Raw genomic sequence first — 288,358 nt, forward strand, 5'->3', positions numbered from 1 at the left:
CGATGAGCGTCTAGAGGGAAAGCGTACCTCTGGAATCCGGACTCTGCCTTGGGCTCTACTTCACAGCAGGCAGCAGGATTGTCGTTTCTGTCTGACAGGAAACAGTCTGTGAGGGCTCCGATTTGGTGCCTCCTGGAGCTAATCCAACGGAATCCTCCAATATACATTGTCCCGGGCCTTTAGAAAGTTCAAGTAATCAATGGAATGCAAATAGTTAAAAAATCAAGAGATGCCATTTTTTGCCTATCAAATTGGCAAAGTTAAAAAAGCTGAGGGTTTCTCTAGAATAGCTTGAAAACACATTATTAACAATAGGCTTATAAATAAGTCCCCAGCTCTTTAAAGTTGACTCAACCAGGGGCGCCTGGGTGGCTCAGTCGGCTAAGCATCCAACTTCGGCTCAGGTCACGATCCCATAGTTCGTGGATTCGAGCCCTGCATCAGGTTCTGTGCTGACATCTCAGAGCCTGGAGCCTGCTTCAGATTCTCTGTCTCCTTCTCTCTCTCTGTCTCTCTCTGTCTCTCTCTCTCTCTCTGCCCCTCCCCGCACTGGTACTCTGTCTCTAAAATAAAGAAACATCAAAAAATAAAAAATAAAGGGGCGCCTGGGTGGCTCAGTCGGTTGAGCTTCCGACTTCAGCTCAGGTCATGATCTCACAGTTTGTGAGTTCAAGCCCCGCGTCGGGCTCTGTGCTGACAGCTCAGAGCCCGGAGCCTGCTTCAGAGTCTGTGTCTCCCTCTCTCTCTGACCCTCCCCTGTTCATGCTCTGTCTCTCTCTGTCCCAAAGATAAATAAACATTAAAAAGAATTTTTTAAAATAAATAAATAATTAATTGATTAATTTGAAAAATAAAAAATAAAAAAAATAAAGTTGACTCAACCATTCCGCTTCTAGGAATGTATTCTAAGCAAATAATTAAGATTTAACTACCCGGATATTCATAACAATTTATCCTGATAGAGCAAAACTGAAAATTATCTAAATGACCAGGAATAAGAAACTAGTTAAATACATTACAATAGATCCCAACAATTACATACTACTCAATGATTAAATTTCTATTTTAGGTAAATACACACTAACAGCAAAATTGTTCACGGTGTATTAAAGTGCAGATTACAGGGGTGCCTGGGTGGCTCAGTCGGTTAAGCGTCCGACTTCGGCTCAGGTCATGATCTCACGGTCTGTGGACACTATGACCACCTTTGCCTTCCTGTGAATCCCCTTTCACTTCAGTGAAGCAGCCTTGTTTCTGTCCTCACAGTCTAGGACCCTGACCAATCGACTCCATAGTGACATTTTGAAGATGTTATATAAAGATACATAGTCTTGGGTTTTCTCTTCTTTTTTGCGTACTCGTATTTTCCGATTTCTTTTTAATAGCCATGCACCGCTTTAGAAATACTCGGACAACTTTCAGAGCATTTTACGTTTTACTTTGTTTACCCTTTCCTCTGGAGATTCTCAAAATTAGAATTAGCTCTGACCATGCACAATATGGATGGACACTAGCATGGTCACGGGGTCCACATGTCAGGAGTCACGTGTCAGGAAGGAAGGCAGGTGTCCTAAGGGTAGCACGGGGGTGCCTTGGCCCCCATACACACTCTCACCCTTTACTAAGCACGTGGGTGCCCAGTCAAGTGGGGGATTCACAGATGTTATCTGGTTTTAACAAAACTAGCCTCCTTAAACTGATAAGAGGCTTAAAAAGTTTCCCACAAAGTGACCGGGAATTGAATACAGCACCGGCACTGCAAGCGGAAGCGAGCGTCAAGAAAATGGCGGAGCTCTTGGTCAGCTGACTTACAAGGTCTCCTCCGATTTCGTGAAGAGTAACTAAAAAATACTGGAAATTACCAAGAAGACTAGTTGGCAAATCGAGTCGTCTTTACTCTCCCTAACAATGAACTCTGCCCCTGTGAACATCATGCCTTGAACTGGTAACTGGGTTCCGAATGGAGTCACCACAGCTGGCAAGATATTTAAAACCTAAGCATTCAGAACACACACACACACACACACACACACACACACACAAAATCCTGACTTTTTTTTTAGCCATACTGAAGTCAGGTAATACTCGATCCATACTTCCATAAATTTCATAAACATAGTCATAAATGGCTCGAAGTGGCTTTCAAGATTTCTTACTGAGTAGCTAAAGACTAACAAGGAAGTACCCGGATCTATCTGCCACTCTGCACAGCCGCTCGTATAAAACTGTGTCTGGATTTTCACAGCGGGCTATTTTATCTTACCTCCTTCTCCAAAGAACTAGAATTAGCCTCAAATGTTCCACCGCATCAATTTTTTAAATAACAATAAAACATTGTTTCCTCAAGTGAATTAGAGAGCTTTCTCCAGTAAGTGAGGTGAATAATTTATGCCACTTTAAAAGCACTGTGACTGAGAGCAATTTTGCAAAAAAGGAGAAAGATCCAGCAATCCCACTTCTGGGTATTTACCCGGATTCATTCATGGCAGCATGATTTACAGTAGCCAAGACGTGAAAGCGACCCAAACACCCACCGATGGACGAATGGATACACAAAATGTGGTCAGTATCTACGATGGAGTATTATTCGGCCTTTAAAAGAAAGGAAATCCTCACCCCTGCGACAACGTGGATGAACCTTGAGGACACTATGCCAAGTGAAACATCCCAGTCACAAAAAGACAAATACAGTACAATTCGACTTACACGCAGTATTTAACTCACAGTAGTCAACCTCACAGAAACAAAGTAGAATGGTATTCACGGCGGGGGGGGGGGGGGGGGGGGGGGGGGAGGGGAGTTGTTTCATGGGTACAGCATTTCAGATGTGCAAGATGAAAAAGTTCTGAAGATCTAATTCACAAGAACATAAATATACTCACTATTGAACTGTACATTTGACAACGGTTAAGATGGCAAATTTTATACTGTTTTTTTATTTTACTGCAGTTTTTTTAAAAAAAAAAAGATAAAGCACTGCCTAAAACCTCCAATTCGGGGCGCCTGGGGGGCTCAGGCGGTTAAGCATCCAGCTCCTGATTTCAGCTCAGGTCATGGTCTCATGGCTCGTGGGTTTGAGCCCCGAGTTATAGGCTCCGAGCTGTCATCACGGAGCCTGCTTGGGATTCTCTGTCTCCCTCTCTCTCCGCCCCTCCCTCACTCCCGTGCATGCGCGCTCTCTCTCAAAAATAAATACATAAAACGTTTTTAAAAACCCTCCTGATTTCTCGATCTACACTTAAGAGCTTGTAATCAATAGCACCAAGATAGCAAACCTCCTGATCTCCTTCTACCAGTAGTACCTGAGATGGATCACTGCCTTTAGCCCCCAGATTAAACACATTATCGCCTACGACTTTCCCACCCTCTCTGATTGTCCCTACCCAGGCAGCTGGCCTCTCTTCCCCCCTCTCCCCTCTCTGATCCCTCCCTTCCCCCTTCCTCTCCCCCTTCTCCCCTTCTCCCTCCCCACCTCTCCCGTCCTCCTTCTCCCTTCTCCTCTTTTCCTCCTTCCCTTCCTCCCTCCCTGGCTGGTTTCCTATAAATAAGATTTGTGTCACACCTCACACCCCTTAAAGAATTTTCTTTCGTTATCTCATTTGATTTTCCCACCAGCCCCATAAGGTAGGGGTTCTTTCCACTTACCAATTAAGACGCAGAGACTCAGCAGTATTGAACGTCTGCACCCGCTGCCTAATCAGTCAGAGGCAGAGCCCCCTCCAAGCCCCACCCCTGCGCCACAGCACGCCCAGATTCCGTTCTCGGGCTCTGGAGTGGGGCTCGGGAGCCCGAATGTCTACCGGGCACCCCTCCCAGGTGTCCCGATGCAGGAGATCGCGGACCACACTTGTGGAAACACGAAGCTCCCGCGCCCGGCACGAGGTGGGGCTCGCGTGACCAGGAGGCCGTCTGCTTGTTAACGTGCCCAGAGGACACAAGGCAGTGACGCTCATCTTCCACGAGGAAGTGGCTGTATGGGCGAGGCGTGCGCTTCCCCGGAAGCCGGAAGGGAGAAAGATCTACACGGACCACCCCCCCCCCCCCCCCATTCCATGAAAAAGAATCCTCCAGGCACTTGGATGCCTGGGAAGCCAGGGGAAGCAGAATCGGGCTCTTTCTTTGTGGTTCACACCGGAGGCCGAGGGCCACGGGGGTGAGAGAGGTGCCTGCGGACGAAGACAACCCTCCCCTTTGTAAACAGGCCACACTGATGCCACAACTAGAAGACGAAACCGGATTTCTGGGTTGCGCTCTACGGGGGCCTCCGAAAAACAACGTCTGTGCTAAAGATAAATGGACCGCATTCCCCAGGGCCAACTCTTGTGACTCCCCAAGGGACCGAATCTCCTCGAGACGGGGTGGGAAGTCGGCCGCCAGTCAGAACTTCCGAAGGAATTCCAGAAGGGGGTCTCCGGCCCCGAGGGAGCTTCCGGGAGGGAGCGCGCCTCCCCAAGAGGACAACGTGGCACCGTCTGCTCATGAACAGCATCGGGGCGAACTCACCAAACTGTGCTTCTGTGGCACCGGGGTCGCCCGGGGCCACAGGCTCCTGGAAGAGAAGGCTGAGCTGCCCGCGCGCTCCGGACAAGTCCCTGCCTGGGCCCCCACGCTGGGCACCAGGACACGCTTCAACGCGACACGCTGGCGCGGGCCGCTGCCGCCGAATGATGTGGCCCTGGGTGCGCTTCCTCCTTACAGGGCATTTCACGCCCCTGCCACGCCGCGGCGCGGCCACATCGTGTCGCCATCGCGGGCAGCCTGGGGGTTGACGCTCTCAGGGCCACCGCCCCCCCCTCCCTCACGCGGCCCCGCCCTGGCCCACGGGCACGAGGCTCGTCCTCCTCTCCGGGTGGTGATTCTCACACGCACCGCAAAGCGAGCGCCACATCCGTTCCCCACTCGGGTGTTGCCCCGGCCGTTAGCACGCCTCGGTGGTTATCGTTCCCAAAACCTTCCAGCAGGAAGGATTCCTCACCATCATTTTTATGTGCTATTGTTTTTGGGTTTATTTTGAGAGAGCGCGCGAGAGAGAGTGCACGTGTGAGCAGGTGAGGAGCAGAGAGACAGGGAGAGAGAGAATCCCAAGCAGGCTCGACACTGGCGGGGCAGAGCCCGACGTGGGGCTCGATCTTGCGAACCGTGAGATCGTGACCTGAGCCGGGATCAAGAGTCAGATGCTTAACGGAGGGAGCCACCAGGCGCCCCTGATGCGCTATTTGTGAACAGGATGACCACATTTCGATGGTCTCAACTGGCATGCTGCTAAGAGGGGGCTGTAGTAACAGTTATGTCTGTACAACAGGGACCGGTGGGAACCCCCGGGGTGAACCAGGACAGACAGCCACCCTCCCGTCGAAGACACGGTTGGAACGAAGAGGTCACGTGACAAAAAAACACGAACAAGTAACAGCTCATCGTAGAAAGCCCCGAGGTTTTCGGGTTATTTGTTACCACAACACAACGTGGCGAACACTGACGAATACAACCCTCAGAGCTGTGTAGCCTTGTTACCACCGCTGTGAAATGGGGGTAACGCAACAGTACCCCTTATCCGCGGGGGATGCGCGGGTCAGGGGAGCTGATAGGTGGAGGGCACGGTGAATAGTGCACAGATGTTAGCTGGAATAACATGGAGAGCAGACGAACGCCCTAAGAACGCACTGGAGTCCAATGGCAAGCAGACTGGATTACGACTGGGAAGCAAGCCAGTCCCCCCTCCCTCCGGCCACACTCGTGCTGCCCTGTAGAGGTTCGGGGGCCCTGCCCCTCTGCCGCAGTCTGTTAGCCGCTCCCGTATCTGTGCCGAACACGTGAACTCCACAGACCATCCCCATGCCTGCTTTCCTGCGGAGTCCCCACTGCCTTGCCCTTTGGTTCCTTCCATCTCGGATGACAGGACCTTAACCCTGAGTCAGCCGAGCAACCCACCATTTCTGCTCCTGAGCCCGGGTCACTGAACACAATCCTCCAGGATTTCCTGAAAATCCTCACCTGGGCTCTCTGTCAACGCAAGCTCCTAACCTACTACCTTCCTCTCCATTCAAGAATGAAACAGGCCTTCCTGGGTGGCTCCCGCGGTTAAGCATCCAACTTCCGCTCAGGTCATGATCTCGCGGTTGGTGAGTTCGAGCCCCACGTAGGGCTCCGTGCTGACAGCTCGGACAGGAGCCTGGAGCCTGCTGCGGATTCTCTCTACCCCTCATGAGCCCCTTGGAGCTCATGCTCTCTCTCTCAAAAATAAAATAAATATTAAAAAAAAAAAAAAGTAAGAATGAAACAGAGGCCATTGGGTAGGAACTGTCTATGCCGGTTCCTTGTTCCAACCCACCCCAAAACAATCTTTTTTTTTTTTTTTTCCTTGCTCTGGAACCTGGATCCGCCTACTTCCTTAGGGTCTTTGACTTCTCTCCTATCCTCAGCCCTTTGAGTACACACACGCCTGCATGTGTCCCCTCTTCCGAAAATAACTCCCTCAACCTGCTCTCCTTCTCCTGCCCCGTCCTCACACTCCACCTTCTCACAGCCCTCTGGTCCCCAACCCACCCGACGCTGCCCCTGTCACTTCGCCAAATCTGCTCCCGCAGAGGCCACCCGCGAACGCTGTTGCTACCACTGGTACACATTTTTCCATCTTTATTTTTTTTTTTTTTCAGTTTATTTTTTATTTTGAGAGAGAGAGAACCAGCAGGGAGGGGCAGGGGGCGGGGGACAGAGGATCTGAAGCAGGCTCTGCGCTGACAGCAGAGAGCCCAATGCGGGGCTCAAACTCACGAACTGTGAGGTCCTGACCCGGCCGAAGTCAGAGCTTAACCGACTGAGCCGCGCAGGCGCCCCTGCATTCTCCATCTTTAACTTCCCTGCCCTCGCTACAGCCTTGAGATCCTTGCGATCCTCTCCCACTTGGCTTCCTGACGCTTCTGTCCTGCTTTCCCCCCTCAGGCTTCTCCTGCCCAGTCTCTCGTGGGCCCCTCCTCCCCTGCCCTCCCTTAAGTGCTGACCTTCCCCTTGGGCTTTGACCCTCTTCCCTTCCGAAATCCAAGTCTCTTGCCAGATTTTCCTCTTACTGATCCAACTGGTTGTTGGATGTACTCGCTCCTCAAGCCCTAGACGTCCACCGCCAAACTCGCCATTTTTCCCACCAACCCTGACTTGCTTCCTGGATTTCCTAGCTGAATTCGTGGCTCTACGATCTGCCCGCTGTCCAAGTCAGAAACCTGGGACTCCGGCCAGACTTTTCCCAACCTATGTCCTTCCACTAGCCACGTCGTTTACCAGCTGGGGTCTCTGCTTCTTTCTAGTCTCGACTCCCCGGATCTATTTTCCATGCTATTTACAAATGCTCTTTCTCGATGATCATCAGAAAAAGTCGAAATTCTAACACTAAAACTCTAACTGCACGTCTAACCCGATATCCTTAAGGATACAGCCCCCGTCTACCGCCCCAACTTCATCTCTTATCATGTTCCCCCAAATCCACGCCAAACACACTATACCACCTTAAGTTCCCAGATTGCTTCATGTTTCATGACACCCCCAGGGTTTTTGCACTCACTGGTCCCCTCTGGAAATACCCCGTGTCCTGCCACCAGCTCAGTAAACCACTTGTCTTTACCGTAGGTGTTACCTACTCTGGGACGCCTTCTCTGCTCACCAGACCCTCTCCTCTCCCGGAAACTCACCCACCAGGCTGAGTGAGCTACCCCTCTTTTACACTTCCATAGCCCCCTGAATGTGCCCCAGCCTGAAATGTGGTTGTTGACTGACTTGCAGATCTCCTTCACTAAACAGGGACCTCGATCAGTTGGGAACCTCGATTAGTTGGGGACCTCGATCGGTTGGGGACCTCGATTAGTTAGGGACAGCGCCACCTTGCCCCTCTAGTTCCTAACACACTAAGAATACTCAGTAAATGTTTCATGAATGAATGGACAAATAGTGACAGTTTCTTGGGTAGCAGCCCCTCTCTTGCATGCCTAAGAGGAAGAATCATAAGCAACATCAAATGTTTATGTGTGTGTGTGTGTGTGTATACACACACGTAGGGGTGAAGCATCTTTAAACAGAGATCACTGTGGGGGGCGCCTGAGTGGCTCAGTCTGTTGAGCATCCGACTTTGGCTCAGGTCATGATCTCATGGTTCGTGGGTTCGAACTCTGTCAGTGCAGAGCCCGCTTTGGATCCTCTGGCTCCCTCTCTCTCCGCCCTCCCCCGCTCGCACTCTCTCTCAAAAATAGATAAGAAACATTAATTAAAAAATAAAAAATAGGGGCGCCTGGGCGGCTTGGTCAGTTAAGCATCTGACTTCAGCTCAGGTCATGATCTCGGTTTGAGCCCCGCATCAGGCTCTATGTGGACAGCTCAGAGCCTGGAACCTGCTTCGGATTCCGTGTCTCCCTTTCTCTCTGCCTCTCTCTCTCTCTCTCTCTCTCTCTCTCTCAAAAATAAACATTAAAAAAAACAAAAATTTGCATGGATGGAACTAGAGGGTATTATGCTAAGCGAAATTAGAGAAAAACAAATACCATATGACTTCACTCATTTGAGGACTTTAAGAGACAAAACAGATGAACATAAGGGAAGGGAAGCAAAAATAATATAAAAACAGGGAGGGGGACAAAACATAAGAGACTCTTAAATATGGAGAACAAACTGAGGGTTACTGGAGGGGTTATGGGAGGGGGGCTGGGCTAAATGGGTCAGGGACACTAAGGAATCTACTCCTGAAATCACTGTTGCACTACATGCTAACTAATTTGGATGTAAATTTAAAAAATTATAAACATTTTTAAAATCATAATAAACATGTTTTAAATAATAATAAAAATTTTTAAAATAAAAAAAATACAGAGAGATCCCTGTGTGTGTAATGCATGCACATGAAAGGCTAGACAGGTTATGGGAGACTATTCATTTTCCTTTACCTTATTTCCCCCTTTGCTTGTAAGTTCCTGGGCCTTTCTCCATCATGATTCCTTGTGTTCAGATAACTTTATGCTGCTCTTTCAACAGCTATACCTCCTGCACACCACAGAATTTCTCAATATTCTCACTCAGTAGTCAGGACAATACTCTCACGGCAGCTATTGTGAACAGGTAAGAACTCTAAAGACAGAAGAGAATTGCCACTTCGTTGCATTATCAATTTCCATTCAGTCTTCTTTTTTTTAATTTTTTTTTAACATTTATTCATTTTTGAGAGACAGAGAAAGCATGAGCAGGGGAGGGGGAGAGAGAGAGACAGAGTGAGAGTGGGGAGGGGCAGAAAGCGAGGGAGACACAGAATCCGAAGCAGGCTCCAGGCTTCGAGCTGTCCGCACAGAGCCCGACACGGGGCTTGAACCTGCGAGCCTCAAAATCATGACCTGAGCCGAAGTGGGACGTTTAACCGACTGAGCCACCCAGGCGCCCCTCCATTCAGTTTTCTCCTCTCTACATTCAATTACCTCAACTCCTTTAGCTGGGTTAATATCATCTCAAATGAGACTTATAATCGACACTCATAAGCAATTAATTATCAATATTTATTTCAATCACGCCCCTTCCACGTTCAGATGCCGAAGCATTAGTCGTTTGTGGCTTTCCCCATGCTACTACTCATTTTCAGTTTGTGCTCATTCTGCCCCATTCCAAGATCCTTCTATGCCAAACCTGGGGTCATTCTGGTCATTCTTCATTTTTTCAGCTTAATTAATTTGAAGGTCACCTGAGTTTTATTGCGGGAAATTAACAACAATCCACGGATAATGTTAAAACGTTTTAAGAACAAGCTTTAAAATAATTAGCAATTTGCCATTCCATAAGGCCAGACCACACCAAATAAATCTGTGTTTTACAGCGTAATGATCATCTTTAAAGAACAAAGTGTCTTGAAATAGTTGTTACTGGGCATTAATTAGCGTATACAGGAATTATAAGATAAAACACGAAATTCACAAGGACAAGCCATTTTTAAAATCAGCCTCTCAGTTAGAAATTAAGTCTTCAAGGCACTTAACTTTCATCTATCACCATCATTGCTATATAGTCCTTGTAATGAACTGAATTCGATTCTGGATCAATTGCAGCAGACAACATTTCTTCCATTTCCTCCTGAGAGAAAGGCTCACCTGGGAAGGACAAGAAGGGAAATTCATCATTTAAGATCCTCTGATCTTTTGCTTTCTCTTTCCGCCGACGAGCTTAATTGCCACGGAGCCCCCCAGGTCCCCGCCGTGTCGCTGGTTCCTCTCCCTGGGGCCCCGGAGCCAGCACATCACGACCGTCCAGACACTCAAAGAGCAGGCAGTTGTACCCCTGGCCGACTTGGGACTTAGTCTGCCTTGCAGACATCATAGCTCAAGCGACCTATAACATCGATCACTCCAGCCAGAACAGCAGGAGAACATTAAGACCCCCCTGAATAAGGTTGCTTATTTATTTAAATTAAAACTATTGGAATTGCCTTCACCCAAAGGCTCACTTTTCTAGGGAGTCTAATCATTATATTGAGCAAGGCTGTGACGAAGGGATTAAACGGTCGCGATGCAAAGTTGCTGAAGAGCCGCTGACAGAGACGTGAAGTCTCTGAATACTCCCTGACCAGCTCGGCCAGCTTCGTGATGCCAGCTGAACCCACGGACAGATGCCACTCACCCTCCGGGTCAAAATGGTCCTCTCTGTTATAGTCTGGCCCAGCGTTGCTGTCATACGAAACCAAAAGTTGCACAGAGAATCTGTGGATTTTGCTGGATCCAGGTAACAGCTGAGGGTCATCTTGGACCCGGATGCCACCAAGATGAGAAGCAAACTCAGGAGGAACGCCGGAAAGGTTGCCAACTACTTAAGAAAGAACTTTGTCCTGATATTAAGCAAAAATACAGAAACATCCAAATCGCCACTTTCCCCCCAAAAGACGCTTCTCTGAGCCGGTGAGTTACTAAGGCCTGTGGATCACTTATCTTCTGAGTTTTTCACCTGCCATGACACACGATGTTTTCCAGGTTGGAATTCAGCTAAAACCACAGAAATCACTCAAGTGGGGATCGTGAGGACAATGATAACAGACTATCGAACAAGGGCAATGTGTCGAGTTCTCGAAACCGTACTTACATCCTGAGAAAAGACAGAACGCTTATACAGCCTAACATCTTTCTTACACCTGATTAAATGGAAACTCCACTGCCAACGAACTCCGATGGGCACCGTGGAGGTCCTGCACAGAGCACTGGTGACAACCACGTGTTGACACGCACGAAGTTAACCTCCCAAGCGCCTCACAAGACGAAAGGATGGCTGCCCCACTTACAGAAGAGGAACCGGCACACAGAGACGCGAGGCCACCGCCCCGGCCAATGAGTGGCAGAGCTGGGATCTGGATGCCGTAGTCCAGCTCAAGGTCCATGACCCCGAGGGCTACACTCGACCGCTCAGAACACGACGCTGTTCACAGTACAATCCAGAAGGCAGTCACTTCCGTGGGCAAGGAAGGAGGTACACAGTGTTTGATTAAGGATAGGAACGGAATAGCTTAATGATTAAAAGCACAATCTTGTGGGGGCGCCTGGGTGGCTCAGTCGGTTAAGCGTCTGACTCTTGATTTCAGTTCAGGTCATGATCTCATGTGAGATCATGCCCTGCATCAGGCTCTATGCTGACAGCGTGCAGCCTGCTTGGGATTCTCTCTCTCTCTCTCTCTCTCTGTCTCTCAATGAATAAATAAACATTTTTTTTTAAGCACAATCTTGGGAGGCAGACTACCTGGGTTCAAATGCTTAGCTGTCTCATTAACTTTAAGATCCTGGGCGAATCACTTAAGCTCTCTGTGTCTCAGTTTTCCTCCCTGCGAAATGGAGAAGATAATCACGGCAGCCATCTAATGCGGTTGTTATGAGGACTCAACATGTTATTATCTAACTAACACTTAGAACATTCTGGCACACAGGTGGCAACATGTATTTGTTGAAACAAAGTTTTGGAGACCTTCCCTGCTGCTAAATACTGTCTGACACCATCACATGCCTGGACGTCTTTCAGGAATTTGGTTCGCTGTGGCTTATCATGTGTTTCATATGACATCCCGGGCAGCCAGAATGTAGCTTCCCAACCTAACAGTCTGTGGATGTTGTGAAACATCCCCTTATCTCTGTGTCCGAGGCAGTCTGCTTCTGATATCTCGGTGTCAGTCAACAGCATTCCCGTGACACCCATCATCCGAGTCAAGGCCCTGTTACTCCTGCCTCAGCTCCCACCTTTGTTCCCTACGTGCTGTTACTCATCGAGACCCACGGATCCTGCTGTAAACAGGCCTACTGTACCTCTCTCTCTTTTTTTTTTCAGTTTATTTATTTTTGAGAGAGAGAGAGAGAGAGAGAGTGCCCGTGAGTGGGGGAGGGGCAGAGAGACGACACAGAAGATCCGAAGCAGGCTCTGTGATGACAGCACAGAACCCAACGCGGGGCTCGAACTCAAGAACCGTGAGATCATGACCTGAGCGGAAGTCGGACTCTTAACCGACTGAGCCACCTGGGGGGCCCCCTGTACCCATCTCTCCTTTCCATTCCGCCTGCTGGCTCCAGACTAACCTCGCTAGGGCACCTTCCCAAAGCCGCAGTAGCCTCCTGACCGGTCTCTTACTCGTCCAACAAACCGCCAGCACCAGACTGGCCTTCCAACAATCCCTCCTGCCCCGTAAGGACCATCTGCTCAACACCCCGCGATGCTCCTGTGGTGCCCACAGGGTGAGTCCCGAGCCCTGAGCCCAGGCCTCAACAGGCTAGCCCACAGATCTACCCAGGCTTGTCTCCTGCTGTTGGCCAGCAAGGCCCCCAGGCGCTCTCCCCTCACAGTCTCCATGATACGGAGATATTACCCTCACTTCCGCCTCCCCACCTCTGTTCACACTATGATGTCAGTACCTATCTCTCTCCATCGGGCCCCTTCACGAATCCTTCTTTCATCTGCTCATTCATTTATTTTTTATTTTTTTTTAATGTTTATTTATTATGGAGAGACAGAGAGACACAGAGCATGAGCAGGGGAGGGGTAGAGAGAGGGGGAGACACAGAATCCGAAGCGGGCTCCAGGCTCCGAGCCGTCGGCACAGAGCCCGACTCAGGGCTCGAACTCACCAACCGTGAGATCATGACCCGAGCCCAAGTCAGTTGCTTAACCCACTGAGCCACCCAGGCGCCCCTGCTCATTCCTTTAATAATTCAACCCACATTTGTTGAGACTTACTGTGGCGGGGCAGGGGGGGGGGGGGGGTGGGGGGTGGCTGTAACGCATAAGACTTTACTCTTGCTCTCAGGGCACCTGGGTGGCTCAGTCTGTTGAGCATCTGACCTTGGCTCAGATCTCCCAGTTTGTGAGTTTGAGCCCCGAGTCGGGCTCTGTGCTGACAGCTCAGGGCCTGGAACCTGCTTCAGATTCCGTGTCTGCCTCTCTCCCTGCCTCTCCCCCGCTCGTGCTCTGTCTCTCTCTCTCTCTCTCAAAGATAGATAAACATTTAAAAAAATTCTTTTTGAAGATATTTGTTACAGTGTCACAAGAGTGCTTGGTGGCAGCCGTGACAGCCAAGTCATTCTTGTCCTCGTTGCCCGTAGCCTCACCTCGTGGTGGGTCAGGTCAGCGTGGCCCAACCAGCTGTGCCGGTGGACAATCTTGGTCTCCAGTCCTCACAGTCACTTGCACTTTTGGTTCTGTCTCTAGTGATGGCAACTGTGCATCATGCGGGACCCAACCCGCAAACCAGCGAACGGAACAAAGGAGACAGAACCCTAACCTCATATGGGGGGAAGGAACGTGACCCAGATGGGCACGGTTTCAGGAGAGTGACCATCAGGCCACAGAAGTCCAAGGAAGACGAACTTACACATCCGCCTGAGCAGAGAGAGTGCCTCAAGAAAACAGTGTTATGGATAACCGGGCATGTGTAGGTCAAGGTCAAAGCAAATACAGAACGCCGCCAGCATAAAGAACTGGAAGTTTCCGTGTGAATTCTGTTCAGCTGAGTCTGTATTATCTATAAGTTCATCAACTAAAAAGCTCTTTGAAAAGGAATTTTACCATAACCTAATTCAAATCTTCAATCTAGTCACAGGCACTGATTTATAGTGGTTGATAGTTCATGTTTTCCAAGGGCATAGCTTTTATTCTGAAAATACTTTAAGTGAATAGAGTGCCTTCAATTTGTAGAAGTTTCATTATACGTTACAAAATCCTATACAGCAACTATCACTCTCCCCTTAACCCACCCTTCGTCCTCTTACCCCCACAAAACAGAACCCATTCCAAAACCAAAATAACAGGAGTAGTCAATAACTCTTTGAACCAGAATGATTGATTTAAAAGCATCTCCTAGGGGCGCCTGGATGACTCAGTCAGTTGAGCATCCAACTTTGGCTCAGGTCGTGATCTCGCAGTTCGTGGGTTCAAGCCCCGCGTCGGGCTCTGTGCTGACAGCTCAGAGCTTGGAGCCTGCTTCGGATTCTGGGTCTCCCTCTCTCTCTGCCCCTCCCCTGCTCACACATTCTCTCTCTCTCTCTCTCTCTCTCTCTCTCAAAAATAAACATTAAAAAATTTTTAATAATAAAAGCATCCCCTAGAATTTTTCCATAATTGTTGTTAAATTATTAATCACTTAAATAAGTCACAGTTTAAAAAGAAGTAATAAATCACTCTTACCTTCTTCAGTCATATATTTGATCAGTTCTTCCTTCAAAAGAAACCCACGTTTAGATGGATCTAATACCTAAAAGAAAAGGTGGATATTGTATGTTTGGTTTGGTGAATAAATTCTATATGATGAATTTTTCACATAAATACATATAAAACCTGGAGCTTACACACCTCAAACGCTCGAAGAAGGATATCCTCTGGAATTGGTCTGTATCTAATTATGCAGTAAAGGGAGCAAATGTCACAGTATTTAGCTCAGTCTCTACACAATAAACGATCACATAGAACAAAATAAAAGCTGCTCATATACAAGGATAATAGTACTTCCCTCACTGGAACAGTTTTGGATTTCGAGATATGAAAGTCGAAAGCGCTTCACACCCAAAGAAAATATTTAGTTCAAAATCACGTGATGTTATCTATTCATCTTTTTCATCATGATAAAAATCCACTTCTCGGGAAATAAACTTTCTACAGTAAACCAACTGTGGTCAGCTAACGCTACACGGTCTTTAGAAGAGTAATTAGGGTTAAGTCTCAGTGATGATTCAAAACAGAAGATAATAAATCTGTTGTTGGTTTATGCTTTTGGTAGCCTTTTGCCTCTGTAATTACACTTTGCTTATCAGATTAGCACAAACATCGTTGATATTTCTAAGCATATGCCAAATGGCCGTTCAGAATGCAGTGACTGGGGTGCCTGGATGGATCAAGCGTCCACTCAAGTGGAGTCAAGTGTCCAGCTCTTGGTTTCGGCTCAGGTCATGATCTCACGGTTTGTGAGTTCGAGGCCTGCATCGGGCTCCATGCTGTCAGTGCCGAGCCTGCTTGGGATTCAATCTCCCTCCCTCTCTCTCTGGTCCTCCCCTACTTGTCTCTCTCTCTCTCTCTCTCTCTCTCTCCCCTCCCCCCCACCTTTTTCTTTCTCTCTCTCTCAAAATAAATAAATTAACTTAAAAAAAATAATTTAATTAAAAAAAAATTATAGTGAAAAGTCAGAAGGAAGCTATCCCAGGATAAACACTGGTTGGTTGAATAAAATATACAAAATGAGGGGCGCCTGGGTGGCTCAGTCGGTTGAGCGTCCGACTTCGGCTCAGGTCATGATCGTACAGTTCGTGGGTTCGAGCCCCGCCTCGGGCTCTGTGTTGACCTCTTGCTCAGAGCCTGGAGCCTGCTTCAGATTCTGTGTCTCCTTCCCTCTCTGCCCCTCCCCCGCTCACGCTTTGTCTCTGTTTCTCAAAAATAAATATAAAAAAAAATTTTTTAAAAGAATATACAAAGTGAAAAAGCCAAGTGTTTTTAAATTAAGATAATTCTAATCACTACCTCCACAACTGCATGTACCTTCTTACCTTCTTTCCAGGAGTACTTCAGTCATCACTGGAAGAAATTTTTCAAATCGAATGTATCCAGTGGGTTCTTCTTCCTCTACCTAAACATTCCATAATGAATAGCCACGTAAAAAAAAAAAGAAAAGAAAAGAAAAAATAATAGCCATGTATTACTTCAGCAAGTGTACTGAGCAACTCCTTTTCCAAGCACTGTGCCAAGTGCTAGGGATTTGATAATGAGCATACTTGGGTATGGTCCCTGCTCGTAGAGCTTACATTCATTAGTGGAGACCCATATTAATCAAAAAACAGCAGAGCTGAGTGTCTAATTATAAACATAATGAAGTGAAGGAGAATGGGTCTATTAGAGCATAGAGCAAAGGGCAGTTGTAGGTCAGATCAGGAAAGGCACTCACGAGGAAATCACACTGGAGTGGACTTATAAAGGGTGAGTAGAAGGTACTTAGACAAAGCCAGCAGAGACGAGACTCCACGTAGAGGAAACAGGATGCACTAAGACCCCGTGGAAGCCAGGAGGCTGAAGGGGGGGTGCTCGGGAGCAAGATGGAGGAGCAAGAGGGAGAGACAGGAACCGGAGCTTGCTGGGTCTTACCGTCCATGAAAGTGACTCTGGTTGTCATCCTAAGACCAACGGGAGATCCCCGAAGGCCTCGTAGATGTGTGTGTGTGTGAATGATCACACTGGTGGGGGGCAAGGCGGCTTCTGCCGTGGGCTCAGCAGCTGTGACAGAGCTTGGAATAGGGTGGTGGCCATGACAAAGAAGTGGATGGTTTCAAGAAAGATTTAAGAAGTAAAAGCAATAGGGCAGAGCTGCGTCTATTATGGGCAGAGATGAGAACCAAGAGAGGAGTCAAGGACTCTGACTTGTAGAGACGGGATGCAGTGATGCTCTCCCCTGTGATGAGGAACACCGGAGAAGGGCCCCGATTAGGGGACCAATCATGTCTCAAGGACCAGAGTACATATCAAATCACCATAATATTTACTAAATGCCCACATGGTTAATGGCACTTTGTTATACCACTGCTAAATAAAACACTACACCCGAGGAAGAGAAATTTGGGTACCTGGCACTGTTAAATGAGAATGAGAGACTCCCACTCATAGGTTCAACGTCAACGGTGTGGCCGAACAAAACACTATTGATCTTAACTTTCATGTCAGGTTATTTACGAGGAGCCGTAAATTTTCCACTCCTTTTCAAAAGTCCTATTAAAAGGCTCATAGATCCCAATTCAACACAGGACCTTTTAACAGATTCATTCTTTGAACAAAAAATAAGAAATCTATAGGTTGCTGCTAAGTGGAACACACTGTGGTCCCGATGACAACTATTTTTTAATGTTTATACTAGAAGCTCAGAGGCTCACCTGGTATGAGCGGAGCCCTCGGACTCCACTATCAACAGAAAATGTCACCCATCTCATGACACAATGATACTCCGGACTCTCTGAGCCCGTCAATACGCGAACAATTGTCTCAGCAGCTGCCTCTCGGTACAAGGTGAGATTTTGCAAATTAATGTTCATCTGGCTCCGATGTGCTTGAGTAGCACTGTGACTCCCCACCCCGGGAGCCTCTTAAAAATCAAATGTCGATCTCATGAGACTACCTTTGGAGGGATAATTTTTAAATTAAAATGGCGAGTTTCTATGCTGATCACTTTACCAATTTGCTCCAGAAGCTGGGGCAATCAATGGCTTGCCTCCCTCTCTCCGCATCCCCCACAAATAAATCACCGTAGAGCAAACAGTCTCGACCTTGAAAGATCAAAACTCCTCTATATTTTATGAGCATCCTCATCAATCTACAAATGGTCTGTAGGTTCTCCAAAGCTCAGCTCTATAGCTCACTCTGTCCACCATGTGAGAATTCACAACACATAGCATGTGCCCCGTAAGGCTCTCCTGGCTCCCACACGATTTCCATGATCCCCCTGGGGGCTCGCAACGCTGGGGCGAAAACTGCAATCATTCTGGTCCGATCTATCTGTGAGAGCCAAAACTGCACAAAAACAGCAAGTTAAAGCAGATCTCCAGCGAACCAGGATGGCAGGAGATGCATACATTTTTTCTTTTAAGACGGATAATGAATAAACAGAGGACTTATGGTTACAAAGTAAGAAGAAAAATAAAGAAGTCCACCTTCAACTTGGGCAGAATGTGAAAATCTTTCTATGACCCAACACTGTCCTCTAGAGGCCACATCTCATCCATTCTTTTGTACACAAAGATACAGAAGCAATGGCATAAAAACGATGCAATTAAATAATAATTCTTTTTTTAATGTTTTATTTATTTTTGAGAGAGAGAGACAGAGCACAAGCAAGGGAGGGGTGAAGAGAGGGGGAGACACAGAATCCGAAGCGGGCTCCAGGCTCCGAGCTGCCAGCACAGAGCCCGACGCGGGGCTCGAACCCACGAACAGGGGGATCATGACCTGAGCCAAAGTCAGACGCTCAACTGACTGGGCCACTTGGGTGCCCCAATTATATGATAATTCTAAATGAATAGTATTAATAAACTGTTTTGGACTAAAAACTATTTTGTATTAGAGAAGGTTTTTTCGCATTTAAAACAACTTTTTTATTTTACAATAGTTTTAGATTTAGAGCAAAGCTGTGAAGATAGTACACGGTTCCCATATACCCCCCCCCCATTTCCCCCTATTGTTAATCCTTCCATTTCCATGGCACAGTGCTAGTTGGCTCATTGTCACAATTAATGAAGTGATATTAATACATCAGTATTCAGTAAACTCTATGCTTTATTTGGATTCCATTCATTTTTCTATAAGTCATTTTTATTTGTTTTTAATTTTTTAAATGTGTACTTATTTTTGAGAGAGAGAGAGAGAGAGAGAGAGAGCATGAATGGGGGAGGGGCGAAGAGAGAAGGGGATGGGGCTCGAACTCACGAACCGTGAGATCATGACCTGAGCCAAAGTTGGATGCTCAACCAACGGAGCCACCCCAGGTGCCCCTAAAAGTCATTTTGAAAATATGGTATATTTTTCTATCATAAAGAAGAAACCAGAAGAGAAGGGAGGAATCTGGAAATACGAATGGGGAGAGGGAAGGCTAAGATGTGGTTCTGTTATTTCTGGTGTAGGACAAGCTAGTTAATGTTATGAGGCCACAAGTAAGATAGGACAAAAATACTATGTTCTAGAAATGTTATGCGATAATGGCTCAATGGTTATTTAGACCCACATACTAAAATGTCATTAAGATTTAATAGAAATAGGGGTGCTTGGGTGGCTCAGTTGGTTAAGCATCCAACTTCGGCTCAGGTCATGATCTCACAGTTTGTGTTTCAAGCCCTGCGTCAGGCTCTGTGCTGACAGCTCAGAGCCCGGAGCCTGCTTTAGATTCTGTGTCTCCCTCTCTCTCTGCCCCTCCCCTGCTCATGCTCTGTCTGTCTCTCTCTCTGAAAAATAAATAAAAACATTAAAAAAAGATTTAATAGAAATATATCAAATATCGAATTATATACGTGTGGGGGGAGGTGTAGAAGGAGGATATATCCACAGATATAGAGAGAGATGGAGAGAATGACTTGTGGGTTGAGTTGTGTCCTCCCCAAATTCCTATGTTGGAGTCCTAATGCCCATACCTCAGAATGTGATTTATGTGGAGAGAGGTATTTACAGAGGTGATCAAGTTAAAATGACCGGTGTCCTTATAAAAAGGGGAACTTTAAACAGAAAAACATGCACACAGGGAGAATGCCATGTGAACCTGAAGACCGCTATCTCCAAGCCACAGAGAAAGGCCTGGAATAGATCCTTCCCTCACAGACCAGAAGGAAACAACCCAGCCCATGCCTTGACTTTGTACGTCTAGCCCGCAGGACTGTCAGATAATAAATTCCTGTTGTCTAAGTTACTGTTTGTGGTACTCTATCACAGTAACCCTACCAAACACACACACACACACACACACACACACATTCTAAGTATGCATGATACATTGTAACCCAAAGACTTTGAATCCCTATCAAGCTTAAGTTCCTATACTTACCAACTGGAAATTAACAAAGCAGATATTCGAAATTCAGAACTGATTTTACAGAGCTGATATGGAGAAAATAACACAGCCCAGACCTACTTTCTCCAAGAGAAAACTCAATTAACTGACTTATGGGGCCCCCAGGTGGCTCAGGCAGTGAAGCATCTGACTTTGGCTCAGGTCATGATCTCACAGTCCTTGAGTTCCAGCCCTGCTTGGGGCTCTGTGCTGACAGCTCAGAGCCTGGAGCCTGCTTCGGATTCTGTGTCTCCCTCTCTCTCTGCCCCTTCCCTGCTCATGCTCTGTCTCTCTCTGTCTCAGAAATAAATAAACATAAAAAAATTTAAATCAATTACCTGACTTATAATGGAGTGAACTCAAGAAGGACTCCCATGTTAGAGCTGACATGTTGGGAAAAACTAGGAATTCATTGCCATTTCTTCATTCAACCAAAGTCATACTGGGAAAACACTTCTCTTTGTATTGGGAAGTTTCTTTAAAAAAATAGATGTTGCCTTTCTCACGGAAAAATATCAACATATTCACCATGTTAGACCAAGGATAGTTTAAAATATTCTGACCAAAACACCCCTTCACGTCCTCACCTGTAACAGGGCAAGTGGCCGGTTTATCTCACACAGTTGCTGTGAAGTTTACATGAGATATGAGGTGTTCTGTGAACTGTGAACCTCTCTTTTTTTAAAATTTAATTAAATTAATTTATTTATTGAGTCGGGGGGTCAGAGAGAGAGGGAGAGAGAGAGAATCCCAAGCAGGCTCTGCAAGGTCAGTGCAGAGCCCAATGCGGGGCTCGAACCCACGAACCAGGAGATCGTGACCTGAGCCGAAACCAAGACTCGGACGCCCAACCGACTGAGCCACCCAGGCGCCCCAACCGTGAGTCTCTTGTTATGAGTATGATGATTTCTATCAAGAGGGCACGCACATCTGGTTCTGTATCGTGCAATGACATCTTCTAAAAGAATCCATGTCTGGTGCTGAAATCTCAAGCACAAGCACCCCTCCCGGCCCCACCAAACAGACCTAACTTGTTCATACGGGAGTCTGGTCCTGCCTTCCACCTGTAGATGCCACAGGGTGTGTGGTGAGAACGTACTCCATTGCTAGGCATACCTAGTGCCTTGTGCCCGGCCCCGGCCCCCGCCTAGAGGACAGGGCGTGCGTTCCCCCTCTGCTGTCTCCCTCTGTGCCTCTGTGGGCTGATTGGCAGGACAGGGGGAGAGTAAACAGCCAGCCACCAAACACGTCCCTCCTCTTCAAAAGACAAAAAGAAAGCAAACAAACACATCATGTTACCACCGACAGGGATGAGGCAAAGTCCGGTACAATCTGGTTTGTTTCAGCTACGAGGAGGGCTAATGTACGGAAAAGGAGGTCACAACCAGAAAGTGGCCTGGGCAGCATTTGTGAATGAAGACGTAATAAACCCCTTTGTAGGAAGATCCCCCCCACTACCACCACACCTGCAGACACCCCAGTCTCTCTGCACCCTCTCCCCGGCATGAAGAAGTCTCAGTAAATATGGATGGTGTGGGATTTTTATAAACATCGCCATGTATCTCAGTCTCGAAGCATGAGGCAAATACGGTTTCTCACTCCACTTTGGCCAAAGTCAATTGTCTTCATGTATTTCGCTCCTGCAGAAAGCCGGACACAGGGAGGTGAAGTGCCCACCTTGTCCATAATTCGGTCAGGTGCTTTGATGGGACCACAGCCCAGAGTTCTCTGCCCCCGGAGTGAAATCATCTTTATTCCCACAGTGAAATCATCAGGCCATCCCTTTTCTCATTAAAGCATTATTTATTTTAATGCTGAACTCACTGAGTAGGTGCAATAAAACACACAGTGAAAATTCATTTCTCCCCAGTGACACAACACTCAGTCAATAAATTGAACGATTTCATGCTTCACAAAAGCAAGATAATATCAGTAGTTAATATGGTTTATAAAGCACCTACATTTCACCTAGTTCCAGGTCACCAAAGAAGATATATGTACCATTTTTTAACTCTTTGTGGTTAAAAAATAAAAACAAAAACCATGAGATATTTCAAGTTAGGCTCCAAATATCACATATCCAAATTCTGATACAAATCATGACTCAAAGCAAAAAAAGAAAAAAGTACAATTTAGAAAGTATTTCTCTACCTTGGACGGAATATTTTATTAACAAAAATTCATTGGCATTTGCCAAAAAAAATCTTTATGAATGAAAAATCTTAAAGCCACCTACTTTAGGGGCTCCTGGGTGGCTCAGTCGGTTGAGCGTTCGACTTCGGCTCAGGTCATGATCTCGCGGCTCACGAGTTTGAGTCTCATGTCTCACTCTGTGCTGACAGCTCAGAGCCTGGAGCCTGCTTCAGATTCTTTGTCTCCCTCTCTCTTTGCCCTTCCCCTGCTCATTCTCTGTCTCTGTCTCTCTCTCAAAAATAAACATTTAAAAAAATATAATAAAAAGCCACCTACTTAAGAAAATTTATTTACTCCAAAACAGTCCAGAGACTATTGTACAAAAATCAGGATATGTGTTTGGGTTATAAATTATTTATTAAGGTAAGTATCCAAAAAAAGTTGGAATGAACCAACCATCAGAGATGCTAAGAATCGTCAGGTAGCTAAGCCAGATCATTACGTTCCCTTCCAACTGAGTGTTTCTAGAACTTGAGGTTATGCAGGCATCAGTGGCTATCAATTTCCCCATTTTATCCTCTTGTAGGGGGGGAGGTGTGAAGGGGTTCCAGCTAAACTAACAGTACTACAAGAATACAGTCATGTTAAAAACAGGCATACGAAAATAATATGGAAGGAAGTGCACTACGATATTGCAATGATTATATTACGGTGATGGATTATTGGAAAGGATTTTTCTCTATTTCTTTAAAAATTTTCTACAATGTATTACTTATTTTATCACAATAAACATTGAAATAAAAACTTTTATTAGTCTCTTGTTATGGTTGGTTTATATAAAATTATGAAATTATTTATTTATATTACATATTTGTGTAAGAGACGGAAAACGACACTTACTGACCGATTTCTCTGGGTTTTGTTTCCTGCTGTTGACCGCTGCTTTCATACCATTCACTGTTGTTCTTCTAGCTACAGATAAGTGATAATCTCAGTGTATTCTTTGTGCAACACAATCCTCTCAACACCCCACTCCCCTCCCCCACCGCCATTTACCTATTTTCATTCAGAAATCATGGCTGGTAGCCATTTCTAGATAATCTCCGAAGTACCTCTCGGTCTACAAATCTTTACCTCCGGCATCTAACATTAGCACGAATTAGAGCAGATCTACTTCCTTCTCCCACCTCCTCCAATGCCAAGGTGTTGAGGAAAAACAACAGATAACAATATTTCACGTCACCAGCTACTTCAAAATCAGAACATAATTATTCCCACCCGTTCCCAATCTCTGACACAGTTGGATTCCGAACGATGTGACATCTCAGGGCTCATCTGGAAACGAGAATGATGTAGTTAAGGTCCAGGCTGATGGAAATCCCCACTGGAATTTTTGTGGATTATGCAGATTTTACTCTACTAACGAGACAGCCATTTCTGAAGTTTCAAAGAAAATATTTCTGAGGATACTTAACCAATTAAAAATAATGAGAAACCGTGATTTGGGACCTCTGGGGCTTGTGGTACGTCTGGTACGGTAAGGTATTTTTCGGCCAAGATGAAAAATGCAGGAAATGACTCAGTAGAATCATTACATTGTTGTAACTGGTTACTAGGGAATATTTGACACATTGACATCATAAAGGCTTCTCACCACTATTAATTTAACATTAAATCACTGACCACAGAAAATGCACTGAACATTCATTTATGGGTGAGTTTCTTCATTTAGCAAAATGAAGAGGACTGAGTACAATCTCGAATATTTTAATGCCTATGTATTTACATTTTCGATGTTCACAAATTTAAATGGTTTGAAACTATCCCAAGCCCAATTAGGATGGGGTTTCTTCAGTTGTCTTGTGTCTCTGTATGCCTGACACCCGGCACGTAGTAAATGCTTGATAATTATTTGTCGAATGAACGATGATCCGTTCACAGGAGTTTTTAATTACTTTTACTTCCCGTAAACTTGGAATTTTTGAGCACATGAATCAGACCTATAGTAAGTATCTCTGCGGTGCTTTGTAAGCCTAATTTCCACATTTGCTACTATTCTGATAATAGGTCTTACAAGTAGAGTCTAGAAAGTATTAGAGGCAGAAGAGAAGGTGTCAGAAACACAATTATAACCAGACTATTGCTCAGGCCCACAGCAAACAGGAGAGCAGTTTCTTGAACCAGTACATGTCGGGCTTTGTTCTACATGCTAAGGATGCAATGGTGTACGAGGCATAAGCTTTGCGCCTTCAAGGAGTTTCTATCACAAAAGCGAGAGACAGACACATAAATAGAGAACTTCAGATCGTGTCGAATACTACTGACAAAACACAAAGGCTTGTATCATCAAGTCAGATTCACCAGAATCCGAGATCTTACCTAGTATCAAACTTCCAAGGACAGAGATTCACAAGGCACAGGTAAAACATGGGGCAGTTCAGGATGGCAGCATCATCTGCGAGATGCTTTCTTTCTTGCCACATTAGGACTCACTCTGGTCCAGATCTAAAACATAAGATCTCTAAGTGCTGTGGGTATTTGGAAGAAGAGCACCCCAGAGCAGGGGTGAGAGCAAGAACAAAGACCTTGAATAGAAGCATGTAGGACATAGTCGAAAACAGCAAGGAAGCCAGCATGTGACCAAGGGCAATGGCAGGAAGTGACAGACCTGATCCCTTAGGGCCTTGTAAGCTGTGCTAAGAAAAGTACTTTGGACTTTTTTCCTAAGTGACTTGGGGACCTCAGAAGAGGGGTTTTGAGCAGAGGAGTGGAGCACTCTGACTGACCTAACCTTGTTAACATCATCCTTCTTGACTGTAGTGTGAAGAGTAGACAGCAGGGGACCAAGCGCGGGAGCAGAGAGTTCAAAGGCCGCCATGGTTGTTCAGGGAGATTGGGACAGTGGCTTGGACCAAGGTGATGGGTATAGAAGTGGTAAGAAGGGGTCAGTGTATCATCTGAAGGCAGAATTTGTTGGTACAGTGTAAGGTGGATCTTTGTAAAGTCTAATTTCACAATCTCTGTTTTCTACCTTGTGAGTTTCGTCCAGCTGCATTTATTATAATTGCTAATATCCTTATCTTGTGCTTTCTATGCACCCTGATTTTTCTATGCTTCTTTTTTAGTTATTTTCCACATTCTTTGGACTGACTGAAACGCCCTTGAATTCGTTTATCCTCTTTATCAATTTGGAAGTGATACGTTCAACTTCTATTCTTTTTGTAGTTACCTTTAATATTTAAACACGCTTCCTTAATACAATCTAAAGTGTGTATTATATCATACATGCTATAATTGCTCAGTGTTCTAATTCTCACATTTAGCAAACCTCTTTTTCAAAGATTATTTAAGGATATCTCATTTAGATTTATTTTCATTTTCTCTGGATTATTACTGCTGCTTTCTGCTGAATGACTAATCACATATCAGTGGAAGTTCAGTCCCTCTCGAACCTCGTTAAAATTGCAGTAAAGGAATATATTTTTTAAACAATCACAAACCTTAGACAGGTAGACTAGGAGAGCATACAACAGCAATAAAATTTTGGAAGCTGGAAAGCAGATGGACGAGTAACAATGACCTAACAGACCCAGAAAACTGAACTCCAGCAGTAGGCCAAGAATTCTCAAAGAGCGGAGTTAAGGCAGAAGATTTTGGTATGAGAATCCTGGGCTCACCTCTCATCCCATGGATACAAATTGGTAACACCCACTTCAGTTGTATATAATCCAGAAAATGACTCAAACACTGGCAGCACAGATTCTCCACAGCTAAATGTAGAAAAAAGGCTACATCAAAGAAGGGAGGAAGGGGCAGAGATACAGCTGGGAGCCTAACAGACATGCAGGACTGTCCGAGACTGTCCAGGGGAGGGAGGGATGCTGGAGACACAGAGAGGGAAGAGGAGAAGACCCCATGCCACCTGCCCAGGCACAAGGGACTCACACAGGGAAGACAACCCCTCCCCCACCCCCACCCGACCCCCCAACAATATCTGGCTTTGAAAGCCAGAGAGGCCTAACTTCGAAAGTTCTTACAATCAGTGGGGCTTAATACCTGGAACTTTAAAAATCAGCAGGCTTGGCTCTAGGAGAGCCAGAGGGCAAGAGGAAGCTGGGTCTTCCCCCTTAAGGAGACACCACAACAAACAGCTCCTCTGACATACACCATAGAAGCAGCAGTTTGAAAAACACAGGGGTACACGGGAGGGAGATTTTTTTTTTTTAATTCCAGTACAGTCGACATACAATGTTATATTAGTTTCAGGTGTACAATATAGCGATTCAACAGTTCTATATGTCACTCAGTGCTCATCATGATAAATGTACTCTTAATCTCCATTATCTATTTCACCCATTCCCCCCCCCCCATGATAAATACCATCATGTGGTATTTATTTGTATTTCTCCGATTGACCTATTTCACTTAGCATTATATTCTCTAGATACATCCATGTTGTTGCAAATGGCAAGATTACATTCTTTTTATGGCTGAGTAGTATTCCATTATATACATACCACAGCTTCTTTATCCATTTATCTATCAATGGACACTTGGGTTGTTGCCATAATTTGGCTATTGTTAAGTAATGCTGCAATAAACATAGAGGTGCATATGCCTTTTTGAATAAATGTTTTCATATTCTTTGGCTAAATACCCAGTAGTGGAATTAATGGATCATATGGTAGTTTTATTTTTAATTTTTTGAGGAACCTCCGTACTGTTCTCCCCTGTGATTGCACCAGCTTGCATTCCCACCAACAGTGAACCAGGGTTTCTTCTCCACATCCTCACCAAACTTGCTGTTTCTTTTGTTTTTGATTTTAGCTATTCTGACATGTGTGAGGTGATATCTCATTGTTTGGATTTGCATTTCCTTGATAGTAATACAATAATCCAGTTTAAAAATGGGCAGCAGACATGAACAGACATTTTTCCAAAGAAGACATCCAGAAGGTCAACAGACACATCAAAGAAATGAAAATGGGATGTTCTCAAAATATCTGTTAAATCCATCTGCCCCGATGTGTCATTCAAAGTCACTGTCTCCTTATTGATTTCTGTTTGGATGATCTGTCCATTGATGTAAACAGTGCATTAAAGTCCCCTACTATTGTTGTATTACCATTGATTAGTTCCTTTCTGTTAGTAGCTGCTTTATGTATTTGGGTGCTTCCATGTTGGTGCCTAAATATTTACAATTGTTAGACCTTCTTGTTGGATTGTCTCCTTTATGATTATATGGTGTCCTTCTTTGTCCCTTGTTACAGTCTTTGTTTTAAAGTCAATTTTGTCCTTTATATAACTATTGCTACCTTGGCTTTCTTTTCACTTCCATTTGCGTGATAAATGTTTTTCCCTTTCCTTTAAATCTGCAGGTGTCTTTAGGTCTGAAATGGGTCACTTGTAGACAGCATATAGATGAGTCATGTTTTTTTACCCATTCCTTCACCCTATGTCTTTTGATTGGGGCATTTAGTCCATTTACGTTCAAAGTAATTATTGATAGGTATGTATTTATTGCCATTTTGTTACTTGTTTTCCGGTTGTTTTTGTAGTTCATCTCTGTTCCTTTCTTCTCTCATGGTTTGCTGGCTTTCTTTAGTGATATACTTAGATTTCTTTCTCTTTATTTTTTGCATATCTATTACAGGTTTTTGATTTGTGGTTGCCATTAGTATTATATATAGCAGTCTATATTAAGTTGATGGTCACTTAAGTTTGAACCCATTCTTCACTTTTCTCCCCCCACTCCACATTTTATGCATATGGTGTCATACCTTACATCTTTTATTTTGTGAATCGCTTGACTGACTTTTACAGATACATTTAATGTTACTGCTTTTGTGCTTCCTACCTTTCTTATTCCTACTTATGGTCTTCCCTTTCCACTCAAAAAGTCCCTTTTAAATTTCTTATCAGGCTGACTTAATGGACATGAATTTCTTTAACTTTTGTTTGTCTGGGAAACTCTTAATCTCTTCTTCTATTCTGAATGAGAGCATTGCTGAATAGAGTATTCTTGGCTGCAGAATTTTTTTTTCTTTCAGCACTTTGGATATATCATGACATTCCCTTCCGGCCTGCAAAGTTTCTGCTGAAAAATCAGCTAATAACCTTATGAGGTTTCCCCTGTATGTTACTGCATTCTTTTCTCTTGCTGCTTTTAAATTTTTATCTTGATCACTACTTTTTGCCATCTTTTTTTTTTTTTTTTTTAATTTTTTTTTCAACGTTTTTTATTTATTTTTGGGACAGAGAGAGACAGAGCATGAACGGGGGAGGGGCAGAGAGAGAGGGAGACACAGAATCGGAAACAGGCTCCAGGCTCCGAGCCATCAGCCCAGAGCCTGACGCGGGGCTCGAACCCACGGACCGTGAGATCGTGACCTGGCTGAAGTCGGACGCTTAACCGACTGCGCCACCCAGGCGCCCCTACTTTTTGCCATCTTAATTACTATGTATTTTGGTATGGACATCTTTGGGTTGACTTTGTTGGGGGTTCTCTGTGGTTCCTGGATCTGGATTTCTCTTTCCTTCTCTAGATTCAGGAAGTTTTCAGCTATTATTTCTTCAAATAAATTTTCTATTCCTTTTTCTCTCTCTCCTCCTTCTGGGATCCCTATAATGTCAATGTTACTACACTTGATGGTGTCACTGAGTTCACTTAGTCTATTTTCATTTTGCATTTGTCCTTCTCTCTCCTGTTCAGCTTGATTGCTGTCCATTACTCTGTCCTACAGGTCACAGATCCATTCTTCTGTTTTCTCTAGTCTACTATCTATTCTCTCTTGTGGGTGTATTTTTCATTTCATTCTTTGAGTTATTCGTCCCTGATTGGTTCTTTTTCATGTTTTCTATCTCTTCCTTGAGGGTCTCACTGAGGTCCTCCACTCTTTCTTCAAGTTCAGTGAGAATCGTTATGATTTTTATTTTTTTATTTTATTTTATTCAATTTGATTCGATTCGATTTTATTTTATTTATTTAGAGAGAGAGAGAGCATGTGCAAGCAGGGGAGGGGCAGAGAGAAGGAGAAAGAGAGAATCCCAAGCAGTGGGATTCACACACTAACAGTGTGGAGCCTGATGCAGGGCGCAAACTCATGACCTGAGCCAAAACCAAGAGTCAGATGCGTAAGTGACTGAGCCACCCAGGCACCCTCTGATTGGGCAAATCCTTTTAATATTAAGATAATCATGGTTTATTGTGTTTGTTTGTTTTTTTGTGTGGTTCATGCTTTTTATGTCTTATCTAAGAAATGTTTGGCTAACCCAATATCACAGGGTTTTCTCTCTTCTTCTAGCAATGTATAGTTTTAGCTCATCTATTCAGGTCTATGATCCACTTCAAGTTAACCTTTGTATGGAGTAAAAAGAGTGACAAACTTTGTGTTCTTTCTATTCAGATACCCATTTGCTCCTGCACTATTTATTGAAGTGATCATCCTTTCTTCATGGAATTACTTTGGCACCTTTGTCAGAGATGTATAGTTCTATTTCTGGATCCTCTGGTTTGTCCCATTGGTCTATATGTCTTTCAGTCCACAAATATCACACTGTCATGATTACTGTAGTTTTGCAGTGAATCTTGCAATCAGGTAGTAAAAGTCCACCCACCCTTGCCCTACACTTTCAAAATTATTTTGTTTATTCTAGGTCCTTTGCTTTTCCATTCAAATTTCAGAATCAACTTATAAATGTCTTTAAAAACAAAAGCCTGCTATGATTTTGAACACATACTGAATTCATCAAAGAACTGCCATCTTAACGATGTTGTTTTGCAATCCATGAACATGTATATGTATCCTTTTAAATCTTAATTTCTCTTTATAGTGTTTGCTGTTTTTAGTGTATAAGTCTTGCCTATATTTTGTTAGATGTATTGACTCTTCTATTCTAATGCTTTTTTAAATGGAGTTGTTTACTTGATTTCATTTTTCTTACCATTGATTTCTAATTATACAATTATGGGAATGCAAGCTGGTGTAGCCTCTCTGGAAAACAGTATGGAGCTTCCTAAAAAAATTAAAAATAGAACTACCCTACGACCCAGCAATTGCACTACTACGCATTTATCCACAGGATACAGGTGTGCTGTTTCGAAGGGACACATGCACCCCCATGTTTATAGCAGCACTATCGACAACAGCCAAAGTATGGAAAGAGCCCAAATGTCCATCGATGGATGAATGGATAAGGAAGAGGTGGTATATATATATAATGGAGTATTACTCGGCAATCAAAAAGAATGAAATCTTGCCATTTGCAACTACGTGGATGGAACTGGAGGGTATTAAGCTAAGTGAAATTAGTCAGAGAAAGGCAAATATCATATGACTTCACTCATATGAGGACTTTAAGAGACAAAATAGATGAACATAAGGGAAGGGAAACAAAAATAATATAAAAACAGGGAGGGGGATAAAACATAAGAGACTCTTAAATATGGAAAACAGAGAGAGGGTTACTGGAGGGGTTGTGGGAGGGGGGAATGGGCTAAATGGGTAAGGGGCATTAAGGAATCTACTCCTGAAATCATTGTTGCACTATATGCTAACTAATTTGGATGTAAATTTTAAAAAAATAAAATAAAATAAAGAAAGAAGACATCTGGAAAAAAAAAGAAATACAATTAATTTTTCATGTTGACCATGTAGCTTATGATCTGGCTAAAGTCACACATTCTAGTGGCTTTTTGGTAACTCTCTTAGGATTTTCTCCATGAAAAATCATGTTGTCTGACATAGAAATAGTTTCACTTCTATTATTTTTATAATAATATTAAATATACTATATTAAATATTATAAAAATATATAAATATAGAAAATAATATAAATATAAAATAGTCTTTTATTATTTCTTCTTACCTTGTTGCACTAGCTAGGACTTCAAGTACAATGATGAATAGGAGTGATAAACACAGGCATCCATGCCTTGTTCACGATTTTAGGTAGAAAACACTGAGTGTCATCTTAGCCTTGAGTTTTCACAGCTGCCCTTGGCCAGATTGACAAGTTTCCTTTTATTCTTAGTTTGCTGAGTATTGTTATCTTCAGTGGGTATTGAATTTTTTCAAATGCTTTTTATATATTTATTGAAATGATCATATGATTTATCGACTTTGTTCTCTTAACGTAGTAGATTACATTGATTCATGTTAAGCCAACCTTAAATTCCTGAGATAAACTCCACCTGCTCATGATGTATTATCCTTTATACGATATTGTTGAAATTGACTTGGTAAAATCATAGTAAGGACTTTTTACATCTATGTTAACAAGATCTGTAGTTTTCCTTTTTTTTTGTAATACAATTGTCTGGTTTGAATATCACAGTAATACTAGCCTGGAAAGTGTTACCTCCTGTAATGTTTTCAGAAAGAATTTTGAGTAGAATTGGTACTATTTCTTCCATAAATGTTTGAAAAAAAATTCACTAGAGAAGCCATCTGAACTTCTAGTTTTCTTTATGGGAAAATTTTTAATTATAAATTTAATTTTCATAACTGATAGGGGGCTACTCAAATTCTCCACTTTTTCTTGGGTCAGTGTTGGTCATTTGTGTCTCTTGGTGAGCATGTCAATTTCATCTAAGTTGCTGCATTTAGTGGCATAAGGCTGTCTCTTATTAACGTTTTCAAATGCCTGAAGGATAATGAAAAACCCTCCTTTAATCTAGATGTTGGTAATTTGTCTTGATTGTCTGAGCTACAAGTTTATCAGTTTTATTTGAAAAGACTAGTATTTTGCGTTCAGGGATTTTCTCTGTCCATTTTCTAGTACACGGATTTCTGCTCTTCACAATTTTTCTCCTTCTCTATATATTGGGTTTATGTTGCTCTTCTTTTCCTAGCTTCCTAAGATGAGAATTTAGATCATTAATTTTAGGTCTTTTTACTTTTCCAATGTGAACATTTAGAGTTGTAAACTGGCCTCCAAGCACTACTTTCCCTGAATCCCACAACGTTTGACGTGTTGCATTTTCATCAACGTTCAGGGCAAAATGCTTTCTCACTCCCCTTGTGATTTCTTCTTTGATTCATGAATCGTTTTAGAAGTATGTTGCTTCATTTCAAATATTTGAGGACTTCCTAGTTATCTTATTCTCAATTGATCTCTGGCTTCATTCCATTTTTTAAATCAGAGAACATATCCTGTATGATTTCGATTTTTTAAAATGTACTGAGGTTTGTTTTATGGTCCAGCACTTAATACATCCTATTGAACATTCCATGGCCACTTGGAAAGAACATGTATTGTAGGTGTAGTGTCCTATAAATATCAGTTAGGCCAGAGTGGTTAATGGTGGTGTTGAGATTATCTCCATCTTTGCTGATATTTTATGTAGTTGCTCTATCAATTACTTGAGAAGCTTGTTAAAATCTCCATCTATGGAACACAGACATTTATGATTTTTAATACCTTCCTGACGAATTGACCTTTTAGAAAAAATCACTGTACAGTGTAATAATCTTATCAACATAGGTGTTATTTTCCAAACATCTCGTAGTTCTCCCTTCTAATTACTTTAAATTCTCCACAATTCCACTTGAGTTTGAACTTTGAAGGCTGTAGACCTCTCCACGCCCTTCCCGCTGGTATTGAGAGGCCACCATGTCCCCCCCAACCCCCACCCCCGGCCCCAGCTCTCACACAGAAGAGCCTGGAAGCCTCTAACTCCATAGTAAAGGAAGAATGGTTTAATAACCTGTATGTCAATAAAATTTATATTAACCCTTCTTACAGCTGTTGGGTTTTGTGATATTCCAAGCAGGTACAGATTATTTGGGGCAAGTTGCTAATTGTAGAATATGAAGTAGAGGGATCAATGCTGAGTGATTTTTAAATGATCTATTTCAAGAGAGACATTAGCTCTCCTATCGCTCCTCAGGAAGTGAGGGGCTGAGAGTATGTATCTACACTGAAATTTAAGTAAATGGCAGCTAGAGAACTGAACATAGATTTTGATGCGGGTTTTTGTTTTTGAGAGAGAGAGGAAGGGAGGGAGGGAGGGACAAGCGGGGGGAGGGGAAGAGTGAGAGGGAGAACCCCACGCAGGCTCCACGCCTAGCATGCAGCCTAATGCAGGGCTCGATCTGAAGACCATGAGATCATGACCTGAGCCAAAGTCAAGAGGCAGATGCTTAACCAACTGAGCCACCCAGGTGCCCTTCGATGTGTAGAATTTTAGAGCATTGTCACATGATTGTATTTTTTTACATTATTGCATTTTAAAGCAAATGAAGCAGATATAGTTTAGTTTCTGAAACCATTACAGAGCATTTATCAATACAACATTCATCCATCCTTATTCACCTACTATTTGGAGCTTTGTTTTTTTTTTTTAATGTATTTGATACCTACAAATATCTATGTGCTTTTTTTTCCCCCTCAGTTATTTGGGAAACTTCAAAAAGGGTAGTCACACCCAAAGCTTCTTAAGCATCTTGCTATAATTTAATCTGAACAAACTGTTGCGCACAAATACAGAAAAACATATGTAGGGCTTAGATAGCATATTGCTATAATTCTTAAGCTTCTTAAGCATCTTGCTATAATTTAATCTGAACAAACTGTTGCGCACAAATACAGAAAAACATATGTAGGGCTTAGATCGCACAGTGATCCCTCTTGGTCCAACTGTTCGAAACGTGTAATTTTCAAAGGCTGTGTCAATGTACCTAAGCAAAGGACAAATACAAAAGAAAATGCTGGGGCCTGAGCATCTACTGTGATTAACTGTGAAACCCACGGGGTCATTTCAGTAGAGAGCCACCTACAGAGCAAGCCAACCCAAATATACACTGAGTGCCCACCAGGGAACAGCTGATTCCTTGCAGCGATCAGAATGAATCCTCATAAAGACACTTGGCTATTGTTGCGTTCTTTTCGCAGATGTGGGACCAGGCTTGGAAAGAGGACGCTGCTCAGCCAAGGCCACACAGCTGTAAGTGGTAGCTCTGGGGTTTGCAAGTAGACTTCCTGACACTATTCGTGGTGTCTGTTCCACTTTGCCAGAAAAACTTACAGATCAAGAGTTGGCAAACTTTCCCTGGAAAGGGCCCGACAGTAAATATTTTAAGCTCTGCAAACCATATGGTCTCTGTCGCAAGGACTGAACCTCCACTCTTGCAGTGAGAAAACAGCCACAGACAATATGTAAATAAACGAGTTTAGCTGTGTCCCGATAAAACTTCATTTACAATAAGAGGAGGTGGGCTGGATTTGGCCCAGGGGTTGGGATTGGCGGACCCCCGCTACAGATTGAAACGTACAAACCAACCATCAAGGAATCAGGCTCTAAAGGTTCCGCTTTTCTATCTTTCCAGGGCCATTTTTCATTACCGCTGTGCTTACTCTACTGAATTGTACGCAATCATTACAATTTCACTGTAAATTCATCCTCCAGTCCCTCTCTGCTCCACAATGCCAACTTTCCTTTCCCTAGCACAGATTCTCGCTTTGTCGATAAACACTGTCAAGCAGCGATCAACACCTTATTTTTAAAAATGAGGACCCACTTGGGAAAAATAAGTTGTTTTTTTTTTTCCTCTGAGTAAAAATAGTTTCACCGGGTCCCCAAATGGAAAACCAGCGTAAAGATTTTGTGCTGTACTGAATATTTTTAAATGCTAATGAAAAACTGGTACTGCCCTTTAGTTACCAAGATGCCAAGAGGTGGGTATCAGAGTTACCTTCCTGATCTTCCGTTCCTTAACTTTATATAGTGCGTTAGGATTCAAATGCGTTATTTCATTTGTCTTTGAAGTACCGATTATCATGGACAAACTGAAAGGGATGCGCCCGGGGCCGGTGCTGTGCTGGGCACATGAAATAAGGAAATCAACAAAATCACGCTTCCTTGCCTGTCTCCTGTTTCCTCCTACCTGGAGACCCACACACCCACAAAAGCAGTTCTGGAAAGGTTCTTCTCGTGGTGGGGGCCCAGGGAGCTCGGTTCCCCGCAGGCCCCTGCTTTGTTGGACTGAAAGCTGCATGTGGAAGTTAGAGCAGATCCTTTGCTGGAAAACCAAACAGGGCAGGAAGCTCTCTGGTCTTGGGCCACTCACCACTGCTTTACGGGATAACTCTCTCCAGGGACTCATCTACACGGTTGCAAATAACCATTTTTCAAATTCTTAGACTCTTTGGTCAATGTCAAGTTAGTTCTTATTATTGTGTTTACTACTTGCTCGGAAAGTTGGTTTTATTTCCCCCAAATAAATATAAATTTCTTCCAGTCTCTGTTTCCACTTCTATCCCCTCTGAAGTGACATTATTCAGTATATTTACCTTTCCAGTGCCAATATCCTCTCTGCATATAGTCAGTCCCCTGTGTCTGTCTGCTGGCCTTTCTTCAACTAAGTTTAAAGAGTATAAATAAGGGGCGCCTGGGGGGCTCAGTTGGTTAAGCATCTGACTTCGGCTCAGGTCATGATCTCCCAGTTTGTGGGTTTGAGCCTCGAGTCAGGCTCTGCGCTGACGGCTCGGAGCCTGGAGCCTGCTTCAGATTCTGTGTGTGTCTCTCTCTCTGCCCCTGCCCGCTTGTGCATGTGCACTCTCTCTCTCTCTGTCTCAAAAATAAATAAATAAACATTAAAAAAAAAAGTGTATAAACAATATAAAGTGGGCTCCTCACTTGAGCCATCATGTTACTCAGTCAAAGCCATTTGTTCCAGATCTGCTATTAATTTGTTCAGACCCTGTTGGCTGGCTGATCTGTAAAGCTGCCCGAATGTTTCCACCAAGCACCCTCATTAGTTTAGAACACGCTTAGCTGCAGGGAAGGGTTTTTAGGCACCAGGAATGGACGAAGCAGGGAGCCCGCGGCACGCAGCCTTGCCCCAGGTCTGCTTACCTCCGCGATCAGGTCATGGAGCTCTCCTTCGCTCGGGCAGCACCCTAGCGACCTGATAATTGTTCCGATCTCTCTGCGGAAAAAGTGGTCAACAGTTTTAGAACATAAACTTTGGAAAGCAAGCGCTGTGCTTCTCTAAACAAGGTCAGGGCAGATGTAGCACCGAGGTCACTCAATTAAGTTCTACCTCGTGAGGACAGCAGATACTTTTCCGGGGGAAGGAAAAGGCAGACAAATGAACCAAAGGGAGAAGAAAGAAGTGTTTGCGTGGATTAGCCCGAGCCCAAATCAGAACATTCTAGAAAATGAAAACAGGGGAGGGGGCAAGAAAAAGAAGTGTCAGGCACTCACTAGCTGATTTTAAGTTAATTAGCTGTTTCAAACCTCAGTTTCTGCATCTGTAAAATGGGGACAATAATATCTCGCTCAGAGGTTTGTGTTAAAGTCCACATTAGTGGCAAAATACTGAAAAGCGTGGCCCCTAGTGTCAGATTGTCAGGGTTCAGATCTGAGCTCTATCACGTGCTAGGCTGCACAGGTTAATCTCTGGGTTTAGAAGCCTACCTGGTGGTTAAAACCTAGTGACTTCGTGCAAATACTTAGAAAGGGGCGGGGAACACCCTAAGAGTAAAATAATACGAACTATCATAATATAAAGCATAGTTCTTGCTTTATACTATGCAAGATTTATTGAATGGCATACACTCAATAAATATTAGTTATGTCCCTGCCCTCCCCATAATGATGTAATTCAATTCAGCAAATAACCTAAGAAAAGTATAAATTCTATTCGGTACTCCCTAGATGTGAAGAGAGGGGATTTAGAATAGATTATTAAAGATTTCCACTTAAAATTATTAAAATTAAAGATGCAATATTTGAATGTTAACTTAATTTCACAAATATGCACTTGAATAGAATTTTTAAATATTTATTTATTTATTTTGAGAAAGAGAGTGAGAGAGGGAGAGCGTGAGCAAGGAGAGGGACAGAGGCAGGGAGAGACAATCCCAAGCAGGCTCCGAGCTGTCAGCACAGAGCCTGATGTGGGGCTCAATCCCAGGACACTGGGATCATGACCTGAGCCCAAATCAAGAGTCAGATGCTTAACCAACTGAGCCCCCTAGGCACCCCACTTGACTAGAATATTTAATTTTTTTTACCACTCTGGGTAATAATGGTGTTATACTTACTCCCTATTTTACTGAGAAAACTTTTTTTTTTTAAGTTTATTTATTTATTTAGAGAGAGAGGGAGGGAGGGAGAGAGGGAGGGGCAGAGAATCCCAAGCAGGCTCCACTGTCAGTGGAGAGCCCCATGCGGTCATTAGATCATGACCTGAGCCAAAACCACGAGTTGGATGTTTAACCGACTGAGTCCCCCAGGAGCCCTGTGAAAACATTTAAAAATGTTTTTTAAATGTTTTTATTTATTTTTGAGATGGAGAGAGACAGAGCATGAGCAGGGGAGGGGCAGAGAGAGAAGGAAACCCAGAATCTGAAACAGGTTCCAGGCTCTGAGCTGTCAGCACAGAGCCTGATGTGGGGCTCGAACTCACAGACCGTGAGATCATGTCCTGAGCTGAAGTCGGACGCTCAACTGACTGAGCCACCCTGGCACCCCTGAGAAAACAGTTTAAATTAGAATGTTAGGCTTCTTCACTTACAGAGGCTGCAGGATGAGCAGCGAGGGAAAATCAAAAGTCTTTAACTGTGGAAGACGGGATTCTTAATTTTCATTTACTGATTTTCCTTTGTAACAAACACGGCCCACTATACACGCCACGTCTTCCTGTGGACTACGTTTCACACCCACCGGAGTACCTCAGTCTGTACACTTCTGCATTGCTTCTCCTGCCCAGGTCCCTCGTGAAGGCAGGATCTGAACACGATGGTGTGCATAGAAACTGAAGCATTTTACAAGACTATACTTTCGAGAAGTCCCTAAAGATGTGCCGTGAATCTGGCTAACACCGAACTAGTAAACATATCGTTGTAACATCAGACTGGCTGCTGTATACATTAGACCAAAGAGAGGCAGGGACAAAAACATGATTTGGTAAGTATTCACAGATTTAGCCCTTCCATAACCTTCCGGGCCTTTTGCTATGTGCATCAGGAAACCGAAACTCCAGGGGCGCCTGGGTGGCTCAGTTGGTTGAGCATCTGACTTCAGCTCAGGTCATGATCTCGTGGTTTGTGAGTTCGAGCCCCGTGTCGGGCTCTGTGCTGACAGCTCAGAGCCTGAAGCCTACTTCAGATTCTGTCTCCCTCTCTCTCTGCCCTTCCCCCACTTATGCTCTGTCTCTGAAATAAACATTAAAAAAAAAATTAAAAATACATAAATAAATAAAACATTAAAAAGAAAGAAAAGAAAAGAAAACTGAAGAAACTCCAGAATCAGAGGGACCTGAAGAAAAGCTGGTTACCCTACACCAGAGGCAGAGGTGGGGGTAGGGGGTGGAGAGGGGACCTGGAACCGCCTGCGGGCAGGCGTGTAGGACAGCGGCCCTTTCGTCCGTCTGGCTACTGAGCACTGCGCAGGTGGCTAGCCCAAACAAAAACAGGCTGTAAGTGTAAAATACAGATTTCAAAAACTGAGCACACACACAGAAAAATGTAAAATATCTCATCGATCACTTTTAAATTGACACATGTTGAAATGACAATATTTTAGACATATTGGGTTGACTAACAATTACTAAAATTAATTTCACCTGTTTCTCTTTTGCCTTTTGTTTCCTTGTGGCTACTAGAACATTTTAAATTATCAGTCCAATACTCCCTATTTCTGGAAACGGCTAGGAAGAGCCGTCATCACGAGTCAGATGTTGAGAGGTACACAGAAAGAGAGAGAGAATCACCTTGCGCCGTGTCAGCAAGGTAATTGTTCTCCCTCGTGCCTCTCTGAGAAACGTTAACCAGGTGTTTGTTTGTTTGTTTTTTAATTTTTTAATTTATTTTTTGAGTCTGTCTGCAGAGAGCCCGAGCGGGGCTCGAACTCACGAACCGTGAGACCATGACCTGAGCCAAAATCAAGAGTCAGACGCTTAACCGAGTGAGCCCCCCCAGGTGCCCCTGAACCAGGTTGCAACGAGCCCTTGGTCGCTGCCAGCCCCCAAGACACAGGAAGGGCTATTAGGTGGCGGGCCGGGCGGCGTCCAGCCCCAGACACGACGCACAGGAGGGCCTGAGCGGGAGGAAGGTGTGGGCCGGAGACACAGCTCTGGCAGCGAAGCCGTGGGCTCTGACGGGAGTGTGCTGGCAGGAAGACACCAGCCAGGGGTCCAGGAGGGACTCTCTAGAGGGCCCGCGCTGACCCAGCGGTACGAGGAAGAGGCCCGCGTTAGCCACGGAGGAGAGGAGCCAGAGGGGAGGCGCGAACTCCACACAGGGCCGCGTCCAGGGAGCTGAGGAAAGACGTGGGGAAAGCGAGCCTCATCTCAGTGTCCCATGCTGCGGAGAGCATGGGTTGAGGGAAGGAAGATCAGTTGTGATATTTGAGGAGGGAAGGCGCCGTCGAAATCAGACTGCACGGGGTCCAGGAGGATGGGTCCGGGGAGCGAAGGGGAGGAAGTGGTGTCTGGGGAGGGGGGCAGAGGCGTGGGGCCAAGGAAGATTCTGTAAGAAACGTAAGACCAGAGGGAGGTGGGCACTCACGAACGCGGATGGGCAGGGGCCAGCGCGGAGAGGGCTGGAGAGACCAGGGCTCGCGAGGGGGTGCTCCTGGGGAGGTGGGAGCACTCAGGGGGCACACGGCTGGCCCGGGGCCTGCCACCCGCAGGCTCCGTGTCAGAAGGGCAGGTCCTTCCTTCCCGCCTGGAAAGGTCTTCTCTACCCCTCTGGCTCCCCTTTGAAGAACCGATCACCATGTCTCCTCCTCTGAGTGAATCCAGCCAGGACGACCCACTTTGCCCACGGAAAACAGCTCGTCTGATGCCCTCCAGCCATGCAGGCGCTACTTTTCTCCGGCCCTGAAGCACGGAGCCTGACTCCGCTAAGGGGAAAGGAAGGGCAAAGCTTCTCGGGCCGATGAGTCCACAGCGGCCTGAAGAACAATACAACTCAAGAACTCACCCCGAAGCCCTACAAACTGGCCCGCGAGCTGTGGGCAGCGGCGAATTCACCGAGCATTCGTGCTCCTTTGCTGCCGTCAACCAGTCAGACCTGCCGTTTCCTGTCCTGGATTCTGGGCCCCTGAACCTTCCATCCTGCCTGCTCTATTAATCCCTAACCCTGAGCAACTCCCCGGTTTCCTTCCTCTACTCCTGCAAAGCACTGCGGGAAGAAAAGACCTAACACAAAGATCACGGGCTGCTGCAGATTCACGCCGTCCAACATCCAGCGTCCCGCATGCTGCCTAACCCCCTTGCTTTCGCTTCCTGCTGCTTCCCTAGCAAACTGCCCCCCGAACAGCTATTCTGAATCATCTCCAGCCTCACGCTCAAAACCACAGGTACGCCCAATCTCAGCGGAAGACCCCACAGGCCTGTCACCTGCGTCCCCCCCCATGCGAACCGGGCACTGCTGACCCGCCGACTGCCCGCTCGGCCAGCCCAGGCCGCACAGCTACGCGCCGCAGCCTGGGTAGAGGCAGCTCACGGCTCTGAAGGTGGCAGAGTCCAAGGCTCTGTCAGACTCCGGGCCTGGTGAGAACCCTGCTTCCGGCTTGTGGATGACCGCCTTTCTCCGTATCCTCCCATGGCCGACAGCGAGCGAGCTCTGGGTCTCCCTCTTCTTTCAAGGGCCCCAATCCATCGCGGGGACTCCACCCCCGTGACCTCATCTAGACTTAATCACTTCCCAAAGGCCCACCACCTCCAAACACCATCACGTGGAGAGGGGGGGGGGGGCAAGGCTCCATCATATGAATTCGGGAGGGACACACATCCGATGGTGGGCACCCCCACTACAGGCCTGGCCCCTATACCACCTTCCAAGTGTGTACAAGCCTCCCCTCCTCTCCCTCTCAGCCTCCGAGGAACTCAAAGTGCCCTTCCTTAATAAAGCTCACCCCTCTCCATTTTCCTGAGTTCCAGGCTGGGCTCCTTTTTTTCCCCCCAGCAAGTATACACATTATTCAGTGCTCATCTCGGTGTGCGTAGTCTTAACCCCGTCGGTCTCGGCTCTTTTTCTGGACACACTTGCCTCCCGCTCAACATCTTCATTCAGCCCTTTACTAGTGGCTTCCTCTTTTGCCCTGAGATATTCACGTAACTTCCCTCTCTTAAGACACTTCTAACAGGTGCCTTACCGCCTCCAACTACTCTCCCTCCGCTTCCTTTGCTAGCACAGCCCTTGTTCTAAGTCGCTCATCTTGGGGGCGCCTGGGTGGCTCAGTGGGTTAAGCATCTGACTCTGTTTTCGGCTCAGGTCGCGATCTCACGGTTTGTGAGCTAGAGCCCCGCGTCGGGTTCTGCACTGACAGCGTGGAGACTGCTTGGGATTCTCTCTCCCTCCCTCCCTCCCTCTGCTTCTCCCTTGCTCTCCCGCACACTCTCTCTCTCTGTCTCTTTTAAAATATATAAATAAACCTTACAATGAATGAATCACTCATCTTGTAGCTGTCAGGACACCACCCACCATTCACTGTGGACCTGCCGGCCTAGCTCTTGGCCACATGCTCAGTCTGTCCTGTCTTAGCCTCTCCACCCCTCTCTTCCTCCCACGGTCCCTCAACTGCCCCCTGCCTGGACCCCTGGTTGCAGGATGACCTCACTGTTCAAAGTGTTACAGGGACCTAAGAGAAGAAACCCACCACTCGGATCTGGGCAGAGAGAAGCCTGCCACTTGGATCTGGACAGAGAAAGGCCCACGGCTCAATCGGGGACAGGAGAGAGGCCCGCCGCTCGGATCTGGACAGGAGAGAGGCCCGCCGCTCAGATCTGGCCGGAGAGAGGCCCACCGGTCATCACAGCACCGGCACCTGCAGGGAGAGAGGGACAGAAAGCCCGTGCAGGGCGGCAGCAGTGGGGGACCGGAGTGGCAGGCAAGGGGAACACAGGGTTAAGGCGGCCGCTCTGGAGAGGCACGCGCAGCTTCTGGCCAGAAGCTGAATTCAGTGCAGCCGCCGGTCCCGCGGTCCCCACGGACGCCTTGACCCCCCCGCGACAGTCCCATGGGGTGTGCGCCTTGTCCTCTCCATTTCACAGACCAGGAGATGATCCCGAGATGTTCAATAACTTACCAGGGCCACAAATAGCTGCGCATTCTAGCCGCCCCCCCACCCCCCCAGAGCAGGGGGCCGGGGCTGCGGGCCCAACCAGGGGGCAGGACAGCGACACAGGAGACTGACCGGCCTTCCGGCTGGGAGCCGTCACCTCCTCTGGGACTCGGAGAAGGAGACCCCGCAGCCCACTCCCTCCCCTCCACCACCTGCAGGCTGCAAGGGGAGTGGTAACCGCGCACAGGGTTTCACCAGCGGGGCCGGGCTCTGTTGTCAACTGCTCTAAATCCTCTTACCCGCTTCCTCCCCACGGCAGCCCTGCGAGGACGACCCACCAAAACCAGGCCACAGAAAGATTGGGTAACTTCCCCAGCACCCTGGGAAGTAGTGGCTGGGATCCCGACACACACAGGCTGGAATCCACACGCCTCAGCCCTGCACACGGCCACCTCTCATAAACCTGATCCAGTATGTCACGAGACGGAGGGAACCTGGGGACTGTGACAAGGCGCCTCCAAAGAAGAGTGGAGGTTCCATCCCACGGGAACCTTGAAGACAGATCCAGGGCGCCAAACAGACGACCCAAGGGACAGAGTTGGCCCTCAGATAAGGTTTTGCTCAGCGCACTGTTGGTTCATAACATCCGTGTCTTCAGGAGTGCCCCAGACTGTGTCCCTCGCACATGCACATCACAGGCCTGGTCCCTTGGGAACCAGGGTCTATCACTCCTGGAAAATAGCAATTTTGTACGGTAGGAATTTACCTGCAAGAAGCGGGGGAATGAGCCAGTGACCTCTGAAAGTTTTCTCCCCAGGGGCTCTGATTCTAAGATTATACTTACACACACACACACACACACACACACACACACACGCACACACACACCGGTGGCTTATGTAAGTGAATATTCTTGCTCTTAGAAGATACACACTGGAGGATTTCAGGGGAAAGGTCACAGCGTCTACAGCTCACTCTCAAATAGTCCAGCAAAATAAAATAATAAAACGTATAAATACGTAGATCGTGTAAATGTAGTGTGTGTGTACATCATGAAAGAGAGGGAACACAGGCAAAAGCAAATGCGCCAGAATGTTAATAATTGGTGCATCTAGGGGACCGTACACAAGAATTCCTTCCATGCGCCACTCTTACTATTTGTCTAGACGTGTTAAGTTTTTTAAATAAAAAGTGTTCGTGAAAGAAAATAATAACAAGAAGTGGGTGCCTGGCTGGCTCAGTCGGAGCATTCCACTCTTGATCTTGGGTCGTGAGTTCGAGCCCCACGTCGGGCATGGAGATTAGTAAAAAGTAAACTTAAAAAGGAAACACAAGATAAGGACCTTTCATTCTCAGGCAGGAAAACCAAAGTAGTAAGAAATAACAACAGAAATCCTGCCTCATATAAACTATCTGCAAAACAATTTACTTTTTTGTGTTATACTATATTTATCGTTTGGCTTAAGAAGTTGATTATTGGGACGCCTGGGCGGCTCAGTCGGTTAAGCGTCTAACTCTTGATCTTGGCTCAGGTCACGATCTCACGTTCATGAGATCAAGCCCCATGTCAGGTTCTGTGCTGACAGCGCAGAGCCTGCTTGGGATTGTCTCTCTTTCTGCTCTTCCCCTGCTTGCGTTCTTTCCTCTCTCTCTCTCTCAAAATAAATAAATAATTTTTTAAAAAGTTGATCACTAACGATGTCTTAGTTTACAAGAAAACACATTAGTGACAACATTCTTCAATTTCACAACAAAATCAGTTACAATATTCTTAACTCAGTACTTAAGCATTTAAAAAAAAACCTGGGGGCACCTGCCTGGCTCACTTCATAGAGCATGTGACTCGTGATCTCAGGGTTGAGTTCAAGCCCCATGCTGGGTGTACAGATTACTTTAAAATGGAAAACCCGGGGCGCCTGGGTGGCGCAGTCGGTTAAGCGTCCGACTTCAGCCAGGTCATGATCTCGCGGTCCGTGAGTTCGAGCCCCGCGTCAGGCTCTGTGCTGACGGCTCGGAGCCTGGAGCCTGTTTCCGATTCTGTGTCTCCCTCTCTCTCTGCCCCTCCCCCGTTCATGCTCTGTCTCTCTCTGTCCCAAAAATAAATAAAAAAACGTTGAAAAAAAAAATTTTTTTTTAAAAATAAAAAAATAAAAAAAAAAATAAAAATAAAAAAAAAATAAAAAAAATAAAATGGAAAACCCGATAGACTCCACCAAAAGTCTACTAGAACTGATACATGAATTTAGCGAAGTCTCAGGATACAAAATCAATGTACAGAAATCAGTTGCATTCTTATACACTCATAATGAAGCAACAGAAAGACAAATAAAGAAACTGATCCCATTCACAATTGCACCAGGAAGCATAAAATACCTAGGAATAAATCTAACCAAAGATGTAACAGATCTGTATGCTGAAAACCATAGAAAGCTTATGAAGGAAATTGAAGAAGATACAAAGAAATGGCAAAACATTCCATGCTCATTGATTGGAAGAATAGATCTTGTTAAAATGTCAATACTACCCAAAGCTATCTACACATTCAACGCAATCCCAATCAATTGCACCAGCATTCTTCTCGAAGCTAGAACAAGCAATCCTAAAATTCCTATGGAACCACAAAAGACCCCAAAGTAATAATATTGAAGAAGAAAACCAAAGCGGGAGGTATCACAATCCCAGACTTTAGCCTCTACTACAAAGCTGTCATCATCAAGACAGCATGGTATTGGCACAAAAACAGACACATAGACCAATGGAATAGAATAGAGACTCCAGAATTGGACCCACAAAAGTATGGCCATCTAATCTCTGACAAAGCAGGAAAGAATATCCAATAGAAAAAAGACAGTCTCGTTAACAAATGGTGCTGGGAGAACTGGACAGCAACATGCAGAAGGATGAAACTAGACCACTTTCTTATGCCGTTCACAAAAATAAACTCAAAATGGATAAAGGACCTCAATGTGAGACAGGAAACCATCAAAACCCTAGAGGAGAAAGCAGGGAAAAACCTCTCTGACCTCAGCTGCAGCAATTTCTTACATGACACATCTCCAAAGGCAAGGGAATTAAAAGCAAAAATGAACTATTGGGACCTCATGAAGATAAAAAGCTTCTGCACTGCAAAGGAAACAAGCAACAAAACTAAAAGGCAACCAATGGAATGGGAAAAGATATTTGCAAATGACATATCAGACAAAGGGCTAGTATCCAAAATCTATAAAGAACTCATCAAACTCCACACCCGAAAAACAATCCAGTGAAGAAATGGGCAGAAAACATGAACAGACACTTCTCTAAAGAAGACATCCAGATGGCCAACAGGCACATGAAAAGATGCTCAACGTCGCTCCTCATCAGGGAAATACAAATCAAAACCACACTCAGATACCACCTCACACCAGTCAGGGTGGCTAAAATGAACAAATCAGGAGACTACAGATGCTGGCGAGGATGTGGAGAAACGGGAACCCTCTTGCACTGCTGGTGGGAATGCAAGCTGGTGCAACCACTCTGGAAAACAGTGTGGAGGTTCCTCAAAAAATTAAAAATAGATCTACCCTATGACCCAGCAATAGCACTGCTAGGAATTTACCCAAGGGATATAGGAGTACCGATGCATAGGGGGCACTTGTACCCCAATGTTTATAGCAGCACTTTCAACAACAGCCAAAGTATGGAAAGAGCCTAAATGTCCATCAGCTGATGAATGGGTAAAGAAATTGTGGTTTATATACACAATGGAATACTATGTGGCGATGAGAAAGAATGAAATATGGCCTTTTGTAGCAACGTGGATGGAACTGGAGAGTGTTATGCTAAGTGAAATAAGTCCTACAGAGAAAGACAGATACCGTATGTTTTCACTCTTATGTGGATCCTGAGAAACTTAACAGAAACCCATGGGGGAGGGGAAGGGAAAAAAAAAAGAGGTTAGAGAGGGAGGGAACCAAACCATAAGACACTCTTAAAAACTGAGAACAAATTGAGGGTTGATGGGGGGTGGGAGGGAGGGGAGGGTGGGTGATGGGTAGTGAGGAGGACACCTTTTGGGATGAGCACTGGGTGTTGTATGGAAACCAATTTGACAATAAACTTCATATATTGAAAAAAAAAACAACTGAGAACAAGCTGAGGGTTGATGGGGGTGGGAGGGAGGGGAGGGTGGGTGATGGGTATTGAGGAGGGCACCTGTTGGGATGAGCACTGGGTGTTGTATGGAAACCAATTTGACAATAAATTTCATATTAAAAAAATCAAATCAAATCAAAATCAAAATCAAATCAAAAACTTGGCAGCACTGGATAGATCTAAGACATTGTGTTTCACGAAGTACAAGTTGCCAAGAGGCTGGCTATCGGTCTACTGTTCCTTGCAGGTAAAAGTACCTGAAGAAGACGGAGCCCCCCAGTGAGGAAGGCAGCACCGTGAACTGCTCCTTGTGGGCACAGGACCAGAGCAGTTTCTCTGCCGGACTCTTCACCGAGCACAGGGCTCAGGCTCGCTACAGATGGGACAGCACCTGCCAGCCACAGTCAGATCCACTCTGGCCCAAGAAGGCAGCTCCCTGCACGGGCGCCCCTCAAGCCTGGATCAGCAGGGGGAAGGCAGAGGGTGTTTAAGTACTACTAACCCTTTCTCCTCCGATGTGTTCTTTCTTCAAATGACAATGCATTAGGTGAATTTATTCCAAGAGGCCTCCCGCGTTCCCTGAGAGGAGAGGGGAGGGGAGAGGTGGGGAGGAGAGGAGCAGGAAATAGAGAGGCAAAGATGCCTCTTGTTCTAACTCGTCCCGGAATACAAGGCCAGAGGCACAGAAGACAGGACGATCCCGAGAGCTCCTCTTACTTAACGATTCTGCTGCCAATAACACGGGATTGCAGCCAAAGCAGTCAGGTGGGCTTCCAGAACCCCAGATGCCCGGGAGGAGGCTGGGGTCCTGGCCATCAAGGAGGAAACCATGTAACTCACAGTTCAGCCTCAGGAGCAGAGAGACTCCTAAAGGTGAGTGAAGAAAAACGGGGGAAAAAAAGAGAGAAGGGCAAAAAAGAGCAGAGGCCAGAGAAACATCAGGCCATGAATTTCTGAGAAAGAGACAGAGGTCTAGAAAGGAGGAGAACCGAAAAAGAAAGAGCAAGAAAACACTGAAGGAGATGAGATTATAGCTTTTGGAGACAAGGAACAGAAATTCCCAAGCTTAATGGCGAAAATGAAAGACAGAAGTTCAGAAAGAAGAAATGACAAAGATACCAGACAACTGGAAAGTTGAGCAAAACTGTGAAATAAAGTGGTACAGTTACATACAACATTAAGGCTGATCAACCCACTTTACTTGCACGAACCGGGACTGTGAATCAAGCGAAATGATTGAGAATTATTTTAAAGTATCTTTTAAGACTACTCGTAACATTAGTCGATCATTAAAGTCTTTTACAGTTATTAAAGTACCTTTTAAAGCAACTATTTAGGAACTTACTGAAGTCAATGTAGTAAAATAAAACTAAAATCGTTTTTTTTTTTGTTTTTTCTTTAATTTTTTTTAACCTTTATTTATTTTTGAGACAGATAGAGACAGAGCATGAATGGGGAGGGGCAGAGAGAGAGGGAGACAGAGAATCGGAAGCAGGCTCCAGGCTCTGAGCCATCAGCCCAGAGCCCGACGCGGGGCTCAAACTCACTGACCGCGAGATCGTGACCTGAGCTGGAGTCGGACGCTTAACCGACTGAGCCACCCAGGCGCCCCTAAAATCATTTTTGAATTTTAATAATCTCTTCCAAAGTCTTTTTGTCAGGCTTTTAGAAGAGAGTCCAGAGAAACGGCGCAAACGCATCTGCGTACAATGGGGAGTGTGCTGTTTTCAACTGGTTCCTCAAGAGGGAAAAGCCCTGACTGGAAGCATCTGCATTTCCACGGTGTCAACACAGCCATCTGGGCCAATTTTGAGCTGCCAGAGTGAAGTCACCGGGGGCAGGAGGTGGGAAGAGATGTTCCCGGTGTCCCCAGCACATCACCGCACGGCACCCCAGCACACGTACACGAGACAGATTTGCAACAACGTGGATGGAACTAGAGTGCATTATGCTGGGCGAAATAAGTCAATCAGAGAAAGAAAGATATCATAGGATTTCACTCACATGTGGAATTTAAGAAACACAACAGATGAACATAGGGCAAGGGCAGGAAAAAATAAGATAAAAACAGACAGGGAGGCAAACCATCTGAGACTCCTAAACACAGAGAACAAACTGGGAGATGCTGGAGGGGAGGTGGGTGGGGGGATGGGCCTTAAGGAGGGCACTTGTTGGGATGAGCACTGGGTGTTGTATGTGAGCGATCAATCACTGGGTTCTACTCCTGAAACCAATACTACACCGTATGCTAACTAACTTGAAATCGGAAAAAAAAAAAAAAAGCGTAAGTAAGAGTCAAATGTGATGGTACTGCAATTAGGAAGTGGCCACTTTTGAGTCTTTATTACCTTTTCGTTGTTAATAAGCACCTTCATTTTCGCATTTTATAAGAACAGCCTGGAAAAGTACACAGGGCTTGACGAGTCTGGGTGACGCCCTCACGCAGGGGCCGTGCTAATCTCTGCGCCTTTCCAAACTGGGTGTCAGTGCCGCCCCAGGGAGCACCTTTGTTTTTTTCAATATAATTTCCTTGTAAGTTTGTGTAATTGACTTGTTCCAAAATGAGTGTGTAGCAGCCCTTGCAGGGTTCCTGGAAACCTAACCATCATCTCTGTGAGTCAGCACTGGACCCGATGTTTCTAGACAGGTTCATCCTCTGAACGAACGAGGGCCCCCTCACTGAGTGTTCGACCGTGTTTCTGAAACAGAAATTCGGTATGTTTATTGTAAAAAAAAAAAAAAAAAAAAATCTGTTTTTCCTTTGGAAAATGTTTTTCTTTCTTTTAAATCAATTTCGTGGGGTTTTCCTTTTCTTAATCGAGGACCCCTGACTTTTGGCAGCATTTTCCAAGAAAATGAAAATCAACATTCACATAAAGTCTTTAAAAATCTGCAGGGCCATTTCATCCGCTTTGGCAGAGGAGACATTGCTGTGTGTCGATAAGAAGTAGGAACCAACTCCAGAAGCCTTTATGGTTAAATACTACGAATTTGTTTCTGTACTTGCACTATATATAATGCGTAGACGTGGGGACAAAATCGTTTCAGAACATACGAGTCACAGGAACGTTGCCCAAAAGTGGCACCGTTTAGGTTATACACAGCCTGTGTGACCATGGCCTGGCTGGTCCTGGCAGGCGTCCAGTGGGTGCAGTACCACGTTCCTGACACAAGGTGGAGCCAGTGCCACGGAGCTAGGCCCTTGGCGAGTCTTCCGCGTAAGGGCAGGCTAAGGTCAAAATCGTTCAAAGTGAAGACCCCGTTCGGGACAATTGACACAATGCTAAGGGACAAAAGATAAGGAAAATATTTTACCTCCTGTACGGAATAGCGGATACTCGGCCACGTATAAGAGAATGCGGAAAGCGATTCAAAAATTTCTAAGAAGGAACAGAGCGGGATTCGAAAATGATTTCCATTTACTTCGTAAATATTTGCCAAACACGACTGTGTGCCAGGGACTGTTCTCGGTAGAACAGCCGGTAGAAGGAAGACCCTGCCCTCGCACTGGGCGTCTTTCACAGATTGATCTTCTTTTGCAAAGCCGTGAAATGAAACCGAAATAATGGCTAAACCTCCTTATTCAGCACAACTGCTCTATTAAAAAAAAAAAAAAAAAAAAAAAGGCTTACTTTTCCAGAGGCCCCTCTAGTCAAGTGAGGATCGTTTTCCCACTGCTAAAATGTGCTTTCCAAAAACCTCTGGGCTCTAACCGGTTAAAGTATTATTTCTCGTATAGTCCTATGTGCTAGAGGTTCCAGCCCCCAAGTGAAGGACTCGGGGTCCCCTGTGTATCACAGAAAAAAACCTCTAGCAAATATTGGACGCTCTAGATAATAAATGACTCAACGGCACCTCTGTTTTTACCGTGGGTGCTGTGGTTACTGTCATGAACCAGATAGACAAGGATCACCACCTCTGTCATTATTATCCTCAGTGCATTAGCCGGCTGGGGTGGCCATAACAGAACACCACGCCTGGGGGGCTTAAGCACCCCCCAGGTGTTTTATTTGCTCACAGCTCTAGAGGCAGGAAGCCCAGGATCAAGACGGCAGCACGGCGGGTTTCTTCTGAGGCCTCTCTCCCCGGCTTGTGGACGGCCACCTTCTCCCCGTGTCCTCACACTGTCTTCTTGCGTGCTTGCATCCCTCGTGTCTCGGTGGGCCCAAATTTCTTCTTCTGACTCGGTCAGATTTGGGCCTGCCCTCATGCACTCATTTTATCTCCGTCACCTCTTTAGAGAGGTGATTATCTCCAAATAAGGTTACATTCTGAGATGCTGGGCATCGAGGATGTGACTTCTGGCTGGGGGGACTCATCTGGGCCCCTGACAATAACGATAACGACTATTACGCTCCAACCACCCTTTTCTGGCCGCCATCTCTTGCCGGGACCACGGCCGTCGCCCTCATCTAGCCACCGCCTCTGCTCTCACCAGCCACCTCCATCCACTCTCTCAGCAACCAGAACAATCTTTTAAAAATGAAAACTGGGGGCACCTGGGTGGCTGAGTCGGTTAAGCGTCCGACTCTGGCTCAGGTCACGATCTCACCGTTCATGAGTTCGAGCCCCGCATCGGGCTCTGTGCCGACATTTCAGAGCCCAGAGCCTGCTTCGGATTCTGTGTCTCCTCTCTCTCTGCCCCTCCTCCACTCATGCTCTGCCTCTCTCTCTCTCTCTCTCTCTCTCTCAAAAATAAACATTAAAAATTTTTAATAAATAAATAAAGATGAAAATTATACCACGCAGTTCTCCTGCTTAAATTCCCCAGGAGCTTCCCACTGCACTGATAATGCCTGTGAGGGCTCAGCATAATTGGGGCCTGGCCACCCCCTGACAGGTCTCACACCCTGGTCTCCAGCTGCCTGCCTCACAGCCACACCGTCCTCTGTTTTTCTCTAACACACTAGACCCCTGCCCCTTCGGAGGACCTTTTAATTTGCCCTCCCCCAGTTTTTCACATGGCTGGCTCCTTCGAATCTTAAATATCCTTTTTTTAATGTTTATTTTTATTTTTGAGAGAGACAGAGGAAGACAGTAGGGGAGGAGCAGAGAGAGAGGGGGACAGAGGATCAGAAGCAGGCTCTGCACTGACAGCAGCAAGCCGGATGTGGGGCTCAAACTCATGAACAGTGAGATCACGACATGAGACAAAGTCGGATGCTCAACCGAGAGCCACCCAGAAGCCCCTCGAATCTTAAAGATCTTAACTCGAAAATGACCTCCAGAGAAATTTTCCCTGACAGAGATCTACACTGTTTCCGTTTCACCCCACCTCACTAACCCCTCATTTGCTAACACATCACCCTCTTTTACCTTCCCTAGAGCATTTCGTAACATCACCCTGTTTTATGTACTATATTTATAGCACTTTTTACTGAAATCTTGTTACTTATATATTCTGTCTCTTCCTCTAAAATGTAAGCTCCGTGTGGGCAGAGGCCCCTCCCTGCTACATCCCAATACCTCGAAGGATCTCACGCATAACAAGGACTCAGTATATATCTGTTAAATAGTACATGAATTTGTAGAACACTTTACAGTTTGAAAAATACCTTTCAATCAAAGAGAACTTTCATATTTATTCATTCATCTAATTCTCCCACCAATCTATATTATGGGATTTTTTTTTTAAGTTTACTTATTTGAGAGAGCATGCTCATGTCGGTGGGGGAAGAACAGAGAGAGATGGGAGAATCCCAAGCAGGCTCCACGCTATCAGTGCAGAGCCCAACACGGGGCTCAAATCCATGAACCATGAGATCGGGACCTGAGCAGATCAAGAGCTGGACGCCCAACCGACTGAGCCATCCGGGCACCCCTCAATCCATATTATAATCCCCATTTTAAAAATAAGTACTCACCTTCCAGGAACGTAACTAGTATGGAGCAAAATTGGAAGCTGGTTCCATTCTCTGATTCCTGAGATTCTGTCTCTCAGGAGTCTGCACAATAACATTTTCTTAGAACCAATCACGGTGGCTAATGCGATTTGAGGTGAAAAATAGTGGTAGAGAAAAAGACCCGGAAGTGGAACAGAACCACAGCGCCTTTTGCATATCTCTCATAGATGTTTTGGTTGTAACAAGGGCTTAATAAACCTTTACTAGATTAATTAACTAAAACATCTGCCACTGCTGTGAAAGATCTAAATGATCCCAAGATGAACACTGACCAAATGGTTGCTCGCCGTCCAAACAAAACAGACAAAAAGCTCACTGTCCTGGAGTTTCCTTTTTAAAAAATAACACTGAGACACCATTCGGCAAATGTGATGGTAATCATTTGTTACACGTCAGATCAATCAATGAATGTGAAAATTAGTGGTCAAAGTTTGAAGAGAAGGGATATTTTGAAGTCTCTCCCCCAAGATATTTATGAGTTCCAAAGGGAAAAATAATAACTTCACGGTGGTAAACCTAGCAGACACTTCCTCAAGCAAGCGAACAAGGTGAGCATCACCAGCAATGACACGGCCACATCAAGTACCCGCTGCCGTGATGCTCTGAGAAGAATACAAAATCACTCCCTGGTATTCCTGCCGAAAAATGCATTACCTCGATCTGTGCGGGGGGGAGAAAGCGTCTGACAAGCCCAAACTGAGGAGCATTCTACAAAATCACTGAGCAGGACTTTTCAAAAGTAACAAGAAAGGCGGGGAAACTGTCACAGGTTGGAGGACTGAAGACACTAGACAACTAAGTGCAAGGATTGTGTGTCGGATCCTGGAAAAGTTATTTTAAAATAATAACATGCCTTTTTCTCTGTGGTTAAAAACTGGAGATTTCTTTTAAAAATCAGATGTTGTTAAAGAGGTACCACTTTTATACCTCGGAGATATTAGCCATTTGCAACGTAACATTTTCTCGGTCGTTTATCTCTTGATTTTTAAAATTTTTTTTTCTTGAAATTTTTTTCTGCTGTGGCTGAGCATGTCAATCTTTTCACTTTAGAATTCCAAGTTCATAAAGGAATTCACCTATACATTTTTTTAACACTTAAAAAGATCTTCCATTTTATGCTTGGATTTTTGTTGCATATAGACTTTATCTTGGTATACAACTTGAAGTACAGATCTAATTTCATACTGTTTCGAATGGTTATTATATAGTTGTTGAGTCTACCTTTTCCCCACCTATTGGAGAAGTCACCCGTATCATAAATGAACTCTCTGTATGAATATTTCCGGATTTCCTGTTCTATTTCATTGTCTGTTATGCCACACTCCACTCGTTGTAAAAGACTTGTAATGTTTTACTATCAAATAAAGCTAAACTCACCTCCATTCTCTTCTTTATCAGCAATTTCTTGGCTACTCTTGCTTATTTGTTTTCCATGTGAACATGAAATTCACTTGCATAGCTCCAGAAAAGTTCTATTGGTATTTCAACTGTGGCTGTGTTGAATTTGTAAGTTGAACTCACCTTTAGGAGTGCAAGTCTTCCTATCCAAAACACATGGTACGTCTTTCCATTTGTTCAAGTCTATTTTTAGATCTTTCAGGTTTTCCAAAGGTAGCATTTCTAATTTTTTTTGTTATGTCTCTAAACTTTAGCTTTTTTGTTGCTCTTGTAGATGGGTCTTATCTTCCATGGTATTACCTAACTGGTCGTTGTATAGTTGAAGGCTCTGGAGTTTTGTGTATTGGTTTGATTTCCTACTGCTTTATTGGAGGTTTTTTTTTTCCCATAGTAGTTTTTCCACTGGTTCTCTTGGGTTTTCTAGATAGTTCATAATTTCTAGATATTTCATAATAAAGTTTAGCTTTATTTGATAGTAAAACATTACAGGTCCTTTACAATGAATGGAGTGTGGCATAACAGACAATGAAATAGAACAGAAAATCCAGAAATATTCACAGAGAGTTCATTTATGATACGGGTGACTTCCCCAATAGGTGAGGGAAAGATAGACTCAAATAGAGACAGTTCTTCTCTCTTCTATCTTTCCCACCTTCTACCATTTCGCGCCCAATATTTATGTTTCCATTACAACTTGCCTAATTGCGCTGGCTAAAGCCTCTAATGTTAAATAATAATGGCAGATATGGATATTCTTGTTTTTGTTCCTGACTTAACAGAAATGTTGATTGTGCTCCCTCGTTAAGAAAGAAACTGGATTTTAGGCTGAGATACACAGATTTCGTGTTATGATACACGGATTTCCGGATCGACTTTACTGAGTGTGATTTTAGGTGTCAACCTGATTGGGCTTAAGGGATGCCCATATAGCTGGCAAAATATTATTTCTGGGTTGTGTCTGTAAGGTTGTCTCCAAGAGATTAGCATTTGAATGGTAGACTGAGTACAGAAGATTGCCCTCACCAATGTAGGCGGACATCATCTAATCTGTCGGGGGCCTGAGTAGGAAGAGAAGGCAGAAAGGCAGAAAAAGGGCCTATTTGCTGTATTTCCTTGAACTGAGATATCCCTCTCTCCTGCCCTTGGACACTGGTGCTCTTGCTGCTTGGCCTTTGGACTCAGACTGAATCACATCACTGACCTTCCTGACTCTCCAACTTACATACAATAGTCACAGGACTTCCTGGTCTCCGTAATTACATGAGCCAATACCTGTAATGAATCTCCTCCCTGCCCCCACCCCGCTCTACATACAAATATAGATATACAGATATAGACGTTAGGTATAGATGATACAGACATGTCCTGTTCTGTTTCTCTGCGGAACTCCTACATATTGAATCTTTAAAATTATGAGCATGCAGAATTCTGCCCAATGCCTCTTATGTGTCTATAGAGATGATCCTGTGATATTTCCTCTCAGACGTATTAATATCATTAAATGTAGGGGTGCCTGGGTGGCTCAGTCGGTTAAGCGTCTGTCTCTTGGTTTCAGCTCGGGTCACGATCTCATGGTTCATGAGTTCAAGCCCCGCATCAGGCTCTGCGCTGACGGTGCAGAACCTATTTGGGATTCTCTCTCTCTCCCTTTCTCTCTGCCCCTCCCGTGCCTGCCTCTCTCTCTCTCTCTCTCTCTCAAAATAAATAAACTTTAAAAAATAATGAAATGTATGAATACACTTCCGAACATAACACTATTCTTTCACTCCTGGAATAAATCCCATTTTGCCTTAATGTGCATTTCATTGCTTAGCATTTCCCTTATACTCTTTGTATAGATATTCATAAGTAAGATTGTTCTCTAGGAATTCTTCATTAAGTTTTTGCTATCAGTATTATACTTACTTTAGAAAAAGAATTTGGAAGTTTTCCTTCTTTTCTTATTTTCTGGAAGAAATTAAGTACCATTGGTACAAAAGTGTTTTTCAGGTTGGATGGAATTCTCCCGTGAAAGCATGTGGATTGAAGCCTTTTGGTGAGAGAGCGCTTTGAAAACTTGCCTATTGATTCTACAGAAATTGGTATGTTTAGATTTTTTACCTTTACTGGGTGCCATTTTTTGTTAATTTGTTTTGCTTCACTTTTTTTTGTCCATTAACTTTTTGGAAAGTGGCTTTTAGTAAATTCACAATGGTAAGCAGCCATTACCACTATCTAATCCTAGACCATTTCCCAGAGAGGATCCCATACCTGCCAGCGGTCCCTTCTCATTCCCTCTCCCCTCACCTCCTCGTGATCACTATCTACTACCCAAGTTGTCTTTCACTTGGCGTAATGTCTCCCGGGGAAACCCACATTGTCACATGTATCGGTACTTCATTCCTTGTTGTGGGTGAAGAATATTCCATTGTGTGGACCCACCACGTTTTGTTTATCCATTCATCGCTTGATGGACAGCTGAGTTCCTCCTTTTTGGCTATTAGGAGTAATGCTGCTGTTAACATTCATGTGCAAGCTTTTCTGTGAACGTGTTTTTTCATTTCTCTTGGGCATATGCCTAGGGATGAAATGCCTGGGTCCTACGGTAACTGTGTTTACCTTCTTGGGGAACGACAAAAGTTCCCTGACGTGGCTGCACCATTTCACATTCCCACCAGCAGAGTATGGGGGTTCTAATTTCTCCACATCCTCACTGACATTCGTTATTTTACATGAAGGGGAATTATAGCCATCCTAGTGGATCTGAAGTAGTATTTCTTTACGGTTTTGATTTGTATTCCCCCTTAACAACGAATGATGTGTGGCATATTTTCACGTGCGTATTGGCCATTAAATATGTTCTTTGGAGAAATGTGTATTCGAATCCTTTACCCACTTTTTCATTGGGTTATTTGTATTTTTATTATTGAGTTGTAAGAGTTCTGTGCACATTCTGGATGCTGATACATGATTTGCACATATTTTCTCCCCTTCCGTGGCAGACTTTTTGTTTTCATTATGGTGTCCATTGAAGCGCTAAAGTTTCTAATTTTGATTTAGTCCAATGTACTTATCTTCCTCCTTCTGTTGCTTTGCTTTGTGTGTCATATCTAAGAAGCCACCGCCCCATCCTGGGTCACAAAGACTTAACACCTATGTTTTCTTCTAGAGTTTTACAGTTTCAGGTCCTCAGTGTAGGTCTCTTATCTACTTTGAGTTATTTCTTATATATGGTACGTGGCAAGGGTCCAAACTTCACTTATTTGCATGGAAATATCCAGTTGTCCCAGCACCATTTGTTGCAAAGACTATTCTTTCTCCATTGGATTGACTTGCCAACTTTGCAGAAGATCAATTGACTATAAATGTAAAGATTCATTCCCCAATCCTCAACTCCATTCCACTGATGTACATGTGTAGCCTCACGCCATTATGTCAGTATCACAGGTCTTGATTACTGTAGCTTTGTGTAAATTTTGAAATTGGGAAGGGTGAGTTCAATTTTGTTCTTCTTTTTTGAGATTATCTGTGGCTATTCTAAGTCCCTTGCAATTCCATATAAACTTAAAAAAATTTTTTTAATGTTTATTTATTTTTGAGAGAGACAGAGACAGAATGTGAGTGGGTTAGGGAGAGAGAGAGAAAGAGAGAGAGAGAGAGAGAGAGAGAGAGAGACAGAATCTGAAGCAGACTCCAGGCTGTGAGCTGTCAGCACAGAGCCTGACGCGGGGCTTGAACTCACGAACCGCAAGATCATGACTTGAGCTGAAGTCGTACGCTCAACCGATTGAGCCACCCAGGTGCCCCTATTTTTTTTATTTTATTTTTTAATGTTTATTTATTTTTGGGAGGCAATTCCATATAAACTTTAGGACCAGCTTGTTGATTACTGAAAAAAAACGTGAAAGGCAGCTGGGATTCTGATAGGGATTATATTGAATCAGTTGATCGATTTGGGGAGTACTGCCAGCTTAACAATAGTTAAGTGTGTCCAAACCAGGTATACAAGTTCCAACAAATGATATTCTACTAGAAAGTTGCCCTTTACAGCTAGATTTTCAGATTTGCTTGCATAGAGTTGTACAAATGACTCTCATGATATCTTTAAATTTCCCATTTCGATTGTTATTTCAGCCCAGACATTTGTGCCTTTTTGTGCTTTCTCAAAACAAACAAACAAACAAAAAACTGCCAGGGACTTTTCTTATGTTAACCTTTTACAAAGAACCAGCCCTTCATTTTATTCATTAGTTCCTACCATTTCCCTTTTCCAGCCCCATCATGCTTTATCTTCACCAAGCCCTCCCTTCTGCTTTCTCTCATTTTGCACTTTTCCTCCAGCTTTTTGAGTCATATATTCTATCCATTTTCTTATGCTTTTGTTTTCCTTGATCTAGGCATTCATGGGCTCTTATTTGGTTGTACCTCATGGATTCTAATGTCATTTCCATTTTCCTATCTCATTTCCATTATGGTTACTTTCCAGAAGTTTTTGATGTCATTGTCCTAAAATTTCCCCTTTGACCTAAGAGTTGTTACAGGCTCTTAACAATTTTTCCAGGTTGAGCCCCAGACTTGGATAGGGATGAGATTTTCCAGAAAAGGACCTACAGGGAAAAGAGGGATGGGGATGGACCTAAAGGGAGCTCAGAAGGAAGAATCGGAGGTGTTGGATAAAAACAATAGGTGAACTTGGGGAAAACAAGGGAAGAGACAACCAGTGACCTCAGGAGACACCGTTTGAATGGGAATGGGTTTGGGGATAGAAGTCAAATTACAAAGGGTACATGAAGAATGAACAGGATGAAGGTTATCAATGAAAGCAAACCCTTTTTCTCATTAAGATTCTTAGCTGTGAAGAGAAAGACAAGGATAGGGCATTAGCTGGGGGTTTATTGGGTAGAAATGTTTTTTGTTGTTCGCTATTTGTGTTTTGGTTTATAGGAAAGGCATCTTTAGAGTGGGATATTTTGGAATGACACTGAAGCCTTTCCATCCAACTCAAGGCACCCTTCCCCCAACCAAGGCGGCTAGCACATTCCACGTTCACTGCCTCAGGGAAAAGATTACTCAGCACAACATAGAGATCAGGGTGAATCCAAGGAAAGGTTACTTATCCAAAGCGCTCATTACTTGAGACTGTGTGGCTAGGCCCTCATTCTCTCCATGTCTGCTCCTGTGCTGGCCTCCATGTTTCTGCCTGGCATCAGGCTATGGGTTCCGGAGAGCCAAGGGTCTTGTGAGGTAGGAGAGCCCTCGAGCTCAGCTCTATGCTGCTCTTCTGTATGCAGTCCTGGGCTATCTGGGTTATGGGGCGGCTCTGTAAAGGCCACCACCACCACACACACACACACACACACACACACACACACACACTGTTAGCCATTTTTTCCCCCAAGCTCTAGTTAAGATTCCTGGGAGCCGGGTTTGGGAATTCCTTTTGCCCCATATCCTTGTTTGTACCTATTACTGAAAGAATGTATGCCACGTTCTTCAAGTTCCTGTTCAAGTCTTTGCTCATTTCACTGTGTGGGCTTTTTTTTTTTTTTTTTTTAAGCAGCTCCCAGGTAATTCTAGGTCTAGCGCACCCAGAGCTAGAAACCACTGATCTAGTCCACATGTCAACCTATCTACCATCCTCAAGTTCTTTTTCTAAAAGCCCAAATCTGTTACCTCTCTGCATTTATGGATCTCTGCTGCCTACATAACAAAATCCAGACTCCGTAGGGCACAATTAAGACCATTCACTGAATGGCCTCAATCCACCTTTATAATATTTATTTCCTAACAACTCCACAAACCAGTACCTCTGGTCATAGGACTGCTAATAGGACTGACACTGTAGGGGCACCTGGGTGGCTCAGTTGGTTGACTGTCCAACTTCAGCTCAGGTATGAGCTCACAATTTGTGAGTTCAAGCCCCACATAGGGCTCGCTGCTGTCAGAGCAGAGCCCACTTTGGATCCTCTGTCTCCCTCTCTCTCTGCCCCTCCTCCGCTTGCGCTCTCTCAAAAAGAAAATAAAACATTTAAAAAAAAGAAAAATATTAGTGACACTGTATATGGACCAAAGACAATGCTGTACACATTGCAGAACCCAAATGTTAGATACATTTTGTCTTCAGTAAATTTTTATTTTATTTATTTAAAAAAATTTTTTTAAGGTTTTATTTATTTTTGAGACAGGGAGAGACACAGCATGAGCAGGGGAGGGGCAGAGAGAGAGGGAAACACAGAATCAGAAGCAGGCTCCAGGCTCCGAGCTGTCAGCACAGAGCCCGACGCAGGGCTCGAACTCACGGACAGTGAGATCATGACCCGAGCCGAAGTTGGACGCTCAACCGACTGAGCCACCCAGGCGCCCCTTCAGTAAGTTCTTAAACATAGGAGAGACGAGAAATAGAAGCTCTTAGTTAGAAAGAAAAATACTTTTTAGAGTTGGGAGAGCAAAGGAAAGATGGCCAAAATGAGCTCTCAGGGAAAGGCTGGAAACTATCACAAAACGCACTGGTACTTTTCAGGGGGAAAAAAAATAGACATTTGGGTATCACTTCTCAGTAATTCAGAAAATGAAACCGAAGAAGGCTACAGGTCAGGAGCTGGGGTAGCCACCGTGCCTTTAAATTAACCAGAAGCTGACTTGAATTACAGCACTTGCAGCCTGGCTCCTGGCCTGGTTTCATCACTGCATTATGCAGTGACACTTCCAAACGCTCGTTTCTGAGTCCTTCAAAGACACAAACAATGAATTCCCATGCTCCTTGGGACCCTGCTAATGTAACCCAATCTCCTTTCACAGCCACTTGAATAGCACCCGGCACAGTCCTGTCTCTCTCACCTCCCCCAGGGAAAGGACAGATTTAGACACCTCTTACTATCTCTACAGATGAAACGGATGAAGTTTCCACCACTCCCTCCATCCAGAATTTGTCGAACACGGAATCCCACCACCACAACTGACCATGGTGGACACCGAGTCACTGGCCCTGTGTACAATACGGAACCACTGGCTACTGATCGCCTCCTGCCCTTCTCGCTCCTCTCCCCTCCCCACTCAATCTGGGGCCATTTCAAACAACTCCCAGACTTTCTTACGCAACCACAGATGTATCTGATCGCCACAGCCTGTGATTTGCAGGGTAAGTCGCGAAGGAGGACATTTTTCACGTCACGCCTGACGGCGGTAGCAAAACAATGGGGGCTCTTCCTCTATTTCCCATCAGCCTCTTCAACCAACTTCAGCCTCGGACACAGCTCCCTAAGATACCTAGGCGCCCCAAATCCTTCCTTGGGTTCCTGTGGAGAAAGTTCCATAAGGCAACTCTGTGAGGATAACAGTCACCCCTACAACCAACTCCACCATCCAGGGGCTTAACACAACGCTTATGGAGGTGGCTTATACCAAAGCCAAAATGAGTTTTCTTGATCGAAGAACGGCTTTACCCCAAAGAATCGTTCAGGGACGCTGCTGCTTCCACCTTGTGGCTCCATCACCTTCAACGCATGGCTTCCAATGTCACTCTATTGCACGCATCAAGCCAAAAGGAGAGAAAACACGAAGGGCCACGCACGGGAGGTTTTTAAAGATCAGGCAGAACTTCCGGTACATTCCACTGGCCGCAACCCAGCCAGGCGGTCTACCTAGACTGCACTTCCGAGCCTCCCGCCACCTTCCCAGTAGGGTGGGAAGTCTAGCTTAGCTGTGTGCTCAGGAAGGCAGGAATACAATTAGCCTGCCCAGTCTCTACCAGTCAAGCACCATGGCAGGAAATCGCTAGCATTACCAGGGAGGACTCCTGGCCTGGAATTGGGTTGAAATGGCCCAATTTTAGGTTTCTACCACCTCATCAGGGTTGGGGGGGAGCTCTACCGGATAGGGAGTAATCCACAGTCCCGGTGAGAGGTCCCTCATGTGTAGGGAGTGGCGCTTTGTGCCCCTAGACCCGCCTTGCGAGGCACGGCTGCCTTCACCAGAGACGGCTACACAACCAAATACGGCATCTCTCCACAGGCCCCAACAGAAACGCTAGGACACTGTCTGTCATCAGAGCCCCACTCCATCACTATTTTATTTTATTTTTCTCTTATCGTATTTTAGTTCCTATGTGAAGGAGAACAGGTTGAGGCTGCAGGACTATGAAGCTGGAAGCCACAGAAGGTACACACCCAGAGGCCCCAGGAAGTACACTCCCCGAGACCACCAATCCTCAGCCCCCAGCTCCTGATTTTTAAGGTGAACAAAATTCACACCTGATCTGGGGCTCCTGGGTGGCTCAGTCGGTTGAGCCTCCGACTTCGGCTCGGGTCATGATTTCCCGGTTCGTGAGTTTGAGTCCCGCGTTGGGCTCTGTGCTGTGAGCGCGGAGCCTGAAGCCTGCTTTGGGTCCTCTGTCCCCCACTCTCACTGCCCCTTCCCTGCTCACTCGTTCTCAAAAATAAACATTTAAAAAAAAAAATTGGAAGAAAAAAATCGCATCTGATCTAGACAATACAATAAATACGACAGACAGATATCTATAATCCAGAGTCAACCAAAGTCAGCCTCCAAAGTTACCAAAGACAGGAAAGGGTGTTCTTTATCACAACAGCAAATTAAGTGCCCTGGACAGGATAGTCCCAATCTAAGAGCTATACGTCTGTCACGTGGTATTCTATTAATCAACTCCCATCTATGAAGCCTGGGGTATGGTTTACTAGGACATCTAGGACCCCCCCCCCACCTTTCTGATGCCATCCAATAGACTAAAACTTAGCACATGTGTGTACTTAGACTAAGAGTAAACTGGAAAGCTACGTCCATTCTGGACTCCTGAATGCTACTGACAGGCCACAAAAATCAACTTCATCATGGGTTTGGTCCCATCCCAAGGGAACTGTACTGTCCTATGAAAGTGCACAACCATTTGAGTGAAAAGGGGGGGTAATAAAACAACATACATGCATAGCCTTGTATACGTACCATAGGATATTTCCGGAGTGATCCCGAGAAATTAGCACTAATTGTCACTAATACTTTGGAGGGGTCCTGGACGGCTGGTGGAAGGGAGTTAGCCAGACTTTTCTCTGGACTGTTGTTCTCTTTGAATTTTGAGCCATGGAAATATATTATTTTAAAAATGTATCTTTCATCTCAATCCCCCTTCCTGATTACTGCCTTCACACCCTGTCACCAAGATCCACTATTCTCTCTCAAATCTTTCTTCCCCCTTAACATCTTTGAATCTTTGGCAAACTCCTCTTCAGTCACAGTGAGGGTGGCCTTCTTAGTCTGTTCTGGCTGCCAAAACAAAATGCCATCAACTGAGTGCTTATAAACAACAAACATTTACTTCTCATAGTTCTGGAGGCTGGCAAGTCCAAGGTCCTGGGGCAGGCAGACTTGGTGTGGTGAGAACCTGCTCCCTAGATAGCGTCTTTTTGCTGTAAACTTACTTGGTAGAAGGGATGGGCTAGCTCCCTGGTCTCTTTCGTGAGCGTGTTAATCTCACCCACAAGGGCTCCACCCTGATGACCTAATATCTCTCAAAGGCCAACTCCCAATACTATCACACTGGGGGTTAGGATTTCAACATATGATATAGGGGGATTCAGACCATAGCCGTTTCTTTTTTTTTTTCTATTTTTTTTTTTTAACATTTATTTATTTTTGAAAGACAGAGAAAGAGAGAGAGCACCAGTTGTGGAGGGGCAGAGAGAGAGGGAGACACAGAATCTGAAGCAGGCTCCAGGCTCCAGGCTCCGAGCTGTCAGCGCAGAGCCCGACACGGGGCTCAAACCCACAAATCATGAGATCATGACCTGAGCTGAAGTCAGATGCTTAACCGACGGAGCCACCCAGGCGCCCCAGACCATAGCAACTTTTTATTCATCCCCCCCACCACTGCCATTCTAATATCAGAATTTAATTATGCAGATTGAGACACCTTATCTCCCAACAAGAAAAAAAACAAAGTCTTCCTCTTCAGAAAAGGTAAGAAAAAAGATCTCGGGCTTCCAGGATTTACTTTTTGGCATTCCAGGAAAGGGCTACAGTCTTTGAACAATTCCACGTCAATAATTTTAGCCCTGACACAACAATAGCATCATATTATGAGCAACCCAAGTTTCCAAAGTTAGGAGATACATTAAATTATGATACAGCTATACATCTCAAGGTGTTTGTCTTAAAGCCATTTTTAACAATGACGGTATAAACTTTTAAGATGTCACTCAAGTACAAAGTATTTGACTATAAGGCAAACATTTGAAACATGAAAGAACTGGGGCTCCTGGGTCGCTCAGTTGGTTAAGCGTCCAACTTCAGCTCAGGTCATGATCTTGTGACTCAAGAGTTCGAGCCCTGCATGGAGCTCTCTGCTGTCACCGCAGAGTCTGCTTCAGATCTTCTGTCTCCCCCCTGCCCCCCTCCCCATGTCTGTCCCTCCCCACCTCATGCTCTCTCTCTCTCTAAACATTTTAAAAAATAAACATTAAAGAACTTGCAAAAATACCCAAGAGCCCTTTTCGCAAAAGAAACTGACAAGAGAACCCAGACCACAGAAATAAATCAAAGAATATGAGAAGGGAAGGGAAATGGGGGTCAGCAGTAATTCCATTCAAATAGAGAAAAAATATACTAAAAAAATTAACACAAAACCAAGTATGAATATTGTACCTTGTCAGCGTAAGCATAATAATATGCCGCAGATAAATCGGGGAACTGAGGGTGAAAAAATGGAAGAAATTTTAAAAGTGCTAACGTCCACATTCTCCACAGGAGGGAGTCAACTGACACTCTGTATGTGAAATAAGTAGTTTTTTAAAAACACATATACCCTCTTAAGGTTTTCCTCATTATCTTCTCTGAAGTAAAAATAAATAATGTCTCTCCTGGCCAGCAAACATTTGAGAGTCCACAACTTCTTCAATTTAAGTTTATTTTTTTCCTTTCTTAATTCAAGTAAAATTAAATTAATACTTTTTGTTTTTTAAAAGCATGGTTATCGTGATCTTATTTTTATAGGCTAGTCTCTTCCCTCATGTATTTAATAAATGTATGTATATTGGGCAACTGCTATGTGCCAAGCACAGGCCGAGGTGCTGAAATACAGCAGTGAACAGAACAGACAGAAGGTCCTGCCCTCATGGAGATTATATTCTAGATCATTTTCTTCCATACGTTTTCTTTTTCCTTTCTTCCCATTCCTCCTACTTCCTTTCTTATTAACTCCCCATTTATCCTATTATATGAATAAAAAGAGGTCTAGAGCTACATTTGTCTAACATTAACAACTGTTATTTGAGAGGTAAGGTTTGGGATGATTTTTAAATTTGTTTTAATTAAAAAAATTATTTTTCATGTTTACTTAATTTTTTTGAGAGAGAGAGAGAGGGAGAGAGAGAGAGAGAGAGAGCATGAGAGGGAGGAGGGGCAGAGAGAGAGACAGACACAGAATCCGAAGCAGGATCCAGGCTCTGAGCTGTCAGCTACAGAGCCCGAGGCAGGGCTCAGACCCACAAACCGTGAGATCATGACCTGAGCCGAAGTCAGGCACTTAACCGATTGAGCCACCCAGATGCCCCAATTTTTTATTTTTGGAATTTTTTTTATGTTTACTTTTGACAGAGAGAGAGAGAGAGAGAGAGCACGAGCGCGAGAGGGCAGACAGAGAGGAAGACACAAAATCCAAAGCAGGCTCCAGGCTCCGAGCTGTCAGCACAGAGCCTGATGTGGGGCTCAAAGCCACAAACTGAGAGATCGTGATCTGAGACAAAGCCGGACGTTTAAACGACTGAGCCACTCAGGCACCCCTGGGATGAGATTTTAAAACTTCGAGTGATTATTTAATCGCAGTTCATCAAAAGGACTATTAGAAGCAAACCGAAATTTCACAAAGCAACCGGAAAGTGAGATGGTGAAAAGCCAAGGTATACACCACTCTTGAAACAAATATGCGTTTTTATTGTGAAATACATTGTGAAATATTAAAGAAAAAAGGACACACAAAAATATAACAGCCATGCATCCAATACCAAGATTTAACCTTTTGCCACATTTGCTTCCGATTTTTTCGCTAACAATAAAACACGGCAGGAACAGCTGAAGTCCCGCTCTCCATCCCTTCCGCCTCTGTCTTCAGATGCAACCACCATTCTGAGGGTAATATTTCTCGTTCCCATGCACAGCATTGTATTCACACACCACAGATGCTGCTGTTCTTTTGTATATTTAACATTTACGTATGTTATCAGGTTTGCTTCTTTTTGTAATTTTTGTGACGCAACATTCGTTGTTGAAATTGATCCAAGCTGTCCACGTGGTCTAGGTCATCACTCATTTCATTCACGTGTGTGGACTATGCAAGAACAGACCCATTTTTTACAATTATGGATCCAACAATCCCATTCCTCTTTAATACTGTGTTTTCCCATCGCACAAACACAGGCCCACTGACCTGCGCAGTTTCTCCAAAGCTCTTTGAGTCGTTTCAAGCTTTCTCAGATAATAATTGTTTAGGGAAACTGTCCCTGCAATCTCTCTGTATTGCTCACCCTTTTTACTACCCTTTTGACTACCTGATGAAATGTATTGTGAAATCTTGTATCAACTTATCTTCAAAAATAGCATTAAATACAAAGAAGTAGAAATAATATTCACGGTACCTCCAATCTTCTTAGGAAAAGTTATCTCTAATCCATCACAAAAAGATTCTTATTACCTACTTCTTATTGAATTTTAGACAAGCTCTAATACACTCAAAGTTCCTGCCAACTGCTTAAGAAACTCAAGTCTCCTTATCAGTGAAACAGATGAACACTGGGTGTTGTGTGCCTCAGAGACTCATGCTGAGCTGGGATGGAAACACCAAAAAGGAGACTTGGTGCATTAGCAAGAGGACACCCGGGGGGCCGCTGGACTACAAAAAGTTTGCCCAAAGACTACGAAAACAAGAAAATATTAGGAAAAATCCCCTACAGAAGAAGCAGGAATAAAATAAACACAGAATAGTCTCAAATACCAATAATGTCACTCTGCAAAGGCACAGAAACATAGGAATGACACAGATGGGTGTGGCTGGGAAGCGGGACGACCAGCACTTTTATTCCAGGATTGGACCCTTGTCATCTTGGCGCACCGAATTCTCCAGGATCAGACCACTCTGGAGTTGGTTAGAATGGAGTGTTAAAAACATATATAACTTGATCTGATCTTAAACACCTTTCAAAATTCATTCATGATTTTTCATTTGTTACTCTTAACACTCTCGGGGCTTAAGTGAAACAGGCATGAGGAAAATAAATAAAAAGAGGGTGGCACATAAAAAAACAATGATAGTAATCAAAACCATGATACTGGCACAAAAACAAACACAGAGATCAATAGGACAGGATAGAGAGACAGGAATATACAATGGAGAAAAGACAGTCTTTTCAATAAATTCCATTCAGAAAACTAGACAGCTACATGCAAAAAAGATGAAACTGGGCCACTTTCTTACACTCTACACTAAAACAAACAAACAAACAAAAAAACAAAACAAAAAAAAAAAACACCTCAAAATGGATCTAAATGTAAGATCTGAAACTATAAAACTCCCAGAGGAAAACATGCAGTAATCTCTTGGACATTGCCCTTAACATTCTTCTAGATATGTCTCCTCTGGCAAGGAAAACAAAAGTTTATTCTTATTAACTACTGGGACTACACCAAAATAAGAAGCTTTTGCATGGTGAAGGAAACCATCAACAAAACAGAAAGGCAACATACCAAATGGGAGAAGATATTTGCAAATGATATATCCTATGAGGGATTAGTATCCAAAATACATAAAGAACTTATATAGCTCAACACCAAAAAAAAAAAAAAAAAAAAAAGATAATCCACTTAAAACAGGCAGAGGACCTGAATAGACACTTTTCCCAAAGACATCCAGATGGCCAACAGACACATGAAAAGGTGTCCAACATCACTTATCATCAGGGACATGCAAATCAAAACCACGATGAGATATCACCTCACACCTGTCATAATAGTTAGTCTCAAAATGACAAAACAATGACAAGTGTTGGCAAAGAAGTGGATAAAAGAGAACCCTCATGCACTGTTGGTAGGAATGTAAATTGGTGCAACCTCTGTGGAAAACAGTAATGGAGGTTCCTCAAAAAATTAAAAACAGAAATGCCATATGATCCAGCAATTTCACTACTGGGTATTTATCCAAAGAAAACAAAGATACTAATTCCAAAAGATATATGCATCTCCATATTTATTGCAGCATTACTTATAATAGCCAAGATACAGAAGCAGCCCAAGTGTCCATCAATGGATGAATGGATAGAGAAGATGTCACACACACACACACACACACACACACACACACACACACACAGGAACATTTCTTAGCCACAAAAAAGAATGAAATCTTGCCATTTGCAACAACATGGATGGACCTGGAGGGTATTATGCCAAGTGAGGTGAGTCAGACAGAGAAAGATAAACACCATACGATTTCACTTATATGTGGAATCTAAAAAGCAAAACAAATGAACAACCAACAAAACACAAACAGATTCTTAAATGCAGAGAACAAACTGCTGGTTGCCAGAGGGAGGTGGGGAGGGAGGGTGGATAAAATAGGAAGGAGATTAAGACGTACAAAGAGATGAAAGGTATAGCACTGGGAATATAGTCAGTAATATTACAATAACGTAAAAAAAAAAAATTCAATGATACAGCCAGCAACTGACTCTACTGACTTGTAGTATACCTTTATTCTGTTAGACTCAAAAATGAAAGAAAACTGATTACAAAAGAACTAGATTTGTTTGTGATTCAGATTTGAATGACATTCAAATTAAATTCATCAGCTACCTGGAAAAATTAATTAGCTTCTTTACTTTAAAGGCATTCCTTGTGGAATGTTATTTTTTACTATACTAGCTTCATTCCGGCCAACTTAAATTTATTCTATGAAGACTACTCTGATGACTTTTGTTTGTTTCCAAAAACCAAATCCATACTGGTGTGTAATTTACCTTTTTTTTTTTTTAATTTCTGAACACCAGAAAGTAAAAATAGTCAAAAGACAGATGGCATACAGTTCACACTCTATGGCTAGGATCTTTAATATATATAAAAAAAAAAATTCAATAAAAAAATGGGAAAGGACATGAACTGCCAGTTCAAGCAAAAGGAAATACAAACCACTTTTAGACATACAGAGAGAGGTCCATAATTAGAGAAATGAAAATTAACACTGAGTTTCTATCCTTTACGTATCACATTAGCAAAAATCCTAAAGTCTGATGATTAAACTTTGTCTAAGAGAGAGTAAGGAAACAGGCATACTCATAAAATAAAGTGAAAAAGGGGCACCTGAGTGGCTCAGTCAGTTAAGTGTCCGACCGGCTCAGGTCATGATCTCGCAGTTCATGAGTTTGAGCCCTGCGTCAGGCCCTGTGCTGACAGCTAGGAACCTGGAGCCTGCTTCGGATTCTGTCTCTCTCTCTCTGCCCCTCCCCTGCTATTACTCTGTCTCTCTCTCTCAAGAATAAATAAACATTAAAAAAAGTTTTAAATAAAGTGAAAGAATACATTGTCAATATAGCAACAGCTAGCAAAAATATTCATGCACTTTAATATATTTTCAAGAATTTAAAGAAAAATTCTCACTTTTGCAAAATAACATGCAAAGTAAGCTATTCTCCATAACAAGAGTCTGAGGATGCCTGGCTGGCTCAGTCAGTGAAGTGTCCAACTCTTGATTTTGGCTCAGATCATGATTTCACAATTCATGAGTTTGAGCCCTGCATCAGACTCCATGCTGACAGTGAGAAGCCTGCTTGGGATTCTCTCTCTCTCTCTGCTCCTCCCCTGATCATGTGCATGCACATATGCTGTCTCTCTCTCTCTCTCTCTGCGTCTCTCTCTCTCTCTCTCATTAAAAATAAATAAACACACTTAAAAAAAAAATAACAAGAGCCTGGAAACAACCCAAATAACCATTGATAGGAAATTAATTCAGTATATTATGGTTCATCCATACAACGAAATGAGGAAGCTCCTACGTACTAATAAGAATAATCACAAAGATATGATAAGTGAAAAAAGCAAAGTACAGAACAGTTTTAGTCTCTCACCACTTACATTAAAAATACACATCCTGCGACGCCGGGGGCTCAGTCGGTTAAGCTTCCGACTCTTGTTTGGCTCAAGTCATGATCTCATGGTTCATGGGTTCAAGCCCCACATTGAGCTCTGGGCTCTGTGCTGACAGCATGGAGCCTGTTTGGGATTCTCTCTCTCCCTCTCTCTTTGCCCCTCCCCCATTGGCTTGCTCTCTCTCTCTCAAAATAAGCAAACTTTTAAAAAAAAATACACAGGGGCGCCTGGGTGGCTCAGTCGGTTGAGCGGCCGACTTCGGCTCAGGTCACGATCTCACGGTCCGTGAGTTCGAGCCCCGCGTGGGGCTCTGTGCTGACAGCTCAGAGCCTGGAGCCTGTTTCGGATTCTGTGTCTCCCTCTCTCTGACCCTCCCCCATTCATGCTCTGTCTCTCTCTGTCTCAAAAATAAATAAATGTTAAAAAAAATTAAAAAAAAAAGTACACATCCTATAACTCAACATCAAAAAAAACACAAACAAAAACAGTACGATTTAAAAATGGGCAAAGGGCTTAAATGGATATTTCTCCAGAGAAGAGGTACAAATAACCAATGAGCACAAGAAGATATGCTCAACATCATTAATCATTAGGAAAATGCAAATCCAAATCACAAGATACCACTTTAGACCCATTGTGATAAAAAGGAAAAACAGAATAACAAATGTTGGCAAGGACATAGAGAACTTGGAACCCTCGTGCTTTGCTGGTAGAAATGTAAAATGATGCAGCTGTTGTGGAAATCGGTGTGGTAGTTTCCTAAAATATTAAACATAGAATTACTACATCATCTAGCAACTCTCCTGCTGGGTGTTCATCCAAAAGAACTGAAAGCAGGGACTTGAACAAATATTTGTTCAGCGATGTTCATAGCAACATTGAGCAAAAAAGCCAAAAGGTGGAAACAACCCAAATGTCTATGAACAGAGGAATGGATAACTAAAACGTGGTGTATACGCACAGGAGAGTATTATTCAGCCTTAAAAAGGTTATGAAATTTGGGGCGCCTGGGTGGCTCAGTCGGTTGAGCATCCGACTTCAGCTCAGGTCATGATCTCGCAGTCTGTGGGTTCAAGCCCCACGTCGGGCTCTGTGCGGACAACTCAGAGCCTGGAGCCTGCTTCTGATTCTGTGTCTCCCTCTCTCTCTGCTCCTCCCCCTCTCATGCTCTGTCTCTCTCACTCTCAAAAAATGAATAAATGTTAAAAAAATGTTTAAATAAAAAAAAAACGTGATGAAATTCTGACACATGTCACAAGGATAAACCTCAAAGATGGTATGCTAGAAGAAATAAACCAGACACAAAAGGGCAAATGTTGTATGACTTTGCTCATATGGCATCCCAAGAACAGTCAAGCTCATAGAGACAGAAAGTAGATGAGTGGCCGCCGGGAGCTAGCGAGAGGGGGAGTGCGGAGTTATTGTTTCAAGGGGTACAGAGTTCCAGTTTGAGAAGATAAGGTTCTGGAGATGCATGGCAGGCATGTGAATGTACTTAAAGCCAATAAATTGTACTTAAAAATGGTTAAAATGTTAAATTTCATGTTATGTACACTTACCACATTAAAACACACACACACACACACACACACACACACGTATTTGCATGGACTGACTCTGGAAAAAAACTTGTAACAATCTTGCTTTAATAAGAGGAACTGGGGCACCTGGGTGGCTCAGCGGGTTGAGCGTCTGGCTCTGGATTTCAGCTCAGGTCATGATCTCACGGTTGACTTCCAGCCCTTCCTCAGGCTCCACACTGATGGTGCAGAGCCTGCTTGGAATTCTCTCTCTCTCTTCCTGTCTCTCTGTTGCTCACTCTCTCTCAAAATAGTTAAATAAACTTTAAAAATAAAATAAAACATGGGGCACTTGGGTGGCTCAGTCGGCTGAGCATCTGACTTCGGCTCAGGTCACAATCTCACCGTTTGTGGTTTGGGCCCCGCGTTGGGCTCTGTGCTGATGGCTCAGAGCCTGGAGCCTGCTTCCGATTCTGTGTCTCCCTCTCTCTCTGCCCCTCCCCTGCTCACACTCTGTCTCACTCTCTCTCTCTCTCTCTCAAAAATAAATAAACATTAAAAAAATTTTTTTAATAAAATAAAACAAAATAAATAAAAAGAGGAACTGGTTAGCCGGAGTTTGAGGTAGAAAGACGTGCCTGTACTATTCTTTGTACCTTTTGAATTTTATCCCTTGTCTGTATCTCATCTATACAAAAATTTGGTTCTCAATCAGTCTTACTGATTGAAATCTGAACACAGAACAGGAAATGTACTTAAGTCACAATGTATCACGCTCTATGTTTTATATGAGGCAAAATTAAAATGGTCCCAATTAATGATATTAAAAATCTGCCTCAATGGTTTTCAAGGTGCCAACTTTCAAAAACTAATTAATCAGGAAAATGAACTTCAGAACTTAAAAACTCAACACACAATGCACAGAAATAAGTAAAACAATTCTTATGAGAGGTTTGTTATGTATAATCGCTAATCCAGAGCAAACAGAGGAAAAACTGCTTTAAATTATTTACTTCAATAATACAAAGTATAATACTACTAATTATATTGTCCTAAAGTATAATACTACTACTAAAGTTACTACTAATAATATAATACTATTAATAATAGCTAGTTTATTCTGAGCTAATATCGTTCTAAGAGCTTTAAAAAATGACCACTGACAACATTGGTTCTCAAATTTTTTGGTTTCAAAATGTGTTTTGCATTCTTAAAAATTATAGAGATCCCCAGAGAGCTTTTCCTTATGTGAGTTATATTTATCTCTATTACCATATTAGAAATTAAACCTCAAAAAATTTAGGGGTGCCTGGGGAGCTCAGTCAGTTAGGCATCAGCTCTTGATTTCAGCTCAGGTCGTGATCTCACGGTTCGTGAGATCAAGCCCCGCAACGGGCTCTGCACTGGCAGCATGGAGCCTGCTTAGGATTCTCTCTCTCCCTCTCTCTCTGCCCCTCCCCTGCACATGCTCTCTCTCAAAATAAATAACTTAAAAAATATTTTAAATATTCACTTAAAAATCTTGTTTACTTTTTTGTTTTATTTTAATAATTAAAAAAAAATTTAATGTTTGTTTATTTTTGAAAGAGAGAGGGAGACAGAGCGTGAGCAGGGGAGAGGCACAGAGAGAGGGAGACACAGCATCCAAAGCAGGCTCCAGCCTCCGAGCCGTCAGCACAGAGCCCGACGCGGGGCTCGAACTCACGAACCGTGAGATCATGAGCTGAGCTGAAGTCAGATGCTTAACCGACTGAGCCACCCAGGCGCCCTTAGAAATCTTTTTTAAATATTTTAAAATATTCATTTAGAAATAATGATAAATAAATCCATTGCAAGTGTATGTAATTTTATGAAAAATAAGTGCATTTTCCAAACAAGAACAAACTGAGTTAGGAGAACGGCACCGTTTTCCATGTTTGCAAATCTCCCTGCTGTCGGGCTTCACAGAAGACAGCTGGATTCTCATATCTGGTTCTGCATTCAATCTGTTGCAATATCACACATCATGTAGCTTTTCAAAACCTCCAACATATACTTGTGAAAAATTGAGAATGAAAATAGCAAATACTGTCTTAAAGTTACTACAAAGATAGTTAAGACCTCCCAGACCCCTGAAAGGATCCTTCCTCTGAGGCCAAAGTGAATAGAGAGAATAAGTAAGTTCCTCAGTCACAGGACTGGCAGTGGAGCCCCGGCAGTCTGATTCCGGACCTGGGGTTGCCCCTCGGACCGGGAGGAAAGCAGCAGAGGCCCATTTCATGATGTTTTACACGGCGGTACAATTTCAAATTCAATCTCTCAATTCGTGCAAAGCAGAGGTGAGGACAAAGGAGAGTAATTGCCCCAAAACTCATCCTAAGGGGGCCCAGGGCTGCCCTACAAAGGAAATGGCACCATACTTACACTGTAGGAGAGACACAGCTAAGTGTCCTGGGAGCCTCTCCAGCAACAGCTCTCTCCCGCCCAAACCGAGCCCTTAGCTACATCTCTGGACTCTCTGTCAGATGCTTCCCTACGCTATTCTTTACATAGCCTTCTGCCTTCAATTCTTTTCTCCCCCAGTTTTATTGAGGAACAATGGACAGATGTCACTGTGTAAGCGTAAGGCCTGCAGCATGACGGTCCGAGTTACGTACGTTGGGACACGGTGACCACAACAGGTCCAACCTACATCCGTCCTCTTATGCAGACGCAATAGAAAGAAAAGAACAGAAAAGGAAAGAAAAGGCCTCCTTGTGATGGGAACTCAGGATTGACGTTCCTCACCTCTTCCCTACAGACCACCCAGCAGCGTTAGCTGTACTCATCCTGTGATGCATCACACCCCGGTGCTTACCACGTAACTAGAGGTTTGCACCTCGCGACCAGCTTCCTCCGGCTCCCCTCCCCCATCCCCGTGTCCAGTAACCACTGGTCCAGTAACCAGTGTCCTGGTCTCCTTTCCTGAGTTTGTTTTTTTATTTGTTCGCATTTTAGATCCCACCTATACGTGAAATCACACGGTCTTTGTCTTTCCCTGACTTACCTCATGAGCATAATTCCCTCAGGATTCAATGATGCTGTCACCAACAGCAGGATTTCCTCATTTTTATGGCCGAATAATATTCTATTGTATATCTATACCGCAACTTCTTTATCCCTCCATCCATCGATGAACACTTAGGTTGTTTCCATGTCTTGTTGTGTTGTTTTTTTTTTAAATTCTTTTTTTGTAATTGTTTAATGTTGGTTTTTTTTTAAATTTTTTTTACATTTGTTTACTTTTGAGAGACAGAGAAACAGAGCACACGTGGGGAGGGGCAGAGAGGGAAGGAGACAGAATCCAAAGCAGACCCGAGGCTCTGAGCTGCCAGCACAGAGCCCGACGCGGGGCTCGATCTCACAGACCGCGAGATCATGACCTGAGCCGAAGTCAGACGCTTAACCAACTCAGCCACCCAGGTGCCCCAATGTTGGTTTTTTTTTTTTATTTATTTATTTTGAGAGAGAGAGAGAGCACAGGGGAGGGGCAGAGAAAGAGGGGCAGAGACAGACAATCCCAAGCAGACTCCGTGCATCAGCACTGAGCCCAACGCAGGGCTCAAACTCACAAACCATGAGATCATGACCTGAGCCGAAATCAAGAGTCTGACACTTAACCGACTGAGCCACCCAGGCACCTCTTTTTTCAATTCTTAATTAAAATTTTGCAAACGAAGAGCAGCAAAGAGACTAGTTCGATCAGATATTAAAACATATATTAAATTTCCAGCAATTAGGACCGGATTGACCTAGTGGAAGACAGAAAGATAAAGCAGGAGATCAGAATACACAGCCCAAATCAGACCCAATTATAGAAAAGGCAGTATGTTGTAAAGTAGGTGTAACAATACAGGTTTAGCAATTTGGAAAAGAAACAAAAGTCTGTGTTTAGACTTCATTTTTAATCACATGCCAACCTAAATTCTAGCTAGATTAACCTTTTAAACAGAGAGCCCTCTGAGGTGAAAGGGAGGACAGCTCACATTCATCACTGCGTTCCCAGAGCCTGGGCTGGGGCCGCTGCTCGGCTGCCCAAACAGAAGGAGCTAATTTGAGTTCCTGCTCGGCTGCTGGCCACTTGTGCCCTCCTGGGCAAGTCACTTAGCTTCTCTGTCTTATAAAGCGTGGATGGGAGTGACAGGAACTGCAGAAGAACAGAAGGGGACGCCTGGGGGCTCAGTCAGTTGAGCATCTGACTCCGGCTCAGGTCATGATCTCGCGGTTTGTGGGTTCGAGCCCCGCGTCGGGCTCTGTGCTGACAGCTCGGAGCCTGGAGCCTGTTTCAGATTCTGTGTCTCCCTCTCTCTGCCTCTTCCCCACTCATGCTCGCTCTCTCTCTCTCTCTCTCTCTCTCAAAAATAAATAAAAACATTAAAAAGAATGTAAAAAAAAGCAAATGAACAGAAGGAATAAAGATTAGAAAGCCACATTCATCCCTGTTGCTACTATTCGAATATGCTTAGCATTAATGCTTCACTGTGTGAAACAATGTCCGTTTGCTCAGGAGCCTTCTTCATGTAATAAAGTAGACAATTTAGGTTGTAAAAATAGACACTCTCCCTCGGGGCCTCGGGAAAAATCTTAAATTTTGAATGACAAAAAGATAAACATCCCAGAAGCATGTTTGTTTCTCTTCAACGAGCCCTTGTACCAGAAAAAGGGCCCGCATCATTGCTCTACGAGATTTGGCAGATTTTCTTGAACAAACTGTTTACCTTCTCTTTGTCTCCAGAAACTAGAGATGCCGACTTTTTTTTTTTTAACGTTTATTCATTTTTTGAAAGACAGAGACAGAGGGCGAGCAGGGGAGGGGAGCAGAGTGTGAGCAGAGAGAGGGAGACACAGAATCCAAAGCAGGCTCCAGGCTCCGAGCTGTCAGCACAGAGCCCAACGCGGGGCTCGAACTCACAAACCGCGAGATCATGACCTGAGCCGAAGTCGGACGCTCAACCGACTGAGCCACCCAGGCGCCCCTACAGATGCCAACTCTTGCCACACAAATAAAAAGACTGAGATGAGGGAAGGTCCCCGAAGCCCCCCACACCCAACAACAGGTCACCTGTCAGACACAAGCCTCAAGCAAATGCTGGTTTCTCTTCTCTGCTCCCCTGGTCTTCCTCTGGCTCTCCCTGACCTCTCTAACACTACCTCTGTCCCCTGCCCCCTGGGGAACCTTCCAGCCTCAGCAAGAGGTCTGAGGCGAAGGCAAGAGCCATCCTTGGATTGAGTCGTTCATGCCACATGCTCCCCACCTCATCCCAAACCCTGTCACCGGCACGACTGCCCCACCGGATGTCTTCCTCCTATGATATACCCACCCTGAGGATAAAGTGCCCCCCACAAGTGGCACCCGTGTGGCCCGCGCTGTGGCCAGAGCATCTGAAGCCCAGCACGTGAGCCACACACATCCTCGGCAACAGCTGGGCCAAGGCTCACACAAGGCCGACTGCGCTGGTGGTTCTGGAACGGAATTCCCAACCTTATCTATCGCCTGCTTCAAGGCCCAGAAACACGGTGGAGGGAGAAACTCAACTTTATAAAGTAATGAACGGCACCGCCCCTTCTCAGTCTCCTCTCCTACAGTCACACCTGTGCCTTCAGGGATGAAGACACTATACAATACACACAGTTACAATGTGTGGCCAACAAAATAAAATCGCATGCATTGGTTCCGCCGGTGTGGCTCCTTTAAAGCACTGAGTCCCCTGACTAGCCCCTCTGTCACTTGCCACTGCTTCGCTGGCCTCTGTGTCCTCGCTTCTGAGTTTCGAGACTGTGATCCCCCCACATGTTCCTCGTTCGGCTCGGTCTCCTGGAAGGAAGGTCCGTGGCCTCTCTGGGATGTCCGTGGCCTGGATCCCACAGCCTCTGCTGTTCTCGTGGACAGTCTCTTCTGCCTTTTTGTTTTGCTTTGTTTCCTTTCTGGTCTCAAACTATTGTCTCCTGTCCTCCATTCCCGATCTAGCAGTATTCGTGTCTCTCTCTCCTCTTTGTATGTTCTTCTGTTCGGGTTCTTTTTGTTACTTGACTTGGGGAGCATATCACTGTTCAAGCATTATTAATCTTTCTTTGTAATTTCTGGCTCAATCACATAAAACCTATTTATTTTTTTATTTAAAATTTTTTAATGTTTATTCATTTTTGAGAGACAGAGAGAGACAGAGCACGAGCGGAAAAGGGGCAGAGAGAGAGGGAGACACAGAATCCGAAGCAGGTGCCAGGCTCCGAGCTGTCAGCACAGAGCCTGACGTGGGGCTCAAACCCACGAACTGTGAGCTCATGACCTGAGCCAAAGTCGGACACTCAACCGAGTGAGCCACCCAGGCGCCCCACAAAACCTACTTATTTTAAAAGCAAATTCCAGGGGTGCCTGGGTGGCTCAGTCGGTTAAGCGTCCGACTTCGGCTCAGGTCATGATCTCACGGTCTGTGGGTTCGAGCCCCGCTTTGGGCTCTGTGCTGACAGCTCAGAGCCTGGAGCCTGTTTCAGATTCTGTGTCTCCTTCTCTCTGTGACCCTCCCCCGTTCATGCTCTGTCTCTGTCTCAAAAATAAATAAATGTTAAAAAAAAAATTAAAAAAAAATAATAAAAGCAAATTCCGTTCACTCGACTCAACCAATAGTTACCGAGCGCCAACTATGTGCCCAGCAATCATGCTACAGCAGGGGTCACCTCACTCACAGAATTTACAGTCCGGAGGTTGCAGCAGGCAATGTGGATATTCTTTTCACCAGGTTATAAAGAACAGGAAACAGTATTGATCCAAAGCACTAGCTAGTAGAGGGCTTCCACAGAGCACAGGGAAATAAACACTTTTAAACAGCAGAAGAAATCCAAGACCTGGAAAAAGACAAGACCCCTCTTCTATTTTAGGAGTTGTGTCCGTCATTTAGAATCAGAACAAAGAAGACACGTCCAAACCTCACATCCACCGTATTATTCGCCTCGTGGTCAAACACTTCAAAGGCGTCTTTGATTTTTTTGTGGAACTCTGCTACGGTTATGTCTGCAAAAGACAAAGTAAATAAAAATTGTTTTAATTACGCTCCCTTTGGATTCCGAACAGAAATTTCAGCCGCTCAGCTAGAACTTCTCAATAAGGAAGAGCACGCGCAACTCTCCTCATCTTAACGCACCAGTTAGCGTGCTTACCTCCCTCTAGAGGAGTCAGGGAACGGACGGACTCTCGTTTCCCGAGGCACGAGACACACACGGTGTATTATCGGAGTACCTATGCCTCTCGAGTACACAGCCTCACGGGGTTTACACGTGTACAGGGTCATGGGGCCACTGCGATCGACACACAGGAAGCTTCCAACACGGCGTATCTTCTGTCCCGAGTCGTCTGGGCAGAGAGTCCCAGCCGAAGAGGCAGAAGGAACCCAGCACTAGATACTGATTGTAGGTCACCGGCATGCCCACCTGCCCTGCTTTATCCTGTGCCTGAGGAGGGCGGAAGCCGGGGGCTGGGAAGGCCTGCAAAGGCCACATGTGATACTCTCTCAAAGAGCTTCCAAACGAGTTTTGAGACTAAGAATTACTTCTCTGGAACAATTAGGAAGTCATTTATTCGGTAAGTATTTATTGAGGCTCTACTATGTGCTGGACACGACTGTCAGTGCTAAGGTTACAGCTAGGAGCAGAATGGACAGAAGCCCCTACCTCATGGAGCTATGCGTACTGGAAGAGATACAGAAGCTCACACATACACTGTAGGTCAAATGGGCCTGGAAAACATAAAGCAGGGAAGGCCTATGAAGAGTGCTGGCTGTGTGGGTGGGGGAGGATGGGGGGTGTGGGGGGAAGGCCTCCTTAGTGATGAGGGGGAAGAGGCAGCCTTGTGAATATCCACAGGAGGAGTTTTTAGGCAAAGAGAACAGCAGAGGCAGAAGGGTAGGAAATAAGGTCAGAAGGTGTGCATTCGGGGATTTGGGGGCAGAAGACGGGTTCTATACCTGCATGCTGCTTTAAGGATTTTGTTTTTTACTTTAAATGAGATGATGAATCACTGGAGGCTTCTAAGCAGTGCTGTGACATAGCCTGGCTTATATTCACTTCAGCTACGATGTTAAGAATATACTGGAAAGGGGTGCCTGGGTGGCCCAGTCGGTTAAGCATCTGACTTCAGCTCAGGTCATGATCTCACAGTTCGTAGGTTCAAGCCCCACATCAGGCTCTGTGCTGACAGCTCAGAGCCTGGAGCCTGCTTCGGATTCTGTGTCTCCTTCTCTCTGTGCCCCTCCCCTGCTCACACTCTGTCTCTCAAAAATAAATAAATGTTAAAAAAAAAAATAATAATAATAATAAAAGAATATACTGGAAAAGGACACCTGGGTGGCTCAGTCGGTCAAGCGTCTGATTCTTGGTTTCAGCTCAGGTCATGATCTCACCGTTTGTAGGTTTGAGTCCTGCATTGGGCTATGTGCTGACAGTGCAGAACCTGCCTGGGATTCTCTCTGTCCCTCTCTCTCTGCCCTTCCCCGATCACTCTCTCTCTCAAAATAAATAAATTAATTAAAAAAATTTTTTTTAATGTTTATTCATTTTTGAGAGACAGAGACAGAGCATGAACGGGGGAGGGGCAGAGAGAGAAGGAGACACAGAATCCCAAGCAGGCTCCAGGCTCCGAGCTGTCAGCACAGAGCCCGATGCGGGGTTCGAAGTCACGAACCATGAGATCTTGATCGGACGCTTAACCAACTGAGCCACCCAGACTCCCCTTAAAGGATGTCCTGGAAAGGGACAAGGGTGGAAAGAGAGACTACTTAGGAGGTTATTGCAATATTCTAGAGGGAGACTGATGGTGGCAGGGATAAAAATGGAAGCAGTTGGAGACGGTGAGAAATGACAGGATTCTGGATATATTCTAAAGGGCACAGCAAACAAGACTCGCTGATAGGTTTGGTGTTAGGTGCAGAGAAAAAGATAAGAATTAAGGTTGACTCCAACGTGTCTGGCTGAGTGGAAGCCTAAAGGGGGAAAATGCAGTGAAGTCTCAAATTTTATTTTTTAGATACTAAGTAAAACTAGGACACCTAGAAAGGGAGAGATTGATTTTATATAATTATTTTAATTATAAATAGAATACCATCAAATTATAGAAAATGGGGGGAAGGGGGGATTTACTCATATTCCCTTTACCCTAACATAACCACGAATCACTTTGCTAGATTTTCATCCAATCTTTCTTCGCACACAACCTTTAGTATATTGTATTTCATACACTATCCTTTCGCTCAACGAAAACTTACTGAATACAACACTACGTACCAGGTTTGCGTCAGATGCCGTATCCACATTTATAAACAGCAAGGTATCCACCAAAGTTCAGAGGGGTTGCTCTCTCCCACACTCTAATTGCTAGTACTCCTTAGTTAAGAACCGTAACTCTTAATTCCTTCACTTAAATGCTATACCTTTCCAGGCTACAACATAACCTACCTAACCTTCCATTTTTAACAGTACCAAAGGAATATGCCACAACTTACTGATATTAATTTTTCTTTATTACAAAAAAACATGGCAGTGAGCCACATTTGCTAACTTCACAAGCAAAAAACAAAAAAATGTCATCTGATTATTTAAATTTACTCTCCTTTGATCACAAGCGGACCTGCTGTGAACGATCGGTTCTTGTTGTCTGCTCACTCCTCTAGGATCTCCCGTTTTTTCTTGGCAATTTTTGTAGGTGCTCTTTAAATAATGAAGACTTAACCTTGTGTCATAATTACTGCAAAAAAAATTCCAGGTCAGTTGTTTGCATTTGTTTTTCTAAAATAGAACGAGCTTCACATCCTTGCTGACCATCCATAGCATACCAGATTATTGGAAGAAAAAAAGGATACGGAAGAAAGTTTAGATTAGGTAAAAATCACTTTGAATCCTACCATGTGGGGTTAGCTACTCTCTTGTTGTCCTCTAATCTAACTTTCACTCAACAATAAATTGTGAGCATCCTGCATTTCAAAAATATGTTTATTACATTATCATTTCTAGTGACTGCTTGGTATACCATTATAGAGATTTATCATAATTTATTTAACCAACCCTCTAAGTGTAGGCATTTCGGCCGTTTCCAATTTTCCATTGTTACAGTTATTCTTTGGTGAACAGTTTTGTCCATTTCATCTTTGTGAGTTTGTCTTATTATCTCACTGAAATACAGTGGGTTGCAACAGCTGAATTTGTGTGGGACATTGGGAAGGGTCTAATTAGTCATAATAATGTCTTGGGAAAGTCTCACTGGTTGTAACACTGCCAGTGCAGAAAACTGATGTCTGCTTTCTAAGTTTAAGGTCATGTTATTAATTTTTTTAAGTTCTTATTCAAATTCCAGTTAGTTAACGTACAGTGTAATATAGTTTCAGGCGTACAATTTAGTGATTCGGCACTTGCATACATCACCCCATGGTCATCACAACAGGTGATGACTTAATCCCCATCACTTATTTCACCCATCCCCCGCCCACTTCCTTCTGGGGACCATCAATTTGTTCTCTATAGCTAAGAGTCTGTTTCTTGGTTTGCCTCTCTTTTTTCTCCCTTTGCTCCTTTGTTTTGTTTCTTGAATTCCACATATGAATGAAATCATAGGGTATTTGTCTTTCTCTGACTTATTTCACTTAGCATAGAACTCTCTAGCTCCATCCATGTCATTGCAAATGGCAAGATTTCATTCTTTTTATGTCTGAGTAAATTCCATTGTATAGATATACCACATCTTCCTTATCCATTCCCCAGTCAATGGACACTGGGGCTGTTTCCATAATTTGGCTGTTATAGGTAATACTGCTATTAATCAGAGTACATGTATCCCTTTGAATTAGTATTTTTGTATTCTTCGGGTAAATATCTATCAGTGCGATTGCTGGATCGTAGCGCAGTTCTGGTTTTAACTTTCTGAGAAACCTCCATTTTTCCCACAGTGGTTGCACCAGTTTGCATTCCCATCAACAGTCCAGAGGGTTCCCCTTTCTCCACATCCTCTCCAACACCTGCTGTTTCTTGGGTTGTTGATTTTAGCCATTCTGACAGGTGTAAGGTGATACCTCATTGAACTTCTGGCTTGTATTTCCCTGGTGATGAGTGATGTGCAGCATCATTTCAAGTGCCTGTTGGCCATCTGCGTGTCTTCTTCGGAGAAATGTCTGTTCATGTTTTTTGTCCATTTTTAATTGGATTATTCATTTTTTGAGTGTTGAATTTTATAAGTTCTTTATATTTTTGAGGTACTAACCCTTTATCAGCTATGTCATTTGCAAATATCTTCTCCCATTCCACAGGTTGCTTTTAGTTTTGTTGATTGTTTCTTTTGCTGTGCAGAAGCTTCTTCTCTTGACAATAGTTCATTTTTGCTTTTGTTTCCCTTGCCTTAAGAGGTGTATTTAGAAGAAGTTGCTATGGCCAATGTCAAAGAGGCTACTAAGTGTGTTCTCCTCTAAAATGTTTATGATTTCAGTTCTCCCATTTAGGTCTTTCATGCATTTTGAATTTATTTGTGTGTATGGTGTAAGAAGGTGGTCCAGTTTCATTCTTTTGCATGCTCCTTTCCAGTTTTCCCAACATTTGTTGAAGGAGACTGTCGTTTTCCCATTGGATATTCTCTTACTTTATTGAAGATTAATTGACCATAAAGTTGCGGGGTTGTTTCTGGGTTTTCTACTCTGTTTCATGTGTCTGTTTCTGTCCCAGTACCATACTGTTTGGATGACTACAGCTTTGTAACACAGCTTGAAGTTTGGATTTGTGACGCCTCCAGCTTTGTTTTGCTTTTTCAAGGTTGGTCTGGCTATTTGGGGGCTTTTGTGGTTCCATAAAAAACCACATTGTAGCCATATTTGTTCTTCCATGAGCATGGAATGTCTCTCCATTCCTTTGCGTCCTCTTCAATTTCTTTCATCAATGTTTTGTAGTTTTTGGAGTCCGGGTCTCACCTCTTTGGTTAGGATTTATTCCTAGGTATCTTATTGGTTTTGGTGCAATTGTAAATGGGCCTCCTTTCTTCATTTCTCTTTCTGCTATTTCATTATTGGTTTATAGAAATGCCACTGATTTCCGTACATTGATTTTGTAGCCTGCAAATCTGCTGAATTCAGCTACCAGTTCCAGGAGTTTTTTCATGCAGTCTGTAGGGTTTTCTATATCGAGTATCATGTCATCTGCAAATAGTGAAAGTTTGACTTCTTTCTTGCTGATTTAGATGCCTTCTATTTCTTTTGTTGTCTGATCACAGTGGCTAGGTCTTCCAGCACTATGTTAAATAACAGCAGTGAAAGTGGACACCCCTGTCTTGTCCCTGACTCTAGAGGAAAAGTGCTCAGTTTTTCCCCATTGGGGATGATATTAGCTTTGAGTTTTTCATAGACAGCCTTTATGATGTTGAGTCATGTTCCTTCTAAACCTACTATTGAGTGTTTTTATCATGACATTAACTTTAAGGTCACTGAAAAATTATATTATCTTTTATTCTTAGGTAGTCACAGCAGATGAGTTTTCTTTTTCTACTTTAAAGTTTTGAAACTTATCCTCTGAGGAGCTTCCTGGTTGGTGCATATATGGAGGTCCTGGGAGAGAGGCCAATCCGGGGAGGGCACGGAAGCACCACACACTTGCCCTCATACCTCACCCTATGCCCCTCCTATCTGGCTGGTCCTGGGTTGGAAACTCGGGAGGAATATTGGAGGTTCAGTCCAACTCTTGACTGGAGTTGTGAATACTTCCCACAACGCAGACGATGTGCCCTTCTCCAGACTTTGCCTGATGAGCTCTGCAAGACAGAGAACCCCCCACAGGCAGCCTATCTCAACGCCAGACAGACACTTCTATTGTGATATCTGGTCTTATAGTGTACTGCTGTCACATCCCTAAGCCAAGTATAAATGATTTTCGTACTATCCAAACATTCTTTGTTGGGGAATTATTCTAACTTTTAATCGATGTCTAAATAAAGGATATATGCACCCCAGTGTGTATGCAAGACAATACAATGGGTGTGAAGAAAACTTATAATAATTACAATGGGAAGGGGAGGGGAGGGGAGGGGAGAGGAGGGGAGGGGAGGGGAGGGCAGGGGAGGGGAGGGGAGGGGAGGAACTTATCCTTTGAAAGGACCAAGAAGGAGGGAGAAAATCACCTTGTTCTGGAGATTTGATGAATACTCAATTCAATTTTTTTCTACAATTTAAAAATACACTTTACGCTTTCATACATATGACATTTATTTTGACTTGATTCAAAGTGACAGACTAGCTTCTAATCTTAGTTTAGTAATTTCTAATTTTCTAAGCATTTGATTTATTTCCTCCTACTTCACAATGTGATCTAGTGTCCTATGTGATGGAGACTACCTCTATTGACTGTGTATTCTACTGACTCTATTCTGATTTGTATGTCTAGTCTTATGCAATTAGCATACTAATTTATTTATTGCCACTGTATCGGTCTTCTTTTTAGGAATGTTCATTGATATGTTCACCAGTTTATTCTTCCAAAAGAAATTTAGAAATTCAAATAAAGTTTAGAAAGGCCAAATAAATACCACTGGGAGTTGTACTGCTATTGCAATGAAGCTACACAGTGAGAAAGAATGAAGATTTTTAAGTATGTAGTTTTCACATCTAAGCGATATATATTAGTTATACATCCCTTTTCTATCTCTAAATTAAATATTGCACATTATAGTTTTCCTCCTATAAGTCATATACAATTCTCCAAGAAGACTATGCCTGAGTATTTTTATGGGTTTTGAAGATTTCAAGTGAGAATTTTTTTTTTATTAATTTATTTATTTGGAGAGGGAGAGTGTGAGCAGGGGAGGGGAAGAGAGAGAGGGAGAGAGAGAATCCTAAGCAGACTCTGCACTGTCAGGCAGAGTCCCATGCAGGGGTTGATCCCAGGAACTGGAAGAAAATGACCTGAGCCGAAATCAAGAGTTGGATGCTTAACAGACTGAGCCACCCAGGCGCCCCACGCGGGAATCATTTTTTAAAACCCTGTAATTTTGGGGAGTTGAGGTAAATGTTGAGTGTCTTATTGCTGCTACTTATGTTATATGCATCTATTTCCTGAAACTTTTATTAATTATAATCGCTTTCCAGTTGGTTATATTTTCTGATCTTACATTTTGTCTCTTCTTTCTAAAATTTATACTTTTTAGTTCCTCTTCATGACTTATCGCACTAAGCAGCTACCAAAACAACTTCAGTGCATCAAGTGGTAGTGATGATTTTTGGTTTTTAAAAAATTATGTTTTTAAGTTTACTTATTTTTGAGAGAGAGAGAGACAGAGAGAGAGGGCACACGCGGGCACGTGCAAGTGGGGGAGGGGCAGAGAGGGAGGGAGACAGAGAATCCCAAGCAGGCTCTGTGCTGACAACAGACAGCCCCATGTGGGGCTTGAACCCACAAACCGTGAGATCATGACCTGAGCCGAAGTCAGATGTTTAACCGACTGAGCCACCCAGCCGCCCCGAAGCAATATTATTATTTAATAGATTCGAGCACTAGTCTTTGACCAGCAAAGTTCATGCTGACTTGTGTCCTGAAACAGGAGTTACCTACAGCTGAAGGCAGCATTCCTCGATTTCTCTAAGTTTACATATAAACAACAGGCACTGGGGCACCTGGGGGCTCAGTCAGTTAAGCGCCTGACCCTTGATTTCCACCCAGGTCACGATCTCATGGTTCGGAAGATCGAGCCCCGCGTTGGGGTCGGCACTGAGAGCGTGGAGCCTGCATAGGATTCTGTCTCTCTCCCTCTCTCTCTGCCCCGGCCTCACTCACTCTCTCTCTCAAAATAAATAAACTGAAAAAAAAAGAAAAGGGGGTACTAACTTTAACACCTTCTTTTCAATATTTTCTAAATTTTCTGCAGCGCACTTTTTCACACCCATTCCTCAAGATGCTTCTCAATAAATGACTTCAGTGATCAATATTTCCGGGAACCTTTGAGTACTACAGTCTCCTCTTGGAAATACGTGATGCGTGTTACTATATTAAAGTCTTTAGGATGTTCTACAGCAAAGAAACCTGTTCACCTTAACGCAGCGTTTTCCAAAAGTACCTGATCACGTAATCTCCTTTCTCCAATCATCACCTGTCGGGAATAATTAATGCCTGAATTGAACTCTGGGACTTCCCTAACTCAGGAATCCTCACCTACGGGCCACTGGCAACATGTGAACGGATAACGGTCACCAAAAATACTGATCCTCTCGTCCTTCGCTGTGGCCAGATGAGGCCGGCAGCTGAGCACATCTTTCTATTCCAGGGCTTCCCAAAGGAGGTTCAGGGGAGCACAGGAGCTGATGGCATGTCCCTTCCCACGGGTGGCAAGCACAACAAATGCCAGCAGACACCCACTGCCCCACATCACTAAGGAGGTGATCTACCACATGGGCTCTCATTTCAGAAACCATATACCGGGGGTGCCTGGGTGGCTCAGTCGGTTAAGCGTCTGACTTCGGCTCAGGTCGTGATCTCACCGTTTGTGGGTTCCAGCCCGGCGTCGGGCTCTGTGCTGACAGCTCGGAGCCCGGAGCCTGCTTCGGATTCTGGGTCTCCCTCTCTCTCTCTCTGCCCCTCCCCCGCTTGCACTCTCTCTCTCTCTCTCTCTCTCTCTCAAAAAAAAACAAACATTTAAAAAAATTTAAAAAAAAAACTATATACCAAATACATCCCTGCCTACCATGGACGAAGCACAAGGAGTTGCTGGAGAAGTCCATGTTCCCGATGTCCAAGGACATCGTGTGCAACCCAATCTGTGATCCACTGGGACTGAGGGGATTCATGGGTCTAGGTAACAGCCCCAGATCCCTACCTTCCCATAAATCATCTACTTCTGCCCCTCTGCAGCCGATGTGTCCTTCTAGCAGTCTGCTACATGGTTCTAACAACACATGCATGTTACAAAAATTATGTCTTCACCACTATTTTGAAATAATTGATACAAGCATGCTCAAATGGATTAAAAGCAATTTGCATTATTAAAAAATTGTCTAAATTATATCTGCCAATTAAAGGATACATTTTTAGATTATATAAATATAATTTCAACTGTTAGAATATTTTTTAATTTTTTTAACATTAATTTATTATTGAGAAATAGAGAAAGACAGAGCCTGAGCAGGGGAGGGGCAGAGAGAGGGGGAGACACAGAATCGGAAGCAGGCTCCAGGCTCTGAGCTGTCAGTACAGAGCCCGACGCGGGGCTCGAACCCACAATCCACAAGATCACGACCTGAGCCGAAGTTGGATGCTTAACCGACTGAGCCACCCAGGTGTCCCCAACTGTTAGAATTTTTTAATGGTTGAGAAAGATGCTTTTACATTTTTCTCATTGGTGGTAAACTATCAAAAATTGAAGCATAAAGTCTGATATTCAAAAGTATTCTGGAGGGCAGGTGTCTGGCTGGCTCAGTTGGCATGGAGCTCTCAATCTCAGGGTCCTGAATTCAAGCCCCACTTTGGGTGTAGAGCTTACTTTAAAAAAAAAAATAAAAATAAATAAAAAGTATTCTGGGAAGCAAGCTGAAGTTCTTCATTACAATTTTTAAATATATAGGGCGTCTGGGTGGCTCAGTTGGTTGAGCATCCGACTTCGGCTCAGGTCATGATCTCCCGGTCTGTGAGTTCGAGCCCTGCGTCGGGCTCTGTACTAACAGCTCAGAGCCTGGAGCCTGCTTCCGATTCTGTGTCTCCCCCTCTCTCTGCCCCTCCACCACTCGTGCTCTGTCTCTCTCAAAAAGTAAATAAACATTTAAAAAAAATTTTTAATAGAATTTTTAAATATATTTGGAACATTTATATATATAAATTCATCATTTACAAATTTCCTAATACTCTGTGTTTCATTTTCTTATAAAAATAATACAGGAAAGGCAATGATTTTTTTTTCACTAGGCCCCATGCTCATCAGGCCTCAAATTTCCCCTAGCTGTTTACCCCAGTAGCCTATACAAATATTATATTCCATGCTCATGTTTGTAAGTGTTAAAGGCTGGGAATCACTCCCCTAAGGTAAATCACCTAAGTCCTTTGAGAGTGTGTCGCTCATTCTCCTGGTCAACTATCTCAGGGATTTAAGGAATATTAGCAATATTTTCTCCCCTTGCTGCTTACAGCCCCTTGCTCCTAGCCCGTCATGTTTTGTCCAACTCCTTTGATTAAGAAAAATGTCAAACATACAGAGAAGGTGCAAGCTTAGGGTGGGGGTGGGGGATGGGTGAAACAGGTGATGGGGATTCAGGAGGGCACTTATGATGAGCATCAGGTGATAGATCACTATGCTGTACACCTGAAACTAACATTACACTGTATTTTAACTAACTGGAATTAAAATAAAAACTTTAAAGGAAAGAAAAGCTGAGAGCTCAGCACCGTAAGCAACTCTATACCCGCCACGTGCGTTGAACGATGGCTAATATTTTTCCATGTGTGGCTTCCTCCTTCTGTCCCTGTCCCTAAATACATTGAGACATGACAGTACCTCATCCCCAAATGCTTCAGCATGCATTTCCTAAAAATAAGGACAACTCTCCCACATAACCCCCATGTAATTGTGACATTCTTAAAAAGGAGCAAGAATTCACTAAAATCATCTAACAGCTATTTCAATTTTCAGATCTCTCCAGCTGTATCATCATTGCCACTTAGTTTTTCCAACCCAAACTCTAGTCAAAGTTTGTGTGCTCCATTTGTTCTTATTTATTTATTTATTTATTTTGGCCTCTTCTAAACTGAAACAGTCCCCCATCCTTCCTCAGTCTCCTCTCCCTCCCGCCATGAAACCAGCTTGGTGAAGAGACCAAGCATCGCAGTGTCTTACAAAGCGCCCTACATCCCGGCGTGGCCTGGGAGCGTCCTTGCTTCATCCTGTTAAAAACTCCTACTCCATTAAGATTTTTGTTCCTTCAGGACATGTCACCTACTCCTCCTCCTTCTCGTTGCTGCCTTCTGTTGATTCTCTGATCACTGTCCTTCACTTTTTTGTTAGTTTTATTTATTTAAGTAATCTCTACACCTCATGTGGGCTTGAACCCACGACCCCAAGATCAAGAGTGGCATGCTCCCTCCGACTGAGCCAGCCAGGTGCCCCTGATCACTGTCTTTCCAATTTCACCCCCCAGCCAGTTCAGAGGGCCCCATATTCACAGTCCTATCTGATCGTCAGCACCCTTTGATTGTACGTAGGAAACACTTCTGAAATCTGTCTCTCCTCTTCCATTCCCACTGCCACTGCTTAAGTGCAGACCCTCATCATTTCTGGCCTCGATTAATACAGGATTAATATTTGCTGTCTTTTTGCCTGCAGTCTCCTTTCCCCCTCTTCCCATTCCAACCTTCAAGCCACAGTCCTTGCTAGGATGATCTTTCTAAAATAAAAATTTGCTCACATGACTCTAAAATCTTTCAATGATTCCTGGGGTCTTAAAAAAAAACAAACCATTCAGACTCCCTTAATCAAGCCCACGAAATCCTTTATGAACTGGGCCCCACCTATCTCAAAAATGTCATTTTGTAACACTTTCCTGTACAGATCTCCCATCTCGGAAATCTTTGTGGTTTCCCAATCATTATGCTTTTCCATAGCACCATTGTGCTTGATAGTCCTTCTGTGTGGAACAGTCCTCTCCTTTTTCCTGGCTGACTCTACTCATCATTCAAGGCAGTTTAAGAATAACACACTTTTTGAAGGCTAACCTCATCCTCTTTTTCAGTTAGATGTAATTAGGTAGCATCGACGGGCATATCTATCATATTATTACATCGAGCTCTATGGTAGTTATTTATTTATTTATTTATTTAGCTTATTTATTTGTTTCTTTTCCATACTTGTAAACACCTTCAGAATAACTTTGACAGTCAAACAACTTAAACATACTAGAAGCTCAATAAATGCTTCCTAAACAGTTAATAATTAGATAGGAGATAATTCATATCTCATATGGATATGGACATTCCAGAGTTTCCTTTTTTGGTGTTTTGTTGGGTATTATTAACAGAGTTATATTTATTTCCTTCCTATAATGAAACTGGGTGATGCTTAGTGGTTTTCTACATTATAGAACAATTTGTGTCATAAGAGAATTGTCTGTTTGCTAAGAAATTGGCAAGGAAAGGATTAAGGTACTTAGGAAAATGAGAGGCAGTAAAATGTAGTGGTTAACAAGTTCATTAACATATTAAAAGGATTACACATCATGACCAAATGGGATTTATTCCAGGAGTGCCAGACTGGTTCAACATATAAAAATCAATCAAAGTTATACACCACATCATTGCAGTAATTCCACTATTGGGTATTACCCAAAGAAAACAAAGACACTAATTCAACACAAGTTCCGTCAATAGATGATGGATAAAGATTATACACACACACACATACACACACATATATATGTATATATTTAATATATATACACGTGATACATATATATATGTAGACACACACATAGTGGAATATTACTCAGCCATAAAAAAGGATAAGATCTTGCCATATGCAACAACATGGACGGACCTAGAAGGTATCATGCTAAGTGAAGTAAGTCAGACAGAGAAAGACAAATACCATGCGATTTCACTTATATGTGGACTCTAAAAAACAAAACAAAACAAACAAACAAAAAGTAGAATTAGACCTATAAATACAGAGAGCAAACCGATGGTTGCCGGGGGAGGAGAGGGATGGGTAAAATGGGTGAAGGGAAGTGGGAGACACAGGCTTCCAGGTGTGGAATAAATAAGTCACAGGAACAAAACGTACAGGACAGGAAATATACTCAATGGGAGTGTAATAGCATGGTGACAGATGGTAGCTACACTTGGAATGAGCATAGTATGATATGTGGACTTGCTGAATCACTATGTTGTACACCTGAAGCTAATGTAATATTTTGTGTCAACATACTCAAAAAAACTCCGAAAAACAAAAAACAAAGTTATACATCACATTAATAGAATAAGGGATAAAGGACTACGTAATTATTACAACTGAAACAGAAAACGCATTGGGTAAAATTCAACATCCTGTAACAATACCAATAATCAGAAAACTAAGAATAGAAGAAAAAGTCCTCAACGTGATGAAGGTCATGTATGAAAACCCAGAGCTAATATCATATTCAATGGTGAAAGACAAAGATTTTCCCCTAAGATCAGGAACAAAACAAGGATGCCCTCTTTTACCACCTGTATTCAACATAGGATTGGCTGTTCCAGCCAGAGGATCTAGGCAAGAAAAATAAAAGAGATGCAAATTAGAAAGGAAGAAGTAAAATTATCTGTTTGCTATGACATGATGACATGTAGAAAACCCTAAAATACCACAAATAAAACTGTCAGAAGCTAATAAAGGAAATCAACAATGGTCCAGGATACGAAATCAACACACAAAAATCAGTCGCATTTCTATCAATAACAATGAACAATCTGAAAAGAAAATTTTAAGAATAATTCCATTTACAGTAACATCAAAAAGAATAAAATACTTAGGAATATATTTAAGCAAAAACCTGTGTGCTAAAAACTACAAAACACCGATGAAAGAAATTAAAGACATAAATAAGTGGAAAGACGTCCCATGTTCATGGACTGGAAGACTTACTATTGTTGAGGTGATAATTCTACCTATTATAGCTTGGATTGTACCCTCCCCCCACCATTCGTATATTGAAGTCCTAACCCCCTAAACTCAGAATGTGATCTTGTTTGAAATACGGTTGTTACAACTGTAATGACTAACCTGATAAAGTCATATGGGAGTAGGGTGAGCCACTAATCCAGTATGACTAATGTCCTTATAAAAAGTGGAAATGTGGACAGAGAGACAGATACACACAGAGCATAAACACCATTTGGAGATAAATACAGATATCAGAGTATTGCAGCAGGAGCCAAGGAATACCAAAACTGGCCAACAACCCACCATAAGATAAGAGAGAAGCATGATTCTCTTTCACAACCCTCAGAAGGAGTCAATCCTGCCAACATCTTGATGTCACACTTCTAGCCTCCAGAAACCGTTAGACAATACATTTCTGTTGTTGAAGTCATCCAGTTTATGGTATTTTGCTACAACAGCCCCAGCAAATTAGTATCAAAGCGATGTACACCTTTAATCTAATCCTTACCAAGATTCCACTGGTGTTTTTTTTGCAGAAACAGAAAACTCATCCTAAAATTCATGTGGAATCTCAAAGGGCCCAGAATAGCCAAAACAATCTTGAAAAAGAACAAACTTACAGGACTCATACTTCCCGAATTCAAAACTTATGACAAAGTTATCATAATCAAAACACTGTGGTACTGACATAGGGACAGACAGACCGATGGAATAAAATGGAAAGCACAGAAATAAACCCTCACACATGGTCAGCTGATTTTTGACAAGGGTGCCAAGGGCACTGAATGCAGAAAGGACAATCTTTTCAACAAATAGTACTGGGAAACCTAGCTATCCATGTACAAGAGTGAAGTTGGATCCTTATCTTGTACCATACACAAAAATTAAATCAAAAGGAATCAAAGACCTAAATATAAGAGCTCAGACTATAAAAACCTTTAGATGAAAACAGGGGAAAATCTTCATCTGTATTGGATTTGGCAATGATTACACGGATATGACCCCAAAGGCAGAGGAAACGACCAAAAAAATTCATAAACTGGACATCATTGAAGTTAAAACTTTTGTGAATCAAAGATGCTATCAAGAAAGTAAAAGACAACCCACAGAATGGGAGAAAATGTTCGCCAACCATATATCTGATAAGAGATTAACATCCATGGGGCACCTGGGTGGCTCAGTCGGTTAAGCATCCGACTTCGGCTCAGGTCACGATCTCGCGGTCCGTGAGTTCGAGCCCCACGTCGGGCTCTGGGCTGATGGCTCAGAGCCTGGAGTCTGCTTCCGGTTCTGTGTCTCCCTCTCTCTCTGCCCCCGCCCCCCGTTCATGCTCTGTCTCTCTCTGTCTCAAAAATAAATAAACGTTAAAAAAATTTAAAAAACAAGAGATTAACATCCAGACTGTATAAAGTACAACTAAACAACTAAAACAACCCAAGTTAAAAACATGCAAAAACGTTGAATAGACATTTCTCAAAAGAAGTTATACAAATGGCTCATAAGTGCATGAAAAGATGCTCACTAGATGAGCAAATCAAAACCACAATGAGATACCACTTCACACCCATTAGGATGACTATTATCATAAAAATGAAAAACAACAAGTATTGGTGAGGATGCGGAGCCCTTGTGTATAATTGGTGGAAATGTATACTCGTACAGCCAGTGTGGAAAATAGTACAGAAATTCCACACAAAATTAAAAATCAAATCACCACATGACCCAGCAATTATACTTCTGGGTACACATCCAAAATAACTGAAAGCAGAACTCAAGCAGATATTTCTATACCAATATTCATAGCAGTATTATTCACAATGGTTCAAAGGTAGAAACAACCCGAATGTCTGTTGACAGATGGATACATGAACAAAATGTGGGACACACACACACACACACACACACACACACACACACAGTGGAATATTACTGAGCCTTGAAAAGGAAGAAAACACTGACATGCTACAAAAGAGATGAATCTTAAAGGCATTAAGCTAAATGAAAATAAGCCAGACAGAAGGACAAATAATGATTCTACTTCCATCAAGTACTCGGAATGGTCAGACTCATAGAGACAGAGAGTAGAATGGTGGTTGCCAGGAGCTGGGAAGAATGGGAAGTTATTGTCTAATGGGTAGTTTCTGTTTGGGATGATGAAAAGTTCAGAGAATAGACAGTGGTGATGGTTGCACGGCACCGTGAATGTAATTAATGCCATTGAACTGTACACTTGAAAATGGTTAAGGGGCATCTGGGTGGCTCAGTGGGTTAAGCATCTGACTCTTGATCTTGGCTCAGATCATGATCTCACGGTTCGTGAGATCAAGCCCTGCTCGATCCCTGCTTGGGATTCTCTCTCCCCCTCTCTCTGCCCTTCCCTCCCTCCCTCTCTCTCTCTCTCAAAGTAAATAAAAATTTAAAAATAGTTAAAATGGTTTAAAAGAAGTTATAAGAATGAAAGTTTAATTAACCATTCTAGTAAAATTGTTCTAAAATTGACAGTGGTGATAGCTTGCACATACCCATGAATATACTAAAAACCACTGCATGTACACTTCAAAAAATGAACTGTATATGAATTATACACCAATAAAGCTGTTATAAGAAAAGGGGAGGGATGTTAAAATTCTTATACTCACAGAGAACATGATTATGTAAGTAAACATTTCCCTTATTCTAATGAGAAGTGTGTAAAAAAAAGTTATTGAAAAATTAGAAATAAAAATATGCCAATTGCTTAATGCAAATTTTCTTTCAGAAGAATCCAAAAAATACATTTTATGTGTAAAGCCAATCCATTTCATTTCTTCCTTTCCAATCTGTATACCTTTGATTTTTCTTTTCTTGTTGGGCTGTGAACAAAATGCCACAGAGTGGGTAGCTTATAAACAACAAATACAGAAATGTATTTCTCACAGTTCCAGAGCAGGAAGTCTGAGATCACGTGGCCAGCATGGTCTGGTGACCAGGGCACTCCTCCAGATTATGGACTTCTCATTACAGCCTCACATGGTGGAAGGGGTTAGAGAGCAATAATCCCATTCATTAGGCCTCCACCCTCATGACCCAGTCACTTACTAAAGGCCCACCATCTACGAATACCATCAGCTTTGGGGGTTGGGATATCAAATATGAGTTTTGGGGAGACCCAAACATTTAAACGGTACACTAGTACATACAGTACCACATTGAAGAGGAGTGGTGAGAGGGGACACTCTTCCCTTGTTCTTGATCTTAGTGGGAAAGCCCCAAGTTTCTCACCATTAACTACGATGTTAGCTGTAGATTTTGGCAAATATTCTTTATCAAGTGGAAGAAATTTCCCTCTATTTCTAGTTTACTGAGGGAATAGGTGTTGTATTTTCTCAAACACTCTTTCTGCATCTATTGATATGATCATGTGAATTTTCTTTTTTAGCCTATTGATGTGATGAATTACCTTACTTGCTTTTTGAATACTGAACTGGCTTTGCATACCTGGGTCATGGTGTATAATTCTCTTTGCACATCGTTGAATTTAATTTGCTAATACTTTGTTGAGGTTTTTGCATCTATGTTTACCAGAGGTGTTGGTCTGTAATTTTTTCTCTTATATGGTCTTTGTCTGGTTTTGGTCTTAGGATAATGCTGGCCTCATAGAATGACTTAGGAAGTATTCCCTCTGTTTCTATTCTCTGAAAGAGATTGGAGAGCATTGGTATAAATTCTTCCTTAAATGTTTGATAGAATTCATCTGGGTACTTTATGTTTTGGAAAGTTGTTGTTGATTCAGTTTCTTTAACAGATACAGACCCACTCAGATTGTCTGTTTTTTTTTCTTGGGTGAGTTTTGGCAGCTTAGGTCTTTCAGAGAATTAATCCATTTCATCTAAGTTATTAAATTTGTGGGCATTGAACTGTTTACATTATTCTTTTACTATCTTTTTAATTTCCATGGGATCTGTTGTGATGCCCCCTCTTTCATTTCTGATCTTTGTAATTTCTATTTTTTCTTTTGTAATTAGCCTGGCTAAAGACTTACTGATTTTATTAATCTTTTCAAAGAACAAGCTTTTGGTTTCATTGATTTGCTCTATTGATTTCCTATTTTTTTATTTCATTGATTTCTGCTTTAATTCTTATTATTTCTTTTCTTCTTCTTACTTTGGATTTAACATGCTATTCTTTTTCTAGTTTCCTAAGATAGAAACTTAAATGACTGACTTTAGATCTTTCTTCTTTTCTAATCTATGCATTCAATGCATTTCTAAGCGCTGCTTTCACTGCATCTCTAACAAGTGTGTATTCTGATACACTGTATATTTAGTTTCACTTATTGCAAACTATTTTAAAATATCACTTTATATTGCTTTTTTGACCCATGTGTTATTTAGAAGTATGGAGGGTTGTTTTGTTTTGTTTTGTTTAATTTGAGAGAGAGAGAGAGAGAGATGCATGTGTGCAGGGAAGGAGCAGACGGGGAGAAAATCTTAAGCAGGCTCCATACTCAGCATGGAGCTAGCTTGGGGCTCGATTCCACAACCCTGAGATCATGACCAATATCAAGAGTTGGATGCTCAACTGACTGAGCCACCCAGGAGCCCCAGAAGTATGTTTAATCTCCACATATTTGGGAATTTTCCAGTCATCTTCCTGGTACTGAGTTTTAGCTTAATTCCATTGTAGTATGAAAGTGGACACTTCTAGTCTTACATTTGTTAACGTTTGTTTTATGGCCCAGGATATGGTCTATCTTGATTCATGTTCCATGTGAGCTTCAGAAGAATGTGTATTCTGCTATTGTTAGATGAAATAGTATATAGCTATCAATTATATCCAGTTGCCGGATGATGTTTTTGAGTTCAATGAACCTCCTTACTTACTGATTTTCTGTCTGCTGGATCTGTCCATTTCAGATAGAGGGGTGCTGAGGGGTGATGACTAGTAGATTCATCTATTTCTCCTCACAGTTGTTGCCTCATGCATTTTGACACTGTTTTTTAGGCACATACATGTTAAGGATTATTATGTCTTCTTGGGAGAATTGACCCCTTTATCCTTAATGTGATATGCCTCTTTATCCCTGAGTATTTGCTTTCAAGTGTCCTCTGTCTGAAATTAACATAGCCACTCCCAATTTCTCTTGATTACCGTTAGCATGATGTATTTTTTTCCATCTATTTACTTCTAATCTACATGTGTCTTTATATTTAAAGTGGGTTTCTTGCAGACAACATATAGTTGAGTCTTGTTTTTTGATCCTCTCTGACAATCTCTGTCTTTTAATTGGTACATTTAGACCACTTATGTTCAAAGTGATTACTGACACAGGAGTGCCTGGGAGGCTCAGTCAGTTAAGCAACCAACAGTTTCCGCTCAGACCATGATCTTGCAGTTTGCAGAATTGAGCCCTACGTAGGGCTTCCACTGACAGTGCAGAGCCTACTTGGGATTCTCTCTCCCTCTCTCTCTGCCCTTCCCCCCGTTTGTGTATGCTCTCTCTCTCAAAATAAATAAACTTTAAAAAAAATCCTTAAAAAAAGTGATTATTGATATAGTTGTGTTAATAAATACCATATCTGCTGTTTTCTATTTGTTGCCCTTATTCCTTGTTCCTATTTTTGTCTTCCACTCTTTCTCTGCTTTTTCTGGTTTTCACTGAGCATTTTATATGATTCCACGTTCTGTCCTTTCATAACATATACATTATACGTCTTTTTTAAAAATCTTTTGGGGCGCCTGGGTGGCGCAGTCGGTTAAGCGTCCGACTTCAGCCAGGTCACGATCTCGCGGTCCGTGAGTTCGAGCCCCGCGTCAGGCTCTGGGCTGATGGCTCGGAGCCTGGAGCCTGTTTCCGATTCTGTGTCTCCCTCTCTCTCTGCCCCTCCCCCGTTCATGCTCTGTCTCTCTCTGTCCCAAAAATAAATAAAAAACGTTGAAAAAAAAATTTAAAAAAAAAAAAAAAAAAATCTTTTTTTAAGTTTATTTATTTTGCAAGAGAGACAGAGAGAGACAGAGAGAATGAGTGGGGGAGGGGCAGAGCCCAACGCAGGGCTGGAACTCACAAACCATGAGCTCATGACCTGAGCCAAAGTCAGATGCTTAACTAAAGGAGCCAGCCAGGCACCCCTAAATCCTTTCTAGTAGTAGCCCTAGAGTATGCAATACACATTTACAACTAATCCAAGTCCACTTTCAAATACTATACCACTTCACATGTAATGTGAGTACCTTACAATAACAAAATAATCCTAATTCCTCCCTCCTACCCCTTACATCATTGCTGTCATTCATTTATATAAGCAAACATAAGCATACATGTGTATATGTACATAGACATATACATAAGCATACATAATCAAATACATTGTTATTATTGTAATTTTGAACAAATTATATCTATTAAAATCAATTAAGAATAAGAAAAATGGGGGCGCCAGGGTGGCTTGGTCGGTTAAGCGTCCGACTTCGGCTCAGGTCATGATCTCACGGTCCGTGGGTTCAAGCCCCGCGTCGGGCTCTGTGCTGACCGCTCAGAGCCTGGGGCCTGTTTCAGATTCTGTGTTTCCCTCTCTCTGTGACCCTCCCCCGTTCATGCTCTGTCTCTCTCTGTCTCAAAAATAAATAAACGTTAAAAAAAAAAAGAATAAGAAAAATGGAAGTTTATTTTACCTACTTTTTTTTCTTCAGTGCTCTTCCTTTCATAGAGATCCCAGTTCCTGACCTATGTCATTTTCCTCCTCTTTAAAGAACTTTTTTAAAAATATTTATTTATTTTCGGGAAAGCGAGGGGGACAGAGGATCTGAAGCAGGCTCCCTGCTGACAGACTGACAGCAGGGAGCCTGATGTGGGGCTCCAACCCATGCACTGTAAGATCATGACCTGAGCCGAAGTCGGACCCTCAACTGACTGAGCTACCCAAGAACTTGGAACATTTCTTGCAAGGCAGATCAACCGAAAATAAATTCCTTCAATGTTTGTTTGTCTGAGAAAGTCTTTATTTCTCTTGCATTTATCTGGAGCATAATTTCTTAGGATAGAGAGTTCTAGGCTGGTGGGGGTTTTCTCTGAACACTTTAAATATTTCACTCAACTCTCATCTTGCCTGCATGGTTTCTGAGGAGAAGTTGTATGTAATTCTTATCTGTGTTCCTCTATAGTGAAGTGTTTGTTTGTTTGTTTGTTGACCTCCGGTTTCTTTCAGGATTTTTTTTCTTTTTTTTTTTTTTTTTCTGTAGTTGGAAAATTATATGCCTAGGTGTAGTTTCTTGGCATTTGTCCCTGTCAGTGTTCCCCCGTTCCCTGGATCTGCGGTTTGGTGCCTGACATTATTTAGGGGAAATAGTCATGATTGTTTCAATTTTTTTTTTCTGTTCCTTTCCCTCTTTCTTCTTCTGAAATTCCCATTTTGTATATGTTACATCTTTTGTACTTGCCCCACTGTCCTTAGATATTCTGTTCTGTTTTTTTCTCAGTCGTTTTTTTTTTTTTTTTTTTAGTTTTTTAAGTTTTTGATATGTCTTCAAGCTTAGAGATTCTTCCTTCAGTCGTGTCTACTGATAAGCCCACTGAGGTCATTCTTCACTTCTACTACCGTTTTTGATCTCTAGCATTTCTTTGTGATTCTTACTTAGGATTTCCAGCTCTCTGCTTATATTGCCTATCCTTGCATGCCGTCTAGTTCATCCATGAGAGCCCTTAGGATATTAATCACAATTTCTTTCTTAATTCTCTATGATAATTCCAACATCCTGCCGCGTCTGGTTCTGATGTTTGCTCTGCCTCTTCAGGTTGTGTTCTTTTGCCTTTTGGTATGCATTGTAATTTTTTCTTTATAGCTGGGCATGATGTGCCAGGGAAAGGAACAGGAAGGCCTTTATAATGCAATGGTGAGGTGTGGGAGCTGGGGACAGTGTTCTAGAAGTCCCGCGATTAGGTCTCAGTGAGCCCATGCCTTTGGACTATGAGTGTCCCAAGTGTTTCTCTGTCGTTTCCTCTCCCGTTAGGTGGGATGGTAGGACGAGATGGCCAGAGTGAGCTGGAGTTGGTTATTTCCCTCCCCCCAGGTCAGTTTAGGCTCTGATAACATCCCAGCAGGTTAGGTTCTCATTAACTCGTTTCTTCTTGTTAAAAACAGAGTGCTCTGGAGTATTTCAAAGATTTTTTTTTTTAATATTTATTTGAGACAGAGAGAGCACATGAGCAGGGGAGGGGCAGAGAGAGGGGGACAGAGGATCTGAAGTGGGCTCTATCCCTACAGCAGAGAGCTCAACGCGAGGCTCAAACTCAGGAACCGTGAGATCATGACCTGAGCTAAAGTTGGGACACGTAACCGACTGAGCCACCCACGTGCCCCTCTCTGGAGTATTTCAAAATGGTTCCTTTTTCCCCTCCTCTTACTGAAAGCACAAGGGGATTTTTCTCTGACATTTACTACTGGAATCTGGTCAAGTTCCTGGAGGTAAAACTCATAAACGTGTGGGGTCCCCCGATGACTGGGTCCCCCTGGAGTTTTTAACTGTCACCCTTGTACTTCATAGATGACAGTCCACGTTTTCCTCTCCTGGCACCGGTTCCCACAGCTGTTTCTGTCTGTGAGTCTCTGCTCTGGAGTCTTGCGCTGTGACTCCCTGTAGTCACCTGTCTTTACAATATTGGGGGCAGCAGCCTGTCCTGTGTCTTCTCCTCTCTTACCGATCCAAGAAGAGTTGGCAATTGTTCAAAGTGTTCAGCTTTTTGCCTGTTGTTAGGGCAGAATGGCCAAGCGGTCCATTCTATTATGGCAATATAGATACTGGCATTAAATCGAACACATCCCTGTAAAATAAACATTTTATTTGGCACATCTTAGCAGCTCAGTGGTAGATTTCCAGACACTTCCTACCCTAGCACGGGATTCCAATATGAAAATGTTTGCTTGAAATTTTGTAGCAATATAATGTTTGTTTTAAAGTATTCATAATAGCCAAAGGTTTCTCAACCCTGTCTATGATAATTCCCTTTCCCAATCTTAACTTTCTAAAACCAGATTACTTGACTAGTGACCAAAAACCTGTGTGGATTTCGTGGTAATTTTGTGGTAGAAATACTCAAAAGACTTAGTACAGAAGAGATAGAGAAAAGTTTTCCAATACGCCACATGAGAAATATGTTGCCATTATTTCACACTCTTCTATCATCTGTTAATATACCTGTAGCCAAAAGATAGAAGCTCTGAAATAAAAACTGCTATATGATGGCTGAACAAGAAGTTCTTAGCTATCCTGCGCTTAACCAGTAAATTGACAGAAACAATCTCATCGGAATTCTTTACATGGATTTCTACTCTGCCTTTCCAATACTCAAAGAGAAAGTCACATACCGTACTGGAGACCATGTCTCCATCGTGCTCCTTACCACGTAGAATAGATTTTTGTGCCATAAGCTTCCACATCATAAGTTTAAGATGCAAACATATATATGGGGCCACATCTAATGTGCACAGATTAATGAATTAACCTGAATCCTTTACAAACTCTTCCAAAAATGAAGAGGAGGAAAAAACACTTCCAACTTACTATGAGGTCAATATTGCCCTGACCCCCCCCCCCAAAAAAAAAAAAAAAAAACAAAGACATCAGAAGAAAAGAAAACTACAGACCAAGATTCCTTATAAATGTAAACACAAAAAGCTTCAACACAATACTCGCACATACCAAACCCAGCCACATATTAAAGGGATTATACACTATGACTAAATGGGATTAACCTAGGAAGGCAAGATTGGTTCAGTACAGGAAAAAGGTTCCAGGCCAGGTAGTTAAGCCAACCAGCAAGTCAAAAGCAAACTAAAGCACTACCTTCCCCTTTTTGCCCTTTCCTGGTTAGCGTTTCTGTTTTTGTTTTTTAAGTATTCCTGGTTTAATTTAACTACATTTTTTTCATCATAAAAAGAAAAAGGCCTGATTGTGTATATTCTTGCCAAAATAGAAGACCAGGTCTCCTCATATTTGTCTGAAATACCATGACAACATGTCAGAAAGTTATATTAACCTATTAATATTTGCATGTTAACAACGTTTAATGAAAGCTTTAGAAAGTTCTATTGTTGTCAGAAAACGATATAAACTATTCAAATTAAAGGATAACAATATGTCTTTGCAATAATGGAGGTGAATGCTGGCAAATATATTTGAAACTTTACACTGCTCACAGCAACATTTCAAAATAACAATTAAAATGCATCTGATTTTTAAATATTTTGTGAAAAGATAATTTTTGTCTAGGAAAAAATCTCGAGGATTATTAGAATATAACAAATGAGGTACTTGAGGCATGATTCTATTTAAAGAAATACATTTTTTACCTAGAAGTAGAATGAAACACAATGTGATCAAATGTGTTATCACTAATTTTCACAGTATTTTGGTAATCAAAGTGCTTTTCTCTATATGTTTGTGTAAACGTAATTTATTATAAGTTGGTAATAACTGAGACCCATTATGTCTTCATTAGTTATTAACCCATAACAGATTAAGATTTTATACAAATTTTGAGAAACTTCATGAAGTGTTTGGCTGATGACAGAGTTGGGCCAGTAGAGAAAAAGATCAACTGAAAACCACAGAATCTAAACTGAAAGAGATTTTAATAGTCACTTAGCCCTTTCAACCAATGAAAGGGTCCCTCCTGAAAGAGTCTTATGTGGTCACGGACTGGGGTTTGGTCTATTGTTCTCTACTCTAAAGACTAATCACTTGTTTTTGTTTTTGTTAAGAAGCACTTCATTGACTATAACCACCATTAATGAAAACGTGTTTACTGAAGTCTTAACCAATTTTTAAAAATCCACACTCAGCCCCTCTTCACTAGGCACAGTCTTACTCAAACTGAACTCTTTGCCATGTTAATAGAAATAAAGCTGTAATTAACAAGTGTGCTCTGGAAAGGATCAATTTCTTGCCACAGAACATGTTTAAAGTACAAAACCTTAACACATGAGAAAACGATGGGTTGATAGCCCAAGTAATTCTGTCTATTTAATTCACGGTTACATCTAATTCAATATCAGAAGTGTTATCTCAAAAATTAAATACACCTAAAATGAATACGTAAGTTTTCAGCAAGGTATATGCAATTTTGCCAAGCTTGGGGGAAAATATTAGCAAAAACATATTAAATTTCACAGAAATGTCATGTTCAGCAGGTGTTCCAGAAAATGTTACTTTTTATAGAGTGCCCATTTAGCAAAAAATGGAATGACCATATGTGGAAATAAGCACTTTTATAAGATGGTCAGATGGTAAAATTATACCAGAAATACCAGTTAACAAGCACATGTTTATAAAAGAGCTATGCAATATATGCCTCATTTCAGACGATCTCATAAGTTTTAAAACATACTGTACACTGACTGAAAGCTTATTTTAATAAAATCAGAATTTCTTAAGACTATTTTTTGAGAGTGTTAAAAAACAGGAACACTTTTTGATTACTGTGTGCCCCCCATTTCCTGAGCATTCTTGGGGGGAGGTACTTACAAGATACAAATTCTTAGGTGTTCTTTTAAAAATTATATCCTTATATCGGATATATCCTTATATCCGGTTTTTTTTTGTCTTCCTTTTTTTTAAATATGAAATTTATTGTCAAATTGGTTTCCATATAACACCCAGTGCTCATCCCAACAGGTTCCCTCCTCAATGCCCATCACCCACTCTCCCCTTCCTCCCATCCCCCATCAACCCTCAGTTTGTTCTCAGTTTTGAAGAGTCTCTTATGTTTTGGCTCCCTCCCTCTCCAACCTTTTTTTTTTTCCCTTCCCCTCCCCCATGGTCTTTGGTTAAGTTTCTCAGGATCCACATAAGAGTGAAAACATATGGTATCTGCCTTTCTCTGTATGACTTATTTCACTTAGCATAACACTCTCCAGTTCCATCCACGTTGCTACAAAAGGCCATATTTCATTCTTTCTCATTGCCACGTAGTATTCCATGTGTATATAAACCACAATTTCTTTATCCATTCATCAGTTAATGGACATTTAGGCTCTTTCCATAATTTGGCTATTGTTGAAAGCGCTGCTATAAACATTGGGGTACAAGTTGCCCCTATGCGTTAGCACTCCACTCCACCAAAAGTCTGCTAGAACTGATACATGAATTCAGCAAAGTCGCAGGATACAAAATCAATGTACAGAAATCAGTTGCATTCTTATACACTAACAATGAAGCAACAGAAAGACAAATAAAGAAACTGATCCCATTCACAACTGCACCAAGAAGCATAAAATACCTAGGAATAAACCTAACCAAAGATGTAAAAGATCTGTATGCTGAAAACTATAGAAAGCTTATGAAGAAAACTGAAGAAGACATACAGAAATGGAAAAACATTCTGTGCTCATGGATTGGAAGAATAAATATTGTTAAAATGTCAATACTACCCAAAGCTATCTACACATTCAATGCAATCCCAATCAAAATTGCACCAGCATTCTTCTCAAAACTAGAACAAGCAATCCTAAAATTTGTATGGAACCACAAGACCCCGAATAGCCAAAGTAATTTTGAAGAAGACCAAAGTGGGAGGCATCACAATCCCAGACTTTGTCTTCCTTTAAAAAATAATTAAAATAATGAACAGCAAAATTGTACTACAATGCTCTCTCAAAAAAGAAACCAAAAAACATAAGGAAAAGTTCTAGATCCTAAACATCCTTCTATTGAGAAGTAGCTATGAGACAGAATGCAAGGTAGGGACACAGTCTTTTACACATTAAAGGACACATTAAAGGAATCTGGATTTTATCCTAAGGGCAAGAGATATCAACTGAAGATTTATAAAGCAGAGAGCATCTAGCTAGATTTATAATCAAGGAGGATCACTCTTGCGGCCCTGAGGGTAACTCAGCTGGAGGCAGAGATGGTAAGGAGACTCAGTTCTCAACACTCTTGTATTCCCAAGCCTTTAGCATCAGAGCAGACACACAGTGCATACTTAGTGCCCAATAAAATCTGTTCTATGAATGATCAAATGATAGGAAAATAAACGAATAAACCACACAACACTCGGCAGTGTGAACACCCATGAAGCATGGCCCACAATGGCTCGGGGCGGGTTTCCAGCCTCATTCTCCCACAGCCCGGAACAGCAGACACACACCACTGTATTTAGCCAGATTTGAGAACTTACACACAGCAATTACACAATTCTTGAGGGGGGAAAGAAGGAAGACGATCATGGGGAAGGAACAGTAGCTCAGATCATGTCAGAGCAAGTTGGTTACTAACCGAAGGCCTGGAGAGAGAAGGGGGAAGGAGAAGTTGTTTGTTTCACTCATCAGTTCATTCATTCATTTACCCAGTGAGCAAATCTTTGTTGAGCGGCTACTATATGCTGGGCACTGTGCTCTGCGAGACATACGTAAATAATGTGGCCCACGTCCTCTGGACTCACTGCTCAGATCCAAGCTTTGCCAGGCGGTGTGACTTAATCTCTTGTGTAAGTGACTTAACTTCTGTGTGCCTGAGTCTCCAATCTGTCAAATGAAGCTAATGACAGTTTACCTGTATCCCATAGGGCCACTGTGCACGCTGAATATTATATGTAAAGTGCTTGGCACATAGCGTTTGGCAATAACTTAAAAACATAAGCTATTTTCATTATGTCACATTGGGAACTTGTAACTTGGAGATTGCCTTTACTTTGTATCCTAAAATATGAAAGATGGGCATATCCGCTTCATCTCCAGGATGGGCGTGCGGAACAGGTCTGAACAAACGAATGCAATACTTGTACTGTGTGCCAGACACAAGGTTAAGTGTGACGTCTGGGATGATTTCATTTAAAAGCTAATGGTCTGGGGGAGGAGCCAAGATGGCGGAACAGCATGGAAGCTTTTTGTGTGTCTCACGTCCATGAAATACAGCCAGACCAACACTAAACCATCGTACACGCCTGAAAACCGATTGGAAGATTAACACAACAATCTGCACAACCTGAACCACAGAATTCAGCAGGTACACGACATGAAGAGCTGAACTTGGGGAGCAAGAAGCCCTGAAAGGTAGGGAACCCATTTTGCGGGCGGAGAGAGGATGGAGACTGGGGAGCGGGGGAGCATACGGGAAAAGCACCCTTCCCCAAAAGCAGCTGGAGAGAAAGTGGAAAATTAGAAACAGCCTCAGGGACTAAACTAAAAGGGGAGAAAGGAGAAAGGAGAGGGTTTCAATTCCATTAAGACTGTAAACAAGGGGAGTGCAAAGGCTGCAGCTCCGCAGCTCGATACCTGGCGGTGCTCTGGTGGGAAAGGTGAATCCCCAAGAACAGAGTGAGGTCCGGGAGGTTCTCGGGCCACACGGGGAAAAGCAATTCCACTGCTGGAAGGACACTTGGTAGAGACTGTTGAAGCCACTTGGTCTCAGCAGACCCCGGAAGGCAGCCACATTCGTTGGTGCTGGGGCAAGGTTGTTGAGGGTGAAGCCTGGTGTCAGATGTGTGTTGCGATTTTCCATGGTCCCTGAAATGCTGAGGGTACAGTCTCGCAAATTTTTTGGGGGGCGGGCTGGCACCCAGCTGCAGTCTCGGGGCACCGGCAACAGCAGGGTCCAGTGGGCGTTCCTGGGTGCAGCCAACACTCGGCCATTGCTCATTCGGCCACTGCTCAGTGAGACCCTCCTGCAGAGGGGCGGAGCAGGTCAAAGCCACAGTCCTTTGGAAGTAAGGGGCCGGGGAAAACAGCCGCAGCTGAGACAAAACTTGGGAGAGAGGTACTGCCTGGGGCCTGGTCACGGAGAGTGAAAAAGCGGGGAGTGGAGGAGAGCTGAAGACCAAGGACCGGTGGGCAACTGCTGATCTGGGAGAACAGACTGGGTGGCTGGGCGGCACCATTTTTCACCACTCCTGCGCATGTGCAGGCTCACGTGTACCTATGAGCACCACAACAATCCACCCCAGTAGGCTAGCAGCGCCATCTAGGGGAGAGCAGAGCTGTTACACCGAGCCCTACCCAACTGGGCCAACTTTGCTCTTCAAGAACACAAACCTCACTGCCGGCTTAAGCTATGGACTATAAAGAGCTACCATGGACTGACCTCTAGGGGAAAACAAAGCAATTTAAGTCCTACTTCAATCTGTTAGCAGGGTCATCTATTCAATTTTTTTTTCTTTTTCCTTTTTCACTTTTACAATTCTTTTCTTTTTCTTGAATACAGAAAGAGAAAAAACTCATTTTTATTTTCGATTTTTATTAAAAATATCTGTCTTTAATTTTTATTACTATATTTTTTACTTTTGTGTAAATGTTTTCAAATTCTACTTTACTTCCATCATTTTATTTTAGTCTACTTCAGTGTACTCACCTTTTCAAATTTTCAAACAATTTCCTTTTTTTTCTTTTTTCTTTTTCATTTCTTTTCTTTTTTTTGAATGCAGAAAGAGAAAAACTTCATTTTTACTTTCAATTTCTTTTAAAAATATTTTTATTTAATTTTTATTGCTATATATTTTGCTTTTATGTAAATCTTTTCAAATTCTATCTTACTCCTATCATTTTATTTCAGTCTACTACAGTGTATTCACTTTTTCAAATTTTCAAACGATTTCTTTTTTTTGTCTTTTCCTTTTTTCTTTTTTTATCTTTTTTCTCTTTTTCATTTCTTTTTTTGTAAAATGAAAAAATTCATATTTCTTAATTTTTATTAAAAATATTTTTCTATAATTTTTTCCTACTATATTCTCTACTTTTGTGTATTTTAGTCTACTTTAGTGTATTCATTTTTTCAAATTCTCAAACGATTTCCTTTTTTTTTTTTCTCTCTCCCACCTTTTTTGTTTGTTTGTTTCTCTAATCTGTCAAACTACTTTCTACACCCTGATCAAAACACACCTAGGATCTAGTATCATCTATTCAATTTTTGTGTGGGTGTGGTTTTCATTTTAATATATTTTTAAAAATTTTTTTAATTTCAATTTTTCTACCTCATTAATTCCATTTCTCCCCTCAAAATGACAAAATGAAGGAATTCACCCCAAAAGAAAGAGCACAAAGAAACGACAGCCAGGGATTTAACCAACACAGACACAAGCAAGATGTCTGAACCAGAATTTAGAATCATGATAATAAGAATACTAGCTGGAGTCAAAAATAGATTAGAATCCCTTTCTGCAGAGATAAAAGAAGTAAAAAACAGCCAGAATGAAATTAAAAATGCTATAACTGAGCTGCAATCATGGATGGATGCAGCGGCGGCAAGGATGGACAAGACAGAACAGAGAATCAGCGATACAGAGGACAAACTCATAGAGACTAATGAAGCAGAGAAAAAGAGGGAGATTAAGGCAAAAGAGCATGATTTAAGAATTAGAGAAATCAGTGACTCATTAAAAAGGAACAACATCAGAATCATATCTTTCAGTCCTCACTCTAAATGTCAATGGACTCAATGCTCCAATCAAATGACACAGGGTAACAGAATGGATAAGAAAACAAGACCCATCTATATGCTGTTTACAAGAGACCCACTTTAGACCTAAAGACACCTACAGATTGAAAATAAGAGGATGGAGAACCATCTATCATGCTAATGGTCAACAAAAGAAAGCCGGAGTAGCCATACTTATATCAGACAATCTAGACTTTAAAATAAAGACTGTATCAAGAGATGCAGAAGGGCATTATATCATTATCAAGGGGTCTATAGACCAAGAAGACCTAACAATTGTAAACATTTATGCGCCAAATGTGGCAGCACCCAAATATATAAATTGATTAATCACAAACATCAAGAAACTCATCGATAGTAATACCATAATAGTAGGAGACTTCAACACCCACTCACAGCAATGGACAGATCATCTAATCAAAAAATCAACAAGGAAACAATGGCTTTGAATGACACATTGGACCAGATGGACTTAACAGATATATTCAGAACATCTCATCCTAAAGCAGCAGGATATACATTCTTCTCCAGTGCACACGGAATGTTCTCCAGAATAGACCATATACTGGGACACAAATCAGCCCTAAGTAAGTACAAAAAGATCGAGATCATACCGTGCATATTTTCAGACCACAATGCTATGAAACTCGAAATCAACCACAAGAAAAAAATTTGGAAAGGTAACAAATACTTGGGAGACTGAAGAACATCCTACTAAAGAATGAATGGGCTAACCAAGCAGTTAAAGAAGAAATTAAAAAGTATATGGAAGTCAATGAAAATGATAACACCACAACCCAAAACCTCTGGGACGCAGCAAAGGTGGTCATAAGAGGAAAGTATATAGCAATCCAGGCCTTCCTAAAGAAGGAAGAAAGATCTCAGATACACAACCTAACCTTACGCCTTAAGGAGCTGGAAAAAGAACAGCAAATAAAACCCAAAACCAGCAGAAGACAGGAAATAATAAAGATTAGAGCAGAAATTAATGTTATTGAAACCAAAAAAAACACTAGAACAAATCAATGAAACCAGAAGCTGGTTCTTTGAAAGAATTAATAAAATTGATAAACCACTAGCCAGTTTGATCAAGAAGAAAAAGGACCCAAATAAGTAAAATCAAAAATGAGGAGAAATCACAACCAACACAACAGAAATAAAAACAATAAGAAGAGAATATTATGAGCAATTATATGCCAACAAAATGGGCAATCTGGAAGAAATGGACAAATTCCTAGAAACATCTGCAATACCAAAACTGAAACAGGAAGAAACAGAAAATTTGAACAGAACCATAACCAGTAAAGAAAATTGATCAGTAATAAAAAATCTCCCAAAAAACAAGCCCAGGGTCAGATGGCTTTCCAGGGGGAATTCTACCAAACATTTAAGAAAGAGTTAACACCTATTCTCATGAAGCTGTTCCAAAAAAAATAGAAACGGAAGGAAAACTTCCAAACTCTTTCTATAAAGCCAGCACTACCTTGATTCCGAAACCAAAGACCCTACTAAAAAGGAAAACTATAGACCAACTTCCCTGATGAACATGGATGCAAAAATCCTCAACAAGATACTGGCCAACTGGATCCAACAATACATTAAAAAACATTATTCACCACGACCAAGTGGGATTTATACCTGGGATACAGGGCTAGTTCAATATCCACAAAATAATCAATGTGATACATCAAATTAGTAAAAGAAAGGACAAGAACCACATGATCCTCTCAATAGATGCAGAGAAAGCATTTGACAAAATACAGCATCCTTTCTTGATAAAAACCCTCAAGAAAGTAGGGATAGAAGGATCATACCTCGAGATCATAAAAGCCATATATGAAAGACCCAACGCTAATATCATCCTCAATGGGGAAAAACTGAGAGCTTTCCCCCCTAAGGTCAGGAACAAGACAGGGATGTCCACTCTTGCCACTGTTATTCAACATAATATTGGAAGTCTTAGCCTCAGCAATCAGACAACACAAATAAAACGGCCAAATTGGCCAGGAGGAGGTCAAATTTTCACTCTTCGCAGATGACATGATACTCTATATGGAAAACCCAAAAGATTCCACCAAAAAACTGGTATAACTGATTCATGAATTCAGCAAAGTTGCAGGATATAAAATCAATGCACAGAAATTGGTTGCATTCCTATACACCAAAAATGAAGCAACATAAAGAGAAATCAAGGAATTGATCCCATTTACAGTTGCACCAAAAACCATAAAATACCTAGGAATAAATCTAATCAGAGGTGAAAAATCTATACACTGAAAACTATAGAAAGCTAATGAAAGAAACTGAAGAAGACACAAAGAAATGGAAAAAGATTCCATGCTCCTGGATAGGAAGAACAAATACTGCTAAAATGTCGATACTACCCAAAGCAATCTACATATTCAATGTGATCCCTATCAAAGTAACACCAGCATTCTTCACAGAGCTAGAACAAATAGTCCTAAAATTTGTATGGAACCAGAAAAGACCCCGAATAGCCAAAGCAATCCTGCAAAAGAAAACCATAGCAGCAGGCATCACAATCCCAGACTTCAAGCTATACTACAAAGCTGTAACCATCAAGACAGTATGGTACTGGCACAAAAACAGACACTCAGATCAAGGGAACAGAATAGAGAACGCAGAAATGGACCCACAAACGTATGGGCAACTAACCTTCGACAAAGCAGGAAAGAATATCCAATGGAATAAAGACAGTCTCTTCAGCAAGTGGTGCTGGGAAAAGTGGACAGCGACATGCAGAAGAATGAACCTGGACCACTTTCTTACACCATACACAAAAATAAACTCAAAGTGGATGAAAGACCTCAATGTAAGACAGGAAGCCATCAAAATCCTTGAGGAGAAAGCAGGCAAAAACCTCTTTGATCTTGCCTGCAGCAATTTCTTACTCAACACATCTCTGGAGGCAAGGGCAAAAATGAACTACTGGGACCTCATCAAAATAAAAAGCTTCTGCACAGCGAAGAAAACAATCAGCAAAACTAAAAGGCAACCGACAGAATGGGAGAAGATATTTGCAAATGACATTATCAGATAAAGGGTGATTAGTATCCAAAATCTACAAAGAACTTATCAAACTCAACACCCAAAAAACAAATAATCCAGTGATGAAATGGGCAAAAGACATGAATAGACACTTCTCCAAAGACATCCAGATGGCCAACCGACTCATGAAAAAATGCTCAACATCACTCATCATCAGGGAAATACAAGGAGATACCACCTCACGAACCTGTCAGAATGGCTAACATTAACAACTCAGGCAACAACAGATGTTGGCGAGGATGCGGAGAAAGAGGATCTCTTTTGCATTGTTGGTGGGAATGCAAGCTGGTGCAGCCACTCTGGAAAACAGTATGGAGGTTCCTCAAAAAACTAAAAATAGAACTACCCTACAACCCAGCAATTGCACTACTAGGCATTTATCCAAGGGATACATGTGTGCTGTTTCGAAGGGACACATGCACCCCCATGTTTATAGCAGCACTATCAACAATAGCCAAGGTATGGAAAGAGCCCAAATGTCCATCGATGGATGAATGGATAAAGAAAATGTGATATATATGTACAATGGAGTATTGCTCGGCAATCAAAAAGAATGAAATCTTGCCATTTGCAACTACGTGGCTGGAACTGGAGGGTATTATGCTAAGTGAAATTAGTCATAGAAAGACAAAAATCATATGTCTTCACTCATATGAGGACTTTAAGAGACAAACAGATAAACATAAGGGAAGGGAAACAAAAGTAATATAAAAACAGGGAGGGGGACAAAACAAAAGAGACTCACAAATATGAAGAACAAACTGAGGGTTGCCGGAGGGGTTGTGGGAGGGGGGATGGGCTAAATGGGTAAGGGGCACTAAGGAATCTACTGAAATCATTGCTTCACTATATACAACTAATTTGGATGTAAATTTTAAAAAATAAAAAATAAAGTTAAATCAAAAAAAAAAAAAAAAAGCTAACGGTCTGAAGTCAGACAAAACTGATGGCATCCCCAAAGTCTTCCTAGCTTTGGCAAATTACCAAATCTCCTTAAGTCTCAGTAGTCTCATCTGTAATGCTGGGATAATATGAACAACAACAATAATAATAGCAGCTACCTTACAAGGCTGCTGTGAGGATTAAAAGACACGATGTGTGCAGTGACCCAGGCACATACACAGGTTCATTAGACGTGAGTTACTATTACTATTTCTCGGAAAAAATCAGCAGGATTGGCTGTGAATATCCTCACCTAATAGATGAGGTTGTTGAGGCTTAGAAAACTAAATAAGTGACTTGACAAATACCTAGGAAATAGGATATTGAAGATTCAAGCACAAGTCTGGATGGCTTCAAAGATTCTATTCTTTTCACTACATCACACTGCTTTTCATTGCTTTTAAGAAATTGCCTAGATTATAGGGGCACCTGGGTGGCTCAGTTGGTTAAGCAACTGACTTCAGCTCAGGTCATTATCTCATGGCTCATGAGTTTGAGCCCCACATGGGGCTCTGTGCTGACAGCTTCAGATTCTGTGTCTTCCTCTCTTCTGCCCCTCCTGCTCATGCTCTGTCTCTTTCTCTCTCTCCTTCCAAAATAAATACACATTTTAAAAAAAAGAAATTGCTTAGATTATAAATATTATCATATACTAGACTTAACATTTAAGATTGATATATATATAATTCTTTATAAAAAGCTTTGAATCTTTGAAATGTTTATATATATAAGTTTCATAATACTTGCATATAGTTGTAAAAAAGGCACAAAGAATTGTTTAATTTACGTTAAAAATATGGCACATAATAAAACAGGACTGGGGAATCCTAAGTTTTTGTTTCCTACTGAAGATAACTGCTCCAACTATGGCCAGTTTTATAGCCTATTTTCAATATGTTCCCATCACCGGGTCTTAAAAATTATAGGTCATGCAATGATACTTAAGAGTTCTACCCAGACATGAAGGTTTGCAAATGAATCTTACTACATTTCCGCTCACCCAGCTTCCAGAAACATTTTATAACGCAAATAAAAGATGCAAATAGACAAAATGCAATAAAAGTTTGATCCAAAACTTTAACAAACAGAATAAGTTGGTTTTCATTCTTCACAGACACAACTTAGTGGGGAACAAAACAATAAAAAGAAAAATAGCGTGAACAGAAAAAATAAAATGAAGGACATACAGCTTGAGTAGAAAGCATATAGAAAATGAGGGGAAGGACTACATAAAATATATCAAAGAGACAGCACTCTTTTCTCTTAGGAAAATGCAACCTTTTGGGAGGTTCTCAAATGATTATGATCCAAATCCAAAAGTCAAATTGAATCCTTGTGTCATTTTAAATTCTAGTATATCAAGATAAATTATATATTTGCCATTCCTTAAGCAAAAGAATTTGTTTCAAGAAATGCAAAGATACAAATTATTATAAAAACATTTCACGGATTGGGGCGCCTGGGTGGCTCAGTTAAGCGTAGAACTCTTCAGGTCGTGATCTTGTGGTTCATGAGATCGAGCTCTACATCGGGCTCTGTGCTGACAGTGTGGAGCCTGCTTGGGGTTCTCTTTCTCTCTCCCTCCCTCTATGCTCCTCCCCTACGCTCTCTCTCTCTCTAATAAATAAATATTTAAAAAAATTCATGAATGTAATGCATTATGCACTGTCCACGTCTTACCACTTCAACCTGTGAACTACCAAATCTATTTGTCTAGCTTTAAGCCTTTTCTCACCCAAGTGATGGGCCTATATTTCTACTACAAATCTCACTTCCTCAAACTCAAGCCTATCCAAAACCAAAGTCATTTTCCATCAGACCCTTCATCCATCTTCAGATGGAGGTTCCTCTGACTTCTAATTGCCTGTAGGCCACCTGCTCCCACCCCTGGTTCTGAAGCAGGCTGGTACGTTAAGAGTTTGTTGACTGATTACTCTGCCACTGGCCCATTATCTCTATTCCTTTAGATCCCTTTCTTCGATCCCAGGTCTTTATCATGTCAACTCAAAATCTGAGAAAGGACCATGCTTGCAAATAACATTCAGTAAGAATCTACTGAACGAAAGATGACGCTGGAGAAGACATAGGATAACGGGGTGGAAGCTGGATTCTTAAGGGTGAGGCAGTCATGAGGAAAATGAGAAGCAGCATTTCCTGACCTGACTGAAACCTGGCATTGAGTATAACTGTTTAAGAATTTTAGCAAGGAGAGAGAGGAAACTCACACAACTAAAACACAAGCAGGACTATGAGAAAAAATGTATGCAGATTTGAGAATGCTTGTGGGCAAAAAGGAAGGAATCCGACAAGACAGAAATCTAAAGATAAACGTTCTTATTGTTTGTACCTCCAACTTCATCCTTCCCATTGTTGCCAAAGTGGTGGGCAAAAATGCATGTCTGATGACATCACTTTCCAGCTAAAATCCTCCAGGAATCCCCCCATTACCTACAGGATAAAGTCACAGATCCTTAGGAATACTAGATCTCTAGGGTCTAATCAGTGACTCCTGCCTTGTTCTTGACACTGGCTGTGGTGATTCTCAAGGATGAGAGAACCACACGGGGTCAGCTGCAGGAGAAGCGGCCAAGAGCTTGTTAAGAAATATGCATCCAGGGGCACCTGGATGGCTCAGTCGGTAGAGCGTCCGACTTTGGCTCAGGTCATGATCTCACAGCTCGTGAATTAGAGTCCCGCGTCAGGCTCTATGCTGACAGCTTGGAGCCTGGAGCCTGCTTCGGATTCTGTGTCTCCCTCTCTCTCTGCCCCTCCCCCGCTCATGCTCTGTCTCTCTCAAAAATAAACATTAAAAAAATTAAAAAAAAAAAAAAAAGAAATATGCACCCATAAACTCTGCCCCTGGAAGTTTAGATTCAGGATCCTGGATCAAGCCAGGAATCTGTATTTTTACAAAGTTCCACGGGGGATTTGATGCGCAGCCAAGTTTGGGAACCACTTCGTTAGTATAACAAGATCGCTTTAAGGAACACCAGGCTTTGCAGCCAGAAAAAAGCCAAAATAAATCCCTGCTCTCTAAGATTTAGAGGCCAAGTGGACTTGTACAAGTTAGTTAGCTTCCCTAAGGATCGAAGATATTTTTCTTTTCTATAACGGGAATAACACCTTACTCGCAGAACACCGTAAGTATTAAGTGAGAAAATACATATATAAGACTTAGACTATGTACATAAACACTCATAAATGTTAACTGTTATTAACTCTTTAACACCTACCTGCTCAAGCCACCTGCCTCTTCATCATTCCCCGCCTTCGTTCATGCTCCCCTCTCTGCCTGGGACTCTCGCCTCATTTTTTCCCTGCTGACTTTAAACCTTGAAAATGCTGTTCTTGATATTTCCTCCACCAAGCCTCTGTAGCTCCCCCACCTCCATCTTCCTTTTTCCATTCTCTAGGCTGGGCCAACCACTGTCTTGCATGATTCCTAGCCCCCTGTGCTTACTTCTCAGCATTCATGCAAGAGTATTTATTGAGCACCAACTGTGTACCAGACACTGAAGACACAGCAGAGAACAAAAAGATATGCTGACATTCTAATGGATAAGATAGTGATAAATAATCCTGATTGTAAGTAATTACACTACAACCAACTATTGGTGTCTGTTTTTCCGTGCCAAATACTAAATCCTTCAAAACTATATCAAATTCATCTGTACACCTCTGGCATTCAACAATGTCTGGCATAAAAGAGATATTATTAAATACTCTTAACAAGGAGAAGGGGGGGGCGCCTGGCTGGCTCAGTCAGTGGATCGCGTGACTCTTGATCATGGGGTCATAGGTTCAAGCCCCATGTTTGGCATGGAGATTCCTTTTAAAAACTAAGTAAATAAAATAAGATAAAAACAAAAACAAAGTGAAGGAAGTCTTAGTTAATGAAGAAAAGTCCTGGAGAAGACAGAGTGGATGAGATTATGAATGCAAATGAGAAACTTAGCCTCAAACAAGAGAAGGAACAGCTCTTTTACTAAAATAACTAAAGGAAAGTAGGAAAGGAGAGTGTTGATGAAGATATGTTTAAAGGTAGAAGCAGTAAGTTGAGGGGGTTCAAGCCTGATGGCTACCATTTTTGAAATACAAAGCAGGATCATCTACTGAGAGTACGGAGGCTGATGTTGGACCAGACAGCTTTATGGCAGACAGCCCCCATCCCCAAGCCAGCAGGGGGTTAAAGGAGACTTTCATGGATGCCTCTCCTTCCTCTTCTTCCTCCTCTTCACTTTCTTTCACTTTTTTTTCCCCCTCTTCCTTTTCTCCTTCCTCTCCTTTTCCTTCTTCATTTTTTTGGCACTTAGGATCCAAATACTCTTCCCATTTGGATAGAACCCCCATTGGGTATGTTGGCAGAATACAATGTCTGCTCTCTCACTAAGTAAGCCAAAAAGGATAGATCTTTCCCCTCCCAGTCTTCTGATGTAACAGACAAATGAACTAGGCTTAGCCAATCAAATGTTCTTGTACAGGATTTTTAATCTTAAGGAGGTAATACAAAAATGAGAGACAATTTTTAAATGATCTATGGGGCTGGTGGAAGCAGTAACAGCAAGAATTTGGTAGCAGTGGTCCAGGGGCAGTGGTCCTAGCAGGGGCATATTAACCAGACTGTCCTTATATCATCATAGCTGTGATAGGATGCTGACCCTCCTGGTTCTTGACTATTTGGAGAGCTCCCTGCTATCATCTAATAAATTCATTTGCTACTTACATTAGCTAGAATCAGTTTTGTTTGATAAACTGGGAGTGGGGAAGAGGCGAGAAGGATCAAGGAGTCTAGAGGTCTTGGTAAGATCTACCAGCAAGTGTTTTATAAGTAAGAAAGCAGAGTACCACTGAAATCTAGGAGACTGTGGTCAGTCAATGGGAAAAAAAAAGAGAGAGAGAGATGAGTGGTCTCCCTGGTCAGTTTTCTGTTCATCTCAAATTCCACCATCATCCTGGGTGAGTTCAGTGACCAGGCAGACCACTCACCCAACACACAAGTTTCATAATTCCTTGTTCTTTGCAACCTCAATGACCTTAACTTCCTTCCACTCATTTTCAACATCATGTTCTCCTGGCTAAATCTTACGAGCCGCTATGAAATCTGTACTTCAAATGACAGTGACGAACAGAGGGTGAGTAAGATGGGATAAATTTCAAAGGAAAAAGAACTTTTCTATAAGAATGAAAGAGCAGTCATTTGGAAGTAGAAGTGGGCTGATGTAACTTATTACAAGATAAAAGACATGGGAGAATGAATAACCATCAAGATGGTTAGCCATCAAGATGGCACCAAGAGGCGTGATGTTCGAAAAGGAAAGCCAGGGTTAATTAAGAAAGCCAGATGAGAAAATGTTCTAGAAAGAGTATTTGGATAGAAGTTTATTTACATTAGAATAAGTCTGAAGTCCCAAAGCACTCCATGGAAAGTGACCAGAGGAAAATCCGTAGAAGGATGGGAAAAGACAGGTAAAGGTCAGAGCTATACGGAGAAAGGACTATAAGAAAAGATCATTGACCAAAGCTTTCCACATATGTAACAGAAGCTGAAGAAAATTCAGGTTTAAAAACAAAGGCAACAATCCCATGGAATATCTATCCACTCTTTTACCTCAGGCCTGGGCTCCCAAGTCTTCTTTCCTGAACATAGGTTCAAATCCATGTTCTCTGGTGAGCTCTTGAACAAGTTATCTCTTTAAGCTTCAGCTGGAGGTAACAACTCCTTTCAGGGTTGGATATAAATGAACAACATGTGAGTCTAACACAATGCTCAGGCACTAATAAATAGCCACTCAACTATGGAATTCCTACAGGCAGGGATGTGGCAAACCTTTCCCGTTCTACTGGGACCAATCATGTGACCAACAGAATAAGGCAGAAGTAATGGCATGTCACTTTTAATGGTAGGCTTTTGTCTTACTGTCTGTCTCTCTCTGTTCTTCTCGATCTCCAACTCGAATAATTAATAGATAATGGTAACAGATAACACAGAATTTTGGTACCTGAAAGTGAGATGCTACTAAAAAAAAACCCTAAATATTCGGGAGGGGCTTTGGAGTCAGGTAGTGCTGGCCTTTGAGTAGGCTGTTAGAGCTTAAAAGAAAGTGCAGAAATCACACTGGAAACCACAAAGGGGCCCCCTTTTATGAACCACAGAAAAATTCATATTAACGTGGAACACATGCCGAATGAACCTGGTGGTCTAGATAGAAGTACCTCTAGGAAAAGCATTGACGGTGCTCCCTGGTTCTTTCTGGCTGCACGTAGTAAAATGCAAGAGGAAAAAGATAACCCAAAGGAAAGCCTGTTAAGTAAAAAGCAGCCAGGAATTGCTAGTTGTGAAAATTCCCTGCCTCTCCAGATGGCAATAGATGCTAAGATAAGAAATGGCTTCTGGGCAAAGATCAAATTTGGGGCACTGCCAGGAAAACACAGTCTAAACATGAAACAGAATATGTGGCTATAAAATCCTTTGTTAGGACCTCCGAAAGATCAAACACAGTGTCTCAGGGCACCATTCAAACTAGCAAAAAAGCATTTCAAGCGTTCGAGGGTGTGTCCCACAGATCATTGCGATCAACCAGTGGGGCTTCAAATGCAGCTTAATGTCTCTCAGCTCGGGAAGCTCAAGGTAGACAATGGCTTGTCTCAAGTAAAGTTGGGTATGGCTTTTGTCTAAAGGACAAGATTCACAGGAGACCCATGAAGATTCTAAGATTGTTATGTTTGCAATGCAATCAGTACAAGTACAATACAGTACAAAATGAAAAAGTCTTTGGACTCCCCGAAATTCTGTTGGCCGGAAGCAGGCTTAGAAAAACACTTAGCTGAAAACATGTACTATTTCTCATAAAAGAGAGAGAATGGCAAAGAGGGTAGAACCAAGAGCCCACACGGTAGAGCTTAAAGCCCATCTAGAATCATCTGCAGACAGTAGAACCGAGTCCTAATCAAGGACCTTCCAACATTTGCCCAGCTGGATTTTATGCACCAGCGACTCCTGTGTGCCTCCTATTTTCCCTTCTAGTCCAAGGAGGCTATCCTTTACCTATTCCACCATTACATGTTGGGTGGTTAAGTGGAAAACAGCTTGTCTCTTTAGTTCACAGTCTACAGATGGAGAGAAACTACTCAAGAGGCTATACTTAAGTAGCCATAGCCAAGGAACCTCATCCACACCTAGGCTTGATTTAGATATGGCACTCTGGACTTTAATCTGATGCTGGAATGGGATGAGACTTCGGTGGGCCTTGGAAGAGAGTGAATGTACATGTGGGAAGGATCTGGATCATTGGGAGCCAAATGGAAGACTGTGCTAGCTAGTCTCCAAGATGGCTCCCAATGGCTCCAACCTCTTGGTATTCACACTGTTGCGTAGTCACCTTTAATGTTTTGTGTTAGTTTAGGTCACCAATAAAATACGGCACAAATAATGGTGTCACTTCTGAGATTAGGTTATACAAGATATTGCACCTTCTGTCTTGATCTCTATCTGTCTCTGTCTCTTGGATGATTCTGTCTGGCAGATGCCAGATGCCAGATTGTAAGGACACTCAGATGGCCTATGGAAAGTTCCATGTATCAAGAAATTGAGGCCTCTGGCCAACAACCATTAAGGAGCCGAGGCCTCCTGCCAACAGTCATGTCAGTGAGCTCCAGACTTGTAAGAAAATCTGAGCCAGAATCGCCCACTAAACCTACATCTGGAAATTGTATCAAATGATAAGTGTTCGGTCATTTAAGCTTCTAGGTTTGGGGGAAATCGGTTGCACAGTAACAGTGAACTCATACAAGGACTGTGTCAAACTCAGTCCTTTTTTTCTGTAATCCTAGCTGTCTAACAAATTTTGCTAAATCAAATTCGTTTTCCTTTTTCTTCCTCTCTCGTCTGGATTTGTCACTTTCTCAATTTTACAAAGAATTCAAGGCTTGAAAAATTATTTTGGAAGTGGTATAAAACAACTTCTCCTCATTAAACAAAGACTTAATTGTGTTCCACTGCGATTGTTGTCTATACTTTTATGGAAACACGGTCCAACAGTGCTTCAAAGGGAGCTGGGTAGGTTTCTGACTTGTTATGGTTTGCTATTTTACTGTAAACAGCTTTTATAAACTTTACAGAAAGGTTTTCCTCCCTGAAAAAATTGTCAAGCCTAAAAAAACTGTGCAATCACAGACATGTCTATAAAAAGATGTCTGTCAACTACATGTTATGGCTTAGAAGAAAGCTTCTTAGGGTTTTCAGCTTCCCATCAGCTTTTCTTATCTCTGTTTTTGGTGTGGTTTGAAACACACAGTCACAAAATGTAAGAGGCCTTCTATGAAAACCAACTGATTTTCTTCTTGAATTAATCAGTCCAGAAAGTCAATTTTAATAACTTTCTTCACTTTCTGTACCATGAAAACCAGAAAAAAAAAAATCTCCCTTTTTTTTCTACAAACCACATGAAAATGACTTGAAAGGTACTGAATGTGAAGAAGAAACATAGCTTCCTTATGAATATTTATTGATTTTAAATAAAACGTTTACATAATTTTCCAGAAATGTGGAACATTAAAAGTTTAAATGCTGATCAAACAGGACCTACCTCCTACTAGCCTATTTCTTTATCTGTTAAGTGAGAATAATACCTCCTAGAGTTGTTATGAAGATAAAAGGACATAAAAGGATTACCATAGGGGCACCTGGGTGGCTCTGTGCTGACAGCTCAGAGCCTGGAGCTTTCTTTGGATTCTGTGTCTCCCTCTCTCTCCCTGCCCCTCCCCCACTCGTGCTCTGTGTCTCTCGAAAATAAATAAATGTTTTTTAAAAAATTACAAATAGGCATTCTTGGGGCACCTGGGCGACCCGGTTGAGCTTCCAACTCTTGATTTTAGCTCAGGACACGATCTCATGGTTCGTGGGATCAAGCCCCATGTCGGGCTCTGTGCTGACAGCATGGAGCTTCCTTGGGATTCTCTCCCTCTCTCTCTCTCTCTCTGCTCCTCCCCTGCTCATGCTCTCTCACCCTCTCTCTGTCTCTCAAAATAAGTAAACCTAAAAAAAAATAAGCATTCTCACCACATGTACACACAGACACACACAGACACACACACATAAGGGGATGACTGTGTTCACTGACTAGAGAAAAATATGTATTTTTCTGTGTCTAAATATATATATATATATATATATATATATATATATATACACACACACACACACACACACACACACACACATACACGTAAATCATCGTATCATTTTATTTGTCAATTATACCTCAATAAAGGTGGGCAGGGGTGAGGGGGAGTGGGCAAAACTTGTGAACAGATATCTCACCAAAGAAGATGGCAGATAAACATATGAAAAGATGTTCAACGTCGTATGTCATAAGGAACTGAAAATTAAAACAACAATGGGATGCCATTGCTCACCCATTACAACAGCTATACTCCACAAAACTGGCAAAACCAAATGCTGGCAAAGAAGTAGAGTGACAGGAAATGCCATCATTGCTAGTGACAGTGCAAAACGGTAGAACAGCCACTTTGGGAAATAGTTCGGCAGTTTCTTACAAAGGTCAACAGAGTCTTACCAGACGTGACCCATCAGTCACACTCCTTGATGCTTACCCAGATGAGTTGAAAACCTATATCCTCACAAAAACCTGCACCTGAACGTTTATAGAAGTTTTACTTATAATTACCAAAAATTGGAAGGAATCAAGAGGTCCTTCAGTGGGTAAATGGATAAACTGTGACCCATCCGTACATTCTATTATTCAGTGATTTAAAAAAAAAAAAAAAAAAAAAAAAGGAAGAGCCTTCAAGTCATGAAAAGATGTGTAGAAACACTGCATGTTGCTAACAGCCAGTCTGAAAAGGCTACATACTGTAGGATTCCAATACTATGACATTCTGGAAAGTCAACACAATAGAGGCAGGCAAAGGATGTCAAAAGTTCAACTTGTCAGAGCCTGGAGCTGCTTCAGACCCTGTGTCTCCCTCTCTCTCTGTCCCTCCCCTGCTCGTGGTCTCTCTCTCAAAAATAAATAAACATTAAAAAAATTTTTAAATAAAAAACTTAAAAAAATGTTTAAATTTAAAACAAAAAATAAAAGAAATATAATTAAGTTGATATATCAATATAATATAAAATGCATTTTAGTTGGTGAAATTCAAGTTAGAGGTGAAATTCCAGTTATATCATTATATAATAATTCCTTTTTCTCTTTAATTCCATACTAGGCACTACTAACAAAAAGAAATAAAAGTCAACCAAATTAGTAACAAAGAAATAAAAGTTTCACTATTACAGATGACATGATACTATATATAGGAAACCCTAAAGACTCCACCAAAAAACAACTAGAACTAATAAATGAATTCAGTAAAGTCACAGGATATGAAATCAATATGCGGAAATCCATTGCATTTTATACTAATAATGAAGAAGCAGAAAAAGAAATTAAGAAAACAATCCCATTTACAATTGTACCAAAACCTATAAGATACCTAGGAATAAACCAAGACCCGTTCTCTGAAAACTATAAAACACTGATGGAAGAAACTTAAGAGGACACAAAGAAATGGAGAGACATTCCATGCTCATGGATTAAAACAAAGACTGTTAAAATGACTATACTACCCAAAGCAATCTACACATTGAATGCAATCCCTATCAAAATACCAACAGCATTTTTCACAGAATTAGAACAAACAATCCTAAAATGTGTATGGAACCACAAAAGACCCGAAATAGCCGAAGCAATCTTGAAAAAGACAAACAAAACTGGAGATCTCACAATCCCAGTGATCCCAGAAGTTATACTACGAAGCTGTAGTAACCAAAACGGTACGGTACTGGCACAAAAACAGACACACAGATGGAAAGAATAAAATAGAGAGCTCAAAAATAAGCCCACGATTATATGGTCAATTAATCTTTGATGAGGCAGGAGAGAATACACAATGGGGAAAGACAGTCTCTTCAACAAATGGTGTTGGGAAAACTGGACAGCTACATGCAAAAGAATGAAATTGGACCACCTTCTTATACCATACACAATAATCAATTCAAAACACATTAAGGACCTAACGTGAGACCTGAAACCATAAAAATCCTAGAAGAGAGCATAGGCAGTGATCTCTCTGACATTAGCTGTGGCAACATTTTTCTCGATAGGTCTCCTGAGGTAAGGAAAATAAAAGCAAAAATAAACTATTAGGACTACGTTAAAATAAAACAGCTTCTGCAGGGCGAAGGAAACAATCAACAAAACCAAAACACAACCTACTGAACAGAAGATAATTGCAAATGATATACATGAGAAAGGGTTAGCATCCAAACTATATATAGAACTGATACCACTCACCACCCAAAAACCAAATAATCCAATTGACTATGGGCAGAAGACATGAACAAATACATCTCTCTAAAGACAGGCAGATGGCTAACAGACACAAGAAAAGATGCTCAACATCACTCATCATTAGGGAAATGCAAGTCAAAACTACAATGAGATATCACAGCTGTCAGAATAGCTAAAATCAACAACACAAGAAACAACAGGTGTTGGTGAGGATGCGAAGAAAAAGGAAGCCTCTTGCACTGTGGGTGGGAATGCGAACTGCTTCAGCCGCTCTGGAAAACACTATGGCGTGTCTTCAAAAACGTAAAAATAGAAACGCCCTACGACCCGGTAATCCCACTACTGGGTATTTACCCAAAAAATACAGAAACACTAATTCAGAGGGATACACGCACCCTTATGCTTACCGCACGCAGCACTATTTCCAATAGCCAAACTATGGAAGCAGCCCAAGTGTCCATCGACTGATGAATGGATGAGGAAGTGGTGTATATATATACAATGGAATATTATTCAGCCACAAATAAAGAATGAAATCTTGCCATTTGCAACACAGCTGGAGCTAGAGACTATAATGCTAAGCAGAATAAGTCAGAGAAAAACAAATACCCTCTGATCTCACTCGTATGTGGAATGTAAGAAACAAATGAGCAAAGGAAAAAACAAAAGAGAGACACAAACCAAGAAAGAGACTCTTTTTTTTCTAATATTTTTTAAACGCTTATTTATTTTTGAGATAGAGAGAGACAGAGCACGAACGGGGGAGGGTCAGAGAGAGAGGGAGACACAGAATCCGAAGCAGGCTCCAGGCTCTGATCTGTCAGCACAGAGCCTGACGCAGGGCTTGAACCCACGAACCATGAGATCGTGACCTGATCCGAAGTCAGACACTTAACCGACTGAGCCACCCAGGTGCTCCAGACCTAAGATGTCTTATACATATTTAAATATCTAACTAGCTGCTCCAAACCCCACCTACAGAAATTAAAATGAAATAATGAGTCCCAAGAGGAATCTTTACCATGAGAACTGTTTAAAACACACAGCAAAGAAGGTAAAGAAATGCCCTTAAGGTTAATTAACGAGAAGGTACAAATAACATTATCGTTCTCTTCGTCTCAAGACTGCCAGTACCTATTCCAGAGATGAGCTTTTTAAAAAAACAAAAACAAAAACAAACCAAGAACCCAATTCGTCTTTTTCGGGTTTTTTGTTTTTGAGGTTGGGAGGGTTAGTTCTCCATGAATTCTTATTTTACAATCAACTTGATCCAAAGATGCTGTAGCACTAAAATGCCTGGCTTAAAAATGAAATCCTGTATTCACTCATCATCTAGCTTTCATCTGTGCTTTCCTGCGTCAGGTGCTTATTGACCTACAAATACATTCCAGTTTAAAGGAAAAACAAACCAGCCACAGCAAACTGTAACCGCGGATGTGCTCAAACTCAGCAGAAGCGTATAGACAGGACTGTGGGACCACAAGGGTGGCATCCAGTCTAAGGCGGGGATTTAGGCAGAGACCAGGAGGAGTCAGAAGTCGAAATGGTGTTAATCCATCTGTAAGTAACCCTGTCCTCCAAGTCCCAACATCCAGTACAAAGGAATTAAAAATCTCTAGACTCTGGAACCACCATCGGCTGAGCATCCGACTTCAGTTCAGGTCATGATCTCGCGGTTTGTGGGTTCGAGCCCCGCGTGGGGCTCTGTGCTGACAGCTCGGAGCCTGGAGCCTACTTCGGAGTCTGTCTCCCTCTCCCTCTGCCCCTTCCCTGCTCATGCTCTCTTTCTCTCTCTGAGATAAACATTAAAAATAATTTTTTTCTTTTTAAATCTCTAGACTCTGAGACCTTCTCGGTCATTCGTTCTGTTGCCATGTAGTCTGAGACACCACCAACATCCTCTGCTCCCACCCTGCTCCAATCTGCCACAGTACAGCCAAGTGACCTTTTATTTCTTAATAATTTTTTTAATGTTTATTTTTGAGAGCGAGAGAGAGAGAGAGACAGAATGCAAGCAGGTGGTGAGGCAGAGAGAGAGGGAGACACAATCTGAAGCAGGCTCCAGGTCCTGAGCTGTTAGCCCAGAGCCCAACGTGGGGCTCAAACTCATGAACCACAAGATCATGATCCGAGTTGAAGGCAGACACTTAACCCACTGAGCCACCGAGGCACCCCAGCAAGTGACCTTTTAAGAACATAAACTAAGGGGTGCCTGGGTGGCTGGGTCGGTTAAGTGTCCGACTCTTGGTTTGGGCTCCAGTCATGATCTCACAGTTCGTGAGTTCAAGCCTGTGTCGGGCTCTGTGCCGACAGCTGGGAGCCTGCTTGGGATTCTCTCTCTCCCTCTGTCTCTGCCCCTCCCCTGCTCACTCTCTCTCTCTCTCTCTCAAAATAAATAAACTTAAAAAATGAAATGAAATGAAATGAAATAAAAACATAAACGGTGTTCTCTCCCTGATTAAAAAGCTAAGATGGCTTCCTTTTCCTCTTGAAAAGAGGTCAGCATCCACCCCCCCTCCAGCCTGGTCATCAAATAGGCCCGGCCTCTGTCTACTCCACAAACCTCAGCTCTTACCGCTCTTTAACACTTGCTACACGGGCACTCATTCAATGCTCTAATAAGCCACTCGCTCTTCTTTATTGCCTCGGCCTTTCAAACTTACACTTCCTTCTGCTGAAAACTAGCGAGAGGGAATGCCACGCTCAAAGCCCCCGAAGCAAGAAAAAGTTAAGTGTCCCTCTTCTGAAACCCCGATCTTTGAACTACTTATCCCAAATGTAGCTAAATAATTCTGTAACTATGGTTCTCTCCTCTGCAGTAGTATCATCTCTAAGAGAGCAAGGCCCACATCTAACTGCTCCCCCAGGGGTGCCTGGGGGGGGGGGGGTGGCGGGGGGAGGCTCAGTGAGTTGAGCAAATCAGACTCTTGATTTCAGCTCAGGTCATGATCTCGTGGTTCATGTGATCAAGCCCTGCGTCAGTGTCTGAGCTGAAAGTGTGGAGCCTGCTTGAGATTCTCTCTCTCTCTCTCTCTCTCTCTCTCTCTCTCTCTCTGCCCCTCCCCTGCACTCTCTCTCTCTAAGTAAATAAATATACGTTAAAAGAAATTTTAAGCGTTCCCACAGTGTCGAGCACAGGGTGACGACTGAGAACACGTACAGAGCTCCTACTACGTGTGAAGCTCTCTACTACATGTTTTGCTACCATATGAGGTCGGCTCTGCTACACCCGTTTGACACGTGAAGAAAGTAGAACGGTGTGGTGCCTACGAAGCCACCCGGCTCTGAAGTGGCAAAGCTGAAATACGAATCCATAAGGATTTACTATAGACTTCCCGTTTTTACCAGCAAGCAACACAATTTCTTAAATGAAGCCCATCATGCGGTAACGATGTGTGCATGGGCCTACCGCTGTCATCGCGGGAACAACGGATACACCGTTCGTCGGGATGAAATGTCCAGGGCACGGAGGTGGTGCCAGACCCATGATCAGAAAAAGACCTGGCAAAACAAAACATCCTAGTCTGTCCTGTTACAGAGTTTAGCCTGTACTGATGCAAGGGGAAAACGCTAAAGGGCTTTAGGTAGAGAATTCATAACCAGATAACCAGATTCTCAGCACGGTAAATGAAAACGAATAAACCACATAAGGGGCTTCTGCAATAATCCGGTAGGTAGATACAGATAAATGTGTATGTGTCAAGAAACTGGGAGAATTTCTATCTTATGGCTTGTATTTGCCCTGCCACGTAAGAAGTGAAAGAGTTGGAGCGCCTGGGTGACTCAATCCATTAAGCGTCCAACTTCTGCTCAGGTCATGATCTCATGTTGGTGAGTTTGAGCCCCGCGTCGGGCTCTGCACTGACAGCTCGGAGTCTGCTTGGGATACTCTCTCTCTCTCAAAATAAATAAATAAACAGGAAAGGTGAGGAGAGGAGAGGAAAGGGAAGGAAAGGAAAGGAATACAGAGTAAATAGGAGAGGAGGGGAGTAGAGAGATGAGATGATGCAGTTGTGCAGATGACCCAAGCCCTTTCTGAAGCAATCACGGCCATGATGGACAAAGAAGGATGGAGGTGCTGCTCCAGAGAACAGATGAGTGGCCAGAGACTCAACGCAGTCCGTGATCTGGACCAGAACCTGCCCTAGAGGGGCAATGCGAGAGCAGGCATTTTTGACAGCTGGGACGACTGACAAAATCGAGATGTGGACTGTAGAATTAGATGAACTCAAACTTCATAGAGATTTTACATAAGAGACGACTACCTTTGTTCCTAGAAAATGTGACAAAATGTCGACATTAGTGAATTGGGGCAAAGGGAATGTGGGAAATCTCTGTACCATTCTTGTAGTTTTTCCTGTGAATTTGAAATTATTCCACAAAGTGTGAATTATTTCAAGAAATTGTTTTACAAAGTTATTTTTCCCATAAAATATTGAAGAAAATATTGCCCAAGAATGAAATATCTCAATGTGAGATTATCAGAGGTGCCCCAATTCTAGAGTATGGCAGTCTCCTGTTTGGCCATGGAAGTGTAGCTGAGATCAAGGTCATCGAAATTGAGGCCATATTTGAGACAGCTTCCCTCTCATTTTTATATTGTGGTTTCACATGAAATTTCATTGTATTTACAGATTTCACCTCAAGTCTTTGAATCTCTGGATTCCCTTTCACTTTTCTTTTGAAGTTTTTAGTATGTGTACTACTTTATATACCAGTGCGAATCCAGTAGTCGGTTAGAGAGGCACACAGCGCCTCTTCCTCATTCTTAATGAAAAGAATTTCAAATCCCCATCTCTTTGACATCCTGTTAGACACACTACCTCTTTACAGGTTTATTATCTTGAGTCCTCAGAATATTTAATCTACGTGACAATAATTAAATTTCATACAAATTGCAATAATATTTCAGCTACTATGTCAAAGATGGTAACAATAATAAATGGTGGCACATCTCCTACCATCAACTGTGCTGGTATCCCTAAATCCCGTCTCTCTGATTTAAAGTCATCAGAGAGTACAACTCCAGTCTCCCGCGTGGACGGAAGGGAAGTGATCACCTGGTCATTCCAGGGGACGGGAGATCCAACCACGTGCCGTGACTTCAATCCACACCTCCCATATTTAGCCTCACTGCACACACACGCCTTCAGCAATGGCTGCTGCTGTCAATCCCGAGCGTCCCCAGGGCAGTACGGCTCCCCTTGGTTTGTTTCTTTGGGGCTCCTTCCTCTACAGACTTGGGTTTCTTTCCTTTGGTTCTGCTAGGCTAGTTGCCACTCATCCATCCATTTAATAATTTCTTACATCCTCTCCTAGTATCTTTTTATTCCTTTCTCCTAACGTCTTTTTAGAAACCGCTATTATCTCCTCTCCCACTCTCTTTACCCTTGTAGGTCTGTGCCTTTTTTGTAATTCCCTTCCTGTCGTGCTAGTGGGGTTTCAAGAATGGTAAAAATAAACATGTGTGCTCAATCACCATGGTGAAGTGGACGTAGCATTCTAGCTTGCTGTGAAGTTAGATTAAATATGTGTTTCCAGTCCCAGTGCTTCTGCAAATGTAATGGGGGTAGCTCTGGGCTATTTTCAGCATTTATTTTTAAAGGTTAGCAGAAAAATTCATTTACCCATAATGAGATCATGAAGGGCGACATTAAATTTCTTTACTCAATGTGTTACTCCTGGTTCATCCATTCATTAAACAAATATTTACAGTGACTGCTACTTCCTCCACCCTGTCCTAAATTCCAGGGATTCAGCAGTAAATGAAACAAGTCGCTTGACTTCATGGAGTTTCTGCTATAATACAACAGACAAACAAAAAGCAAATATGTATCTTACACTGATCATAAACTCTGGCCACTACGTGGTTAATAAAAAGGTTTTTTTTTTTTTTTTTATTAGAAGTTGAAAAAAGAATTAATGTAATTAGTATAAAAGGATCACAAGGTACTCCTAGAATTTAGAAATTAGATTACCCTCTGTTATTAACTAGTAAGATCCAACAGAGGTGAGATTCAAAGGGGTAGAGGGTGGGGATCAAAGCTGGGTCAAAAGGTCCTTTTGGAAGAACACTGATTGCAGCATTATTTATAGCACAGAAAATTTGGAAACAATCTAAATATCCAACAGTCAGGGAAGGCTTAAATAAACATGTGCCATAAATAACGATGAATACAGCTATTTTAAATGATGTGTTTGAGAAACACTTAGGACATGGGAAAGTGCTTATTAAGAGTAAGTGAAGGAGCGCCTGGGTGGCTCAGTCAGTTAAGCATCTGACTTCAGCTCAGGTCATGATCTCACGGTTCATGAGTTCAAGCCCCGCGTCAGGCTCTGTGCTGACAGCTCGGAGCCTGGAGCCTGCTTCCGATTCTGTTTCCCTCTCTCTCTCTCTCTCTCTTTCTCTCTCTGCCCCTCCCCCGCTCATGCTCTGTCTCTCTCTGTCTCTCAAAAATAAATAAAAAAACAAACAAACAAAAAAGAGTAAGTAAAAAAGCCGGGGCTAAAACTATCTACAATATCAGCTATATGAAACCAACAAAATACAAATCTGCCAAGAAAAAAAAAACCTGGAAAGAAACACATCAGAATGACAAACTTGATTCTAGATCAGTGCTGTTTAACAGCATCCTCATCCCATGATAACTTGATAGAAATGCAAATTCTCACACCCCTGGTGTGACCCACTGGTTCAGAAATCCTGGGCTGGGGGCTCAGCAATCCATGTTTTTACAAGGCTTCCAGGTGATTCTGATGTTCACTGAAGTTTGAGCACTACTCTAGATAATGAGATGGTGGGTGACTTTTATTTTCTTCCTTATTTAAATGTCCACTTGACTTCTCTATGTGAGGCATAGAGGCAGAAGACATTGGCCTTGGAGTCAGACTTGAGTCCTTGCTTCACCTCGTTTACATCACTAGTGACCTTGGTTACATTGCTTTTCTGACTTTTCACCACTTCAGATATTTCACTCCACTCTCCCCTGGCTTACATGGTTTCCGACAAAGTCCAGGGAAGGGGTTTGTTTTCCTCTAGCTTCTTTCAAGATTCTCTTGTCATCTTTGGTTTTCTGCAGTTTTAAACAGGGTACGCTTGGTGTTCTCTTAACTTCCTGGATCTGTTTTGGCATCTGTCATTCATTTGGGGAAAAGCTTCATTACTACTTCAAATATTTCTTCTGCTCCATCTTTTCCTTCTTTTCCTTCTGGTATTCCAATTATGTGTGTTTCACACCTTTTAAAACTGTCCCACAGTGCTTGGATGCTGGGTTGTTTGTTTTTTCATTCTTTTTTCTCTTTACAGTTCAGTTTGCGAAGTTTCTATCGACCTCATCTTCAAGTTCTATCGTTCTTTCCTCAGTCATGTCGAGTCTACTGATGAACCCATAAAAGATATTCTTCTGTTCTCTTGCATTGGATTTCTAACATTTCCTTTTGATTTTTTCTTAGCATTTCCATGTCTCTGCTTACACTGCCCGCGTTGTTCTTGCATGTTGCTACTTTTTCCATTCGAGCCCTCAACACATTAATCACAGCCCTTTTTTAAATTCTCCATCTGATCATTCCAAAATATGCATCACAGATCTGAGTTTAGTTCTGACTCTTGCTTTATCTTCAGACTGTGTTTTTGCTTTTAGCATGCCTTGTAATTTTTTGTTGAAAGCCAGACGTGATCCATCAAGTAATAGGAACTAAGACAGACAAACAAGAGGCTTTATGTCAATCTACCTAGGAATCGGGCTGTGTTTACTATTTGCTGCTGCTCCGGGTGCCAGATTCCTCTAAGGACTCCTCCTTCACCAGAGTGTTCACCACACACATCTTTCATCTGTGATCCACTATTATTGTGCTACAACTGTGTGATGTGGTGGGAAGGTGGAAGTGAAGAGAAGCATCTATCTCATAACTAGACTTCATTCTTTTAGTGGACCCGTCTATGGCTGTGACCTTCATGACTGTTTTTTGGCTTTTCCTGGCCCCCTCAGATCCACTGGTAAAGTCTCTTTCCCCTGGAGAGCAGGTCTTTGGTATGAGGAATGCACTGAGATTTCAAAATGTTTACTCTCCCCCCTCCCCTGCTGGAGCAACATGGGGTCTTTCTGGGCTCTTTACCAGATGACCCAGTAGGGTTCCTGGAAGCAAAACCCAAGGGAGAGGGATTGCCTAGGACTACAGGATCTCAGGGAGTTTCCCACACTTATGGTGGTTCACGCAGCTTCCAGCAATTTGCCATAATTACCAAGTGCTTCTTCCCATTTATAGTGACAGGACTGATCACTTCCAAGCTCTCATCTGTCGGAGCTGAAACTGGAAGTGTGTTTTACCGACCTAAGCCTCTGTTTCTTCATTTGTAGAAAGGATGTTAACAGAGGCATCTATCACATAGGTTTGTTGGAAGGATTAAATGACCCACCTGATGTAAAAACATTTAGCCCAGGGCCCACTTCAGAGTAAGTGCTCATTAGACTGGGAACTCTTTGAACTGAAGTTCAGAGAAATTAAGTGACACGCCCAAGTAAAATCTGGGGAAAAAAAAGCAGTATCCAAACTCAAGCCAGGTCTTTAGACTCCAAATTTATTGCTGCATTTAAAGAATAAATTACTTTATTACACTCTTCATATCTATAAGATCCATACTAGAGGTTTACAAAAGCATTGTCAAGTACAGGGTGTGGTAAACACATTTTCACAAATGGATAAGAATAATTTACAATTGGCATACAGATTTTAAAGTATAAAAACAGTTCAGTGCATTTTAAAGCTTCTGTATAAATGACATTAAAATAATGACACTTTTGGGGCTCCTGGGTGGCTCAGTCGGTTAAGTGTCCGACTTCGGCTCAGGTCATGATTTCACGGTTTGTGAGTTCAAGCCCCGCATCGGGCTCTGTGCTGACAGCTTGGAGCCTGGAGCCTGCTTTGGATTCTGTGCCTCCTTTTCTCTCTGCCCCTCCGATGCTCATGCTCTCTCTCAGTCTCTCAAAAATAAACATTAAAAATTAAAAAATAAATAAAAATAAAAAATAATGAGACTTTTAGGACGCCTGGGTGGCTCAGTTGGCTGAGCGTCCGACTTTGTCTCAGGTCACAATCTTGCAGTTTGTGAGTTCGAGCCCCACATCGGGCTCTGTGCTGACAGCTTGGAGCCTGGAGCCTGCTTCGGATTCTGTGTCTCCCTCTCTCTCTGCCCCTCACCTGCTCATGCTCTGTCTCTCCCTCTCTCTCAAAAATAAATAAACATTAAAAAAAATAATAAATTAAATTAAAATTAAAAAATAAAATAAAATGAGACTTTGGGGGAGCCTGGGTCGTTCAGTCGGTCAGGTGTCTGACTTCAGTTCAGGTCATGACTTTGTGGTTTGTGAGTTTGAGCCCCGCATCAGACAGTGTGGGGCCTGCTTGGGATTCTCTCTCTCCCTCTCTCTCTCTCTGCCCTTTCCCCACTCGCACATGCACACTCTCTCTTTCAAAAATGGATAAACATTTAAAAAATAAAATAATGAGACTTTCAAAAATGAATGCCCCTAAAAATCTATCCAACCTGATCTCATCCTATGTTCCCCTGTAATCTTTACCCATTTATGCATACAATTTTTATATGTTGTTTTAAATGGCTAAAGCTCAATAAGTCAATACATAACAACTTACTTTACACCCCCCATTTGTTGGACAAGTAGATCTTATGTGTATTTTCAAATTTATAAGTAACTTTAAAATCATTATTTGTTTACTTCTCATTTTTTTCCAGAATATATTTCTAAGGACAAACACCCAGGAGTATATTAAAGAATCAAAGCCTGTGGACATCATTTTTTTCTTTAACACGAACTTCCAAATTGCCTTCCCCCCAAAAAAGTACCATTTTTTTTTTTCATTTTGGATGTACTCAACATTTCCATTTGATCTATTTTAAATTGTGGTAAAACAAACATAAAAAATGAACCGTCGTAACCACTTGTAAGTGTACAGTTCATAGTGCCAGGTACATTCATGTGGTTGTGCAACCAATCTCCAGAACACACTTCATCTAGCAAAACCTGAACCTCTCTTCCCATGGAATAATGACTTCCCTTTTCTCTAACCTCTGGCAACCACTGTTCAACTTGCTGTTCCTATGAATCGGACTACTCTAGGTACCTCATATAAGGAGAATACTACAGTACTTCTCTTTTTGTGACTGGCTAAATCCACTTAGCAGAATATCTTCAAGGTTCATCCCTGTGGTGCCATGAAGTCACAATGTCTCTCCTGTTTTAAGGATGAACAATATTTCATCATATGCATATACAGCATTCTGTGTATCCATTCACCCACTGATGGACGTTTGAGTCGCTTCCACCTTTCGGCTATTGTGAATAATGCCGCTATGAACACGGGCATACAAATACCTGTTCGAGGTCCTGCTTTCAATTATCTTGGGTATAAACCCAGATGCAGAGGGGCGCCCGGGTGGCTCAGTCGGTGGAGTGTCTGACTTCGGCTCGGGTCATGATCTCGTGGTTCGTGAGTTCGAGCCCCACGTCGGGCTCTGCAATAACAGCATAGAACCTGCCTAGGATTCTCTCTCTCCCTCGCTCTCTGCCCCTCCCGCGCGCAGGCGTGCGCATGCTCTCTCTCTCTCTCTCTCTCAGAAATAAACATTAAAAAAAAAATGTAAACCCAGAGGCAGAGTTGTTGGATCATATAATAATTCATACCTGAATTTTTGAGGAACTGCCAGACTATTTCCCACAGCAATGGTACCATTTTACATGCCCATCCATAGCCCGTAAGGGATGCAATTTCCCACCCGCGTCACCAACAGCTATTGTTTATCATAGGCGTCCGAATGGGTGTGAAGTGGTGTCTCATTGCCCACTTGCTTTTTACAGCATGCGTTTTCTTGACAAGTTTTTACCGGTCACCACAAACATCAATTTCAGCCCAGTTTTTCCTCCAAATTTTATTATGAACTAGAGGAAGTATATCAAGTTTCAGTAAGTTCATTTTCTCCTTCCATTCATCTCTACCTAGATTGTTATCTGCCTAAAACGGGGAGAAAACTTATTAAATGGTCCCCCAAAATATGCATGAATGCATCATGTGTGATTGACAACTGGAAAGACTTAGATTTAAGTTTTCCTTCCTCCTGGATTCCATGCCGCACATATACTAAGAGCTACATATTTCCTAGAGGGTGTCCAGCACTTTCCTTCCTATGTATTCAGCATTTCTCTACTGTCAGGCATCATGGTGGGTGCTGGGGATACGAAGATGAGTAAGAAGACACTGTCCCCAACCTAATAACGTTATGAAATTGGTATAATTATTCCCACTTTACATTTGAGGAACCAGAGGCTCCTTAGGTCTAGCCTCTTGGCTAAGATCAGACAGAGCTTGGGGAAGCTGGAATTCAAAATTCAGGTCTTACTCCAAAGCTCACTTTTTCTACTACTCCATAGTATACCCTGTACTATCAACAGTTCCTTTTTTTTTTTTTTCTTAATGTTTGTTTATTTTTGAGACAATGCAACAGACAAAGTGCAAGCAGCGGAGGGGCAGACAGAGGGAGACACAGAATCCGAAGCAGGTTCCAGGCTCTGAGCTGTCAGCCAGAGCCCAATGCCGGGCTCGAACTCACAAACTGAGAGATCATGACCTGAGCCGAAGTTGGACACTTAACCGGCAGAGCCACTCAGGCGCCCCTCAACAGTTCCTTTCTTAAAAAGTAAGTCCAATTGTAGTTTGTTTTTTACGTTAGATTTCCAAATGTTGGGTTTTGAAAGGAACAGCACAATACAAGGAAAGAAACAAACAAAAACCTGTAAAACCTCTTCCATTTAGGAGTTGATAGTTGAAGTGAACTTTACCGAGCAATGCAAAGTAATGAGCAAGATTTTAGTAAAAAAAATAGTATATCCTAAATTAAAAAAACCCAAAAAACATTTACTTATTTTTGAGACAGAAAGAGACAGAGCACGAGCAGGGGAGGGGCAGAGAGAGAGGGAGACACAGAATCCGAAGCAGGCTCCAGGCTCTGAGCTGTGAGCACAGAGCCCGACGTGGGGCTTGAACTCACCAGCTGTGAGATCATGACCTGAGCCGAAGTCGGACGCTTAACTGACTGAGCCACCCGTGAGCCCCACAAAAATAGTATATCCTAAAGCAAGCTTTTGAGTATCTGAGGCTTACTAAAAAAACCTGACATACCTTCCAAAGCTCCCTAGCCTGCCAAAAGTTAGAGAATTTCACTCCTAAGCACTTTGTTTCCTAGATACAATTCTAATTACAAACAGAAGTTCCTTGCAGTCCTATATAAAATTCTCTAGGAGACAGAAACAGTAAGGATTTAAAGATTCAAAGAATCAACAATTGCATTGGTTCTCTACTTAAACAAACAAAATAGAAAGAAAAGGAAAAAAATATTCTAGCTGAGAAAACTTGAGTGAAATAGCAGAACTTCAAAAACCGTTTTTGAGGGCACCTAGGTGGCTCAGTCAGTTGAGCATTCAACTTTTGATTTCTGCTCAGGTCATGATCCCAGGGTCCTGGGATCAAGCCCCACGTTGGGCTCTGTGCTGAGCTTGCTTAAGACTCATCCTCTCTCTCCCTCCCTCCCTCGGTCTCTCTCTCTCCTCTCCCCCACCCTTCCGACTGCCCCTCTCCCTCACTCACGGTCTCTGCAAAAAAATTAATTAATTAATTAATTAATTAACAAATAGTAAAATTTTGCTATCCCATTTCAAACATTCTTTCAGTAAAACAAAATTAAGAAATTTCTAGAATTAACTTGATTCTAAAATTTAAATTCCTTTCTTTTTTAGCTAATATAACTATATACATATTTTGATCTAGGACGAAATATGTTAAACCACAAAAATGCTACAACTGAATAGAACTTCAATGTCTATAGTCTTACAGAAAATGCTATAAATAAAACATAATTACCCATCATAGGCAATTTTTGTTACCAGTGTTGTCGGTACGTTTATCAAGATTAATCCCTACATGTTGAAGAGCTGGATACAACATAAATCTAGAAAATTAATCTTCCTTTATAATTAAAAAAAAAAAAAACCTCAATAGATTTTTAGGAAATAGCAAGTAGTGTTTTAGCTGAAACATAAATATCTTTAATTCAAATAATCTGAATTCAATAAGCACTGAGTTCCTACCATATGCTGAGCACTCTGCATGACACTGAGTTTAACAGAGCAGAAAACAGTCCCCTACCTCTCGAAGCTTACAGAGTAATGGATATATCCTCCAAAACTATCCTTTCTTCTGTGTGATTCCATGTTCATCAAGGAACTTCTGAAATATAAATTCACCCTCCCCGAAAGTTTAAGAGATCAGCTTTCTGGTTAAAGTATCAACCTACCCCTAATGAATTAATAATTCATGGAGCTGGAGGTGGGGGGAGGAGAAGAAAAATTAATTTGTCAGGGGCATCTGGTTGGCTCAGTTGGAAGAGCAGGAGACCCTTGATCTTGGGGTCATGAGTTCGAGCCCCACATTGGGTTGCAGAGATTACTTAAATAAACTTAAAAAAATTTTATTTTAAATAATTCATTAGTTGTTGGCGTGAGTGAATCCCCAAAGGCTGATCAATTCCGACTAATTGCGGAGATGTAATTTCTCAACCTTCAGAGCTCAGAATCAAATACGGGACAGGAATCATGTCCCTACAAAGAAGATACGTATATACGGGGCACCTGGGTGGCTCAGTCAGTTAAGTGGCCAACTTGAGCTCAGGTCATGATCTCACGGTTTGTGAGTTTGAGCCCGCGTTGGGCTCTATGCTAACAGCGTGGAGCCTGGAGCCTGCTTGGGATTCTGCGTCTCCCCCCTCTCTGCCCCTCCCATGCTCATGCTCTGTCTCTGTCTCCCAATAACAAATAAACGTTAAAAAACTAAAAAAAAAAAAGATACTGCCAAATGAGTTGCTAGGTTACCTTCAGGCAATGGACCTTTATTTCATCAGGTCCTCTAAACTGCTATTATAGTTAACTCATAAAATTGTTAAGAATAAAAAATACTATGTAACACTGCTTCTCAAAGTTTACTATGCCTATGGGTCACCTACAGATCTGTTAAAATACAGACTGATTGAGCAGGTCAAGGGCAGAGACGAGAAACACACCTGGCATACAGGCCACTGAGCCCACCTAACTGTTCTCTCCCCTTTGTGGATGTCTTATCTCCTTTCTCATCTCACTTCTCTTGGGAGAAAAGATGCTTTTCCTCATATTTGCACCTTCCAAAATCTGAGCCGAATCAGAACACCTTCTAGAGGCATTAAATACATGCCAGCTCGATGAATGACATCCAGCTTTTGTCATTACTTCTGTAGCGATGAACAGAATTGTTTCTTCCTCTGAATTTATTCTACATAGAAAAGTATTTCTGAAAACTAAAATATCAGAAAAATCTATTTCTTTAAAAAGTCAAGAATTGTATTCGCAACACGATCCACTGCATTTTCTCATGCTCATTAATCTTAAAGATATATATATATGTATATATATATACACACACATATCCATAGCTAACTTGCTCATTTATCCCCTAATGATTTTTCCATTTTTTTGTAAATAATTTACTAAACAAAACAACTAATTCATTTGGTTTCCTGGGGAAGTCTTAAAATTAAAGGGGCCCCTGGTTGGCTCAGTACAAGGAGCATGGGACTCTTGATCTTGAGGTTGTGAGTTCCCAGCCCCACATCGGGTGTAGAGATTACTAAAATAAATAAACAAACTTAAAAAAATAAAACACCTTAACATGAGTCTTAAAGTAATCATTGCCTTCGGATGGATCTTTCGCTTTTATTTTTTTTTTAATTTTTTTTTTTAACGTTTATTTATTTTTGAGACAGAGAGAGACAGAGCATGAACGGGGGAGGGTCAGAGAGAGAGGGAGACACAGAATCTGAAAGAGGCTCCAGACTCTGAGCCATCAGCACAGAGCCTGAAGCCGGGCTTGAACTCACGAACCACGAGATCATGACCTGAGCCGAAGTCGGACGCTTAACCGACTGAGCCACCCAGGCGCCCCTGGATCTTTCACTTTTAAAGGGGCACAGTAATATTAGAAGGCCATCTTAGGAACGGTAACATCTGTAATACCATCATTCCGACTCTTCAGGCTAGCGGTGCTATAAATAAATCAAATCCTATTCCTGTTATCACTAGGTAGACCTTTGGCACGGTTTCCCGTGTCTCTCCGCTGATTTTCTGTGATCACCCAAACGAGACTGGTTTCTTCACTTGTAAACGCACTCGGTCGCCGGCGGAGCCAGGGGACACGTGACGGGGTGTGTCAAGCACTCCAGAGGGGGAACAGGGCTGGAATACTTTTCATCTCTTAAGAGGTTCGCCTCTCCGGTCTCCCGGCTCTTGGCCGCGGCTGTGGCCCCGAGTGCGCCCGCTGGCGCGCACACAGGCTGTTATTTCTGAGCAACCGCGGAGGGTGCCCGAGGATCGGGGCGGCGCTGAGACAACGTCAAGGTCTTGCAGCTCAGCGCGGACGGTCGGGGCTCCGCCGGGGCGCCCGCCCCTCAAAGACCCGGGAGGGTTCCCCCCCCCCACCCCCACCCCGCGCCGCGCAGTCGGGCTCGTCTGCCTTCTCTCCTCGAGGCTCTCCCTCCCAGGGCCGCGGGGCGCGTGTGCCCGGACTGGCCCCGACGGGCGGGGCGGGCGTTCCGGGGACTGGAGGCGCGGAGGGGGGCCGCCCGTGAGCCCGAGGCCGGTCCCCCGCGTCCCCCCCCCGCGTCCCCACTGAGGCTGCAAAATGGAGGCGGCGGGCGCGTTCCCGCCGGGCGGGGCTTCGGCGCGGCCCGAAAAGGCCGCCGGATCCGGGCGGCCGGAGCCCGTCGTCGCCCGGGCCGCCCCAGACGGCCGCAGCCCGGCAGCTGCCGGCGTGGCGTCCGCGGCAGCGAGGCCGGGACGAGGCTGTGGAGGCGGGATGCCGGCGGCCGCGAACAAGGACGCCATTATCGCCCCGGCCTGGCGGAGCCGCGGCCGGGAGCTCGGCGGGGGGAGAAGGGAGACGGGAGGGGGAGGGGAGCGGGAGGAGAAGGGAGGGGAGCGGGAGGAGGGGACTGGGCGGGGCCGAGGCGCCGGCGGGGAGGCTGCGGGTGTCGCGGGAGGCGGCCTCCCCCGCGGGCGGGCCGGCGGCCCCCTCCCCTGTCGGCTCTCTCCCGGCGGAGGAGGCTCCGGTGGAGGGCGGCCCACCCCGCCGGGAGCGTCCCAGTGCGGGCCGGGATCGCGGCGGGCGGCTCTTACCTGGGCCTTCCCTTTCTTTATCGTCCGCCATCTTGTTGCGGAGCCGTCGCCCGGGAGATGCCTGGCGTCACCCTAGGTCGAGGCGTCCTTGCCCCCACCAGCCCCCGCGCGAGTCCAGACCCGGGGGGGGGGGGGGAGGGGGGGCTCCGAGCGCGCGCCCCTCCCCCTCCCCCGCGCGCCCCTCTCCCCGCCCCCTGGGGACGAGGGAGGGAGGGAGGGAGCCCCGAGCCCTTCGCTCCCTGCTGACCCGTGTGGGGACCTCGCAGACGCGGCTCCCTCCCTCCAGTGTTTGCGCGACGTGGCGCCGCTCGGCCTTTTCCCTGCGGATGTTAACGGGCAGCCGGAGAGCCGGGGGCCGAGCCGTGGCCTCCCGGCTGCGGAGAGGCCGGGGCGCGGGGGGGCAGCGGGCGCAAACTCGGCGCCGTCGGGGCTGCAGCTTCCGACCCCAAACGGGAGGGTGTCCCGGCCCCCTGAGTGGTGTCCGCCTTCCTCCTCGACGTGCACGTGAAAATGTCCTCGCTGGCGAAATGTGACGTGACCTCCAGTTAAGATCGCCACGGGAAAGTTTTCAGTGCCGCTGCTCTGAAACTTTGATGCCGTAGCCTGATGTTACATTTCTGTCTCCTTTTAAGGATAAGCTCATTATACGAGGACGTTTTCTTTTTAAAATGATTTTTGCATTATCTGGTTCAAATAGGAGATTTTTAAGCTAATCTTGGATGATTTTTAAGTGCGTGCTAATTGGAGTGACGTTATGTAAACCTGTATGAACTGTTCACAGTAAATGTTGAGGCTTTCAAAATACAAGGTGCTAGTATCTAATGATTTTCTTAACGTAGTTTTTATGCCCCTTTTATTCTGGTCCTATACTCTCTCAGTGAACCCTAAAACAAACTAGGCTTAATTAAGATAAGTATTTGTTATAGAAGACATTCATTTGGTGCCACGACCGGCATTCTCTTTGAAATTGATTAGAAACTATCGAATCATCACAAAATGGCTTCTATTAGAAGATAGGGACTTACATAAAATGGATACAGTTGTTTACAGTAAATTCTGAACACCCCAAAACATGGGGAAGTAACCATTAGCATTCACATATATGTAAATTTCATGGTCGTTAGAGTCTAGTAGTTTGTTTTTAAAGACTCCCTCTCTCCATACAGATAGTGAAGGGCTTTGAAATAAACGTAGGAAAGAAAACCTCAGCTTTGATCTCCAGTTTCCTTTTCACTATGCCTTTTCACAGGCCGTTTGCAGTTTCTTTTTTCTGGAATGCCTTTCTCTCAAAATTCACCCTCCTGCAAATGCACATTTACCCCCCTCCCCGCCCCCCCCTCCCCAGTTGTCCAGACGTTGAAGGTCACAAACTCCTTGCAGCTTCCTCTGTGGTCCAGGACTCATAGAGCCTCGTCCATTGATCTGCAATGACTTCGTATATTTACTTGTACTGCGAGCTCTCGAGGACAGGAAACACTTTATTGGTCCACATGTTGGTCCCCGGTGCCTAGAACAATTTGCCGATTTTTGTGACTGAAATAACATATATATTCAAAATTAAGACTGGAATTAGTCCTTTCAGTGACTCACTAAGAACCAAAGCTTTTGATTATTTAGAATAGTCCAAATCACATTAATCTCTACTTCCCTGAATTCCTACAGCATATTTAAGGCAATACGGTTTCTCTAAATTTGGATGAATAAAGAAGTAACATATTAATTAATATCTCTCTTCCAATTAATTAGGTTTGAAGACAGAGCCTGACCATATACATCTTTTATATACCCATAGTTTCTCTACCTCACCTAATTTGGGACACATACTAGGAGATCAAAACATACTTTTCAATTGACTAGCTGATTACACGTAAAAGTATCATTATTTTGGAAAACTCCACAAAGTGGAAAAAAAAAAATGGTAATCCAAATGACAAAATAGAGGTCTACAATGCCAGTGAGTAATTATCTTCACAATGCTACTTGACTGTCCACTTTTCTTTGGTTGTGGAAAACTGACTTCTGATTTTATTACACTTTAAATTCTTTTAAAACGTTATTAACTTGCTTTGGACAATGGCAAACTACAACTGGTTCCCCCCCTCCCCCGCCCCCAGAATATATTTTGTTTTTGAACTATGACTTTGAGTAACTTTGTGATAATACTGTATATCGCTAGAGCATTCTTTCACTTAAGATTCTCATCGTGATTTTTCATGAGTTTTTCTGAAATTCCTAATTGGAAAACTATTTCTGGCCCCACTCAGATATTATACAATCTTAGGGCTAAATCAGACTATCAGACTGTTAAAAAGCAACGGCACAGTTCTAGACAATGACAGTTGATTAATTATTCAGTGGGGCCAGATGGGTATGTACAGGTTATGTCCCTTTGCATGTTTGAATTTATAGTGAGTTAAATCTGTTTACACAGGCGTTGATTCCATGCCAGTGAGGGACAAAGAAGATGTTTCTTCTGAACACAATTGACTCAGTTACCTGAGTTGTGTCTGAAATGGAAAGCGTAAGTGGTGTGAGTGATGCAAAATCATAGTCAAAACATCTTCACACTATGTCTCCTTTCCTATTCTGGGGATAATTGAAATCTTCTTGGACTAGGAATCATTAAGAAAGCAAAAACTGGATTTTCCTTGGGCACTGCCGTGGACTGACGTGATCCTAGGCAAGTCATTTATTTCATCTCTTTAAGTATTTTTTTTATTATTTCAGAGAAAGAGGGGAACAGAGGATTTAAAGCGAGCTGTATGCTGACTGCAGAGAGCTTGATGCGTGGCTCACACTCACAAACCATGAGATCATGATCTGAGCTGATGTCGGATGCTCAACCGACGGAGCCACCCAGGCGCCCCTCTTTTATCTCTTTAAAACTCCGTTAACTCAGAAAAGTAGAAATGGCAACGTCCAAACTCCCTATCTTGGAGTTTTCATGAGACCCAACAGATGTAACCAAAAGCTTTCCAAAGCTTAAGAACTTGCGAGGAAATCCACTTTCTTCGAGATAAACCCCCACTTCCGTGGGGGAAGGAACGCTTTGAGGTCAAACTCCCAACTTCTTTCCTGAGATTCAGCTTCCACTGGGAGAGTTTGCTTTTCCAGTGGGAGCTACTCAACAGGAGGGGGTCTGATGCAGGCCTCACACTCTTCACTAGAGTATATAGTGACTGCTCCCCGCATGCCGTCTGCAGTCTACATGATAGAGCTTAGCATCTTCCGTTTGTGGCCCCTTCCTGATTTCCACCCTGCCGTTTTTAAACCTTCCCAAGCAGAAGTGGCTTTAAGCATATCCAGATGCCTTGAACGCTAGACCCAGGAAATGACCGGGAGGCAGTTACTTCTCTGGGTTGTCTAATTCCCATTTCCTTAAGTTATTACCCTTCCGTGGATGGTTAACATCAAGAATGTTCTCCCTGGGCCACCTGGCTGGCTCAGTTGGTAGAGTGTGTGACTCTTGATCTTGGGATCATGAGTTCGAGCCCCACGTTGGGGTGTAGAGATTAGTGGAAGGAAGAAAGGAAGGAAGGAAGGGAGGGAGGGAGGGAAGGAAGGAAAGGAGGCAGGGAGGAAGGAAAGAAAGAAAGGACAGAAGAAAGCTCAGCCCCTTCAAGATACCTTCCCTACCTACCCCTGGTATCTCCAAATGAAAACCTTATCAGAATACAACAGAATAACGGTTTGGTTTCATTACAGTTACGGCAATAAAAATAACCCTTCTGAATACTGTGTATACATTATCTCTTTTAATCCTTATGAGGCTGATACTGGCATCCCCGTTGTACAGATGAGAAAGCCACATCTTCACATTAATGGCCTGCTTCGGGTCTCAGTCGGTAAGAGGAATCTAGTTGTGATCCCAGAGCCCCTGTGCTATTCTGCTTCTTAATTAAATACGTATTATTGTTACATCCTGTTTAGTAACCTGAGCATTTGGAGAAGAATGTTAAGGGCAAATATTCTGGGCAGAATTAGTCACCTTCCTCCCCCACTTTTTTTTTTTTAATACCGCTTCAAAACATCAACCAAAGCAACTGACAGAGACTCTTGGGGACTCTAAGGGAACCAGATAATGGCATGCTTGCCTGGACAGACTTAAAAGTCTTAGTTTAGCTTTCAGAGGGCAGGAGATGAGGGAAAATTCGCTCTTCCCCACCCATGACTCCTCTTTTCTCCCCACCTTCCTGCAGATTGAGATTCAGGCCCCTGGAAAATGGAGGATTGCATTAAATTCTTGGCCCCGGACAAGACCGTTTTCAGTGCCAGAGCCCCTTCGGGCTTTTCAGGGAGACCCAGGGCAGGAAGCCGGGACTATAGCACTTGTGGGCAGCTTGAAAGTAAATGTTACGTGAAACTGCAATTCTTGAAGCATCTAGAAAAATCACACTCCTGGCCGTATTTTTCTCAAAAGCACATGTTTCTTTCTGTTTCACTTGAAAACACACATTGACACAGCAAGTCACTGTTTAATTCATTTCCTGCCCTAAGTAGCACTTTCCAGGGACTCTCAGCATGAAGTAACTTTTGGTGAGTCTCTGGTCTTTCTTCGTCGAAAATCAGACCTGAGAGGTGAAGGGGGAAGCTGACCCAGAGATTCGATAAATGTTTTATGATCGCTCATATAACCTCTCCCCAACCCCCACCCCCACAAAGTGTGAAAATAGAGAAAAAGTGTAGAATTGTGCTGGTGATCGACTTCGGAATGATTTTTTTAGTTCCAGCTTCAAAAATAAATCTTTGAAAATTAAGTTTCGTTTGTGTTAGCATTCGCATAAGGAGATAATGCTGAATAGAAGATTCAAGCAAATAGGAGATAAACGGACCCACTGCCCTTTAGCTACATGACTTTGGCCATGTTATTTCTTCTCTGGAACCTCAGTTTCCCCCACCTGAGGTTACGTGGAGGTTAGATGGACATAAGGAGATGGGTTGACCAGTTGGGACATGAAGCCACATATACCGCTCCCTTACTTCTGGCCTGATTTAATGTCTTTAGGCTGTGGCCATGTGACTCCTCAATGGCTCCAGGACCAGTTGTGAGATTATTTGGTTCACTTACTGTGTTCTAGGACCTATGCCGAGCAGTTCACATGGACTATCTTGCTTCGCATCACAATATCCTTGAAAGATGGCTACTATATGAAAGATGACGACACCAAGAGTGAAGATCCCCAAATGTTTTTTCTAAGAGGAGAAGTAGCTTTTCTACAGTTGAGCCCTAAAGGCTGTCCTGAGGTTCTGCCTCAGAATCTCACTCTGGATTTTTCATTTCTTCCCTCTGCTGTGTCCCAAGGACTGGCCTGCTCTCCTCCCTCTTGAAGGAGGCACCGTCCCCCCATGGGGTGAGGAGAGGTGTTGTGAAGGCGGCTGGAGCATCCCCATCTCTCTGATGCCACCTTCCTTGTTACCCTTCAATACAATCATGTAAACTGGGTTTGTTTTTAGTTTCAAGAATTTCACTGCTGACGTATGAGGAAAGAGATAGGATAATAAAATTAACAAATGGGGTTATTATACACATCCTGGAATCCTAGAAATTTTTTAGAGGCATGATTCCTGGTTCGTAAAGTTCTTGACTCTCTCTGAGACGGTAAGAGGGTGGTTCCTGGCCCATGTAGCGCTTCCTTCACTGTACCATTTCAATACCACCACGACCCTAATGAAATGTCCTTCCCAGAGTTTGCACAGATTAATGACAGTCCACATGGCTCTTACAGGACAAAAGAAAACTAGCCTAAGGGATAAATGCATAGTTCTAGATCTATGTATATGTGGATTTTTTTAATTGCTGTATATAGTACTGATGAGGGACCATAAGGGAAGCTGAAGGCCAAGGACAAGCTAATGCACGCGCCCCCCCCCCACCCCCACCCCACGTGGGATATATGTGAGATTCCTCAGGCACTCCTGGCTGCCCAAGAACAAAGGAAAGGACAGAAAACAAATAGTTAAACAGAGTCTCCATCAGTTTACAAATATCTCAATAGCCTGATCTCCAGGAACTGCTTACTGTCTTACTGTTACTGCTTTGCCAGAGGGAAAAACAACCTTAGCTTGACAATAGCTAGGCCTCCAGTAATCTGTAAATCCTCTTTAGCATGTGGAAATCCCTTTGAGAAACTTCCTCTTGACTTTACCTCTCCCACCTCCACAGTATATAAGCAGTCACTGTGCACAACCCCAGGGCAGCTCTTCCTGCCCACGCTCTTTTTTGCACCAAAGACGTCTTGAAGAATTCTTTCTTGGCTGTGGGCTCTGAACCCCCACCAACACCCCAAAACCCCATCAGTATTATTATCTTGTATTAAAGACAATTACAATACCATTTGTAGCCTTAGAATTGGAAAACGTGGCTCCATGCTGTGCCTCCTGGTTGACTCTATAGGCCTGGCCTGTGATGATGGCCACTTAGTAAAATGCCTGCAAATAACAATCAGTTGAGACTCAATATTCTTGTGAATTGGAAGCTAACTCCTTGATACAATCCTACATTACCTAGTAACTCCCCCAGAACAGGGATTTGCAACCCCATCCCCACCAGAGAATATCACTAAGCAAAATGGTACAAACCTAAGAATCTCCAGCTTTGCTGGGGTTTTCTTTATACTCTCCTTTTTTCCTCCTTTCTATTTTCAAGGAAGTAAGGGAAGGGGCACCTGGGTGGCTCAGTCGGTTAAGCGTCCGACTTCAGCTCAGGTCATGATCTCGCGGTTCATGAGTTCGAGCCCCGCATCGGGCTCTGTGCTGACAGCTCGGAGCCTGGAGCCCACTTTGGAATCTGTGACTCCTCTCTCTCTCTGCCCCTCCCCTGCTAATGCTCTGTCTCTGTCGCTCAAAAAATAAGTAAACGTTAAAAAAATAAAAAAGAAAGTAAGGGAAGGTGTGAGACTGAGAGTGAGTGGTGGCAGCTGGAGAGAGGTTAGGAAGGAAGTTATTTTTAGGAAGGCTTGGGTGGGAACGAAAACTGGGCGAGTGGAGGCAGGGGCAGTGCAGCCAGGGCACGGCTTGCTCGCCTGGAAAGGGTCGACCAGTTCCCTAGAACCTCCCATTTCTTCTCACATTCTCATAATCCTTCCTCACCAAGTCAGAAGAGGAAGTCAACCCCAATGCCTGGAGGGGAGGTGGGGTGGCAGGAAGGCACTGTCTTGTGCATGTTACCCGCCCCCTCCGTTCTTACAGGAGGAAGATTCGCTCACTATAGAAAATATAGGTGTGCAGGACAGTCTGTTAGGCACCATAGGGATTTCACAAACATGACAGCTGATAGCTGCTCTCTCTTTGCTGAGATAGCTTTTGAGCTGGTCTTTTTTTTTTTTTTTTTTTTTTTTTTTGGTTTGCGTTTTTTTGTTTGTTTGTCTTCTGTTTTTGTTTTTGTTTTGGTCCCACGTTTCCTAAGTTAGTGACCCACAAAACAGCTTTCCCCTTCAAATGATGTATAGTGCACCCTATAACCTTACCATGTCTGTAGTGGTTTTTTATTTGTAACGTGTGACCAGTTCTCAGTTAACCAGAATACCATAGAAGTATGTCATTGGGGAGAGAGAGGAAAAAAAAGATGTCATTGGGTTAGACCAACGGTGTCCTTCTCTAGGAGGTAAGAGGTAGGTTATATCTCCACGTGAAGATCAAGAGATTGTGAATTTAACTTGACTAAATCTATTTACTAGATTGTTTTATTTCAGTGCCTTGAATGGGTCTTTAAGGCCTTTGAATCCATTGACCTTTAACCGAATATTAACTAGAAACTTAATACTAATCATAAATAGCTCTCTCACAGGGGAGAGAGCTTTGTGTTATATTTGTTCTATCTAATCATAAAACAATGCAAAAAAAAAAAAGGAAAAACCAAGAATGTAATAAATACTTTTAAAATTAATGTCCACAAACATAGAACCCTCCCTGAATCCTAAGCAACTCTGTACAGAATGAAGGCTTATGTGTATCTCTTTTTAATGCCCTTCTCTTTTAAATGTGAGCGCCCAAAGACTAGGACCCTGTCTTTGGTTATGTTAATTATTTTTTTTAAATGATCACTTGAACAATGAGCAGCACAGTGAGAGAACCAAAGGTCTATCATCCTGAATCTTCTTTCTCCTTTTCTCTGATGTTATTTAGAAATCTCTTCGGGGCGCCTGGGTGGCTCAGTCGGTTGAGCATCCGACTTCGGCTCGGGTCGTGATCTCGCGGTCTGTGAGTTCGAGCCCCGCGTCGGGCTCTGGGCTGATGGCTCAGAGCCTGGAGCCTGCTTCCGATCCTGTGTCTCCCTCTCTCTCTGCCCCTCCCCCATTCATGCTCTGTCTCTCCCTGTCTCAAAAATAAATAAACATTAAAAAAAAAAAAAAAAGAAATCTCTACCGCTGGCGTTGCTGTGGAATATTTATTAGACCTCTGTGCCTCCACATCTTTAACATGGGTATAACATCTTTACCACTTGATTGTACTTATGCTTTGAAATCTTAGGCTGATAACCATGATCTTTTCCTTTAAGAATCACTTATCTAGGGACAGCTGGGTGGCTCAGTCGGTTAAGCATCCGACTCTTGGTTTCAGCTCAGGTCATGATCTCATGGTTGGCAAGTTCCAATCTCACGGTCCGATCTCATGGTCAGCGTCGTCAGCCCGTCGTCGGGCTCTGAGCTGACAGCGTAGAGCCTGCTTGGAATTCTGTCTCCCTCTCTCCCCGCCCCTGCCCCACTCTCACTGGTTCACGATCTCTTTCTCTTTCCCTTTCTCTCTCAAAATAAACACTAAACATTTTTTTATTAAAAACAATCACTTATCTAGTAACAACACAGATAGAATTTAGGATCAGACGTTGATAATGTTAAAGGCAAATTTCATATCCAGTCCAGGGTCTACACATCTATATGCCATAGAAGTCTGTTTGTACTCTTGTCCGTCCAGCCTTGGGCTATCCTAGCAATGAAAGCTTCTTCAACATCCATAGCAAAACCCTACTACTAAAATATAGTGGACAAAAATAGTATCAGCCACATATAATCCCAGTTTTAAATAGGACTAAGTAAACCTCAGTAGCATTCTTCATTTGTTTTCATTAATAGACTTTATTTTTTAGAGCAAAAAAAAAATAAGCAAAAAGTAGAGTTCCCATGTACTGTACCTCTTTTCGGCTCCTCCGCCATTTCCCCCATTATTATTTTTGTTAATATGTATTTATTTTGACAGAGAGAGAGTGCACGAGAGCACAAGGGCAAGCAGGGGAGGGGCAGTGGGGAGAGAGAATCCCAAGCAGGCTCCACACTCATCATGGAGTCCGATTGGAGGTTCAAGCTCACGAACCATGAGATCATAACCTTAGCCAAGATCAAGACTCAGTCACTTAACCAGCTGAGCCAGCCAGGTGCCCCCATTTCCCTCATTATTAACATTTTCTATTCGTGCAATCCTATTCTTTTTATTTTATTATATTTTAAAAATTAGAGACGATGATTGCTTTGGCAAATAAGAACGTAAGGATTCTAGTGATCTAAAGCAATTGGCTTATTAACTGCTTGTTAGCTACCGACAGAGGAAGTACTTTCATACCATTTACACCCAGAAGAAAATCCTTTTATTTGGTAGAAATTCCCATATTTAAATAGCTAATCAGCTAGTTCGGGTATACTTTGCAAACAAACATGATGAGGAAAGCACTAAACTTGTAGCATTAAGGTATAGAGCAAGGTTCTATTCTTAACCCTCCCCTGGGCCAGTGGGCTTGGCCAAATCTCTTAACCTCTGTGGAACTGTGTTGGATTAGAGAAGCCAAAAGAGGCCTTTCAAATTCAATTTTTCATTAATTTATTAACCCCCTGTTCCCCAAATGAGTGGTAGACTATTTCAGGTGGCTCAAAATTTTTTTTTAATTTACACAGATGGGTTTTTAAAACGTGTACTTAAAATCTAGTGCCTCGGGGCGCCTGGGTGGCTCTGTTGATTAAGCCTCCGACTCTTGATTTCAGCTCAGGTCATGATCCCCATGTCGTGAGATCGAGCCCTTCATTGGGCTCTGTGCTGACAATGCAGAGCCTGACTTTAGATTCTGTCTCTCCCTCCACCCACCCCGCCATGTTTACACTCCTTCTTTCTCAAAAATAAATATATAAACATTGGGGCGCCTGGGTGGCTCAGTCAGTTGAGCATCCGACTTCGGCTCAGGTCATGATCTCGCGGTCTGTGAGTTCAAGCCCGCGTAGGGCTCTGTGCTGACAGCTTGGAACCTGGAGCCTGCTTCCGATTCTGTGTCTCCCTCTCTCTCTGCCCCCCACCCCCACTCATTCTCTGTCTCTCTCTTTCTGTCAAAAATAAATAAACATTTTAAAATATATACATATATATAAACATTAAAAAATAAAAGTAAGGGGCCCCTGGGTGGCTCAGTCAGTTGGGCATCCGACTTCGGCTCGGGTCACGATCTCATGGTCCATGAGTTTGAGCCCTGCGTCGGGCCCTGTGCTGACAGCTCGGAGCCTGGAGCCTGCTTCTGATTCTGTGTCTCCCTCTCTCTCTCTGCCCTCCCCCATTCATGCTGTGTCTCTCTGTCTCAAAAATAAATAAACATTTAAAAAATAAAAGTAACAAAATAAAATCTAGTACCTCAAACCCATGATTTCAGAAATATTGCTTAAGATGAAACTACATTTTGAAAATTATTCAATGTATGTCAAGTTAAAGAAAATATGATCTACTTGTACAAGTAACAAGGATATGACAAAAACCAGACATGAAAAGTAACTGAATAAAGTTTGGGAATGCTGGATTAATCAATGAACTAATCCATTCAAAAAACTGTGTCAAACACAGCCTTGTCCCTGAACTCTTCTTTTTAATTTGTATCCTCTAGATAATTTGGCTCAATTAATGAACAGGTAGCTCAGAACTAACAGGGGGAAAACAGTGCAATAAGAAAGGTACTATATTAGAGAAATGCCCCGGGGTGAGGGAGCACTGAACAGAGCAATTAAATGTAATTCCAAAACACCTCCAACATTTCTGGAAATTAGACAAAGTCTACAGGGCGAGTTTGTGAATAGAGAGAAGGACTGATTAAACCTATCTTCAAGTTTTTCAGGCCATAACCATTTCCTCGTATTATACGGCAAGTAATTTGGTGTATTAGCTACAAAGCCATCCTGGTGTTTGAGTTAAGGCATAGCTTTCTCAAGGAAAATGCTGTCATGGTCTAATGGCAGACAGCGCCATCTCCCATGGCACCAACTGAACTGGTCTTCCCTTTGGAAGGAGAGGGGACATTTGACTCTCATTTTTACATGGAGTTTTCTTTCCTCACATCAAGCATCCAAATCATGTGGCTCTTTCTTCAATCTACACGGGGAACATAGAAGTCCAAAAAGACTAATGCATGTTATTAATCTTTGTAACCCGCATACCTTTGCCCAATGTCTGAAACAAATACTTGCTGGTTAGTTACAAATCTAGGTAAGTTATGAATAAACCAAGATCTGCTTCTGCTAAGGGCACACTGAAGACACCAATCATTTCAGGGCCCCTGGGTGGCTCAGTCAGTTAAGCGTCTGACTCTTGATTTTGGCTCAGGTCATGATCTCATGGTCTTGAGATCGAGCCCCATGTCAGGCTCCATGCTAAGCTCGAGCCTGCTTGGGATCCTCTCTTTTCCTTTCTCTCTCTGCCCCTCCCCAGCTCGTGCACCCACGTACACTCTGTCTCAGAAATAAACAAGTTTATTTATTTTTGAGAGAGAGCACAAGAAGGGAAGGGGCAATGGGAGAGGGAGAGACAGAATCTGAAGCAGGCTTCAGGCTCTGAGCTGTCAGCACAGAGGCCGACGCGGGGCTCGAATTCATGAACTGTGAGATCGTGACCTGATCCGAAGTCAGATGCTTAACGGACTGAGCCACCCAGGAGCCCCAATAAACATTTTTTAAAGAAGATAGCATCATTTCAGGGTGCCTGGGCAGCTCAGTCAGTTGAGCATCCAACCTCGGCTCAGGTCACGATCTCACAGTTCATGCGTTGGAGCCCCACGTCAGGCTCTGTGCTGACAGCTCGGTGCCTGGAACCTGCTTCAGATTCTGTCTCTGTCTCTCTGCCCCTTCCCTGCTCATGCTCTGTCTGTCTGTCTCTCTCTCTCTCTTAAATATAAATGAACATTAAAAAAAATTAAAGAAGATAACAATGATTTCAAATTTTTTCATGTTTCTTTTTTTTTTTTTAGATTTTCCATGTCCTACGCATATATATCAGAACGCAGAGAATTTTTTTCTCCACCAGGAGTTACATGACAGTGCTGTAGCCTGTAGCCCCTTCAGAGAGCTGGCAGGAGGCATCTCATTTGAATAACTGTTTCTGTGGTGTGAAAATCTTGCCACTGAAGATATCTGCTATTTCAGGCAATGTCCTGTATTCCCAGTTTCATTCAATAGTGTGCTATTTAAGTTTGGATAGTCTTTATTGATGAGTGTTTATCGCTTCTTAGGCCAAAAAGTGAAATCTTCTTTTTTTGTTCCTTTAGCTCTTGGGGAAAAAAAAATCCGTCCTTGATTGTAGTAATCGGCTTATCTTCGGTACTTAGTAATATCTATCTGCTCTGTTACTTTTTGTAAAATAATAACTAATATTGCAAGTCCTATGCGCTCAGCCTGAAATTACATATAGGACTTTAACCCTCACAATGACCCTATGAGGTATACACTGTGATTATTCCCTCTTGACACTCTAAGGAACGGTGACCTGGAGAAGTGAGAGTCCTTACCCAAAGACCTAAAGTTGACCAAAGTGAGTTACGAACTCAGGTAGTCTGACTCCGAAACCTATAGTATTAGTCACTCTCCTATGTTTTTGTCCCCAGTTCTCCTTTTTTGCATCATGTTTTACAAATAAACCTCTTTCAGACTTCTTTTAAGGAAAACGGTTATTGTTCCTTAATTCACAAATCAATATTATGATATGTCCTTCTGTAAATTTTTTTACATTCTTTATATGGTACCCCCCCCCCAAAAAGACATCTCTCAAATGTACCTTTACGTTTGATTTTTTATGGTACAGGTTGCTCGAAGCGACGTTCTATTTCAAGTTATAATACACACCCAGCTGTCATTCTCTTTTTGCCGTTCATGAAATAAGATTATGTGACTTAGGGACACATGGTTTGTGGCTTCTTCCCTAAATAATCAGGCACACAGCTGGGACACTCTAGCAACTAAAAAAAAATGAATTGTGTGCTCTAAACACTTCTCAAGTAGGGACTAAAGGAGAATTGAAGCAGGACGCCTGGGTGGCTCAGTTCGTTGAGCCTCTGACTTGGCTCAGGTCATGATCTCGCGATGCGTGAATTCCAGCCCCGCATCGGGCTCTGTGATGATAGCTCAGAGCCCGGAGTCTGCTTCAGATCCTCGGTCTCCCTCTCTCTCCCCTCCCCTGCTCATGTTCTCGCTCTGTCTCAACAATAAATATTTTTTTAAATAATTTTTAAAATAAAAGGAAATAATAATAATAGTAAAGGAGAACCAAAACTCCAGCCTTTTCCTGAAAGCCATTTGTGGTTCTGGGGAAGGAGTCCTTGGCACAGCAATTGGAATTTTTATCTGGCATGCCACCTCCCGGGGTTTCAAATGACAGTGACAGAGTATTAACCCAACTTTCTATGTCTGCCACTGTAAATTTGCTGGACACAGAGGGAATCGTTTTGACCGTGGCTTCTGTGTCCCATCCTTTCTAGATATTGACCAGTCTGGCCACGTGTGCCCCTACCCTCTCTCCCTCTCTCTGTCTCCCTCTCTCTCTCCCTCTCTCTGTCTCCCTCTCTCTCTCTCTTCCCCTCCCCACTCTCTCTCTCTCTCAAATTAAATAAACTTAAAAAAAAGATCTTATAGAAATGCATACTGTTGTAGCTCATCTCGTATGTGTTGTTAAGTACCAAAGCCTCAACATGAACAGGTTTGTAAATGACACAACTATAGAGAAATAAATGGGAACGTGTCATCTTCGTTTCCTTGCATAGGTGTATGTACGTGCACCTGTGCACGTGTGTATATTTTCTGCTGTAGAGGAGGGATAGACAGAATCTGAAACGGAGGTGGACGATTTCAGACAAACGCATAATCAACTGATGCAAGGTCTCCTTTCCTGTTGAACCGCCGTCACTGTTTTCGGTGACTTGGTGGCATTAGATTGGATTTCTGCTCCTGCTATGTTTAGAATCTATTTTTAACGCGGCCAACTGATTTACTATGGAAGCATGTGAGTGCTGCTATTTTTAAATATATAATAGTTGTCCCTAGAACCCATCAAGCCCTGCAGAAGACCATTGTGTGCCTACCCACCGCACTGCACGTGTTCCAGGATGCAAGACAACGATTAAAAAAAAAAAAAATTAACTGAGTTCCTGCCGCATGACGGGCAACAGGTTGTGCGCTTTCAAATACTCAAAAACAAAAAACAAAAAACAAATCCTTGTGTTGCTAGAGACTTCTCGCCTTACCAAGCACATGGTTAACACTACGTGTCATTATAAAGCTGCGTACCGAGTAGGGTAAGCACGGGTATTAATGCCGATCAGTCCTGAGTTCCGGTCCTATCTTTGCCACTTGTTAGCTGTGGGAACCGGGGCAAATTCTCTAGCCTGAGCTTCAGCTTTTTCATTTGCAACATGAGAAAACACCACTTCCCTGCAGGCTGTTGTGAAGAAAAACCGGGTCGGTGGTGGTGTCTCGGGCACTTCCATAGCTTTTGGCACAAAACGGCAGCGCAATAAAAGGTGGTTATCGTTCTTCTTTATTATTCTGAGTTTCTTCTTGTCCTAGAAGGGAAGAGGTCAAAGGGCTTGGTAGACACATCAGTTAAGTGATCTCTGGGCGGCTCAGTTGCAATCTGAGTGGCTGGGAGGTGCTATAGCAACCCCACTTGGCATTTTAACAACCCCCAGACCTTTCAGTTGGGGCCTTTGGCCCCTGGGAGTCCTCAGACGTCTGCTGGGAACCTCAGGAGTGAGTCCTGGTAACTGTTTAACAGAGTATTAGCTTTGAGCGGGTGTGTCCCAGCCTGCGTGGTCTCAGGACAGCTTCTAAGGAAGCAGCGACATATACCTACACCTACAGGGGCAATCCTGGCCTCCTGCGTCTACACCCCGCTGGCGCTGGGTTAAAACCGCTTGGCAAAGATTTCAGAATCCCTGTCATGTCCTCTGGGAGACGGGGTGCTCTCTGGATCGAGCGCCCGTGGAGCTTTTCTGGGCGGTCTGAGGTCACACCCTGCGACCCTGAGCTCCCCCTCGACGACAGCAGAGATAACAGCCTTGGTCTGCCTGCCTACTGCTGTTCAAGGGACTCCTTACGAGTGGCCTCCTGTGCGGTCTGCTAGTGGACTGGCCTGTTAGGAGACACTGACGTAGTCGCTCTAGTTTGAGGGAGGAATTAGGAGACCCCGGCTGCTGAGGTTAACCAGGAGGGAGGGAAGAGGTCTTACATGTACCAAGAACCTACCACGGTGCCAGGAACTTCACAAGGGAGACAATACCATTACACCAGGTAAACGAGGAAGAAGATTTTCCTTCTGCTCTGTTTGCTCAGCATTAAATCTCTATTAGTTTAAAAGCAAACTCTTTGGGGGCGCCTGGCTGGCTGAGTCGGTGGAACATGGGACTCTTGAGCTCCAGGTTGTGAGTCTGAGACCCACGTTGGGTGTAGGGATTACTTAAAAATAAAATCTTTGGGGCGCCAGGTGGCCTGGTTGGTTAAGCATGTGACTCCGGCTCAGAGCGTGATTTCAAGGTTGGCGGGTTCGAGCCCCGCGTCGGGCTCTGGGCCGACAGCTCGGAGCCCGGGGCCTGCTTCGGATTCTGTGTCTCCCTCTCTCTCTGCCCCTCCCCCGCTCATGCTCTGTCTCTTTCTCTCTCTCTCTCTCTCAAAAATAAACAAATGTTAAAAATGTTTAATAGAATAATAAAATCTTTAAAAAATAAAATAAAAATAAAAGTAGACTCTCTTATATGATGATTTCAAGAAACAAAGCATTTCCTTCTGGTCATCTCAACAAACCGAAAAAATGATGAGTCCTCTCACACTAAATATCCACTGTACTTATAAGAATACTTGCTGGATGTAATTTTGATTGTTTGGTCCTAGTGCTTTGCAGGTCTTTACGGACTTTCTCAAGCAGTTATTATATCCTTGGGTATTTATTCACTCCTTAAGCGCAAGGATTTGGGTTTTCATTTTCCTGGCATTTGCCAAATCAGCTAATACGGGGCTCTGTCAGAGCGTCTGTATCACAGCAGTAGCTGAGGCAAAGAATATTTCCATGATGCTGGCTCATACCTAAAGATGGAAACATTTTCTAAACAAGTATTTTTGCATGAAATTTCACAAACCGAAGGGCTCTCATTTTGTGTTATAAAGCTCTATGATCTAAGTCATCCTTGGAGATAGTTGATTTTTTTCGGATTTAATTTTTTTTTTTAATTTTTAACATTTATTCATTTTTGAGAGACAGAGCATGAGCAGGCGGGGGGCAGAGAGAGAGGAGACACAGAATCTGAAGCAGGCTCCAGGCTCCGAGCTGTCAGCACAGAGCCCGACGCAGGGCTCAAACCCACAAACCGCAAGATCATGACCTGAGCCGAAGCCTGATGCTTAGCTGACTGAGCCACCCAGGCACCCCAAGATATTATTTTTAAGTAACCTCTACACCCAATGTGGGGCTTAAACTCACAACCACAAGGCCAAGAATTGTACGCCCCACCGACTGAGCTAGCCAGACTCCCGGGGATGGTTTTAATCTCTCTCTGTTGTGCACAATTTTCTTTGTAAAACTCTTATTTTATTTGCCTCAAACAGGCAGTCAGGATTTATGCAAATTGTTGACTGTTCAGAGAATACAATCTTGTTAGCAAAAATCAAATATATAACCATAAAAATGTCTTCTATATAAAAGTTATACAGTTGTCCAAAATATTTTGAAAACACAGATCTTGATACTTCAACATCTAAATTGAGCATACTATCCTGTTCCTTATACTTTAAAAGTGTCCGTGTTTAGGGGCACCTGGGTGGCTCAGTCGGTTGAGCTTCAGACATCAGCCCAGGTCATGATCGATCTTGAGGTCCGTGAGTTCAAGCCCCGTGTCAGGCTCTGTGCTGACAGCTTAGAGCCCGGAAACTGCTTTGGATTCTGTGTCTCCCTCTCTGCTCCTCCCTCGCTCACACTCTGTCTGTCTGTCTTTCTCTCTCAAAAATAAACATTAAAAAAAATTTTTAAGCTGTCCGCATTTAAAAATTCGATGTTTTCAGTAAAGTTTTTGCAAATGGGTCAGGCATCTTTTTAGAGACAATTTATTGTTAATTGGAATGGCTGGGAGGCAGTGTTTAGAAGTTATAAAGTAAATCTATTTTAATGTGGTTCATTTAACTGGTTTAACTCATATACATTATCAGACTTTAATGGGACTTTTCGGGGAATTTAGTTTGGTTTCTTTGTTATCAAGCTTTGAGATTTTACAAAAAGAAGCTTTCAGTGAAAAGGATAAGGTTATTTAAAATTCTTTTTCCACTACTTACAAAGGATTAACTATTTTTTTGAATCAGTAATATATGCCTGCAGTACAAAATTCAAAAGGTACACAAAGACTGTATAATGAAAAGAAAGTCTCCCTCCTCCCTGCCTTCCACCAGCCTAAAATCCCTCTCTAGATATAGTTACCAGGTTTTTTTTGTTTGTGTTCTTTTTCAAAGCCTCATGCAAATATTTGTATTATTTAATTAATGTCTTGTTACCTTCCTTTTAGAATAACCAGGGAAATGTCATGGCATATAATCCTTCCAAAATCCTATACAAAGTCCTTATTTTACATGCGAAACCCAGAGAAAATAAAATTTGCTTCTTCTCTCTGAGCCTTGGGAAGGTCTTCTACTGCATAGTAATACAGAAATAATAGTGGTTCAAACCTTGCCACAGATTAGGAGAGAAATAACCACATGACCGTATTGTATATTTTAACTAAGTAGGAAACCAGTTCACTGAAGTTAAAGATCATAGTAAAATTTTAAAAATTATTTGATAATCATTTTTGTCTATGCTGCTTAATTCTCTGATTTACAAATCCCTGAATCAAAGCTTTCCTGATAAAAAATTTTTTTTAATATTTATTTATTTGTGTGAGAGAGAGACAGACAGACAGACAGACGGAGCACGAGCAGGGGAGGGGCGGAGAGAAAGGGAGACACAGATTCCAAAGCAGGCTTCAGACTGTGAGCTGTCATCACAGAGCCCGACGCAGGGCTCGAACTCACAAACCATGAGATCATGACCTGAGCCGAAGTAGGATGCTTAACCAACTGAGCCACCCATGCGCCCCCTTTTCCTGAATTTAGATAGGATTTGAAAAAAATCGGATTTCCCCTCCCTGGAAATCCTTCTCTTCCTATGATTTTTTTCACACACCACATTCAAAAGAGTAGTGCGTACTAGATGCTTTCAATATATTATATCTCATCCTCATAACAACCTTGCAAGTTTGGCTTTGTTTCCCTTTTTTGAGATGAGGCAACCGAGGCTCTGAGAACCGGCGCACCCTGCCAACGATTCATCGTAGTAAGCGCAAACCTGGGGCGCACACCTCGCTCTAATGACCCAAGTCATGGACCACAACATCGTTCGAAACACAGAATCTCCTGGTCTCCGAGTCTCCTTGCTTGACAGCATGGATCTCATTTCATCAAGGTATGTGCCAGAAACCTGAAGACACATTCGTAAACAAATTATCGTCGGGGAAACTAGGTGGAAATAGATTTAGGTAAAGTGATAATGGATACAATCATGGTAACCTTCAAAGGGTGGATTAGCGGCCAATGTATTCCTGGGAGTATGTGCAATAGAGCTCTATCCTTGGCCCTGTTCTGATCAACATCTTATTAATGCTTGGGACGAGAGCGGCAACGGTAATATAATAGAACGTGTAAACACCTACTGAATAAATGAATGAATGAATATTTGTACTATGCTGATCATATCTTTAGCTGTCACAAAGTTTCAAGTCACAATAATTATATCAAACAGGTAATTTCAGATTAAATTTTTTTAATGTTTATTTTTGAAAGAGATAGAGATGAGCGGGGGAGGGGCAGAGAGAGGGAGACCCAGAATCAGAAGCGGGCTCCAGGCTCCGAGCTCTCAGCACAGAGACTGCCATGGGGCTCGAACCCATGAACTTCAAGATCATGACCTGAGCTGAAATCGGACGCTTCACCGACTAAACCACCCAGACGCCCTGGTAATTTAAGATTAAAGTATCATAACAGGGAAATATGATAGGTCAAGGCTCAAACAATAAAATTTGATATGGATGAATGTTAAATCCTAGACTCAGACTTCCATGATCAATTTTATAATGAGAGGATATGGGCATTAAGAAGTGTGGAAGGAAGGAAGGAAGAGAAGAGGAGAAGAGAGGAGAGGAGGGGAGGGGAGGGGAAAGGAGAAGAGAGGAGAGGAGGGGAGGGGAGAAGAGAAGGGAGGAAGGAAGGAAGGAAGGAAGGAAGGAAGGAAGGAAGGAAGGAAGGAAAAGGAAGGAAGGAAGGAAGTTTGGCTTGTACTTTCATGGCTAAAACTATCAAAATGAGGCTAATCATATGATTCAGCTTGTGAAGGAAATTAATAGACAATTAGGGAACAATGTAAGGGAGGGTATTTCTTGTGTTTGCTCTACAGTAGTCAAACTCCATCTGGAATAGGTTTCAAACTCTGGGTCCCTCAAGTTAACAGGAACAGTAGGGATCTGAAAAGAATCCATAGGAAGGTGACCAGGGTGCTGAGAAGAATTAAGCCCGTGACACATGAAGAATAGTGATGGAACCAGGGATTTTAGGCCAGAGACAAATAATGCGGGGAAGTCAAGTTCGAGAACCTGAACAGTGTATGGGAAAGAAATCAGATTTACAGGCTAATGCTGGACCACAGAGTCACAATGTGAAGAATCCTTCTGAAGCTTGAATCACAGATTATCACTTACACACATTATCTGAGTGAGAACGTAACATAGAGTTATTGATCTGGAAACTAACCTAGTGGTTTTCAGGGTATAGACTCAAGCCCAGCAGCACCAGCATTGTCCACAATCCTGCCAGAAATAGAAAGCTTTTGGACCCCTTCCCAGATCTACAGAATCAGAAACTGTGGAGGTGGGGCCCCACGTTCCGTGGTTCAACAAGCCCTCCAGGTGATTCTGACCGCATGCCACAAGGTGACAACCATCACAGGTCATCAGATGTGGCTGTTTGGCCGAAACCCTTGACTGCGGTTATGTTTGAAAACCTTCCTTCTCCTCTGTGTGATTCCTATTCACCTGTCCTTTGAACAGATCTCATCAGTAATCCAATTCATTCTGGGCAATGGATATTTGTTAGGGTTTTTGGCTACACGGTTTCCAATTAGGATTGATCTCCCATTTTGTAAGTGGTAAGGGAAGACCAGGGATTCCACTACAGATGCCGAAGCATCCAGATACCCCCTCTTCCAAAACTCTGAGAGCAGGAAGTGGATGTGTGAACCAAGATGGTAAATTAGTTGCCCCCGCCCAGAACTCTGAATCTTGAGCAAGTGACGCGAAGGTAGAGAGATGGTGGAGAACCATCCATTGAGCAAGGTCTAGGGACAGAAGGTGGCAGGAACGTCTGATGCTGGTGGTAGGCCTCCCATCCAACAGGATCCTATGGGGTGACCTTGGTTATGGGTGCTTCTGCCTAGCTTCCTGATACTTCTATCCTTTTTCTGAGCCCGGTTCTCTGGCTTACCTAGAGATTCTATAATCCATCCTATATCCTTTTAATGCAGTACTTTTAAAAAAAAATTTTAATGTTTATTTATTTTTGAGAGAGAGAGACAGCGTGAGCAGGAGAGGGGCAGAGAGAGAGAGAGAGGGAGACCCAGAATCCGAAGGAGGCTCCAGGATCCGAGTTGTCAGCACAGAGCCCGACACAGGGCTTGAACCCACGAACCACGAGATCATGACCTGAGCCGAAGTTGGACGCTTAACCAACTGAGCCACCCAGGTGCCCCTAACACAATACTTTTTTTCATAAGGTGGGCAGAGTTCATTTCTGTGGCTTGCAACCAAGAACCCGAAGGGTATGTACCTACTCATTCCCAACACGTTCCATAGTCAGGGAGGCCCTTGGGTTGTTTTCTCTGCTTTAGACAATGACAAAAATAGGCAATCAATGCTGGCCAACACAAGCAAGAGCAGAAAAAATGGTTGAAGCTAGTGGCTGGACTTTGGAGTTTTTATGCCCCATGACAGGGTGTCTTTAGGAGAGATGCCAACATTGCTTGATTTTGTAGGAACTTTTATTAAATTACCAATGGCTATACCACCCTAATATGAAATCTCGCCAAAGAAACTGAACCTGAATCTAATGAAGCTTCTAGAGCTAGCGTTCATTGACAGGAAATGGGGGGCGGGGGGGGGGGGAAGGAGGGAGAGAGCAGGAGAGGCAATGGGACAAGGAGTTAAATGCCAGGAGACGGAAGCCAACAGGCAAATCCCAAATGTGGGACGTTGTACCAGACAGACTAGACCAGCGTCTTCCATCTGTCAATGGCATTGAAAAAAGAGTCACGGAGGAAGGAAGGAGATCACTCTTAACCGAAAGAAACTGAAGAGCTATAACCCCCAGATGTAATGTGTGCATCTTGCTTGGAGTTTGGTTCAAGCAAACCAATTGGGACATAGGATGTCTTCTTATAAGTACCTCTAAGTACACTTACGATAAAAATATAAAAAAGTTTCCAGTCAGGTCATGATCTCATGGTTGGTGAGTTTGAGGCCCGCATCAGGCTCTGAGCTGACAGCGCGGAGCCTGCTTGGGATTCTCTCTCTCTCTCTCTCTCTCTCTCTCTCTCCCTCTCTCTCTGCCCCTCCCCCACTCATGCTCGCTCTCTCTCTCTCAGAATAAATAAATAAACTAAAAAAATTGAAAAAAAAGAATATGTGTGTTAATGAACCAACCATAGGTGCATTAAGATAGGAAGAGAGCCAGACTACATCTCTTTTTTAAAAAATTTACCATCTTAACCTTTAAGTGTGCAGTTCAGTAGTGTTGTGTTCGCATTATTGTGCAACAGATCTCCCGAACTTCTGCACCTTGTAGAAATGAAACTCTATAATCATGAAACAACAGCTCTTCTCCACCCCCCCTGACCCCCGCCCCCCACCGTCTCCCCCTCCAGCCCCTGGAAACCACCATTCCACTTTCTGTTCCCATGGGTGTGACTACTTTTGACACCTCATACGAGTGGAGTCATAGAGTACTTGTCATTGTGTGACTGGCTTATTTCACTTAGCATGATGTCTCAAGGTTTATCCATGTTATAGCATGTGACGGGATTTCCCTCCTTTTTAAGGCTAAGTAATATCCCCTACGTTGAGGCTAAATCCCCTACATTACAGGCTAAATAATATGCTAATTTCGTGTGTTCATCCATTAGTGGACATTTGGGTTGCTTCCGCCTCTTGGCTGTTGCGAATAATGCTGCTATGAACATGGGGTGGAAATACTTCTTTGAGACCCTGCTTTTGAGGCTTGTGGATATATACTTAGAAGTGGGATTCCTGGATATGGTCATTTTATTTGTAATTTTTCAAAGAACCGTTGTATTGTCTTTCATGCTGGTTGCACCAGTTCACAACCCCACCAACACTGCACAGGGATCCAATTTTCCATATCCCCCAACGCTTACAATTTTTTAATTTTTTGATGGTAGCCATTACAGTGAGTAGAGTTGATATCTCATTGTGGTTTTGACTTACAACTCTCTGACGATTAGTGGTGTTGACCACCTTCTCATGTACTTGTTGGCTAGTTGTATATCACCTTTGCAGAAATGTCTATTCAAGCCTATTGCCCATTTTTTATTTATTTTGACAGAGAGCGCGAGCACGCAAGCAGGGAAGGGGGCAGAGAGAGGGAGAGAGAGAATCGCAAGTAGGTTACTCGCTGGCAGCGCAGAGCCCGACAAGGGGCTCAATCTCACAAACTGTGAGATCGTGACCTGAATGAGACAAAATCAAGAGTGGGACGCTTAACTGGCTGAGCCACCCGGGCACCCTGCCATTGCCCATTTTTAAATCGAATTACTCGATTTTTTTTGTGGTTTAGTTGTAGGAGTCCTTCATATATTCTGAATATTAGCCCCTTATCTGATATATGACTTGCAAGTATTTTCTCCCATTCGGTAGGCTGCCTTTTTCACCCCATTGATTTTGTCCTCCGATGCACAGAAATTTTTAAGTCCGATGTCATCTAATTTGTTAATTTGTGCTATTGTTGGCCTCTGCTTGTGTCATCCAAGAAATCATTGCCAAACCTAGTGTCTTCAAGTTTTCCCAAATGCCTTCGTCGAGTTTAGTTTGGGGGTCTTTATTCCATTTTTATTTAATTGCTGTATGGAGAATGAGATAAGATTCCAAGTTCATTCATTCCTCGATGGACACCCAAAGTTTCCCAACACCAGTTGTTGAAGAGAATGTCCTTTCCCCATTTGACCATATATGTAAGCATTTATTTCTGGGCTCTATGTTCTATTCCGTTGGCCTCTATGTTTGTCCTTAGGCCAGTACCGCACTGTTTTGAAGTGTACTATGTAGCTTTGTAATATGTTTTGAAATGAGGAAGTTGAGTTCTCCAAAATTTTGTTCTTCTCTTTCAAAATTGTTTGGACTATTCAGAGTCCCTTGGGATTCCATACAAATTTTAGGATTTTCTCTATTTCTGGGAAAAAAAGTCATTGAGATTTTGAGTGGGATTTGCATTGAATCTCTAGATTTCTTTGGGTAATACTGACATCTTAACACTGTGATACTCCTAAATATTTTAATCTTTTTGAGGCTACTGTAAATAGATTGTTTTTCATTTCCTTTTTTGATTCATTGTTCATTGTTAGTGTATAGAAACATCCCATTAAAAAAATAATACGAATATACTGGGGCACCTGAGTGTGTAAGTCGGTGAAGGGTCCAACTCTTGATAGTGGCTCAGGTCATGATCTCACAGTTCATGGGACCAAGCCCCAAGTTGGGTTCCGTGTGCTGTGTGCTGACAGCATGGAGCCTGCTTGGGATTCTCTCTCTCTCTCTCTCTCTCTCTCTCTGCCCCCCCCCCCCCGACACTTGCTCTCTTTTCTTTCTCTCTCTCAAAATAAATAAACTTAAAAAAAATAGTAATATGCCCTTCTGTTCAGGAATTCTCATATTCCTAAGATTTTGGGTTTTTTGCCGATGCTTCTGAGGAATTATTTTATGGGCTTCCCATGCTTCTGAAATAAGCGAAGGATGTTGTGAAAATCAGAATGTCAGTAACATATGTGTTTGCCTGAAAGGCTGAGCAAGCTTGGGAGCACCTGTCTGATGTGGCCCAACTTGTCTCTTTACCTGCAATTAGAGAAACCCGTAAGACAGTTGACATTTTGGAGAGTAACTTGTTTGCACAGCCCGAAGAACAGAGAGGCATTGACGGGTCCCTTGAGGATTATTCAGCTCCAGATATTTGAAAGGAAGTGTTAACCTTATATCAGCTAGGACTCTTTCAGTTGTGCTTGACAGAGAACGCTTCATAAACAGCCTCAAGCAGAAGAGAGGACACACATAACTCAAATGTCTATAGGTAGAGCTGGGTTTTGGCTTTGCTTGGTCCAGGAGTTGAAATAGTGTTACCGCACTCCAGTACCAGCCTCAGACCAGAGCAAGAGGGCCCCTACTTTGCCCTCCGTGCCGAAGGGCCTGGATGTCCTAAATCTGGAAAAGGAAAAAAAAAAAATCACACTCAGTCTCTCAAGGAAGTTTTCAGACTTTGGTAAATGCTGAGTGGAAGGGAACCACCGGACAGGGAGGCAGTCCCGTCCTCAGGACAGAAACCCCCTAAGCTGAGTGAGACATGGGAAGAGAAGAGTCCGGCCCCTGGCCCTGGGAAACCAGACAAAACGCTTCTGGTGCTTTACGCTGGCTGCCCCAAGTGTAGGTGTCTAGACCTGTGCATGTCCACACGTGGCTATTGAACATTTCAAATGCAGCCATTCCAAACTGAGGTGTGAGCAGAAAATACACCCTGGAATCTGAATACAGATACAAAGGACACAGATACAGAATCTGAATACAGATACAAAGGAACCGTGTAAAATACCTCGTTAATACACGTTTACATTGATTACATGCCGAGATGTAATATTCCACGTAATATTTTCACCTGTTTCTTTTCACTTTTTATAACGGGGCTGCTAAATTTTGGTTAATCACCTGCGTGGTTTGTGCTATATTCCCATTGGATGGCTCTGACTCAAAGCGAACCAACCTCCCCAGAAAACGCCAGGCCCTCCCTCCACTCTGCTCCGGCAGCTTCTGGAAGCCTTTAGAACTACTTGGAATATTACGGTGTGGGGTGGAGGGAGGGAACCCGCCTGCCCCAGCTTCCTGGGGCATTGATGGGTCAGTTCCCTTCCTGGGAGTCTGCCCAGTGCTACCTGGAGTCCTGGTCTTGCCTGGCCTGGCCGGCACCCTTCCCCTGGTGGCAAATGCCGCATCACTGATGGGGCATCTCTGGAACTTCCGTTAGGTTTATGGGGGCAATCCCAGGGATGAGCGCGCTCAGAATGACACTATCCCATTGCCCATGGGGTCATACGGTGGAGGAAGAGCTCTCTGTGAGGGAACAGCCATGGCGCCTGGAGAGGCAGAATGGAATCACAGGGCTGTAGAGAGACCTTCGCGAGTTCAGAGCTTCTTTTTTTTTTTAATACATTTTTTTTCAATGTTTATTTATTTTTGAGAGACAGAGAGAGACGGAGCACGAGCAGGGCAGGGGCAGAGAGAGAGGGAGACGCAGAATCCGAAGCCGGCTCCAGGCTCCGAGCCGTCGGCACAGAGCCCGACGCGGGGCTCGAACCTGCGATCCATGAGATCATAACCTGAGCCGAAGTTGGACACTTGACTGAGCCACCCAGGTGCCCTCCAAATTCCGAGCTTCTGGGTGACACTTTTTCTTTCTCTTCGGCCACCGTGTTTTCGCAATATGAGAACTAGGCCAAACATACCTGGGATATCCGGCGCTTCCGTCAAGGCCGCTCAAGCTCCGTGCGGCATAGGCCAGTGCGCACGTACGGGGGCCACACGCGGCAGACGCGGCTGCTTCCCTACGTCCAGTCTGCACCGCAGTGCTCGTTTTTTCATCCCATTGGTTGATATGCTACTTACACTACTTTTCCCGGTGGTCCCTTTCCGACCCGTCGGCCGACGAAGAAGCTGACCTTGTTCCTCAGTGCGTAGGTCCCTTCTCTAGCATTCTGGGCACAGCGGACACACGATTACCCTTGACCATCAGTGGACTCTCTTCTCACCAGACTCCTCTGGAAATTGAGGTCTCTGTGCGTGACTCAGGCCAATCCTCTCCTCACTTCCAGGCCGCCTCTAGCCACGAGCTCACCGTAAGCACTGTCACCGGCTTGTGAAAGGCGCAAGGCAACATACGGTCACGAATAAAGCAACATTCTGTGTTGGATTAAGAACCAAACGAAACCAAAACCAACTTTCAACAGTCTCTGTAGAGGGGCGCCTGGGGCGCCTGGGTGGCTCAGTCAGTTGGGCGTCCGACTTCGGCTCAGGTCAGGATCTCACTGTCCGTGAGTTCGAGCCCCGTGTCGGGCTCTGTGCTGACAGCTCGGAGCCTGGAGCCTGCTTCGGACTCTGTGTCTCCCTCTCTTTCTCTGCCTTCCCCTGCTCTCTGTCTCTCAAACATGAGTAAATATTAAAGAAAAACAATTTTTCTTTTAAAATTTTTTTAATGTTTATTCATGTTTGAGAGACAGAGCGTGAGCGGGGAAGGGGCAGAGAGAGAGGGAGACGCAGACTCCGAAGCAGGCTCCAGGCTCCGAGCTGCCAGCACAGAGCCCGACGCGGGGCCTGAACTCACCAACTGCTAGATCCTGACCTGAGCTGAAGTTGAACGCTCAACCGACTAAGCCACCCAGGTGCCCCAAGAAAAAATTTTAATAAATAGATAAATAAACAAATAAACATTAAAGCAAAAAAAATTTTTTAAGTTAAAAAAACCCAAAACATCCTGGTAAACAAGCCAGGTTTACCCGGAAGTACATGGATTCCAAACCCCTGTCCTGCAGCCCCGGGGTGGCTGGTTGACCCGCCCTCCGTGACTGTCTGAGAGCTACCCTTGCCTTTGTGGGACGGGGCTCAGATCTCCTTCCAAAATGCGTTTCTGGCCACCCGTGCTGGGCCCTCCCATGACTACCGCCCACAGGCCTCTGCTGTGTCCCTGCACCAAGCGGTCAGCCTCCCGATGGGCCCCTGCCCTTCATCATGCTCCACCCGAATGCACCTTCCCACTCCTGGCTGTCATCTTCCTAAGTCACAGCCATGATTGAGTCACCCCCCTGCTCCAAAGTATTTACCAGTGCTGTGTGGTCTAGAGATGAAGTCCAAGAGATGAGAGCTCAATGAAGCACTTTGTACTCTGACATCAGTATAACCTTCTAGCTTCCCGTCTGGTGATATTGCAGCCCCCAGCCTGCCTGCCTCCGCCCTCTCCCCCCCCCCCCCCCCCCCCCCAGATCTGCAGCCGAAAGGAATTCCTAAACGCTTTAAAATCTTGTGGCTTCTGCCCCTAGTGTCCCCTTCACCTGAAAAGCCCTCTTCCTCGCATTAGATAATAAGGAACCTTTGTGCAACATTCCGGCAAAAACTCATTTGAGACCTTTGTGTCAGTGATGGACAGCTGTAGCCAGTCTCCTGGGTTTTAATTCGCCGCTTATTTTGCTGTGTAATTATGAGCAATTTATTTAACTTCTACAGGTTCCTCCTTTTTTAAAAGGAGATAATCATAGCGTCTTATCTGCCAGGCTTGTTTTGGGAACTAAAGAAGCCCACTTATTTAAAACCCTTGGAACATTGCCAGACACACGGCGCTCGCTAAATGAGGGTCAGCTGTTACTTATGAAATGGCCCAGGGTCTCTGAAGTTAGGACTCAGGTCTCCTGACTCGAAAGCTTACAGTCAGTGGATTTTGCCGTCACGCGTTGCTTTTCCACTGTCATGCATTGCTTTTCCACCTAGCACAAAACCCTACTCATTCTTCAGAGACCCAGCTTAAGCGTCTCTCTCATTTCTATGTGACCCTAACACACAACCAATGTAGGGGCACCTTGGTGGTCTGACTCTTGATTTCGACTCAGGTCATGATCTCGAGGTTCATGAGTTCAACCCCTGCATCAGGCTCCGCGCTGGCAGTGCACAGCCTGCTTGGGGTTCTCTCTTTCCCTTCCTCTCTGCCCCTCCCCTGCGTGCTCTCTCTCTCAAAATAAGTAAACAAAAACTTAAGACACCACCAGTTGACCTCTGCATCGAGCACGCGTTCTATTGCATTATAGTTGGCTATGCGCTTTCCCTGCTAGATAGGAGTAACGTCAGGCCAGCAAACGGATCTTTCTTACTCTGGCATCCCAGCACCTTCCACTGTGTTTGGCACAAGACAGACATTCCATACTCGGTTGTTTAATACAAATTGAAATCGTCATTAGACACCGTGAGGGCTACACGAGGGATGAAAAATATGCGACAGACATTGTATAATAATAAAACTTCACTGACCCAACAGTCGGACCAGAAAACACCTTGGTGAATTGGTCTTCCTGCTTCGAGGCATAGAAACCTGATGTCGCAGGTCGCCTTTCGTATGGCTTTTACCCCGCTCACGAGTACCATACATACAAATAGACTTTATATCGGTTTTCAAAGACAGATGGCCCTTTCGCCGGCAAGAAAAGACTAACAATATACTAGTGGCCTGAAGATGTCTACTTTTAGATGAAATATAATGAAGAAAGTGTTCGTCCCTACAGCCTTTTGGGACACATCTATTCTTTTGCCTTCTTTCCCTTATCCTGGAGGGTTTGAATGACCTGCCTTTTAAGGTTTAAATATAGATGCTCAGACTGGGCTTTGAAATATTTCAAGAATACAGCATTACAGGAATCCCAGATTCTATAAAATTCTGCATTTTCATCCCTGCAAACAGCATGACTTTTGTCATTCCTTCAGAAGCAGTAACACTGATTTTTGGGTTTCCTTTTCTTTTTTCTTTTCCTTTCCTTTTCTTTCTTTGCTTACCTTTCATCAACCAATTAATCTGTGAATGAAAAGGAAACTTCAGGGGCGCCTGGGTGGCTCAGTCGGTTGAGCGTCCGACTTCGGCTCAGGTCATGATCTCATGGTCCGTGAGTTCAAGCCCCGTGCTAGGCTCTGTGCCGACAGCTCAGAGCCTGGAGCCTGCTTTGGATTCTGGGCCCCTCTCTCTCTCTCTCTGCCCTTCCCCCACACGCGCACGCTCTCTCTCTCAAAAACGAATAACCATTAAAAAATTAAAAAAAAAAAAAAGAAAACTTCAAGTAGTGCAGAAAGGTTGCTTCTGGAATCTGTTGATTGTAAGCACGTGCAGTGCAAACTCATGGTCCCGGGAACACAAACCGACCCACCAGGAATATCCGGCGAAGACGAGCTTCCTCCTCACTGACGAGGACGTCTTCAAAACAGGTTGTTGGCTGGTTTTCTCGACATGACACGCTGTCGGATGACTATTGATTCTGTTTAACCTCTCTGTCTTCGGTTGCATCAGACCAAAGGGAGAGGACAGTGGGTGGTCCGTGTGATGCTGCTTCTGTCTTACCCGTACTCTTCTTCTAAAATGTGGGCGATCTTTACGCACGTTGCCTTGCTTTGTGTCATATAGCTCTGCAAGCTTGGCCATGACTGATTGTGCGGCGGCTCTCGCCAAAGCCAGTGAGCTATAAAGGGAGAATGCAGGACCAGGAGGTGGCCTGGCAAAAGAATCTCACCCAACAGGAGTCACCCAGGTGAACGTGATCAGCCAACCTAATCAGATCCTTTCTCTCGGGGAATTTGTTATGTAAACTGGAGAGAAGGCATTAGAAAGTGAGTCCAAGGGGGGCACCTGGGTGACTCAGTTGGTTGAGCGTCTGACTCTTGATTTTGGCTCAGGTCACGATCCCAGGGTCACGGGCTACGAGCTGAGTGTGCAGCCTGCTTAAGAGCATCTCCCTCTGCCCCTCTCCTCCCCTCATGCAAGCTCCCTCTCTAAAAGAAAAAAAAAAGAATCTAAGAAAATGGTTTGGTAGTTATGGACATGTCGCCAAAGCAGGGTGCAAAAGGCCTTCGTTCCTGAGGAGAGAATGAGGTGACCAGGCCATCAGAGCTGTCACTGTTTTCTGGCAGGCCTGGCTTGGGGTTACTGCTTCCTACGAAGCCTGGATTTTCTGCTGTTGACACATTTTCTTGTTTCTCTACTTTCCCGGTATCCTTATATATTTAAAAATATCTTTTAATATTATAAGTATGATATGTGAGCACTGAACGAACCTCAAGCGATAACGAAACGCGTGTTGGTGTAAGTGAAAACCCATGCGGCCCCCAGTTCTAATACCCCAAATATAATCACAGTTAAAAGTGTCATTGTAATATTCTTGCATATTTATTTTAATATAGTATTATCTCTAACTTGCTTTCTTTATTCAGCAATAAAGCATGGATATTTCTCCACATTAAAAAAAAAAACAAAACAAAAAAACAAAAAACAGGGGCACCTGGGTGGCTCAGTTGATTAAGCATCCGACCTCAGCTCAGGTCATGATCTCGCGGTCCGTGAGTTCGAGCCCCGCGTCGGGCTCTCTGCTGACAGCTCAGAACTCGGAGCCTGCTTCGGATTCTGTGTCTCCCTCTCTCTCTGCCCCTCCCCCTCTTGTGCTCTGTCTCTCAAAAGTGAATAAGTGTTAAAGAAAAAATTAAAAAAAAAAAACAGAGTGGGGGGTACCTGGCTGGCTCAGTCATAGAGCATACGACTCTTGATCTTGAGGTTGTGAGTTCAAGTCCCATGTGTAGTTTGGAGTTTACATTAAAATTTTTTTTTAAATATATAGAAAGATATATCTATATATTTATATTTACAGAGAGAAATTTTATTCTTTGCAACAACTGCATAGTACTCCACAGTATGGACATATTACATTTCATTTAATCATCTGATACCAGTGGATGTGGGGGCTGTTCCAAATTTTCAAAATAACCATGAACAATACAAAGGTCACCCTCGTTCCGCACATGATTATGTATTTATGCAAATATTCTTATACAATAAATTCCTAAAAGTAGAATTGGGAGGATCAAAGGGAATATGCACTTAAAATTTTAAGTAGTTGGCTCAGTCGGTTAAGGGTCCGACTTCAGCTCTGGTCATGATCTCACGGTTGGTGAGTTCGAGCCCCGCGGCGGGCTCTGTTTGGACAGTTCAGAGCCTGGAGCCTGCTTCGGATTCTGTGTCTCCCTCTGTCTCTGCCCTTCCCCCGCTCACACACACTCTCTCTCTCCCTCTCAAAAATAATGAGAGATAATTCTTTAATAATTTAATAATTAATAATTAATAATTTAAATAATTAAATAATTATTTAATATAAAAATAATATATAATTATTTAAAATAATTAAAATAATTAAGTAATTTAAAATTTAATAATTTAATAATTTTTTAATAATAATTTAAAAAAATGTGTCAGACGCAAGTGCCCATAGGGAAACAAGGTGCAGGTTAAACGGAAGGTTTTCTTCACTCAGTAACCTTTCTTGAGAATCTATGAGGCACCTGCTATGTGGTAGGGATTCAAAGACCATTAAGACACGGTTCCCTGCCGCGGAAACATTACAGATCTACAAAAGTGTGAAAATAGGATAGAGCAACTTACCAAGCCTGAGGGGCCTGGGGTAGATTTCACAGGGATGACCTCTGAATGGAGGCTTAAAAGATACGGAGACATTTTCTGGGTGAAAAAAGAAAGGGAGGGCAATGTAGGTGAAGGGGCAGGAGAGGTCAAAGAAGCTGGCGAGTCTAGGGAATGTGCCAAACGGCGATGCTTGGCCTAATGCTTTGTGAGGTGATGACGATGGGGGTCTGCAGCGTTCCTCTTGATGACCACCTTTTACGAGCCATGCGTCTCAAACTGGGTCCTTTCCTTCTGTCCCAACAGGGCAGGGAGCCCCTGGCTGCGCGTGGCTATTGGGACTTGGAATGAGGTAAGTGTGATCAAGAAGTGAATATTTAACTTTATTTCATGTTAGGTAACATAAATTTAAAAACACTCAATTCAGTTGTTGGAAAAATAATAACTTTTTTAATGTTTATTTTTTTATTTTTGAGGGAGAGAGGGTGCATGTGAGCAGGGGAGGGGCAGGGAGAGAGGGAGACACAGAATCCGAAGCAGGCTCCAGGCTGAGCTGTCAGCACAGAGCCCGACGCGAGGCTCGAACCCACGAACCGTGAGATCATGACCTGAGCGGAGTTGGACGCCTAACCTTGACTGAGCCACCCAGGTGCCCCTGCACCAAGTATTTCTGATGAAAATTTGGCGTTTGAATTGAGATGTGCTGGAAGGGCAAAATATACACTGGATTTCAAAGACTTAGTACAAAAAGAATGTGAACTATCTTATGGATAATTTTGATATGAATTACATATTCAGATAATAATATTTTAAACATGTCAGAGAAGTGAAATCCAGGGGTACCTGGCTGGCTCAGTGGGTGGAGAATGTGACTTGGTTTTTTTGTTTTGTTTTGTTTTTTCAAATGTCTTAAATGTTTATTTATTTTTGAGACGGAGGCAGAGTGCGAGTGGGGGAGGGGCAGAGAGAGAGGGAGACACAGAATCTGAAACAGGCCCCAGGCTCTGAGCTGTCAGTACAGAGCCCGACGCGGGGCTCGAACCCACAAATCGTGAGATCATGACCTGAGCCGAAGTCGGACGCTTAACCGACTGAGCCACCCATGCGCCCCAATGTGAATTGGTTTTTTAATTTTTAGTTTTTTAGAAAAAGAGAGAGCAAGTGGGCAGAGGAGAGGGGTAAAGGGAGAGAGAGATTGAGAGAGAGAGAGAGAGAGAGAGAGAGAGGAGAATTCCAAGCAGGATCCACACTTAGCTTGGAAGCCAGCCCGGGTCTCAATCCCAAGAACCACGGGATCCTGACCTGAACTGAAATCAAGAGCCAGACACTCAACCGACTGAGCCACCCATGCACCCCGAGAATGTGACTCTTGATCTCGGGGTTGTAAGTTTGAACCCCACATTGGGGGTAGAGATTACTTTAAAAATTAAAATTTTTTTTAATTAAAAAAAAATGAAGGAAAAGTGAAATCTGCTATGAAAGTGAATTTCACCTGATTCTCTTTCCCTTTTTAAATGCAGCTACTAAGAAATTAAACATCACGTGTAGAGCTTACAGTACATTTCTATTGCCGTTGCTGGTCTAGAACCCCATCACCTCATGCCTGGATCTCTGCAGTAGCTTCCTTCCTGTTCTTTCTGCTTTCCTTCTGTTTAACGCATCCTCCACACTGTCACTAGATTGTAAAACACAAATGTTATCAGAACAGAATGCCACATCACTCCTCGTGTCTCAGGACGTCCACTCCCTCCTTTCTCCTCAGCCAGCCTTCCCGGGTCTCCCCCACTCTCTCTGGCTCTCCCTTCCAATCCAGCTGAGACTTTTCTTCTCCCTGGCCCCAAACGCAGCTCTATCTTCCAATTTTTGTAAGAGAAATCCAAAATCTGCATAACATATTCTGATCTGTAAAATGTTGACAACTGGGACAGAAACTGCCTACCCAATGCATCCCCCCTTTTTCTTTATAACAGAACCCTGCTTTAACCCAGGCGGCAAGCTTCCCAGATAAAAGAACACATTTTCCAATCTCCTTTGCACGTCGGGTGGATAATGAGATAAAAGGGGAATTCATATGGGGATGTCCAGGTGATCCCCTGGGACAGCTGAGCTGGGAAGTGCCCCTCTTCCCTCCCTGTCTTCCTCCTTCCTGACAGAATGCAAATGGCTGGAGCCCCAGCAGCCACTTTGTGTCCTAACACAGTAATGAGGATGGAAGCCCTGTGTTAGGAAGAGTAGAGCAGAACGATAGGTACCTAACTTCCTGCTTCCTCTGGAGTTACCACTTTGAATTTGCTATCTTTAGTTTTTCTTTTCCCTTTTTTTTTTTTAAGTTTATTTATTTATTTTGAGAGAGAGGGAGAGCTGGGGAAGGGCAGAGACAGAATGAGGGAGAGAGAGAATCCCAAGCAGGCTCTGCACCCTCAGAGCAGAGCCCGATGCAGGGCTCGAACTCATGAGATCATGACCTGAGCCGAAATCAAGGGCCAGACACTTAACCGACTGAGCCACCTAGGGGCCACAGTTTTTCTTTTTCATGGAAGAGAAACCTTTATTCTATTTAAACCACTAATTTGGGTTTTCTGTTCATACATGGTCAAACCTGTTTTGCTTAAAAGCATTGTCCAGACCCAAAGAAACCAAACAAAACTACAAAACATGCCCATGGCTCACTTAAAAGTGCCTGGGCCTCGATTCCCCTACCGGAAAGATCAGTTCACTTAAATAAATGATCTTTGAGGCCATTTCCAGGCCTAAATGAGATTATCTCATTTAACTCTTACAACTGTCCCGTGAGGTGATCCCCAGTTTCTTTGAGAAAATTGAGAAAGTAGGTAACTTACACACCACTTAGCAAGCACCGCAGCAAGCTTCAAAATCAGTCGAATTCTTTGGACGCTCTGAGGATCGAATGAAAATCATGAACGTGAAAATATTTGGAAAAGTTAGCAATTGCCTACAAAGGCTTTCCATAACAAAGGTCACTAGGAGCTAAAATGAAAACAAAGTTTCTGAGTAGATGATGTGTGTTACACAAATACAGGAGTGATATTGACGAGTTGCTTTGTGTCAGGGACATTGCCAAGGGCTGTTTATCCATGGTCCATTAAGAATCAAACAATGGCCTATGTGCTGGGACACAGGAGATGAATAAGAACAGGTATATTGTAGAAATGGATCCACCCTATTTGGGGAACATAAATTAATGTTAGCCTCAGCAGCCAACAACATCCTGATGTCTTTCTGGATGCTCCTACATTCACCATCCTACCTTCTTTATTCACGGGCAAAGTATTTGCCCTAATCAATATCCCTTCGTGACTGGTTCATTAAATCATTGCCCCTGTTTGTTTGTTTGGTTGGTTTTTTTTCAGTACTGGAAGAAGATAACCTTGGCAGAATACTAGGAGAAAAATGACAAAACATGAACTTCTGTGATCTTAGTTCCACATGGCAGGTTGAGAAAAAGTTTAATAGATTATTGAATGTATTTCAGCAATTCGTATCTTGATTGGGGCACTTGGGGTTGACTTAGTGGTAAGTACGCAGAAAACTAAGGAAATGAAACAGTGAGGCAATCGTTAACACTAGGAAAAACAAAAAACTGTACAGGAAAGAAAATTTAACTGGCTGCAAACTGTATACAGTCAGAGTGATGTAAAGGGAAAATTGATTTAGCATAAACTATGATGTGAATATATTGGGAAGACTGAGGGAAGGGGATGGAGCAAGGGCTGGAAATCATCTCTCATACAAAAAAACAAATAAATTCAAATAACCAAAAGAAACAGGTATAGGACTCAAACATGGTTACCTCTGGGGGGAGGAATGGGGGGTTGCAAGAGGTAGGGCATGAGATTACTATTTCCATGGTAAGCCTAATAGCACTTTTGACTCTTTAAAGTAATGTAGAAAATCAAATTTAAAAATCATTGTAACTTATGGAGACAATCCCCTGGCTTTTCCAATCGCCTAAAATGTCAAGTCGCCTTCTTCAGCCTGACCGTAAAGTCTCTCCACAATCCGTCTCCACCCTCCCTTATCTTACCTTATCTCTAAATTTCTTTCCATCTGGCACTCTTGATTCCAGTCAAGCACTATTCACTTGGTCTTCCTCGACGCCCTGACCCCCTCGAAAACATCATTCACCCAGCCTGGGATGCTCTCTCTCCTATCTGATCTAAAATCTTACCAATGGGTGGAACAAAGGAGTACAGGTATGAAGGTTATCCCCTGAGAACAACATTAAGAAGCACAAAAATGTAATGGATGAGTTCAGTCATCGGTAGATTAAGGGTTGATGAGCTGAGGATAAATGCGTCAACACAAGGGGGATGATCTTTGTGGGTCTATAAAAAGTAAATTACCGAGTCATTCAATGTAAAGTCATTAAGCGCCTATCATGTACCAAGTGTCCTGGGAGTATGTAACAGTAAGTGGTATTGTTAAATACCAAGAATTCAGAGGGACGGAGGTATTACCATTAGTCTAGAGGGCTAAAACTTTCTAGAAAAGCGGGGTCAATGTACAACCACAAATGTCTCTTCTACTTAACAGACATAGTCTCCATAGAGAGGGGACGCTACAGGCTTGATGATATTAACACAATGGTTTACCTAAGATCCATCTTGTGTTAAACTCTGGACTAGGTGCTTTGTATTTGTTTTCTAAACCATACAACAGCCTGACAGGATTCCTTTTCTTATTTCCAACTTTCAAAGGAACGAATGGAAGCTTATAAATATTAAGGTCCCGCAGCCAGTGTTAAAGGTGAGATGTGAATTCTGGCCCAGTTTTCGTGCCCATTCCTTTTAAACATATTTTTTTAAGTTTATTTATTTAATTTGAGAGAGAGAGAGAGAGAAAGAGAAAGAGAGAGAGCGAGTGAGCCAGTGGGGAAGGGCAGACAGAGAGGGAGAGAGAGAGAATCCCAAGCAGGTTCCTTGATGTCAGCACAGGGCCGGATGTGGGGCTTGAACTCATGAACTCCGAGATCATGACCTGAGCTGGAATCAAGAGTCGGATGCTCAACCGACTGAGCCCCTGGCCCAGCACCCCTTTGGTGCCCGTTCTTGTTCCACTATACCCCCCAACCTCCCCAGCCAACTAAACTATGCATACCAAGCAACTTTCTGATTTGACTTCACATGTAGGAAAAAAATGCTATAGTTAGTTAATAAAACCTTACTTTGCTAGGCAATTATAATAATAATAAAAGGGGCACCTGGGTGGCTCAGATGGTTAAGCGACAGACTTTGGCTCAAGTCACGATCTCACGGTTCGTGGGTTCAAGCCCCACATCGGGCTCTGTGCTGACAGCTCGGATTCTGTGTCTCCCCCCCCAGAAATAAACATTAAAATTTTTTTAAATAATAATAAAAATATTAGGTCTGACAAATATCGAATCTTTGTTTTGTGCCAGGCACTGTGCTGAGCATCTACATGCACAAAGAAGGAATCATCATCTCCATTCTAGAGAAAAAAACGAAGACATTCAGAATGTAAATCATTTGGTTTGAGGCACATCACTCGGAAGCAAGCTTGTGATCTTAATCATTTTATGCATTGCCATCTAACAAACACTGCCGTGCACACAGACTCTTTTCATTTAAACAATATTTAGTGAGCACCCCCTCCATGGTCTGGGGCTTGCTGGCGGAATATCCATGAAAGTATAAGACCTCGTCTCTGTCTTGAAAATGTTTACAATTTCAACGTATAGGCAAGATACTACACAGTGAAACGGTAAGTAGCAATTGAGGTTCGTACAGAATTAAGTCGTAAATGGATCAGCGTGACCAATAAACGATTTCAGAGAAGGGGAGCCCCCTGAGAGCCAAGGCAGAGAGGAGGTGAAGGACGAACAGAACCCAGCCGGAGAGAGAGAACATTCTGGTGCAGGAATGGGCATGGTGTCCTGGGGGACAGGAACCAGCTGGCCCCGTGGACGATCATCGTGCGACGCAAGAGGATCCACGGGCCCCTTCCTCCAGAGGCTCCCCTCTAGGGTCCAGGAGAACCCTTCTCGGGGCTGCTGCTTCCGTTCTCCTTCCAATTCGGCGTCAACCAAGGAAGTGCCAACAAGGTAGCGTGAGCTTCTGAGTCTTCGCCTCATGATCTCCTCGGTAGCTCCCGGGAAGGCAGGCACCTGGGGCCTGTTAGCCACCGGACGGCGGGAAAACGACTCCTTCATCACCACGGCCCGGCGCCCGGGAGACGGACTGCCTGTTGCGCATGCTCAGTAGATGTTTGCTAAACCAGGAAGGAAGGACCCGGGGCGGACAGCCGTCGGTGCAGCGGAGGGGCCACCGGTGCGAGAAGGGCAGACAGGTCTGGCCCCTGCCCCTTGCTAGGCGTGTGGTCTGGCGCACTTGCTTTGCAACTTCCTCTCCGCGAAATCTCGGCAGCATCACCCTCCAAGGGTTATTGCCGTAAATATTAAATGAATTAATAGACGTGAAGCGCTTCGAACGGGACTGGCGTCTATCGAGAGCTGTTCAGGCTGCTGTATTCATAGCATGGGCTCCACAGCCAGACAGAGCCGTCTGAGGCGTGTCGGTGCTGCTCAGCAAGTGAGTGGGCCCTCTGGACCTCAGCCTTCCCATTCGCAAAATGGGTATCACAGTACCCCTCTGACCCAGTTAGCGTGAGGATTGCATGAGGTAAATGCATGCAAAGCACCCAGCAGAAGCCCGCGGCCCACCTCAGGAAACATGCAACACAGTGCTAATAGGAAGGCAGTACCGTTCTCCTGGCTTAGTCACCGGATCTTTCCTCTGGCCCTGCCACTGCGGCTGGCAGGTGGCTAGCACATTTCTGGATTAGGCAAGACTTTATTTCTGGAGCTGGTGTAGTTCTGCCACGATCGGTTCCTCCTCGGCTTCCTTCTAGGGTGATTTCTATTTTAACAAAAATCGCAAACCCCTTATTATGCAATTTTCAAACAGATATAAAACCAGAGAGAATAACACAGGCAACCCCCACGTACGCATCACCCAACCTCAATCATCATCAACGCAAGGCCCGTCTCACCCCGTCTGTATCTCACCGACTTTCTCCGCCTCAACGAGATTATTTTGACACAAATTTCAGGTATCGTATACTTTCATCCAGAAACACTTTAGTAACGGATCTCTAAAATACAGAATTCTTTTTAGTCTTTTAGTCTCTTAACATAACTTCAGTCATAGTACCATACCTCAGATTTTTAGCGATGAGTCCTTAGTATCATCCAAAAGCCAGCCCGCCTAAGAACGTCTTTGGTTATCTCACGTGTTACTTTTGTACAGCTTTTTTTTTTTCTTTTTAAGTCAAGATCCAACAAGGTGCAGATATTGCATTTAACTGATGACTTTCCAATCTAGAGGTCTCTCGCTTCCTTCGTTCCCCCTCAAATCAATTTATTATTGCAGAAACAGAATAATTTGTCCTGCACGGTGTCTCATATTCTACATTTTGCTGATCGCTTTCCCCCAGTGGCATTTAATATGTTCCTTTGACCTCTGGAACATCTTGTTGTGGCAGAAGCAAGGGAGCTGTCAAAGATTTCTGGGGTTGCGTCAGAAGGACACGGGGGCACTGGCCAAAGGTGGGATATTTTGAGAATCCAAGAAATAAGTAAATAAATACTGCAACAGAGTGACATCCATCAAGTGTGATAATATCCACAGGTTCCTAGTAATGCTCCAAAAACGGACTCGCTGGTCGCCTTCCAAGGATGTTAAGGAAACAATCATTTGTTCTGAAAATAAATGAGTAAAAATAAAGAAGCAAGCATTTATTCTGCCTTTCTTGCAAGGATTGCATCTCAGGGTCATCAAATAATCAAAGAGAAGAGATCCTGCTAATAAATGAAGAAGGGATGATACAATGAAAATGTCGTCAACCGTAAATGAATTGCAACCACAAATGAATAGAGCATTTAGAAAACGATCATCACGGGCCTGCTGAAACCATAGGTGAACAGCTGGGGTGGGGGTGGGGTGTGGTGGGGACTTTACAATGAAGCATCAAGTCGATAGTATCTGTCAACAGATACTGTCATCACCAAAAGAGAAGCCACCGGGTATCATGTGTCCTTGATGCGACACAGTACGAAATGATCAGCCTGTGACGTATTTACGTCAAAAAATCGAAACTGAATCTGATCAAGCCTTTGTATGTAATCGCGAGTTTGAAGGTAGTTTGTCCTTTTCGTATTTAGTCTTTTTTTTTTTTTTTTTCCAAATTAACATTGCGTCTTTTTTCTCTAAAATGAGTAACAAAAAATCATCAGGCGTGTGTCAAACTTCCTGAAGGTGGGTGCGGTAAACCGTAAGTGAATGCAGGGTAAATGCAGGCCCCACAATTGTAAAACCATTACATTCCCAAGCTTAGAACCGCCCTGCGCATGACCAGTGAAAATTGCTGAGCCGACGGGGCTCTAGCCTTCTGGACGCGCACGGACTGTCTTCTTTTGCTCGAATCTCTGACATGAACTTCCATTCACACAGGCTACGCCTTCACAATATACTCTTACTGTGTTCAAGAAAATGGTGTTAGGCAGGCGGCCGGGCGCCTGACAGCAGGATCGCCCGGCAAGAATCCCTGCGGCGGGGAGAGAAGGGGAGTCCAGGCCCCGCACGCACCTGGGGCGGGTTTCCGCGGTGGCAGGCGGTGTGGGCCGGTGTCGGATGCGGGCGTGGACGTGGGTGTGTGGGGTGGGTGCAGATGTGGATGTGCGTGTGGGTGGGTGGGGCGCGGGTGGGAGCAGGTGTGGGTGTGGGTGGGTGGGACGCGGGGGGAAGCAGGTGTGGACATGGGCGTGGACGCGGGTGTCCGTGGTGTGTGCAGGTGTGGGCACAGGTGTGCAGCGGGAGCTGCCCGCGGAGCGGTAGGTGGTGGGCTGGTGCCCCTCCCCCCGCGTGCTGCTGTTGCGTTTCCTTGACCTTGTTCATCCATATTTATAAGCCTAGATCCAGAAGTCCGGGCGCCAGAGGCTTCCTCCCATGGTCCAGTATCGACATCTGTATTCCTAAGAGCGTGCAGGTTCGCGTATCCTTTTAACAGACGACTTAACTACATATATTTGGAAAACCGCAACTCTCAAATGTTAGCAGCCGGCTGGCAGTTCCTGACATATTGCACATTTAATTGGAGGTATTTGGTACTCCATTTCCCACTTAAGAACACTGATACTTCTCTTTGTTATTTATTTCAAAGATCACACGAAAACACTTGAATTAGAAGGAATTAAATTATAATGCACAAATGATCCCGACGTTCCTACACTAGAGACACTATAAAAAAGTATAGACAGGTTGGGGTGGGGGCGCTGATTGGCGCAGTGGGTTAGGCATCCGACTCTTGAAAGTGATCTTGGCTCAGGTTGGTGAGTTCAAGCCCCGAAACGAGCTCTGCACTGACGGCCCAGAGCCTGCTTGATAGTCTCCTTTCTGGCTGCGGCTTTCCCACTCGTGCATGTGCATGTGCACGCGCGCTGTCTCTCTCTCTCTCTCTCTCTCTCTCTCTCTCTATCAAAATAAACTTAAAAATATTTGTTTAAGTATAGAAAGATGTAAAGTCCACTGATTCTTTAATTTACTTTCATTTTCAAATGCACACAATAAATCGCCAAATAATATTTTACAAATAATTTTGGAAAAAATTTACTTGATCCCAAAGGGTACAAGTCACGTCTTTTCCTGCTCTCCTAAATTCTGCCACAAGCTAATAAATCGGTAAGATCCAAGATGCATCCTGGAATTTATCTTGGTTCTCTTTGCCATTTCATGGAAATATGGTGAATGTAATTTCCTCTTAATGGTAGTAGTCAGTCTAGGTTCTGTGAATTCATCTTTCTTCCTTCTTTCTTCTTCTTCCTCTCTTCCTCCTCTTCCTCCTTCTCCTCCTTTTTTCTTTTCTTTTTCTTGGAGGTAGCATGAGATACACAACGGGGCTGAGTCTGAGCATGTTTGACCAGTATGGGTTGAATCCTAAGGGCAGTTCTCTTGCCCGGGATGAGAAGTAAAGAATTAGTTCCCTGTTTTACCATCAGCTCAGGGCAGAGTAATTATTCGAGGCCTGACATTTAATACACCAGCGATCACAGATATTGCCACTGTGAAAGCTTTTCCAACAAAGCAGGAAACAAAAAAACCTTACAGCAGTGTCTAATTTGCATTCGCAAAAGTGGGGGAGCTGTGAGGTGAAAATAAACACAGCCCTGTGGGACGCTATCGAGTGTCTCTTTAACACAAGGGGGGGAAAAACCCAGCAAAGCAAAGAGAACCATATATATTATAAGGGGCTTACGCAGTGCGAGGTACATCCAAATGCAAAGGAGAAGTCAGCTGTGAAGAGTTGTTTAAGATATGTTACTTTACCCAACCCTGGGGAACCCAACCTCCTGGGAATACCATCTACGCTACGATCTCTAGGCAAAGAAGAAACTGGGATGGAAGCAAAGGGAAGATAAATCCTTCTGTAGGTTGTATCTGCCTACTTTTTTCTTCTGCTAAGATGCCTTACCCCTTATCTCTCTTTTATAAAACAGTAGAATAGCATTTGGGGCAGGGGAAGGGGAAATATGATCATTAGATAAAGCGGCTGTCGTTTTCATCCCTTGTCTTTTACCACTTTGTTAGTGATGCTTACACCAAAATAGTATTAATTACTTCAACCCACTCCTTATCTTGTCATTGAATTTGTTTTGACAACCGCAAGGAGATATTCCTGGGGCTCTGCGTCCAACGAACACCATATTGTTAAAATGTCAAATGTATATTTCACAAGAGACTGTTGCTAAGGAATTTTGTTTCAAAGGGAAAAATGGGCATTGGTCAAGGATCAGCCTTGTCGCAACATTGGGATGCTGGATATGGTTTCCCCTTCCTCCGGTACATCAGGAAGGCTGGTGACTGCTCAGGACCGCGGCCATCCCCTCTCCTTCTTTGCTTCCAATGCTCTAGAGCACCTGCTAGGGCTTCAGGGTGTGCTCTGACGGTGTTTGCTAAAGAGGTGAAAGGTTCATAACTCAACTCATTTTTTGTTATAAGCGGTGGCACCGGTGAGAAATTATGGAGTACAAAAGAACACATCGAAAATGTCAGCTCTGCTAAGGTCGTGGGAGGAGAGGAAGGACCTACCTGAAAAAAATAAAACTTGCCCTGAAAAATAAATAGAAAGGGAGCCCAAACCTGAAGTGGAGAAACGAGATCCCGCGCCTGATTGAATGTGGCATCCTTGTCCACAATGAGCTGGTGATCTTAATGGAACACAGGAAGTTAATGTATTATGTGTTAGTTTAAAAAATATAATAATGATGATGAGCTTAGAGTCCCTTAAAATAATTTGCTTTTCTGTCCAACTTCGGCTCAGGTCATGATCTCATGGTTTGTGAGTTCGAGCCCCGTGCCGGGCTCTGTGCTGACAGCTCAGAGCCTGGAGCCTGCTTCGGAGTCTGTGTCTCCCTCGCTCTGCCCCTCTCCCGCTTGTGCTCTCTTTCTCTCTCTCTCTCTCTCTCTCTCTCAAAAATAAATAAACATTAAAAAAGTAATAATTTGCTTTTAATTACACATAAGTAAACACTAATTGTGCTGAGTTAATTTTGTAATAAGTCTTCATCTCTAGCGGTACAGGACATTATTCTGTACCTGATGATTAACCAGAAAATTATTCTTATTTGTGACTAGAGCCTGACATACTGCGATATGCAGGCTATGTTGAATTCTTTGACATGCAAATAAGTCATCAACTTTTAGAGCCGGAAGGAATCTTGTAAATCTCACGCTCCAGCATCTTCAATTTAACAGAGAGGGAATTGAGACCCAGAGGGGAATAAGGATATTCACCAAAAAAACAGAAGGTGATCAGAAGGCTCTAGCCAGAGATCCGGCTCCTGTCCTAGTCCTGGGCCCAGAGCCTACATTCATTACCTTTTTCTTTTTTCTTTTCTTTTTTTTTTTTTCTTTTTTTTGAGTGATCTGTACACCCAGCATGGGGCTTGAACTTACAACCGCGAGATCAAGAGTCACATGCTCTACCGACCCAGCCAGCCAGGTGCCCCTAATTATCCCATATTTATCTCACTGGGGTTCCCCCCTCCCTTTTCAAAACCTTTAAAATAAAAATTTTAGGGAATTTCTGAATAATAACAATAATGAACAGCTATAGAATGTCCTGGGATTCATAGAAGCATTTTAGACATGACATGCGCAGTCGTGGTTCCTAACATAGAAGAGATTTCACTTTTTGAGACCAATATCTAAAGGAAGAAACACACAAAAGGGACTATGTCCACCTTGTTCGAATCAAGACTGTTGTAATCACGTGCACCGACATAAAAAGATCAAAATCTTCAGTAAAATCAAGATGTCGCTAACGGGTGTAGATCAGTCATTTTCAAACGTTTATTCTTAGAATATTCCCCGGGGCGCTAAAACAGATAGAACTGGACCCGCCAGGCTTGACGTTGTAAAAAGAGAGTTCCCGAAACTCCGCCTCCTCTGGAGGCATACTGGAGCCTCTGTGGCACTGTTGGAAAAATCGGCCGTTTAAAGAACTTTCTAGAAATGGTCAGGATTCCACCCAGACCGAGGTGACGGGGTGAGTTGTAGGCAGGCTGTTTCGTCGACTGGTTGACTCACTGCGGCGTGACAGGTAAGCTAACGCCACTCTGTGATGACAAGTTTAAATACACTCAGCTTCCCTTTTGTTCAAGTTCTGCTGATCTTTGCGGCAGGGTTTTAAACCGCAAGGTGCACGAGCATCACTGGGGGAGCGCGCTGCGAGGGTGGCTCGCCAACTTCCGTCCCCAGCGTCCCCTTCGGTGGCTCTGGGATGCAGTCGTCAATCTACACCTTCCAGCAAGCACTTCAGGTGAACCGCGGACCCCTCTTTGAGAAACACTGCTTGGGAGCGTCTGACAAAATGCCTTACATGTGGCACTTGCGCGGGATCCCTGTTCTCCCGAATTTACTTTAATTTTCGCCGTGTTTATTTAAAAGGCGCTTTGTGTATTCAGGTCCTAATGATCACGCGAACTATCACTGATTCACAAATCCGACGATGTGTGCTAAATTGGGGTGGATCTAAGGGCTTTTGACCGAAATGAGATATGCGGGGCCTTGTGGGAAATACTCTTTGCAAGCAGGAACTCTAGTAACTAACACGTGTTTTCTTTTTCCCACTAGTAAAGAAAAAATAGAAGGAACCTTCCTTCATGTATTAGAAGTTTTCTCTCTGAAACCAACAGTAAACATCATACCCATAACCTCTACAGACATTCATTCAAAAATCTGAAACACAGGTACCTGTGTGGCTCAGTCGGTTGAGTGTCCCACGCTTGGTTTGGGCTCAGGTCAGGATCCCAGGATCACGGGATCGAGCCCTGGGCTGGCTCCTCACTGAGGGTGGAGACTGCTTAAGATTCTCTCTCTCTCTCTGCCTCTCTCCCCCACTTGCTTCCTTTCTCTCTCTAAAATAAAAAAAAAAAAAAAAAAAAAAAAATAGGAGAGTCTGGGTGGCTCAGTCGGTTAAGCATCTGACTCTTGATTTGGGGTCAGGTCATGATCTCATGGGTTCAAGTCTCGCGTCTGGCTCTGAGCGGACAATGTGGAGCTTGCTTGGGATTCTCGCTCTGTTCCCCTCTCTCTGCCCCTCCCCCTCCCTCCCTCTCTCTCTCTTTCTCTGTCTCTCTCACGAGCGCACGCATGCACGCGCTCTCTCAAAATACATAAACTTGAAAAAATAAAATCAGAAAATTTTAAACATCTGAAACAACCGTGTAAAATGTGTACCCTCTCACCGTATTATTCAATGTTGTTCTGGTAGTTTTTAACCAAAGAGACAATGAAAAACTGAGTTTAATTATTGGAAACCAAGAGATGAAATTATCCTTTTCTCTCTCTCTTTTTCAGGTCCTCTATCTGTGTAGTCAGAAACTCTATGGCAATCAACCGAAATGCTGTTGGAAAGAATAAGAGAAATTCATTAAGTGACTGGTTCTAAAATCAATATTAAAAAATAGCTTTTCTATAACCCAGATACAAAATATAATGAGAAAACATCCAATTTCAAATAGCAACCAAAGAGTGTAAAGGGTCTAGTCATAAACAAAATTAGAAATGTAAGGAACCTTTACACAAAAACCTGAGAGTCTTTCCTGGAGCACACAAAGGGAGACTGGAATAAATGCAGAGGCATGTCCTGTCCCCAGAAGAAGATATGTAATATTAAAACTCTGTCAATTCTTCCCAAATTGATGTACACATTAACTCAGTTTCAACAAAAAAATCCAAAAGAATTTCACGAGAAATCAGCCAAGTGATTCCAAAATTTGTGGAAGAGTAAATACATGACAATATCCGCACGCAATAATTACATTTAGCGAATGTCTCTTTTCTTTTTTTTAACGTTTATTTATTTTTGAGACAGAGAGAGACAGAGCATGAATGGGGGAGGGTCAGAGAGACAGGGAGACACAGAATCCGAAACAGGCTCCAGGCTCTGAGCTGTCAGCACAGAGCCCGACGCGGGGCTTGAACTCACGAACCGCGAGATCACGACCTGAGCCGAAGTCGGACGCTTAACCGACTGAGCCACCCAGACGCCCCTAGTGAATGTCTCTTTTAAGGAACTTTGACCTTTACTCCTTTTCTAACTTTGTGGAGGAAGACGGTCTCCATTGAATTTTCATTCCGTGGCTGGGAAACTGAGACCCAGAAAGGCCAACGGGTAAAAGGCCATCTCCTCCGAGCCCTCCTCCTGTGAGTGCCATGCTTGCATCAACGTGACCCGTGCTGTCTCTAGTGCTAGAACTCTCCGTCCAGTCCCCTTCACGTTTTCTTTTCATTTCACCAAATTATTGATTCTGAGCCTGAATCTCCCCTGGAAAGAATAAAGCCCCACCCAAGCACCATTACCCATTTCCTTCTGATGACGCACAGCTCTGATCCCCGTTTCTTTGGTGGTGGTTACTTAGGTCCCAGTCTCTGTTGTTTCTGGGTCCCTCGGGTTGCAGCCTTCTCTTATTTTTTAAGTCTATATATTTATTTTGAGAGAGAGCGAGCTCGCACGCATAGGAGGGGCAGAGAGAGAGAGGGAGAGAGAGAGAGAATCCCAAGTAGGCTCTGTGCTCTCAGTGCAGAGCCCGATGCAGGGCTTGAACCCACAAACCATGAGATCATAACCTGTGCCCAAATCAAGAGTTGGACGCTTAACCGACTGGGCCACCAGGCACCCCTGCAGCCTGCTCTTACAATCCTCTGCAAACCCACCACTGTTCTTAGAACCTGTCGTGTTGTCCTTAATCCAGAGGAAAAGTCAACTTTCCCATTAGCAATGATTCGCGTGAGAATTCTGTGCGCTTCACTCGTATGTGGTCACTGGAACTGCCCCCCTGTTTCAGTCACCGTGAAAACCTAGCTCAGTGAAATATACAAGTTTCTCTTTATCCCCAGAGAACTTGGTAATCGCCAAGAAAAGTGGTATAGCTTCACACAATAAAGTTTTAAATAACGCTGCATTGCCGAAAGCACTAAATATTCCTGGTGGATTGAAACTGTGTCAATTTGTATATATTTTAATAATAATAACAATAATAAGGGTGCCTGGGTGGCACAATCAGTTAAGGGTCCGACTCTTGATTTCGACTCGGGTCATGATCTCACGGTCCGTGGGTTCGAGCCCTGCATGGGGCTCTGTGCTGACAGTGCGGAGCCTGCTTGGGACTCTCTCTCACCCTCTCTCTCTGCCCCTCCCCCCACTCATGCTCGTGCTCTCTCTCTCTCTCTCTCAAAATAAATAAACATTAAAGAATTACAAAATAAGGGGCACCTGGGTGGCTCAGCACGTTGAGCAACCGACTCTTGGTTTCGGCTCAGGTCATGATCTCACAGTTTGTGGGTTCGAGCCCTGCATCCCCGCTTGGGATTCTCTTTCTCTCCCTTTCTCTCTGCCCCTCCCCTGCTTGTGCTCTCTCTCAAAGTAAATAAATAATTTTTTTTTTAAATTACAAAATAATGTTTAAGGACTCACTGTGTCCCAGCCCTTGCTGTGGAAGCTTTTTACCTGCATTAACTCCTGTTCTCAGCAACCCCATCAGTCCCAAGCCGAAGTCGGATGCTCAACCACCCAGGCGCCCCACCTTAGAGGTATTAAAGGACAAATATAAAAACTTGCCAGGCTTCTTTTTCCATCCTAGAGAATGATCATTGCAAATAATTCACAGGGGAGGCCTCTGAGCCCCCTGCATGCAACTGGTTGCTTTTTGAAGTCTTTCTGCCTAGCCATCGATGGAAATGCACACAGAAAAGGCTGCCGTGACCCTCTGCCCTAGCAATCAACCTAGCCATTTTTCCGTTTTCCGTGTATTAAGTGACATGTGCCTTGTATATGATTGTTGCTCAATAATACCTTCCTGCATGGACGGAAGGATGAACCGACAAACCTCATTCTTCATGGAGCTTTCCTGATCTGGGCAAAAGGTCGGTCATCAGAATATACAAGAGGGGTGGTCTCTGAGTGCAAAGGAGCTGACGTAACTTGGTGACGGCAACGGGAAGCATGGCCTCGGAAATGCCGATCATATTAAGAAAGAGTAAGGACAGCGCCTGGGTGGTTTGGTCAGTTGGGTGTCTGCCTTAGGCTCAGGTTACGATCTCTCGGTTTGTGGGTTCGGGCCCCGGGTCGGGCTCTGTGCTGACAGCTTTGTGTCTCCCTCTCTCTCTCTGCCCCTCCTCTGCTCACGCTCTGTCTCTGTCTCTGTCTCTCTCCTTCTGGTCTTTGGTTGACCCTGTTCCTTCCATTTGCCTCTCTCTCCTGCTTCACCCCTGCTCAGCTCAGCCGTGGTAATAAAGCTCTTGTCCTTCTGGATTTGCTGTGCTATTCCCGACTGATTGTTTCTGATTGCTCCCTGCACTTTTGGTGTCCCAAAGTTTATTTCATTCATAGCAGCATAAAGTAATTCCTAAGGGACTCATATTATAACTTTACAACTTGTACCACGTGTCAGCAAAATGAAGCCCCTCACGGTAATCTTTCATAGTATCTTTCCTTGGAAGACTTTGTTTAAAAAGTTTGTCGTAGGGGCGCCTGGGTGGCTCAGTCAGGTGAGTGTCCGACTCTTGATTTCAGCTCAGGTCATGATCTCAGGGTTCCTGAGTTCGAGCTCCACATCGGGCTCTGCGCTGACAGCACGATGCCTCCTTGGGATTCTGTCTCTCTCTCTGCCCCTCTTGTGTGTGCGCGCCCCCTCTCTCTTAAAATAAACAAATAAACTAAAAAAAATTACAAGCGCATCGTAAAATGGCAATGGGAAGACAGTCATCCTTTCCTGACATGACACGTGGGTGTTGTTTCCTTCACTTTCCTTGGGAATGTGTTAAATGCCACTGAATTGTACACTTTAAAATAGTGGATTTTATGTTAGGTGAATTTCACCTCAAAAGCAAGTAATTCCATTAACGTAAAATCCCCTGTTTTAATCGTCTTAAAGTGTGTAATGCAGTGTTTTTTCATTTAAATAATTTTTTCATAGTTATTTATTTCTTTTTTAAGAGAGAGAGCAAGCCGGGGAGGGGCAAAGAGAGAGGGAGAGAGAGAGAATCCCAAGCAGGCTCTGTGCCGTCAGCACAAAGCCCAACACGGGGCTCGAAATCACAAACCCTGAGATCGTGACCTGAGCCCAAACCAAGAGTCGGACACTCAACCGACTGAGCCCCCCCAGGCACCCTGCAATTTGGTGTTTTTTAAAGCGTATTCACAATGTTGTGCAATCATCACCACAATCTAACTTCAGAACAACCTCCTCACCTCCCCTCAAACCCTCATACCCGTTAAAAGTCATTATTCCCTGGGTGCCTGGGTGGCTCTGTAGTTGAGCGTAGGACTTTGGCTCAGGTCATCGTCTCACAGTTCGTGAGTCCAAGCCCCGCGCTGGGCTCCTTGCTGGCGGTGTGGAGCCTGCTAGGGATTCCCTGTCTCCCTCCCTCTGCCCCTCCTCCGCCTCAAAATAAGTAAATAAACTTTAAAAAAGTGGTTATTCCCCATCCTCCCACCCATAGCCCGTGGCAACCACCAATCTATGCTTCATCTATGGATTTGCCTCTTCTGAACATTTCATATAAATGGCATCACAACAGGCCACAGCCTTTTCTATCTGGCTTTTTTCACTTTGCATCATGTTTGCAAGCTTCATCCATGTTGTGGCCTGTGTCAGCACTTTCTTTTTTTCTTTTTCATGGAAAGGCTTTTATTCATTCATTCAAGCACTGTTCTTTATTTTTAAAGATTTTGGGGGCCGGCTGGGGGGCTCAGTTGGTTGAGTGTCCAACCTCAGCTTGGGTCATGATCTGGCGGTCTGTGGATTCGAGCCCCGCGTCGGGCTCTGTGCTGACAGCTCAGAGCCTGGAGCCTGCTTCGGATTCTGCGTCTCCCTCTCTCTCTCCCTCTCTGCCCCTCCCCTGCTCACACTCTCTCTCTAAAACAAATAAACACTAAAAAAGTAAAAAAAAATCGTTTTAAGTTTACCCATTTTTTTGTTGGGGGGAGAGAGGAAAGGAGCAGAGAGAGAAGGAGAGACAGAATCCAAGCAGGCCCTGTGCAGACCCAAGTGCTTGACACGGGGCTTGAACCCACGAACCGTGTGATGGTGATTTGTGCCGAAACCGAGAGTCGGTCGCTTAACCGACTGAGCCACCTACGTGCCCTCCGTTCAAGCACTGTTCTAAGTGATGAGGTCCCTACATTTCATTGAGCTTAGATTTTGTGGGAAAGACAGACAAGAAACAAAGAAGAAACAACATCAGATGGCACTGAGGCCATGCAGAGAGCTGACACTGAATGTCCGGAGAGAAGGGACTACACGACTTGTTACACTGAGCGGCCGAGAAAGCCAGCTCTGAGGAGAGAGCATTTAAGATGAGATCCACGTGATAAAATGGAGCCAGTCAAAGACCAGAAGAGAAAGTATTTCAAGCAGAAGAAACACTACAGTATAGATGAACTTGGAATGTTTTAAGTACAGAAAAAAAAGAAGTGGGCAGGGGAATGAATGCATATCGGAGAATAGGTCTGAGAGGCGGGTAGGAGCCAGATCACCCAGTGCTTGGTAAACTCGGGTGAGGAGTTTGGATTTCATTCTAAGTGTGATGAGAAAGCGCCAGAAGAGTCATAATAACATGATTTGCCTTTGGGGAGCGGATTGTAGAAGAGCAAGGTGCTCCATTCTTTTTTATGGCTGAATAACATTCCTCTGAATGGATATACCACATTTGGTTTCCCCATTCACCTCTTGAGTTGACGCTTGAGTTGTTTCGAATCTCTGGCTGTTAGGAATAATGCTGCTACGAACATTCGTGAGCGGGCTCTGTGTGAACACCCATCTTCAGTTCTCTTTAATAACATACCTAGGAGTTGAATTACTGGGTCACGTGGCGACTCTAGGTTCAGACATTTGAGGAAATGCCGGACCATTTCCGCAGCAGCTGTACCATTCTGCATTCCCACAAGGAGTGTTTGAAGTTTCTGATTTCTCCCTGTCATCCACCTGTTCCCATGTTTATTTTCATTACAACCGTCTTAGCGGCTGCAAAGGGGTACCTCCCCGCGGTTTTGATTTGCACTGCCCTAATGACTATCGGTGTCAAGCATCTTTTCGTGTACTTATCAGTCAGTTAGTTCCTACTTATCCTTCGGGCTCACCTTCTCAGAAAGGACTTTCCTCAAAACCTATCGAAGGAGAGAAGATTTATTCTCTTACTACATTCTAGCATTCCGTTGGCGCCCTTCAGAACACTTACCACCTTCGGTTATCATTTGGACAGCTGTTTACTTCGCTTCGCCGGGCACCATTGCTGGCACACGGTAGGAACTCCGTAAATATTTAACTCAACGAACAAATCAGTCAGGAGAGTAATGAGACACGGAAATCAAGCAATGTGGTTGCCAGTCGGGAAGCAGGACGAAATACAGGAGATAGAGCGGGCGTAGGCGCTGACACAGAAAAAGCAAGGGGTGGGTATAGAGTCAGCAGGCAACTCACATGAATCCTGAGTTAAGTCTGAGACGCAAGCTCAACCCTAGTGGAACAAAACCAGGCAAAATATGTCTTTAGTCTTAGAAAATGCTCAGTTCTATTTTTAGAAATTTATCCTGAGAAAATAATTGGGTATGTAGCAACATTTATGTATGAGGGTCTTTATTATGGCATTTTTTAAAAAGATTCTCTTTTTATTTTTTAAATGTTTATCTATTTTGGAGAGAGAGAGAGAGAGAGAGAGAGAGAGATAGCATGAGCAGGAAAGGGGCAGAGAGAGAGGGAGACAGAGGATCCAAAGCAGGCTCCTTGCTGTCAGCACAGAACCACATGTGGGGCTTGAACCCACAAATTGTGAGATCCTGACCTGAAATGAAGTTGGACGCTTAATTGACTGAGCCACCCAAACACCCCAAAAAAGATTTTATTTTTAAGTAATCTCTACACCTATGGGAATGCAAGCTGGTGCAGCCACTCTGGAAAACAGTATGGAGGTTCCTCAAAAAACTAAAAACAGAACTACCCTACAACCCAGCAATTGCACTACTCGGCATCTATCCACAGGGGTGCTGTTTCGAAGGGACACAGGCACCCCCATGTTTATAGCAGCACTATCCACAAGAGCCAAAGTATGGAAAGAGCCCAAATGTCCATCGATGGATGAATGGATAAAGAAGATGTGGTATATATATATAATGGAGTATTACTCGGCAATCAAAAAGAATGAAATCTTGCCATTTGCAACTACGTGGATGGAACTGGAGGGTATTATGCTAAGTGAAATTAGTCAGAGAAAGACAAAAATCCTATGACTTCACTCATATGAGGACTTTAAGAGACAAAACAGATGAACATAAGGGAAGGGAAACAAAAAGAATATAAAAACAGGGGGGGGACAAAACAGAAGCGACTCATAAATATGGAGAACAGAGGGTTACTGGAGGGGTTGTGGGAGGGGGGATGGGCTAAATGGGTCAGGGGCACTAAGGAATCTACTCCTGAAATCATTGCTGCACTATATGCTAACTAATTTGGATGTAAATTTAAAAAGATAAAAAATTAAATTAAAAAAAAAAGTAATCTCTACACCTAATGTGGGGCTCGAACTTACAACCCTGAGATCAAGAGTCATGTGCTCTACCAACTGAGCCAGCCACTCCCCCCTAATGTGGCTTTTTTTTTTTTTTCTCCTTTTTTTTACGATTATCAGAAAGTTGAATGGGGCACCTGGGTGACTCGGTTGGTTGAGATCCGACTCTTGATTTCAGCTCAGGTCACAATCTCACCAGTCTTGAGATCAAGTCCTCCGTCGGGCCCGGTGCTGACAGTGCAGAGCCTGCTTGGGATTCTCTCTCTCCCTCTCTCTGCCCCTGTCCCATTCTCTCTCACTCTCTCAAAATAAATAAATACACATTAAAAAGAAACGAGAGGGGCATTTGGGTGGCTCAGTCGGTTAAGCATCTGACTTCAGCTCACGTCATGATCTCACAGTTTGTGAGTTCGAGCCCCCTGTCAGGCTCCGTGCTGACAGCTTGGAGCCTGGAGCCTGCTTCGGATTCTGTGTCTCCTTCTCTTTCTGCCCCTCCCCAAATTGTGCTCTGTCTCCCAAAGAATAAATAAATGTAAAAAAAAAAAAAATTAAAAAGAAAAATATTTTAAAAGACTGGGTCAGGGTCACAGCCCTTGATCTGAAGGAATGTTCTCAGGAAAAGTTGAAAGGAAATTAAGACAAATTATGATTCTCAGGTCAGAAGCTAAACAGACACAAGTTAATAGGAAATAATCTTTTTTTTTAAGTTTATTTATTTCTTTTGAGAGAGAGAGAGAGCGGGGGAGGGGCAGAGAGGGAGGGAGAGAGAGAGAGAATCCAAACCAGGCTTCCCACCGTCAGCACAGAGCCTGATGCGGGGCTGCAACTCACAAACCGCAAGATCATGACCTGAGCCAAAATCAAGAGTCGGATGCTTAACTGACCGAGTCGCCCAGGCACCCCAAAAATCATCTACTTTTTTGACATTTTTAGCCAACATTGAAACTGGAAGTCCAAACGGGCGTGACCTCACTCATCATTCGACGGATGCCTCCGGAGCACCCACCATGTATCAGGGGCCAGTAGGTGCTGGGAACACACAACCGTACGTGTGCGAAGACACAGGTGCTAAAGTCGGGCGAGGGAGACAAAAACGAAGTTATTGCTAGTGACTGGTTAACTACCAGTACACAAAGTACTGCGACCAGGGATATAACAGACTTGCCCAGACATTGGGGACAGGGAAGCAACATTTAAACTGAAATCTAGAGAGGCGCCTGGGTGGCTCAGTCGGTTCAGCATCCAACCCCGGCTCAGGTCCTGATCTCACAGCTCGTGGGTTTGAGCCCCGCATCGGGCTCTGCGCTGCCAGCTGGGAGCCTGGAGCCTGTTTCAGATTCTGTGTCTCCCTCTCTCTCTGCCCCTCCCCTGCTCACGCTCTGTCTCTCTCTCCTTCAAAAATAAACAAACATTTAAAGGAATAAAAAAAAATAAGATGGTTACAACAAGTATTAGCTATTAGTTCTCTCTTTTTTTTCAAGTTTATTTATTTATTTTGAGCGAGAGAGAGAGAGAGCACGCAAGCGGGGAGGGGGCAGAGAGAGAGCGAGAGAGAGAATCCCAAGCAGCCTCCGTGCTGTCAGTGCAGATCCCAACGTGGGGCTCAAACCCATGAACCTGGAGATCATGACCTGAGCCAAAATCAAGAGTCGATGCTCAACCGACCGAACCATCCAGGCGCCCCTTCTAGCTTTTGATTCCGAAAAAAAGCAAGTATTTCCCCTCGAGGAACATTCAAAAGGGCAGTTGCACAGAACCAAACGGCTTTTCAGATCAAGAAAAGACTTGCAGATAACCCTGCAAACGAAGGTTCCAACGGTCTCCTTTCACAGGCTTCGGGAGCAAACGACCTCTTCTCTCTCCTTTGGCCTCGCGACCTGACCGACGCATGTCCTGTCCCAGCCAAAGCCTGATGCGGTTTGTCTTGTGAGATGAAAAGCCATGTCCTTGGCCCATTTCTTTAGTATCTCCTGGGTCTTCATATCTGTCTTCTTACTAACCTTTTAGGTCACCAAATGCTTACCAGTGGTAAATGGCTGAATAAAAAAAGCTTTTTGAGATTTTCTGATGGAGTCTGGGTTTCCCCATAGGCCAGTGGTTTTCTTTTCTTTTCTTTTTTAATTTTTTAATGTTTATTTATTTTTGAGAGGGAGAGAGAGAGAGAGACAGAGTGCCAGCAGGGAAGGCAGAGAGAGAGAGGGAGACACAGAACGGAAGCAGGCTCCAGGCTCTGAGCTGTCAGCACAGAGCCCGATGCGGGGCTCCAACCCACGAACCGCGAGATCATGACCTGAGCCGAAGTCAGACGCTTAACCGACTGGGCCACCCAGGCACCCCATCTCTCCCTCCCCTCTTAAAAATATCCTCTTCGTGGACCTAGAGGGCATTATGGTAAGTGAAACAAGTTAGACAGAGGAGGCCATATATCATACGGTCTCATGTGTTTGTGGAATCTAAAAACAAAACAAATCAGAAACAGACTCATAAATACAGAGAGAAACTAGTGGTTTCCAGAAAGGGGGGGGGGGGCTGGGTGAAATAGGTGAAGTGGGTTAAGAGGTGCAAACTTTCAGTTATAAAACAAACAGGTCAAGGGATACGAAGGACAGCACAGGGAAGATAGCCAATAATATTGGAATAACTTTGTGTGGTGACAGTAACTGTAATAAAATCAGTGGTGGCCATGGGTAGGGGGGAGGGAGGAGCGAATACGCAGGGCACAGAGGACGCTTTCGGCGTTGAGGGCACTGAAAACACTCTGTATGACACTATGACAGTGGAGACGTGTCGTTATGCATTTGTTCAAACTCACTGTACAACACCAAGCGTGAACCCTAATGTTTGCTAGGGACTTTAGGTGATACTGATGTGATATTGATGTGTCCCTGTAGGTTCATCAGTGGTAACAAATGCCCCATCCTGTGGGGGACGTTGATAGTGAGTGACGCTGTGCCTGTGTGGAGGCAGAGAACATACAGGAATTCTCTACCTGCGGCTGAAGTTTTTGTGAACCCCAAACTGCTCTAAAAACTAAAGTTGAGGGCACCTGGGAGGCTCGGTCGGTAAGCGTCGGACTCTTGATTTCGGCTCAGGTCATGCTCCCAGGGTCCCGCATTGGGCTCCGCACTGAGTGTGGAGCCTGCTTGAGATTCTCTCTCTCCCTCTCTCTGCCTCCCCCCACCCTACTTGTGCATACTTCTCTCTCTCTCTAAAAATAAAATAAAATAATTTTTTTTGATTTTAATTAAAAAAAATAAAGTTCATCTTTAAAAAACTAATTGGAAATGGGGCACCTGGGTGGCTCAGTTCGTTGAGCGTCCACCTCTGGCTCAGGTCATGATCTCGGGGTTCGTGGGTTCGAGCCCCAGTGGGGCTCACTGCTGTCAGTGCAGAACCCGCTTCCGATCCTCTGTCCCCCTCTCTCTGCCCCTCCCCCGCTTGTGAAAAATAAATAAAATATTTTTTGAAAAAGCTAATTGGAAAAACAAAAAAAGACATGTGAATTTTCCATAACTCTGACATGTTATTTGAGACAAGAAGACATTAAAACTCACAGCCAAGATTTATAATTAAATCTATCTTTTACTATAGATTGTTAGAAAGGCAATATTCCAGGGTCAAGGCCTCCGGGGAACAGCAGTCCCCGTGTTACGGCTGATGGAACTCTTTCTGCAGGACGCTGACAGGCCTTAACGCGAAGAAAAGCGTTTGAGGAAAGCCTGGGTTAAAGAAAGTAAAGCGTTTTTGGGTTTGGTTTTTGCTATTTTTCCTTTCATGAAGAGCCCCTTGGGGCTACTGTTCGTTGTGAATCCCTAAGAGGGTTTACTGTAGCTGTGTTTCCCAAACTTCTGTGACCCCAGGACCTTTTCCTTTTTTTTTTTTTTTTTTTTATGTTTATCTATTCTTGAGAGAGAGAGAGAGAGAGAGAGAGAGCACCAGCAGGGGAGACACAGAGAGAGAGGGAGACAGAATCCGAGGCAGGCTCCAGGCTCCAAGCTGTCAGCACAGAGCCTGATGCGGGGCTTGAACCCACCAACTGTGAGATCATGACCTGAGCCGAAGCCAGGCACTTAACCCACTGAACCACCTAGGCATCCCCCCCACCCAGGACCCTTTCCTTAAGGAGCTTCTGAAGGGACTATTTTGGACACCAATGCAGAAGGCCCGAGAGAGGCACTCAGGCTGGTTAACAGCGTGGTCTCCCAGGCTGGGGCTTTGCCTCTGGCCCCCGGCCCCTGATTCGCGTCCCCCACCGCCTGCTTTCTTGTTTGGGCTGCGGTTCTCACTGCCTCCAGGACTACCATCCCCACTCCCCCGGAACTCAGAGTGCCGGGGAGCTCACCGCGTCCCCAACAGAGGGACAGCCCGGTTCTCAGCAGTGGGGCCCAGACACCCTCCCCCCATGGCCTCCTGGCCCCCCCCCCGGCCGCAGCCTGCCATACCTACCTTGCCAGCCCTGAGCCAGGCTCTCGCCGCCTCTGAACCAGACGGGCGTTGGATTCCATTCCCGGCCCATCACGGGGGAAATTCAAGTCCCTCTGACGGCGCTGGGACATGCTCCAAGTCAGCCCCCCCAGGCCTCCTCCTGGCCTTCCCCCGACCCGACCCCTTGCCTACAGTCCAGGGGAGCTTCTGTGTTTTTGTGAGTGGGTTCGCCTGTGCTATTCCGAGCCTTTCTCTCCCGGCTGCCAGCAAAGCAGGTGTCTCTCATGGAACACGCGAGCTGCCAGGATCCACGCCGCCTCCCGCGCTGGGCTCGGCGGCTGCCAGAACCGAGGTTTTGCTTCTCTGCCCCTCGTTCCCCGTCGCGTGAAAAGACGAAGCAATCCGCCAGCTCCACAACTTTGTCTCCACGGGGGAGGAAGGCGTCCTCATCTTTGTCTCCTTAAAATCTCAAGCGGAGTCTCCACCCAACTCCCTTGGCTGTATCCCCCCAAAAGGCGCAGTGGTAGTTGCACGCGGCCGCCGGCAGTGTTTTCGCTTCAGCAGACACGTGGGCACCGCGCGGGCCCGGCCCCGTGCTGGGTGCTTCGGCTGGAGGATGAATGAGGCAGTTGGCACCCCAGGCTGAAATCAAGGGGAAAAGCAACTTCAGGGGAGTGAGGAGGGGCCCGGAGCTCCAGGGAGGAGAGTCCCCCCCACCCCCACCCTGGCCCCCGGTCAGCTCAGAGCCCGACGCGGGGCTCGAACCCACAAACTGGGGGACCATGACCTGAGCTGAAGTCCGACGCTTAACCAACTGAGCCCCCCAGGCGCCCCTGCAACTTGCTTTGAACAGCACACATAATCATCTTGAGACGTTAACCAATTTATGAAGGTCACGTTGGATACTTTAAACTTATTTTTTGAGCTTTTATTTTATTTTTTTTTCATGTTTGTTTATTTTCAGAGACAGAGAGAGCAGGAGCAAGGGAGGGGCGGGGGGGGGGGGGGGGGAGGGGGGGGGAGGAAGAAGATCCAAAGCAGGCTTTGTGCTGACAGCAGTGAGACTGATGTGGGGCTTGAACTCACCAACTGTGAGATCATAACCTGAGCCCAAGTTGGACACCCAGGCAACTGAGCCACTCTGGGGTCCCTTCTTTTTTTAAGCTTTTAAATTGGCATCTAAAAGGCTGGTTGTGGGGGGCACCTGGGTGGTTAAATCATCCGACTCTTGATTTTGGCTCTGGTCATGATCTCCCAGTTCATGAGTTCAGGCCCCATGTCTGACTCTGGGCTGACTACGGAGCTTGCTTGGGATTCTCTCTCTCTCTCCCTCTCTCTCTGCCCCCACCCCTGCTCCCGATCCAAATAAATAAACAAACTTAAAAAATAAAAGGCTGGTTGGTTATTTGATTACACTCTAAGTTCATGCACTTAAACTTACTAAGAATTTAATTTTTGCAACTTTATAGCTATGATGGTTTCATCACTTTGAGGAATGCTTTTTAAAGATTTTATTATTTTTAAGTAAACTCTGCACCCAGCGTGGGGCTTAAACTCACCATCTCGAAATCGAGTCACATGCTTTTCCAACTGAGCCAGCCAGGCACCCCTGAAGGGCTTTTAACTATTTTAAAATTATATTTGGGGTATCTGATCTCAAAACAATGTGCCAATAAAGGTAGCAAATCTTCTTAGATAAAACACAGATGAAGGAAGATTTTTTTTTTAATGTTTATTTTTGAGAGAGACAGAGACAGAATGCGAGGGGATCAGGGGCAGAGAGAGAGAGAGAGACAGAATCCAAAGCAGGCTCCAGGCTCCGAGCTGTCAACACAGAGCCTGATGCGGGGCTTGAACTCACGAGCTGTGAGATCAGGACCTGAGCCGAAGTTGGACGCTCAACCTACTAAGCCGCTCAGGCGCCCCATAGCTGAATGATGATTTTTAAGGATTATGGTTAGAAGGATGACTGCCTTTGCTGAAGTGTCCATTTTGGCAGAAGTAGTGAGACAGGAAAATCCACCAAGGGACCAAATGATGGTAAATCACATTTGATTGGCACCTGAGAGTCTGCAAGGCACTTTTGCATATATTGTTCTGTTTGGTTCTGAGAGTGATCTTTCAAAGTGTAGGTGGGGAGATTGCTGTTCAAACACGACGCAGACAACACAAGTACTCATCCCTGTTGCCTGCCGACACTCTCCTAAATGACGTAAAAATAAACCTGTGGGGCCGGGGAGAAGAAAAGAGAACGTAACGGTGGATGAGAGGTAATCATACATTTTGTGAATAGGGAAATCAGATGAAGCGTGGTGACTCACATAAAAAGGGAGAAGCAATAGAAAACCCAGAAATAAACCCACAATTATATGGTCAATTAATCTTCGACAAAGGAGGATGAATATCCAATGGGAAAAAGACAATCTCTTCAACAAATGGTGTCAGGAAAACTGGACAGCCACCTGCAAAAGAAGGAAACTGGACCACTTTCTTACCCATACGCAAAAATAAACGCAAAATGGATTAAAGACCTAAATGTAGGACCCTGAACTATAAAAATCGCTCAAGAGAGCACAGACAGTAAGGTCTCTGACATCGGCTGTAATAACGTTTCTCTAGATAAGTATCCTGAGGCAAGGGAAATAAAAGCAAAATAAACTAGTGGGACTATATCAAAATAAAAAGTTTATACGCACTGAAGAAAATAATCAACAAAACTAAAAGGCAATCTACTAAATGGGAGAAGATATTTGCAAATGCCCTATCAGATAAAGGGTTAGTATCCAAAATATATAAAGAACTGATACAACTCAATATCCCCAGTACAAATAATTCAATTAAAAATGGACAGAAGAGGGGCGCCTGGGTGGTTCATTCTGCTTAGCATCGGACTTCAGCTCAGGTCATGATCTCACGGTTCATGAGTTCAAGCCCCGCGGCAGGCTCTGCGTTGACAGATCAGAGCCTGGAGCCTGCTTCGGATTCTGTGTGTGTCTCTCTCTGCCCCTCCCCTGCTCATGCTCTGTCTCTCTCTCAAAAATAAATAAAGATTTTTTTAAAAATTGTTTTTTAAATGGACAGAAGATGGGGCACCTGGCTGGGCTCAGCTGCTAGAGCGTATGATTCTTGATCTCGGGGTTGTGGGTTCAAGCCCCATATTGGGTGTAGAGGTTACTTAAAAATAAAATCTTTAGGGGCCCTTAAGTGGCTCAGTCGGTTAAGTGTCCAACTCTTCTTTTTTGACTCAGCTTGCAATCTTACCATTTGTGAAACCGAGCCGCACATAAGGCTCTGGGCTGACATCTTGAGGCCTGCTTGGGATTCTCTCTCTCCTTCTCTCTACCCCTCCCCCACTCATGCTTACCCCGTCTCTGTCTCTGTCTCTGTCTCTCTCTTGCAAAATAAATTTTAAAAAAACCTTAAAAATAGTAAAATCTTTAAAAAAAAAATGGGCAGAAGACACGAACAGACATCTCTCCCAAGAAGACATCCAGATGGCCAACCGACACATGAAAAGATGCTCAACATCACTCATCATCAGGGAAATGTAAATCAAAACCACAATGAGATACCACCTCGCACCTGTCAGAATGGCTAAAATCAAAAACACAGCGACAACAAGTGTTGGCGAGGATGTGGAGAAAGGGGAGCCTTCTTGCACTGCCAGCGGGAATGCAAACTGGTGCCCCCACTCTGGAAAACAGTATGGAGTTTCCCCCCAAAATTAATGTAGAGATACTGTATAATCCAATAATCCCACCTCTGGTATTTACCCCCCCCAAAATCGCAAACACGAAATCAAAAGGATACATGCACCCTGAAATTTAGAGCAGGTTTGTTTACAATAGCCAAACTATGGTAGCAGCCCAAGTGTCCAGCAAGTGATGAATGGATAAAGATGTGGTACAGATCAACAAGGGAGTATCATTTGGCCGTAAAAAATGAAATCTTGCCATTTGCAAGGGCATGGATGGAGCTGGAGAGTGTTGTGCTAAGCGAAATAAGTCAAAGACAAATACCCTATGATCTCACTCATATGTTAAATTTAAGAAACAAAATAAAAAGCAAAGGAAAAAGAGAGAGAGAGAGAGAAACCAAAATCAGACTCTTAACGGCAGAGAACAAACTGCTGGTTACCAGAGGGGAGGTGGGTCGTGAGATGGGGAGATGAGGGGATGGGGATTAAAGAGTATACTTAACCGTGATGAGAATTAAAAACAAATAAAATGATTTTTTTTTTAAATTTTTTAAAGGGAAAAGCACCAGATCAGAGGAGGGTCTGACGGGCTCTGCAGACCCAGGGAAGCCTCGCAGCTGGGATAAATCGGCACCTGCTGCCTGGGCCTGGCTGGGCCTGGCCTCAGCCCATCCTCAGGCAGAAGGATGACTCTCTTGGGAGAAACCGTTGGGCTAAAACACTGAAATGCCGACCAGAAGAGGTGCCTTGTCGCCCTGGCCCTGTGTGATGGGTTTAACCATGCAGGAAGATCTTTTTGGGGGCCTTTGCAATCCCGTCGGGGAGTGTGGCAGTAAGAAGCGGTCCTGACATGAGACGCCGAAGGAGTGGGCAAGGGAGAGATTAGAAAGGGGACGTAATGGTCGCGGGTCAATTGCTCAACAGTGGACAGTACTCGGTGGGTAGTAACGATAAGGCGAAAAAAAGTCAGTGTTGGCTTAACCAAGATTTCGATATGACAATGTTTGGCTGATGGACAAGGTAGAAATGGGAAGGAGGGCTGAGAGAAGAATAAGATACCTCCCATCTTCCAAAAAGAGTGAGTCAGATTGTGACACGTCTGAGACGGATAGCCGTATCAGCCAAGTAATCCTCCTGGAGTTACGAGCAGGGAGGAGACGTTGCTAAAAGAAAGGAGGCAGGCAGCTCTCGACAGAGAGATGCTGAATGAGGAGGTGGGTTGGGAAGTGTTCTGGTTCCCACTGTCGGGTAACAAATTGCCCGGAACTTGGCGGCTTCCAACAGTAACCGCCCCTGTTTGCATTGGCTCTCCCTGGCTCCGGGCTCAGGATTTCAGGAGAGGCTCTGCTGGGCAGTTTGGGACGCAGGGCTCTCCGGCTGGTGCTCAGATTCAAGGATGTGGAGTGGGGCAGGAGCAACAGGGGCCCAGCCTGGCCTCTCTCCCTGTCTCCCTCTCTCTTTCTCTTCCTCTCCCTCTTTCTCTCTCTCTCTCTCCCCATGCAGTCTCAGGGCTTCTCTAGGGGATCCCTCCAGGTAGCCTAATGGGAGCTCTTTCCATATGGCAGCTCAGGGTTCCAGAGCTGAGTATCCCACGGGAACAAGATGTCACGTGGCATCTGTGAGAGCTAATTTTCCGTGTCAGTTTCGTTGGCTCGCGGAATGTCCGGGGATATGTGGTTAAATGTCGTCTGTGTGCGCGTCTGTTAGGGGGTTTCTGGAAGAGATCAGCATTTGATTCAGTAGACTGAGCAAAGTAGAGCAGCCTTCCCTACGCAGGTGGGTATCACCCAGTCCTTTGGATGTCTGAATAGAACGAAAAGACTGAGGAAGGGTGGACTTGCTCTCTGTCTGACCACGTGAGTTGAGACATCCATCTTCCGCCCTTGGAGCTCCTGGCTCTCAGGTCTTTGAACTGCAACTACATCCCACGGGCCTTCTTCGGTCTCCAGTTTGCAGAGGACAGATGTGGGACTTCTCAGCCTCCATCACTGGGGGAGCCAATACCTTATAATAAATCAATGTCTCTGTCTGTCTGTGTGCCTGTCTGTCTTTCTGTCTCTATCCTACTGATCTATCTCTCTGGAGAACCCTGATCAATACATACTCCTCTGTCACTCTGATTAGGGGGGAGGAAACATAGACCCTCCCCAATCCCTCCCACCCATTCCCAAGGTGTCAAGGTCTCAGAAGAACACTGCAGGATGGGAGATACTGTTGTGACCATCTGTATAAAAAACAATCTGCTCTTTTTTTGCGATGAGCCTTGTAGCATTATTTGACCATTGAACAATGTGTGCGTGTTATTTTCACAAATGCAAGTTACGCATTCAGGATATTCATCTCCTTCTTTAAGCAGGTGAGGGAAATGTCTCAGAGAGGTGCAAATAATGCTTGAGAGAGGGCTTAGGATTGGAAACAGATCCTTTGCTCTTAGCTCGGTGCTCTTTACTGCTGACCAGATGACCAAGGAGAGTCACTGTCATTTATATTAATGACCACAGTCTAGTTCAATTATAGTAGTTAACAAGTGGGCTGGCCAGCAACCTCAGCGTTTTCAGCCTTGCCTGTTAGTTAGCCTGAATATTAATGCAAACTTTGAACGCAGATAATCAGATCTCAGCTAAGCGAGATCAAAGCAAAGACATTGACACTCACATGATGCTTCAGGCTCCTGAGAATTAAATTTGGTTTTCCAGATAGTAGACCCCGGAACTGAAGTTCCTCTTAGGGTCCCCCAGGGTGAATCTGCGTTAGGCTGGGAATCTTCAGTACCCACGTAACCCTCACACACACAATTGCCAGACGAAAACAAAAAACAAAAGCCTTTTATTTAATTTTTTTAATGTCTGTTTGGTTTTTTGAGGTGGGGGGAGGGGCCGAAAAAGAGGCAGACAGAGGATCCGAAGCAGGCTCTGTGCTGACAGCGGCGGGCCCGATGTGGGGCTCGAACCCCTGAACCATGAGATCACGCCCTGAGCTGAAGTTGGATGCTTAACCCACCGAGCCCCCAGGCACCCCCCAAAGTCTTTTCAATAAGCCTCTGCCTAGATTAGTCATGCTATCCTTGTCCATTCTCCAAGTATCTACCTGCACATACCACCAAATTTCCCAGGAGAGGACATTGACCTTGGACCTGTGACTGCTCCGGGCATGAGCTGTCCATCCCCAAATCCACTGCCACTGCTGGGCATCGCACTCTGCTCCTGACTCACTCCTGAGGAGCAGCGCTGCTCCCAGACCACAGCCAAGGACCGGGGCATCACTCCCGGGTGGCCGAGTCAGCTGGTCAGGTCTGAGCCTGGTCCATGAAGCAAGAATGTCATTAAAAAAAAAAAGAGAGAGAGAGAGAGAGAGAGCTGTGAACGGAAGCTGGGAGGAGTGGGAGGGCCCCCAAAATTACATAGTGGAAATGTTAGAAGCATCACTGAAAATGATCTTTATGAGTTTCTGATTGGAAAGATAATGCATCTGGGATTCAAGCTGTGTGGGGTGAGTGGGATTTAAGTGACTACATATAGCAAAGAGTAGAGTAATACCCAAAACTGCTTTTAAAGAAAACAGGGCACAGGGGAGGGGGAAGCAAGCCAGAGAGAAACACAGTATCTCAGAAATTCCACCGCAAATATAAGGGCTGAGGATAGGCTGCAAAAGAGTCTCAGCCAAAAGCATCAGGAAGAAGGGAAAGAAAGCAGGGTTCTTATGGCAGCGTAGGCAAGCTGAGTCAGTGATGAGGTCGCCGTGACAGGCGAAAATGATAACCGAAGAACGTGGGGTAGGTGTGTGAGGCTCCGACAAAAAGTCATGATTCCTCCTCTAGAGACCACATTAGGGCTGTGGGGTAGAGACCAGCCTGGAGGCTGGAAAATAGAAATATAATCCTCAGACAGAAGGACCTTAATGGGGGCTTTGACCAGCACATAAGGGGGAGTTTGTTAGAAGCCCAAGTGTGTGGGCCGCCTGGGTGGCTCAGTTGGTTGAGCGTCTGACTTCGGCTCACTTCATGATCTCATGGTTCGTGGGTTTGAGCCCCGTGTTGGGCTCTGTGCTGACAGCTCAGAGCCTGGGACCTGCTTCAGATTCTGTGTCTCCCTCTCTCTCTGCCCCTTCCCTGCTCACTCTCCGTCTCTCTGTGTCTCTCAAAAAATAAAATAAAACGTTAAAAAACTGTAAAAAAAGAAGAAGAAGTCCGAGTGTGTGCAAGGCTGAGCTTCAGGGGGTAACGTCCTTACTGTTTTCTATGGGCTGAATTGTGTCCCACCCCAACCCCCAAATTCATGTTGAAATCCAAAGCCCCAGTAACTCAAAATTTGACTGTATTTGGATATAGGGACTTTAAGGAGGTGATTCCATTAAAATAAGTCCATTAGGGTGTGCCTTATCCAATCCAAACGGTGTCCTTATAAGAAGAGAAAGTTTGGCCACACGGACAGACACCGAAAAGATGCGTGTACAGATAAAAGCCATGTGAGGACACAACGAGAAGGTGGCTGTCTGCCAGCCAAGGAGAGAGGCCTCAGAAGAAACCAATCCTACAGGCACCTTGAATTTGGACTTCCAGCCTCCAGAAGTGTGAGAAAATACATTTCCGTTGTTTAGGCCACTGCAGTCTGTGCTCTTTTGTTACGGCAGCTGGTGCGAACTAATACAAAGTTTTATAAACGTTTGCATTTTGGGATCTGAAGTTTCCTCTGGCTGTGGTGAAATTTAATTGTGCGTTTATCTGAGTTGGTTGGCTGAACCACAGGGGATATGTAGGAAAAAACCACAATGCTGGGGAAACCTTGGGGGGCAGGTTGAGACTGAGGACCTTGGTTGTTCTGGGTGACCTTCCTTCTCACATGTGGACCGTGAGGAAGTACCTCGGACTCCTGCCCGCAGAGGTGTGAGAGGGCACCATCACACGTTTCTTTCTCATCCGCATTTTGAGGTTGGGTCCCGCGGGAGCTTTCAAATGCATAGATTGGTCCACGTGTTTAACGAGGCTTGTTAAAATAAAAGATGAAAATAATATACTGCCTGGCAAATTTGTTTACTTTTCCCAAGCATGTAAAGAGAGTTCTCCATGCCACTAAAGCGCTAATTAAAAAATAAAACCCACCGTGCTTGGAGAGCCATAATATAAACTACACACTCAGAGGTCTTGGTTGGGATACAGAATTTGTGGGCTGACTGGCCTTTGTGCCTCCTTTCTTTCTTTTTTTCTTTCTTTCTTTCTTCCTAAGTTTTTTTTTTAAACATTTATTTATTTTTGAGAGAGAGACAGAGACAGAGAGACAGAGACAGAGTGCAAGCTGGGGAGGGGCAGAGAGAGAGGGAGACACAGGATCCGAAGCAGGCTCCAGGTCCGAGCTGTCGGCACAAAGTCCAACGCGGGGCTCGAACTCACAAAATGTGAGATCATGACCTGAGCCGAAGTTGGACGCTTAACCGACTGAGCCACCCAGGTGCCCCATGTGCCTTCTTTCATTCCCAGGAAGCAGTTTTTTAAAGTCTGAAAACAACAAGACAAAAAAAATTAAACCACCAAGTATATAATAAAGCGAGATGGTAAAATGACTATAAATACAATATCCCAAGGAGCCAGAACAGTGAAAATTTCAGTAGGGAAACATGTCCTTAGGGATTTGAAAAGGGTCATCCAAAGCACTTGGAATATCTCTCCAAAGACCTCAGATTTTATTGGACAGGCATGACGAGGCCTCAAAAGCACCAAAAGGTAATTGCATTGGTGGTTGAGAAAGTTAACTCTGAAAGCCAGAAATCGGGGAGTGGGGGGCACAGATTGGGGACCAGGAGTAGAGAAGGCAGTTAGGAGTTTCTATCATTCAAGAGAGAGATCAATGGGCCCAAGAATGAGGGCAACGAATTGGGAAGCATATGGATTATTCCAGAGGTACTCAAAGGTTAGGCAGAAGGAATAGAGGAGTCACTGAAATGTGTGAGGCTAGGAAGAGAGAGCTAAGACGAAGTCAAGTTTTCCAGCTTACGTGGTGTATTAGTTTCCTATTGCTGCTGTAACAAAGATCACAAATCTGGTATCTCAAACAGCACACATGTATTCGTTTACAGTCCTGGAGGTCAGAAGCCTGTCCTGGGTCCCACTGGACCGAAATCAAGGTGCTTTTCTTTCTGGAGGCTCTGAGGAAGAATCTATTTCCTTGCCTTGTCCAGCTTCTGGAGGATGCCAAGTTCCCTTGACTCATGGTCACCTTGCCCCGTGTCCACATCCAGCAACGGCAGAGTCTTTCTCCCTTCCCATCTCCTACCCTTCCGTTGTCACATCTGTCTCTGACCACAGCCGGGAAAAGTTTTCTGCTTTTTAAGGGCTCATGTGATTAGAGTGAGCCCACCTGGACCATCGGTTTAACATTCTCATCTCAGAGTCTGTAACCTTAGTCACATCTGCAAAGCTCCTTTTGCCAATTAAAGCAACATGTTGGCGGGCTCTAGGAATTAGGGCGTGGATGTGTTAGACGTTATTCTGCTTATCACAGGTATCAAAGAACAGAGTTTTTCAAATCCATTAGGGGATTGTGAAATCTACTTAATAGGGAAGTACCGGTATTTTCCTTTCAAGGGGAACAGAAACTAATAGAGGATAATGCAGGTGCTCAGAGAAGTGAATTTGCAAAATTTCGATTTAGTTTTTTTATGTGTGAGCATACTCGATGGTGCTGTAAGATGTATTTCTCACTGAAGGTCATGGGCAAAAGTGTTTGAAAGCCATTGACTTAGAGAAGAGGCTGATGACAGTGTCGAGCAAAACAGAACATAGCGCTAACAGCTAACATTTGCGGAATGTGCCCGTTTTAAAAGCTTAACACTCATGAACTCACATAATCTTTCCAACTGCCCAGTACCATTACCGCCATGTTGTGAATGAGGAAATGGACAGAAATCGAGTGTCTTGGCTGAAGTCACACAGGTAGAACATGGGAGAGCTGGGATTTAATGCCAGACATGCTAATATAGTATATATTATATATAGCATAAACCATTATTACTACTGGCTCCCAGCTCCCAAGACTGTATACTTAATACCACTCTGCAGGGCCCAGAAGCATATAGGGCCTGAGGAGGAAGGCAGTCTTGCTTCTCTGGTTCCTTCTGCTACTCTGAGAACCTTTGCCCCATGCATACTATCCTATTTAAAATAGGAAAGGCCATGACGCCTGGGTGGCTCAGTCCGTTAAGCGGCCGACTTTGGCTCAGGTCATGATCTCATGGTTCGTGAGCTGGAGCCCGGCATCGGGCTCGCTCCTGTCAGCACAGAACCTGCCTCCGATCTTCTGTCCTCCTCCCCCTGGCCCTCCCCCATTTGCATGCTGTCTGTCTCAAAATAAGTAAATAAACTTTTAAAAAAGTAAATAAAAGGAAAGGCCAATAACTGCAGAGCAGAAAATAAAACTTCTCATGTAGCCTTAGGTATGAGTGTGTGGTGGGAGAAGAAAGAGAAGTTTCTCTCAATCCAAAGTCTACACTGAACTTCCCTCGACAGGCTGAAAGCCTAAATTTCAAGCTAGGCTTTGGAGTGTAAGTATAACATACACTACTGAGACTAATATGTTTGAAATTAACATTAATATTGGTTCTTGAACAATGAGGATAAATAGACCACTACTACTAATAAAGATCAATAAATAGTCTTAGAATAGACACATGCAATGTGTCAGACATCGTAAATACACAGACACAAACTATATTTATTTTTTTAATGTTTATTTATTTATTTATTTATTTCGAGACAGCGAGAGAGAGCGCGCGCATGTGGGCGAGTGAGGAACAGAGAGAGAGGAAGAGAGAGAATCCTAAGCATCCCGACCTGGGGCTCGAACCTGTGAACCGTGAGATCATGACCTGAGCTGAAATCAAGAGTCGGACACTCTACCGACGGAGCCACCCAGGTACCCCAAACTATATGTTATTTCATCAGTAACTAGTTTACTTATTACCATGCAATCAAATAAAAATTAAATGATTACCCACCATTCTCTTTGCTGTAGAAATAGGAAAAAAGAGAGCTGATCCTTTCCCTTGGAGAAAGGATTAAGAAATAAAAGATATTAAATGCTTGTGTTTTTGTTTTTTTGACCAACTTTCCTCAAAGCCAGTAACTTAGCAAAATGCTTAGGAAACCTTATTTCTCCATCCGTGAAATGGAGGCAATCCTACCTACCCCAGAGTTGGGAAGATTTGGTGAGGTGACACACATGAAATTGTTCTGGAAACCAGGGGGTAGTAAGATGTGCATTAACTATACTTGGGATTTTATTCACTTGTCAAATGTTGATATAATACTTAGTACAAGCCTCGCATTGTTTGAAGTGCTTTGCGAGTATTCGTGGGTCAAACGCTCATAACAACTTGATGACTAAGTACCTCGGTATTCTCATTTTACAGATGAGGGAAACCGAGGCACAGAAAGGTCAGGAGACTTGCCTCAGTTCACAAAGGTAGTAAGTACAGGGGATGGACTCTACCGCTCACAGCCTGGCTCGGGTCGGGGTTCGTAAAAGCTCTTCTGTGTGGCACCCATTGGGAAGACGGTGTTTAGATGGGAACTCACCCCCTGTGTCCAAGACGTCAGATGTATGGAAGTCAAGTGAGATCTCAAAACCATGATCTAAAGGTCGTCACCTCTCTACTTCTTTCCACGGTGTCTACCTTGGAAAGCCAAGCTCCTCGGAAGACTGCTCCCGCTGGTGACAAACGCCGTTTGACACGGGCCTTGAAAACGGAATGTTCGTTATCACCCTGATTAGCCTCATACTTTGATATTTCCTTCTCTACAATGCTGCCTAATGTTTTATTATACCATCTCTTCTTATCGAGCTCCTCACATTCTAAAAAGACTGAACTTTATTCCGTAGAAAATAAAGAAAAGCTACTGGGAAACCCGACCATCGTTCAGACCATAGACAGTGGACAAATGGTGCGTGGTTCCTTTTTGAGGTGCGATGTGTCCTCCCGGCTCCCAAGGGTGCCCAGAAGGTTTTGTGACAGGTGGTGGGGGTGGGGGTGGGGGAGGTCTTGGGGTCGTAGGGAGGATAGCTCAACCTATCTGCTAAGCTGGCCTTATCAGAGTCAAGTGCAACCCTTTTCCAGGACTTGGACTTTGTCGAAGGCCTCGAAAATTTGCTTAGACACGTGGGAATGACTAGCTGGTCAAGCAAGGATAAGAAAATTAAGGAAATTGTGTTGGGCCTGACAACGGAAAGTCTGGAAGGGATGACTGTTAACATGAAGGAAAGAGAAAGGAAGAGAAAGAACAAGATGGGAGATATTGTTTGGGAAGCATTTTGTGATGGGGAAAGTCCTACTTAAACACTAGGTTATTGCCAATGTCCTATTTTTGATTTAGCAAACGAAGGTTGGACACATATTATGTGCTGTTGGCTTGGGATATAAAGATGAAGAAGACCTAGATAAAACATATTTACATACGAAGGGTAACTGGGTGTGAAAGTTGAGTGTATTTTTTAGACTATTCCGTAAGTCCAAGAGAGCACCTTTGTATGTTACCCATAGTAAGCACTCTACGAATGTTTACTGAATTAAAGTATTAGAGTTGAATAAAGGCCAGGTTCAAAATAGTTAACTACAGGGGCGCCTGGCTGGCTCAGTCAGTAGAGCATGTGACTCTTGATCTCAGAGTTGTGAGTTCGAGCCCCACGTTGGGTGTGGAGCCTACTAAAAAACAAAAAAGAAAAAAAAAGAAAGAAAAAAAAAGTTACACATTCATTCAACAAAATTTCTTATTGTAGTAGAATATACATAACGTAAAATTGACCATTTAACCATTTTATGTACGTTTCAGTGATATTCACGTCGTTGTATGCCTATCCCCCATCCATCTCCAAAAGTTTTTCATCATCCCAAACAGAAACCCTGTACCCATTAAACAATACCCCCCCACACACATCCCCTTGTCAACACATTTGTATCTATTCCTTCATTCCACCAATGTTTATTGAGCACCTATGATTCAGATTCAGCCCAGTTCTCATTGTGGGAGGTCTGGGTTACAGAAGGAACAAGACAGACAAGATATAGTGCAAGAAGGGAGACTAGCAAGCCAATGGGTAGAAAGCTAACATTGGCTGGATGCTCCCGACACAGTGGGCACTTTGCATGGACAACATTCCTTAGAGGTAGGTTTACCGTAGTGACAGTTCGTGTTTGGAAAGGGAAGTGTGGGCTGGTGGGGGTGGGGGGGACAGTAAACTCCGTCGGGAGGACAGAACTTGGTCAGGGCAACAGGATTACGTTGAGCTCTGAAGCAGAGAGGGGGTTAGCCAGGCCAAGAGTGGGAAGGACACAGAGGCAGGCCCTGGGATCACAAGGGTCCTCAGAGCCAAAGACACTCAGGGAAACCAGGGAAAAGACTGGGGAGGCTGCTGGAGCCACCCCCCTCCCCTCCGGGGGGCCCGGGCAGAATTTCGTGCTCTATCTCCAAGGCGGTGGGAAGCCGCCAAGAGCTTTCAGCAGGGCCTTAAAAAGATCAATCGCTCCCTCGAATTGTTAATGAGTGATTCACTTCTCTGCAAGCTCTTTATTATCATGCTGATGGTAAGTGCAGCTGACTTCGAACCACCCCTGGTAGAAAAATCACCAGTATTTACAATGTAAAATCTTCGTTTGAAGTTCTGTCCTGGGAGTTCACATTTAAGTAAACGGTGTGGCCTGACCCAAGGGCTGATGGAGGAAGAAACTGGAAATTTGTCCCAGCGTGCAGCCCATCAGACCTCTCTCAGAGCGCGAAGAAATCCTAGCCCTGTGCAGAAAGATAGGAGGCGTGAGTGAAACCTCACTGGCCGCCCCCTCTCTGAATGTGTTTGTTCCTGTCTTCCCTGGGGGGGTGGGGGGGGGGACAGTGGAGGAAGGTGGGAGGGCCAGGGAGGTAAATTTCCTCAGTTCCCTCTGGACAAACGCAAATGAAGATTCTGTTGACAAAGTGCTTCATCAACGTGCCTAGGCAATATTATCAATCATAATTGTGGGCCAGGTTCATCTGTCATTGGACTGCTGGGCTGCTGGAGTATTTCTGTGATAAAGGTCGTTTTCAGAAGTTCCGTTTCTGGAGGGGAAGACAGGGAGACAGTGAGCACTGGAGAGCGGAACCCCCTTCTACATCTCACTTGTGCTGCTTTTGTGACCGAGTGCCTCACCGTGGATCACTGAGCCATCCCAGGCGAGGGTGTGAGAGTGGCCGTCCCCGTTACCAAGAGAAACCTGTCCCATTTGATGGGCTGTCAATAGCTTTATCTACACACTTGGAAGCACTGAGCTTAAAAAAAAAAATGTTTTTAATGCTTATTTATTCTTGAGAGACAGAGAGAGACAGAGCTTGAGCGGGGGAAGGGCAGAGAGAGAGGGAGACACAGAATCCAATGCAGGCTCCAGGCTCTGAGCTGTCAGCACAGAGCCCAATGCGGGCCTGGAACTCACAAGCCCAGCTGTGAGATCATGACCTGAGTTGAAGTCTGACGCTCAACCAACTGGGCCACCCAGGTGCCCCATTGCACTATTTTTTAATGTCTCATCAGTTTTAAGGTGTTTTTTTTTTTATTATTATTATGCACAATGACAATGCTTCTGCGGAAGCAATGTAAGGCACCCACTTATGTTTTTTCTTTAGCAAGAGTTGGTCGTGAACCTTGTGCACAGGTAAGCATTCAAGAGTCAAGAATCTCTCCAGACCTTTTGTTTAAATGTGACTTCGTTTAGGGGTGCTTGGGTGGCTCAGTCTGTCAAGCGTCCGACTTTGGCTCAGGTCATGATCTTGCGGGTCATGAGTTCCAGCCCCATGCCAGTCTCTGTGATGACAGCTCAGAGCCTGGAGCCTGCTTCAGATTCTGTGTCTTGCTCTCTCTCTGACACCTCCCCCACCCCCACTAGCACTCTATGTCTCAAAAATAAATGAACATTAAAAAAATGTTCTTTAATGTGACTGCTGCCCCAGGAGGAAGATAAACTGCTCGAAGTCTTGACTCCCAATCAAAAGAGGTGTAGCAGCACCTGGGTGGCTCAGTTGGTTAGGCGTCTGACTTTTGATTTTGGCTCAGAGCATGATCTCACAGTTTGTGAGCTCGAGCCCTACATTGGGCTCTGTGCTTACAGCTGGGAGCCTGCTTAGGATTCTCTCTCTCCCTCTCTCTCTCTGCCTCTCCGCTGCTCATGTGCTCTCTCTCTCTCTCAAAATGTATACAAATAAAAACATAATTAAAAAAAAAGAGAGACATAGCGTATCAACCCAATCATAGCTCTCTATTTTTCCCAAAGCTATCAAACTTAATTATAAATTCTTTCAATAAACACTATGTCACCACTCAATTTCAGATTGAGATAGGTAAACAAAAACTTTCCCCCTCTTTTTCCCCCAAAAGCCTGTTTGATAAATAATAACTATACAGATACCATACATTTGTATGGCATGTAAGTTTTTTTTTTTTAAATGTCTATTTATTTTTGAGAGAGAGACAGAGCGTGAGCAGGGGAGAGGCAGAGAGAGAGGGAGACACAGAATCCGATGCAGGCTCCAGGCTCCGAGCTGTCAGCAGTGAGCCGACGTGGGGCTTGAACCCACAAACCACGAGATCATGACCCAAGCTGAAGTCAGACACCTAACCAACTGAGCCACCCAGGCGCCCCTGTATAGCACTTTATAGTGTAGCATTTTTGCATATGTAATTCCTACCCCTCAGGGGGAAACAGCACGTGATCATTTTACAGGTTCAGAGACTAAAGAGAGAAGGAGAAACTTTGCCTGAGGTCACCTGCCTGGTAAGGGACAGAGCCATTTGTGGAGCTCTGTGGATCTACAAAGGCTCACTTATTCCACACATCACCTGTCCTGAATGCTTACCTCTCAGGCTAGACTAAGAATGTAAATGAACCTAGACATACAGCAGTGCCGCCTTGAGAAGGTCAGTCAGTGGGTGACAGACATAGAAACAGAATATAAAACCAGGAGGCAGGAACGGCATTGGAGATTTTGGAAGCTCGCAGGAGGCATATCCAACATAGTCAAGGACAAGGGAGGCTGGGGTGGGGGGTAATCTGGAAGGTCTTCTTGGAGGAGGTGACACCCAAACTGAATCTTAAAACAGAGGAGAATAAGCAAGGCGCAGCCTCAGACAAGCTTAGACTCACTAGGAGGATGACAGGTGATACACGAGAAGTCATTCAGACATGGTGCAGCTGCGCAATCACTCAGGGAGACGACTGGTAAGTTGGCATATTCTCATACGTATGTCCTGTCCGTCTGTCTGTCCCTCTCCCCATGTGGTCCTATAACAAAGGCCACTCTGGTTTTTTTTTTTTTTTTTTTTTTTTAACGTTTGTTTATTTATTTTGGGAGAGAGAGAGACAAAGAGCAAGCAGGGTGCAGACAGAGTAAGAGGGAGAGAGAGAATCCCAAGCAGGAGCCACCCCGTCAGCACGGAGCCGGACGCGGGGCTCAAACCCATGAACTGCGAGATGGTGACCAGAGCCGAAACCAAGAGTCAGATGCTTAACCGACTGAGCCCCCCGGGCGCCCCTACAGGGCCCACCCTGGACAGCTGAGGTCCACCAGTCGAGACTGCCGTGTTTCTTTCCATAGATCACCCCCCTTGGGTTACAGATGTCCCTTTGTGCTCCTATCCGAACGCTCCTTGCAGTCAGCCTCCCCCTGTCCCGATGGTATAAACATGTAGAGGAAAAGGGAGCGAGTTCCCAGGCCTTACGTGTTGCTAAGGTTTGCTTTGATTCTGTGACTTGATTCATACATCTTGTGGTCTGTATGCGGCCACTTTGCTGGAGGGGGGGTGGGTAAGGAGCTAGCTGAGGGCTGACTGCCTTCATACACGCTTGTCGGAAACGTCCAAAAAACTGGGCGCTGAGCAGCCATTTTCCTTTAGTAAAAACGGTGCTCACTCCCACGAAATCTTTCATCTCTTCTCTGGTTAGAAAATTAACCCAAATGATTAATTTGCCAAGCCTGGGTGGTCATGTCAGAGTCCAAAGGAACATCACTGGGGTGCCTCTAAAGTGACGCATCTGGGGGCGCCTGGGCGGCTCAGTCGGTTGAGCGTCTAACTCTTGATTTGAGCTCAGGTTATGATCTCATGGTTCGTGGGATCAAGCCCCGAGTCGGGCTCTGCGCTGGCAGCACGGAGCCTTCTTGGGATTTTCTCTCTCCTTCTCTTTTTGCCCCTCCCCTCACCCCACCCCACCCCCGCCCCAATAAGTGAATAAACTTAAAGTGACACATCTGACCTGGGTCAGGTGGCCTTCATGCCTTCTCACCTGGTTCACTCCAAATAGCCTCCTAACTGGTCTTCTGGCCTTTGACACCTCCGTGACCCTCTAGCCCGGGGCTTACAAACAGGTGGCCAAAGACAGGAATTGTTCTTGTTTTCTGGCCTGCATGGCCTTGGCCACCTGTAAAATTCAGGAGATGTCACGTACAAGTGATGATTCCCTGCAGGCCATAGGCGGCTGCCCTATTCAGCTGGGGCCTTTGCTCCAGGTCTCTGAAACCGGCATCCCTCCCGGGGTGGCCCTGACGGGAGACTGTCACTTGCCCCGTACAGTCATGACTGCGGTGTTTCTCACACCTGGACCGCTTCATTCACTGACGTTTCCTGCCTAGAACCTACTCGCGTGGGAGTTTTCAACACTCTTCTGCTTACGTATCTTTCTAAAATTTGGACCTGATGGTGCCACTTTTCAGCTTAAAATTCTTTAGTGCCCGCCCTCCCCATGTCTTGGTCAGTGGAGGAAGCCCCAGTATCTTAGCTCAGCTGGATTCTTTTTAATCTGCCTCTTTGTCCCCTCTCAGTATTCTCCACCCTTCCATCTACCCTTGCTTCCCAAGCCTTATTCCTACCCCAGCCGTACTGAATTCCAGCCATGGGATTGATTCACATGCATTCTGTGCATTCAAAGGCTGTTCCTACTGCCCGAATGCCTTTCCCTCTCAGCCCTACACGCTTTTGAAGACTCGGCTCCCGCGTCTTTCCCTTAAGCAACTCCTTGCTCCACATCCCAAACCGAAGACACCCCTCCATCATCGCACACATTCCCCTTGCAATGGAATCATTGGCGTGTCTCTTTCTCCTGTGACGATACACCATCAAATCTTGCTGCCAGCCAGCATGTGAGTTTTGACTTTGGAACTCTAATGCATCCTCTTGGTGCAGCAGAGGGAGCTTGGCCATGGGAGGCAGGCTAGTTGCTACCTCAGCTTTGCCATTTATCAACTTTGGCCAACTTCCTCAACCCCTCTGATTCTCAGTTATCGCCATCTATACATGGAGATAATAATTCCTACCTTGTGACATTATGAGGATTAGAAATATGTTGTATAAAATGCCTAGCACAGAGGCTGATCCCTAGCAGGCACTCAATCCCTGCCAATTCATACCCCCAGTAAATGAATCGGGACAAACACAGCAGACTTAAGAAACAGCCCATCTAAAGTGCGCCTGGGTAGGGGTGCCTGGGTGGCTCAATGGGTTGAGCATCTGGCTTCGGCTCAGGTCATGATCTTGCGGGTCACGAGTTCCAGCCCTACGTTGGGCTCTGTGCTGACAGCTCAGAGCCTGGAGCCTGCTTCAGATTCTGTCTCTCTCTCTCTCTCTCTCAAAACTAAATCATCATTAAGAAAAAAATGTAAAGTGTACCTGGGTGGAATAAAGTAAAAGCAGAAGGGGCAAAGGAAAGAGTATATATACACGGTGTGCAGGCAATTAGGACAGTGCTGGGGGCACTCTCAGTTTGACTTTTGCCCTCCGAAAGCCTGGACAGCGTTCAGTGAAGGACTTAATTATCAGCTGGCAGAAGTCTGCAAATGTTAGCTCTGTATCTAGAATAAAGGGGATGCTAGAAGATTATCCTAGCTAATTACTGTTTACTGTCAAATGTCATACAACTGGCTTCTTAAGTCTGTATGTGAGGTTTGCTCTGGTTTTGTTTTCCCATGTGTGAACGTCGGTGGGTGGACAAGCGTGTCTCCAGACCTACCCCGTGGGAACCCTGCCGAAGGGAGCTCAGCAGAGGGTCAAGGTGGTCGGCTCCACGCGGGTTAGGGCACCGTAGCATGCTGCTCATAGCCGGTCCTTTCTCTCCAAACTGCGAGCTCCTGGAGGCCTGAGCCTGTGTCCTTCATGTCTGTTTTCCCTGCACATAGCATAATACTGCTCCACAGCAGGCGATCGATAAATATTTGTTAAGTAGATAAATGGGTCCGTTGGGCGTTGACTCTCTCAGTTTTCTATATTTGCCATTCTTTGCCTCCGCCTCTTCTAGATATTTGCTCTGGTGTTACCTTCTTTCTTAGGCTTTCCTGACCCCACCCCCATTTATAGCTGAAAAACTCACCCCCACATCAGCATACCCTCTGGCTCTCCTGATTTGCATTTCCCCCTAGTACTTGTTCCCACCTCTATTTGATATATTGCCTGACTCTCCCTGAGAGAGGGACGGCATAGTATCTCATAGTAGCTCACCGCTGTATCCCCAGTACGCCACGCAGGGCCTGCCTTAGACAAGGTGCTCCAAAATGTTTGCTGAGTGAACTCTGTGACAAACTACGGTGCTTAGGTATGTGCCTTTGCATCAACCTAAAAATGGAAGCTATATATTCTGGGCACCCTAACGTGGAAATAGATCGGCTACCCATACACAATAGGCTAATCGCTTTTTGCTGCTGAGAATTCACTTGTCCCGACTTCCACTCAGTATCCTAACTAGTCTCTAGGATTTCAGAAAGGGGGAGTTTCAAGAGTCTTACAGGTCCCCCAGTGATTTAGGGGAAGTGACTTGTACTTTTCCTGGTCTCTGCAGAACAGGACAATCATGGTGGCATTAGAAGGGTAGAAAACAAAAACGATAAGTAACGCTAAGTCACTATTTGCACTTGCAAGCAGTAAAATATGGAATTGCAGATTTCACCTGTTTGTAGACAGGACAAACAGTAACGGATGGCTCTGACCATCCGCAAAAACTGTTTTTCTTTCAAATGTTATCTAAGAAGTCCCAGTGTAAGGAAGGAGCATGGGAGGGGGGTGGCGGGGAAGGGGGCCCTCAGCCTCCCGGGCTGTAAAATGGGTGGACTGAAGACAATCTCCAGGCTCCATCAAGCTCTAAAAGTCAATGGAGGTAAAGCTAAAACTTTTCGTGCCCATCTACTCTTATATTTCATGTTTATTATTACAACTGACTTAACATACCAAGAACAATTGTTATAAATTGACATTTAGACCTACAAACTTTACTTTCAGAGTTTAGTTTTTTTTCTAATTAAGTGGAAATTGTTTTCCTATGACAAATATTTAAAAATGTAAGAGTATCTAAGGACACTTATAAACTTAAAGGACCATTGTAATGACTACATTTAACTTTGATTCCTGAAGAGACTAATTATCCAGTTGGTGGACACGGAAGCCCCCTGGAGCTCTCTTCCCGTTTTTGAACACAGGCAAAGGACTTGAAAAGCTCAAATTCCAGTCTGTGAGTTGTTTATAAGCTCCAAGGACATTATAAGCAGAGGCTAAATGAGTTTTTGGCACGGTTTGGAAGTTCCTATTTTGGGTACCTTCCACCTCCACCAGCTTTAAGCTGAGAATTACCAGTACTGTGCATAGTCCGTTAATTGCAATTCAGATCATTTCACAAGTGTTAATATTTCATCTTGATAACGACTGCGTGGTAAAACACATGCTCCTTAAAAGCTATGGAGGAGAAACTTTAAAAATGAAATTTATTAATCAGTTAAATCACACTAGCCTATGGGGGAGTGTTCGCAGTGTTCCAATTTTAAATGAACATTGGGGCAGCGTTACTGTGCCAGCCAAACACCAAACAGTGGGGGTAACTGACCTCCTCCGAGATCGTGGACCACTGGCCAGTCACTGTGCAGATCTTCTGGGGTTTAAGATGTTCCTCCCATCACAAATCCAAATTCTGGCACCCCTATCCAAAACCGCAAGAACATAACACACCTTTTATTTCGCGAAGAGGAAGATGAAGCTTCTAAAATACACCAGAATAACAGAATTGTCTTCGGGAGGGATAGTCTCGTTTTCTTTTTCTTGTTTTTTATTTTTCATGAGCCTTGATAATTAACCTACGAGTTTCAGCACGATCAGGAGTATTTGTACGGGATGAGGAATAGAATCGTTGTGCATGATCTAGCTGGGTCTCATCCTCATTGTTGGCTGCTGGGACGTCATAACTGGATGACCAGGTCCTGAGTTGGACGGAATTAATTTTGCAGAGGTCTGTGTGTTTGGGGAGGTAGAGCCGACTCAGAAACGCCATTCTGAGGCTTATTTAACTTCTCAGGCTCCGAGCACCGGGCGAACAGCTGCCCCGGGGAGGCTGGCAGCATGGAGTGGAGGCTCCCGCTCCCGAAGCCAGCCCTGCACCCGGGCTTGGGGAAGAGACAATAGAGATGCTCTGTCCTCGCCCTTCCTCAATTTAAAACCTAGGGCGCCAGGCAGGGCTTGGAAAAATTAAACCAAACACTAAGCGGAAGAAAGCCCCCCGCGTCCGATAACTGCCGATTCGTGTGGTACAAACCGACACGGAAATGAGATTGAAGGAGTTTCGAACAAATAGCTGGGGAGACAGATACGAAGGCAGATCTAAGATGGAAGAAAAGGTGGAGGGCTCCACTGAACAGGCCAGGTCGAGGCCTGCGAGCCTGTGCGCGCACACAGCCTCCGGGCCGGGAAGGCCAAGAGCGGGACGAGTACCGCCGGCAGAGGACTAGAAAAGCCGGCGGAGGCTGCAGAGGATCGGTTTAACCGAAAGGCGGTTTCCTCTTCCTCCATTTGCTCGGCCCCAATTGGAAGCGCACTGCGCGGCCTGCGCCGCGCTCTCGGCGGGTTCGGCGTGGGGGCGGGGAGGCAGGCACGGGCGGGGCGGGGCGGGGCGCGGGCGCGCTCCGGCTCTCCTCCTGCGCGGCGCTCCCGGCGGCGCAGGGGGCGGGGCGCCTATATTACGTGCGCGGCGCCGCCCCTGCGAGAGGACGTTGCGTGCTCGCTCGCGCCAGGCGAGTCTCCGCGTCTCCCTCGCGAACTCGGTGAAAGGAATTGGCGCCGTTCGACACCAGGCGGGTCCGCTCTGCAGCACGAACCCACCTCCAGCCGCAGCCGCAGCCGCCGCCCGGGCCGAGGAGCAGCCGCAGCAGCCGCCACCAGTGGCCGAGTGAGCGGAGCCGAGTTTGAGCCAGCGCCTAGCGGTGAATCGGGGCCCTCACCATGAGTTCCTCGCCTGTTAATGTAAAAAAGCTGAAGGTCTCGGAGCTGAAAGAGGAGCTCAAGAAGCGGCGCCTTTCCGACAAGGGTCTCAAGGCCGAGCTCATGGAGCGACTCCAGGCCGCGCTGGACGACGAGGAGGCCGGCGGCCGCCCCGCCATGGAGCCCGGGAACGGCAGCCTAGACCTGGGCGGGGATTCCGCCGGGCGCTCGGGAGCAGGCCTCGAGCAGGAGGCCGCGGCCGGCGGCGACGAGGAGGAGGAGGAGGAGGAAGAGGAGGAGGAAGGGATCGCCGCGCTGGATGGCGACCAGATGGAGCTAGGGGAGGAGAACGGGGCCGCGGGGGCGGCCGACTCGGGCCCGATGGAGGAGGAGGAGGCCGCCTCGGAAGACGAGAACGGCGACGATCAGGGCTTCCAGGAAGGGGAAGATGAGCTCGGCGACGAGGAGGAAGGCGCGGGCGACGAGAACGGGCACGGGGAGCAGCAGCCTCAACCGCCGGCGACGCCGCAGCAACAGCCCCCACAGCAGCGCGGGGCCGCCAAGGAGGCCGCGGGGAAGAGCAGCGGCCCCACCTCGCTGTTCGCGGTGACGGTGGCGCCGCCCGGGGCGAGGCAGGGCCAGCAGCAGGCGGGAGGTAAGAAGAAGGCGGAAGGCGGCGGAGGCGGCGGTCGCCCCGGGGCTCCGGCGGCGGGTGAGTGCTGCGTTGTACGTTGCGCGCGGCGGGAGGCCCGCGCGGGGTGGGGACCGTGCCCCAGGCCTGCCGGAGCCCCGCCGGGGGGAGGGAGCCCCGGGCGGGGGCCGCCGCGGGGGTAGCGGGGAGGGGGGGAGGGGGCGCGGGGAATCCCGCCCGGCCGCGAGGTCTCGGGCTCGGGGCGTGCGACGGTGGCGGCGGCGCCTCCATTATGTGGCTGGCGAGCCGGGGGTGGGGGGTGGGGGGGGGGGAAGCTGCAGCTGCCGCTGGAGGGGGGAGGAGCGGCGGGCGGGAGCCCCGCCGGCCCGCGGTGGCGCCGCCGCGCTGCGTGCGCGCGGTGCGGGCACATGTCTCGGGGGGAGGGGAGAGGCCCGAGGGCCCGGGGCGGGCGCGCTTTGGCGGCGCTGGGCCGCGGTATTGTGCAAGGAGCGCAGGGTCTCGGCGTGACGTCACTTCCGGCGGGAGGGGCCGGGCGGGGAGAGCGGGGCGGAAGATCAGTACAATGCGGCCGCGGGGAACGCGGGCCCGGGTGGGGGAGGGGAGGGGAGGGCGCGCGGGCCGGGCCGGCCCCTCCCCCCTTCCTGAACTCTCTTTGGGATACACGTGGGCTCGGGGCCTGTGCCGCGCTAGCCTGCAGGAGCTTTCTCGAATCTTCGCGTAGAGTGGCAAAATTAGCGATGGTTTTGGACTGCGTCACTAACTGCAGCCCGGTTCCGAGCTGATTGTTCTTTGGGTTCGCGTTGGATTCGTCGATTGAAAACCCTCCCGGAAAAGAACGGGAAAGTCGAGCTTTTTGCGTCTTTGAACAGGAAGGGGGTTTTTCTTTTCCGCCGTGACGCGGCTTGGCCCCTTACGCGGGGGTGTTGTGTGTTATAGGAGACGGCAAAACAGAGCAGAAAGGCGGAGATAAAAAGAGAGGTGTGAAAAGACCTCGAGAAGATCATGGCCGTGGATATTTTGAGTACATTGAAGAGAACAAGTATAGCAGGTAGAGGATGCCCATCTAGTTCTACTCGTTACCCGTTCGGTCTTGGGTAGGACAAGCTGAATCAGGAGACAATTCTGTCTTTCAGAGCCAAATCTCCCCAGCCACCTGTTGAAGAGGAAGATGAGCACTTCGATGACACAGTGGTTTGTCTTGATACTTGTAAGTGAAGCGGTTTCTCCCGTCTACTCCCCTAGTTTCTCAGTGTGGCGGTTTGGGTCCGAGAGTGTTAGAAAACAACGCAGTGCACCGAACGTAAACGCATAAAACTTAGCCTAAACCGTTTCTGTTAAAAGGAAGGTGGTGATGGCTTGTATTCAGATTTCGGTAGCTAAATGTTTAGTACAGCATCGGTTGTGTCGTATTGATAATTTTCCAGGCTTCGGCAATTTGGTTATATTTTTTTATATGACTCGAAAGTTTTCATTTGTAGGAATGTAAAATTAATGCCAGTTTTTTAAATTTTAGTTAGTTAATGGAAACTTGTAAGACTATCTGTAACTTATCCTTGCAGGCTCCTACGATAATTTCCCTTTTTGGGGTAGAATTCTAGCAAGGGAGCTCTTTGGGCTAGTGAAATATGTAATGAATGGCTTTTCCCATTAGCACGCAAGTGTATTCCCTATTCTAAAAGATTGTAATATTACTTTTTCAATAACTGCTCTTTTGTTCTCAATTCCAGTTCAGTAGCTGCTGCTTTAACATAAGTTGATTTCTTCCAAAGACCTGGGGCAGCAGCAGTGGGCTATCACGGGGCTACTAGCTTTCTTCAGCAGCGAATGGTGTCAATGGCAGCGCTGTAAATACTGCTCCTTTACCCAAGTTGGGTTGCAATTGAGTATGAGGAGGATTGCAGACCTCTAGATGGGCCTTGGCTGTCACGTGTGTGACTTTATTTTTTAACAACAACGTTTTGTTGGTTTAACATTTGATCAGAATGCACAATTCTTTCACTTGGATAGAAAGAACAAAAGGTAGAAACAATTGCTTGAAAAGTAAGCGGTAAGGTGTGAACCTGCCCTGTAGATCCAGGCAGTTAAAGTGTAGATTCCCGGGTTTTCCAATACGAATTTAATTTTGATCAGGTTTGTGAGGATGTAAACATTAACCCTGGATTTCTTACTAAATGTCCTTTACAGGTAGTTGAGCTAAGGGAGTCTTTTAAAAGAGAAAACACACACGGAAAAGTAGTTTTCTTTGAAAGTTTTAAATACAGTTTGGTTGCTTAAATACAAACTGGGCGGGCATGGGTAGGATAGTGAAGCAGTGATTCAAGAAGTAACGCTACTATCAGAGTAGGCTTTTAATTCATTACTGAGGAATATCAGCTCCTTAATTTGCTACTTACATTGGGTACAAACACAGTTTGAGCCAAAAATTCTACCAGCGATCAGGAATCTTTTGAGAGCAAAGCTTATTTAAGGAGAATTCCAAACTAGTTTTAATTTCCTTTCATCAATAAAAACTGTTGAAGAAAACAGTTTTTTAACTTCAGCTCTCATGGGGGGAACACCAAGAAGGTGCATACAAAATGAGCCAGTGACCCAAAGGTAGCTAAGTTAAAGACCTTTTGGATTTGAGTAATCCGGGAAGTGGATAATCCCCCATTGTTATTGACTAACCGGCAAGCCTGGGGAAAAGGGACCTTAAAATGCCGTAATATGAACAGTGTTAGACAACCAGGTTTGCACTTTGTAGGGTTGAGGCTGCCTTCACAAGTTTTAGAAAGAATTTAGGATCTAGAGCCCCTGGTGTTTTAAAATTACAAAGTGCAGGATCAACGGCTCATATTCCTGTATTTTAAAATATCATGGCCTACCTTCAGTTTTATTGTGGCACGGGTAAATTCTCCCTGGTTCTGGCATACTTCACTTTGATTTCCTGCTATCCTCTACTGCTTGCCTCTAAATCAAGGTAAAGAGCAGAGCAGGTATGTATCCATGTCCCATTGTCTTGATTATTTTATATACTTAAAATACACGTTAAACCTGGCTGTTTTAGTTTTGGAGGCTGTTTACGCTTTAGTTGGTAATTTGGTGAGAGTGACTTGGTGTGGGGGTGGGGCTTAAACGGAAGGTCAGGACAGCAGCATGGTTTGTAGAAGCAGTGTCGGTGAAGCATTAGGAAATACGCAAGAATGTAATCACCAGGTTTTGCCTACGTAGCAGCTGTATTCACGTTGGATGTCAAAAGAAATAATATGGTATTTGATATAATTACAGATAATTGTGATCTACATTTTAAAATATCAAGAGACCGCCTCAGTGCTTCTTCCCTTACTATGGAGAGTTTTGCTTTTCTTTGGGCCGGAGGAAGGGCATCTTATGGTGTGTCCAAAGGCAAAGTCTGTTTTGAGATGAAGGTAAATGCAGTTTTGTGACTTTTTGGTTTTTTTTTTTTTTTTTTAAACAAGTGAATTTCCAGTTGCTGGACGCTATTCAGTGTCATGGGGCTTCTTTCTTTGGAAGTTTCTGTGGACTGGAAGAGGGGCTTGGAAGACCTTTGTTTTATAACCGTTAACCATATTTGTTACAATCAGAATTTGTTATTGAGCCAGTGTGTTTTTCTTTAGGGTGCTCCTTTTTTATCAGGCACTTGAAAAGCCCACCAAGGGTTTAAAAATAACTGCTGGGTTTCTCGTTTTGTCCCAGAGCAAAGCATGTTGAGCGTATACTTTCATCGGGTTTTGAGTCAGGAATATGTAATTTTTAAACATTATCTGTTCTTTTAAATGTGATCCAACCAAGTACTTAACTTGAACCTTTTCAATTCCAAGTTACAAGTTCTGTCAATTTGTAAAGTTCTTATGGGGGAGGGGGGAGATGACAGGGTAGAATGAGTGTCTTTGTATTAGTAGCCAGAGAAGACTTAGCCCATGGCCCAGATGAAATGAAGCTAGAGTTCAAGGGTTTATCTTCATTGTAATCATTTATGATTTGACTTTCAGGTTACAGAGAAGATCCCAGTAAGGCATTTATATACAAAAGATATTGACATACATGAAGTTCGGATTGGCTGGTCACTAACCACAAGTGGAATGTTGCTTGGTAAAGTTTCCATTAGAGTACTGTCCTCATGAGTGTTCAGGGTCTGATTTCAGTAGTGAGACTAGAAGTATTCTAATTCTGTCTTGTTTGTTCTTAATCTATTAGTATTTTAAAGATGAATGCTATTAGCATGTATAGTAGGATGGTTACTTGTTTTATGACCAGTGGTTAGGAAAAACATCCTGTGGTCTGCAGTTTTTCAAATAGTTATATAAGCCTTGTAGCTCTCATTACTTGTCTATGTTTTAGATACAGCATGAGTGGAAGAATGTTAGGTTAGGTACTCATTCATATTGTTGTCCTCTATCCTGAATGTTAAAATATGTGGGTCATGGGACTGTTTTGAACAATCGATTTCACAAAAGTTCTTTATTTTCTTAGGTGAAGAAGAATTCTCTTATGGGTATTCTCTTAAAGGAATAAAAACCTGCAACTGTGAGACTGAAGATTATGGAGAGAAATTTGATGAAAATGATGTGATAACATGTTTTGCTGTAAGTCAACTAAGTATATATAAGTGAGCAATTACTAGCTGGGGATTTTTTTTTAAAAAGGTTTATCAACATTGGCCTTCATTACTAACCCATTTTGACTAAAAAGTACTTAACGTGAACTGGACCTGAAAAATCTAGTGTATTTTACTGAAGGCAGTATTGTTTCTGCTTCTAGATGTGTGTGTCTCATTGTTTATAACTATTCTAAAGCTCCTAACGTTTAACCTAAATCTGTTTTCCAGAGGGTAAGCTTCACTCAACTTGAATTTTGAGGGTTTTTTAAAGCAAGTTTAAAGGAAGCAGGTTAAAATCTTAATTTTTTTCCCAATTTAACAGAACTTTGAAAGCGATGAAGTAGAACTCTCCTATGCAAAGAACGGGCAAGATCTTGGCATTGCCTTCAAAATCAGTAAGGAAATTCTTGCTGGAAGGCCACTCTTCCCGCATGTTCTCTGCCACAACTGTGCAGTTGAATTTAATTTTGGTCAGAAGGAAAAGCCATATTTTCCAATACCAGAAGATTATACTTTTATCCAGAATGTCCCCTTAGAGGATCGAGTTAGAGGACCAAAGGGGCCTGAAGAGAAGAAAGATTGTGAAGTAAGTGGATTTTTTTAAAAGCATTTGAAGGTTACTTTTGTTTGGCAAGAATGACATTCAGAAGATCTGGATGATCTGTTTCATTTGCTTTGTGGCACGGCTGTTGGCATCAGCTGTAGCTGTGTTTTTTGATGTAGAATATTAAGTTTTCCAAAAATTCCCTTGTTTTAGGGCAATGAAAATTTACAAATTGAAACTGGGTTTTTGTGCACTTCACAAAATAACTTCAGGAATTTTTAGATGGCTCTACTAAGTGAAACATTTTTTTTCCATGGTAGGTTGTTATGATGATTGGCTTGCCCGGAGCTGGGAAAACCACCTGGGTTACTAAACATGCGGCAGAAAATCCTGGTAAATACAACATTCTCGGAACAAACACCATAATGGATAAAATGATGGTAAGAAAAATATTGAGGGTGTGATCTCAGCACTTTAAAAACACCAGAAGGCATTAAAACTTTTTTGCCTGTTGTCTTTATCCATTTTGCGTTGGTGTTTTAGAGATAGGAGCTTGGGCAAAGTTCCGTTGGTTACTTAAACTATAGAAGGATGTAAACTACTTCTGTCTGGAAGGTAAAGTGCCTTCCAGGGGCGACGCTTTATTTTTCCTAGGAAACTTTTTTTTTTTTTTTTTTTAATTTTTTTTTTTTTTAACGTTTTATTTATTTTTGAGACAGAGAGAGACAGAGCATGAACGGGGGAGGGTCAGAGAGCGGGAGACACAGAATCTGAAGCAGGCTCCAGGCTCTGAGCTGTCAGCACAGAGCCCGACGCGGGGCTCGAACTCACGGACCGCGAGATCATGACCTGAGCCGAAGTCGGACGCTTAACCGACTGAGCCACCCAGGCGCCCCCCTAGGAAACTTTTTGAACTTTCGACATTTAGTAGCTGAACTAGAAGAGCAGAGGATCTTGCTTACGTGATAAAACAACCTTTTTTGTAGCGATGATAAGGAAAGGCAGTATTTAAACTTTGCAATGTCTGGTTTCCATGTAGATCTAAACTGATATTAAAAAAAAAATGAGCTTTATTCACAAGTTCAAAGGAACTGTTGAACTTTTAAAACAGGTGGCAGGTTTTAAGAAACAGATGGCTGATACTGGAAAACTGAACACGCTGTTGCAGAGGGCTCCACAGTGTCTCGGAAAGTTTATTGAGATCGCTGCCCGTAAGAAGCGAAATTTCATTCTGGATCAGGTGAGCTGCAGCCTTGAGGTTATAAACAAAAGGAACTGATGATTGGGTTTGGCATGGAGCTAACATTTGGGTTTATGAACTTTGTTTTAAAGACCAACGTGTCTGCTGCTGCCCAGAGGAGAAAAATGTGCCTGTTTGCAGGCTTCCAGCGAAAAGCTGTCGTAGTTTGCCCAAAAGATGAAGACTATAAGCAAAGAACACAGAAGAAAGCTGAAGTAGAGGGGAAAGACCTACCAGAACATGCTGTCCTCAAAATGAAAGGTATGAATTTAATTCTATTAACGTTAAATCTGCCGAGATCTGTACCTGCAAACTCGTGTGAACGTTTGCCGGTGATGCCAGTTCCTGAGTTACCTTCGCTCTTTGTTAAGGGAGTGTGTGGGGGGGGTTTATTTCTCTCTTTAGGGAAACGCTCGTACACAGAGCAGATGGCATAGCGTGGTTTGAAAGGATGAAAGCAGGCTTTAGGACTGTGGTCTGGGGCTAATCTGACCCTATTCCTTGTAGGAAACTTCACGCTGCCGGAGGTGGCCGAGTGCTTTGATGAAATCACCTATGTTGAGCTGCAGAAGGAGGAAGCCCAAAAACTTCTGGAGCAGTATAAGGAGGAGAGCAAAAAGGCCCTGCCGCCGGAAAAGAAACAGAACACCGGTTCCAAGAAGAGCAATAAAAATAAGAGTGGCAAGAACCAGTTCAACAGAGGCGGCGGCCACAGAGGACGTGGCGGGTTCAACATGCGCGGCGGGAGTTTCAGAGGAGGAGGCGAGTTTGCTTTTGAGTTTCACTTGGTTGCAGGTTGGAATGAGCGATGACCATCTTCTAAGTTTGGGGGCTGGGTGGTGGTCAACTGAATTTAACGCAGGACAGTTGACCTCCCTGGACTCTGCTGCCCTAGTAACTAGCTTCAGATGCCGTGATGTGATCCTAAGCACGCCTTGTTAGGTGTTAAACCTTGTTGTGTCTTTTTCTTTAAATGTTATTTTGAGATAGCGTGTGTGATCGCGGCAGGGGCAGAGAGGGGGAAAGAGAATCCTAAGGAGGCTCCGTGCTGTCGGCACAGAGCCTGACGCAGGGCTCGATCCCACAGACCTTGCGGTCAGGGCCTGAGCCAAAATCGAGAGTCGGATGCCTACCCGACCGAGCCAGACAGGCGCCCCTGTTGGTTTTAGAAGTTACTTTTCTCTACAGTAGAGGGCCAGTCCGCAAGAGTAGGGTCCTGTGGAAAGGAAGTGCAAGGTTGCTAAAGCCAACGTGTCTTGTCTGCAGCTCCTGGGAATCGCGGTGGTTACAACAGGAGGGGCAACATGCCGCAGCGAGGCGGCGGCGGTGGCGGCAGCGGCGGCATCGGCTACCCGTACCCTCGCGGCCCCGTGTTCCCCAGCCGAGGCGGTTACTCGAACAGAGGGAACTACAGCAGAGGCGGGATGCCCAACAGAGGGAACTACAACCAGGTAACGCGCCCCCGGCCCCGATGATTCGGATAACGGAGTCGGGAAAGTTGTAAAGTCTTGTCACAGCCTCAATTAGGCCATTAGGTCTGAGTGCGGTGGCGCAGGAACACCAGGGATGGTAGAATGAGGGCCGCCTAAGTTTGGTGTTCAGGTGCATGAACCCGCAACACGTCCAAGGATGTCTTAAATGAATAAATTAAACACCGAGAGCAAACAGCACAGGGTGCCCAGGGTTGAGTTGCTAGAGGCGAGGCCTGTCCTGTGCTGCTGGCTCCTGTGTACAGCACAGACCTGTGCTCTGGAGTTTGAGTTTTCAAGGATTTTTTTTTTTCTCTCCCTGCCTCCCCCCCCCCCAGAACTTCAGAGGACGAGGAAACAATCGTGGCTACAAAAACCAATCTCAGGGCTACAACCAGTGGCAGCAGGGTGTAAGTAACTTCTTATGTGCTACGTACATTCATTGTGCCTTAAGTTCATCGTAAGAGTCAGTCTTGAAACCCTTGCGCAGGGATTGGAGCGTTTTTATAATCGTTACAGGGCGAGGTTTGAATATAGGTGGAGATGGCTGTAACTTACTGTTTTAATAAAGTAATATTCTTTAATACGTACGGTTCTTTTTATTGTTAGCTTTAATTGTATAAACTAACCAAGTCATGATGTGTTTTCTTTTGTAATGTGTTTATTGATAATAATGGGATATTAATACTAACTAAATCTGGTTTGATAGAAATCAGAGGTATGACAGGTGTAAATTTGTTTCCAGCAATTACTCTGAATTAGATTGTCATTTCCTAAAAGCAGTTTGAGTGGCTTATTGATGTTTTTTCTTTAAAAAAAAAATTTTCTCTTACAGCAATTCTGGGGTCAGAAGCCATGGAGTCAGCATTATCACCAAGGATATTATTGAATACCCAAATAAAACGAACTGATACATATTTCTCCAAAACCTTCACAAGAAGTCGACTGTTTTCTTTAGTAGGCTAACTTTTTAAACATTCCACAAGAGGAAGTGCCTGCGGGTTCCTTTTTTAGAAGCTTTGTGGGTTGATTTTTTTTCTTTTCTTTTTTGTACATTTTTAATTGCAGTTTTAAAGTGAATCGTAAGAGAACCTCAGCATTGTGCACGATAAGAGAATGTGTCAGTATTTCAGGGTTCTACATTTTATCTGTAAAATGTGACTTTTTTTTTTTTTTATCACAACAAAAGTAAAATGTTGCTTTGTACCTGGTGTCTTTTATTAAGAATTTACTCCCCCCATTTCTCACAGAGATAACAGTCGGGAGTCATTGTCACAATATAATAGAAATGTTAGCAACCAGATTCATGGGAGGACCGCGCAGTCCTCATGAATCACCTGAGACTCTGTACTGCTCCTAGAACACTCCATCCTCTCTGTAGTTTGCCGAGCGGCGGAGGGGGAAGCTTCCATCGTAGTTCCTGACCATAACTGGGAAGTCTTTTTCTTTGTTTTTTTTTTTAAATAACAACGGAATTGGCCTAATGGGGAACGAAGAGAAAACTTGGAACCAAGAGAGAGAAGATGGAGTGTACGTAGAAGGGCTGTTCAAAATGTAAAACTTTGGTTGCATTATTTGTGGAGGCTCAAACTTGTGAAGGTTCAATACCATAATTTTTCCATTTGTTCTGCATTTTGATTCTGAAAAGAAAGCTGGCTTTGCCCATTTCTTATTAAAAAAACTTGTTGTAAATCCAGTTGTCTAATGGGATCTATATGAAGTTAGCTATGTCTGTATGCCCTTCTCCCACAAAATACTGTATCACTAGTGTGCTTGTAGTACTTTACTCCACCATCTTTGTAAGCTAATGAAATTGTGAGTCACCCATTTATATCTTAATTTTTAATCATGTCAGTTCTTGAATGGGTATCTCCTTAGCCTGCTGATTTCTTTTTCTTTCTAAAGAAAGTGGGTGGAGAAATTAATTTAGACGTTTGTTTGCAATAAAAAGAATTCATTTTACTCTCGTTTTGGGATTCTCGCCATCAAGGTTCAAAATCCCTTTATAAAACTCCCAAGAGGAGGAAATTTAAGTGTGTGCTTTCTGGACAGCTTATTCTGTACTCCGTACTTCGAACATTTAGGTTTTAAAAACTTAAATGTATACTGACAATTGAGTTTTAATTACGAAGTAAAGTTGAATCCTTCCTTCCCCTCCCCCCCCAGACGACTTAACATTTAACGAGGGGAAAAGGTGTACTGGCTGGGAGAAGTTAACACTCAGTTTACCATCTTTACGAAATGCTAACGGCTGTCCTCGAGAGAATATCTTAATACGCATATATCTGATACGTGAGACTCTGGGAACAGATGCTTTTAGAAGCCATCGTACAAGCCAGTCCTTGATTTCACGACTACACAACACTGCTAACTTAACTGTAGCTATGTGACCGCATTAGATCCCCTAATTGTAATTCTATTGGGTTTGCACAGAACACTTAATCTTCTAAAGGACCCTCACTGATGTGAAGTGAGGAATCAGGAGTCAAACTGTAGAACTAAAACTTGACTTCAGTCTAGCGTTTTGTTGGTGTTTTAGGTTGCTTCTGGTAAGTTGAGGTTTGTCTGTATTTTCTTCTGTTTGCTTAGATTTTTGTTTTAGCCATCTTCAATCAGATTTTTCACTTCATACTCCTAGGAATTCTGCCACAAGCGGAGCGGGAGTGGAGTTTTAGCTGGTGGTGTAGGTTTAAGTTGATACATTTTGGGAGCGGAGGCTAATCCTGGAATTCCGGTGAGAATACTTAACGGGACAAGGTAGCGTCTCAAGGGTTTTTGTTTTTTTAGCAGTTAGCTTTAGTGCTGGCAACCACTGGCATTAACTGTTATATCAGTACACATTGTAATTACGAGGATTGCATAGTAGACCTACCCAGGGGAAAAATTTGTTTTCAGCTTTGTTGCTAATCAGTGTTCTGGGTACGTTTGAAACATCTTGGATCTTACCTTCTAGTTGAAAACTGCTTCCCGAGGAGTTCATACTCTAACGTGAATCGTGGTGGGGGAGTAATGGCCAAATAATACTGTTGGGTAGACTGTTCTCCCTTGGGTAGTCCAGAGAAGTTTGGGAAGACCAGTGGAATAGATAAAAACACTGTCCAGGAATATGTTAAAATTTCCAGCAGCAGTCTCCTCAAGATTAGTACTAAATATGCCTGGAAAGGAATAATCTTCGTGTTTAAGGAACTGGGAAGGAGGAGCGTATCAGATAGCAAGCAAAAGGGAGAAAAAGAAGAAACGCCATTTGGCAGAGTAGGGTCTGTAAACGAGAAACTTGGCTTCCTGCTTGCCCCTCCTGTAGCCCGTCCCTCTGTGGCGAGCAAAACCGAAGAAACAAAAGACCTAGTTGGGAACAAATGTCTCCGCTCCACCGGTGAGATTGCTGTTGGTTTAGTGGTACTTCCCCTAGAAAGTTTTGCAGGTGGTCCTGTCCTCCTGAGTGAGGTGTTGGATCAGATTGGTGAGCTCCAGCGGTGTGAGAAGCGCAGGAATAGGTTAATCAGGAAAGATGGCAAATCACTGTAAGAAATGAAGTAACAGCTCCTGTCCTGTAGAGCATTTGCTTTGCTGCTGGTGGGTTCTGTCTTGTGGCTCCTGTTTGGCCTTTGACGTGGAGGTCTCTGGCTTGGACCTAGGAGGTCAGGACTAACTTGTGGCCCCTTCCTGGCCAGACAGTAAGATGAAATCTTAGAATGCAGCACGAGTGAAGTCCATCTGACCAAAGGAAGCCTCATTAAATCCACAAAACCAGAAGCTCACACTTGGCCAGGGTAGATTCTGTCTGAAAATGACCATGTCCTGAGCACTGACAAGGTATTAGAGCTTCCTAAAGACTACTTGCGTTGACAAAGTACTTAAAATTTTTCCAGGAGAAGTAATACTTAAGTATGTTTTCCACCTTCGGGAGAATTTACATTCATGGAGGTGTGTTCTGCATCCAATGCTTGCCTCAGTTGTGGGAATCAATGTGTTTTTCTGTGCGCTTAATATAAATTGGCTGTTTGTCCTTAGGACCGTTTTCATAATAGGTCCCGTCGCACAAATAAAAACGAAGTATTCCCATACCTTTTTAAGCTTGGGGTAGACTTCAGTCACCTACAAAAAACTGATTATAGGTCTGTAGGAATATATCTGGTACTTTTGAAAAAGCCAAAACCAGAATAAGCTACCAAGGAAGGCATAAACCTGTCTTTCATAGCCCAAGTCTTAGTGTCTGGTAATGTAACCTTAAAAACCGTTTCCACGACTCCCTTTGTACGCGTAAGTATAAAGTGTCTTTTTTAAAAGTGGGTGGATGTAGCAGAGAATAATTGGCCACTCCCACCCCCCCGAATATTCCTTGAACTACTCTGGAAAGAGGAGTACAGCATTCTTTTCTAAAGCCGTGTGTACCTAAGTATTTAAAATGGTTTGAGTCTAAACTTTGTCGTCCTTTGTTTCTGGGGCTCTGAGAAATGGTGTAACGTTTCAGTAATGGTAGAGAGCAAAGATACGTAGCGTTAAGGGCCTTGGCAATAGATCACGAAGGTTACGCCCGGGGCGTTAAAGGGGACGGTAAATTGGTATTTAGACTAACTGCGTTAGCTGTCTAAATAGTTTTAGTCCCGTTCAACCGGTCTCTTCGAACTCGAATGGTTAATTTCATAAACTTACCTAAAACCATAATGCCCTTCTGCTACGCGGAGCCTTCTGTTTGGATTTAGGTTTGAATTTTCGGCCCTTTTCTTCAAGTCTGCAGTAAAACACTCGGGGGTCGTATGTGTAGCCAGGTTAGTGGTTGAGTTTTTCTTGAGGTTCCTCTGAGGCCCAGTGTATTTTATACCCTGGTGCCAGCACTGCAGGTACGTGATAGACAAATACTAAAAATACTTTATGGTGGCTAGCTTGTGTTGAAGCGAGTGACCTTAGCCTTCCTCCTCTTTTTTACTCACCTTGCTATCTAAGGTAAACCCTTCAGAATTGTGATGGAAGTGACCTAAAGGCGTGCTGATTGACACAGTGTATATCTCTTGAGTGCGTTGGGGTAGACAAAAAGAAAAACCAGGATCCCCAAGTCCCTTAATATCCCGAAGTTTAAATCCTGTATATGTGACATTGAATAGTTGAAATCACCTACTTAATAGCCAATTGTTGTTTCTGCTAAAAATGTACGCTACTTTATTTGGTGGTTATACTTAGTCGATTTCAACGTGCATGCGGCTGGAGACCCCATACGAGCACTTAAGATCCGTAGGAGAAGGCCAACAGCATGCGCGTACATTAAGTGACAGACGTCACATCCTAACCAGTTGACTAAAATTACAGGCGATTGAGTACGTCTGATTAGTTGGTCCAAGGAACTTAATTTAGTCTGTAAGGCTCAGTAGATTGTAAATACTATAGTCCTAATGTCAACCGGAGTTATTTTAAAAATGTTAACAGCTCTGTATTTTGTGAAGTTAGGTTGTGCCGTCCACGTGGAAAGCGGAATAACTACAATTTCTTGGCATTGCGTAGCTCCTGGGGCATTCAGTTGTGATTGTAGAGCAGTTACTTGTAGGGGAACAGATCATCGATAGGCGCTACTTGGTTAGGGAGGTTATTGGGACAAGGACCTTAACTGTGTGTTTCAGTTTGTACTTAACTTTAATTATTGCCTAGGAATATTACAATTTTTTCTCCCTTTTCGTGCCAGGATTCAACGTATACTTGCATCTTGACAAGGAACAGGGGGGGTTTTGGTTTTAAAGCTGGATGGGTGGGTATGAGAAACTACATTCTATAGTTGAAAGCGAGGTGGTAACGACAGTCTAGGTAAATAGAGAAATGTCTTGGGGCAGATTCGCTTCGTTTTGGCTGCACCGCCAGTGCGTTGCCGTCCCAGTGGCGGAGCACGTTCTCTGGAGCATGCGCAGCTCCGACTGCATAGGCCAGGGAGCCAACCTGTCTAAATAAACACTGAACTGTTGTTTATGGCATGCTCTTCCCTGCCAGTCCTTTAACAGTGCAGGCGCTCACCGGAAGTAAAATCCGCTTTGTGCAGTGAAATTTTCTGCACTTGCCAAGCACCTGAGAAGCATACTCAACACGTTAGGGTCAACGAAAAAAAAATTAAAAGGCCAAGAACAGCGAGATGGCCGGTATGGTTGGCCAACCTGTGACGGAAACGTTTTGAAGTATTAAGGCTTACAGACAGGTGAGGGAAAATTCAGAAGAAGGTACTTCAGAAGAAGGAGCGGGGCTTTTACTAGAATGGCAATTAGCAATTTTTTTAGGTAGCTAGTAATAGAAGGTGTCCTTACATTTCAGTGGTCTAGTTGAAGGGAGTGGGAGCGTCATGGTCAAGTACAACGAAAGGTTCCAGCTTTATGTATCTTTTTTTTTTTTAAGTAATAAAGCAAACAAACAAAAATATATGCTGATTGAAATTTCATCTCCTTTTCCTTAGTCTGTCCATGTGAATGTCCTGTGTGGAAGAGTAAAAGGGCCCAACTAAATGTGTTCCAGTGATTCCAATAGGTATTCCAAATTCATTGCTGCTTGTACATTTCATACTTGTTCTTTGGGCTTCCAGGATCACCTTAATTAGAACTCTCTTATTTAAAAGTAGGGGATTGGGAGACATTGGTAACCCTGATTGGCTAGATTCTATAAACTGGAAAACCAGGTTTTCTCCTCTGTCCTTTGCACCCCCAAGTATGAAGTATCGGTGTGCCCGCAAGTGGTGGTCCTTGCATGGGATTAAGACTGCGTATGCAAATAGAGCCGAGCCCTTAAAAGGTTAGATCCTTAGTCTGATGGTTCAAATTCCTTCTGTTGTAACTTTTTGGAAGACACTCTTTTTAATTCTCCTCACTTGTAGAGATTACGGAAAATGCTTTAATGCAGAAAACTGTCCAGGATACCTGTGTCCATGTTTTCCCCAGATCTTTCTGCATCTGTGCTAAATGCGTACATGCTTACTCTTTATTAGTTTATAAACATTTGGAAAATAGGTTGAGATCCTTTTGGATAATGAGGTGGGACTCCATATCAAAATGGAAAAATCAACTAGGAAGTAAATTTAAATTGTGAAGACAGAAGGAATAAAAAGGCTCAGTGTGAGCTCTGCTTGTGCCAGTCCAGAGCATGTAATTTCTCACCGCCCTGAAGTCCTTTAAAGGCTTGATAAGAAGCTTAGAGGGAAATGTATTGGGTAATACAGTATAGCGTTGAGACGTAGCTATCAGGATTTGCTCAATGAGCTAGAGCTCTACGGTGTCACTTAAAATCTGATGGCTTCTGAAAGAGCAGACTGCTTGCTCTGTTTCAGACTAAAGAGTAAAAATCGATTTTGTTCACTTGAGGAAGAAAACCATTACAAGAAAAAGGTTTGTTTCAGAAATAAGCTTTGAATTCAGATAGCAAAGCATAGCTTTCATTTCATAGGACTTGTCCTCACAGTCCAAAGGGAAGAAACATTTCCGTGGAAACTGCTCCATTAAGAAACCCCGTGTATACAGGTTGTTGACTTTGGTTTCCTAAGGGGAGGTCCTACCATAAGTTTATGGCATATGGAACTTAACGGATGTTATTCCTAGGAAAGTGGAACAGATACCATTTGTTCACAAAAATGAACCGAAGGCTTTTTACATTAGTGCCTGCTCGTGTAAATGTAGTCACTGCTGGTTTTGTCAAGATAGAAATACTTGGAAAAAAACCTTTATTCTAGAAAATGAAGAGTAAGGCAAGCATAGCTGTTGAAGACTCCTACTTGAAGTAGGAGTTACAAGCTTCAACGTTACAAGCTTCAACGTGTAATACCTTGAGGAAGACATTTGTAATAAGCTTTGTCCCTAAAGCTTCGTATTTTAAGAGAAAAAAGGTGGAGCTTCCTGCATAAAATCGGCCGCGTGAGACGCCAGCATTGGGGTATTGGTATATTCTGTTGTCCTCATTGGATGACCACTGGACCATATTTTAAGATGCTTCCAAAAACTATTATTATAGAGGACCATTAAAAATCAGAAGTTTAGCACTCGCTTTATTTTTTTCTACTCATTAAGACTTTCTGTTTACCCAAACTGTAGTACGTATATTAACATGACTCTCAAAGGGGTGCCTTGACCCCCATCCGCTACAGATTTTTATCTAGGATTCCAACCCCATTTGATCCCTAGCTCTTTGCTGAAAAGTGCATAAACAGGAGTCCTGAATTTATTATATAGACCTCCTCGCATTATATAATCGAAGCAAAGGGAAACCAGCGATGGAGTAGAGGTACGTAGACTAAAAAGATGCTTGCAAATCAAATAATGGTACTAGGAATAGTTAAAATTTTTTGTTGCCAAACTTGGTCATTATAAATCACAAGTCCAAAGAAAAGCTTCTAGTTAATGTTAAATTCCCTGAGGTCCTTTTACTGTGATGGAAAAGCCAAGTAGTCGAGGGAGGGGTGAGGGAAGGGGGAAATGCATAGAGCACCAGACAGATTTAACGAAGCATTATAGATAAGCCACAAAGCGTTTTTAAAACTACTAATGGCCGCAATTCTATTTTAATCAGCTATTTAGCTGGTATCTACTGCTAGATCACCTAGTGTGAAGTTTTGGAATTAATGGAACAGTGAAAGCCGCGATTCACCTGGAGGTTCCCGAGGTCACGGAAGGTAGGTTGCCCTTCCAGTCCCCTGGCGAGGGGGGTGGGGGGGAGTGGGGACCTGGAGCACCGTTTAACGGACACGTGGGGACTGGCGTTACCAGGCACAGGGGTTGGGAACGTAAAGAGAAGAGCTGACCGGAGTTGCCGATGAGGGACTTGGGCTCTGCCTGTGGCCAGAGTGGGAGAGCTTAAGCAGAGGCCTGAGTTCAGGTCTCCGCGGCCGGAGGTGCGCTGGAGACAGGCTTCGCACGGCGCTCACCTGGTGGGAGCCTGAGGTTGGATGGCGGAGCGTGAGCGGACGGGGTTGGAGACTAGCGGTGGGACCTAGAGGTCTGTCGGGAGGCCTCAGGGAAGGTGTCCGGGAGCCACGGGGGAGGGGCCTGGAGTGTGTCCTAGTCCAGCAAGGAGTGTGATCCCTAATCTCCGTAACTGAGGAAGGAAATAGAAGGCGTTCTCATGTAAACTTACTAAACGATATTTTCAGAGTCAATCCAAATAAGTATGTCACAACTTTGTTTTTACCCAGGTCTTCAGTTTATGCAGTTACTCTGCTGTGAAAGTGAACTAACCTTGTAACTGGTGAAGGCCTTGGAAATTTTTGCCAGCTGAGAGGTTTCTCTCACTCAGGGTAAGATGTAATCGTAGAATGGGAGGGCAAGGTGGGAACTGAGTTAACTGAATCCGATTGCCCGATTTTATACATCGCCTCCGTTTGTAAACCGAAGCTGAGAACAGGAGTGGCCTGTGCACACAGCTTATTAAAGGTCCGGTTGGATCAGTACTCCTCGGTGCCCCCCCCCCTCCCCCCACCCCCCATGCAGATACAGTGCTGCCTCTTAAAACGTGAGTGACTGGTCACTTTGAATAAGACTGGATTTAGCTTTTGAGTTGTGTCTGTAGTGGACAGATGTTCGTAAACTGCATTTTCCAACAACCTTTCCTCATTAGTGTTCAAATACCGCCTTGGGCGGCCCCTAGATGATAATATTCTTAGGAGGTGTGGCATTTGGGAGACCACATAGCCCGTGCGCCCTGCCCCTGGTGAGGACGGCCACGGGAAAGGTGGGCGTAGGAGGGAAGGGTGCTCCCTTGTGTGACCTGAACGGAGCATGCGCTCCCCACTTACCTTTGAAAAGTGGGACACCCCAGAATAAAGTTTCAGCATATCTTGACCTTGTTCTGTTTCTCTGGCTCACCACCATAATCCAGTTCTAGGACCATTAATAACCAGAATCCTGTCCGCTGGTCTGTGTTCAGACTTACCGTTTCTTAACCAGGAAGGGACCCCCTAGCTTGTGTTTTGTCAAATTATTTAAGAGATTTTCCTGGAAAGTCCTGTTGGCTATTTATCGAGCCAAAAAATAAATAATTCCATTGCTTCCATTCCAAAAGGGAGTTGTTTTCCCCTGAATGAATAAATGCTGTAGACTTGGTTGGTTGGGTGCCTTGTTTTTGTTTCTGTTTTGCCTTTTTACATGACAGCTGGTTGAATTGTAAATGACTTATTCATATTAATGTAATAATATGTGTGTGATCCTGTAGTTTTTTGTTTGTACCAAACAAGTTCTGAAAATGTTTGTGCATGCCCTGCGTATATTTAAATTCCATTTAAAAGAAACTGCATACTTCCAGAAAAATTAGAGCACTTAAAAACAATCTTCACTTTTGGAGAGATCCTACCTGTTCTAAGAAATCGAAGAATATGGTCAGGTGGTGAGTGCGTTTTTAAAATAGTAATCCGCAAAGTCCTACGGTCCATTAATGTTTTAAGGCTTACAGTAGCACCTAACTTTAGAAACCAGGAAGTATTTCCTCATTTTTAACAGGATACAGTAATGCAGTTGTTACTTGTTTTTAAGGCAAGTTTTCTGACCCAACTGGGAGAGATTCTGTTTCTCGAAATGCCATTACTTACACTCTTACTACAAGGAAACTTTTCTGAGCATGTGAGGCCACTCAGTTTGACGAGCCCACTATCTGCTACGCTGGCCGCAGTCCAAGAGTGAGAATAAGTGTGTGTTCACACAAGTGTAGGAAAAAGAGACTACAACTAACACACGCTTTATTTACTTGATTGAAAGTCACGGCACGTACAAGGTGTACTAGCGTGGACCTCAGTGAGTTGTAGCTGGGTTTTCTGTGCTCGAGGTCACCCCACTGCCGCCGTTGCCGTTGGCTGGTTTTCTTTGAGGATCAAGGTGGGTACTTTCATATAAAATCTTATTTTTAATTCCTTCTCTGGCCATTCTTTCCTGGATTCTTAGCTTTGCATAATTATACCTACAGTGGAACCTTGTAAGAAAAGAACAGGAGTTAAGTCTTTCTTCATAGAAAGTTCTTCTAGAGACAAGTGTGATGTCTGTAGTAACAAAATTCAAGAGGCCTTACAGATGACTATTCCAAGACTGAAAATTACCACCATTCTAATTTGGAGTACTGTTTGTGGGGGGTAGTTTGATGTCAAGAATACCTATGAGCACATTATTATTAAGGTATGCTTTACATAAAATGAGGACTTTCATGACCTTTAGCTTAGTTTTACTTGTAGAACCTCATATGTATGATGTACTCTGGGTCCTCTGGGTCCTCTGGGTCTGGCTCCCCCCGCCCCCCTTAAGAAAACCCATCATCAGATTCATGCATGTGTTGTGCCAGTAGTTGTGAACACACTCTTAAAGTAGCATTTTCAGCTGTGATGCCATAAGCCGGAAGTGAGCGTGTAGAAGGTTGAGGCCTTCCCTAAAGTACAAGTCCTAACTTGGTGTTGACGGAATGTCCTGCATTCGTCCGTTCATCTGACGAATGGTATAAAATGCGTCTACATACGCACATTTAAAAGCTATAAAGGCACAGGGGTGGGGGGAGTCTTCGAGTGGGAGGTGGCTCAGAAAAGAGCATGTGCTTGAACTGGAGAAACCTATCACCATCCTGGATATTCTGGAATTACTTAGTACACATACCAGCATCCTAATGTCACCAAGATAAATCCTCCTACTCCAACATCACATGATCTTCTAATCCTACCTGTCAAAAAGCATAACATGACCATCGTAATTAAACATTACATACTAGTCCCTCTAGGAAATGTTCACCACACGTAGAGAAAAACAGATACTCACTAGTTAACAAAAAATGTCCAAGGCCAGCCACAACAGATCCTAATGAACCATATAATACTGAATCTCGTGCACAGGGGATGTTCTCGACATCCAAAATTCCTAGGAGCTTAAAGGTCTAGGATAAAATAGAAAAGAACCTGGATTGAACAAAATATTTTATTTCTGGGTGGTTTGGCAAAGATTAGAAACTCTAGGCTATGTGCTGTGTGACAACCGTGAACCCACTTACCATCTTTGGTCATCGGGCTTTGGCCCACAGTCTGAATCTCTAAATGTGGGAAACCTGGAGAATCTGATCAGAAAACCCCATTACAACAGGACAACTTAAACATCTAAACGAATTAAAGTATGGTGTTAATACCACAATTTGCCGGTTGACTGATTTGGAAATAAGAGCATCCGTCACTCTGATCATTGATCGTTTAAACATCAATGAAATTATCTGGTGGGAATCTGGTGATCACTGAAATTAAGCAACACTTTGCTTCCCATACCTCGGGAAGCACAGAATGGTAAAAGTAAATACTCAGCCGCGCTTGCTTATGAGACTATAGTGCCGTTTGTTTTAAAGTCAACAAGGACTTCGGATTTTATTGGTATCAGGTGAACATCAGTTTTGTTCATGAAAGTATTTCACGTGAAGATAAACGTGCACTATTTCTTGGTCTGTTTCCTTGCCTGTGATAAGAAATTGTGCTGGACTGTATTTGAGTCTTTGTTGATAGCACACGGCACTGAGGGGCGGGGGAGGCGTCTTGGGGAAAGCCGTGGAAACGTGCAGGTGGGTTTCTCTGTCAGCTCTGCCATCGACTTCTACAGCCTGTGGGATATATGTGTATTCTTTAATGTCGGTGGCCCTCGATCTATAATGAAAGGCATCAGGCTAGGAGAGGATTTAAGTTCCTTCGGGTGCTAAGATGAACCTTGCCTTCTTTTTCTACAGTCTGCATGGATGTATGGACTTGCTCTTCCCGATTAAAAAACATACTGCTCAGCTTAGCCTCACGTGCTTAAGTGTGAATATCCAATGGAACTCGATTTTCGGGGTTCGGGGAAGGCAGGACACAATTTTTTTTTTTAAAGTCACACTTGCTTCACTCTGGCATGCCTACGTAAGAAGGACGTAGAAAACAATGAGACGGTTTCCTAAAACATGAGTAAATGCAAGTTTTCGGTAACAGACTTTGAAAAAAGGAAGCAGACTTGTCCATATAAAGGTTTCAGTCATGGGGGTGCCTGGGTGGCTCAGTCAGTTAAGTGGCCCGACCTTGGCTCAGGTCTGATTGAGTCTGAGCCCCACATCAGGCTGTCTGCTGTCAGCCCCGCAGCTGTCACTGCCGAGCCCGCTTCAGCTCCTTTGTCCCCGGCTCTCTGCCCCTCCCCCACTCGCGTTCTCTCTCAAAAATAAACATTTAAAAAAATAAAGGTTTCAGTTATGGGGCACCTGGGGTGGCTCAGCTAAGTGTCTGACCCCTGATTTCAGCGCAGGTCGTGATCCCAGGGTCACGGATGGAGCCCCGCATCCAGCCCTGCACGGACAGCACAGCCTGCTTGCGATTCTCTCCTCCCCCAATGTGTGTGTGCACACGCACGCCCTCTTAGTAAATATTTTAAAAAGTTTCAATGAATAATTTGTGAACAGCATGGTGTGAGGCAGGATTCTGTAGGAGGAGGGAAAAGATCCGGAAGGAATGGGAAAAGGGCAGTAAATGGCAAATCAGATTAAAGGTTGAATTATGAAGATACTCTTGTTTGTATTTCCTCCTGTGTTTGCTGCTTTGGCTCAAGCTGCTGCCAGGCAAGAAGTGTGATTTGGTTAACAATAAAGCTGAAATTATGTATCTTCTTGATTATCCCATTTTCTTCTCTCTCCCTGTTCCCCCATTCCAGACACACACCCCTAATGCTGCTTGGTGGATACATGTTGCCGACTTAATTGTAAAAGCTCTTCAGTACAAACTTAATACGTCCCTGTGTTTTCAAAGAGGTTGATTCTGTTTCTAGCAGTTCATTTGATTTAGGAAAACTCCGCTTGTCCCCCATCAGCTCAAAAAGCCAAGGGGGACAGAACAGTCATGGCAGGTGGGGAGGGTATGCGCTGCTCTGCAGACAGGGCTCCCCACTGCAGTCCAGGGCTAATGCCCTCGTCTTCAGACCAGCCCGTTTACCTAGGGGAAGACCAGAAGGGGTGGTTTGTGCCCATTTTCTCAGGTCTGCCACAGGGTAGGAAGTCACTATGGCTTGCACGTTTGGGCAGAGACGTCCTAAGAATAAAAGGAACGATCGGGTTGGCCACTGCACACATCACTCTATGAATGGCTTTTTTCATGTGGATTCCCTTCCGTGCCCGAGTCCTACCGGGCAGGATCTGCAGATGAGACGTTTCTGGGGGTACTTAGGCAAATTGCTACCAACCCCAGTTCTTTATAAAGTAAAATACCTTCGCAAATATATGAAATAGCACTAAGTCAGCTAGGAAACTTACCTTTTTTCAGTTTAGAGGTTTTCAAATCTGCCCTCAGATTCTGGGATGGGCCGTGGAGATCTAGGTTTAGAAAGTTTCAGGGTCCCCCCCCCCCCCCCCTTCTATGAATCTTACCAGATCAGGGACAGCTTTTAGATTACTGTTAAGAAAAGTAAATGTTAAAAAGGGAGGTGATTCAAAATAGTCTTATTTTAAAAGACCCCTTAAAAGAAGTTACATCTACTTTATAAAATGGAATCTTCTAGAAAACCAACATGTGGCTACAGGCCAAGGATGCTGCTGCCAAACATTCCACACTACATTTATCAGCACCACATCCAACAAAACTGGTTTGTGCTAAAGTTAAGAAACCAACACTGGTCTAATTAAACAACAGTAATTTAGAGCTGGGGCGGGAGTTGTCCTTCCAGGCCCTTTACATCCCTTGTCACAACCTCTCAATGTGAGGAGACCTCCGAGCCTGGCTGTGACCTGCTGCAGAGAGGTCAGAGAGGACGTGGAAGTAAGTCTGCCTGACCTCCAAAGCTTGTCCTTCCCACATCCTTAACCCTTTCTTTTGTTTTCATAAATGAAATGGGGGGACGTTTTCCAAAGGTCACACATCTCGGGAGTAAGTACTAAGTACAGATCGGCAGTTTGTATCAAAACTGGGTGAGAGTGCACAGACTTCTTTTAAGAGCCCAATCTTCCCTTCACTGGTAGAGAATTCTCAGCTTCCCAGTAAAGCTGGAGTTTAGACTGATTACTTAAAAGCAAGTATAGGAAAATTAATGAAAAACCAGTCTTAAGCACATAGAACGCTTTTAGAAAGTACACTGAATTGTAAGGCTCAGAAATGTAAATTAAAGGGCTCAAGCCGTAAGTCCCTTTGGAGTACTATTTATGTTAAGATTTTTTTAAAAAACACTCTTCTGCCCAACGGGGGGTTCGAACTCACGACCCCAAGATCAAGTGTTTACATGCTCTACTGACTGAATCAGCCAGGTGCCCCATAAAAATTTTAAGCTTAGATTTGGAAAAGCAGCTTTTCCAGCTCACCTTGATGGAATTAGGGATGCTCAAAAGATTTCTAAGCCAGCAGGCCAGTTTAATAATTTATAGGAAATAGACTGAACTATAGAGGCACCCCATTTCCCACTGCATCAAGGGCCGGTACATACTTTCCTCCCGATGCGCCGGATGAAATGGGTGCCTTCCTATTTCAAACCAGTCCTAACTGCAGTGGGTTCCTCCTGACCACTCAAAAATGGTGCAAATGTGGTTACCCCTTCATTTGCACCATTATTTTTCCTCTCCGGGCTAAAAACAAAACCCCTCCTCTCTTGACACCCCTCTCCCCAACAAGCCGCCTAAGGTACAATCCCATTTTTCTGCTCCCTCTCACTGCAAAGCTAAAGTTAGCCTCCCCTCCTTTTAACTCACTTCAAAGAGCATTTATCCCTACGCTGCACTGCAGAAGCCTGCGTGAGACACCATAAAACCCGCCGTACTCCCATCAGCACACCTGGCACGGGCCACCGTTTGTTTTCAAAACGCTTTCCTTGGCTTCAGATGGGAGGGACAGCGCCTCCTGGTTTTCTACCTTGCTGGCCATTCCTGGCAGTTCTGCTGTTCCCTCCTCCGATGACCTCTCGCACTGACTGCCCTTTGCCGCTCCCAAATGTAGGCTTTCAATTAAATGCCATTTGCATGATGGCGACTCCCCATATTTGTAAATCACACCTAACCTCTCCCAAGCTTTCATTTCCCCATTCATCTGTCTAGCGATGCCTTGTGTATGTCAGAGAAGCACCTTGAAATTGATACTTCCAAATTAGAATTACTTTTCAGGCATCACTCCTCCACCAATTTGCGGACCAAAAACCTAGGCACCATCATCCTTGAATCCTTCATCAGACCCATGTCCAATGTGTTGGCAAGTCTGGGACATACCTGAACCAAACACATCCTGAACTGAATTCACCTCCGCTGCTCCTACCAGGCTACCATCATCCCTCATAGTATCTTCACAGACCATCGTCCTTTTAAATCCCCCATGCCTTCCTTACTACTGTCGTGAAGGCCCCCACTCTCTCTCATCCTCTGGTCTAGGTACACCGACCCAGATGGTTCTTCCTTAGCACACACTGCCTTTCTTCTCCTGGATCTTTGCGTGGTTGAGTCAGTAGCTGAAATTCTGGTTTCCCTTTTGTCTGAGTCCTGCAGCACAATGGAAGTTCCACAAGGAACATTTTGCCTGTTTTGATCAAGGCTGTGTCTTTGGCACCAAGTGCCTAATACTCAGTAGGTACTCTGTAAATACTTTTTGAATGGGTTGATAAATTCAGAATTTGCCTACAGTGCTTTCCTGGTAGGCCAGTACCAAATTTTGTATTTTAAAGTTTCCTGGAGAGCAAAGAAAGGGGGCAGAAAGTTTTTAAGGGTTAGTTCTATCAGCTTAACTCCCATTTTTATCTTAGGTTTGCTGATGCTAATAATCCCTAGATTACACTGGAATGATCACTGAATAATTCTTTAAAAAGAACTGCAAGCTTCCTTTTCTGACACCACCCTGGGCTACTAATTCAGTCATAGCTTATGCTACATAAATTTTGTAATCTCTTTGTATGAGCTTTGATAGGTACTAGTGTTTTAGGAGTAAGCTTTTTACCCCCCTCCCAACCTTGCCACATAAATCTGGTGGTGTTCACTTTTGCGGCTTGTACCTAAGCCGCCTTTTCACCAACTACAGTATTTTGTTTTACTAATGATGGACCAATTAAATAGGTCAATAGTTTTTTTTTCATTAAATTTTTAAATTTTCAATGGCTAAACCATACTTTGCACCCTTAAATGATAGCAGTCATCTGTCAAAGGTAACAAACAGAGGGATAAAAGCCCTATTTAAGATGCCAGTGCTTACAGTTATGGTGCCTCTTGAAATAAACAACTTTTAAATTGGGGTACATTTGGTTACATGACGTATACTCCAAATAGTGTATGAGGCATTAAAAAAAAAAAGGCACTAACAGTGTAGAAACTGACAAATGTTTTGATATTCAATATGGAAATATCCACCATTTGTTCATATTAACCATCTGATGACCTGAGCCAAATTTAAAGGAAAAATCCCCAGAGAAGCAGTAACTGAAGTAGCAAAATTTCCAAGCTGAGCAGAGACTATCCTAAAACTGTAGATTAGGACCGTTCTGGCACACAGTAGTTCTTGCGTATTTGTTCATTATTGATCCAAAGTGAGCATCTCTACAAGCTCTCTATTGAAAAAAAATGTTTTCTTCCATTTTCTGAACATCCGTTATTCGCTCAGCACTGAGGATATATAAATTGGGTTCCCTGAAGGAGCCCAAGAGGAAGACGACATAAATGATGCACATCCAGTATCATGAGTGCGGGAATGATGTAGCTAAGTGGAAGGTGCCGGGTCTGCTTTGGGGAGTCAGGAGGCCCTTTAGGAGAAACCGCCCTCCTTTTCCAAGCCCCCTGTGTCTAGAGCCTCGGGTAGCTTTGGTGCAACTGGAAGGGAGAGGAATCACACAGGCTGCACGGTTAGGGGCTACGTGAGGGCTTTGTACTACAGGCCACGGGATTCGGCTTTTATCCTGGGAGCAACGCGCCGCAGCGACTGCATCTCCCGCAGACGTGAAATGGTGCAGTTTGCAGGTGAGCGCACGCAAACGGGGAAAACCTCAGTCTTCACCCGCCCTCCGCCTGCTGTGCGCAGCAGTTCCCCGGAATCTAACCAAGTTTCCCTTCCTCGGCACTCCGGGGTCCCCGTGTGTCGTGCTCAGGACACAATCTGCAAGGCCAGGCACCGGTGCTCGGGGAGCGCGCAAACGCTCTTCACCGCGACCAGCACATGGCGGTGCAGGGCCCCCGGCCGGCTACGCTCTCCTTCAGTGCCGCCAGCCCGTGTCACGGTCACTGCCGGTGCCGCTCGGTCCCCTCCGCCCCCGAGTCCCGGACACTTTCGTCAGGACGCTGCGGCTAGAAATGTCGGGGCGGGGACGGTAACTCTCCGGAACCCGCGTCCCGGCGGGTGGCCTCCCCCCACCGCCGGCCCCCGGCCCGCGCGCCCCTTTACCTTCCCCTTGGCGGGCTCGCCGGGCTCCGGCGCGGCGGCCATGGCCTCCGGAGGGCGCCTGCGCCCCGCCCCGCCCGCGCCGCGAGCGGAAGCCCCCTCCCCCGCCAGCCCCGCCCCCGCGCGCCGGCCGCCATTTTAGGGCAGGTTTCTGCCGTCTCCGCAGTGGCCGCGCAGGGCCGCCGCCTGGGTTGGGGGGCCGTCTCCTTTGTTCAAACGGGCGGGTGACGCCTTCTCCACAAGGGGGTCTCCGCAGGCCGGGGGGCCGGGGCCGTGAGAGAAGGAGGGCTCGTGAAACAGCCCTGCACTGGGATCCTCGGCGGGGCGGGGGCAAAACAAAACCCTGGCGCCTCGAGGCTGCGCCGCTTCCCGCCCCAGCCCCCTCCTTCCGCCCCGACCGCCATTTCTAACCGTCGGCCGCCTGGCGCGCGCGCGCGTGCCTGGGTGCCGGGCGCGCGCGCGCGCGCGCGCGGCGGGTCCGCGGCGCGGAGAGCGGGCGCGCCGCCGCCGCTTTGTCTTGCGCGCGGGCCCCGCGGCCGGGTCGGCGGCCCAGCCCGCCCCCAGCCCTGGCCCACCGGCCCGGAAGTCGGCCAGCGCTCGCTCGCGGCCCGCGGTCCCTGAGTGTCCTTTGTCCTTCCGGCCCTAGGACAAGCCCTGGCTGCCGCGGGCAGCTCCACCCAGCGCCGGCGGCCATGTAGCCCCCAGCGCCGGCCCCCTGCACTCCGCCGTCCCACGCCCGCCCCGCCGCCTCCCCTATTAGTTCCACGACTTAATGGCTTTAAAAGAGCGCCGCCCGCCTCGCCCGAAGGAGACTGGGGACAAAATGGAGGGAGCGGTCGTGGGCGGACGTGCGTCAGGGCGCCCGGGCCGAGCGCGGCGGAAGAGGCCGGGCGGTGCCCCCTTCCCGGGCCTCCCGTCCGCCCGCTGGCGACTGCCCCGCCGGGGCCGCGCGCCTCCCGCCCGGTGCCCTTGCAAGTGCGCTCCTGGGCACGCGTGTACGCGGCGGGCAGGCGGCGGTCCCTGTCGCCCCGTTCCGGCTCCTGACCTCGTCCCCACCGTCGCCCGACCCCTTTCTGCAGTCCCCGTGCCACGCGCGGTGGATGGGGACAGCTCTGCGTGCCACCCGAGCTCTGGGTGGACTCGGACAGTTACACCGCCTACTGCTGTAGTAGGTGTTGGGCAGTGGGAGAACAGCCCCGCACCCCTGCATCCCGCCACGTGGGGGTTCTCTCCTGCAACTGTCGAGCTGATTGTGCTTTGAACTCTTGGTCTGGAAGGTCCTGTTTCGGGGTAGTAATATTCCATAAACGAGGAAGGAATTCTTTTGAAGTAATTCCTAGTATTGTTGAAAACGAAGGAGAACTGGAAAAGTACCAGGTGAAACACATAAGCGCTGCTATTTTATTTTTACTGTGACTTGGAAAATTGTAAACTTATTATGTAAAAACTGTAAACTCATGGTCTTTGGAAAGCGTTATTGTTTCTTTATACTAAAAATGGCATTTTCACAAAAATTGCGTAATACTTGCATGTTGTATTATCCTCTCCAATACAATATGCCCCCCCCCCGCCCCCAAGTTTACAGGGTAAGACTGAAAAGTAAACATTTTTTCCACTCTCACCCCTCCTTTTTCCCCTAAGGTGAACTCACGGGGTTTGATGTGTCAGTTTCCAAATTGTCCTTTTTTTCTCCTTTTTTCCTTTACTAAAACAACATGGGAATTTAGCATAAAAAGCGGAAGTCTCTCCGTGCCCTACCTGCCCACCCTACACGCCTACTTGTATGTACGGATATGATACACAGATCTAATTACTATGTAATTTGCATTCAATAGTTTACTTTCTACCATTTAACACTAAGTTGGAAACTTTTTCATGAGTACCTATAGATTTTCTCATTCGTTTTAAAGGCTGCTCGTCAATCCTTTCATCAAACCTCATTTTCCTTCTGAGTGACAGAAAATTTGTTTCTGTTTTTGTTTATTCACTAATCCAAAAAAAAGTGCTTCAATGCATCTTTATATTTATATTTTTGTGCACATGTTCAAGTATTTTAGTCGGATGGATTTCTGGAAGTGGCTTGGTTGGAAGGGGTGTGACATTAAAAAATTGAGGGGCGCGCCTGGGTGCCTCAGTCTGTTAAGTGTCCGACTTTGGCTCAGGTCATGATCTGGAGGTTCTGCGTTTGGGGGGGGGGGGTGGTGGAGCTCTGTGCTGACAGCTCAGAGCCTGGAGCCGGCTTCAGATTCTGGGTCTCCCTCTCGCTCTGCCCCTCCCCTACTTGCGCTCTGTCTCTGTCTCTCAAAAATGAATAAAGGTAAAAAAAAAAAAAAACTGACCACCTGGGGCGCCTGGATGGGGCGGTCGGTTAAACGTCTGACTCTTGGTTTTGGTTGAGGTCGCGATCACATGGTTCCTGAGTTCGGGGCCAGCCTCTGGCTCTGCACGGACCCTGTGGAGCCTGCTTGTGATTCTCTCTCTTTGTCCCTCCCCCACTCGCACCGTCTGTCTCTCTCAAAATAAATAACGAAACTTAAAAAAATTGAGTACCTACGGCTAAAGTGTCCTCCAGAAATACTAGCAGTTTTCATTCCCAGTAACAATGTGTTGGAGAGCCTGTTTCCTCACAACCTTTTTAACACTACATGTCATGGATTAAAATTTCTGCTGATGTGATGGGTGAAAAGTGGGGTCTTCCTGCTTAAACTATCTTAAACTTACTGCTTAAACTTTGAGCATTCTTTCAAATGTTTGTTGGTTATTCTTTTTCCAAGAACTTTGTATATAGGTTTTGCACATTAAAAATTGTGTTTGTATATGTGATTTTCTTACTAGTTTATAGCAGTTCCTTAAAACGTTGGCTTTTAATTCATAATAAAGTTATTTCCACTTCACTTCTTAATTTTGTTTCTGGACACTTCATTTCTTTTAACTTTTTTTTAAAAAAATGGAGTGTAATCTGTCAATATTTTCTTTTATGGCTTTTGATCTTGCGTCTTGCTTACATAAGCCTTGACTCCCATAATTAAAAAATACTCCCATAATTTTGAAAATAATCTTAATGTGCTCCCTTCTCATTAATAATTTTGATCATTTATACGTTATTTCTTAAAAGACAAGCTTTTGGCATTAGTAACCACTTTTTTTTATCTTATTTTTTATTTTGCATTTTTTCTGTTTACCTGGTATCTATTTTTTAAATTTTATTTTAGAGGGAGAGAGAGAGAGAGAGAGGGAGAGAGAGAGAGAGAGAGAGAGAGAATGAGTGGGGGAGGGGCAGAGGGAGAGAGAAAGGGGGGGAGAGAGAGAGAGAGACTTTAGGCTCCGAGCTGACCGTGCTCAATGAAGACTGAGCGTGTCTGTGAAGGGCTCAATTCCACAACCCTGGGATCATGAACTGAGCTGAAATCAAGAGTCAGACGCTCAATCGACAGCCACCCATGTGCCCCTGTTGTTTTTAACACAAAATTTTTTTTCCCCAGCTTTTTGAATTGACTCCCTTAGTTCACTTTTGGTTTCTAATGAATATATTTAAGGCTATAAAATTTGCTCTGAGAATCATTTTATCCCATGGTATGTCATAGATTTTGAGAGGTAATGTTCTTATTACATTTTTTTTTCTTAAATTTTTAATAGTTTCAGCTTTTATTTCTTTACAAGTAAATAAGTGTGGATATAGTTTTGGAATTCGCTTTTAGTTTTTTGGTTTTGTTTTGTTTTACACTGTGTCACGTGTATTTCTACTTTTTGTGATTTATCCATTTGTGTGTGTGTGTTAGCTAAGAGATTATTTTGTGCATGTTCCATAGGCATTTGAAAACAGTGTGTGTTCCTATATTAGTACCATGTTAAGGTTATTAGTTATAATAGTATAATATATATATTATAAATATATGGATATATAAATATAAACTCAGTAACATAAAATTAAGCTTATTATCATTCAACCATATTTTTGTATGGCAAGGGTTTTTTCATTCCAAGTAAGACTCTGACTCTAGTTAGCTTAAACAAGAAAGAAATGTACTGGAGAGGCCCCTGGATGGCTCAGTGGGTTAAGTGTCCAACTTTGGCTCAGGTCATGATCCCATGGTCGGTGAGTTCGAGCCCCGCGTCGGGCTCTGTGCTGATGGCTCAGAGCCTGGAGCCTGCTTCACATTCTGTGTCTCCCTCCCTCTCTGCTCCTCCCCCGCTCAAAAATAAATAAACATTAAGAAAAAAGTGTACTGGGAAGGTGTGGAGAAAGTCACTGAATGGATAAAAAGTTGAGCCAGGTGTTGAAAACGATGGCATCCAGGACGGTTCCGAGGGTCTCAGTGACAAGAAATAAAGGAGCGACTCTCACGATAACAGTGACAACAAGGAATCACGATGCCAGATCTGTTCAGTCTCCTTCCCACCGTGGTGCTTTGCTTTGCCAACCATGCTGGCTGTTGCAAGTCTCCGTGTTTGTCTGGCAGTGGATGCAGGGGTCCTAAATGAGGTGGTAGGTTAGCGCAGTGGGCAGAGCGGGACCAGAAAAACTCTTCTCTACCTCTTCCCTTGCTCCTGGTGGTTGTAAACCCTCTGGCACGCTGCCCAGAGTGTCTGCTTTCATTTTCTCATCTGGGAGAGAGCATCCAGGATCAGGAACCCCATCCTAGACAGCTGCGGTTATCTGCAGGCTGGTGGGAAGGAAATGGGAATATCGTTGTAGGGGGTTAGCAGGGCTGTGCTAGCGAAGGTTTGAGGTTTCCTCTTAGGCTTCTGTGGGGTTTATTTTATTTTATTTTGTTTTGTTTTGTTTTGTTTTATTTTATTTTATTTTATTTTATTTTATTTTATTTTATATTTTATTATTTTATTTTTTTGAGTGTGGGGTTGTTTTTAAATCAGGTATACTGGGTTTAATAATCAATCCGATCCCAGCTCCTCTGTATCATCTGGAAATGCCTACTGTCCTGGTCCTCTACTGGTGCATTCTCCTGTCTTACCAGCAGAAATGCCGATTTATTTTTATATTCTTTTCATCATTTCAATAGGTTTTAAGGAAGGGAGCGGTAAAAAGTTGTGTTGTCAGACCTTTATAATCAGAAGTCTGAATTTTCCTCCTCTTCTTTCCTATTTGTGTGTCTGTGCATGTGAGTATGTGTGCATATGTGCACACGAGTGTGTGCAAGCCTTAATGGAGTCAGAAAGAAAAGCAGCTGTTTTCTGCCCTAATTTACTCGGGGTGTCTGTTCTGTACCCCACAGACAGTGGCCTTTATCTCTTTTGGCTCGCTATTCTGATAGTTTACCTTCATATTTCTTTTTGAATTAAAAAAATTTTTTTAATGTTTATTTTTGAGAGAGAGACAGAGAGACAGAGCATGAGCAGGGGAGGGGCAGAGAGAGAGGGAGACACAGAATCCGAGGCGGGCTCCAGGCTCCGAGCTGTCAGCACAGAGCCCGACACAGGGTTTGAACTCATGAACCGTGAGATCATGACCTGAGCTGAAGTCGGACGCTCAACTGACTGAGCCACCCAGGTGCCCCTTACCTTCGTATTTCTAAATAAAAGACTTATTCTTTTATTTCTTGATTTTTCACTTTTAGGCATTGTCTACTGATAGTGACAACTTAGCTCTGTTTTCTACCCCTTCCCCCCCTCCTCTCAACATGGGGCATCACATTTTGCAGTGTTAAACCCGCACTCTGTGTGGACGTTGCCACTACAACGTAAATGTTTATAGCTAAGCCACGCAGAGTCATAGGATTCCATTTCTTTTCTTGTAGAACTTTTTTTTGGGCAGGGGGAGGGATTTAGTAATTGCTGTATTTGTGCGTTTGCTTAATTTTTTTGGAGCTAGGTCTTACTGGCTCTTTTTTTTTTTGCATAAGAAATTATCTGAATTATACCATATAATTCTCATTTGGTTCTTGGGACCAATTGATAGTATACGTGCATTTCTTAATGACTCTTGAGACCCAATCATGGGCACCTCTTGCCAAATCTGTTCAGTGACTTCATGCTGGTAGCTTAATTTGGCTATTTTGAGAGCATCTGGGTGCCTCAATCAATTCAGTCCCCTCTTGATTTCGGCTCAGGTCCTGATTCCAGGGTTGTGAGATCGAGCCCCTAGTCAGGCTCTGTGCTCACAGCAGAGCCTGCTTGGGATTCTCTCTCTCCCTCTCTTTCTCTCTGCCCCTCCACTGCTCTCTCTCTCTCTCTTAAAAAAAAAAAAAAGGCAATAGTGGGAGTATTTCTGCCATTGAAATCAACAAATGCTACACATCAGGGCTTTTTCTTTCTTTTTTCTCTTTAGAGAGGTGGTTTGCCAATATACTACTGAATGCACCTATCACTAACATTTCTCTCAAAATTCTCCAGTAGAGTTATCAAATTCCCACAGTAGAGTCAAACACATTGTATTACCTGCCTGCCAGGTTTTTCTTTGAAGACCTCTCTCCTGGAGATTTTCTCTCTGTGGTCCAGTCCAGAATGGCTGCTTTCTAGGACGGATTCCCAGCCATCCTCCTGGAGACTCTCACCACCTCTCGCCTGTGCTGGGTCACCTGCTTCGTCATTCCTCATCTTCCTCTTTCTTGGCTTCTTCGCTCATTTTGGAGGATGGCATCCTCTAGGCACTTCCTGGGAAAAGGCTGCGTAGAAGATAAACATTTTGGGGTCACCGTGCCCCCGGATGTGTTTTTCTCCTGTCAACTTTTTTTATTAAAAAAAATTTTTTTTAACGTTTTATTTATTTTTGAGACAGGGAGAAACAGAGCATGAACAGGGGAGGGCCAGAGAGAGGGAGACACAGAATCTGAAACAGGCTCCAGGCTCTGAGCTGTCAGCCCAGAGCCAGACGTGGGGCTTGAACTCACGGGCCGCGAGATCATGACCTGAGCCAAAGTCGGCCGCTTAACTGACTGAGCCACCCAGGTGCCCCTCTCCTGTCAACTTTGATTGATATTTTGATCCAATTGCATTTCTAGAATGATTCTCCCACTAGAATTATTATCCTTCCTCGAGATAAATCAATCTCCCACGTCATCGTAATGCCGTTATCGCACCTAAGGAAACTGAGCAATAATTCCGTGATTCATCTAGCATATAGTGCATATTCAAAGTTCCCTGGTTGTTCAGAGAAGTTTTTCCAATTGCCCACGCTTTTGGTTTTTGTTTTCAAACAAGGATCCGGTACTGCATTTGACTGTTACATCTCATTAGTCTTTGTCAAGGACGGTCTCCCCATCTTATTTTTTCTGATAACACTGAATGTTTGGAAACTAAGCCAGTTGTTTTGCAGAACGTCCCACATTCTGGATTGTTCTTGTGGTATCATTAACTTGTCTACTTACTATCACCTTTATTTTCTGTAAACTGGAAGTTAAGTCCAGGACTGTGCTCTCCAGTATGGTAGGCATTGCACAACTAATGCTAATGCAAGTGAGAAACTGAATTTTAATTTAAGTTGAAATAATTTGAATCTAAAACTCATGCTCCATTTCATTGTTGGAAAAATGTTAAGTGTGCTTGGAAAAACTTAGGTATGCAAATCTCCTTTTTCAGTGGTAAATTTGATGAAATCTAAATACAGATCAAGCATTTCCAATGAAAACTCATCATCTGAATTGAAATGTGCTTTAAAAATTTTTTTTAAATTTTTTTTATTTATTTTTGAGACAGAGAGAGACAGAGCATGAACAGGTGAGGGGCAGGGAGAGAGGGAGACGCAGAATCTGAAGCAGGCTCCAGGCTCTGAGCCATCAGCCCAGAGCCTGACGCGGGGCTCGAACTCACGGACTGCGAGATCGTGACCTGAGCTGAAGTCGGATGCTTAACCCACTGAGCCACCCAGGCGCCCCGAAATGTGCTTTAAGTGTAAAAATACACACTGGATTTTGAAGACTCACTATAAAAAAAGAAGGTAAAATATGAACACTAACTTTTTATATTGATTACATGTTGAAATACTAATATTTCCTATATAGATATGGGCTAAATTAAGTATTTAAATAAATTTCACCTGTGGGCTTTTTGGTTTCGTTTTTGCTTTAGATAGAACATGTATACAGAAAATTTATATTCCCATTGACACGCGTGGTCTAATAGCTTGATTCAATCCAAGTTAAACATTTTTAGTAAGGATATTTCTAGATGATGTGTATTTCAGATTGTAACCCATCCGGGGGCTCCTATGTCAGTGGTCCCACTACAGCGATGCTAACTTTGGTCCCTCGGTTAACGTGGAGACCAGGAACTCTCCATCGTAAAGATAGGCTTCCCTTTTTGCGTTTAAAAGTCTACGCAAATCTCCCCCAAATCCGTTCACCTAACGGTGTTGCCTTTTTTTTTTTTGGATGATTTTGCCTTGAACTGATGATTACATTGGGGTTGTCAACTGGTGGTTTCCATACTTTGCCAATCCATCTAGGTTTGTTTGCTGGAGCTCCTCCTCCCCTCTTCATAGATCTATTTGGATATGATTTTCCTCATGTATGTGTTTAATGCGTTACAATTAGATATAGACATCCTTTGTATGCTCAGTACGCTTCTGTGCACATTCCCTGCCCCAGACCTGTAATCAACCATTTCTTCAAAGAAGTCTTGTACTTTTAGTGGGGATTCAATTACTTCTTAAAGCCACTAGGGAGGACGATTATTTAAGTATAGGGAAAATACTGATGCCGTCTTCTTCAAGATCCTTAACTAACGCTTTGTACAAGAAACCATTAGTTTCTTCACTGCACGTTTAAAACTGCATCCTGGATGGCCTTAGGTTTCGTATTTGCAAAGTGAGGCTAAAATTCCTTCCTGTGCTCCCTCTCGTCAGCGCATGCCAGGAAGTCCAACTGTCCCAGGCCCGAGACGTCAGCCTCTGCTCCTTCTGGCATTCTCTTTCCCTCCAATGTCCTCCCCACCCCGTTTTTTTTTTTTTTAATTTCAGTTGTGTTATTATAGCTCCCCAGTTTATTTTGCAAACAGTCTTTCCTGATATATCTCCATATGAATTGGGAGATTAGTTACTTTAAAGCACACAGAAATCACCCATATTTTCCTATACATTTATTAAACACTGCTGAAAGGTTATTAACCTAACATGTTAATATTCAAGCACTTCAACCTAATATAATTCCTTTCTCAACCTTTACAATGGTTTTTGTCCCACCTAAGCCAATATACATTTACATTTGGTGTGTGTGTGCCTATGAAAACAGACACATTCCTCAAACTGACCATAAGATAAGCCAGCATGTGGTGTCCTTCTTTCTGGGTATATTAAAATTTCACAGGTGCAGTGGTTTAAATGGGAACAAATAAGTCGATTTCCTTATGAGATAAACTAAGCATACAAAATCTACAAAGTATTAAAGGTGCTAACGATTAACCCCATAAATCTTTCTCTCTTTCCTGTCCTTTTATTTTTATTTATTTATTTTTTAACGATGATTTACTTTTGAGAAAGAGAGAGACAGAGCGTGAGCAGGGGAGGGACAGAGAGAGAGAGAGGGAGACACAGAATCCGAAGCAGGCTCCAGGCTCTGAGCTGTCAGCACAGAGCCCGACGCGGGGCTCGAACCCACGAACTGTGAGATCATGACCTGAGCTGAAGCTGGAGGCTCCTGTGCATGGGGCCATTCTTATTCAATAAAAGGCCCTGAGATAGAAAGATGAAAAGTGAAAAGAACGCATTTTTTCTTTATCAAATTATCTACATAAACTTCCTGAAGAAGTAGAGGAGATCATTTGTGACTGTGAGTTCCGAGGTTGATCTGGCCTTGATTATAAGCTGTTTACTTCATTTATGTTCCACTTTGCGGGTCTACCATTTTGTTTGGCCCCCTATCTTTGAAAAAAAATTTTTTTTTTTTAACGTTTATTTATTTTTGAGACAGAGAGAAACAGAGCATGAATGGGGGAGGGTCAGAGAGAGAGGGAGACACAGAATCAGAAGCAGGCTCCAGGCTCTGAGCTGTCAGCACAGAGCCCGACGTGGGGCTCGAACTCACGGACCGTGAGATCATGACCTGAGCCGAAGTCGGACGCTTAACCGACCAAGCCACCCAGGCGCCCCTGGCCCCCTATCTTTGTAACTGGGGCGAAGTGGGAGGTTCGACTGGTCTGAGAACACTTAATGTACTCCATAAACTGTCTGAATCAAAGATTTTAATTTATTTTTCTGCCGAACACAACTGATTTCCATCTACAACTTTTTTTTTTTTTTTTTTTTTTTTTAAGGTAAGAAACACTAAGTCAACTGGAGAAGCATATGTGGCCTTGAGCTATGGGACATTACTTCCGTTTAACACCGCTACTGAGAAATGTTGAACCTCACTTTGGTGTAGTCAGTGTTGGTCTTCGACAGTGAATGGATACACCGCCAGGTACACATCCTCAAAGTTGGAGTCATTCCTGTAATAGGGATCTTCAATAATATATTGTTTTTGTGGATCAGGGCTCCCAAGTAGTTCAGTTTTAGCTTGGCAGTCTTTAAGTTGATTACTTTTTTCTTTTTTGTGTGTGTTATTTCTTTAAAGATTTTTAAAATGTTTATTTATTTTTGACAGAAAGAGACACAGAGCATGAGCGAGTGGGGGAGAGGCAGAGAGAGAGGGACACACAGAATCCGAAGCAGGCTCCAGGCTCCGAGCTGTCAGCACAGAGCCTTATGTGGGGTTCGAACTTGGGAACCGTGAGATCATGACCTGAGCTGAAGTGGGACGCTTAACCGACTGAGCCACCCAGGCGCCCCATGAGTTGATTACTTTTTTCTATTCAAATCTTTCAGAGTGCTCCTTACATCCATCGTTGGTACATAATCAAACGAGGCAAAGTCTTCTTTGGCAACTTCCCTATTTCATGTGGACTTTGTCGCACATATCCTCCAATTACCTGAAATGTTTTCGTCAGTCATGGGTTCTCTGAAAACTGCTTTTGCAGTGAGTGGCTGGCAAGGGTTCCCCGCTCCGCTGTCTTCCCACAGGCAGACTCCCTGACGTGGTGTTCCATTTTGGTCATGTCCCAGTCTCCATGGCAAGCTCAACACCACGTTCCAAGGAACTTCCCAGACCACCTGAACTTGGATAAGCCCTTCCCTTCCTGAGCAGTGATATCAAATTTTGATTAAAAAAAATTTTTTTTATGTTTATTTATTTTTGAGAGAAAGAGAGAGAGAGAGAGAGAGCACAAGCAGGGGAGGAGCAGAGAGAGGGAGAGACAGAATCCGAAGCAGGCTCCAGGCTCCGAGCTGTCAGCACAGAGCCCGACGCGTGGGGCTCGAACCCACAAACTGGAAGATCATGACCTGAGCCGCTTAAGCAATTGAGCCACCAGGCGCCCCTGAAATGTTGATATTTTACAAAATATCCGTGTGTAACAGATTGAAAATGTAAAAACCAAAACAGAACTGGTTCATCATCAATAATTTGAGAAGGACTGCTTCTGCTAGACTCGTACTTTGTGCACATAAATTTCCTGGGAGTATTGTTAAAATGCAGATTTAATTCAAGGTCTGTTGTGGGGCTCAAGATTCTGCATTTCTAGCAAGCTCCAGCCAATGCTGATACTGCTAATGTTGGGACCACGCTTTGAATAGTAAGTAAAATAGATTTAACTTTGACTCGCATATAAAAGGGGGCATGTAAAAGTGCGAATTCTCACATATAAAAGCGAGAATAATCATAGCAGTATGCCAAGAACAATGTAAATGTAAACAATTAAGCGTCTGGAATGGGAGAATGGGTAAATTAATTGTGGCGAAGTCAGCAATAACATATATATCATCAGTGCAAATGAACTAGATTAACATCAATGTGGATGGCTTTTACAATAATTTTAATATTTTTTACATAATTTGAAACAAAATGTAAACCACGCAAAGATATGTAAAGTGTTTATATAAAGCTTAAAATTATACAAAACAACACTATGCATGTAGCGATGCATATAAAGTAGTAAAAACATAAAGGTCCACCTAGAAATAATAATACCAAATTCAGGAAAATATTTCCTCTTGTGGGGAGGGAGAGGTATGTGACTGAGGACAGGCAACCAGGAAGATTCTATTCTACTTTAATTTAAAAAAAAAAATTTTTTTTAACGTTTATTTATTTTTGAGACAGAGAGAGCATGAACGGGGGAGGGTCAGAGAGAGGGAGACACAGAATCCGAAACAGGCTCCAGGCCCCGAGCTGTCGGCACAGAGCCCGACGCGGGGCTCGAACTCACGGACTGTGAGATCATGACCTGAGCCGAAGTCAGCCACTTAACCTACTGAGCCACCCAGGCGCCCCCTACTTTAATTTTTTTTTTAGCATTTATTCATTTTTGAGAGACCAAGAGAGACAGAGTATGAGGGGGGGAGGGGTAGAGGGAGGGGGAAACACAGAATATGAAGCAGGCTCCAGGCTCTGAGCTGTCAGCTCTGTCTCACAAACCACGAGATCATGACCCGAACCGAAGTCGGACACTTAACTGACTGAGCCAGCCAGGCTTGTTGTATTTTATGCTTTTCAGTGGCTTTAAATGTTTCATAATTGGATTTAAAAAGCAATTCAAATTCATTCAATGTATGTTTACCCGACTTAAAAAAATTCCACGAAGGAAATCTCCAGTATATTCTTTCCTTTTCAAAGGTCTTGCAGGGTAAGGTCACAGAGATCTGAAAGAGGGAAAAGGGGTGGTTTTGAGAACTTTTGCTTTTTTTCTCCCCTCAGATTTGTTTAAGGCCAGTTAGAGTCCAACTCGGGTACAGAGCGCCTAATCGTCCCGCCAGCTGTTAGTAAAGAATTCCTGCCCCATGACTTCCATGAACATAGTTAATCCGGCACCAGTTACATCCTGTTACTCAGGAGCCGACCACCCTCCTTCAGGCCACCACCACCTCCTGCCTAGGTGACGGGGCAGCCCCTGCTTGGTCTTTCTGCTTCCGCTCTTGACCCTCACATGGTGTTTGCCTCATGACACCCAGAGTTACTCTTTCCAAACAAATCAGAAAAGTCATTTACCTGCTCCCAACCATGACTGGCTGGCTCACCACAGTATCTAGAAAGGAGTCCACAGTCCTTAGCATGACCTCCTTGGCCTCCATGAGCTGGTCTGTCCTACCACTCTGACCTCATGTACTGCTCTCCCCTCTTGACCCTACACTCTGGGGCCCCGGCCTCCATGTTGTTTATCCGATGCACAGACTCATTCTTTGTTTTTTTTTATTATTTACTTATTTTGTGTGAGAGAGAGAGTGGGGGAAGGGCAGAGGGAGAGGAGAGAGAGAATCCCAAGCAGGCTCAGATGTGTCGGCACAGATCCAAAAGCAGGGCTCAAACCCATGACACCATGACCTGAGCCAAAATCAAGAGTCCGATGCTCAACTGACTAAGCCACCCAGGTGCCCCAGACTCATTCGTATTTCAAGGCTTGGAGTGCCCTTGCCCTGCCTGGATTTTCTCTCGGGTCTCTCCTTCCCAACATCCTGGTTGCTGCTCAAATGCACCTCCTTAAAGAGGCTTCCTCTGACCCTGCCATCTAAGGAGGTCCTCCTCACGTTCCTCTTGTCCCCGTGAGCCACTTTATTGTTCTTCTTAGCCCTGATTGTCACCAAACACTGCATTAGATCTCGGTTTATTGTCTGCCCCTCGTTAGGCTTGACCATAAGCTCTTGGAGAGCAGGGACTTAACTATTTCATTCTCTGCTTTATCTCCAGGGCCTGGCACATAGTAAGTAGTCTGTAAATCTTTGTGGAATAAACAGATGAATGAATCAGTGCATGAGAAAGCCAGGGACTTTTGATAACCTGATGTGGCTGAGCTGGCCACATTTAATCTACTAATTGGCAATAACTCAGGAACAATCTTGACATATTTTATTACCAGTTTAGAAACCACTAGGTACTTGATCAAACATATTCGTCATTGATTATTCTTGGATCTTATGAAGTTATTAAGTAGCCCCTTTTCCCAGCATGCAGTTCAACATGTTTGTATTATTTATTAAAAATTTTTTTTAAATGTTTATTTATTTTTGAGAGAGAGAGACAGAGACAGAGACAGAGTGCGAGTGGGTGAGGGGCAGAGAGAGACGGAGACACAGAATCCGAAGCAAGCTCCAGGGGGTGCAGGCTCTGAGCTATCAGCACAGAGCCCGATGCAGGGCTCGAACCTGCAAACAGTGAGATCACGACCTGAGCCGAAGTCGGGTGCCCAACCGATCTGGGGCTTCCCAGGTGCCCCGAACAAGTTTATATTAATAAGCAGGCTTTCTACATTCTCAGGAAAGAATGACCGTTTTAGTCCTCACCATGTTCTAGGCACTTCGCATATATTATGATTTCATTTATTATCCCATGTCATTGTCCACCCCAGCAACTCTTTGAGCCAAATGTTATCGTTTTGTAAAGAAGGAATCTATGTTCAGAGAGGTTAGCTGTTTGCCCAGAGTCGCAAAGCTCCCATGATCCATATAGTCTCATGATCTACGTCAAGTCGTCTATTGCATGCTTATGTGACAGTCATTAAATGCATCAATGAATGTTAGTGCCGCGAGGACTTCTGGATCCAGTTGGAGATTGACTTGGGGACTTGTCCACGCACCTCCTTAACAGGCGAGCCAGTCTAGAAGCTCACGGCCCCCTTCCACATGGCCTCTCTCTGTTCCGAGTACGTACGGCTCTTCCTGATAGTTATTTGCAGACTCCATTTGTGAACTCATCTCCTTGCTAAAATTGATTTGTTGTCCTCAAATAAGTCCCTGGGTCATTCACAGCCAGACACACAGCGTGGTGAAAATTTTGAGTTGCCCAATGCGCACGTTCCCAACCGAGGTAGAACACGGTGGCATTCAGCCTGCTTTCATTAGCTTGAATATTATAAATGTCCCTTTCGTGGTCACTTTAATGCCATGCTTTTTGGCATTGCTCTGTTTTTCGTGGGTGATTTGCTCTTTAAAGTGGCCCCCAAGTGTAGTGCTGGGGTCCTGGCAACGCTCCTGAGCACAAGAAGGCCGTGAAGTACTTTACGAGAGAAATACGCGTTAGATACGCTTTGCTCAGGCATGAGTTACAGTGATGTCGCCCCTAAGTTCAATGTTAACGAATCAACAATGTATATTAAATAAGGTGTCTTTAAACACCTTATAAACACACATAAAACAAGGTTATGATTTGACTGCTTGACAAAAATGTTGTCGCCGGAGGCTCACAGGAACCTAACACTGTTTTTTCCCCTGCGAATTCAGTAACTCTGTTCGCAGTGACTTTACAGGACATTCACTTTATGGTGAATAACGAGATCGACTGTATTTTTGTAACACGCCATACAGTTGCATCCGGTCACAGAGGCCAGTGAGAAGGAGTGATGAGAAAAAAACAAAAACAAAAACAAAAAACCATCCCGAAGGGAATTACTTAGCTATAACTTAAAGGATCACGGTACTTTGTTGCTGGTAAAACAGTAGTTGAATCTCTGTGCTTTGGTGATTGATCTGTCTAGAATGGGGACGTCATGAGAATGTGAAAATGGTATTCTTGCTGTCTGTTCCCGATTGCATGCTGTAATTTGAGGATTCTTATTTCTGACCTTGTCTAAGCGCAGCCGAACATTCTCATTGTTAAAATGGGAGATAATTGTAGTTCGATGGAAGGAGCACTCAGTTTGGAGTGAGAAATTCTGGGGATGAGTCAAAACTCAGATGCCTACTGGCTGTGCAACCTTAAGCACATTTGTGAACTTTTCTGGGTCTCAGTTTCCTAATCTGTAAAAAGAAAGACAATACATAGGCAATATTAGCTAACTCACACATTTCAGGTGTTCCAAGGGCTTTTCATTAACCCTCACAACCCTGTGAGGGAGGCATTAATACCTCCTTCTACAGGGGAGGAAATTGAAGCCCAGAAGTGACTGGCTCAGGATCACACAGCTAGAGAGAGTGGAGCTTAGTCTATGAGCCCAAGACACTGGCCTTAACCACGGTTCCTGCCTCGGTGGCCCTCACCGCCTGCCATCTCAAACAATGCTGGGGGCCGGGTGGCATACGCTTATGCATATAATACACAATCAAATGTAAGATATTACTATTTTTCGCTAGGGTTAGCATTTCGAACGTTAGTATTTCAAAAGGGAAATTACCTTAAATAATTAAATTAAATTAAATTAAATTAAATTAAATTAAATTACCTTAAGGTAATGTGGTTTTCAAAAAGTTTGTTGGAATCATTCGGTATGCTTTTATTCTTCCAGGGACCAGCTTTTGATGGGGGAGGTGGGGGTCAAGACTCATTTCTAATTTTATTTTTTTTTATAAATTTTTTTTAATGTTTATTTATTTTTGAGAGAGAGAGAGAGAGACAGAGCACAAGCAGGGCAGGGGCAGAGAGAGACAGAGACACAGAATCCGAAGAGGCTCCAGGCTCTGAGCTGTCTGCACAGAGCCCGACACGGGGCCCGAAGTCACAAACCGTGAGATCGTGACCTGAGCGGAAGTCGGACACTTAACCGACTGAGCCACCCAGGCGCCCCAAGACTCGCTTCTAATTTTAAATTGCAAGTGAAGTGAAAAAAAGAGGATTTGAAGTGGACGTTTTCTTTAGAGCAACGCTTTGGTGAACTTATCTTTTGCATTTAGAGTAGGATTTTTATGTTCGCATTTGAGGGGGATTTTTCAAAGGCACGAGATGTGAAGTGCTAAGTCTGGGAACTGTTCTTGGTGGCGGCAATAAAAACTAACTGCATTGGGAAAAGGAAGACGGAAGGAGAGGACAGCAATGCGGCACACGATTCAGGAGACACTGACCTTCTGGGCAAAGTAACAGATCAGCCCTCAGAAGCGCCATCCCTCCCTCCAAAAAAAAAAGGAAAAAAGAAAAGCTTGTCACTAAAGCTGAAACTAAAATGTTCTCCGGTGGGTTTCACTCATTCATTGGCTTAAGGATGTTTTTTGATCACCTGCTAGGTGCCCGGCTCTCCTCTGGGTCAAGAGGATGCTACCAGCTACGGAGCACGACTCAGGGCTTGAACTCACAAACCGTGAGATCATGACCTGAGCTGCAATCAAGAGTCGGACGCAACCGACTGAGCCACCCAGGTGCTCCCAAAGGCTACTTTTTATTATGGAAAAAATACAACCTTTTTCTTCCCCAAGTTTTCTTTTTTAAAAATTTTTTTTTAACGTTTTATTTATTTTTGAGACAGAGAGAGACAGAGCATGAACAGGGGAGGGGCAGAGAGAGAGGGAGACACAGAATCGGAAGCAGGCTCCAGGCTCTGAGCCATCAGCCCAAGAGCCCGAAGCGGGGCTCGAACTCACGGACCGCGAGATCGTGACCTGAGCTGAAGTCGGACGCTTAACCGACTGAGCCACCCAGGCGCCCCTTCCCCAAGTTTTCATTTAAATTCTAGTTAGCTAAGGGGCAGTGCAGAGCCTGCTTGGGATTCTCTCTCCCCCTGTCTCTCTGCCCTTCCCCCACTTGAGCGCGCACACGCTCTCTCTTTCAAAATAAATAAAATAAAATAAAATTCTACTTAGTTAACATGTATGGCAAAACTAGTGATTCATCACTTGCATATAACACCCAGTGCTCATCCCAACAAGTGTCCTCCTTAATGCCCATCCCCCATGTAGCCCATCCCCCACCCACCTCTCTCCATCAACCCTCAGTTGTTCTCTGTCTTTGAGAGTCTCTTGTGATTTGCTTCCTTCTCTCTTTTTCCTTCCCCATGTCCATCTGTTTTGTTTCTCAGTTTCCACAGATGAGTGAAATCATAGGGTATTTGCCTTTCTGCGATTATTTCGCTTACCATAATACATTCTAGCTCCATCCACGTCATTGCACATGGCAAGATTTCGTTCTTTTTTATGGTTGGGTAATATTCCAGTGTGTGTGTGTGTGTGTGTGTGTGTGTGTGTGTGTGTGTGTGTACCCCACGTCTTCTTTATCTATTCACCAGTCAATGGACATTTGGGCTCTCTCCATAGTTTGGCTGTTGGTGATAATGCTGCTATAAAAACATTGGAGCGCATGTGCCCCTTCGAATCTGTATTTTTGTATCCTTTGGGCAAACACCTAGCAACTGGTGGGTCATAGGGTGGTTCTATTTTTTTTAACTCTTTGAGGAACCTCCATACGGGGCAAATAAAAACTTTGTGGTGGGAAGTTTCAAACACACACCTAGGTAGAGAGAAGGGCGAGGTGAACCTCCCCGCGCTCAGCACCCAGCTCCCGCAATTAACAGCTCGCGCCCAGGTAGCCCCACCCGCTGCCTCCCACCCCAACCCAGGATTACGGTGAAGGAAACACCAGATGTCGTGTCATTTATCCCCGAATACTCAGTCCGTCTGTCAAAACTATAAGAACTCTCAACGACCATTTTCACATCTTTGCCTTGGCCATCCAACAACATCGAACTTGTGGTTTATTCCTCCCTCAACCTTTTTTTTTTTTTTTTTGAATTGGGGTATAGAGGACACACAATTACATTAGTCTCAGGTGTACCTCAGGGTTTCAGCAAGTCTGTGTGGTGTGGTGTGCGTGTCGTGGGTGTGGCTACCATCTGCCACCGCCCCCCCCACTATTATAATTCCATTGACCCTAAACTTTGATGGCACTGTTCTCTCTCCCTCTTCTTGGTTGCTCTCTGGCCTCCTCTTCTGAGATATTCTGGGTTGACCTTTCTCCCCTCCCACCCCTCACTTTCCCTGGGGCTTTTCCCTTGGCTGCTGATGTCACTTCCCACAAGGCCCAGCCAGCCAGGCCCTCCGGAGGCTGCACTCGCTCTCGGTGGCCCCTTTTCTTCTGAGCCCCAGGCCCTGTCTCCAGCTCCCTGCCTGCTCCCTTCCCAGGGACTTCACTTCAACTTGACCGCTTTGGAACCAAGCTCATCATTCTTCCCTCCAGACCTCCTCCCCTGTGGCCTTCTCCCTCCCGAAAAGGCACCACACCCATGCAGGTGCTCAGTCCATAATCCCAGGGACCCTCTCTTGCCCGCCCCCCTTCTCCCCCCCCCATAGCCAATCATCAAAAAGCCCTGTAGATTTCCTCATCCAATAAATCTAATATCTCCTCGCCTTCCTGATTTCCAGCAGGGTTACTACCACCATCTGGCTGGATTCCGGATGCCTGTAGTTTCCGAACTGGTTTCCCGCTTCCACTCCAGCTTCCACCCCATTTGCCCCCGTGCAACTGAATATCCTACCTCGTAATCCACAATGAAGGGGCTCTACATTGTTTTTAGGACAAAGACCAAGATCCTTGACAGGGCTCAGCTGTCCTCACCGCCTGGCCCCTGGCCCTCTGGTCTCAACCTGTGTGGATCCCCAGCTCTCTAGTTACTGCCAAGGTTTCACAAGTATTTTCAGTGGTTTAGTGAAAAAATCTTGATTGAGTAGGTAAGTATAAAAGAAATTTTAATTGTTAAGCTTACTCTGTAGACTCATCCTGCCTCTCTCTTGGATAAAATTATGACTATGTCCCAAAGCTTTTTTGGTTTCTGTGTCTGTCACCTGAATAAGTCCTTTCAGAAAATTTAAAGTCTCATTAAGAATTCTGTTGAAACTCCAAATCTGGGGCTCCTGGGTGGCTCAGTCGGTTGGGCGTCTGACTTCCTTCGGCTCAGGTCATGATCTCACGGTCTGTGAGTTCGAGCCCCGTGTCGGGCTCTGTGCTGACAGCTCAGAGCCTGGAGCCTGCTTCGGATTCTGTGTCTCCCTCTCTGTCCCTTCCCTCTGCTACTGCTCTCGCTCTCTCTCTAAAAAAAAAAAAAGAAAGAAAGAAAAAGAAAAAAGAAACTCCAAATGTATTTAATTTCAAAATGTCCCCGCTTCCCAAGCTTGGGCCTAATTCTGGCTTGGAAATTAGTAGCAGTTTCTGATGCCTGCAGGGCAGGGTGAAGGGGACAGAGCAGCGTTTCCCATGGTGGACGGGGGTGTAGTCTGCAGTGTGGACCCCCTGACCCCACCTCTGGGTGGTCCGGATTCTAAGTGGTGCTCTTAGAGGAATTCCTTCCATGACGCCAGGCAGGGGCCCACCATGGGGTCCACATATGGTCCCTGGAAACATCTCCCTTTGCTCGGCCATCAGCGGAAATATAGCTCATTTCCAGGTGATTCTCTTTGCTCTGCCTGCAGACAGGCTCTTCTGCCATGGCTTCTCCCCTTTCACATGCCTGCCATCAGTCATGACCCCCAACTCCCGAGTGCCCTTGGGGCTTTCGGAGCCCCTCTGGGGACCCTCATCCCTTCCCTCGGACCTGGCCTGGATCTCCCCCTTTACCAGTCCAGTGTAGACGGTCTGGTCCAGTCGCTATCTCAATCGAGACAGCAGGTAACTTGGAACCTGTTGTTCACCATTTGGCCTTTGGGGCCCTTGCTGAAACGGACATTGAAGAGTCACCTGCCTTAACCATCCAGACACAACGACGGATGTTTTATCTAGGAACCCTTTAAAGAACTCTTTAAAACATTCCCGGTCCAAGTGACTGCATCAACTTACGAGTAATATACAGTCTGTTGAAATGAAGCACACTTTTCTACAATTGGAATTATACTCTAAAAAACAGTTTAGTTTGGCTTTGATTTCCATTAGTCCCAATTAATGAGATTCAATGTACACTATGTCTGTGGCGTAGATTTAAATTCTAGATAAAACTGAAAATGTTTTACCTTGGAAGACTTCAAATATACCCCTCAGTAGAGCGAATAACATAATGGGCTCTTAAGTAGCCTTTATCTGCTTGAACCATCAACCTCTGGTCCATTTGACTTCATATGTATCATTGTACCCTGCTTTTTTTGCTAGAACATTTAAAAAAATTTTTAACATTTATTTATTGTTGAGAGAGAGAGACAGAGCATGAGTGGGGGAAGGGGCAGAGAGAGAGGGAGACACAGAATCCGAAGCAGGCTCCAGGCTCCGAGCCGTCAGCACAGAGCCCTGTGCGGGGCTCGAACTCACGAGCTGTGAGATCATGACTTGAGCTGAAGTCAGACACCCAACTGACTGAGCCACCCAGGCGCCCCTATTTGTTTATTTTTAAATGTTTGTTTATTTTGGGGGGACACAGAGAGAGAGCAAGCGGGAGAGGGGCAGAGGGAGAGGGGGACAGAGGATCTGAAATGTGCTTTGGGCCGACAGCAGAGATCCTGATGCGGGGCTGGAACCACAAGATCATAACCTGAGCCCAAGTCGGACACTCAACCGACTGAGCCACCCAGGCGCCCCTCTGTTGCGTCATTTTTTTTTAGATGTTTATTTTTTGAGAGAGAGAGAGACAGAGAGAGGGAGACACAGAATCTGAGAAGCAGGCTCCAGGCTCTGAGCTGTCAGCACAGAGCCTGACGTGGGGCTCGAACTCATGAGCTATGAGATCATGACCTGAGCCAAAGTCGGATGCTTAATCGACAGAGCCACCCAGGAGCCCCTGTTGTGTCATTTAGCCCGCTCTGCTGTCCTTCTGTTTCCTGTAAACTGGCAGGCAGCTCCAGAGGCTTGATTAGATCCAGGTTTGCAGGTGAGAATACTTGACCGTCCTTCGTGCTACATGCTCCCTATTTCTCACGTTCAAAGATTTGGGTCAAGCAGTTGATGCGTCAGCCTGATCCCTCCATTGAAAGTTCCCCTGAGCTGATGGTTTTGGTCCCTACTGATGACTGTGGCCAAGACGCATTACTTCATTAGTGGCTACCATTTGCTTCTGGATTTATGAACTGGGCTTCTCAAAGAACTTTCCTTCATCAACTGTGTGGTTAGCTTGACATCAGAGCTGACTAGAAAGGCAGGGCAAATACTTAGACTCTTCCTTCATTTGGCAACTTTCAGAAAAATGTGTTGGTACCTTGATAATCTCCAAAAACAAGCAATGCGGGCTTTTTTTTTTTTTTTTTTTTTTTTTTTTTTGTGGTGGTGGTGGTTGGCAGGGAGGGGCAGGGCGATTAGTGTCATGGATGTTTGGATTTTTGTAATTTTTTTTTTTTGAGAGAAAGAGAGAGAGTGTGAGTGGGGGAAGGGCAGAGAAAGAGGCAGAATCTCAAGCAAGCTCCACGCTATGAGCACAGAGCCCATGCGGGACTCGAACTCACAAAATAGCGAGATCACGACCTGAGCCGAAATCAGGAGTCAGACGCTTAACCAACTGAGCCACCCCTATAATTTTATTGTTTTTAATCCACTGTGGTCATTATTCTTTCTGATATTCAAATTGTCCCAATTTTGGCCTTATCAAGTCGAGTCCTGTATCTTTGAAAAGATCCCGGAGGTCCTCAATAGTTTCCTTTCTTTCTGACACAAAAGATATCCCTGGAACGTCTTGTGTATTTTCTGCCTTGGACCCAGACTCGCCATTTCTCCAAAGAGCCATTTCATTAAAAAAAAAAAATTTTTTTTTAAGTGGGTAAAGTATTTGGAAACCAAGACCTGGTTGCTAGGTGACCTCACTGTTCCCAGGATGCCATTGCTTTCAGGCTCTTTCCATGAGCAGAGGTAGAAAGAAAAGTTTCATTAAGTCATGAACTTATGCTGATATTTAAATTAGGATATTTACAATCTGGGCCTCAGGCATGCTCCTTGCCTTTAGGTGTCTTTGCTTCTTGGCCTTTTCCGTAGACAGTTACTGTCTACTAAATAATAGTACATATTAATCAGTTACAGATTTTTTTACTCAACTTTTCTGGATTTTATATTCCTTTTAAAAAAAAAATTTTTTTTAACGTTTATTCATTTTTTGAGAGACAGAGAGAGACAGAGCGTGAGTGGGGAAGGGGCGTAGAGAGAGGGAGACACAGAATCCGAAGCAGGCTCCAGGCTCTGAGCTGACAGCACAGAGCCCGAGAGCCCGATGTGGGGCTCGAACTCATGAACCGTGAGATCATGACCTGAGCTGAAGTCGGACGCTCAACCGACTGAGCCACCCAGGCGCCCCTGGGTTTTATATTCTTACCTCTTTTCTTTTACGCTGCAAATCTTGGTTCCTTAGATGTTACCGTGACGATTTGCTCCTCTGTGCGTGTACCTATTTCTCTCTCTGTCGTCTTTTGCCCTTAGGGTGTACCCCACAGGGGGTGTGCAGTCAGTACTACGATTTAGTCTTTATCTGTTTGGATACAGCACCAATTGGATGCGCAGGTAGATTTGTTTCAGTTGGTCAGACGTTCTGGAAAATTTTAAATGTCTCTGCCCTTTGTTTATTTTATGATAAGATTATTTCCAGGAGATCTGCTTGAACAAGTACCCTGAGTACATGCATCCAGGAGGGAAGGGGCCTCTCCATTGCACTTGTGGTCTTCTCTCACCCCTAGAATGCTGGTGCAGGTGCTCAGACACACCTTTACACGGGCCGTCTGTGCCGGGCTCCCTGCCAGGCCATGGCAGGTGACCATCTCTATCACCAAACAAGGGAGATATATATATGTTTTTATTTGGGGGGGGGGGGGAAGGGCACAGGAAGAGAGAGAATCTTAAGCAGGCTCCACACCCAGCACAGATCCCGATGTGGGTCTCGATCCCACGACCCTTGGAACATGACCTGGGCAGAAATCAAGAGTCAGACCGTCAACTGACTGAGTCACCTAGGTGCCCATACAAAGGAGATATTTTTAAAAAATCTTTTTTTTTAGTGTTTATTTTTGGGAGAGAGAGAAGAGACGGAGGAGGGGCAGAGAGAGAAGGAGACGCAGAATCCAAAGCAGGCTCCAGGCTCCGAGCTGTCAGCACAGAGCCCGACACGGGGCTTGAACTCAGGAGCCCTGAGGTCATGACCTGAGCCGAAGTCGGACGCTTAACGGACTGAGTCACCCAGGTGACTCCAAAGGGAGATATTTTTTTATTACTACTTTTCAGGTGATGAAACTGATTCTCAAAGAGGACAAGTAACTGTCCGAGTCTGACTACTAGTAAGTGGAAAATCCAGAATTCAATCATGAGTGTGTCTTATCTAAAACCCTGTATCTTTTTCCATTGTGCCATGTTACCTCTCAGAAACAACTCTGTAATGTGTGTGTTATTTCTTTTTTTCCAAACGTTCTTTATTTATTTTGAGAGCCATAGAGCACAAGCCAGGGCAGGGGCGGAGAGAGAGGGAGAGAGAGAATCCCAAGCAGGCTCTGCTCTGTCAGTGTGGGGCCTGACGCAGGGCTTGATCCCACAACCATGAGATCATGACCTGAGTCGAAGTTGTGTGCTTAACTGATTGGGTGACCCCGGCGCCCCAAGTTTATTTTATTTATTTTGAGACAGAGAGAGAGAGAGAGAGAGAGAATGCAGGGGAGGAGCAGAGAAAGAAGGAGAATCCCAAGCAGGCTCAGACTCAGGGCTCAAACTCCCAAACCAGGAGATCATGACCTGAGCCGAAACCAAGAGTCAGACACTGAGCCGACTGAGCCCCCAGGTGCCCCATGTGTGTGATATTTCCGTCTAGAATTTGTTCTGCCCCAGTGCAGGAGAGAGTGAGCGTGTTTATTTTCTACTGCTTAAGACAACATCTGGCATGTTCCTAGCAGCTTTCTTGGTAATGGCCCAAACTGGAAAGGACCCAAGTGCTCATCGGTGGCAGAACGAGAAGGAGTCACTGCTAACCTGACAACGTGGGTGAATCCCAGAAATAGAAAGAAGGTTGAGCGGAAAAAGCCAGACCTGAAAATGTATACACTGTAGGTTACCATCTGCGTAAAGTTCAAAACTAGACAAATCTACGGTCTCCATGTAGGGGGTGGGGGTGGGGGGCAGGGGCCGCATCAGCGAATGGGAGGGGGCAGCAGCGCGGGGTGCCTCCTGCTCTATTTTTTTATCTGGTGTTGGTTACAGGGGAATGTTTGCTTTGTGAAAAGATAAATATTACATCAATATTATTATCCTTACCATCCTTATGTAATGGAAAAAGAAACCGAGGCTTGGGGAGGTTAGATGTTTTGCCCAAGGTCACGTAAAAGTGGCTCAGCCGGTTGGGGCGCGCCTGGGTGGCTCAGTCGGTTAAGCCTCTGACTTCAGCTCAGGTCTCGATCTCACAGTCCGTGAGTTCGAGCCCCGCGTTGGGCTCTGGGCTGACAGCTCAGAGCCTGGAGCCTGCTTCGGATTCTGTGGCTCCCTCTCTCTCTGCGCCTCCCCTGCTCGTGCTCTCTCTCTGTCTCAAAAATAAATAAAAACATTAACAAAAAAAAAAAAAAGTGGTTCAGCTGGGACTCTAACTTGGTTCTCTGTGAGCTCAGAGTCCATTTCTTAACCTTGGCATGTGCCTCAGAAGAGGGGGCACCGGAGGAAGTGTCAGGGTGTAGGAGGGGACACCAGGGGAGTGAGGCTGGCAGGGCCAGAAGGAAGCCTAGAGGTTGGGACACTGTGGGGTACCCAGAGCAGGGGCAAGCCCAGAACAAAGTGTATGCCTGAGGCTCCTGGGAATGTCCTACAGCGACAGAGGCTGGATCTGGGCTCTGGCTTGAGGCATGGGGTCCCTAAATGGCACCAGGGAGCAGGGACAAGCCTCGGTGTCTGCCGAGCGGGAATCCTCCCCACCTGCCTTTCCCTGCCCTCAGTCAGCATCCCACTTCTCCGCTGCCAAGACGCAGCGGGAAGGGGAAGGGTGTGTGCCCCCAGGTGTCTCGGATGAACGAAGCCACCCAATCTCACATCTCAAAAACTAACCAGAATCAGAATCTCACATCTCAAAAACTAACCAGAATGTCTGATTCCAGTGCATTGTGACAAACATACATGCACGCCGACCCACGTGCACTTGCATGACACCCTCGGGATGGCTGGAGACGTCCGGCCAAATGACAGAGTAAAAATTAGGCTGCTACAGGTTAAGGTTTGCTGTGGTACTGTCTGTTGCAGCCTTGTAGAAAAATTACAAGACGCGGGGCGCCTGGGTGGCCCAGCTGGTTGAGCGTCTGGCTCTCTCTCTCCTCTCTCTGCTCCTCCCTCACTCACAGGTGCGTGCTCGCTCTCCCTCTCTCTCAAATAAATAAATAAATAGTTTTAAAAAATTTACAAAACTCAAAGCATCTTTTTTCTTGGCCTATGAACAATTCAGAAGCTTTCTATTTCCTTAGCAACACAAAGCGCCCGAGACCCAGGATTTATTAAGAGATCACCTGTTCACCCCGTAGAGGAAAGATAAGCAGCTGTTTGCAGGAGCCACTCTTCCCCGCCGAAGATGTAGGCCCGTCAAGCTTACGAATAAAATTCTGTGACCAGCAGCCCTTTCCACGCTGCGCATCAGGCAGGACGGTTCTTGGGCTCACAGTCCCACTTTTGCTCCCCATCTCCGCTCTAAAGCCTTGACCCTGCAAACACCGTCTCTCACTCTTCAGGGGCCCTCAAAGGCTGGCTCATGAGGTTTCGTTATAATAACTTATTAAATTAAAACTTACTTTAAAGGGGGAGAAAGCTACAGCATTTTCAGTATCTACACTGTATTTACACATTGGATCTAACTTTCCAAAATAAAATTTGCCGGTTCTGACACTTACGTAGATCGTGATCAGAGGACAATGGGATAATGGCTTGCTTTGTCCTAATGCTCACGGGGCATCACAGAAACGTGGGAAGTCCCTCTTTACCGGATCAAGCGCAGAGGCTGTGGGCAACGGACAGCACACCCTAGTGGCCAACCCAAGTAATTACCATTACCTTATCAACTGGAAAGGTTAAGTGTAAAAACAAAGCTGTAAAAACCCTCCGTGTGCTTCTACTGCTGTGAGAAGATTCCACAAATTTCTGCCAGCCAATTTCTTTTTTTATTTTAGCTTTTTTTTGTTGTTGTAAAAATGAACACAGATACAGAAAAATCACACACCACAAACGTAGAGCTTAATAAATCATAAGGTATATGTTAGTATTTAATACTCAGATTAATACACAAAATTGAGGTGTGAAATTAATATTGAATTTTATATTGACATACTATTATATTTATATTTAATGTATTAATATTTAATTAGAATGCATATATTAATGAATCATCATAGCACCCTCGTAACTACTGCCCAGATCAAGAAATAAAATTTTGCCAGCCACTGAGTAGAGCTCCCCCCCACCCCCACCATGTGCCCCATACTGACCATATTCTTCCTCCCAAGTAACCAGTAAGCTGATCACTTGCCTGTGTTTCCTATAGTCCTTTCACCCAGGTAAATACCCTGGGATTCTATAGTTGTCCTTTTAAGGTTTTTCTTCTTCTTATATAGAGAGAGCGCATGAGAAGGGGAGAGGGGCAGAGGGAGAGAGAGAATCTCTCCACACTCAGTGCAGAGCCCAAGACAGGGCTCGGTCCCACGACCCTGGGATCATGACCTGAGCCAAAATCAGAGTTGGATGCTGAACCGACTGATGCTGGACCTAGGAGCCCCCATTTAAAATTTTTGATACTATTTTAAGTTTCCCCTTGATCCCTTTCTCAGCCTTATACTTTATCCATTGAAAAACCTGAATCCTTTGGCTTGCGAAATTCTCTGTAGTCTGGATGTTGCCCAATGACGTACTCTTGGTACAGGTCAGCATGTTCTGGATTTCCTACCACCTGGCGGTTGGATGAAGCTGAGGTGTGGTGAGACCCAGGTTAACCCCGTTGGCGAAATCATAAGTGGTGATGTGATCTGGGATCAGGAGGCATAAAACCGTCCGATTCCCTTTTGTTATGTTAGCAGCCATTGCTGCTTAATGCCTAAATCCATTAATTCATTGGGAGTGTAGAGTGGTAACACTCTAATTTCATCACTTCTCTTTCATTTATTAGTTGTAACACTTTCATATGGAAATGCTGCCCTTCATCTACCTTTCGCTTTCCCAGCGGTACAATTCATGTGGAAAGGTAGGAAAAGTGCTGCATTCTTTCCAGTTATGTACCGGTTTTTCAAGCATCCCCCAAATGTGATGATATTTATTTATTTATTTATTTATTTATTTTAAAGTAAGCTCTATGCCCATCATGGATCTCATGACCCCAAGATCAAGAGTCACATGCTTTACTGATGGAGCCAGCCAGGCACCCAGGTTTAAAAAAAAAAAAAAAAAAAAAAAAAAAAATATATATATATATATATATATATATATATATATATATATATATATATAATTAAAGGGGCACCTGGGTGGCTCAGTTGGTTAGGCTTCCAACTTTGGTTCAGGTCACTATCTTGTGGTTTGTGAGTTCGAGCCCTGCATGGGGCTCTGTGCTGACAGCTCAGAGCCTGGAGCCTGCTTTGGATTCTGTGTCTCCCTCTCTCTCTGCCCCTACCTGGCGCTTGTGCTCTGTCTCTCTCTCTCTCTTTCTCAAAAATAAATAAACATTAAATTTTTTAAAAATAAAAAGTATATAATTATGAACCTATGGATTTAAATTTCAATCCCTTGGAATTACTGAAGCAGAAATGACTCCACCTTTGGCAAGTGGATGCCTCTTACCATTGGCTCCTGAATCCTTTTTACAGTATCTAGTCGTCTAAGACAGCTTTGCTGCCATCTGATATGATTAAGTGTTGTCACAGGGTCAATGTATACATTTCCTGCCTCAAACCAGGAATCAGTCATTTCTTCAAGAAGCCTGGGTTTCTGTTAGTGGGAAATGGTATTTCAGAATAATAATCAGCACCAAAGATGCTCATTGCTACTGTTGTTGGTTGCTGTTTTCTTTCTGAGCCTTTTCAGTGGAGGTTGTATATAATAATATAATATAATATAATATAATATAATATAATATAATATATAAAATATAAATATAGCATAATATGGTATAGTATAATATAATACTACAGTATAATATAATATAGTATAGTATAATTTGGTATAGTATAATATGGTATAATATAATATGGTATAATATAATATATAGTATAATATGGCACAGTATAATATAATATAGCATAATATAGTATAATATAATATGATACGATATGATATGATATAATATAATATAAAATACACAAATACTCCATCTATTCATACGGATACTTCAAATTCAGGACCACAAGATTTTTGCTTAACTGCTTCTATCTTACAGCTGTGTACCCCTTCTTCCAAAATTGAGTAGAGGATTCTCAAAAACAAAATGGATAAGAGACTATCCCATACTTACTCATTTGCTTTTTCCTTAATACTCCTACAACAGTCTCACAAACACTGCCAATATGACTACTAAAAAGGTTTTTTTAAAAAACCCTTTTCTGCATGCTCCATCACCTTGTTCTTGCCCTATTAGAAAAACAAAAAAAAAAAAAAACAAAAAAACGTTGTCAGAGCGTGTGGCCACATTGCAAATTATACTCACTCTCTTTTAACTCTCAGTCTTAATTCCATATGTATATATACACATATGTGTAGATAGTGTTCACACAGTTCATAAAACGCCTTTTCATTTAGGCTGTTCAGAGAATTCAGTAGGCATTATGATTTTTTTCTATTTTACAGATGAGAAAGTGGGGCCCAGAGTGGCTGGGTATCTTGTAGGTCAGAAGACCTAAGGAACAGGCTAAACGGCACACATTCTGGATCATACTCTCATTTTTGTTGCCTGTGTCGTGGGTCATTTCTATCTTCCATGAACAAGAAGATGTACACATGTGTGCATGTGCACACACCCCCTCTCCTTGTCGCTAACTCTGTGAAATGGTTCTTAAAATTTTATTCCATTTTCTTCAGGGGTAAGCTGAGAATCCGCCATTATAGGAGGTTCATGATGTTATTGCAAATCTTACCACCAGGTGTCGCCCTAGTATACCTGCGCAGGTTTCCTATATTGGTGAATTCCAAGGATTGATACTTCAGCTACTTTTACTTTTATTTTTTATTTATTTTATTTTTTTAAATTTACATCTGAGTTAGCATATAGTGCAATAATGATTTCAGGAATAGAATCCAGCGATTCATCACTTACATATGACACTGAGTGCTCATCCCAAGTGTCGTCCTTAATGGCCCTTGCCCATTTAGCCCATCCCCTCCCCCCAACCCCTCCAGCAACCCTCTGTTTGTCCTCTATATTTAAGAGTCTCTTATGTTTTGGCCCCCTTCCTGTTTCTATACTATTTTTGCTTCCCTTCCCTTATGTTCATCTGTTTTGTATCTTAAATTCCACATGTGAGTGAAGTCATATGATATATGTCTTTGATGATAATTCAGCTAACTTTAAGTAAATCCATCATGCAACTTGAAACAGCCAAAGAGAGTAATGAGGATTAAAGAGGTGAAGAGGGTGATGTTGTACAAGAAGACCAATGGAGGGGCGTCTGGGTGGCTCAGTCGGTTGGGTGTCCAACTTCAGCTCAGGTCATGATCTCACGGTTCATGAGTTCAAACCCCGCATCGGGCTCTGTGCTGACAGCACGGAGCCTGGAGCCTGCTTTGGATTCTGTATCTCTGTCTCTCTCTGCTCCTCCCCTGCTCATGCTCTGTCTGTCTCTCTCTCAAAAATAAGATAAACATTAAAAAAATTAAAAAAAAAAAAAAAGAAGTCCAATGGAATGAGAAACGTGGGAAGAGGGGATTTTTTTTCCACTTTGCAATTGGCTTTACAAGGCAGAGTACTTAACCTTCGTTGCTATATGTAATTCTTTAAAAAAATTTTTTTAATGTTTATTTATTTTTGAAAGACAGAGACACAGACAGAGTGTGAGTGGGGGAGGAATCCAGAAACCGTGGGACCTTTTTAGAAAAATAATTGGGGCACCTGGGTGGCTCAGGCGGTTGAGCGTCTGACTTCGGCTCAGGTCATGATCTCACCGCTCCTGAGTTTGAGCCCCACGTCGGGCTCTGTGCGGACAGCTCAGAGCCTGGAACCTGCTTCTGATTCCGTGTCTCCCTCTCTCTCTGCCCCTAACCCACTCGCATTCTGTCTCTGTCTCTCTCAAAAATAAATAAACATTTAAAAAAATTAAAGAAAAATAAAGAAAAAGAATGGTTATGAACTGAATGTTTGTGACTCCCCCAGAATTCACATGTGGAAGCCCTAATCCCTAGTGATGGCGCCTCTGGGAGGTAAGATTTAGATCAGGTGACGAGAGTGAGGCCCTTAGGATGAAGCTAATGTCGTTATAAAAAAAGGGAGAGACACAAGGCGTCCTCTCTGTCTCTTTCTCATCCTCCCTCTCTCCCACCAGGAACTGGATCAGTTAGCACCTCGATCTTGGGCTTCTCCACCTGTAAGAAACAAATTTCTATTGTGTAAACCACCCAGTCTGTGTGGCATTTTGTTATATCAGCCTGAGCCCTTGAGACAAGAGTCCATATTTTCCCCATTGTGATTTGCAAATAATGTAGATATAAAATTTCTAAGGCCCTTTACGTGCTTGCTCTTGTCGCACTAAATCCTTGAGTTTAATTCAGAGCAAAGAGTGCTGGGATGGAGGGTGGGGGAAGGGTGGCATGGGTGTTAACGAAACGTACAGCAGCGTCTGCTCTCGAGAAGCTTACAGTCTTCTTGTAAGCATACCCCATGAGAGGTAGGCTTACCCTTGCGAAACCAAAGCATACAAGGCAATTTGGGATCCAAGACCAAAATGACTTCAGATCATAAAGGCTATGCTGGGTTGTGTTCCACAGAAAGCCGACTCTGAGACAGTGTTTGATGTGTGGAGTATTTATTAAGGATTGCTCTTGGGATCAGCATCTATGGAAGGGAGGGCTCAGAAGCAGGACTGGGCAGAAGAAGAAGTCAAGCTGAGATCCAGACCCAGTGACAGCTTTGGCCGACCCCATGGGGATCCAGGACTAGAAAGGCCACCACCTTCAGAGATGTCTCGATCTCTGTCTCAATACTCCGCCATATGTCAGCAGTCAATGTGGGTGACCCCAGAAGAGGAGTAAATATTTGAAAGCGAATGTAAAAATGTTAAAACTAAATCCGAATGACATGCTTGAGTATCACAGGCTGCCAAGACAGATGAGTGATCACACTGACCAGTGTCTGGTTTATGGGTGCCATCAACATAAATGACAAGGAAGTAGGTTATTTGGCTTTCCAAAGGTCAAGATGACACCGAAGCCAGTTAGCAGATTTGGGCCAGATTCTGGAACCAAAGCCCAACTTGTGTTCATCTCTGCCCTTTTGACGTAAAAATCCCATTTGGAGGCGTCTACTCTAACCGTAGTGACAGATGTCGTCTCTGTCCAGCATCCATCCTTGTGGGCAACAACATTCCTTCCTTCTCCTTTTCAACCATGTGGTTCTGGTGAAAGCTGACAGAGTGCCCACCCCCTGGACACAGTGGTTGGTTCAAAGTGGATGTGACCATATATACCCCTGCCAGGGAATCCGAGACCTTTCCAGGGATTTTTATGGACTGGGGTAAAGATCAAGTATCTTCTTTCCTCTGGGGTTCATGATTTGGGATGACTTATATCCAGAGCTACCCCACAGCACATCTCTGACTCATATAGGATAATTCTAGAGCACAGGAGAGAATGAGAGCAAGCCCAGAGAGAAACAGGCAGGATAGAGTGCCTTGTTAGAGCCCTTGGGACCATCTGTCATCCCTGGGGCAGCTCGACTTCTGTCCATTATGTAAGCAAATGCGTTCTACTTTTTTGCTTCAGCTACTTTGAGTTGGGCTCCTGTGACTTGCCACACAGATACTCGTTAAGATACTAAGGGAATTATCAGGGACGCACACAAAGGATGTTCATGATAGCGGTATATATAATCTTGCAAAAGAAAAAGAAGACCTGATAAGAGAAATGGTTAAAGTATGGTTTATCCATTGATAGAATGTTATGTAATCTTTAAAAAAAAATTTTTTTTTTTTAAGGGAGCCTGAGTGGCTCAGTCGGTTAAGCGTCTGACTCTTGGTTTCAGCTCAAGTCGTGATCTCACGGTTTCGTGAGTACAAGTCCCGCATTAGGTTCTATGCTGACAGTGCAGAACCTGCTTGAGATTCTCTCTCCTTCTCTCTCTGCCCCTCCCACACTCGTGCTGTCTCTGTCTCTCTCAAAATAAATAAATAAACTTAAAAAATTTTTTAATTGTTTTTTTAAATTTTTTTTTCAACGTTTTTTATTTATTTTTGGGACAGAGAGAGACAGAGCATGAATGGGGGAGGGGCAGAGAGAGAGGGAGACACAGAATCCGAAGCAGGCTCCAGGCTCCGAGCCATCAGCCCAGAGCCTGACGCGGGGCTTGAACTCACGGACCGCGAGATCGTGACCTGGCTGAAGTCGGATGCTTAACCGACTGCGCCACCCAGGCGCCCCTAATTGTTTTTTTTAAATATTCAATGACATGGAAATGCTTATGATGTGAAGTTAAAGGAAGGTATAAAACCAAAACAATAAATGCTTCATGATTCTAACTGATGTGTATGGATACACACATGTATGAAAGTGGAATATTCCTGGTGACCGGTATTATATTTTTACACTTTTGTGTCTTCTCATAATTTTTTATTTTTTTTCCAGGTTTATTGAGAAATAATTGACCTACGTCACTCTATAAATTCAAGGCAAGGGGCACGATGGTTTGATTTACATGTATTGTGGACTGATCACAACAGGTTTCGTTAACATCCATCATCTCAGGGAGATCTCATGGGTCTGCTGCTTCTGGCTCCTCCCCCTGGGAGGTCTTGTCTTTCTCTTCATCCCTACATCCCGCTCGCACAGCTCCCACCCCCACGACCGCAGCCTCTGGTGGTCTCTGGGGGGAACTGTGATGTCCTCCAAGTTCAACTCATTGTCCCAGCTACTCAAGAGCTGTGGGGCTCTGCCACAGAGAGCCTCCTAGTCCAAGATGAAATCTCCCCAGGGAAGGGGGTGCTGTTCCCCACAAGGATGGATGCTGGACAGAGATGACGTCTGTCACTACGGTTAGAGTAGACGCCTCCAAATGGGATTTCTACGTCAAAAGGTCAGAGATGCACACAAGTTGGGCTTTGGTTCTGGAATCTGGCCCAAATCTGCTAACTGGCTTTGTGTCGTCTTGACCTTTGGAAAGCCGAATAGCCTACTTCCTTGTCATTTATGTTGATGGCACCCATAAACCGGACACTGGTCAGTGTGATCACTCATCTGTCTTGGCAGCCTAGAAATGTCCGTGATACTCAACCATGTCATTTGGATTTAGTATTAACATCTCCACATTTCCTTTCAAATATAGACCACTATCTTTTTTTTCCATTTCAACTTTTTATTTAAATTCCAGTTAGTTAACATACAGGGCAGTACTGGTCTCCGGAGTAGAATTCAGTGTTTCATCACTTACATGCAACACCCAGTGCTCATCCCAACAAGTGCCCTCCTCAGTGCCCATCTCCCACCTAGCCCATCCCCCACCCACCTCCCTCCAGCAACCCTCAGTTTGTTCTTTACCTTTAAGTGTCTCTTGTGGTTTGTTTCTCTCTCTCTTTTTTCTCCCCCTCATATGTTCATCTGTTTTGTTTTTTAAATTCCACATATGAGTGAAGTCATAAAGTATTTGTCTTTCTCTGACTGACTTATTCCACTCAGCATAATACATTCTAGTTCCATCTACATAGTTGCAAATGGCAAGATTTCATTCTTTTTGATGGCTAAGTAATATTCCACTAACTAACTAACTAACTATATATATATATATATATATATATATATATATATATATATATATATGCCACATCTTCTTTATCCATTCATCAGTTGGTGGACATTTGGGCTCTTTCCATAGTTTGGCTATTGGCGAAATACTATAAACATTGGGGTGCATGTACCACTTCAAATCTATATTTTTGTATTCTTTGGGTAAATACCTAGTAGTGAAATTGCTGGATTGTAGGATAGTTCTATTTTTAGCTTCTTGAGGAACCTCCATACTGTTTTCCAGAGAGGCTACACCAGTTTGCATTCCCACCAGCAATGCAAGAGGGTTCCCATTTCTCCACATCCTCACCAACACCTGTTGTTTCTTGGGTTGTTCATTTTAGCCATTCTGACAGGTGTGAGGTGGTATCTCATCTTGATTTTGATTTGTATTTCCCGGATGATGAGTGATGTTGAGCATCCTTTCATGTGTCTGTTGGCCATCTGGATGTCTTCTTTGGAGAAATGCCTATTCATGTCTTCTGCCCATTTCTTAACTAGACCATTTGTTTTTTGGGTGTTCAGTTTGATAAGTTCTTTACAGATTTTGGATACTAAGCCTTTATCCGATATGTCATTTGCAAGTATCTCCTCCCATTCTTCAGGCAGCCCTTTAGATTTGTTGATTGTTTCCTTCACTGTGCAGACACTTTTATCTTGATGAGGTCCCAATACTTTATTTTTGTTTTTGTTTCCCTTGGACATCAAATATTGGTCACATTCTTGATGTCACTTGCACTGAGGATCTCCTTATACCCTTTGTGTTGGGATTCTATCAGTAGGTGGAGTATACACGTGACACAGAGGCTCCTCCCCAGCTAAGGTCAGGAGCCTGGGAGGGACAAGAGCCCAAAGGGCCTCAGCTGACCGTGGGTGTTGGGCTCAACCCATCTCTGTTCAAGAGATCAAGAGCCAATGACTTGAGAGGTGGAGGAAGGCTCTTGCTGAGTGGGGAGAATATCAAGTTTTACCCGATCTTTTATTTATGTATGTATATATGTCTGTATGTATGTAAGCAATCTCTACACCCAACGTGGGGCTCAAACTCAGAACTCCGAGATCAAGAGCCGCATCCTCTACTGACTGAGCCAGCCAAGCGCCCCAAGTTTTACCCATTCTTCTAAGATGATGGTTTAACATGTTTGCACCAGTTGAATTTGTGTGCCCTGAGGCAAGTCCCCCGTGTCCCTCCCCAGCTATGACACTGAACAGGGCCGGGTGCACACAGAACTGGTGGCACCAGACCCTACACCCTGTCCTTTAACATGTCTCCCACTGAGAAGCCAGGGAGAAAGAGGGAGTCACAGTATTAAATCTTCTCATCCAGGAGTATGATCTCTGCCTCCATGTCCTCAGGTAATTTTTATGGGCCTCTGGTTTTTCACCTGTAAATGAAACATTTGAGAGTCGTTCCCAATGATCAGTTTTGCTTCATTCTACATATTCCATGATCTGAACTGCAGATGAACGTATACCATTGCTCCTGCTCCCATCCGGTTCTGTCGCCCTCCCTGTAGGACCCATTTCAGAGTCTCACTGGGCACATTCTGTGGTGTCTTGTCTTCACGTTTATTTCAGAAATTATGACACCACCAACACAATTTTGCAGTGATAAAATCCTGGGCCCTACAGACAGCTAAGATGAGCTTAAAGAGATCGCCAACTGTCAGCAGCAATTGGGCGCGTGCTTGTTGTTATGTATGACATGGTGGCCTTAAATTGGAAGCGCGTTGTTCCAGGGAGTTTCTTTTCTTTTGTTTTTTTTTTTTTTTTTTTGTATTTTTACTTGTGGTCAAATACACGTAATGCAAAATTTGCCACCTTACGCATTCTAAGTGTAGAGTTGAGTGGTGCTGAGTATATTTACATTGTCGTATAATCAATCTCCTGAGCGTTTTCATCTTGCAAAACTGAAACTCTATAACCCGCTAAATAACGACTCCCATTTTCCTCTCTCCCCAACTAGGTCTATGGCTCCTTCTCTCGAATCCGGGCAGCTTCTGGCCTGTTTTTCTTTTTTCTTTTTTTTAATGTTTATTTATTCTTGAGAGAGAGAGGGAGAGAGAGAGTATGTGAAGCAGGCTCCAGACTCTGAGCGGTCAGCACAGAGCCCAACACGGGGCTCACACTCACAAGCCATGAGATCATGACCTGAGCCGAAGTCAGATACTTAACTGACTAAGCCACCCAGGCGCCCCATCTGTGCCTGTTTTGACCAATAAAATAGGATGGAAGTGATGCGGTGCCAATTTGGGGTCCATGTCTTTGGACACTGGCAGCTTTCACTTCCTTCCCACTCAAACACTCTGGGGCCCTGGACCACCATATAAAAAGACATCCCACTACTCCAAGACCACCATGCTGCAGAGGCCCATGGAGGCTCCTTCGTAGACATTCGCAGCCCGGTAGACATCCCTGCCGTCTCTCCAGGCAGGTGAATAGAGCTGACTTGGAGCCTCTGGACCAGCCCATCCACCTGCTGAATGTGATGGTGTTCGGAAGAGCAAGCTTGCAAGAGAGGGGTTCCCTGTGCACCCAACCCAGCCAGTGCCCACTGCAGCGGGAATGGAGAACAGGGGCCATGGGATGAACTTGGTAAGGGGGGATCAGTTAGGAGCATGCCTATCATGTTTGAATAAAAGCGTAAACATTTATCTCACAGCACTATCCTCGATTCAGAAAATAAATAAAGAAGACAAAGTAATACTTAAAGAAATATTTCAAGTACATGTTACATACATCCTCTCAATGTCTATCGATCACTACATCGCTCTAGAGTTTGTTTCCTGAGTCCGAAGCCTTTCAGTGCTTCTCAAGCTTAAGCGTGCCTATGGGATGTTGGAAGATGCAGATTTAATAAGTTGGTTGAAAGCCTGAGCTGCTTCAGGTCTACCGTCCACACTTTGAAGAAGAGTCTAGGCTCTAGATGGTGCTGGCTGGCATCCAGCACTCACAGGTTCACCAGATTTTTTTGTTTTTTGTTTTTTGTTTTTTTTAAACAGCTTTATTGAGATTTAAGTTGCAGACTAGGCAATTCCCCCTCCCCCCCCCCTCCCTGCCCCTGCTGGGTACAGCTCACTGGCATCCGCCTGGTCACAGAGTTGTGCAACCAGCGGCATAATCAACCTTGGAGCGTCTCATCACGCCAACGAACTTCCCACATAAATTACTTTTCCCCTCCGCCCTCCAGACCACCAATCTACTTTGTCTGAATAGACTTGCCTCTTCTGGACATTTCAGACAAATAGAACCATGCAGCAGGCAGTCTTTGGTGTCCGGCTTCTTCCACTTAGCACGTTGCAAGGTTCATCTGTGCCGTGACACAGTACGTCGTTACTTTTTATTGCCCAGTAATATTTCATTGTGTGGCTACGTTCACATTTGGTTTATCCGTTCATCGGTTGATAGATACTTGGGGTTGTTTACAACCTTTGGCTACTATGAGTCATCCTGCTGTCAACATTGATCATGTACAAGTGTTTGTGTGGAGGGTTTCTCTGGGTATATATAGATCTTTAAGAGGAATCACTGGGTCACGTGGTAACTTTGACGACGTGCTGAGCTGTTGTCCCAAGGGGTTGCGCCATTTTTACATTTTCACCGGTAGTGAGGTTTCCATTTCTTCACATCCTCGTCAACACTTGTTATCTTTTTGATTACTTAAACACATGAAGTTAAATTAATTTAATTAAAAAACTAATTAAAAATAGATAATACCTTTATTATTTTTTAAAAGTAATCTCTGTGCCCAATGTGGGGCTCAAACTCAAGACCCCCAAATCAAGAGTTGTGTGCTCCACTGACTGAGCAGCCAGGTGCCCCTGGTATCTTTTTTAAAAAAAAATTATATTTCTTGAATGGATGCAAAGTGATATCTTGTGTTGGTTTTAATTTACATTTCCCCAAGGGCTAATGAGCCATTTTTGGGCATCTTTTCATGCGCTTGTTGGCCATTTCTGTGTCTTCTTTGAAGAAGTGTCTGTTCTTACCTTTTGCTTATTTTTAAATTCTGTTATTTGTCTTTTTATTATTGAGTTGTAAGTGTTCTTTGTTCTGGATGCAATTCCTTATCAGAGATATGAGTCGCCAATATTTTCCCCCAGTCTGTGGGTTGGATTTTCACTTTCTTGGTGATATCCTAGGAAGCAGGAAAGGTTTTAATTTTGATGAAATCCAGTTTATTTTTTCTTTAGTCGCTTATGCTATTTGTGTCATGTGTAAGGGGGCTTTACTTAAGCCAAGTGCATGAATAGTTACTCCTATGTTTTCTCCTTAGAGTTTTGTAGTTTCAGCTTTGACATTTAGGTCTATGATCCATTCGGGGTTCATTTTGTGTGTGGTATAAGGAAGGGAACATGGAGTTGTCCCCATTCAGTTTATTGAAAAGATTATTCTTTCCCCATTGAACTGTCAGTAAGGGTTTGTTTTTAGACTCTCAAACCTATTCCATTGATCTCTACATCTGCCCTTATACCCACACCATGCTGTCTTGATCACTGTAGCCCTGTACTAAGTTTTGAAATTGGGAAGTGTGAGTCCTCCAACTTTGTTCTTCTTTTTCAAGATTGTTTGGCTTGTCTGGATCCCTTGCGATTCCATATGAATTTTAGGATCAACTTGTTGATTTCTGCATAAAAATGTAGCTGGGATTCTGACAAGGATTGCATTGAATCTGTAAATTAATTTGGGGAGTGTTGGTCACCTTAACAATATCAAGTCTTCCAATCCGTGAACATGGAACGTCTTTGTATTCACAATATTTAGGCCTCCTTTAATTTCTTTCAACAATAGTTGTAATATTTAGAGTACAAGTTTTATGCTTATTTCGTTACATTTATCCCTACTTTATTCCCTTTGATGACACTGTAGATTGAATTTTCTTTTTTTTTAATCTGTCAGCATACAAAATGAGATTTTTTTTTCAGTTTATTTATTTATTTTGAGAGGAGGGGCAGAGAGAGAGGGAGAGAGAGAGAATCCCAAGCTTGGGGCTTGATCTCACAAACCATGATCATGAACTGAGCTGAAATCAAGAGTCAGAGGCTTAACTGAGTTACCCAGCACCCCAATGGAATTGTTTTCTTAATTTCATTTTTGCATTATTTATTGTTGTGTTATAGAAATACAACTGATTTTTGTATATTAATCTTGTACCCTGCAAATCTGGCTAAACATATTAATTCCAATAGTTTTTTAGTGGATTTCTTAGAATTTTCAATATGCAAGATTATGTCACCTTCAGATAGTGATAGTTGTATTTCTTTCTTCTTTTTTTTCTTTTTTGCCTAATTGCCCTCATCAGATTTTTAGGGCTGTCACGATCCCCTTGATTGGTTAAGTCCTTGCCATTGCAGTGGCCACACATTTGGAATCATGAGCCCAGCTTTGGGCTTCTAGGCTGAGAAGAGTCTTTCTTTTGATAAGCTGACGGTCCCTATCAGTGCCTGTGTCACCTGTCTCCCCGGTTCTGCTGATTATGTTAACACTATTAAAAAGAGGGGCACCTGGGTGGCTCAGTCGGTTAAGCATCCGACTTAGGCTCAGGTCATGATATTACGGTTGGTGAGTTCAAGCCCTGCGTGGGGCTCTGTGCTGACGGCTCAGAGCCTGGAGCCTGCTTCGGGTTCTGTGTCTCCCTCTCTCTCTGCCCCTCTCCTTCTCACGCTCTGTCTCTCTCTTTCTCAAAACTAAATAAACATTAAAAAAAAAAAGACAGAGAGAGAAATAAAACCACAAGGCCAAAATGGCATCACTTAGGCCAAGTCAGCAAACCAAGACTGAATACCTAACCCAACTGCCTATTCAATCCCCCAAATCCCCATGTAACCTTTAACCAGTCAACATGGAATTTCCTGGTCAGTAGTAGGAAATTTACTGACAGACCCCTTCCACTACCCTTAAGAAGGCCATGTTGGGGCACCTGGGTGGCTCAGTCAGTTGAGCATCCGACTTCAGCTCAGGTCATGATCTCGCTGTCCATGAGTTCAAGCCCCACGTCGGGCTCTGTGCTGACAGCTCGGGACCTGGAGCCTGTTTCAGATTCTGTGTCTCTCTCTCTGCCCCTCATGCTCTGTCTCTCTCTGTCTCTCTCTCTCTCTCTGTCAAAAATAAATAAACATTTTAAAAAATTAAAAAAAAAAGAAGGCAATCTTGCCTAAACAATGCAAACCTTGCTAACAAGTTCCCTTCTTCTTTTTTAAATGCCCCTTTCTGCTTTTAAAAACCCTGCTTTTGTTAGAGCTCTCCTCTCGCCAGATGGGATGCTACCCCATTCACGAATTATTTAACAAAGCCAATTAGATCCTCAAATTTACTTCGTTACATTTTTAAAAAAATGTTTATTTACTTTTGAGAGGGGGTGAGGAGCAGAGAGAGGGAATCAGGGGATCCAAAGTGGGCCCTGCACTGACAGCAGAGAGCCCGACGTGGGGCTTGAACCCACGAACCGTGAGATCACAGCCTGAGCCGACATCAGACGCTTAACTGACTGAGCCACCCAGGTGCCCCCCAATTTTTTTTTTTACTTAAAAAAAATTTTTTTTAATGTTTATTTTTGAGACAGAGAGAGACAGAGCATGAATGGGGGAGGGGCAGAGAGAGAGGGGGACACAGAATCGGAAGGAGGCTCCAGGCTCTGAGCCATCAGCCCAGAGCCTGACGCGGGGCTCGAACTCACCAACCGTGAGATCGTGACCTGAGCTGAAGTCGGACGCTCAACCGACTGAGCCACCCAGGCGCCCCCCCAATTTTGTTTTTTAACAATACTTTGCGTTAATATTTATTGGAGGAGCCACCTGAAATGAGCTACCTTCACAGTCAAAGCCGAAGGGCTTACACCTCAGAAACCCCAGAAACAGCTCCCTCTAACCTGCAGGGCTGTGCTCTTTAAGTTACACTTCCTTACCTC

General features: G+C 44.0%; 3 protein-coding genes, 2 long non-coding RNA genes and 1 other non-coding gene across 9 annotated transcripts; 3 read left to right on the forward strand and 3 right to left on the reverse strand.

Annotated features, from left to right (window-relative positions):
- Positions 1-9,502: 9,502 nt before the first annotated feature.
- EFCAB2 (EF-hand calcium binding domain 2) lies at positions 9,503-140,057 on the reverse strand. 2 transcript variants are annotated; one of them, XM_042924667.1, is made up of 7 exons: positions 139,941-140,057; positions 78,208-78,292; positions 36,030-36,102; positions 16,011-16,090; positions 14,827-14,869; positions 14,662-14,728; positions 9,503-10,106 (listed from the first exon to the last, which is right to left on the reverse strand). In XM_042924667.1, the coding sequence occupies exons 1-7, from the start codon at positions 139,969-139,971 to the stop codon at positions 9,991-9,993; spliced, it is 495 nt and encodes a 164-aa protein (XP_042780601.1). In that variant the 5' UTR covers positions 139,972-140,057; the 3' UTR covers positions 9,503-9,990. The 2 variants fall into 2 exon arrangements, with proteins under 2 accessions (XP_042780601.1, XP_042780602.1); XM_042924668.1 differs by lacking the exon at positions 36,030-36,102 and having other exon boundaries at positions 78,213-78,292.
- Positions 15,714-15,798, forward strand: TRNAR-UCG. Its single transcript is given in 2 exon segments — positions 15,714-15,750; positions 15,762-15,798. It is a non-coding gene; the product is annotated as a tRNA-Arg (tRNA).
- On the forward strand, positions 23,810-61,917 carry LOC122211477. Of its 2 annotated transcripts, none has more exons than XR_006198694.1 (5): positions 23,810-23,885; positions 34,067-34,118; positions 37,891-38,087; positions 38,785-38,911; positions 61,703-61,917. It is a non-coding gene; the product is annotated as an uncharacterized LOC122211477 (long non-coding RNA). The 2 variants fall into 2 exon arrangements; XR_006198693.1 differs by lacking the exon at positions 61,703-61,917 and adding an exon at positions 42,511-43,331.
- A 71,854-nt stretch (positions 140,058-211,911) lies between the features above and the next one.
- Positions 211,912-219,853, reverse strand: LOC122212489. The gene is made up of 3 exons (XR_006199168.1): positions 218,920-219,853; positions 215,222-215,356; positions 211,912-212,009 (listed from the first exon to the last, which is right to left on the reverse strand). It is a non-coding gene; the product is annotated as an uncharacterized LOC122212489 (long non-coding RNA).
- Positions 219,854-219,942: 89 nt separating this feature from the next.
- HNRNPU (heterogeneous nuclear ribonucleoprotein U) lies at positions 219,943-230,628 on the forward strand. Of its 2 annotated transcripts, none has more exons than XM_042926519.1 (14): positions 219,943-220,873; positions 221,750-221,861; positions 221,947-222,020; positions 224,081-224,220; positions 224,806-224,905; positions 225,287-225,399; positions 225,736-225,999; positions 226,278-226,397; positions 227,069-227,197; positions 227,290-227,458; positions 227,705-227,959; positions 228,464-228,648; positions 229,005-229,076; positions 229,502-230,628. In XM_042926519.1, exons 1-14 carry the CDS (start codon positions 220,183-220,185, stop codon positions 229,553-229,555), a joined length of 2,478 nt encoding a protein of 825 aa, XP_042782453.1. In that variant the 5' UTR covers positions 219,943-220,182; the 3' UTR covers positions 229,556-230,628. The 2 variants fall into 2 exon arrangements, with proteins under 2 accessions (XP_042782453.1, XP_042782454.1); XM_042926520.1 differs by having other exon boundaries at positions 219,943-220,816.
- An 8,702-nt stretch (positions 230,629-239,330) lies between these two features.
- LOC122212488 (cytochrome c oxidase assembly protein COX20, mitochondrial) lies at positions 239,331-247,040 on the reverse strand. The gene is made up of 4 exons (XM_042926521.1): positions 246,971-247,040; positions 240,405-240,519; positions 240,246-240,309; positions 239,331-239,577 (listed from the first exon to the last, which is right to left on the reverse strand). Exons 1-4 carry the CDS (start codon positions 247,010-247,012, stop codon positions 239,400-239,402), a joined length of 399 nt encoding a protein of 132 aa, XP_042782455.1. The 5' UTR covers positions 247,013-247,040; the 3' UTR covers positions 239,331-239,399.
- Between the last annotated feature and the right edge of the window lie 41,318 nt (positions 247,041-288,358).

Source organism: Panthera leo, chromosome F3 (genome assembly GCF_018350215.1).
Source record: "Panthera leo isolate Ple1 chromosome F3, P.leo_Ple1_pat1.1, whole genome shotgun sequence".
Classification (NCBI taxonomy): domain Eukaryota; kingdom Metazoa; phylum Chordata; class Mammalia; order Carnivora; family Felidae; genus Panthera; species Panthera leo.

Coding starts and splice junctions, on each gene's coding strand:
- EFCAB2 (XM_042924667.1), bottom strand. CDS start 139,971: ATGGCGGACGATAAAGAAAGGGAAGGCCCAG. Junction 36,103..78,207: donor AATAATACGGTGGATGTGAG/GTTTGGACGTGT, acceptor CTTTTTCCGCAG/AGAGATCGGAACAATTATCA. Junction 14,729..14,826: donor TCCTTCTTCGAGCGTTTGAG/GTGTGTAAGCTC, acceptor CTTTTCTTTTAG/GTATTAGATCCATCTAAACG.
- HNRNPU (XM_042926519.1), top strand. CDS start 220,183: ATGAGTTCCTCGCCTGTTAATGTAAAAAAGCTGAAGGTCTCGGAGCTG. Junction 225,400..225,735: donor ATGTGATAACATGTTTTGCT/GTAAGTCAACTA, acceptor CCAATTTAACAG/AACTTTGAAAGCGATGAAGT. Junction 228,649..229,004: donor ACAGAGGGAACTACAACCAG/GTAACGCGCCCC, acceptor CCCCCCCCCCAG/AACTTCAGAGGACGAGGAAA.
- LOC122212488 (XM_042926521.1), bottom strand. CDS start 247,012: ATGGCCGCCGCGCCGGAGCCCGGCGAGCCCGCCAAGGGGAAG. Junction 240,520..246,970: donor GCGAGCCCGCCAAGGGGAAG/GTAAAGGGGCGC, acceptor ATTTTATCCTAG/ACCTTTAAGCTCCTAGGAAT. Junction 239,578..240,245: donor TTGGTGACATTAGGATGCTG/GTATGTGTACTA, acceptor TTTTCTTACAAG/GTTCCACTGTAGGTATAATT.